The sequence below is a fragment of the Lepisosteus platostomus genome, chromosome 19, assembly GCF_059453375.1.
Source record: "Lepisosteus platostomus isolate fLepPlt1 chromosome 19, fLepPlt1.hap1, whole genome shotgun sequence".
Taxonomy (NCBI): domain Eukaryota; kingdom Metazoa; phylum Chordata; class Actinopteri; order Semionotiformes; family Lepisosteidae; genus Lepisosteus; species Lepisosteus platostomus.
In genome coordinates this window covers 4215423-4451462 of record NC_142629.1, presented here as the reverse complement: position 1 = coordinate 4451462, position 236040 = coordinate 4215423, and the positions used below count along the sequence as shown (strand labels likewise).

The window sequence follows — 236040 nt, the reverse complement described above, 5'->3', positions numbered from 1 at the left end:
GCAGTACTTCAGTAAACTCACATCTGCAGTGAGCAAACTTGCTCCTCACTCAGCTATGTTACACAAGTCCATCAAATTGTGTCCCCAAACCACTCAATGTAATTGGAATCGGTGCCTTGTCTGCTTTTACCTAAAAACAGTAGCCATTCTCGTCACTAGGTACAGGACAACAGCTCTGTAGGCTGTCCAAAATTCTTCTCATTACTCTCTGGATTGTTATAACTCCAGCAGATTTTTAATGCTTGCCAGGGCTTTATAGCTGATGGAATGCACAGGGCTGAAACTGTGGAGACTGTGTACAGGGTGAAACCATATTAAATATCAAGACTACACACAACAGGGTCCTTCATCTGATTACTGACCACAGCACAGCTCAGCTTTCAGCAGTGTTCAATGTAAACCCAGGAGTGACATGTACTGAAGTCAGTGATTTAAGAGAGAAAGCCATGCAGAAGCTGTGGATGCATTGCTACTAAACGACTCAGGATTCAACAAGTTTCACAGCTGGTGAAGTCCTTTATATACACTTCCTCAGTGTTGCGGTGTATTGCAAATACCATAACAGCTGAACAAAAATGGGTTCATTTATTTTATTCTTTCAATCAAAAGCTTAAGGATTAATGAAAAGGTTTTACTTCCTTACATCAAGACAATTTTAAGTTTTTAGACTTACATCAGAAAACCAAATTTTCTTTTAAAGATATAGGATTCATTCATAGCCAAAAATAAACCAGGAGTTTAACAGCATTATTCAAACCACACAACACTGAGGCGCTGAAGGATCAGATGGAAGATTGAATCTGAGTGGCTAAAAAGGAAGTTCATCACCCTCTATATAAAGTGCTGAAGCAAACCTGTAACAAATAGCTAGCCCTTAAGACCTGACTGCAAAACCTGACTTCTTACATGAGGTTTTAACTAGCAGTGATGATTCTTACATCATTTCAGAGACACTACACAATTAAAGGAAATTCTAACTTGTCAGTTGTAAAACAAAAAGTAAAAACCTAATTCTCTTAACCATGCAAAAACCCCATTAACAGAATAGTAACACTAAGTTGTATGAAGTATTTTCTACAAAAACTTGCTCCCTCACTGAATTAAGTCAAAGTGAACAGTAAACTGGTGTGCTGAACAAAAACTAATGCCATAAAAAAAAGACTTAGTTAAATATTCATTCAGAATAATGAAATAAATTCCTAGTTTATCGGTAGCTTGACTTCTGCTGAAAACAGGAAACGCCATTAGAATACAGGTGAAAATCTGTTTTAAAAATAAGAAGATACAGAGTGAATACTTAAAATGATATAAGGTTTACTTTGCATAATTAAAAAACCTTCTATTTTTAATAACTTAAATTCATACATTTATGTAAGTTGAAGAAAACATTTACATTGCAACAATTCGTTGTGATTTTCAAATGTTAACTAACATCTTAATTTCCCCCAAGCCCACAGTAAAAACATGGAAATCCCATTAAGAAAGGCAACACTCATGAAGCCATCCAACTATGGCTTGCTGCCCCAGCCACTGTGAGAACGCAGCTCTGTAGTCACGCCACATACAGCTTTGTCTGCTGCAAAGAAGCAAGTGTTTGCTGGAATTAACGGTATGCAGTATGTCACTGATCCAAGTTAGTGCTCCACTGAAGTCCTTCAATACAGGAGTATTAATTGCCAATTAATAATCATGCCTAAAGAATGTACAGGGAGGTGCTGAAGACAAAATGCAAACCCTTACATATAGGCTACTCAGTTGCAGAAACCAGGGAACTTTATAAACTGTTTATGGCAAAGGCGTAGTTATAAAACATCCCTTGTGACCTTCCTCCCAGTCAGTAACTCCTAATAATTCTACCTTCCGTTTCACAAGATTTAAAATGCTCAAACAAAATGTTAATTAGCAAAACTTCAAAAAGCCTTTTCCTCCAAGATATTGTGGATAAGATCTTCTAATTGGAAAAAGGGATAAAATTCTAAAGCTGCAATATTTACAATCACTTTCCCAGATTTATTCAGGATGAGAAACTTAATTGGAGTAATATGTTCGATATCCCTTCACAACTCTCAAAGTTAAATCTGCAGATACTATGCAAGATCAATGATAGGACATTTTAGACCAAGTTTAAAGGATATCTGAAGCCACCCAAAGTTAAAAGCTTGGTTTCTTTAATGCAAGAATCATTATACATTAATAACTATTGAATGGTTTGCACTTTTTACAATATGTACCACATGTATCATACCAGCACCTAAATGTTAAGTATATACATTATATATTCTTAACAGACTACAGACAAAAAGTTAAGTATTCTAAGAGATTACTTATGAGGGAAAACATCTGGTAAGTTACTTTGGAGCACTAAAAACACAAGTGAATCCAATAAAGATTATTGTACTGCAATGTACTATGTATCAACTGCATGACCATCATAGCACCTCTTTACAATTCCACACAATCACCAGAGCTAGCAGCTGCTTCGGACAGAACAGGAACCAAAAAAGTCCACGTCTTAGTCTGCAAACTGCAGCGAAGTATTATGCTGCTAGGAAAAAGAAAACAAAATGGAAGGTTGCAGATCTGACAAAATGCCATGCTGGAAAGGACATTCAGTCATAAACTGGCAATACTGTTGAAGCAAATACTCAACACAGCAGAAAATAAAGAACAAGCTTATAACCAAAGTAACATCAGATATCATACCCTTTCATTCAAGTGGATACAAGTAAGGTCACTTCAGCCTTAAAACTTGGAAACGTTCACCTATGCTGATCTTGCTAAGACCTAACAAACAGATGTCCTTTGACTGGAGAAAACCATTATTACAGATATCTACCGCAGCAGGACAGCTTATGGCAATCATTATTGAATTCACTCATCTTTGAAAAAAATGAAAAAGTTTTGATGGCCCTCTTGTTTCCTTTCAAGAAAAAAAAAAGTGTTGAGGATTAAGTGGCTTTTTTTATTAAGCAGCACGGTGCATTTAATGAGAGCTCTGCTCAGATCATTCGATTGCGTTTATGGGTTGGGGAGTCTGTGATGACATCGCCACACTGGGCTGAGGTCCGCTTCCTAGTGCCACCATTGTCTAAGTGGAGTGCCATTTCTTCCGATATGAAAGTGTTCAAGTCCACATCGTGAAGTCCATTTCTCCTACGGCTCGGGTTGGAGCCACCACTGACGTGAGTTGGGGACCCAGGAGTACTTGAACGGACACTTATGCTTGCCATTGCTCCACTGAGACCTGAAAGACAAATAGAGGACCGTTGTGTCGTTTTCTCAGGTACAAGACGAAGAATTCTTCTACGCGAAAGACTTGTCAGTTTAGGAATTCAAGGGTACGGGACCACTGAAAATTGGTCTGCAAAACCAGCGTATGACTGTTCCATCTGGATCCCATTCGTCTGTGCAGTAGCTTTACAGATTCTGTACTGTAAGGTTACTGACAAACCTCAACAGATTTTGTTCTATTTGCAGGTTAGTCAAAGAGGTTCTGTAATGGCCACCCCATAATACATGCTGAAGTTTTCTAGGGAAATCCACACTTGCCTAATTTGGTACTTAAAATCTAACACTGTAAAGAATAAGCCCTGTTACAAGGTTTAACACATCACAACATCACTCTTTACTCCCATCTGTAGCATGTTTTATCACAGGAACAAAGCCTCTCCTTGATGAATTACATCTCCAACCACAATAACACTGCATACCAATCTACATATTGCAACACCAATGTTTCTTCCATCACTTAAACCCAGTTCACTACGTGCGATTTAAAACAGGTGTAACCTTCAGCCTGCCCTTGTTCAGAAACAAACTCCAACTCGCTGCTCTCCCGCTTTCTCCCACACTTGCCAGAGGTCACAACCCCAGCCTAAACCCCTGTGGAGGAAACTGCACGCCCAGACAAGCGCAGGAAACAGCTGAGCTCGAGTGGCTTCGAGGCATTTCCACTAGTTTCACAACAGCCCTCACAAAGGCACTCCTCTCCACAGCTGACCCAGCAGCACTCATCCGTCAGGACATCAATGAGCCCACTGTGATGTCTAACAACTCCAGAAAGTGCAACACGTTAAAGCTACAAGTTCACTTCCCAGATCTTTTTCACGAATGCAAATGCAAACCAGTTTCATGGAAAAACACCAATTCTGTAAAAACAAATTCTTCTAACAACGCCAAACTTGACTCTTCAAATCTGTTTTACCGCTGTATTTTAGAATAGTATTTCGTTTCCTCTCCCACATTCAACAAGTGACCACCAGACATGAATCTCTTCTACTTGGAAGGGAAAATGTAACCAGCTGTATGGGTTTTAGTTATATTCAACACTTAAACAGAGGAGTGCCTCCACCTTCCCTTGAACTTTTCTACAGCTGGGCTTGTTTTACAACACTAAAGTTGAGGGCTACTGCAGCAAAGACCAAATCAAAGGTCTGCAGAAGTTTAAAAAAAAAAATCCCTTCTCTCATGCCCTGGTCCCTGCTCGTCTCTTACTGGGTAAACCCTGCAGCCTCACCAGGCTTCACAGGTTTTCTTGACATTAATTATGCACAGTGAACAACGCAACTGGACTGACGCCTGCAGTTCTACCTCTGCAGCAATCAAAACAATGTACTTTAAACATCAATATCTGCCTTAACTTTCCCTCTTATCAACTCCCATTTCATTGCAATACTTATGTCTGTGCTTCCTAAGCAAATAATCTATTTAGATCTTCACAGGTCACTGAACAAATGATAATCCTACAGGCTAATGGTGCCTCAAGGAAGGTCAGTGATTGTTGTTAACTTCCCACATATTGTGCCCATATTTTTGTGTCAATTAAGGTTACATTTTGGGGTACTAGTTTTCCGGCTCCACATCTGTAAAGCCATGTAAGCCCAATTTACATGGAAATTTGCCCGGGAGAAAACCCCCAGTCTATCCATGCAACGCATCCCCCAATATTGGGCGGAGCGGTGGCTCTGTGGCTAAGGATCTGTGCCTGTGACTGGAAGGTTGCCGGTTCAACTCCTGTGGCCGGCAGAGGAATCCTACTCCGTTGGGCCCCTGAGCAAGGCCCTTAACCCTAACTGCTCCAGGGGCGCCGTACAATGGCTGACCCTGCGCTCTGACCCCAAGCTTCTCTCCCTGTCTGTGTGTCTGTGTCTCCATGGAGAAAAGCTGGGGTATGCGAAAAGATGAATTCCTAATGCAAGAAATTGTATAGGGCTAATAAAGAAACATTATCAACATTATCATTATTACATTATATTAAAGCTCTGGAAATCTCCAACCTTTCATTTTAAAAATAGTTATCAGAAGCCTGCAAGTGACCATTTTTCCCCCTCCTTCACATGTTTACTTGCAGAACCTGAAGAGGACGCAGATTTACCGTGCAGAGCTATGGCTTCTCGGAAGGGCTGCAAGTCAGTCTCTGCAGATGAGCTAGTTTCTGTTGAAGGTGCCCGATTCGGGGACACTACAGTCAGTCTTGGTGGAGCTCTAGAAGTCCTTGGTGGTGGAGCTTTCCCACACAGGAAACTTATCAAGTCCTCCCTGCGTATCGTTCTCCTTCGCTTTTTAACCCAGGCCAATACATCCTTATTGCGGCGCTGATAGCCAATCTGAATTCCTAGGTCATAGCTTCTTTGATGTGCTTCCATGCTTTCTGGAAAGAAGAACAAAAAAAATGAAGTTGGGAGATTTTTTTTTTATTTCTTCTCCAAATAATCAAAAACTTGATCTCAATACCAGCCACATCAGAATTAACACTAACATCCATTGTTCTCCCACAACCGTCTCAGATATTGTACAGGGGGGTGGCTGCTATGAGATGTACACCATGAATATTTGACTAACTTCTCCAAAGCCAAGACTAGAGCAGTAAAAATAGATGAGGATTATAAAGAGTCCAATATGACACCTGATGATTGTGTAACTCCACATTTTTTGTGGACACAAAAGTATTATGAGTACTATTATGATGAGTATTCCAAGAAAAATACACAGAAATGAACTTTTATTGAATGCAAAACTGGCTCACAGACAGCATGGCGAGCTGGACTATATGATACAGCGCCACTGTAGACAAGGTTCTGAGTAAGTAATGCATGAATCATCCAGGCCTCACATAAGGGATCCGACTCCTCCATTTTAACAAGCAATACAGCCCAGCAGTGTCTGCTTAAATTTTTAAAAATGGTGGATTTCAGAATTGGTTTAGTGTAACTAAAATTACTGTACAAACCATAACAGGGGGATGTAACCAGGCAGAATGGGGGATGGCTTTTGAGAAACGTTCACCTTTTTTAGCCATACCTACGTTGAGGGATATTAGAAGGATTAATCACAAACTTTATTTTAAAAGGTGCACACTGATAAAACTGGAAAAATATGAATATTGGCACTTAAATTCCTTCCCCCCCCCACCCAAGAATTCATGTCGTCCAAGAAGAATCCCTCAATGCAACATAAGGCGCTGCCTTTGCTCTACAATAGGGTTTCAAGATTAAAAAAAAAACAATTAGAAAACGAGTCTTAAGTAGAGAACAGTCTCTCTAGCTACGCTTAAACCAGTCCTTGCAAATGCTCCGGAGAGTCAGAGACTTGTGGGATTTCGGTTTACACCATCAATTTGGTTGTTTTTTTTTTAAAAAAGTTAACAAACTCGATTATCTTTTTATTTCTGGTTCCATAAACTAGACAAATGGAGAAACGCGTGTGAAACAGCACCAGCCGCCCCGTCGGCGGAAGAGGCCGAAATTTACCTTTGTATAAATTGGTGACAGCTGTCGCAGCGTTTTGAAAAGGTACCCAAAGCGACAGTCCCTGTTGCTGACACACTCGGTCTGTAAGGGGGGGGGGGGTGGAGATCAGGAAAAAAAGGAGTTAAAAATGTAAAGTGCAACCAACTCAAACGATTGCCAGAACCATCAAACAGCCATGTTAGGATTTCGCCATTTTGAGCAACGTTTTTCGCAAATCCACTTGTTTACCGTGTCCCTCTCTCGCACCTCGATCTTTATTTTTGGAAAGAAAGCCATCGTGCTAAAGGCTTTGTTTGGACAACTTGAATAAACTTTGTCGTCTATAACACACTTTTTGGCAATCGGAATGTTTCGCCAGTCTTCCCCTGTCTGCGCCATTTTGTTTTGATCGACTTGACACAGATGCACTGTGACCGTTAGCGTTTATTCCACTGTTGGGACTTTTTTTTTAAAAAAACAAAATGGTACAGTCCCACGACTGTTCCTCGAAAACACTGGGTAAATATATTTTAAAAAGATTTACAGATGCCCCTTGCCTTCGCCATTTTGTTTCGCGTCCGTAGTTTCGGTGAACAGTATTTTGGTCCCGAGAAACAAAATTATGAAACGGCAGCCCGTTAAGGATTCAACATCTGCCTAGAGAGCCTGTTTCCAATTGCCTAAAGGCCAACGAAGAACTAATTCTACACAACTAAAGGTCCGAGTTATTTTTACTCAGACAACTCCTCCCAGGACTTCGCCATTTTGTTCCTCTTTGGTCTCTGCACACAAACACTGGGCAGCCCTTCAGCTAACCCGACTCCCAATTATGTATCTGCCGCTGGCAGACGCAAAACACGAAGAGATTTACAACAAAAAAACGTGCAGGAACACGGATCGGCGAGCTGGTGTTTCGTGCTTGTGCCCCGACAGCCCAAACTACAGATTTTTTTTAACGTTTTCCTTCGCCATTTTGTTGAGCTCAGTTATCAAGGGCTGTAGCTCTGCCCGAAAACCTTCCCCAATCACATCCCCAATTCTTTCCTTTTCTCCCCCCCCGCTCCGTCCCTCCCTCCAAAAAAATAACTAAGACCAAAAATGGTCTTCATGCCGTGAAGCGCATTGTTTTTTCTGGTTTCGTTTTTTTTTTCGTTTGTTTTGTTTGCCGGCCATCTCACCCCGCCTGATCTGGGTTTTTAACTGGCAAAGGGAATAAATAAAAGATGCACCAAGTTCTCTCAAGCGGTATCTACGCCGGCGTGTACCCGGACCTTTGTAGAGCTGAGCGACCGCCGTGGCGGAGTTCTGGAAGAGATGCCACAGCTTCTGCTGGCTCTGGTCGGCCTCCTCTTCGCTGGGCTCCTCCTGTTCGGCCTCGGCCAAGCACTGCCGCTCCCATTTCGAGAACCAGTGCTCGGGGCCGTGCTCCTGGATCTCCGACTCCCCCTCCTCCTTCTTATCCTCCATTACCGCACTTCAATCTGTCTTTTATCAAAAGACGAATGGTTTTTATGGCGGTTTTTTTTTTTTCCTAAAAGGGGAATTCTGGGCCTGAGCGGAAGAAAAGAGATCTCCTTTTACGGACTCATTAAGGTCTGCTGTTTCAACACCGGCACACACAACTTTCTCCCGATGACTCCAAACAAACTGAGTCAATTACGCCACCGAGCCGAAACTATAATGAAAACATAGTACCTTGCTGGCACTGATGTCCCGCCTTACTTTCTCGATATAGTATGTGATTGGCTCAAATACGCTCCTTGGCGTGGTTTTTGAATTCGATCTCGTAGATTGATTGGGGAAGACAAACATCAGTTAAACAACGTCACAAAAGAACCCTGTGTAGCTGGGCAGAGAAACTTGAGGGAGGCAGCTCACTGCGCAGACTCCCTGATGCCACAGACCTGACAGCTGCGGGAAGGTGACGTCACCGTCTGTGACCCCCCCCCCCCCACAGAACTAAGAAAACAAACATGTCACGTGTAGACAGGTAGCAGAACCACTTCCTAGGTGCTCTTTTCCAAAATGGTAAGAACGTATTCGTACTCTACACAATCGCGGCAGTAGTCTATTGGGTTTTTTTTGTCTTTCAGGCGAAAGATTTTGTTGGGGGGGGTTTTCTGAGGAACTGTGTCTTTGCTAAAAGCTTGAATATAGCTGATTTGTCAAATCTATGTTTTTAAAAAATAATTATCTCGGTTTACTGATGCTCGCTTCCTTCTGCAGTGATAAATGCATTTACTGTTCTGAGAAGGTGCTGTAATAGACGCAGGAAGATACCACTAGAGGGAGCAGTGCCTCAGTAGAATGCCCATGGGCGGTGCTTAGAGCATGAAACTTCAATAAAATCCTCTAAAGAAAAAGACATGCGGCCATGTATGCAATATCTTCTGTATAGATCATCTTCATCAGCAGTCTTTCTCCGGATGAAGGTGTCCCCAGGACCTGTTCCAACGTGCTACTTCTCTCTCCCAGGCAGTGCCCCTGAGGGCGTGAGGTCTCCTTCCCATCACTCCCAGCTTCCGAGCATGTGTTCCTCTCCTTCGGTCCACTGCTGAGCTGTCCCTCGGGTCACTGAAGCACAGAGGCCAGCCCAGACTTCAATAGCCAGCCCAGACCCTCCACTGGTCCGGCCAGGGGCGGTCAAGCCCTGAGGACAAAGGGTCATGCAGTCTGACAGCTTGAGAACGGCATTGTGGGTGACTCAGCCGTTTCAGTGCTGCAGAGCGCGAGTATGTGTTTGTATACATGCTGCAGCTTTTACCCCCAGGCAGGGCTCTCCATTGAAGGCCAGAATATTGTGGGTTCAGATGGCAGCTGGATCACTGCTATTGTATCCTAAGAACAAGGCCCTCACTACGATTACTTCAGGAAAATAAGCAAGGTAAATGGATGCAAACCAGGGTCGGTTTAGATAAGGGAATCTCTCACATTAATAATATTTAATAATCCTACAGATAGCTTTTGTATGCTTCACATCAAGTGTCTGTTTACTTATCTGTGGTCTGTGTCACAAAGAGAAACAGGCCAGTGTTCGATATATACATAGTGTTGTTTTATAGTCATAGTTTTCTTGAAAAGCACCATTTGATGAAGTATAAGCGTCCTAGAATGGCTTGCCAACAAAAACCAAATTGCTTTTTACATGAAAATAATTAGTGTACAAACAGAGAAACATTTGACTTCAGAAAACAATTAATGGGTCATTTTATACTTTCCCATTGTCCCACTGCCTTGAGTGCTGCGGTTGCTAAATCTGGCTTGATGCTCACTAGTTCTTTTCTATTTAATAAAAAGTGTCATATTCTGTTATGCTGCTCTGAAAACTCCATTCTTCAGGAGTCTGCTGAGTGCTACCAGCTTCACTCTGTCTGTCGGGACTGGTCGCAACTTGTCCAGTACAGATTGTAATAGATTATACTCATGGTGTGGAAAGAGAATACCGTGTGAGGTTAGAATTGATGTGTTTTAGCAGGGGGCTTTCTATACACACAGTATGCTGACTCACCACATTCTTTTGCCCAAGTGGACAAACTGTAGCGTTTCACTGATTGGATTTGAACCCCACGAACATCCTAGTTACAAGTCCTTGACGACTGTTCCACACGGCGGCCTCATTAAGATCCACACGGGCAAAACGAGAGTCAAGATGCAGCCTTTAAACCTATAGAATGCGTAGCATGTCAGAGCAGCCATCACTACATGTATAAACGTGTAAGCATTTAACATTTTCTAGGAATTAATTAACAGTGTATGCACAGCTCTTGTACGAAATGCATGTGTACACATACACTTACAGTACATATATAAATATTGATGTATTTTGCGTATACAGCCATCTGTTTACATGTCTGTGTCCTTGACCTTCATGGGTTTTCACTTGGTAGTGCCAGTTATACTGGCCCAAGACTCAAATAGCTAGACCACCCCCCCCAGGACAGTGATTCGTAGGCCTTGGTGCTGAGGACCCCCAGACCCACTGGTTTTCATTCCAGCCCAGCTCTGTACTTAATTAACTAACAAGAAGTTGCTTGACTGCAACCTGTGGACGTTGTTCATTTCCGCTAAAACCTTCAGACAGAAAGGACAGTCGAAATGACATAGTTTCACCTCAATCAATTAAATGTAAAACTAAACCAAAATCAGCGCAAGTCAATACTTGACATGACAAGTGACAATATGCTGTTTTTCGAATGCCTTTTCATTTATGAGCTCCTTTAGGAGCATTAGCTGCATCTTGTTTAGCATATATCCACCCTATTTTGTAAATAAGAACTTCCACATGATGTTTATTTAATTAATCAAATGTACTCTTTCTTATCGAGAATTTGCTCTCCTCCAGTTACTACTCCAATTGGCTTTTTATAACGTTTCCTTTCCCTAACAAACCAATGCGCATCGAAAACTCCAAGCTGCGTACGGATAAGGATTCACTGAGTTAATCGATTAAAACAGTTTAATTCTTACTTCATCATGGGTAACAGTGATGTAAAAAATATTTTATGTCCATGAAATGGTAACATCGTATCACCTTTTAATGCTACATGTGAGGCTCTACCTTGGCATCGTCAGAAGACTGTGCATTAAGTGTATTTCCAGTACTAAGGTGAAAGCACTGAAAAGACTTTGGCGCCAGCAATGATCTCCATCCCACTGCGGCTCGTAACCCTACCCTACTAAAAGAGGGGCCTCTTGCTACATCATAGCCAGCCTTGTAGTGACACCCAGCCCAGCTGCAGCTGCCCTGCCTGTGCAGGCCGCTGTCCTCTTCTGCGGAGAAGGACAGTAAGTCAGAATTCAAAGAGACACATCTATCCAGTGTTTAATTTCCCTGCCGATCTGCAGCAGCAGGCTTTGCACTCAGAAAGGATTTTGTACCGTTCAGCACTAATACTGGCTGAAGGTCCGACGTGAATGGCCTGTCCTGCTCACAGCAGCCCGGGTCTTGTGATCCTCTCTCCTGGCTTGCCAGATCACGTCAATTGCATGCCTGTGCAATCTCCCAGCCTGCATTTCCCCAGTCTCCGAGCAGAAATGCGCTGCCTTGTTGGTGACTCAGTGTGGCAGTCCGGACAGATGTAGAGATATATTGCCTTTAACTGGGGACAGAAATCAATCGAGAAGGCAATATGTGATGTAATAAATGAATCTGCGCTAACAACACCGCTTACAATACTGCAAAGGCACAGATAAAGGTTTATTCCATGCCGGAAAGAAAAGAGAGACATTGTTTTGGCTGTGGCTCCTGAAGAAGGCTCCACATCCAAAATATTGCGCAGTGTTCCCTCTAATTTGTAATGGCCTGTGTGTGCAAAAAGTTGTGCACATTTTTCCCCCCAGTGACAAAAACTTGTGCGCACTAAATGGAGTGTATGTAAAAATGTAAACCCGAAATTATTTTTTGTTAATATAGTCCAAGATCCAAAAGACCTGGACAGCGACTCAACGATCCCTGTCATAGAGACGAGATGACGAGAGCATAGATATCGATGATCGAGTAGCAATAATAATGCACACAGCCAAGCCTGGCCTCTTGCAGCCAGTCTCATGTGGTCAATTTAGCATTTTTCAATGGACGGCTGTGTTTGTTTTATTATTATCATATTGTGGGGGAATTCAATTTTTTGTGTGCAGTTCAATTTCCTAGGTGTGCTGATTTCATAACCCGTGTGCCTGGTTTAGAGGGAACTTTGGCGGAGCAGTGGCTCTGTGGCTAAAGTTTCTCTCCCCGTCTGTGTGTCTCGTGGAGAGCAAGCTGGGGTCTGCGAAAAGACAAATTCCTAATGCGAGAAATTGTATATGGCCAATAAAGTGATCTTATCTCTTATTGTGTCTCTTTTCAGCATGGAATAAACCAATATCTGTTCTTTTTGCAGCCTACGCACGCTGACATAGCTACCAACTTCAGCTTGCAATACTGTCAGCCTAGAAGCCCCTGGTCTGTTTGTGGCCCTGTGTTTCAGGCATTTTGATTCTGATACTCACCGTTTTAAGAGATGTATATGTCTGAAATAAACTAATTTTCATTAAACAGCTCGAGTGCAAAAGCTGCCACTATCCCTTCCTCAGCTTGTATTGGTAAGCGTGCCAGCTGTAATTGCATCACAGTGACATGTAATTGATTCACCCAATTAACAAACTGAACCAAAGGAGGTATCTTGTACACGCTAGGTGCCTACAGGTGGTTCTTTTTCAGTCTTCCAGTCAAACCCGGGCAAGGTGTTGCTGTGCAATCTCTTCAGTCATTCTGGCTGCTGATTGCCAACAACATCTACCTGTGAGGCACAGTGCTAAGAAACAAGAGAGGACAAGCTGTTGATGGTAATCTTTAATGGCCATTTCAAAAGTACACTAGAACTGCATTGTTAGAACGTTGCCCCAGATAGGTACAGTTTACACTGGCATTAAAGGCTCTTTCAACAGCTCTGTCTACCACAACTAAGGCAGGCACCAGCTAAGAAATGACTTAAAGAGGTACCAACTGTGTCTGTGCACAATTTTCATTTTCATCACAATCTGAGGCTCTGGATGCAAATAACATCTGGAGGAATTCCATCTGGTCACCCTACAAGCAGCGACAGGAACAGCCCCCTGAAACTTGTGCCAGTGCCCCCAGGAGCATGGGAAACCATTCTGCCCATCCAGCTAATTGACCTGACAGTTTGATCCAGCTCTTTTCTTGAAAGAAGCCAGGCTTTAACAACATGGCCGGGTAACACGTTCCACACTCCCACTACCCTTGGCATAAAGAAGTGCCTCCTGTTCTCAGTTTTAAAGAACTTCGGATGCGTCAGGTTTGCCCGATCTTTAACTACCTACAAAAAATGTCCTCGAAAGCCACCTGTCCACACGGCGCCTGGAGACCTACTGCTCCTTCCTTTCCTTTATTGCCATGTGCTGACAATTTACACTATTTTACCCTACTATCTTGAACCAAAGGAGAATTTATGTTTCAGCGCTTCAGTTCATACGGTCGCCTGCCTGCAGAAGGGATTGTCGTCATTTCTGAAATACGACCATATGTTTCCATTCATTAAAATATCTGGATGTCATACTACACCACCAAGGTTGCAGCAATTAGTTTCTGCCTTTGAAGGCTGATTTGTCTCATCAAAACATTTGCGCATCAACAAGTACACGAGTTCTCCTTCCGGAGGTCAGGCCCAAGGAACCTCTGTGGCTTTTCACACACACTACCTGCGGAACCTCAGAGGATACCTGAGACACCTTTGGGGAACCTTAATTGCTGATCACTTTACAAAGGTACTACTCATCTTTTAAAGTCCCCGAGCTGAAATGTGCCAATGATGTGCCAGCGAAATGCACATCCCCAAATTATTATGAAAACAGTAAGTTAAGAAATGAATGACTAATCAAAGCTAGATCTTGAGTTTTAATTTTTTTTAGGCTCTGACTTAAATTATTTTTTAGTTTGCGGACTATTATTTAAAAACAAAAGGTTGCAATGAATAAGCGACACTAAGGGGCAATACAATGCCTTTTTAGTTCCACCCCTCCTAAACATCCATATATAAGACTTATTTTCCGAGCCATTAAAAAGAGGATAAATGCAGGTCAGCTGGCGCACGCCTCTGACTGCGCCGGCTGCGTTAGTGTGCAGTGTGCGCGAGGCTCAGAGCTCCATGCGGATGTGACATTTCGGAGAGGAGCGCGGCCGCCATTTTGAGTTTTCGCCTCGAACCGATCATCACAAACAGAGGGAGAGGGAGAGAGGCTCGGACTGGGACCGGGTTCACCACAAATTAGACGGAGAATAAGCCTTTTAAACGCGGAGCAAATTGGCGTTTAGTTCTCTAAATATAGTCTGGGGATTCGGAAGAGGAAACCGGGTAGAAAAAAAGTCAGAGAAAAACAGACGGGGGGTACCTTAGGCACTTGCAATTTCGGAATTAGTGCGATTCCAAATTAGAGCCGGTTTGAATGGAGAGATTTTTTCGTCGCTCTCCCCGAGACGAGGGACAATCGGAGGAGCACAGAGGCTGGGAATGCAGCGGGGCAGCCGGTCTTTAGGCTTCTGCTCAGTCTGCGTGTGAGCTTTAAAAAAAATCAAGAGTAAACAAAAAAATTGAGTTCAGTTGCGCGCTAGGCTTCTTTTTGCAGGGTAGTTTTCTTGGGTTGCAGGTGGCGTGAGTGATTTCTCTCACCTCAGATCTTGCCCCATTTTCTAGGGGGCAAAAGCCTGGTAATTACTTTTTTTTCCTTTTATTTGGGCTTCCTGACGTTGAAGCCCCTTTCATCCCCCCCTCCTCCTCCTCCTCTCCCCATCGTCAGCGACTTGTACCCCCTTCAAGGCGCCGAGATTGGGCGAATAGCGAGCAAATACGTCCGCGTTTCTCTGCCTGCTCCCCCGCCGACCTCCCCTCCTCAACCCCCGGCGCAGACGACAGGAAAGGCCGAGGTCGTCGCGGAACAGGCCCAGCCGCCCAGGCTCGACCTGTCTTCCCCTCCTCCGCCTTCCCAGACACCCCATCCTCAGACCCGGATCGCTCCGGACTCGGCGTCGGGAAAGGCCGAGGGGAACGAAGACCACAGGCACCATCACAGCGCCGCGGCCGCCGACATGAACCACCACCACCCGCAGCAGCAGAAAGCCGGCGAGCAGCAGCTGAGCGAGCCCGAGGACATGGAGATGGAGGGTAAGGGGGAGGCCGCGATCGCAGACGCCACTCGGGTGGGGGAGCGAGTTGGGAGTCGTGTTTTTTTTTTTATCGGGCTGACTTGAAACGCGTTGCCCAGCGAGCTAGTGTGAGTTTCGGGGTGGGGGGGGACACCGAAGCCTACGTCCTGGGTTTTCCGTGTCAGGAGCGTTGCGGGGAGGTGTTCAGTTAGTCGTGAAATGAATGTCAGCCCGTCAAGGCGAACATCGGGACGCCTTTAGTCGGCTCTTCGGGGAGGTTTAAAGACCTCTGCAGGCTGCGTGACATGATCGTTACCCTGCCGCTAGTGAAAATGTCAGTTGGTGTGATGTTTACACTCCAGGCTCCGTCCCGAAGACGGTGAACGAGTCCCTCTTGGAGGCGACATGCAGCCTGAGATCGGGTGTCTGAACACCATCGCATATGCGTCTTCCAGCGTGTAACCCACACGGTATTTTGTGTCTTTCGCAGCCGGGACGTGTTTTATTCGCGTAGTGGAGTCGCCAAGCTGCCCTGTCCTTTGCATTGTTATCTAGATGGCACGCTGGCTGGGTCGTATCACGCCCCCCCCCCCCGACGTGTCTTAAAAGTACAGCTACAAACGGGTGGTAGGGTCGCTTAAAGAGTCGGCTGTTGAAGCGTAGGGGGTTATCCAGCTCTGCAGAGCCGGCCCGGCGGTGCTGCACCCGCGGGGATGAGGGGAGCCGGTCCACGGGTCGGTGGTAAATAACTGTCCGGGACCGGACTGGCCTTGAATGGACCGGTCCACCACAGGCCGGGCGCAGGGCTGTCCTCTACAGCGGCGTGTCTGCTTGCACTGCCCGGCCCGGCAGCAGGAGAAATGATGGTCTTTTATTTACCAGGCCCGTGGACAGCCAGCGACGTTTTAACACGGGGAGTGGGGGAGGAGGAGGAGGAGGGGGGGGGGGCGATAGCGAAACGGTTTCAAGATGGAGGAATATTATTTTGCAACAGCTTGTTTTGCAGAACAGCCCGTGCGTCCCTTTTAATTTGGTCCTCCCCACCCCCCAAATGCGTTTTCGTCTGTGTGTGTGTGTGTGCACTACTATTTTAACCTTGCATCACCCAGGCCGCATTGCGATTCAGGTCCATAGGCGTCATCGCTGTGACAGTCGGGTCTGAATCGTGAGGTTGTCGCTCTTCACCTGCGGTAAAAGTTCAGAAAAGGCTGCTGTTCGGATCCGGTGGGGCCGGCGTGGGGCCCGGGCCGCGAGTGGGGATTTTCTCTCCTGCATTGTACGGAGAAGACGGACGCACGGACAGCGTGTGGGGCTCGCCATTTTTAATCTGCCGCCTTTATCGCTCCGCCGAGCTCACCCGCCTTTCGGATGCGCACAAAGCACGGCCGCTGTAATGGCATTTCATTGTGAGGCGCCGTCAGTGCCCTTTAAATGTAAACGAAAAGTCACTAGTGTCCATTTCATGCAAGTCATGCTGGGCTTTCAAGGGGAGGAGTAATTTATTTCTGGCCATCTGGGCATCGTTCAGCTATCTCGGAGATCGCCCAGGGGCTCGCATTGGAAAATAAATGAGTACATCATTCAAAACTGCTATAAGTAACGAGCATCTTATAGTGGCTTCAAACTTTCAGAGCACCATACATGGAGGGCGTATGGGGACAAAGCAGCGATTTTCCTTTGAAATATTTAGTCACTGTCAAGCCTGAACAAATAATGTCTCTTGCAGTCCTGAAGACCAGTGAAATTATAGGAGTGTGTTGGCTTGTTCTTTTACTTAGATTGTTCATCAGTGAAGTGGATTTTTTTCGGACAGATCAGTGTAGGATTATTAAATGAGTTGGGATCTTGAGCATAAAGGATGGGGCCAGCACATACTGAGAGTCCTGGGACCTCCCTGAACTGTTCTGTCTCTCCCTAAAAATGTGTAAGCCCTGTTCAGGAAGTAGAGCCTGATGGTAGCCGGACTTGCACGTGTAACAGAGTAAAGTAAACCTACACATTTGAGGCTTTAAATTGAGGACAATTCTGCACTTTAAAACATTTGCAGTGATTAGGTTAAAGTAACTATTTTTGCAAAAACAAGTTAAGTAAGCAAATGCCTTAAATTAATATATCAGCTGACGTCCTCCCTTACCAGCCAGATATCTTTACTTCTCCCAGGAGTTATTGTACTGTGTCACTTCTGAAGTGAGAACATCATTCTTATGACTAGGAATACATTTGTAGATGTGTTGTTATCCTGTGTCATAATGCGGTATGAAACATGTAAACCTCTTGTTTGTGGTTTCTTTTCCAAGTTAATGGATATTCCAGTAATGCTTACAACATTTAAAGTCATGCACGGCTTTATTCTAGGTATAGGGAGATGGTGTTTACACCTTAGTTTTCTTAGTTTCCTTCTTGTTTAATAAATGTTTGTGGCTGTTTATTGGAGCTCTTTCCTTTATTTAACTCCCTAAAACCTCTGTCGAGTTTGGAGCTGAGGTTTGTCTTTAGATGCCAATTTGCAGCTGTACAAAGGCAGGAGTTGCCAAAAGTAATATTGCATGTCAGTCGTGGAACTGGGAAAACTGTAAATGGTGTGGGAAAAACTGGAGAAAGAAAAGGTATTTGGGTGCTTTTTTTGTGGGTTTGTATCCACAGAGTCTTGCTTAAAGAACTACAAGGTCAGCAGCTTCTGAAATGAAACTGGCTTTAGAGTTGCTATGAACCCGATTTCCTTTCTTATAGGGTGCTGAGTTCTTAAAATACGGTTTCAGTGCCTTTTGGTTGGGGCTTGGGAGTTTTGTGCAGTTTGCATGGGTGGGATAAAGGTGTTAAGTTATTAAAATCTTTTGCCTTCACACCTTTGACTTGTGTTTTCTGTTGTGTGAGTGTGACACAGTAAGTTGTTCTTTCTGTGTTGTGAACCTGTTCTCGTTATTTGTCAGTTCATGTCCACCAGAGCCATTTAAACCTGGAGGCTCATCAACAGCTATGAGGGTGTGTGAGACTCAGCCCTGCCACATGCTGGTTCAGAAATATGTTTGGTACCGGTAGTTAAAATAACGATGAGATTGCTTTCGTACTAAGCTTCAGATTTTCTTAATATTTAGTTGAATTCTTTAATTGAAAAGTCTTTTTATGCAGGATGTCTCTTTACAATCTTAGTAGTTGTAGTTTCGTTAGGAAAACTGCCTTTGCCAGTGTTCTCTTTCCTGTGTCTCTTACTGAAATGCTGTTTTTGATGCATCTCCACACCTCAGTGGGCACCACGGGCTAGCTGTCCTTTCCACTTGAGTTCACCAGTGGCTGTTGGTTTTTTTGAGCATCTTTATCATCCTGGACCAAAAGAAGTTTCTATGTGTTGTTATAACCAAAGTCAGTAATATCACATAGGTTTAGAAAAACCCTATGTTATCACTTGGTTGAGTATACTTTCGTTATTACCGCACTAATGATTGTATGGTTTGTCAATACATAAGTATTATATGTAGACTGACGACGCTTCTTCTTAGCCTTTCTTTCACTGTTGTCCTGTTGATTTGTGGGTATGGGGTAGTTTACAGTGTATCCTTACAACGTAGTACTTTTATGTTGTAAAATAATACACGTCGGAAGACTTTATTTTAATGCCAAGCTAGGCATCTCTCTAAACCCTGTGATTTTTCACTTTTAGCGGGAGATACAGATGATCCCCCAAGAATCACTCCAAATCCAGTCATTAACGGCAATGTAGCAATGGCTGATGGACACAACAACACAGAGGAAGACATGGAAGATGGTAAGTTTATTCTAAAAAAGTTCTATATGATATCAGGTTCCATCTAAATGTCAAAAGGTATAAAACTAGTAGATTTTTGTTTGTCCACAGTGGAAATGTGACATGTTCTGGGTTTGTAATTTGTTGTTGGAAAGCTAGCTGAAATTAGTCCTGAGATAAGATCAGCTATCAGTTATGAGAGGACACCCAACTGCTTCACTTGGCTGATGGTAATTAATTGATTCCAGGGATCTATCATGATTTTTTGGAAGAAGACAGAGTTTCAACTTAAATGATATGGCCAAGTAGCTTGTTCCAGACCCTCCCAATCCTTTATTTAAAGAATTAACCCCCTTTTTTTCCCATAACACTTCCATATCAATTTCTCTTTGGGATCAATAAAGTCTTTATCTATCTATATGCATAGTTTTCAGTTGTGCCTTTTGGTTTGTGTTTCACTGTTAAGTCAGTTCTTGTACAGAAAGGTAACTTATAATTTACTTCCTTAAGTTGTAAGACGTTTGTTACTGGTCTACCAATATTGCACCTCTTTTTTTTTTTCCTTAAAGCTTGATTATAATCTAGTGCTTTATTTCTGCTTGGTTAAGAAGTACTGCAGGAAGTGACCAGTCCTTAGTCCGATGGGGTGTTTGTTAGCAACCTCTGTTCAGACTTTTTCATGGAATCGGCAACTAAATGTGATAAAGAGAACATACAAGCCTTTTAAGATAACTCAAATGCTCTGTCTTATTAAACAGTTCTGGAGTTAATGTATTGCCAGTACTTTGGGGGATGTATGTCCATCGTTTATGATGTGCGTAACTGTTAGGAAATGTGATTGGTATAAAACGGGGCTCTGACGTACCAACCTCGTCGCCATGGAATTAAACATTGATCAAAGACCCATTTAAAGCAGGTTTCCGAGAGCTCGTTCATTTTAGTGGCTGCTTTTTCCCAGAGTATGCAACCTGCCATTGGTCGTCGATATTCCCGGTTTCAGGAGAAAGGAAAGTAGAACAGGCATATTTAACGTTCAGCTTAAACTACAGCAGCAAACTAGTAAATTCTGTAATGCCAGCTGGAAAACCTGGAGTAGATCCTGCGAGTTTTGACTGTCTTTACTATTTTGAGAAGTGCTGCAATGTGCTCTGTCCCCACAGACACAAGCTGGAGATCGGAGGCCACTTTTCGGTTTGTCGTGGAGCGCTTCAGCAGGCTGGGCGAGTCTGTGCTCAGTCCCCCGTGCTTCGTGCGGAACCTGCCTTGGAAGATTATGGTGATGCCAAGGTTTTATCCCGACAGGCCTCACCAGAAGAGTGTGGGGTTTTTCCTGCAGTGCAACGCTGAGTCTGACTCCACGTAAGATGCAGCTGTTATTGGTTGTTATTTCTAAATGCCTGGATATTTACTTTGTGTGTAAATGATGAAAACCATAACTGAATAACTGTAATGTATTTATTGGTGGAAGGTATCTGCATATTGTATGTTTTGTATTCTGATATTGCCTGCTTTAAGCTTTGCATGGAACTTTTATTAGTAAGTGACAGCTCAGTTCAGTCAATTTGTACACAGTAGTTTTTTTCAGCCTACAATTTGTCTTTTTTTGTTTTGTTTTTTAATTCAACCTGCAGTATGAAACTTAACTAAGCTGACCTTTTTGCACGGCTTGCTGTTTCTCATATTAAGAAAATGTTGCTAGATTTGACTTATTTTCTCGAAAGACCATGTCCGATCCCCAGTATTCAGAGGCTTGGTCGATTTAACACTTGTTTTGTGTTACTTGCAGGTCGTGGTCTTGCCATGCCCAGGCAATGCTGAAAATAATAAATTATAAGGATGATGAAAAATCCTTCAGTCGCAGGATCAGTCATCTTTTCTTTCACAAGGAAAATGACTGGGGTTTTTCCAACTTCATGTCATGGAGTGTATGTATTGTTTCAGTAGTTTCATGTTTTAGGAGTGGTTGAGACGAAGATGTAGAAATCATAAGATGTTTTTGAGTGGGATTCCTTTCCAAAGACTTGTCAAATTAATTTTATTAATATTTCTAGGATGTGACCGATCCAGAAAAGGGGTTCATTGAAGATGACAAAGTATCGTTTGAAGTTTACGTTCAGGCAGATGCTCCCCACGGAGTGGCGTATGTATTTTTTATTCCTTACGTTGTTTCATGGGGAAGGGGATTCAAATTCTAGCTGCTTAATGGGTTTACATTAGAGCATCTGTGAAAACTGACTTCCTTATTATGGCTCATACATGCTGAAATTTGGGATGTTTCTGTCACCGCGTGAGAGGGCGCACACAAAGATGTTCCCGTTTTCCCGGCCTGTTCAGGACTGCGAACAAATGCAGCAAGCTTAGTGTTGGCCCATTTGAAAGGGGGCAAAGGCTACTTGCCTTACAATAGTAGCAGCACTATTCTAAGTTTTAACTCTAAAGAAAAGCTGGGTGAGAGTCGGGGTACGGCTTCCGAGATGACTTGAAATAATTGGAAATTAAGTTTACTGCCAAAGTTAAGTCCTGTAATTGTGTACATTGTATTATAGATGGGATTCGAAGAAGCACACGGGTTATGTTGGGCTGAAGAACCAAGGAGCTACCTGTTACATGAACAGTTTATTACAGACACTATTCTTTACGAATCAGCTCCGACGGGTAAGTCTATTCTGCAAAACGGCAGAATCAGTATTTAATTTTTAGTTCACAAAATTGATGCATTGCTGGCTTATAAAAAAAGATGTGGTTCATAGACCCTAACATGGGATATTTTAATTTTTCCTACATGCAAGTATGTTCTTATTTCCTAAATTTGCCAAATTCTTTTGTTTTACTTCTGTTTTAGGCAGTTTATATGATGCCAACAGAGGGTGATGATTCTTCCAAAAGTGTCCCTTTAGCATTGCAAAGGGTGTTTTATGAGCTCCAGCACAGTGACAAGCCAGTAGGGACAAAAAAGTTGACAAAATCATTTGGGTGAGCATTTCGTGGAGTTCTAACAGCAAATCTGTTCTGTACTTTGCCCTTTTGGAATTCTTTTAATTGAGGAAAAGTGTTTAGTAGACTGGAGCTGCCAAATATTTTATATTTGTCTTTTGAAGGTGGGAAACATTAGACAGTTTCATGCAGCATGATGTGCAGGAACTTTGTAGAGTGGTAAGTACATTTAATTGAGAGATAGTGTTGTTTTATTTGGCCATGTCTAGTTCAAAATTTGTACTGTTGCTCCTGAGCTTGCAGGCATTCCTAAATTATATTTAGATGGAAGCTTTTGTAACTCAAATACACAATTCCCACTGTAAGACTGAGTTGGAACATAAATATATTCTATCCACTGTAATATAGGATTTACTATTCTGAGTTTGTGATGCCATATAACTATTTAACTGTGGTTGCAGTTTTTCTGTCGTGTGGCATTGCTTACTTTGTATTTTAAGTGCAAAATGTATACAAATATTTGGATAAATTATACAAATATTTGGATTGTGCTTTAAATAATATAAAACCTTCCACAATAAAAATTAAATGCAGCACACCCTGCTTATCTGCCATTCTGAGGGTCCAGAAAAGCACAGAATGTCCCCCCCCATCTCACACCAAGCACAGACATCTCTACTTAAAGTGGCCCTGAGCTCCGGTGCTGGCCGAAGGTGCGAATAACTGCTCTTCCGAGGCTCTTCCAAAGTAGCTCCTGGTTCAGCACCATGACATCTGTGGGTCAGTAGGGATGAAGAGTAATTTAAATCCGCATTCCACTTATTAGTGGAAGAGCATCTACTTTTTAAGTTTTACTGTTCATTTTATAAACGTTTAATATTCTTCCCTCACTTTAGCTCCTTGACAATGTTGAGAACAAAATGAAAGGCACTTGTGTTGAAGGCACCATTCCGAAACTCTTTAGGGGGAAGATGGTGGTAAGTTGATATTTGCTATGATCCGTTTTCTTCCTGTGTATTAGCTCGTTCTTAAGATGTGCAAATGTTATTTCTTTACAGTCCTATATCCAGTGTAAACATGTAGACTATAGATCTGAGAGAATAGAAGATTACTACGACATCCAGCTCAGTATAAAGGGAAAGAAAAACAGTAAGTATATAAATTTACTCATTTCAAAAATCCTTTCTTTCATGTAGCTGCGTTTTCTCCATCTGTCCTTATTGAAATTTAAACTTGGAACAGGCTATATCGTTAACAGGGTTGTCCATGGTTTCTGTAGTGTTGAGGCATATTGAATGTTTTGCTTAAGCTTAATGTTTGTATTTGTTCTGTAGTTTCTTCCAAAAACTAAACGAATATTATGTTCTGCACCAAATCATCTGTCATAATACATTATGTACTATGCATATAACACTAGGTTATTATTTAATCTATATGACAGTAAAGCAAACTTTTGAAAAGACATCTTGGATTTGGAAGAAAAATGCTGCATCCAAAAGAAATGTCAGAATGTGCAGCTGTCCTTAAAAGGAATTAACTTGTGAAGTGTTGTATTGAGCATTGCTCACTTGAATTAGCAGGTGCATGCTTTCAGTGTTGCTTTACCCAATTTTTCTTCAGCAGTGTCTTTCAGGTTTATTTACTACATTGACAGATGCCAGTAGTCCTTTTAGGAATTATTGTAAATATTTTTAGGTCTGAGATGTGTGCTCAAGTCAATGCTTTATAGTAACCATGTATTCTCTGTATTCTCTCTGCAGTATTTGAGTCCTTTAAAGATTACGTAGCAGTGGAGCAGCTGGACGGAGATAATAAATACGATGCTGGGGAGCATGGCCTGCAGGTGAGGCTTAACTTCTTGTACTACAAGACAAAATACAATATGTGAAGTCTTTTTAAGATACTATCTTATGTTAAATTTCCTTTGTGGGAAATTTAGCGTTATAAGAGTGTTTTAACATTTGCGGACATTGTCTTCAACAGGAAGCCGAGAAAGGAGTGAAGTTCTTGACATTTCCTCCTGTGCTGCACTTGCAGCTCATGCGATTCATGTATGATCCCCAAACTGACCAAAACATTAAGATCAATGACAGGTAAGAAGTCTGCTTGTGAATACCAGATGTCTTTTTAACTGTGATTTTATGATAGATTGGAAATACATCATTCGGGGAAGTTCTGCCATTTCTTCAAGAAAATCATTTTACATCTTTCAAATTATACCCTCTTTATAAAATTAAGACCCACTAATTCTAAAGCATTTTAGATCGGCTATAGAGACCAAGAGTTATACATTTTAAATCTCCTTTATTAACATAAGTCAAAACTCTAGAATTCGTCTTTATGTATTGGGGATATATTCTCCCCAATAAATTCTTGCATTGCACATAATCCAGTAAACCTTATTTAAATTGATGGATTTTTCCTCATGTGGGTATGAAGAATATGGGAATATCAAGCTTGAATGGTTTAGAAATGAATGCAAAAACCTGGCAGGAAAAGTAATAGGTACTTTAACAAGTAACAAAATGGCACTCTTGTGTTGTCCAGGTTTGAGTTTCCTGAACAGTTACCCTTGGATGAGTTCTTGCAGAAGCCTGACGTTAAGGATCCAGCTAATTACATCCTCCATGCAGTGTTGGTCCACAGTGGGGATAATCATGGTGGACACTACGTGGTGTATCTCAATCCTAAAGGAGATGGCAAAGTGAGTTATAAGGCTGTTCATGTTTGTGCATGTTTGTGTTATGTATGCTTTTGACGATGGTTGTAAGCAACAGTAGATCTTTTCCCAAAGCATATCTGATTTTTAAGTAGGTTTTAATGATTAAGTCGTATGAAAAGCTTAATTTACAGATTTTTTTTTGTATCTCATAGTGGTGCAAGTTTGACGATGACGTTGTATCCAGATGTACAAAAGAGGAAGCAATTGAACACAATTATGGAGGACACGATGATGACCTGTCAGTTCGTCATTGTACTAATGCATACATGTTGGTGTACATTAGAGAATCCAAACTCAGTAAGTAATTCCTAATTCTTCATACACAGACCTCTTGGCAGACCACATTGTTTGGGAAATGGAGCAGCACTGATGATGATGTCTTACTTGAGAACAGTGTTGTTGTACGTTTTCTATAGCACTCGAGCTGCAAATCTTTTAAGTGTACAACAATCGTTTCATCTCCAGATGGAATACGTCCAATATATCTTCTGTATTAAATTTAGTTTTTTGCATTATTAATCATTACATTGCTGATACAGACTGGTTATTGTAAAATCTTTGCTCAGCACAAATGTTAGTTTGCTCCTCACCTCGCAAAGAGGACTTGTATATCACACAGAACCGCAGTATTCAAGTGCTCCTTTTGGTTTTTGCTTTTGAAGAAAGCTACTGACCAGTACCTATAGGTCTGAAGTTTTAATCCCTTCTTCTCTGAATATGGTCATAACTCTTCTTTTGCGTCCGTTTGATTATATTTTCAACCATTGAATCTATAAGGGTGATTATGGTTTAGGTTAACCTTAGCCTTCAGTTTAGTTTACACCGTAACCCTTTTCTTTCCTCTTGTGCAGGTGAAGTATTGCAACCGGTCACAGATCTTGACATCCCACAGCAACTTGTTGAACGGCTTCAGGAAGAAAAGAGGGTTGAGGCACAGAAAAGAAAAGAGAGACAGGAAGCCCACCTCTATATGCAAGTCCAGGTGTGTGGAGTCAGAGCTGACTCGTTTTTTTGAGTGTTGCGTGCATAAGCTCATTTGTATTCTAGATGGTAATTGTTTGCATCTTCAGGGTTCTAGTAGCTTTCAATCCTTTTTTTTCATTTGAGATAAAAATCAGTGTGTAAGCTCAAGGTTTGTTCTTTTGGGATGTTGTGCTCCCAATCTGGAAAAGCTTTTTGTTTTCCTGATCATATGTTTTATTTCAGATAGTAACAGAAGACCAGTTCTGTGGCCACCAGGGCAATGACATGTATGATGAGGAGAAGGTGAAATACACTGTGTTCAAAGTTCTGAAGAGCTCAACCCTCGCCGAGTTTGTCCAGAATCTCTCGCAGACCATGGTAAGCGTTTTGTACTCTATTCCTGAAGATTGCGTTTGACAAAGAAATGTATAAATTACTGATGCATGATTTTTTCCATGTTACAACAGTGTCATAAGCATGTGAGCTTAAGAGTTCTTTAAGACGTGAATCTAGTGTTGTATTGATCTGCTGCAGGGTTTCCCACAGGATCAGATCCGGTTGTGGCCGATGCAGGCGAGGAGTAATGGCACAAAGAGGCCGGCAATGTTGGATTATGAAGCAGATTGCAGCAAATCTGTAAGTATGTGAAATGCAGCACATTTTAATCTAAATGTTAGATTTGCATGAGTTTAATGCAACATGTATATTTGACACAGGTCTGTTTGCAGTGCATGCACTAGTTTTTAGCTTTAGTAGTAAGGCTTTAATTTGAAACCCAGTAGGGACTACTGTAAAAATATTGTAAATATGCCATAAGAACTACTCCAGCGTCTTAAAGATGGGGCTCATAAAATTTTTCTGCTGTGTTTAACTTTACTTGAGTTTGGCCTGAGGTATAGTGAGGTAGAGTTGTATCAGTGTTGTGTATTATTTTCTGGACAGATGATTGACTTGAGTGACAATGAAAACCCATGGACCATATTTCTGGAAACAGTAGACCCAGAGATGGCTGCCAGTGGAGCGACGTTACCCAAATTTGACAAAGACCGTAAGTGTTTCAGTGTTGAAGTCAGTTGTGCAGTGCCATTGTAATTAGACTATAACAAGAATAGTGTCTCAAATGAAACATTCCCTTTCAGACGTAGAACTAATTTTATAAGTGTTTTTAACAAAGGTTGTTTTTCCGGAGTATGTGATATATCACTGTTCTGTTACAATGAAACATTTGAAGGTGAAAACAAATGAACCTGTGAGCAGTTTTAAAATGTCCTATATTAGTGTGGCTTTTGAAAGATGCTGTGCAAATAAATCGCAAAACCTTATTTTTGTAGATCACTTCTGAGTATATGTGGTGACTTATCAAGAAATACCAAATTAGCACGAGGAATAATTAATGTATTTTGTTTTCAGATGATGTCATGTTGTTTTTGAAGATGTATGATCCAAAAACTAGAAGCTTAAATTATTGTGGACATATCTACACACCTATATCCTGTAAAATACGTAAGTTAACTAATTTATTTTGAGTTTATTTTCTCCTATTAGTATTTGGGGCTTTATTTATTTTTCTTCTTGAAACAGGAGACTTGCTGCCAGTTATGTGTGAAAGAGCAGGATTTCCGCAAGGAACTAGCCTTATCCTCTATGAGGTGAGTGGCTTTTCTGGCCTCAAAATATGCTTTTGGCACTTTTTAAGCCTGTGGTTTTGTGTGATTCTCTTGCTTTTCCAGTTGTCAGTTACAGAGGAATGCATCAACACTTAAATTACACTCCCACTTTATTTGAACAAATTGTATTTCCTTTTTATCAATGTCTTTTGGAAATATATGAACTCCTTAAGCCTAGTGTGTATTAGTAAAGCTAAGAGGTGAATTAATGGAGTAAGGGCATAATTTGTCTTGATCTGTTTACAAAATACAACTGCATCTGGCTTATTTACTCAAGAATTAATCGAACTGACAAATACTGTGCTGACAGTACCATCGGGAATTATTTGTTGGGCACCTGAGTGGTTCAGCCAGTAGAGGCGCTGTGGCCCAGGTGATGCTAGTTCGATCCTGAGTCATGTCACTTGACAACTCTCTGGAATTCCCCGCATATCTGTGCACAACAGGAAGTGTCGTCAGGTCGAGGGGGGTCTGCACTGACTCCTGCAACTTGCCAGGCACCTGCAGGCTTGTGGAGACACGCGAGAGAGAGAGAGGGCCTGCCCTTGCTCTAGTCAGGGCTCGCTCTCCTGGTGGAGCTTACACTTTGTCAGATGAGAAAATTGGGCCTGAAGTGGGAGATGGTTGAGCCTTAAAACATTTGGGTATTTCACTTTAAAAAATAAATACCAGAAAGCAGTGGCATTTTTCAGAGATCGTTTTACACTTTGCCATTAAAGCAGCAGGCTTTCTGTTAGCGCTGGATATGATGACCCTGCATCTCAAGTCCTTGGTGGCCAAAACAACATGTGAAACTCTTGGGTGCCTTGTTTCTCATGAACTTCAGACTTGTCTCCTGCACATCTGAGTTTGCCTTTTGCCTTCTGAAATAGGTGTGCTCGTGTTCTGGTGAATGAGAATGATCTGGCCTCTTTCTGCTTGGCGCGCAACACATCTGAGAAGGCTGTGCAGTATTACATTTAGACCATGAGAAGTCAGTGAAGCTAGTGGAGAGCAACCATGCAGAGCAGTGTCCCTCATGGGTTGCAGCGTTGGGATGCAGTTTTGTTTTGACATGCCACCCGGGTTGGCACAAACAGTAACTAAAACAATCTAAATTTGAAGGGAAAATGTATCTGTTTTAGTTTCCTTCATATTCCCTAACCTCAGTACTCCACTGTCTTTTCAGGAAGTAAAACCCAATTTAACAGAAAGAATTCAGGACTATGATGTCTCCCTGGATAAAGCGCTCGATGAGCTGATGGATGGGGATATAATAGTGTTTCAGAAGTGAGTATTTTGTAAGAGAGAACCTGAATCGGTAGTCTTTCCTGCAGTGTCCTCCTCACTTAAATGAATGGGAAAAGAAAGAAAATGATGAATGAATGCTGTAAAGAAGATTAGAAAAATAAGTTCCAGAGAAGTAAAAAAATTACTAGTGTAGTTGCATATCTAATGAGCATACTAACAATTATGTAATACGTAGTAAATACATTATATGATTTATGTAGCAAAATGGGCTGAATGCCTACTCTTATTTGTACCTATTCTTACAAATATTCATGAAATTCTTCTCTAGAGATGACCCTGAAAATGATTCAAGTGAGTTACCAACTGCAAAAGACTACTTCAGAGACCTGTACCATCGTGTGGATGTTATCTTCTGTGATAAAACTATTCCTAATGACCCAGGCTTTGTGGTTACACTGTCAAACAGAATGAACTATTTCCAGGTGAGTACTTTTACAACTTGTAAGGTATATCTTGTTCTAATGATGTACAATTTATTTAATCAAAAACGTACCTGAATAATAGCATTTGGCTTCTTTTCATATGATTTTTGTACTCACTGCCATACAATTGTTGTATATACATAAACTTATCTATGGTATCCTTGTTTTTAGGTTGCAAAGACGGTTGCACAGAGATTAAACACAGACCCAATGCTTTTGCAGTTCTTCAAGTCCCAAGGGTATGTCCATTTAATGTAAAGTGGAATGTTGCTAAATGACCATTGAAGCAGCTGTAATTACTATGAGTGTTTTGCATCTTTAATATCCATTTTGTTCATGTCTTCTTGTATCTAGTTACCGAGATGGACCAGGCAATCCTCTCAGGCATAATTATGAAGGGACTCTAAGAGATCTGCTTCAGTTCTTCAAGCCCAGACAACCCAAGAAACTTTACTATCAGCAGGTGAATCCTAATTTTGACTTTGTTTTATTGATTTGGTTGTGACAAGTCCAGAATGAGTCCAGGTTGTTTAACCCTCACCTGAAAAAGAATCTCAAGATTTCTTTGCATAGCATAATGTACATTGCCGAACCCTTCATTTTTATGAGTACATTTTCTGGTGTTGTGATTAAAGATCAGGTCTAGATGTGTGGAGTTTTTCTTCAAACTTGAAAAGGATTCAAATGTTGGTTTTTTTCCTCTATAGCTAAAGATGAAGATAACAGATTTTGAAAACAGGAGGAGTTTCAAGTCCATATGGCTGAATAGTCAATTTCGGGAAGAGGTAAAATTTGCACATTACAAAAATTGATCACTGGTTGACGTCAAAACCATTACACCTTTTTAATGAATGTTGATAAACCTCTTCAAATGGAATTTGGAATATAACAGTTCTGTTAGATGTTTGAAACTCTAAGTTAGGTATTTAGTAAACTTTAACTCTGGTATTCATAATTTTATTTTTTGAGAACAGTACTATTAACTTTGCAGGGAAACTGTTTATCCCTTAAAAGTAAGTTACTTTTTAAAGTCTTTAAAAATCTTATCTTTGCAGGAGATAACACTATACCCAGACAAGCATGGCTGTGTCAGAGATCTCCTGGAGGAATGTAAAAAAGCTGTAGAACTTTCTGACAAGGGTTCAGAAAAGCTCAGGTAATGGCTAGGTGTTTGATTTTTAGAATGTGATATCTTGCAGCTTATTCGTATTTCATAATCATACAGGTTACAGGACATGGCATTTCTCATGGAAGTGTTTTTAATGACGGTCAGCAGGCATGTGGGTGTCTGAGGCCTTTGCCACTTGGTTGTGCTTGAGACTGGTACCAGCAGAAGGAATAATTTTCATTGATAATTTGTAGAAAATGACTATTCAGATAGCCTTTGGTTAGAGATAAAGGATGCCACACTAGTACCTTAATAGAAATTGTAGTCTGCACTTCATAATCACCATCAGTCCCCTGTATTCAGGTTCTGCACACTGCCAACAACAGGCCAGTCCATGCCGGTTGTTTTCTGGGATTTGTAGGGGGTGTTTCTGATCAACTATGCGAAATTATGATTTTAGGGGGATGTTATTCCAGTTTGATCATATGTGGAGGTGTTCCACAAAGTAGAAGTGTTCAGGGAATGTTGTTGCTTCGTGACAATGCAGCAGTGCAATCTGATACTCGGATGCTCAAACAGCAGTTCATGAAAGTGACTCTGACCCCGTGAGTTGTTCACACGGAAGTCCAGACCTGACCTGCCCCTAGAGCTTAGTCCGTTTTGAAATCTGAACCCTTTCTTTTGTTTACAAAATTTATTTTGTTGGCAAGGACAGGTTAAAGGTGGAGTGGAGCAAGTCCATTGAAGTGAAAGGAGAGTTTTGTAAGCAGTCGAGGCCTGAAGTACAGTACCTTGACCAGAAAAGCCTATAGTGTCACTACAGGTTGTTTTGCAAAAAAAAAAGTGTCATTTTCAGGGTCATGTCGGACCCACTAAAATCTTTCTCTGTTTTGGAAAGAAAATAGTCCACCACAGGAAATTAGCAACTTTGCCAATCAATAAATGTTAATTCCCCTTGCGCCAGATTTTTTTTTAGATTTAAATGCTATTAAAAATGTTGCAATGATGATGAGAAATGTCAAAACTTATGACTACATCTGACAATGTAAAGAGATTCATTTCAAATGTGCTGTACAGGACATTACTTCTCTTGTTTTCAAAGTTGATATCTATTAACTGTTTCCTTATTTTTGGCTTTTGTGGACACTTCAGGCTGCTAGAAATTGTAAGCTACAAAATAATTGGAGTACACCAAGAAGATGAACTGCTAGAGTGTTTATCTCCTGCAGCAAGTCGCACCTTCAGAATAGAGGTATGTGAAATGTGCAGGTTTGTACACTAACCAAATACTTATATGGGTTGTATTGTATTATTGGTTTTAACATTTTATATTTAGAAATATATACTTAATATTTCTATCTAGATTACAATTTGGTGTAATTTGAAGCCATTTAATGGAAGAAATTAAAATATTAGTGCATTTTGGGAATCCTGGGAAACTCAGCAGGCCAAAAAATGTTTTAATCCATTTTCTATGCTCTTTATCCAGTACAGTTTTGCTTAACTTAAAAAAAAAAAAACAGGTTTATAATTAGTATATCAGCAAGTAATTCATGGGTTCATAAGATTACTTTTTTAATTTGATAGGAAATCCCTCTGGACCAGGTAGACCTTGATAAGGAAAATGAGATGCTGATACCTGTTGCACATTTCCACAAGGAAGTCTTTGGGACGTTTGGCATCCCATTTTTGCTGAAAATTCGTCAGGTATGTGTTGTGCATGTATGCAAAGCTGTGTCTTTAAGGAAACTGTCCTGTTCTTCATACTGTTGTTGCGTGTTTCAGGGAGAGCCATTTAGGGAGGTTATGAAGAGGATTCAGACCATGCTTGACATCCAAGAAAAGGAGTTTGAAAAGGTAACTGCTGACTATACTGGACAGCTTGTCGATAAATTGCTTTGAAGAAAAATTGCTTTTGACATTTGGTATTTGTAATTGGCTTTGGTCATCATTTAACCCATTATCCTTTTCATTTCTCACTTCAAGTTTAAGTTTGCAATCGTGATGATGGGTCGGCATCAGTACATCAATGAAGATGAATATGAAGTAAATCTGAAAGACTTTGAGCCTCAGCCTGGTATGTGAACGCTGTTTTAGCAATGAAGAGGAGGAATATGTGCTTAATATTCTTTTAGGCTTTTTACAACATTTTAGATGCATTTGAATAGGCAACCCATTAGTCTATATTCCATTTACCTTTTCTAAATACATTTTTACAGTTCAGGCCTAAAGCATGGAACACAGTAAATCCTTTTTTGTACAACTGCTTATTGTATTTTATGCTGGGTTTTCCCTATTTTCTCAGTATACATAACACTATTTGATAGTAATAAGCTTAAGTTTAATTTTTGTTCCTTCTTTGCTGAGAGTACATGAATCCCTCCCTTGGGGAGGTCCATGCAAACTATATTTTGCACAGAATCGATTGTTTTCTGTCGGATATAGAACATATATTCAAGTCAAAACATAAAATCCAATACCTTGACCATCTATATAATGTAAAAGGTGAGTTTGCAGAAAATGATACTATTCCAGGCACTGAGTTTTTCGAGGTGTAGATGGAAAATCAGATCTGTTCTTGTACTAAACGGTTTTGAGTTTTAGCTTGGGTTGTCCTGAAGGCAATTAAGCAGTGGTGCAGAGAGATTGCAAAAGTTTTTGTGTAATCTTTTTTTTTTTTCCCTAGGCAACATGTCGCATCCAAGGCCTTGGTTAGGGCTTGACCATTTCAACAAGGCTCCAAAGAGAAGTCGCTATACATACCTGGAAAAAGCAATCAAGATTCACAACTGACATCTTCACCCTAACTGACCATACTAAAGACTTAACCAAACCTCTTGTGTGCGCCACTGTTAACAACCGCAAACCTTGGGTACACATGCACCACATATGAAGTCTTCAGCAAAAAGGATTTGCTGCTGATGCTTTTATTTTGTTGAGGCTGTTCAGTTTGGCTTCTCTGTATCTGTTGACTGCCTATTTTGTCTGGAAGAACCAATTGGGTTTTATCACAATGAACGATGTGGACCGATAGGCAATTTTTTAAATAAGTTGTTACAGCGATGAAAGCTGCTGCAGTGGGAGGGGACAGAAGATAGGAGCGGAAAAGGTTGCCGTTTGGGGGGGAAAAAAAGGTTTCCATCATTTTTGAAATTCGACAGGTGGCGTAAGATTGCTAGTTGCCTAATGTGGTTGTCCTGATATTATACCCTGGTCCTTTAGTGCAACTAGTAAATTTCATGTTTACACAGTTCTGTTTCACTTAGTTTTGGTTGGAGGAATTCAGTTTGTCTTTACCGCTGATCTTGTACAAAACAATCCACAGCATCAGTAATAAAAATCTGTACTTCATCTTGCACGTTGGCACTTAATATCAAAGATTTTACATTTATCTGTGCCGTTAAATGTAATCTTTGGTTATGGTTTTTTTTTAAGTTGGTTTTTTTTTTCCTTCCGCTCTTCTGTCACTTTGCTGTGGGTTTATTAAGCTGATGCCATTGGTCATGTTTGATGGCTTTAATGGAAGTTGACAAGTTTTACTGTACTGTGCTTTGGCAAATGGCTAAGAACACATAGTGTTGACTGGTTGAGGATGTAGAGAAACCAGCATTAATAACCGAAATACAGCCTTTTTAGCACAGAAGGCATGCTCACTAGCGTTTAGTCAGCTGTTGACTTTGTAAAGATAAAATTCAAATTGTATATTTAAAGAATGAACATGTAAAATTTTAACACTCAAAAGGTAATTGTTGGGTGCAAATCATTTCACTGATGTTCATATTCATTGTGTGTAGTTTTATTTTGGTCCCTGACTCCATATTTTATTCCTTTTTAATTTTTTTTTAACTAATGGCAACAGCGTGTCTAGTTTGAGTGCAGTACAAACAAAATTGAATTCTGCAGATCACATTTTCAGTTCTCCAGTCTTTTTAATTTCCTCCTGTAGCAGCAGTGTACGACAACTATTCCTGTATATTGCCTTTTTGCTGGAAAATGTTGTATGTTGAATAAAATTTTCTATAAAATCCTATGTAGCAATCTGTAACCACCACTCAAAAAAATATTTGCAAGGTTTTGAAATCAATTTTTAGATTTACATCATAAAAGAATATTTCAAATCTCCAGTATTGATCATCACATGTGGCTCTTTTCCCACAACAATGCATTGGTTCAGTGTTTGTTCGATGTTGGGAAAAGAAGGTTTTTCTTGCGTGTAGATGGTGTTTTTTTGAGCAGAAACTTAAGAATTTTTCCACAAATAAACTGGCAAATGATCATGTCAATATGTAACAATTACCTGTTCCCTCTGTGTGATATGCAGATGTAGAAAGTGTCACTATACAAAGTGAAATGGATATTAAGATGCTCTTTAGGATGTGATGGAATATTCCAAAACATTCACATAGTTCTGCAACTGCACTACTGCTTTTAAACTGGCATAATCTGTGTTGGTACTGGTTTTGGGGGAAAATACTAGTATGGACTAATATAGCCTTTTGAAACAGCTTCTACAGAACTTTAACACCTGACATACAGGGGAAAAACCAGAGGTCAGTAATTTTAGGGAAATGATACATGAAAATGTCAAAAATAGATTGGTTGATCTGTCTTTCTGAGGGAAAAGGCTGCTGATTTAAGAGTATATAGAAAATGTATATTGTATTCATGTTTGCAAACCTATTTAAAAAAGATTTTATTTCATTTTGCTTACATTTGGTGTAAGGTACAGCTTAGACTACTGAAGTGTTTTTTAACCAAAATAGAATGTGTAGGAGCTATATAGAATTCCTGCAGTAGGTGGTGCTAACTGTACATTTTACCAAAAACAATGCTAGTTTAAGCAGGTGGAAGGATTGCTGAAGCATTTCCCCTCCTAAAGGAAATAGAGGAGAAGCACTGGTGAAATTCATGACGCAGCTGGGTCATGTGCAGCAGCATCCCCATGCCAGCCATGAAGGTGAGGAACTGAGAGGTTGTTTCAGCATTTTCGTTAGGAGAGAACGTGAGGGCCAGCAGCTTGCACAAGTGGACAGTGGGATTTAGCCAAGATGGTGGTGTTCACACATTTCACCCCTACAGCCACCATGGCATCTTGATTTAATATCTCATGTTTTTAGAAATCTTGCCCAAAGAAGAATGCATCCCCTAGTTGTACACCATCCCCGTCTGTTCGGCTTTAAAACCCTACACCTTTGCAGTTCAAATAGCAAGCCTCAAAAAGTTTTAGCTGCTCTGTGCACTAAATGGGGACTTCCTCCCAAACGGTCTCAAAAGTGATACACGAAGGAGGTACTGTGGGAGATCTGTAAACTTTACTGAACTCTTGGATTGCACATGTAACTTGTATATACATATCGAACTAGAGGTACACAGATACACATTGTGGTGTCAAAAAAAAAAGCATTTAGAAAAAACCTTAATACTATACCATTACTGAATGATACTGGACACAGGTTCTTGAGCCATGTTTACAGTAGAAGAGTATAGTAGGGTTAAGAGATACAAAAGCTTTTGTATTTTCAATAGTTTGGTGCATTGATTGACTCAACATGAGAACCGTTGCTCTTGCTGTTAAACGGCCACCTACCACCAATAAAGGAAGCAGAGAGAACAGTCTTCCCTGTACAGTTATTTTTCCATTAGTTCCTTTGTAGTTAAAGCAGGGTGCCACACCCATTTTAAAACCAGAGTAATTAATCCATCATTACATATTACACAGCAGAATACATCAAAGAGGTACAGTATCTAATCCACTTGGACACAGAATACCTATGAACAACTAATTTTTGTAGCTCTGCATCTGATCCAACATTAGGAAGTATTTTTATGCAGGTGTTGACTGCATCCTCTTCCTGACAGCTGTACGGCCCTTTTACCTCATTAGCAAGTAAGCTGGAGCTGTGAAGGGAAATGCACAGCCAGCAGCAGGTGCCAAGAGGATGGGGCTACTTGCAGCAGGCTTTCTTGTTCACATGAAGAATGCGACTGCATCTAGGACAAGTATGATAGACGTCCTTGAAGTGCTTGACAAAAAACGGGATGAGGCAGCAGCCGACCACTAGTCTAAAAAAAAAGGAAAAGAGCAGAATAATCAAACCTATGAACTGCTTTGTGTGCTGATCACACTGCGTGTTTGGGTTGGGGCAAACAAAACCTCCCCGTTGTGGAGGTGGCGTTTGCATCTCTGCCATTGGCACAAGACTTTTGAATTTGGCTTTCGGCTCCCAAATCTTAATGGCAGCAGTGTGGGGGAGGTGGAGGGGCTCCCAGTTATGTGAAATACACCTGGCATACAGCTCTCTCTGCCCCAGCTGGATAGCAGACAAGGGGCCGCCTTCCTCCTACCTGCAGAGTTTGTTACCCTGGTGAGGAGGGACCTGATCAGGTTCGCAATGCAAATTTCTATTTTAAGAATATGCCGCTCAGAACATATTCTGAGTGGCAGTATTTAGCACAAGAAAAAAAACAGCAGAGGCATGACTCCATGTTAACTAGATGTCAGTACTCATTCTCTTAATGGATCTTTGGGTACAACAGGATAAATATTTCCGGTATAGCAGATACTGGGAAAGTCAGCCACATAAGGATTTGACTCTAGAGGCAGTTCATGCAGTGGATTCAGGGAGTATTAACAGAAGTCATATCTGCTGCCAAGCAGACTGCTACTTTGTGATCAATCCACGTCACAATGGTACAGTCATTTATTGTTAGGCGCCCAGTATTTCCTAACATTTGACTACTTGTTAAAAAATAAAGGTAAATCCAAAGATTTTTAAAGTTCTTTTTAGAATACTTTGCCCTCCGGTTTAATAAATCCTCACCCTTTTTTTGGTCTCTGAATCGAGAGCACACAGGCCAGGGTGGTACTTACCCACAGACGATGAAGAGCAGGCACATGAGGATTGCATAAGCTCCCACTTTGTAGTGCACATTGGTCAGGACCTGCTGCTGGCAGTGTGTGCACGTGGCCATGACTGGCTCCCGGCCAATTTCCTTCTCCTCGTAGCTCACAAACTTCTGCTTCGGTTCTGAAGCATAGGTGTATACTGGAGGGAGAGATAAATTTCACCATTGAGAGTCAGTCTCTAGAGGCGAGTCATTCCTGCATTAATATACAGTATATATTTTTTTGTTGTGGGGCACTTTTTCATCTTCGCTGAAATCCTCAGAAGTGAAAAAAATCAAGGGAATAAAGAGTTAAGGTAATCCCAGTATATACTTAATGAATGCTCATAAACTTGGTTATCTATCTATCTGGGCTGGCCTGAACAAAATCACTGCAGTCAATAGGCTTTGAAATGTTTTTGTACATTTCGATTCAGTTGGGCACCAACAGAGATAAGATAAGATCATTTTATTGGCTACATACAATTTCTTGTATTAGGAATTTATCTTTTTCGCATACCCCAACCTGCTCTCCATGAGACAGACAGGGGGAGAGAAGCTTGGGGTCAGAGCACAAGGTCAGCTATTTATACGGCGCCCCTGGAGCAGTTGGGGTTAAGGGCCTTGCTCAGGATACGAACCGGCAACCTTCCAGCCACAGGCCCGGATCCTAAGCCACAGAGCCACCGAAGAGGACACCAGTACTCAGACAGCAGCTATCTAACACCCACGATGCTAATCAGGACAGCAGTGTGGAAAAGCAGTCAGGGTTCTGGACTCATCACTGGAAGATTGTAGGTTCAAAACCCAGGTGAGACTTTTTTTTTACCCCTTTAGCAACCTACTTTACCCGATTCGCTCCAGTAACACACTCGGCCATATGAATGGCAACAAATGCAAGTCACTTAGGATGAGCCAAACAAATATATTGAGATGATCTGTTCCAGGAATCCAGCTGTTGGACGCCCGAAATGTGACCGTGCCTTTCTTCTCATTTTCGGGAAGGGAGGGGGAGGCCCTACCTGGCGAGGAGGACTTGGTCTGGACGTAGCTCTGCTCTCTCGGAGGGGGAGGGCTGACGGGAGAGTGCAGATGATAAACCTTCACACCGCCATCATCCAGCTTGCCTTTCCCGTCCACTGCGGAGGAGGAGGACACAGGACAGGTATGGAAATACGAGCAGCCGGGAAGATTGTCGTCTTAGTTACAGCTCGCCGGTACCCACGATAACTCCTAATCAGATAAACCTCCCTTTCAGATACCAGCCTGACCTGCTTCACCACGCGTAGACCTCATAATCACATCTTGAATGAATTACAGGGGAGTCTTACCTCTTTACCCAACGTCCCACCTTTAAACAAAACAGACACCTGTTTCATCATAACGCTCCCAGGCCGCTTGAAGGCAATAAAAAGAGTCTTATGTTCCGAGTGTAAAAACTTTGATTATGAGAAAAGCCTGCTGTTTTTACAACATTTCACTGATCTACATTTAAATGATGGTGAAGGTGTCAGAAAGCAAGAGCTCACTACAAGACATGTGATTAAGAGATTTAGTCAAAGGAGGACGTTTCCACCTCAGCCCCTCACCTCTGAGACTGCCCCTGTTGAATGTGCACACTGTTAATTTAATTCTTTTTTTTTTTTATCAAACTCACCCACCATGGACAGCACGGTCTGCCCACAGGGTAAGCAAGAAACACTGCCCTTATTAACATCTGTCCCCATCATGCTACCGGTTCGTCCTTTTTAAAACCCTTATGCGACGTTTATTATATCTGCATTGAAATGAAAACCCGTCTCCAGGTGGCTCGTTGTCGGCGCCCAGCCGTTTTCTTAACGAGCCGTTTCTTGGGGGATCCCCACAAGGGGTGGAGGCCAGGCGTTGTCCCAGTGAGCAACAGGCGATCTTACTTTGTATCGCATAGGGTGGAGGATCGCGTAGCCCATCGCCTGTGCTCTTCTGATCGCTCATCCTCGTCTCCGGGCAGGGGGGGTGGCTGAAAAACAGAAGGGGGGGGGGGGGGGTTTGAGGAACGCCAAGAGACAGACGGAGGCAAGTGCATTCAAGAGCAGAGGCTGCCAGCCCAGTCCTCATCTACTGTACGTCTTACATGCCTGCGCCTTTTAAGCAACACACTTCTCTTTTTAGGATTGTAGATGTTCACTGAGCTCTTGGCATTTCTGCTCCAGTTATCCCTGGACCGGCCGCGCACTGTCAGGACAGTTTCCGGCATCACGTTCGGTTAAGGGGAGGAATGCTGTGTGGCCGCATACCTCTCCGGCTCAACACTGCCGCCTGTTGGCTGGGGAGTCACCCCACCCCCAGGCACTGTCCTGGTGCAATCAGAAAGAGGGGTGAGGGTGACCTCCTAATCACCAGAGCTGCAGTCAGTGCCTCTGTCTGTAAAGCTCCATGATTTCAACCTCCCCCTTAGTCTCCCCTTTTCCTGTAAATGCTTGGAACAGGCCGTGCTCGAAACAGATCAGCTACTCAAGTCAATACCCTAGTTGAGGACAAATGGATCCAGCACTGTGGATGCTTCTGGGTGACAGTAAATTTATGCACAGGTTATAACACCATAAGCAGGCAAACGCTGTCAAATTAATATCGGTCAAAAAGAACAGGAAAGCACTTAGCACAATGATATATTCAAGTCATGAAGTGTTGGGGTAGCTTCAGGCACAAAGGTCAAGAGCAGACTTCTTGAAAAGATCAAGTAGGGAGCTGCATCATCATGCATAGGCTGTGAAGGAACACGTAAAGGTTCATTCCCTGCTGAAAAGAAGAAGTGTTTCAGCTGTGGACCCTCCTTCAGGTGCGTCGCTCACCTGAAGAAGGCTCCACAGCCAAAACACTGGGTTTCTTTTCTTCTCTTTTCAGCAGAGAATGGATCTTTACTTGTTCATTAACAGATGTTACAAATCCCAACCAATCTGAGATGAAAAAATGCATCCCGGGGAAGCTTGGGTCATGTTGTTTGCTCTCTCACAGCTGAAAGGGAGTAGGGAATGAGCACCGCTCCATCTTTTGGCCCAGGTCCTTCACGGTGGGACAGCGCTGTAGAGGCCATAGAGGTTAGAAGAACACAAGTGGACGCTACAGTATGTGGCAAGGCGAAGGTGCCAGGCCCACCCCTCTCGTGTGAACAGTGGTCAAGCCCCAGCACAAGCCCAGAGCAGCCAGCGAGCAAGGTGTGGTCCTCTACGAAAACATCCAGCCCTGCGCTCAAGCAGCAGAGGTATGGGGAAATTCCCATCTTGTGATGTACAGTATACGCAACCCACTGTGACACAATAGCTGGGTTCTATTTTTATACCCCCATATACACACTGTTCCGACTTCCCAGTATTATTGGGCAGTTATCCCTTAGGACCGAGCTGGTGGGCACTTGCTAGTGTCACGTTAGCACCCTCTTTCCCCAACACATTTGGACTCTTTCTTCTCAGAGGTTTCGTAAGGAAACTTAAACTACAACTAAAAACTGAAATTAAGGAGACTGTTGAGTTTTAGTTTAATTCCGACACGGTAGGAAAGGTGACCTGAGACTGAAAGTTAACTGGTTTGATTCCGCGGGAGTTCAGAGCATCTTAAAAAGCCTTCCGGGACTAGAATAAAATCGCGCAATTGTTTGCAGAGCATTACACATTAATGTTACTATTACTGCTAAAAACATCCGCCATCCACTTCGAGAAAACCAGAGGCGCTGCTGTAACCTAACACGTGCAAGAAATTGGAGTTTTTTTCAAAGAAATCAATCAATGCGCTCAACTATCTTGTATTTTGTTCTTGGTTCAATCTTGCTCACGCCACTGTTTTTACTGAAAAACGACCAGTTAAAACATAAAATTCCCCATTGCAGCACTGCGTCGACCCACTCTTTCAGTTTACATTGTTATATAATACATCATTAAATGGAATCAAATGTTTTTTTTTAAATAAATGCGATCATTTCAACCCCCGTGCGCACGCGAGGAAGCGCTAAAAGATTGTAATTTAAAAAGCAGTCACAGTCGTGTCGAGCCAGACCATTCTGTTCTAACTCGCAAAACGTTGGGAAGAAACAATATCTTGGTTTAAGACACGACATGAATTATAAACCCCGGCAGTCGGTACTCAGGAGAACACTCTTACCAGTGTAGGAGAATAACCGCTCCAACTCCGACGCTGTCGAAATGAGGTGTGAACTCAGGTATGCTACGGACTCGGCGTTTTCTCTCCCTCCTCCTTTCCAGCAATTTGCATGTGATTTCACACTAATTGAATATGCATTGTTCTGAATCATACAGGCTGTAGGCACCTGTGTATAAGACAGAAATTTGCATTGAGATATTGTGTCACCACTGGATACCAAGGGGTGGACAAGGTTTAATTAAGAAAATTGCTCACTTAGCAATGCATATCAGTGAACGTATTTTAATTTAACGGGATGTATAGGTTGAACTATGCTCTTTTATACGTGTAGCTGTTAAAATGTTACTTTTAAATGACAGAATCCTTGACGCAACAGGCAACATTTTTAAAAGGTTCCGTATCCAAACAGTAACATAATTTGCGCCACGACTGCAGCGTGTCACTTCAAAGGTTCTCCGATTAGCGCCATGGCTGGTCTTTAAACGTGCATGCCGGACGCCCGTCTTGTGCTGTAATAGCGCTTGGTTTCGGAAGAACCTGTTCCCCTGACAATGCTCCCATACCTCACTGTGATTCAGAGATTCCATTCAGTGGAATGCCACCAATTTCTGTCAAAGATCCCAAGAGATAATTCAACTTAAGTCACCACTGTAACATAGAAAAACGGTTTTTTTTTTTAGACGGGGTATGTGGACAGAACTAGTATAATAACGTTTGATGCTGTATTTCGAATGACAATTCATCTGTCATTCTAAGCCGTGTAATTTTTTTACTCGCGATGAAGCCAGTAAAACTGGAATATCGGCGAGGGCCAGTCTGTGATTTCAGCCTTGCCCTTGTGCGATTAGTCATGGTTGCTCTGGAGATATTTACGTTTATCCGTGTGGTTCTACTACCACAAGTTCCCTAACTGCTCTTTTAATTCCTGTCGCAAATAACAACAGAAGAAAACAGCACATAACCAGCGAATGGGCACATTATTTGTGCCTAAAAGATTGTGAAGCGGTTCCACCGTACTGGAGAAATTTCGGACTGAATTTCTTATTGACAACGAGAATGAAAATCGGGAAGTTGATTCTGGGCGCTTATCGATAAGGCCCCCTCTTATGCGAGTCTTCGGTTACTAACACATAAAAAGCCAATAATAATGATATTTCCCTATAGTTTTTACATTAACTAATATTATAATATACACAGCCCAGGATGGTGATTTAAATAATTTAGTTTTTTTTTCACTAAGTGACATTAAGCCAAATGCTCCTGTTACTCTAATTGTGGGGGGAATGTATAATATACGAGGTTATGTTTTAAAGCTGTAATAATTTCACCTGTTCGTTAAATTAATTCTAATTTATTAAACCTTAGTTTATCGCCTTATTTTTCACACCGCTTCGCCTGGAGTTGATTCTGCGGATATCGGTCATTTAACTTAGGGAAACTGGAAAAATAGAAATTCCAGCTAATTTTAAATTAAAAGCAACCAGACGTTAACTCGTTTGAAAAAGCAGTGTGATCTCACAGCTGAAACGAATTAAAAAAGTTTGGGTGTTTCCCTCTGCAGTCGTGATCATTATGAACGTCACCCGCTAGGAATCACTTTCATCAAATGAGCGACACATACAAGTATTTAATTTCCAGTTTTCCACCGAGCTTGGAATTGATCTGTTTGCTGTGATGAAACAAACACTCGGACACAAAAACGGAGATTTCTGTCGGCATGTTGAATGAGCAACGTGGCAGTTTTATCATGTGTAGCGTCTCTCCCCTTTTCTATTACGAATGAGTCACGGGTTGATAGTGCTTATCAATGAAAGCACACAGATGTATTTTGGACTGAAGTGAGCATCATAGATTAAATGAAAAGGCAAAAATGAATGAGTATGATCTTTTATTGTGTACATTTTTAAAGACATCAAGTGAAGGGTTCAAAATGGCTCCAATGATGACTTGTCTTGAGTGCCAATATTCTGAGAGGGATTTTGTCTTGGCCTCAGCCTCCCATCAGGGGATAACAGGACTGAGAGAGTGCGAATGGTGGAGCCAGGCACCTGGTGACTGGGAGGCATCCTGTATGAAGGTGGAGGCCCTGGCTGTTTGTACATTACCATTCAGATGAGATTGCAGTCAGACTGGTGGTGCTGCATTCCAGCACCACAGCCAGACCTCTGCACATCCACTTGTGCTGTTATTTATCAACAGAGCGTTTGTAGTTTGAGACATTCACTTAAAAATGCAGCCAGAAAGCACAAAGCACTGACTCATACACCACTGAATCTGAGAGATCTCGCTCTGGGCCAGTCTACAACTCTTCCCTCTGGTTCCCCTCGGAGTTCTCTGGCTCAGCCATCTTCCTTGTGTCTTCTTCCTCCTGCAGGAGACAGACAGCAGTCAGGCTTCATTCTGGCAGGAGGACTTTCCAACATTTCAACACCCAGGTGCTAAATCCGAAATCTTAAACATGACGACTTAACATTCGTTAGTTCCTAAGAGCCCCTTCAAAACCAGTTAATACCAGTTTTCTCTTTGCATAGCTGCGGTTACAATGCAAGTTCTGAGTGTTTCCAGCTTCTAAGAAATAGCCAGCACTCACCAAAATGTGAGTCTACACTTCATCATATCTACAGTTTTTAACAAACCTGAAGATACAACTAATACCGATATTTTGAGAACAAGAAGATACATTGTCAGCATGAACAACCAAAGAGGTATCTATTAATTAATCTATTAAATGCATTGAATGATGAACCTGGTAAAATGTCCATTACCCACCTTCGCTCTCTGTTCTTTGGCTAACTCAATTTGATCCTCAACAAACTGAACAAAGTCTTCTAAAGTTCTTTTCCCAGTATAGGGGACCACCTGGGCAACAAAGAGAGGAGATTGTAGACAAATACAGACTCTTATTGATTCCAATTGTTTGTTTTCTGTAGTCTGAAAGAAGGCCAGTTTAACACTTGACATCTGAATGATATCTGCCATGGCAATGTCAATTAGGCGAGTCTGCTGTTAGCAGTATCTAGAAATCTGCCAACTGTAGAGGGATTTTTTTTTACTTTTCTCTGTTATCTCCAGCCAAACACCTGCAGTTGTTGTAGGCATGATCAGTCAGGGGATAACATTTTTGATAACCTTGACTAATATAATGATTTGACCAACTACGTGAGAGTTGGGGTACAATGGAAACAAGAAGACGCAGTAACCCTTTAAGGCTGCACACGTCTGCCTTCTGTACAGCCCCTGAATTCACCGTCGTACAGAGTCACAGGCCATGGAACAGCCAGACAACACCACTCTGCAAGAGACCTGCTCCTGTCCAGACTATAATGATAGGGAGGTGCATCCAGAGCAGGAATGCAAGGGATTTACAAACCAGTTCCTCTGGGAAAACTGGAATATTTGGCATTTTGTGAGGATTTTAAGGTACAGGGCAAAAGCCTGTTTCATCCTGGGCTCCAAACATTCTGGGCGGAGCAGTGGCTCTGTGGCCGGCAGAGGAATCCTACTCTGTTGGGCCCCTGAGCAAGGCCCTTAACCCCAGCTGCTCCAGGGGCGCCGTATAAATAGCTGACCCTGCGCTCTAACCCCAAGCTTCTCTCTCCTTGTGTGTCTCATGGAGAGCAAGCTGGGGTGTGCAAAAAGACAAATTCCTAATGCAAGAAATTGTAAATGGCCAATAAAGTGATCTTATCTTATAAACATACTGAATGAGGTGATTTTCCTCCTCTGTATCTACAGTATAAGTGTCTGTATTCCTGTCATCCTTAAAAGCCCTTGAACAGCCAGAGTAAGAGCACACCATGGATCAGTTTGGCGGCGGACACCAGCGACAGATCTTTTGTCCAAAAAGGCATGGCGAGATCAGCACGTGTGTGGGCGCACCTTCTCTGCAAGGACTGCTGGGAAGAACTTGAAGGCGGGGTGGCGCTCCTGCAGGACGGAGTGGACGTCGTTAGCGGCGCTGTCTATCCTGGCGATGACCACGGTCTCGTGGTGTCCGTACACCTTGCCCAGCTTCTCCCAAACGGGGAACAGCTCCTGGCATTCCTTCGACCACGGAGCGTCTTTGCAAAGGGAAGAAGCCCCATCAGTACAGCATTCTCAGAAGAGCAGTAAGCCAGGAACATGCAGGTCAGAGATAAGCACCAGCAAACACAGCACAGAGCACTGCTGTCTTAGAGAGAGGAAAAACTACAATATCCAGGGTCTGTTTCCAGCTACAGTACTGAACACACCTGGAGAACATGTGCCGTGAATGAACACTTTATGAATGAATGATGAAAACCTACTCAAAGTGAATTACATATGCACAAAATATATCTGTATGCTAGCTGCACTTTAAGTCTGTAGCTGTTTAGATCTGTTACTACCAGGTTAATAATAATAGTTTAGAATATACCCCAGGCTAAAAAGGCTTTTGCAATGGTATTTGCAGCTCCAGTGACAGGGAAGGCTCAGCTGTTTCTTACCTGACCAGTTTCAACTAATGTTCCAGGGCTTTCAGGGGTGAGTATTTTAAGTTTTGGAAAAGGGGTGTTTTGTTTTTTTTTGTGATGTGGGCTGCAAGTGTGGCCTTGAACATTTGGTGGTGGAAAGACGCTACTGTAAAAACACTCTGCCGCATTCAGGGGTTGTGATGAACATTACTGTCTTAATGCATTAGGAAAGGTAATCTAAAGCAGGTGACAAGGGGAAAGGCTGAACAGATTTGACAATGGCCATTCTGACTGAAGGTCAAGATGAGATTAATCAATAATAATAATAATTCCTTACACTTAGATTGCGCTCAAAGTCCTTTACAATAATGGGGACCCCCCTCCACCACCACCAGTGTGCAGCCCCACCTGGATGATGTGATGGCAGCACTCAGTCCACTCCCCACACACCAGCTCTCAGTGTGGAGGAGAACAGAGTGATGAAGCCAGTTCATAGATGGGGATTATTAGGAGGCCATGATCAGAAAAGGCCAGGGAGAAATTTAGCCAGGGCACTAGGGTTAACACCTTTACTCTTTTTGAGAAATTCCCTGGGATTTTTAATGACCACGGAGAGTCAGGACCTCGGTTTTATGTCGTATCTGAAGGACGAGCGAACCGCTCATCTCTGCGGTCAGTGATGCTAGAGAGTTCTTTTTCTTCTTGATTGTTAATTCATTTATTTATTCAACATACTTTGGGTTTCAAAATCCCTCCTGTAGATGTGGTGATCAGACACGGGGAATGTCGAATGCCCTCCAGTTGATCAAATACATTCATGTCATTTTCATTTAATTTGCCCTGTGTAGTAATGGATTAGAGCCTGAAACAAATAGTGTAGTTGTACAGCTTCTCTTGATAGTTATGATGTGCGATCTAAGGTTGCACTATCAAAAGTATACATGTACTTACAAAACATCACAAAAACGTTCCTCTCGTCATTGAAAACGACTCTGTCAAAGTTCACGGCAACAAGTTCTTTCACTGGATGTTTGTCCCAGTTTTCAGGAATGGGTTCGCTCTCCAGTTTGGGCTGTAAATATGAAAGGCATCCGTGTTAAACAGATTTTGCAACAAGCTGAGTAGTGACGCCTTCTTCTGTAGTCACGAAAAATCCAGCTCTCTCAGAGTGCTCAGAAAGCAGTGGTTACAAGAGAGAGAGATTTGAGATTTGATTTGAGATCAGTTTAGATTGTGGCTAGACAGCATGCTGAGTTTGTTTTAAATGACTTATTACCTGTTTGAGAATCTGCATAGTTTTTTTTATGTATCTACACTGCATAATTGTATTATAATGGCATTACTGCACCGATCTGTGTTTTATTTTTGTAACTGGTGCAAGTTTCCCTAGAAAAGGGTGACTACTAAGAAAAAACCCAAAAAGAAGCTATTTGGGTCGAGAATCTTTAACGCATTGTATTCGATATTATTATTTTATCGTATAAAATAATACCTCACAATATCATTGTCAATATTAAGCTTCCCAAAAGGTCCCTGTATAATACATCAGTCTATTTCTAGATTTGTTGAATTTATTCATCAGAAATCGATAGCTAAATTAGATCTGTTTCATATTATATACGATTGTAATAGGAATAGTGCTTCAGTTTGGACATCAGAATACCTTTGCTTTGCCGTCTATAAAGTCCCCACAGAATTTCCTCACGTTGTCAACAGTGACCTCTTCTGCTTGCATCTGGTACTGCACATTGTCTGTCAAATTCACAATCCGTACGGCCGGAGCGTCCACATCGCGCACTCGGAAATACTCAAAAATCCTCCCGTTTCTGCTTTCGTCGGTGTCAACAAAAATGAACAACACCTAAGGAAAAAAAAAAATATTTTAAGCAGTGCCTGTTTGTGATTGTATTGTTTTTTGGTGGCAGCCTTATGCATAAACAGGATTTCAGAACCTGCACCAGTGAGCGCTTCCGATCTTAACGGCATTGCCTATCCACGTCTCAGCCGGCCTCTCAAGCTACAGTATTTCATTCTAATGCTTGCTCACAAGTCAGTGAACTCATTTTAGCCTCAATGGCTATTGAGGGTATTTGTCCAGTGCTTAGTGGATGTGGAGACTGTTTTCACATCCACAAACAAGAAAACTGTCGTCTCCAGTTATAATGACATCGATCTAGGCAGAACCTCAAAAGACACCAAGTTTTAATCTCATCATGACATGACATTGACTGGCAGAATAATGCATTTCTTAACAGTTCTTTAATAGGCTGTTCCCAAATCCAATAAATATAACTGAGCATTTCATGGGCGGGCTATTATTTGAAATATTCCAGTCGATGTGAATGCTAGTTTACAGTTTTCGACAGCGTTCCTGGCTGCTGGTGTCCTGTGGAGACAGGATCTGCTTTATCCTCCACACTGATTGACTAATTCCACGCTAATCCATCTGATAGCTGGTGTGTGGGGAGCATTCTGGCGCACTATGGCTGCCGTCGCATCATCCAGGTGGGGCTGCACACTGGTGGTGGTGGAGGGGAGTCCCCATTACCTGTAAAGCACTTTGAGTGGAGTGTCCAGAAAAGCGCTATATAAGTGTAAGCAATTATTATTATTATTATTATTATTATTATTATTATTATTATTATTATTATTATAATTGCCAGCTGCTTTTGTCTGACTTGATGACAATACCTCGCCCCTGAATTCGGCAACAACAGCCTCAAAGGTCCCGTGGAGGTCTCTAAAGTCTTCTGCGCTCTTGTTTGCAAACAGTAAAATGTGATTGGTCACAAGAGAGCCAAATATCTTCACTGACGTCTAGCGTGGAAAAACAAGACAGACAAACACGGAGAAGATGAGCTTGGGGAGACATTTGTGCCCTGGTGCTTTTGTGAATCTTAAGCAGCTCTTTCATACTCACCTCTCCGTTATATTCAGTCACCAGATCCATTTCATGCACCCTGAGGAATTTGATCAGACTCTCTTTCAGGGTCTCACTGGAGACTTCGTATTCTTTGAGCACTTCGGACTGAAGCAAAGCAACACATTCAAATTCAATTTCAGGGCAAAAGTCAGTTCAAAACCCGTTAGCACCTGAGAGCTTCACAATTACTTCAATTATAAGTAATAAAACAGAAGAAGATAAAGAGGAGAGCAAGTGGGAGTGGGTTTTGTGATATTAATTACATCAGCTCAGCTCAGCCCAGGGGTCTGTGTGTAACAAGGTAGGCAGGTCCCTTTTCAGGCCTTCAAGCCCCATGGAAATGGGGGTAAGGGCCAACATTTTTCTTGACTATCCAACACTGGAGGTGGAGGTGATGTGGTGAGCATTACACTCCAGCCAGCCTATTATGCCTGGTACTCCTTTGGAGAGCAGGCTCAGTGGACCTGGGAGCCATCTGGAAGGAATTAGAGCAAGCTCCATCACTTGCCCCTACCTGGGATTGAACCTGGGACCTTCTGGCTAGGAGCTAGACACCCTTGCCGTCTGAGCTACCACAGCTCTGGGTGTATGATGGAGTTGTACTGATTGTAAGGACAGGGCTGATTTTGGGGCCGATCGCTGGGCACTCATTAGACCTGCGCAACGTCTCTCCTACCTGTTTAAATAACACCACCGTGTCTCTGTCTTTCCTGACTTTGTATTTGCTGAACAGGCTCTTGTTTTTGGTCACTCCAAAGGGCAGGTCAGGGATGTCAACAGCGGCTTCGTAAAAGGTTTTCACCGCACCTTCCTCCAGGTCCTGCAGCCCAGCGAGAGCAAAAGCACATTAAAACAAGTGAAGGCGGTGGAGGACAGGATTTCGCTGAGTAAGTGCGGCGTGTGTGTGTGTGTTACACTGTTCAAACCAGTCTTGTGGTGGTCAGAACACAGTCAATATGCCTGTTGAGGAAGCTTCAGGGCAGAGTAAAGAACTATCCAACATGGAGAAAAAACATTTCCACCAGACGCAGCGGAAAAGTGCTTTCCTGCAGGGCACCGGTTGTTATGAGCTTGTTCCTCATTTGTTGTGGCTTATGCGTACATTATTTCCTTGTAACAGCATCAGGTGAAACATTTACCTGGAAGAAGCCCAGGACGACCACATCGCCCAACTTGAAGAACTCCTCTGCTTGGCTGCGGTCCTTGATGAGCTCTGCGCTGCGGCCTGTCCTCCTCTCCAGCCAGGTCACGATGGAGGAAGCTGTTCTCAGCACTGCTTTCCCATAAACACAGATTGCTTAACCACTGTCGTGACAGTACCTTAGCCTAAAAAGCAGGTTTGGCGTTTAGCTAGCTCAAGCTCTGTATGAAGTACGTTCCCTTGTAAAGAATTTGAAAAGGATGTCAACATGTGAGGGCGAAACACGGGCTGAATTAATACCCAGGTGCAACTGGGTTCCATGAGAAAAAGGGCAAGGAGAGACAAAAGAGGAAGAGTGTGTGAGGGGTTTTGGGTGCTGAAATGCACACATACAGTACGTACTGTACCTGGGCAGATGACAGGGTTTTCTTTATCGCCTGAGATGTAAAACCACAGGGCTGGATAGGCAGTGACGTTGAGCTCGTTGGCCAGGTCCTTCTCCTTGGACACATCGATCAGACCCAGACGGATCCTGGAGCCCTGACTCTTCAGCCGGGCGGCAGCAGCGGTGAACTCCCGGGACAGGCTCTGAGAGTCTCCAGACAGAGGAGCATCTGCAGGAAGCATGAGCGTGGGCACGTCACGACTGCCCCTATGGTACCTGCAGCTGTTTAACATCATTCCTCATTTCCAAGTGGCTGATTCAGGTTCAAAACACAGCTCTGGGGGGTTTGCAAAGATATTGTCCAGCACTGTTAATGACGTTGCGGTATTTGGAGAGATAAGCATTTTATTCTGAATGTCTCACTGTCTGATCCCTTTGACTAGTCAGAATACATCAACCCCCTAGGTCTAGAAGTACTAGAAATCAACCAATGACTATAGGAATCAATGGTCAGAGTTAGGCGCTTGGTGCTTGATAATGCATGCAATAATGCTCCAGTTTCTGCTGCCGTAGCCCAGCTTTGAGCCTGCTATGTGTTCAGGCTTATCAGGAGTGGTGCATGATAAAGCATGTTGTCTTTTACACTCAACCTTTCAATGAAGCCTTTGTGCAGTGCATGATGGAAGTGGTAGGAGTTTAAATATACTTTCCGTCTTAAAGATTGAAGAATAGTCAATAACTGAAAAATGTTATCACCACAGTGTTGTATGTACTGTATCGTAAAATAGTTTCTGCTGTATGGTTTGTGGCACACCGAACAATGACGTGGTCTAGTTATGCCTTGATAACCAAATGCTGTCTTGGGACGTCTTTACCAGGGTTTTGCAGAAACATCAGTGTAGCACCTTTTCAAAATTTCAAAAACGTCCTACCTGCCTTCACAACTATCTTGAAATGTCTTTATCACACTAAGATCTTCAGTTCCAGACAGCCTCTGTTCTCGGGGTTTATAGGACGAATTAAAGCAGTAACTGTTTTCATTCTGAGGGGTCTGGTTCCCAAGCATGGGGTTGTAGCTAATTTCCTAGCTTCTCTGGAAAAAAAAATGGCTAAACAAGTCCTTGGATCAATTAGTTACTAAAAGTCCAGATGCGCTCCACTGGCATCCTGTCATTTGTAAACATATGCTCTGTGTTTCAGTAGCTGAGGGTCAGTATGGAGTGACCAGACCAGACCAGACCAGGAGTGGAAATAGGACGTTTGAACGTGAGAAGAGTTTTTGCAATTTAGTTTCTAAAAGACGTTTGCACTACTGGTTGTCGTTCTGTGTTTAAGTCAGTGCTTTTAAAACAATTAAATAGCCTGTGTAATACAACAGCTGGCACCTGCTGTTCAAGAAATGAGATAAGTGCACTTATCTGCAATAAAAGCCCTACAATCCCGGTGTGAGTAAAAACATGCTCACAGATCCCCAGCTCAGTACTTACGGAAATCCACCAGCAAGTACTTGTGCTGCCTAAGAGCCTGGTCGAAGTTGCTTTTCTTCAGCACGAGGACACCGTTTTCTTCCTTGATTTTCGCGGGTTTCTCTTTCTTGGCCGGGGGGACACTGTCCCCGGAGCTCTCCAGTGTCGAATTCCCCGCGACCGCAGCGCAGAGGCACGCCGCGCTGAGGAGGAAGAGGCTCGGCGTCTTCATGCTGGCACAGCGAGGAGGAGGAGGAGGAGAGGCAGAGACGCTGACCTCCAGAAGGGCTGCCGGTGGCTCTGAAGAAACCCGAGTGAGGAAACGTGCTCCTCGCTAAGTAAGGCACCACGTGGGCACGCCGCCTTTCCCACTGATAACACCGTGTACTTTGGTAATGGATGGAATTTATCACCGTGAGTTTAACCCTGATTGAATAAAGCAAGGTGACTGCACACATTTAAAAGCAGAGTCAGTTGGGGGTCTTGTATAGCATTGCCTTTGCAAACTAGACCCATTTGGCTAAAATTAAAACAAAAAAGACAGCAATCGTTTGCCCTCAGAGGTAAGAGGGTGCTTTGCTAATATTCTCTGTAGAATAAATTACCACAGCGAAGGAATAAGACGTCTGCACTACAGTAAAGAGCGTCATTCCAGCTTTTTCAAGTTGAAGCTGGTTACTCACTCTTGTATTCGACTTTTGCAGTGGGTGTCTTCTCCCTGCTCAATGTACTGTAGCTCTCGTACTGAATTTCTTTGGTCCAGTGCTCGGAGAGGACGAGGAAATGTGCAGTTGGCTTCTCCTAGCACAACACAGCCCAGATAACCCTCCGCAACCAAAAGGCCAGCTGGAATGAGGAGCACTGTGGCACTAAGCTAGGTAGTGGTTTTTAATGAAATAGCAGGACCACCCATCAGACTGAAGCTGCGTAGTGATTCATTTCTGGTCAGGTTGCAGGGTTACAAAGTTGTATAATAAAGCTAATTTGTACATATAAAAGCCTACACAGATGTCAAAGATCTATGCAATAGCATCCTTCTTCATTGTGGTTCTGCTATCAGTCTTCTTGGGGACAAGAGAGCATGTTTAACCTGATTTGGAGATAGCAAGGTGAGCTCTGGTTGCTAGAACATAAAGCTTCTCACATTAGCTAGCCAGTCCTGGCACCCCTCGAGTCTGTTAGTCACTTCAAAGGAGCAGCTGCAGGGTTTCCTTGTGTCTGACACTCAGCTCCACCTCTAGAAGCAGATCGCTAATGAAGCAACTCCCCGCTTTTGACAGATTTCAGTTTTAATTCATGTGTAAATGACAGAAACACAAAAGTAGAAACACCAGATATCTTTGTAGTCACAAATGAATATGTTCCTACTCAGCATGATGATTTATGCATTTCAGAGCAAAAGTTAAATATGTATAGTAGTTGAGTCTAGGAACAAAGAGCTATGCTATTTAACAGCAGCAGCAGGAGGAGATAGAACTGTATTAAAAAAGTTGATTAGAAGCATTCACCATCCAGAATACCAGAACAGCCAACTGCTATTTGTTATGTACATTTGTATATGCTTATCGTCCTCCTATAGTTTGATGGGATCCACAAATATGTTTGGAGTCTGTTTTATACCTAAGAAAATGTACAACATTTTTTAAAACCATGTTTCGGTGATCTCTGATTCTTGTTCCATGCAACAAGCACAGACCATAGAGCTGCTGAGAAGCACGAGGCTGAAAGAGCAAGAGAGATTCTGATCACATTCTCTTGTGGATGTGGAGATTCTGGTGGCACTGAGGGCAGCTGTGATGGGCGTCCATTAAACTGGTCACAAAAAACGGCAGGAGGCAACATCCGCAGATAAACCTGGGAAACAGAAAGTTTCTGATGTCAGTTTTGTACAGTTGGAATTTTTACTATTGCCAATTTTGCGATGCTCGCAAACGTCTACCTAAACAACAGTTTTGTTAATGTCGTAATGATTGTCGTACATTTTTTTTGTCGGTATTAACCAGTTCTACTGTGTGGTGGGAGACTGTATTGTTTCTTCCTAATCTGCTCTAACCTTCTGTTGGCTTGAATACCAAAGGTTGTCATGTCTGTGGAAATCCTGCATGTCCTGTTTTTCTTTCTCTTGCAAAGTTGCCCTTCACCTCTCCTGCTGCTCTTAATACATTTCTCTACCACCCTCATGGCTGTAAAATGCCATTGATGTGTGTTGCTGATAATCTCAGGTATGAATATTTTCTAAACTTGTTTTCCGTGGTTTCCGAACTCATTTTAACTGAGTGTAGGGCATTCCATTTTTAATTTTTATCAGTGCAAGGATTGCTTGGGTTGTTTACCTTTAGAACTTAAAGGCATTGTAGGTTTGTGGAGAATGTGGTTTGAGTTCCTTCAACCTGCTGGAGTATTTTCAGTGTTCAAGGAAGAAGACAGCAGATGATTACGATGTCAGCTGTTATTTAGTGACAGAGGCGGAGATCATTTAAAGAGTTTGATTTGTCACCCCAGTGGTGGAAGGGGACAGCTCGTTCTGAAAACTGCTCTTTCTCTCTGCTTGCAGAGAGAGTCTTCCAGTGCACTCGTGAATCGCAGTGCTGTACTCACCCGAAAAGGATAGACAACAAGCACAGCATCCAGGAGAAGACTCCTGGTTTGTAGATGACCTTCGTCATGACCCTCTGCTTGCAGTTGCTGCAGGTTGTCATGCAGGGCGTGTCTCCCAGGTTGGAGGAGACAACCACGACCTGCTGCATGGGCACAAAGACGGTCTGGCCAGCCTGCACTGTGGAGAGACAAATGGCACCATGCAGATCCGAAACAAAGCACACAGACATGTCCTTCTGGAGCCGGGCCCGTCCCCCGCAGGTACAGGAGCCTAGTCTGAGAGACCCAAGGTCTGGGTGCACCTTGGTCACATCTTGTTACGCCGTTGAGCCACACATGTGAAATAAATGGCTTGGGGAAAGCTGACAAGCTCACTAACCATACTTGCCTTCAGAAAAGGTTTTATAAAAGTTCACCCTGGCAGATTTGCCATAGGTGTCCTACACTTCCGGTGCAACACTGCACTGTGTTAATAGTCCTCATGGTACATGTTTGGATCAAGACTGGGGCTTTGTCTGCGTTGACCCACTTCTTTCCAAAAGAACAGTACAAGGAGGTACATACCCTGGGCCTGCGGCTGGTTCTGCACCACCGGTGCTGCAGCGCTAACAGGCACCGTGGACTGTGGTTGGGGGGCGCACACGTTGATGTGAATGTTGCCCGAGTTCTCACTCTGAGCCCCGTAGCCGACTTTTGCATTCGAACCCTTGGGCGGATCTGTGGGGAAGAGAAAATCCTCTCAAGGTTTCTAAAGGGGTCTGCGCAGTGGCGCCATCACGGCTCATTCCGACAATGGCTGCAACCTGAACCCCAGCGGAACGATAAGGGACAGACGCTCTCTTCGCGTTCTGATGTTGATCGCGGTGATGGATTGAGGTGCGGTGGAAACTCCAGACCTCACATGAGGGTTAAAGGCTGAGTTCCTGGTGCCTACCGCCAGAGGAAAACCTTATTCCGATGACTGTGGGAGGCAGTCGGAATTCAGCATGGAGAGATTTGCTCCCACGCAAGCTGCAGGAGCTGACGTACCTGTTTCCTGGTAAGCGGGCGGAGTGGGGAGGGCCGCATCTACCTCGCTGTAGGAAGGTGCTCTGGGGAACTGAGTTGTGTCCAGCTCGGAGGCAGGCTGCATTTTGTCCTAAATGCGTGATTGCTGGGGAAAATGGGGGAGAAAAAGGAAGGTAGTTGTGAATTCTTTGCTCACGTGGCACACAATGAGTGTCTCACCTGGCTGCTGCAGGGGACAGAGCCAGGTGAGACACTTCCTGAGCAGGGACACAGCAGCCTGTCCACGTCGGTGAAGGAGACGGGGCTCGTCCAGTTACAGAACCTGGTACAGCTGGTACAGGGCACCGAGCAGTAGTTGATTGCTCCTTAAAGACAGGTTTGGATTAAAGATGACATGAAATCTTCCACCTGTTTTCTCAAGATTTGTCATATCAAGAAATGAGAAATTTAAAGGCGAAATAAATAAAGAAAATTCTGTTAATTTAAAGCTACTTAGATTTTCACCATGTTGACTAGTATTTCAAGAGTAAGCAAGAGCTCGGGCTTAAAATCATGTGGAACCAACACAAATGTATAACAATGTTAATAATGATGAAAATAGATGAAATACATAATAACTAGTCATTAATCATTTTACATTCTTGTAACGCTCAAGGCAGTTAAAGAATAATGATAAGGAAAGAGCATTTTGTACTCCAGGAAAATATTGATTTTCTAAAAAATGTTTAATCCACAAAATAAAAATGGATAATATTAAGCTTTCAAAAGTGAAATACATAATTTAATCCAGACCTTTTCTGACAGTTTAATTCTTAGTTCTTTCTTCTAAACAATACAGAAGAGTATAGGAAATAACAGTCACCATTAAATGGGGGCAGAAATATTTGGTTTCTCACAAAAAGCAAAATAATAAAATTAGATTAAAGACAATAAGCAGTTTTAACACAATGAGGAAGTCCCATGCAAATACTTTTACACATTCCACATAGTCACAGGACCATAAACTGAACAACAGAATAAACAAGAATTAGCCACAAAAACAAGCAAAAGCAGCAATGCAATTCTTTGTTTTATTAATAACAATTAATGTCTGTGTATCTGATGAACATTTTACTCCCTGCTGCGGCTGAATGGTGCATTCATTGATTTGAAATAAATGCTTGATTTCTCTGCTGGCTGAAGTGCTATATCGATACGTAAATACATGAACGATTGTGTCAATTGACTAAAAAATGAAAACGTTGAGCTGTCGGTCAGTTTAGATGTGAGTGAGGAAATGACAGGAAAATAGATTCTTACCCTACGAATGATCAGTCGGAGCTTGGGAAGGGAAATGAAAGCTATTTAAATACAAAACCTCTTTAGAAAGCTGTTTTCAGATCTCTCTCCCCTTTTTCATCCACTCTCTTCACCCGTCTGTGGAAGTGAGCTGGTACAGCTTGTTTGTGTTCTCTAAATGGTGTTTGGCAGTTGTTTATTTCAAGCTACATTCCTGCGTCTAGGTCTTTGCCTCTTAGACACACCCTGCAGTGGGTGGACAAAATAAAACTGGCAGACCACGCACCGAAAATGAAAGTTTTCCTTGATTCGGGGTGTAAGGCAAAATAACCAAGACGCAAATCAAAACCTAAGCTTGTCTTTGAGCTGCGAACTAGCCTTCTCTGTGCACCCACTCCACAAGCTCCGCTGAGCTGCTTACCAGCTCAAAGACTGAGACTCTCATTGAGCCTCCTCCAGGAACTCCCCCGTATCACTGGGCGCTTGCTCGCTCAGTTGGTCAGTCAGCTGGCTGGTCCATCAGTTCATTGTTTGCTGGCTTTCAGATATAGCCAGATTTTATTTACTAGCTCATCTACAAAAATGACATCTGTTGAATTTGAATAAATAGTCTCCATTCTTAGATTTTTCTTTATTGTTTGCTACTTTCAGTGTTCCATTCTCAGGATTCAGCTTATTACATAAAGTATTTCTGTTGGATGCTGGGCATTTGGGGGTAAATTCTGCTTTGCAATTAATTTTCAAATGAGGTCTGTGTTGTTGTTGCTACAGAAGTGACCAGTGACTGTCCTGTCTGTAAAATGAGCCACCTGAGTTGGGACAGTGTGACCTTGCTTCTCGAATAGGGATATATTTTTTTAGACTCCGCAACCAAAAGATAAGATCTGAAATTTGAGCTTCAGTTTCTGTATGAACCTGGGTGAATCGCACAATCAGCCATTTCAGCAAAACCTAAAGTTGACCAAACTTGTCGTGAATTGCACATAGAACACACATGACTTGTAAATGTCAATAGAGTCCTGCAAAATATTAATGAGCGTACATCAGCGGTCATAAATTAAAATCAGCAAAAAAAACTACACACAGAAACTTGAGACACAAAACCTTCTGCATTCTTCACATAGTACAAGAGACAAGACAGGAAAATCAATAAGAGTTGAAAACTCTTCAACTGAGCTTCACTTTAAGATGCACAGTCATGTAACACAAGATGATCACTGATAAGGACAAGGCATTAAGAGCCCAGGACCTGTCTGAGATGGGAAATCAAAGTCAGCTGAACAAAAGTAACAAGATACTTTTGACAAAATGTCTATAAATCATGCAACTCTTTCATTTGTAACTAGGGTGTACACTACATCAATGTGTCAGATCTCTTTCCTAAAACATAACAGTAAAACCCTCTTTCTTCCAATCATAAACACTCCCATAAACAGTATAATTAAAACAGATGAATTTCTCTCCCTGCCTGTGACATCAAAGCTGAGCAAATAATACTGAGCCACTCACCTCTGGGTGAGTAGAACTCTAGAAGCTCAGACTGTGACTACAGCTCCAGCGCTGCTTTAGCAATTGAAAACGTTTACTTGAATTTGGTTATAGAATACAGGTACATAGATTGGTTTTTTCTCGCCCTGTTAATGTTTTGGAGTAGCAGCAACTGCAAGATCATATTACACCATGTTCTTGAAAGTCTCAACTCATGTCTGCACAGGACATAAAAAGAACAGTGTGTGTTTATGCATGTTTCTATAAAGGTAAATATTTCCTTATTTTTATGTCATAGGAGGTACTTAAATGTTAATACTGTAGTGACAATGGCCAAATAATCACAACTTTTGCATCTAGGCTGTGTCATACACCACATTGCAAGTCAGTGAAATTTTGAATAGTGGGAAGACTCACTCTTTGGGTTGTGTAAACAGTTGACTTGACTGAAACAGAAGTGATCTGTAGCTCGGCGACCTCAGGCTTCTCTTCAGATGAGCACAGAAGTGTACAGGATTGTCAAAATGTGCAAATCTGGTCTTGTGCTTTAAAACACAATCTTGTGTTACAGTTTTAAAAAATCTGGTAAAAGAAGTGGCCTGGCACAATGCATTTTATTTTATATAACCAAATGGTGACATTTTAAAAAAAGTAAATAAAAATAAGTAAGAGGTTTTACAGAATTGGTTGGATCGACCTAACACAGTGCAGCTTTCACACAGTAGTAATGTCACTTTTTATCTCAAGTCTTGGGATGTATGTTTAAAAACGTCCTAAACATATTCATCAATTTAAAAGAGAGATGTACACTGTAATACCACAAAAGAAACAGGCTTATTGCTGGAATGAGTATTGGTACAGATAGGAGCTAAATAAGCAGTTTTATTCAGATGCAGTAGAAATCATAATTCATCCTTTGACGTCTCATTGGCTTGTGTTGGTATGTCTGTAGTGGTATCAGACTCCTCAGAGACCTAGAAAACACAGAATGAAATCTGAAATAGGAATCCTTACTGTATATGGTCATTTCCAGTAATTTCACTTTGTACGTTTTAATACTGTCAACCCGATACACCAGGGACAGACTATGAGGAGACCAGTCTGTAATACATTATTATGGGTGTGTTAAGGGCCACATTTCCCCATTGAGGAAATGTGCACAGTTCATTTGTCTGCTCAAAGGAGACATTTTGGCCTTAAGCCTGGCAGAATGGTGACATTTACCTCTTCTTCCTCCTCAGGCAGTTCACCTCCATTATCCAGAAATTTGGAAAACGTCTCCAGATCTCGCCGGCCATCATAGTCCACAATCTGCGCAATGAAGGCAAATTTCAAAAGCTCCGATCGGCAAAGAAAGTTACAGAGTAGCAGTTGTAGACTGACTGTTTCGGCTGTTTAGTACTGCAACAACGAGAAGTGTCCGCCAGGCAGTTCTACAGATCCTGTGCACAACAAAGTAAACCACATAGATGGTCAGGTACGCTTTTACCGCAGTGCTGGGAAAACATAGATTTAAAAAGGTGTCAGTGATCAAGGGTTTTTATTGTGGATCAGCTGCAGCCAGAGTTACTTTCCTTGTGCCTGGCAACTAGAAATGATCAGCAAAGCTTTCCAGCACCCCAGTTAAAGACACACTTACAGGAGAGCTCCCTCCTCACCTTTCTCTCTGTGCCAGCTGGAAAATATTTGATCGTAGGGAATCCAGACACGGTGAGCCCCTCGACGTCGTTGGCGGTGGCGTCCATATTGGCAATGATAATGTTCTCGTGGTCTTTGTATTTTTCTCCCAGCTGCTCCCAGACGGCCGCCAGCTCTTTGCAGTGGGCACACCAGGGGGCATCTTTCAAACAGGCAGGGTAAGAAATGTCAGGCTTCCCTGATTTTTGTGATGTGATTCCAAGCTCTTTATGTATTTTTTTTTAAAAAAAGGTAAGCAGCCTTTCTGAAAAATAAAATTGGCTTTGCCACCTTCGAAATGTCAACACTATCAAGTGTGTGGCGCAAAGTCTGACAGATGTGTTTCTGTACTTTTACATTTTTTTGTGATACACCAGTAAGCACTGCAGAGAAATGTGGCCGGACTTTGAAGTCTGTACCTGACGGTGGGGGATTACTGAGGTTCAGCAGAGGGTCATGAAAAGGCAAAATTGCAGATCGCACAAACCAAAGACCGACCTGGACTGAACATTCAAGAGTCTAGAGGGCTTTTTCGGTCCCCGACATTTCTTCTCATGGAAGGTGGTTTTTATCCCCATCGTTATATAATAAAAGCAGTTTGTTGGCATGTACTGTGCCTACATGGGTGTTCGCCTCACGAGTGGGCTACTGTACTCACATTTCAATTGACCAGCAGGGCTCTGAACCTTTCCCCACAGCCGAGTGGGGGTGAGTAGACTTAAGGTGTTTTTTTGGGCTACTTACAGAATTCTACAAAGACGTTCTTGGTTTCGGCGAAGGCCACTTGTTCAAAGTTTTTGCCCACCAGAACCTTCACGGGCTTCTTATCCCAGTCCTCTGGGACTTCCTGGCTCATGAGGTGGGGCTGAGGAAGAATGGGAAAGTGGCAGGAGAGTTGGGGGGTCACACTTGGGGCTCTGCTACCATTACGCTTGGGCTCCGTGACCGAGAGGCCCCGAGGCGGACGGTACCTTGACTGTCCTGTCCAGCACGCCCCGGCACAGAGCGCTCAGGCTCTCGGCGGTGATGGCCTGCTCCCCCAGCGAGTACTTCTTCGCCGTGTCGATGTCGACGAGGCGGACGGTGGGGGCGTCCCGGGTGCTCAGCCCGAAGTAGCTCAGCACGTGCTCGTTGTCGGGGGAGACGTCGATCAGAATGAACAGCACCTACAGCAGCGAGAGAGGAGGTCAAGACGGAGCCCTCCCCTGTCTTCGAGGACAAGTCGATGGGCTGGAGAAACCAGGCTGTAGCATGAATGACTGCCTTTGCCCTATGAGACTTTGTGGGAGGAATTTTATCTATTAAAAACAGCAAGATAAATGTGTTTAAAACCCCCTGATTTGCTGGTGGATCACCGGAGACAATCTGCACAAGGATGTTGATTTTGTACTCCTTTTTCAGGCCTATAAACACACTGTGGAGCTAGGGAACGCTGTTTCTCACCTGGCCGGTGAACTCTGACGCCACCCCTCGGAAAGACTCCAGCAGCTGGAGGTGCTCCCCCACGGTCTTGTTGATGAAGAGCAGTAAGTGATGGTTTATTTTCGCATCGAAAATCCTGTGGGCGTTCTGGAAAGGGAGACGAGGGTAAATTCACGCTCACACAGGGGAGCGGCCCAGCGCTATTGAACTGCGAGAATGAAGAACGCAGCCGAGCGCAGTGACGGTACTGTACCTGCTCGTTGAACTCGACGACGCGCTCAAGCGCATTGACCCTAATAAACTTGTCCACCATTTCTTTACTCAGCTGTGCGTCCTCTGGCATTTCCAAATCGGCACGTTTCTCATCGAACTGTAGCAGTACAAACAAAAAAAACATTAAACTGGGATTAAACAGGGAGGCGTTAAAACCAATACTTTTCTGAGACATAAGATGTATTTGGAATTTTCAGTTTAACCGCGAAGAGATCTTTTTATTTTCATAGTTCCATTTGAGCTTTTTTATTACTTAACGGACTTTTTATGACAACTTTGTTTTTTTTATTCTCAAATAGTTTGTAAGTCGTACCCGCACCGGATCCGATCATAGGTAGGGCGGAGACTGTACCGTGCAGTGAGGAAGGCTCAGCTGTTACAAGTATTGGCCACCAGGTGGAGTTTGTTCGAGGTGTCATGCAAACCCCTGCGAAAACTCAACTTCCGTACCTTTTTGAATAATACAATTCTGTTCTTGGAAACCTCGTAGTTCTGGAAAATGTCAGGACTACTCGTGATACCGAATGTGATGTCTGCTCTGTCGAGAGCCGTTTCGTTGAAGGCCTTGACGTCCTCGCTCTCCATGTCCTGAAAAGACATTGAAACGCTTGGTACTGAATATGATACGACGCCAGACAGTGGCTGGCGAACGAAATTGTAAATGTATGCCATCTTGGGTTGAAGAAAAATAAGATTTAACCAGAAAGCATTAACATACATATGCATCTGTAAACGATATGCGATGCACAAGCAGCTGCAAAAAAAAGCATATGCTAACATATCGGTAGTGGCTTTAATCAAACATATGAGCACTTGTTGCTCTTTTAATGCCTGTCAGTTTGTGTTATATATCTGTAAATGGATATGAAAGGGCACTTACTGTAAAGAAACCGATAACAGTGACGTTATTTGCATCGATAAGGTCCTGAGCACTGGCCACGCTCTCAAGAACTGTGGAAACTGGCCCCGTTCGCCGTCTCAGCCACTGGACAATCCCCAAGGCCTTCCTCTTCCCTGAAGTCATACAAGTGCAAATAAAGATTCCCAAATCTCCCCAACCTTCTTAATAGGCGAAGAAGGAAAGACCTTCATACTGTCTGATTTTCTGCTCTTCGGTTCTGGTTTAAAAAGGCTGTTGACCTTCATGTCTGCAAGACCAGCAGTGAACTAGATGTGGTTACTTTCTGAGCCTAAAGTCCTTGGGCACAGTGCCATTCACATCAAATTGTTGCAGGCCTTATGAGATACTCTCCCATTGTAATGACTCCTACTCTTATTATAACATGCTTTCCTTATTTTCAAAGCTCTGTAGTCGGCTACACATTTCATGACAGCTAAACTACTTTTTATATCTATGAATTTGGACCACAGGCGTGTGCTATCTTCACCCTGAAGACCCCAAGGTTCAAACCTTGTGTGACCCTGGACTGCGGCGACCCGTACCTGTAAATTCGATGGGAGTTTTCCTGTCCCCGTCTTTGAAGAGTTTCAGGATAGGAAAGCTACTAATCTGAAACTCCTCGGCCAGCCCTTTCTGCTCGGTGGCATCCACCTTCGCCAGCCTGATGTCGCTGGACTCAGTCTTCAGGATGGCAGCGGCTTCGGCGTATTCGGGTTCGAGTGCCTGGCAGTGTCCACACCAGGGCGCATCTGGACAGGCGGAGACAAGCGTCGGTCAGCGCGGCCTTCCCTGTGTCTTTAGCTACACGCCAATGCAGGACTGACATGCTGCTCACAAACAGCTTGAAGAGGCACAAAGTCTTTTAAACAGAAAGAGGGAGGTTCATTTTTTTTTGCTATATTAACTTGTAATAACTAACTTGTGCCATTTAATTGATATGACATGGGCCTCGGGAGAGGGAGGGTTTTTTTTTTTTAGTCAAGTGTTTGTTTTCGACACCTGGATTAAACCAGAAGACATTATGGTGATTAACTGATGTACTGTAACAATGGAAGTGCTTTCAAAATCAATGATATCAAATGCTTATTGTTCCCCACTGAATGGTGATTATTTTCTCCTCAGGTTTGTTCTTGAATACTGATTTACAGACAAAATAGACTGACAAGATTTCTCTCGCATTATTGGCTTCATCACTCTGTTCTCCTCCCGACTGAGAGCTGGTAGGTGGGGAGTGTACTGGTGCACTATGGCTGCCGTCGCATCATCCAGGTGAGGCCGCACACTGGTGGTGGTGGAGGGGAGTCCCCATGACCTGTTAAACTCCTCTGAGTGGAGCGTGCAGAAAAGTGCTATAAACAATTATTATTATTTTATAAGACCATTCCACAAGTCTATATAGCATTGGCTTTTTGAAGATGCTTCTCCGCATGTAATAAAAAAGTAATTTTCGGTAGGTCTGTGTACCCTTATCTACAGCTGCGAAGGCAGTGCAGTTAATTATTATTCAGCAAATTTAACTAAAACCGCACCGGTGAGAACCTTTCCATCTGTTAACTGTTGAAGTCGGACAAATGCCTGAGCTGATAATCGAGTAAATTTTCATTTTCTGTGTCACTAGTTTCACGAGTGGTGACACCTTTGCATACAATTAGTCGACTGTTCTTCAATTGAATTTTAAAGTTTACACCACTGCGACACGTCCACTGTGCAATGTGTTAGCTACAACTAACGAAATTATCAATTTCTGCGATCTTGGACTCCCCTGATAAATTAGAATTTGTTTGTTAATTGTTTAATAGGAAAGTAGACGAGTTAAGTCAGGGGGGAAAAGCTATTACTTAAAAACACCCTACTCGGAACTAGTTGCGCTATACTTACAAAACTCCACAAGAAGGAACTTGTTTTCACTCAGCGCCCTGGCGAAATTATCCTGATGAAGGACCATGATGCCCTTTTCTTCGGCAATTTCATCAGGTTTGACATCTTCCTTTTCCTGTGCATCCGCAGAAGGATCTTCGACTTCGGCTCTGGCTGTCGAGAGAGTGGCCAGCGCCCAGGACAGGAGAAGCAGGTGTAGCCTCATGGTGCCGCACCTCGCCGCTCGGAATGAATGATGCCTGAGAACTGTCCGGCCGCACCGGTGCTGATAAAGCGGAGACACCCGTGACGAGTCACACAGGAGCCGGCGTGTAAGCTTGCTACTGGTTTCATCTCCCTGCCTTGGTGGGAGTTGCCAAATTCTGGAAAAGCAGCTTCCTCGAGTGATAACCATAACTTTCCCTGGCGGCTGCGACACAACGTTTAATACATTGTGTAATTTCATACAGGCCTACAATGCAATGAATGCTGTTCTAGTGGGTTTGGTTTCTCTCCAGTCGATATTTACGCAGAAATGCAAGGCTTTTAGTTACATTGGTGAGTGGAATATCACAGTTTAGAAACCATTAGAATTTGTGGTCATTAATTAAAATAAGTAGGGTTAGTTCGAAACTAGCATAGAATACTTTAGCTTTTTTTAAAAATCAAATATTTTACAGCTACATTTGTACGTCGCAAGAGCCTTAACCTTTGTATTAAATGACGTTATTTTTTGTGTTTACTGGAGCACTCTAGCAAATGATTAAACTATTAGAGCTACTATTCAGAAGACGTAATAACATCATGGAACGTTCTTCCCTAGAGAGGCAGAACGTAATGTTAACGCAATAAGACAAGGCGTAGAAGTGCTGAAAATATTCTAACACCTAATTTCTAATAGACCGCATTTATCACTGCAGCTTCAATAACTTTTTTTTACAGACCATATACGAAGGGTGCTGTTTGTGGTAGAAAATCTAGGTTGCGTGTCTTTAAATGGACCCTTGTGATTGGCGGCGCTCGGGGGGTTGTTTCTTGGGTAACGGACTGTAATCAGCCTATGAATCCAATCGATCCCGGGTCGATCGGATTCATAGCAGCTGCACGTGGCTCACTGCCGCCGTCTGTTCAGCTTCTCCCGGCAGGTGAAGCAGTCCGGCAGGCACAGATACTGGGACACGTCGCATTCAGAAAGAGAGGTCACTGTGCTCAACCCTGTGATCGAGCAGGAAACTGGTAGGTTAGGAAAAGGAGTTCTGTTTAGGCATAATAGATTGACAGCCTGTTAGGGGTTTTAGGACTGTGAGTGCAGTCAAAATACACTTATTATCAAGCCGATCAGTGAAAGCTAAGGGCATGTTCATCCAGTGGACAAAGGTGTAACTGCAATAGTACTTAACAGACAGGACAAATGTTTATTAAAACAAGTTGCCTGAAGAACTGGAACAGACTAGATTTCCAAGATACATTCCAAGAAGCATTTTTACCTTGAGAGGTTAGCGTAGAGGACACAGACTCACGGAACAATAAGCAATTTATTTGTATAAAAGAACAGAAATGATGTTGCAGTCTTAAAGCACACTTTTAAACTCTCTGCACAGTTCTTACATGTTGTACAAATGCACCAAGAGATCTAAAAAAAACACCCCCCAGAAAGTCATGCAGCAGGACACACCACTGATATTTTAGGTTTCTGAACTTGTTTTTCCATGACATTTAATGTACATTTACACCGCTTACACAATGTTTCGTTAAAGATATACACAGAAGTTAATTGAACTAACGGAGATATACAGTAAGTGTAGCTATACTTTCAGGCTACACCAAATGATTTAGCTTTTTTTTAAAGATCAAAACAGATTAAGCTAGGTTTTCTTTTACTCTTTCACCCAGTAATATACATTTTAAAGGTCTGTTAAAGGAATATTTCACATTTTAAAATTTTCTAGGCTTTAGTGGAAAAACAGCCACACACGACTGAGTTCGTCACATATCGGTCCAGTATGACTGTCAACCGTCGAGTGGCGATTGCAGGATTTATTTTTAAACAGATCGCATTTTTAAAGACTGCACTTTCCTGACTGGTTTTAATATTGCATGTGTGAGTCAAGACAAAGTGAAACAAAATAAGACTGAAGCACCAAAGGGCTGTAATCTACACGTTTAAAAGGCACCGAATTGAGGGATAACCAGATGCTGTATAAAACTATGGATTTAAATAAGATGCCAACAGTGTAAATTGTAGATTTAACTATTTTGTTCAGGTTCTTTGCATTTAAACCTATTCTGGCCACATGAATAAGCTATCATTAGCATGAACAAAGCAGTGAAACTTTGTACCCTCACTTGGTTAAAAATATAAGGTACCATAGAGTATGAGTAAAAAGACACTGAACGTCGTTTCCGTGTGATCTTTTTTTTGTTTTTATTAATCTTCAATTAGTTCTTTCTTGTCATTTGGAAATAATAAGCTGTCATTTACAGTGAATATAATCTCTCCCATTGAGATATATCAGGAACAGATCAGCAAAAGCTGCAGAAACAGAAGGTTAGAGATGCTCAGGGGAGCACGGTCACAGAGGACAGCCCTTTGCCAGGACAGAAGAAATCATAGCACTGGCTTTCTCACCAGCAGAAATATTTATGCTCAAAAACAAAACTTTGAGGAAAAGACTTTTTCTAAAATCTTCATTAAACCACTGTAGTTTAGATGTATGCTCATGTAAGGGTTTAATCAATCCTATTTGTCCATTGGTCTCTTTCATTAATTATACTCTATACAGCTAGCTGGCCTCTAGGTGCTAGAAACAACCTGACTGCAGTATTTAACCTCCAATGCAAGAATGTGCTCATTTAAATGAAGAAACATAGGAGATAAAATTAGAGAATTGTGAATTAACACCTGAACAGACCAAAATAACTTCACCTTTTAATTTTTTTTTTGCTCTGACCGTATTAAAAGACAGTGCTCCTTTTTTGCGTCTCGAGACAGGTTGTGAAGCGAGTCTTTGTTTTTTGCGTGATCTTTCATTGTTCCTCAGTCTGGCTAAGTAGTTTACACCAATCTAGAGTAGTTAAAGGCTTTCCGAACCGCTAAGCTTCGCCTAACTTCCTGTTTGCACAACTTTCACCATCTGCCCAGCAGGGGGCCCCAGAGTGGCGGCAGCAGCAGCAGCGGGCTCTCTATTCGTCCCACTCCTTCTTGATGTTCAGGTTCCACTCCCAGGACAGGTGGTCCGTCTTGTCGTCGTCTGTGAAGTAGGATTTGATGTGATAGGTGCCGCGGACCAGCATGCCCTTGGGCGCCTCCTCCACAGGGGTCATGTACTCGTGCTCCTCGGTGCGCGGCCCGTAGCTCCCCACCATGTACACAGCCTTGTCCACTAGGGGGCACAGGACGACAGTCAGAGAAAGAAACATCTCGTTGGAAAGCCTTTTATCAATGAAAACGATTCAAACGATACATCACTGGAGAGGGACAGAGAACATGTTAAAATGTCACACTGACAATATCTGAAAAGGTATGAACGAGTCTATCAACACACTGCATTCTGAAGAATACCATCGTTGTTTACCTTGCTGGCCATTGGCTACCATCCCCAGGAGAGAGGGTTATTGGCATTTGACGTTTTTAGAAAAGGTTTTTATTTAGAAGGAGGGATGGGCACACTTGCAGTTTAGTTTAGGAAGAAACCCACTGTGGTCAAGGAATACTTGGGTAAATCTGAACTGAATTACATGAAAGAAACCTTTTGAGATATTTTGCACTTTTGATATGAATCATCATTTGAATGCAAATTCAGCTAAGCAGTTATATCATTATATATACACTTTAGGCACTATTATATACTTTGATCCAAAACCATTACAATGATCACCTAATAAAAAACATCTGTGGCTGAGATGTTCTTCTGCTGCTAGCTTAAACAGGACTGGGTTTGTAGTTCAACACTGATGCCAATTATTTTTTTAGAGCCTGCTATAGTCAGTAAAATGCTATGGAGGCATTACAGACTGTCTGCAATACAAAACCCACAGGCACAGTGTTAAGTCCTTTACCTCTCAGCCCTTTCCTGTAGGTATGGTGCACATACTTCAGCCCAGACACAATATCTCTGTTGACCTGGTGAAGACAAGGACAAAAAGATGACACTGAGATGTGATAAGACAGTTGCAGAAGAAAAAAACCTGCATTCAATTACAGTTTATTGCATTATCACAGCAAAACCTAAAAAAAAAAAAAAGTGTTGCACTGAGGCACAAATACCCAAGGTTTGAGATTTTGGTTTTATGTGACAATGCTCACATTTTACAACCACTAGAGGGCATTAAGCACAGTATGAAATGCAGCTACTTAATCATTCTAGCCACACCTTGCTCTACACTGCAGGAGAACTGAAAGGAAACCAGCCACAAAATACAGACGGTCATTGAAGCACAGCCTTCAGTGGTTTTAACAGCTCACTCCAGAGGTGTACAGAGTTCTATCAGCCCTAGAGCAAATACCTACCTAGGATGGCTGGAAGTGAACAGTTCATTTGTCTGAAGAAATACCCAGAGCTACAGGCCATTAGAGCATTATGTAAATTAGGTTCAGAGTTAAATGCTATATACAATGTCTCACAGGCACAGCTGTTTTAAAGACACACTGGGCTGTTAGCTTGGAAAAGCCAATGGCTATTATTTCAACACACTGCCTCTAGGATACAACAATTTAGAGAACAGGAAAGAGCTTTATGATGCAATTAGTTATTCTTTTACATTATTTCTTAGTAACATTCTACAATATCGGGGACAAAGACTTTCGTCGAACTGAGTGCGGACTGGAGTGCAGAATAAAGTCACCTGGGGAAGAGGTGGCTGCTGCAGATGAGGAGCTATTAACCATGCACCCTGCATTCTGATTCCTGCTTAAAATGCAGCCCTTGTGTAAAACCACTGGCTGTGATGCAAGACAGCGTGAGGTGCTCATTCTGCAATCTAAAATGGCAATCAGCTGCCTTTTCAGGCCAGTGTATGACTATTTCCCCCAAAAAGTAGAGCCCTGGGTCACAGGAGAGCATCCAGCAAGTCAGTTTTACAGCATTTTAAAGGCCCCCTGAAGCACAACATTACAGACCACCTACCAGTTTTGCATATTGCCAAAACACTAGTTTATAATACAATGGCCTATTTGTACACAAACACAATTCCACTTGCAATCCGCCTGTACATTTCATCATACCTGATGCTTCTTCATCAGGTGAACTGCAGTGGCATTAATTTCTGCTGGCATCCATACAGAATCCAACTCTGCAGCTAACTTCTTAAGAGACTCACCTTGAAGTGGATTTTCACTCGGTAGTCGACCCCTTCTTTCAACACAAAGTTCTGCTTCTTCAGAGCCTCCAGGTCACCTGAAAAGACAATGCCAAGGTTTGTTCAGAACATGGTGAAGGACTTATTTGCTACTTCAAAAGCAAATGAAAGTAAGACCTTCTGTAAGGTCTTAACAGATGCATGTAGAATCCCTCTTGCTCTGTTTGGCATTTTCTTGATTTCTATGCATTGTTCAATTAGATAGCAAACAGTACACACATAGTAGGAGAAAGTTCATAGGTGATGTGTCTGTTGGATATCCAGTTACTCATTTAGTCAATCAACTGAAAACTACAATTAAATGTTTCACAATCAATTTGTCCCAAAGTGGAGAATTCTAAGTGAAAGAAACTGATTAAAGTTTTTGCAGAGAGCAATCAGAAACTTGTGCTGGCCCTGCTTTTAAAGGCCTCCTTAAATAACCCACTCCAGAGATCTCCTGTATTACTCCTCGGGAGCCACCTTTCCTTTGTCTCGCCAAGCTTTCGAAAAACACCTCACTGCTTCTTCTCAGAAAGGGAGACCAGTTTCTAATACTAATGCTGAGAAGGAAATAAAAAGAAAAGTGGACTAAAATGAAACGCAAAAAATGCAGTCTGCAACATCACAGACCCGTGAGGCAATGTCGGGGGAGAAGGCAATGCTATCAGCAGGGCTCGTCATGTGAGCTGCAGCAGGAAATCGATTCAGATCGGTGATGGCAGCACCAGAGAGAAGAGATCTCCAGACACTTCGGGAAGAGGGGTTCTTGGCGGCTGAGCTTGCAGTTTCACGTCGGTGACCCTACATCAGGTTTTAACACCGATTGCGCACACAAAAGGTGAAAATCACCAAACTACCGGCAACTTTCAAAGTCTATGCTCTAGTCTTTTCACTGAAAGCTTATCTTGTATTAACATTTTGCACAACTACAAAAAAGCCACCTTATGACGAAACAAGACCACTGGACAAAAAACAGCTATTCTAACCTGTTGAATTTAGCTACAAAATACAACACTGCATATAGTATGGGGCTCCATTTAAAAATGTTGTTGCTTATTACAGACACCTAATGCTTAGCTCTACCTCCGATTTCAAACTCGGCGTTAAATTCGTAGCGCGGAGTGAAAACATCTGGGAGACAAAGATAAATCCATCATTTCAGGTGTCACGAGTCGACAGGTGAGACGATGAATAACCAGGTCTGGCTTTATCTCACTGCTGCAGCCAGCGCGGGCAGGGCTGGTGACCAGTGGAGCTCCTCGGCATCACTCCTCCTGCTAGGGCTCTCCCAGTGGGAGCGAGCGAGCGAGCATCAAAGGAAAGATCAGAGCGGTACGCCAAACAGGATATTTGCATAAAGTGATGAGAGCTAATTTGAGATCTGCCGGCCTCTCCCCCCTCCCACTTGAATGCATTACTGAAAATAAGAAGTCCCCCAGGATAGTTCATTAATGCAACGAATTCTACTTGTTAAAATGGGTCAGCCTAGAAAGTCGCTAACTGCTCTTTAAGGACGACTCTCACTCAACACATACTACATGTATATTTACTGTGCCTGTATATTTTAGGAGTGTATCGTTTTAAATAAACTGCATTTAAACAAATATTTGTTAAAGGGATACAGCAAACAAGGGTACACATTCCCTGCAGTACAGGATGTATTCTACATACACAGCTACTGCAAAGAAGCATCTGTTTCCCCTGTTATTTATAACTCTCCTAGCTTGACTGATCCCTTGAATGTACAGATCCCGTTCTGTCAAAAGTTCTGTTTATTTCCTTCCCTCCAAGAACGTGCATTTGACCAAATTGTCCTCGAAGGTTTTTAAATTGCAGCATCCGCCACAATACTCCTCCTGGCCCGGCGGCAGGTCAGACTGCTTCTGGACCCCTGTGGTCTGCAGCACCTGACTGCGCCACGCAGGACAGATCGAATCCAGGATGCCATTCTCCACAACACATCATCTCCTGGGACACCGAGAGGAGGTGGGTCACCAGCCCGCAACATGTACCTACACCGACATGTTGAGAATACCCACTGTAACCCAACTGCAGTGCAATTCCAGCTGCTTACAGGCTTATTTTACAGATTTTGTACAAAAGGACTGTACATTTTTGACTGGTTTTAGCTCCAACAGGGCACATTTAAACACTCCTTGCAAAGTGAGAGTGCAGGTTCCCATTGAATATTCTGAAAGAGGTTGTTAGGCAATATCTGAGAATATGCATGATTAAATCGTTCACTCTTAATCTCAAATCTGCATTCTGGTCAGCTCTCTAGGGTTGCTGGCTTTCACTGCATTTACCACAGGATTCTGTGCCTTTGACAGGGTAAAGAGACTGCATTAGCGCCTCTTCAGACTGGGCATGTGGCCTTGCAGTGCTTCTCCTGAAACAGTCCCTGGAAATGAACAAAGGCAGGGAGATGCTGAGGCACAGCGACGCCCCGAGCTTAACAAAACTGCAATTCGTCACTGTCAGTTGTGAAATTGTGAGGTTCGCTTCAGTGTCTTCATCTGCTGATTATCAACATGATCCATGGACTGGACTCGCACGGCAAGAGAAAACTGTGGTCTGAAGCAAAATACATTTCAACTATACTGAAGACAACAACCATAGTACCATCTAATATTACCTTCAAAGAAAACAAAAACTGGAAAGAAATGTTCATATACAGTATAAAAAGTGAAAGAGATTCAGTGAGATAGTAATCTGGATGATTACTGTAATTATAAAGTATAAAAACTGATAAAAACTGTAGCTTGTTATGCTCACAATAGAAATTAGAATAACTCTGTTATTACATTAGGCAAAGCAAAGCCCATACAATTAGTTACATTTAGTGTTCATCTAGTAAAAATTGCAATAACACAATTGATACAGTGTATATGAAACATGTACAGGGTTGCTATGGGGAGAATTGTGCCCTTCGGAATGCTGAATCTCATGGTTAAAGTCTCTTCAGCCTAAATCTCCCAACACAACAGGTCAACAGGCATTCAGAACAGAGGGAAGGGAAACCTTTCTGATGATCTTTCACTGTGGGCCTGCACTTTCACTTCCTTGCAGAGTAGCTGCGCCGACAGCTTCCAGATCAGACCCAGGACTTCTCTGCAATACTCACTCTTATATCGTGAACTCACTGTGGGTGCAATAGAACACACTGTACAGCTGAAAGGCACACAGTTTTGCATCATAAAAAAAATAATTTAAACAACTTTTGCCATACTGGGCCCTAATATATGCTATAAAGCCCCACAAACAGCAATGGACTACTGCCATTAGAAAACAAGTGCAGATCATGCCCTAGGAAGTGTAAAAACAGTATTGTCAGGGACAGTAGAGTGAACAGTGACTTGGCCTTAAAATCCTGGAGTTTAAAGAACAGCAGAATGATTAAATCACATTCATCAACCTGGTAGCTTATGCGCCTTGCTTTCGGCAACACAGAAGCAAGCAGAGTATTCTTGCTCACTGTTCAGTGGTCACCATGCACAGGGGTTCCTGCAGCAGTATATAATAATAATTAAGAATGGCTTACACTTATATAGCGGTTTTTCTGGACACTCCACTCAAAACGCTTTACAGGGAATGGGGACTCCCCTCCAGCACCACCAGTGTGCAGCCCCACCTGGATGATGCGACAGCAGCCATAGTGTGCCAGAACGCTCCCCACACACCAGCTATCAGTGGGGAGGAGAGCAGAGTGATGAAGCCAGTTCATAGATGGGGATTATTAGGAGGCCATGATTGGTAAGGGCCAATGGGAAATTTGGCCAGGACGCCGGGGTATGTACAGGGAAGGCGGCCCGAGAGGAAAATTGGAAAAGCCACCACAGGAATGACTTCCTCCGCGCTGGCAGGCATCTTTTCTCTGAGCGCTGACCGAGAAGGCCCCGAGACGCTTCCCCCAGACTCCAGAACGACTTCGTAGAGACAGATTCAGATAGTTCACATGCAAGCGCACGTAGCGGCGAGCAGCACAACGATCCCGCAGGGAGAAAGTACTTCTCTTTCCAAGAGCTGACTGCGATCAACAAGAATCACAGTTACCATGTCGAGTGTAGCTGAACATGATTAAGGGAAATGGCTGCCGACTGGAGAGCAACCTAATTCTATTCATAAGAAAGAGAATGAACACGCCGCCCCTCCGCCTCCTGTCAGTAGAGCAGCTGTGGGTGAAGGCCCCTGTCCGGAGGAGTAATGACCCGGTGCTGCCGGCCCTCCCTGATGGGCCCACAGAGAATCGCTCCATCACCTAGCAACAGCGTGACCTTCTTACGACAACTGTGGACGCCGCTGTGTCACATACAGAACAAGTCAAGGTGCTGGTATTGAGAGCCCTCCCTCGCTCCACACCACTCACCCCACCTTCCCCAAACAGAAGCGACCCCCACCTCTCTGTTTACGCCTTTATTCCTAGACGCCCCCCTCACCTCCCCCCGGATTCGGGTCCGCACGACGCGGGCAGCCCTCGGAGGGGATGACATCATCCTGCACGATGAGAGGCAATTACACTGCAATACAGCCCCACCGGGACCTTTTGTACACAGCATCCACTAAACAAACACATCCATCTCTTTTATAACCTACAGCCTCCCTTATGAGGCTTTGCTGAACATTTTCTGCACAAGCTACTAAGCATTTAACCGGAGCACGCCACTCTCTGCGTTACATTTTGTGTACGACAGGATGTAAAAACTGTCATTAAAATATGCCTTCACTTCCTATTTCCTAAAGGCATTGCAGCTGTCCTCCAGGCCTTTCACACTCGGAGAGCTCCAGTCATGCCCGTTTCTTAACATGCATCTGCAGAAGGAGAACTCGGAGCCGAGCTGTGACCCAGTACAGCCATGGAGTGGGGGGTGCTGGGCTTGTCTTACCTGTCAGGTCCATCGTGATGGGTCCCGGAGCCTGACCACAGACCAGAGTCAGCCTTGTGACCTCAACGTTGGGCACAGTGGGGTCTGGGAAGGGAAGGAGGACAATGAGGTTGGCACAATAATGTCAAGGCAATGAAACAATAAAAGGAAGGCATCAGAGCTGTTGAATATATCCAGATGTGTAACAAAAGTCTATCAGAAGAATTCCATTTATTTTCAACCAGACTTAATCTTTTTTATAGCATGAGGTCCGAGTCTACTGAAACAGGTCTGGAAAGAGCACCGAATTACATCGGTTTGCCACTTGCAAAAACGCAGTTGTCAAATTGTTGTTGTTCTGCCTGAAAGAGGTCAGAACAGGGAGGCCATACTGAGGTACAGTAACTATTCCACAGTTCCTTCAGGCTGTGGACAGCTTCGAAAAATCTGTCCAATTGCTCAGTGATCTGTAAATGGAAATGTTTATTAGAAGAAGCCTTTAAATACACACAGCCTGCCATGGTAACATGGCAGTTTGAAATATAACAGCCTGGACTATAGGCATATGCACTCTTCCATAAAATAAAAATTCACTGGACTGTAAACTTCTCATTGTAATGTTTTACATTTGGACAAGTGGACTACCCAGCTCGAATAGATTACAAATGAAAAACAGAAGACATTCACCTGTGACATAAATTTAAGGCACAGTAAAATAATCTTCTCAGACATGTGAAAAGTGGAATTAAATCTGTTGGTTTTCGGACACAAAATAAAGGCATATTTTTTCATTAGACTATTGTGCTACAGCTCTCTGTTCGGCCTCGATGCACAACACTGCTGGCGTGAGGGAGAAGGGGGCAGCTTTCAGTCAGAAGCACAAACACCCTTTCTTTAGTGGAGTGTCCAGGACTACACAACTGTACATGCACCCATTACTGACACTGGGCTCTCCTGAACTGCTTGTCCAGCACTGACAGTTTATAATGGCTCAGTCTTCATCCCAGTTTAGCACACAGCCACTGGAGTAGTAGTGTCTGTCCTCCAGTCAAGGGAAACATGGAAGAGAGCTTGCCCAAGAGGTGCAATTTTCCCACATGTGGCCCTCAGTGACTTCCTGCCAGGGAATCTGATGCATATTTAAAGATTTGTAATTATTTCAACGTCAATTGTAAGGTATATGGACCGTATTTTTGGCCTTCTAGAAAGCTTCAGCTAATATGGAAATGACTGGGCTTTCCGGCTCAGCTTTGCAGCGGAATGACGAATGAGTATTGGCAAGAGAAAGCTTTTTATGTTTTGTTTAATGCAGCAAAATGAAAGTAATGTCGAAAAGGAAAGAAAAGTTTAAAGTAAATCACGGCCGCCATCTTTTGAACATGCCTCCGTCAGAGGGGGGGAGTGAAGGGCGTAAATTCCTGTTAACCCCAGTAATTCTGCCGGAGCACTTGACACCGTTTCTCCACCATCCAATAAAAAAAAACTCCTTTAGATGAAATTGATCTATACATCTTTCTCGTAGGGCTCAGCAATTTCCAAAGCAGAGCTGAAAAATTCATAAACGCCTAATAAGCGCTGGTCTGTTCTGCAGTATGATTCCCCCCCTCAGGGAGTCCTCTTGGGTTAAAATGCCTGAGAGGGAAATCATTGCGCTCTGCTCTGCATATAAAGACTAGACCTGTGAATAATAAAATGCTCCTACACACAGAGCTGGAAATTAAGGCAAACTTGAAAGCCCCTGGGTGCAACTGAAAGATGGGAGGCTCTGCACCGCTGAGCAAGGTCAGCTCCCATTCATAAAGACTGCACCGCTGTAGCTCCGTCAGAAGGAGACTAGCAACACAAAAGCACAAGCAAATACTTTATGTACAGCCTATAAAATGCCATTATACACTAATTGAAATCTTAACATTTCTAATAATTTGATGCAAGAAATAAACTGCATATCTGCATAAAATCGCATCTTTAGAATAAACCTGCTGTGACTTTCAAGCCATCCTCTAGATCTCTAAACAAGAAAGTGTGTAAACAAAGTTCTTAATAGTAATTGCAGAGATGCAAGGAGTCACAGAGCAGTTCAGTGAAGATCTGAAGGCCTCCTGGAAATCAGACTGACAGAGTGATGATTATTCTTCTTCTTCTTCTTCACAGCCTTAGTCCCAGACTGTCCTGGGGTCAGCTGCTTTGGTTGCTCTTCTCCACTTGTCTCTGTCGAGCACATCTTCCTCACTCACTTCACATACCTCCATATCTTTTCTCACACAATCTATCCATCTCTTTCTAGGCCTGCCTCTTCCTCTGTTACCTTCCACCTCAAATTCCATTACCCTCTTTGTTACTTCCTCAACGTCCCTCCTCATGATATGTCCATTCTCTCGGTGTCTAATCTGCTTCCTCTTTTATTTTTAACAAGCACCTTTTACATTTTAAAACACCTCCTCTAAATGGCATTTGGAGAGCCACACATCTTAGGATCAATAGATTTAGTGTTAACCTTTTGATTCTTTCACAGAGTTCAATATGTGCGAGACAACAGTATGTTTGCTCAGCCTGTCAGTTTCTTTGTGAAATAACAGGTACGTCTCCTCACACAAGAAAATCCTGCGTGCAGAGCGAATCCAACACTATCAAACAAGGTCTGATCTCGGGATCACCTCACATGCACTACTGCTGCAGAAACAGCCACAAGACAGAGCTACGTTTCAGCCTCTTGGCCCCATGGAGCAGTCAGACCACAGCTACAGGTGTGCAAAGTGTAAGCAACTTGCAGGAGTACTGTACAGTTACCACTGGTATTTCTGGAAAAAAAATGTTGCTGAAAGAAAACCATCTTTAAGCAATATGTCTAAGTAAAGGTGTAAACCCATCACTGATTTCAATGGTAAATGAAGGTTTATCAATATTTACAGCAGGGGTGTCCAATCCTGGTCCAGAGGGGCCCCAACCCAATTAGTCGTACAGGTTATCCGTTTCTAAACACATTAGCAAAGCCTATTGGTGAATTAAGCATTTAATCTATTTGTTTAAAGAAAGTTTCTTTGAGGGCTGAATAGGATACAGATTATGTTCTGTATAAAGTACTTGATTTAACAAATAACCGGATTAATCGATCGTAATGGATATTGTTTTGAAAATGTAATTTAACAGTGACCTATGAATTCAGGTTTGGGGAGTTCCAATTTAAATTTCTCCCCTCTTAAACAGCCAACGAGCAGCCTGTGTTGGCAAACAAAAAGCCGCTTATTTGCACATCTTCAGTGCACATTAATTAAGAGGATTATACAGCTATTTTAAAAGCTCTTTCTTAACTAAAACTAATGTTTTAGTTGCTCAATGAAGAGCAATGAGAGTTAATTAAACGCGCTGGCATCACTGTGACCCTAACGTTTGAATGAGTAGTCTGCATTTTCCTGTGCTGCTCTAGAGCAGACCAAAGAGTCTCTGCAGAATATTGCAGCCTCACACTTTGAAATAGATCAAAGCAATTGCCCTTGGTGGTTGAAAAGAACAGTCCTGGACTTCATTAGATCACTCATCGGCAGATTATTTTGAAAGAGAACTTCATTCTGTTTGAAAATCAAATACCCTGTTCAGATGACAATGTTTGTATCCCACTGCTGTAAGAGTATTAATGAGGAACCTTAATATGAGGAGTTCTGTAAGGAAAAGTAATGTGTTTAATCCGAATTCGAATTTCAAACTACGTTTTTCCTGTTGTATTAGGAAATTGCAAAAGCTCAAAAGGATTTGTGATTCGCAGACCAGGAGTGTGCGGTCTTTCGCCGCAGGGGGATTTACGGTTATTATTTTGCACGGATCTGAACTCCTTTAGTCTGGAGAGCAGGGTCTGAGAGGGAAAACACTCTGATGAGAGCACAAAGCAAAATGGCAGCAGGCAGGGGAAATGCTGACAGGAGCCCCAGGGGAATCAGAGTTGTGTTATATACACTTTATACAAACCCATCCATCATCATAACCCGACAGAAAAAAAGCTTTCAATTCCATTGATTCATTATAGGGGCAATTTCAACAGTGCGGCGGTCTATTCACTGCAATGCCATATATCAAGTATTTGACATTGTGCCACAGTGATCATTCTTCCCCATGGGTTTCAGGTGCGATAACCAGCTTATGGTGATGCCCCCCTCTTCGGTTCACACACTTGCTATTTTCTATAGCTGCAGACAGACAAGATGCGAGATTCTTATCTGGACCACATTCCCAAGGGGGCAATGGGAAATTACCTGCCACCCTCAGTCACCTGAAAGATTGGGAGAAGATATGGGAAAAAACCCAGGAAGCAGAGGATTCCAGTTGGGGCTGAGCCTCTGCTGTCCAGGAAGAGAGCAGAGCCTCCGTTATGTGCTGCGCCAGAGGAAGATGAGCCCACTGTTTCACCACCACCTTTCACCAGGGAGGCTGTAGCCCACGACTGTGATGAAGAGTGTCAGTAAGTTGCACCTCCTGGGAGAGGATGAACCAGGCGTCGCAGGTAATAAAGAAAGGGAACCAACTTTCTGGATGAGCTCTCCTATTTTGTCAAGTTGAGGTGCTGCAGAACCTAAGAGGTCAAACACTTGACACAGGCGTGCCCCCCTCTCCCGAGGTACGCCCCCTCCCCTCACCTGCCACCACCGGGCCGGACCCCAGCAGCGCCTGCTTGTACTTGTTCAGGCTCTCGTCATCCTTGTCCAGCTCCTGGATCTCCTGCAGGGACTTCTGCGCCGGAGGCTGGTAATTCAGCTCGGTCTCCTCTTCCTCGTCCGCAATGTGCTTCTCTGCCTCTTTGTCAGCCATGATGTCTGGGGAGAAGACAAGGAAGTTAAATAAACTACATGAATAGTCTTCCAGGGATTGCTTTCCACAGCCTCAGAAACCACACCTTACAAACGTTAAGCAATATTCTATATTTGATTTGGGTTAAGTATTCCGAAAACAAGTTTTTCTAACTTCATCTGGCCACTACTGCCCCCAAGCTAACAACGGCTCCTCAGGCTTGTAAAGTTGCTCAGGAAGGGCCTAAATGTACTCCATTTACTCTATGAGCTTTGGAGATAAAGGACTTTCTAATGTCTCCAAAGAGCCTCATTCACCCGATAAAGCTCATATTCACAATACACAATACTGCCTGATTACTGTTGACAGTAACCAGGCAGTCTAACCCAGTCTTGCCTCAAATTTCATTACAGTAACTGGGTTAAGGCCACCAGATTCCTAGATTTTTCACTTCTAATGGATGAAGCCATTTGTTTAGGTGGTATTTTCATACATTTTTTCCCCCGATTTTCCAAACTAGCTGCCCTGTGATGTATATTAATATTCAGTCTGTTCACTTCAGAACATGAAGCTTAATTATAACCTCAAAGGTGATTTCTTTTTTATTGCTCCACACCACTAGGGATTTTGACCACAGAGCTGAAATGCATTTCAGGGGGATGTTTCTGAAGGCTTTGTAAAACCATCAAGGACCCGTGTCCTTGTGTCACCCCAGACAATAGGGGAATGCTGTTATTACTCATCCTGTTAATTTCCTAAATGAGCTTGTTAAGCATGTCATGCAAAGGAAATATATCCTCCCATTACAGCTATCAGTTGATCTGGGGGTTCAGTACCAGCAGCCTGTGAAACACTGCATGTCGTTTTTTTTTTTAACAGTGACATCAGGCTTTGCTTCTGTCTAGACAGGCACATTGTAATGCTCTGTGGAGGGCAGATATCCTTGGTGACAGGGACAGAGCACAGCTGTGCAAGTGCAAGTCTCTGCAGTTCTTGCATTAACCCTGTCATGACAGCCATGTCTGCACAGAGTTTGACTGCATTCCCTGTTCATACAGGACAGAGTTGCAGGCTGTAACCTCCAGGGGCTGCCTCAGAGACCACCTACACAATCGGTGGAACACCAACCAACAACAGCTAATTCATTCCCCTTACTTTACTGGCTACAGAATTTAAATAGGAATATGAAATTTGAAAAGAAAGAATTTGGCACTCATGTACAGTAGCTGGTGTACTCTGCGTATAAATATAAAAGGTGTAAACCTGATACCACTCGTGTATTTTTAATACTCCTTCTTAGAAGGATAGCTAGAATCTGAAGTACTGTAATTGTATATATGTAACACTAATAAGCATTTGCCGTCTTGCTTGAGAGAGCCTGCCCAGACATTTTAAAGCAATGCACAGTGCCATTATGGAATGCCATACTTATAAAAGCATCCTTAATGTGATCAATACTCTTTTCAGAGCCATTATTCCAGAAGCCAATTAGACTCTGGTACACAGCACATTTGCTGCATTTAGATTCTATCAGGACTGCAATAGGCTTCTGCCCAGAACTCCTGATAAGATGAAACATCACAAACCATTTTAATTCTGGAATTAACCAGCAGAGCGCAGAAACAACAGAAAACTCGGTAACCATTTCCAGAGAGGACTATGAAATAATGAAATGAATCTTTTTAATACGAAAATAAACAGTAAAAGTAAACCCAGGTTTGAGCTCCACAACCATCTTCAGGCCTCTGGACTGGTTTCTCTGAAGCCCACTGATGCAGCCCTGACCTCCACTATCATCAGGGCAAACAAAACCAGTGAAACTTGACACACCTTCACATTGTAGAAGTAAAGATCTGGTTTTGGATTAGCAGAAAAAGGGACTCTTTCATAAGGAGGAATCAACCCATCATTTAATTGTCGTTCAGCTCAACATGCAGAAAAGTCTGTTACTAAATTCCTCGCTGTGGTATATCAAAACCTAAAGAACTGGTGAAAATGCTCTACAAACAGCTAACACAGTCGTCTTCTGGCTTCCTTCCAAACAAATGTTCTGTTCTTTAGCTGCTTTTAAAAAAAACAAATTGACTTTATTCCTAATACCCTGAGCTGTGACCTCATCCTGACGTACACCAGAGTCCAAAATTAGTCCCAGAGTGTTTATGTGGAAGTCAGAATTTAGAACAATTATTTACTGAGGGGAGATACAGCGCGTTTCTTGGACTCGAACAGCTCCAGAAGGCTGGCAACTGCCAACAACTTCTGCAGCTAAACCTGGCCTCCTAAACAACTGCCCTGGGAGCTAACTTCCAGAACTATAGGGTGCAACACAAAAGACGTAAAGTTATATATTCTTCCAACAGTAGTGGTATAAATAAGCAAATATAAAATGTGCTAGTATTACACCATGTCAGCTAAGAAGTCCAGTAACTTCTCAACACTATTTTTTCTTTAGTGATTGACAGCTAATTTCACAAACACTTCCTTAAGAAAACAGAAAGCATCATGAAGGAATGTCTAGGCCTCGCAATACAGAGTATTTAATGAACAAACAGCCAGTAAGCTAAAAAAATATGACAGCACATGTAACAGAATACTGTGGAGGAGGGTGTGAAGGGCTGCTTTTTGTACCTCTCCTTCTGCTCAGCATGATTGCCGAGGGGCAAGACAGTGTTTTATATATTTCAGTGTGTGACGCAAAGAGGAATTACTTATCGTTCACACTAAATCGTTTGTCTTACCTGCGTTGGCAATGTGGTCAACACTTCTAAGAACATTTGGCCATCGTGGGCTGGATCTTGGCCAGAGACAGAAGGGACGAGACAGCAGCATGTTCTGTAGTTTGGTGCAGCAGCATGGTGCGTTTTTAACAGCAGTACAAGACCACGCTTAACTGAGCAAGAAGGCAGGACATGCGAATGACTGCTGTAAATTCATTACCGTCTCCGATGTCACAAAGAGCTCTCCAGTAGGAGAGAGAGGCACACAACAGGAGCTGAATGCCACACCTTGATGATATCAGCTACACACACCTTAGCTCAGTCATGCTCAAGGTACTGGGATACCACAATTGTTGAAGTGACTATGAACACAACTAACCTAAGCACCATACAGTAGTTTCTACTTTATGATTTGCATTTACATTTACAGAGAGGCAGATTACTTGACCCTAGCAATGCAAATCAACTTAGTTAAGCACTACTTATTAGCAAACATCTAAGAATCTGAAAATTACTTGGTAACAGACAATATCAGAAGCAATATGTGTGCTAAAGTGAGTATTTTAACTGCATAGTGCTGTCTCCAGAAGCTGGTAAATTTGTAAAAATTGCAGTGTTAACGTGGGCACTGACACCCTCCTAAGTATTAGGCGACTTGGTGAAGCATTTTTTGTGTACATGACCTAAATCCTTCCTGAAATTTTTAGCGTTGGCAGATACTACTAAAGAATATTGCAAGTCAACTGGTCACAGAAGCCCCTTTCTTTACATGTTGGTTTTATACCACGCAACGTCACACAAAATGAAGTCTGACCAGGAAGAACATGGCCTGGAGGGAAAAGGCACTGTTTTGGATGGAATTAGGCAAGAGAAATTCCCACAGCCTCAGGCCGGACAAGATTCACACTCAGCGCACAGCTGTGTCCAAGGGGCCGAACTGACCCACGGCTCTTTTCCAGTCCGCTGCCCTGGTCGGACACCTGGAGTGGATCAAACAGCTCAGAAACAGAGCTACGACTCATCCAGCTGCCAGACTGCCCACTGAGAGGGAGTCGGGTTTCCGGGCCACAGTGCCGAGCGGAAGAGAGACCGGCTGCTGTGCAGCGAGGCGGGGCTCGTTCCAGCCGATCCATCCACGCCGAATTGCTAACAAGCTCCCGGTTTCAGGGAACCCCGTTCACACTGCTGGGGAAAAAAGAGCGACGCCGAACTAACACACTGGCTTTGAAGTGATCCGAGAATCGGTTTGTCAGTCTCAACGTGCGCCATTATGAAAGCATTTAAAACCTCAATGCCAGCATGAAGAACTGCCAGTCATCTCCTGGGTCTGTTCGTACTGAAAGACTCAAGAGTGATAATCGAAACTCTTTTTCATTATTCATGAGTCCACACTGCTCCTACCGAGTACCGTAATGGTATTCGCAAATTGTATTATTAAACAAAAGTTCTGCTTCTGTCAATGACACCGATGTGAAAACGGCAAGAGAGGCACATGGTTCTGTTGCAGGCTCCAGCATCAGGCCAGCACTGTGGGCACCGGCTCCTGCTCCTACAGCCTCTGTCCCCATTACCCTGCTTGTCACAATCTGGTCTCCCAGAGGTCACTACCTGGTCTCCCACGGGCTGTCCACTGCCACCCTCACCAGAAATCACCGCCCGCCTTGTGTCGCTGGTTTTAGTACGATAACACCCATGGCATGATTGCAGTAACTGAATTGTGGAAGTCAGAAGCATGGATCTGTCACTGCAAGCTCAAGAAACAAAATGCGGTTCAGCCGATTTCTTGTGAATCTGCTCTACCGACAAGCCCCAGGATAAGTCTGAGGGATGGCTTGGACAGACAGATGCAGGTGAAGCCCCACATTGTGGCTTGATGTATTCTTGAACCATTCATGAAATTCAAGTGCAAATGCTACAGAAATACGTTTCTTTTCGAGTCGAAAAGGGGCAATATTTCCTTATCGGACCAAATTAAAATGAAATACACATATAGTACTGTACATGAAGGAACAAGTAATGGGTTTATTCCAGGTAGAAAAGAGAAGAAGGAAAACAACGTTTTCAGCCTTGGCAGCTGCGTCACCTGAAGAAGGCTCCATGTTTTGTGTTTTCCTTCTTCTCTATTCAGCCTGGAATAAACCTATTACTTGTTCCTTTGTAGCCTACGCATGCTGATGCAGATCCCCACCTGAACTAGTACTGTTCATACTGTATATACCAGAAATTTAAAATGCCAAATCTAAAAGTTCTAGGCAAATAAGCTACCTAGTTAAACCTAGGAAAGTAATGAAAGAATCCTCCTGAAGAAAGCAAGATACCTTAATACCAGAAGATCTCAGTAATCGTAATCATCACCGCGACAGCCTGAGGGATACATTTTCACTCAGATGCAATTAGATTGTTCCATTGTCTTTAATTCTATGAACAGACACCCTGAATTCTAATGGTTTTTAAGACGTTCAGTCTGCAGAAACAGGATTTCCTTCGACACCAGCCTATTAAATGTCTGCTAGTTCAGAGTCATTGCATGGAGCTAGGCCTCCCTTCACATTTGAAGTATGAATATTGCTTATATTCATTGATGAGATATTAATGCAAAGTATTAATGAAAATGCCAAGCAAAATGTAATAGCATGTGATCTTAGTTACTGTTGTATGAATGTACAGTATATGGAAGAACTGCACTCAACCCTTCTTCATTAAACTTTGTATTATCGATTCAGCTGTAGAATTCTATCCTCCATATCTTTATTGTCCTCAATGCCAACCCTTCTCCTGTGGCAAATGGGATGAATGTAGTCAAAGACACGGAGCATGACCTCCGGGATCATTAGCAGACGTACCCTGGCCCTCATGGGCACATTGCGATGAAGCTAGGGGCCGTTCGGGGCCAGCAGACCTGCTTCAAAGTCACATCACACGGCTGCATTTTTCAGCTCAGCAGGTAGTGAAGAGGAACAGATGTGGACGTAAGTCCCACTAAATATTCTGAGGTCAGTCTGATAAATACTGGTGTAAAAGAACTAGACAAGGCAGCAGGGCAGATGAAACAGTGATGCATATTTGCCCTAAATGCACCACAGCTCCCTTTATTGGTAAGGCTCTCCTCTGCATTCTGACCTCACAGAAGCAGCTTATCATAAAATACAGACCAACTCCAGGACTTGGATGAAATGTGTGGAGGTAGAAAAAAAGCTTTACAGTGAGGCAGCAGAGCTGAAGGGCCTTTCTGAGGATTAAGCATATCCTGATCTGCTGCCTGTTCCTCCATAGCTGCTGAGAGGCAGAAACACTCACCACAATAAGGAAAGGAAGCAAAACTAGAGTAGGTCTGTGTCAGTATAAGCATTCTTGTAACTTAAGAGGATTTTAAAATGATCTGCATTTGTTTTCAAAGGAGACAGATTTTTTTGCCGATGTCGTAAAAGAGCACGGATAAAACTGCCCAAAACCTGTGACAAGGCCAGGCGTTGGTCTGTTTTGAAAACCTCAGACTACGGCCACATGGTTGCTACTTGGTGTTCCTGCAGTATTCATGGGATTTCCTCAGCATGGACGGAGTTTTAATTCACTGACCCTTTCCTACACGCGCACAATCCCTTGTCTTCACTCGGGCACTGCCAGCAATTTGAAATCATAAAAGATACATGATGCAATACGCACAGACAAATCCAGATTGCAGGAGTGTCTTACATATTACATTCCAAATGCAGTCACTTAAGGCTGATCCACAAAGAGCAGCATGAGCCGTGGTGTAAGGGATGCTAGGATGATAAAAAGATTCCACACTGGGGGAAAAAAAAAACCATCTAGTGCACCACTGTTCTACAGCATGTAATGGATTGTTCTGTAACAGCGCATTAGAAATCAGAGACACCATACAGGGAACAACCCTGATTCAACAAACCAGGGATATAAATGCAACTGCTCTCCTCTGTATGACAACATGCTCAACTTCTATTCTTAGAAAGAATGAAGAATCAATCCATCGATCAGGACCAATCAATATACTGTAGCAAGACTCCTTTTGCTTTGTGGTTCTCCAATAACTCCATATTCTCAAAGAAATAAGAGCTATAATATCAAAGATAGTCTTTTGTGACACAGAAGAAATCATTAAGATACGGCTGTAAGGCTGAATCAAATTTACACCTTCAACACAAAAGCACTGAGAAATACACTCCAGAGCACAGAATGGATTGTACAACTATAGACAGGAAATATGAAATTCTGCAGTGTAATTCAAACACCGATCACTTCACCTTCTAAACATGCGGCTTGCAGGGTGATTATCTACTCATCACCAACAGCCACTAATTCCCCTCATTTGGCTTTTGGAACAGCATCTCAGAGCAGCGCTCTGCAAAGCCCAGCCCCTCACCTCTGTAGCAGACGGTGAGCCACAGGAGCTCCAGAACCTGGCCCCCAAGCCCACACACGTCCAAGCCCAGCATCGCGTCCCTCCCGAGGCACTCCGGAGAAGGGGTGGTGGTGGTGGTGGTGGGGACGGAATACGCCCCTCGTGTTAAAGAGGAAAACTTTTACGGGCGAAAGCCTGCACTTTCTATGTAGAAAGCCAGAAAAGCGATCAGCTGTACATCCTTGCTGGCGCTGGGAAGGGCAAGGCAAGCCAGAGAGGAAGGAGGAGAGCAAGCTCTGGACTGTCGGCGATCCCGTGCCGCCTCTGCTGCAGTGAGGGAGCTGCGATGTGGAAATCAGACTCCTGTCTGCAGATGCTATTGATCTGCAGGCAGGCGCACAAGCCCCCTGCCTCAGTGCTGTGCTGCTTCGCCGCTTCTCCGCTCATTAGCTGGGAGGCTGCGATGAGCTCATCCCTTTTCCTGAGCCCCGGCGGCGATGCGCACCGGAATACAGAGAGGAGCTCCCCTCTCCCGCTGCAGGTGGAATACGTAATGCCTTTCCGTCCCCGGGCTGCTAGGGCGGCCTCCCCTGAGGTGAGCAGGAGGGGCTCCCTCTTTGATCTGTGTCGAGGCACACGATTCTCTCCCCCTCGCTCATGCTGGGGATTACAGCCTCACTGCAGACAATGCATCACAGAGCAGGGGCGACAGGAGAAGTTGCAGAATCAGTTTCCCCGTTCTGCTGAGCTACCCTCTCTGTTCTCTTCTCAGCGTTACAGATCTTTAACGAACCGAGCCCCACCAAACCCCCTCGCTTGTGTCCTCTTAACCTAATAAACCTCACCAGCCGTCCTGATCTTTAGGTGAACTGCAATTTCTCAATTAAACCATGAGGGTTAAGGGAGAATGTTACCTAGAAGTCAGAACTGCAGTAAGCCATACTGCATTTAAAAATCTGAGAAGGGTGCAGCAAGCATCAAATTTAGAAGCCGTTCAGAGCTGGCTTGGTGCTCTTGCACCACACAGCAACTGAAATGTCACATCCTCTCCTTTTATCACTCAGCTAGCATCTACAACAGGATGTGTTGCAGCATTCAGAGCATGATTCTCTTTTTTTGAGGGGGGGGGAGGGGCATGGTTCTTGCAAAGTAAAGCACAGCACACGCTTTTGGAAAGAAGAAAAAAAGAGTTGAAGCTGGAGAAGCTCGAGACAGTGGGCAGCAGGCAGTTGCCAGCTCCTGTTGATTCTCAGTGCTGCAGTCTGGCAGGCCAGACAGCTTGGACTTCATTTCCCTGGTCTCATTCTGAGGTTATTAAGACAATTTCACACAACTGAAGAATACTCCTGTTTTGTTTGAACAGGGTCTACGAGAAATAAAGACATGCTAGTAATTTAAGTCACTCTTCGTCAGGTGAGGGAAGTTCCTTAACACCAGAGAAAGATTTCCTGATTGCAGCATTTTTACCTTTTAATCTAGTCTCGCTAGATCTCAGAATGAGTTTGCACACCAACTCCCCTGTATGGTGACCTGGGAGTGGGTGTACTGTAGGAGGGTTTGTCCTTCAGGCAAGATGTTCAGCTGAGGTCCTGACTACTAGGTCATTAAAGATGCTCTGTTTGCAAGAGTAGGGGTGTTAAACCTGGTGTCCTGGTTTAAGTCCACGCTCGAATTGCACAAGCTGGCCTCCCTAAAGTTCCTCCTTTACCGAGCTGAAGAAATTTCGTACTTCTCCAACTGAACTGTCTGGCACGTGGGGCTGCTGGTGCAGAACGCCTGTTGTGCTTCTGAGGCTGCGCTGCAGTGGTTAATGAACTTGTAGGCGAAGCACTTCGACATCTTTCGAGATGAAAGGCGCAACACAAATGCAATTAAGTACTACTATCAACTGAGCTCCAAATAGGAAAGAAATCATGAGGCCAATGTCGCATCCACAATACTATAACAGAAAAGGATTGGTAAACTTTTGCATCAATGCCTTCTCTGCACAGAGTAGTACAAGCTCGTCAACACCCTTTTAAGAAAGACTGAGGAAATAACAGTAGGTATCACCTGAAATGCAAAATCAACTCAATCACATGTGAAGAGTAAAGCAATATCTTAAGCAGCAACAGGATACAGAGCAACAGATCAACTGCACAAGAGCCAACCACAGACCCAGCTTCTGCAGCTCCTCCGCTCACAGGAAGAGCTCAGAGATGCGCCAACACGCATGACTCGCCTCAACACGCGACATCTCCCTGATAATGACACCTAGGTAGCTACACTTCGGTGTGTGCCATTTAAGAGGAAATGCATTTAAATAACAGTGATGCTGGGGCACAGCTATTATTCTGAACTGGAGGCAATGGTCCACATTCAGCAGTTGTGCAGCTTAGTACTTGTAGGTGCCCTCAGAGACACGAAAGGGTTATTGTGATTAACTCGGAAGTTTACACAACAATACTGCCGGTAAACACTCCCTTTCTCCTGGGAATTCTTCACATAGTGTGACACTTTTAAAGCCGGGCTTATGAACCGCCATAAAAAGCTGAAGCTGAAGTGCTCAACTGGCAGACAAAGCACTTCCGTCTCTGTGCTCGCTGCTGAAAAACCACAGAAGACACGTCTGTTGTAAAAAAAAAATGAAGCATGCTCTTAAAAAAATATTCATTTTATAGTCGGCTCTCAAAATTCCACAGCTAACTATACATAGATATCCACAATATTTGTACAAAGACAAATACATATATTCAGTTAATAGATCAATATTTAATTACATAATTCAGACAAGACCTATTCAATTCCTCTCATATGCTGAACAACCTCCCAATACACTGGTTCATCGTTTCTTTCACCGGCAGTGCTCAAACATTTCTGAGATTTCACAGCACAACCTCCCGAAAGTCACCTGAATTTAAAAGTCCTGTCTTTGTCAGGGAAAGACAAGAATCCAGTGTGTGCACAGTTGTCAAGGGCAACTGCACCACTGTTGCTCAGAAAACATAACCAAGCCAACATGAAGACAAGGTTCTGTTGTTCTGGGTAGCTTTGTTTTAGGGTTGGATGTTAGCCTTTATTAATGTTTTCTATAGGAAAGACATTAGTTAAGTATAACCTTACTGACAAAGCTCATAACCAAGCTTTACTGTAGACTAACTGTTATGTTACTAACCTGAACCCTTAACTGAAGTGTGACTAAACCAAGTTCTCTGTTCTTTGAAAAGATTTTCAGTTCCATATTTCATACTGTGAAGCTCTAAAGCTTTGATCAACACCCTTCCACACTGGTTTACAAAGCGATGTCAATATCAAGATTCAATCACCTGCAGTCTGGTCTACTGATACTGTAGTGTCTATACTGGAAAAAAAAAATTAGTTTTCCACCTGAAATAATCAATGCAAAAGAGGAAAATTATGTTTGGGATGGATTATGTGAAACCTAACAGTTCACTCTATAACAGGAATACATATCCAGCATTAAATGCAATTGAGAATAAAAAATGAGACTCAGAGGTCATGTAAATTCATTGTCTGAGCGAAATGAAATGTTCAAGGCAGGGAGGTTTGTGGGGAAAAAGACAACCTTTAGAAAATCCTGCACCAACAGAATGACACATTTCTTATCGTGGGGTTCGGTACTGTACAAAACCCTCTTCAATTTGTCATTTTTCCAGTTTTAGACCATCAATAAACCATTCAATAAATGCTCATCACATTTTTTACATTCTGTTCAACGATACTCTTCCCTGAATGCTATACTGCTTTAAAACATTAAGGGAAATAATGACTCCCTCCCTTTAATCCTGAGGATAGCTCTAAAGCACTATCTTTTGGAATGTGTTAAACATGTTGTGAATTAATTAATCTAAATTTAAATAAATCCTCCATAATCGAGGACAGATAAAATGCTTTGCGGCTGTATTGCTCCACCTAAAAACACAGCTCTGAGTCACTTCCGGAGTCTGTAGAAACAAGCAGCAGAATTCACTCTTGACCTTATATGTGCAGATTTACAGTACTTATGTAAAGCACCTGCAAGAGGAGACAAAAAAAAACTGACTAGGATTACTTCGCCTTGTTTTACATCAACTCTCTTCAGAACTCTGAAGGCAAAAAAAATCAAGTAGCAGAACAATGCAAAATGAAAAACTGGAAAAGGTTGCGCTAAGCATGTTTGTGAAATGATTAAAAAAAGTGGTCGTCTTTTTACACATTTAACAAATTTGGATACAGAAGTTCATTTTGGGCCAACTGTTCTCAGTTCAGCAAGGTTTCTATCACACCACTTGTTGATTCAAATGATTAATTCCAAAACCTCAAAACCAGAATTTACAATGGTTATATTACATTTATCAATGTGGAATTTAATTTAAAGGAGTATTTCACAAAAGAGGAACTTAAGAGACTTCCCCCTCTAACAAATAGGTGCTTGTGCACGCACACACACACACATAACCACACAAGCATGCCAGTCACTTATTTCCTGCAGCCTCAGCAGGGCTAGCAGAGCTGTCATCAGACTCATCTGTGGTTAGCCCCTGGTACTTCAGAAAGACACTTTTTTTGCTAATCATTCACGAGCAGCTCCTACAGAGTCTGTGCTTATTTTCTAGAATTCAAACGTACATCCAATTTAGGGCAAAGTCACTCGTTTGTCCTGCTCTGAATCAAATTTAGTTGATAGGATATTTAGAACAGCTACACATTTAAATAAGTGTATATTACTTTTCTCTAAAATGTATAGATATTAAACATTAGCATATGGCAGAAATATTGTGCTAACCCAATAATGTAATAATGAAAATTTCCTCACAAAAATGTCATGGTGCCTTCCATGTCTCTTCTTTATATATTTGTTTCTTTCTATATGAAAGATCTATACTAGTGAAAGGGTACATTTAACTGATCCTGCAATATTCTGAAATCATCCAGTGCAAAGGGCAGGCAATTCTCAATTTCCTGTCTACATCAAGAAATATGGGGTTGATTTCCAGGAACTTAAAATACTGATTTATTTTCACCACTAGCTGGTTGTGAAAACCAACAATAAGATAAAAAGTAAGATTTGATTTCAAAGCCAAATGTTTTTTTTTCCTGCTAGTTAGGTTTTTACAGTCTTCACCATAAACTTGATTCCCCTGCAAACTGAAATCCTGACAAACACTAGCATAGCTATCTTCAGTCAGTCCACACAGAACCAGTTCTGCATCACGACAATGGTGAAGTTTGATGACATTTTTATGTCAGGGAAAAAACAGGCTCAAATAACTCAAAAACCAGAACAAATGCCATGACAGAAACAGGTTCCACACACAGCACAAAGCCTCCTGATAATTCTGGCACCTGGAATCTGCAGTGTCCCTACAAGGAAACAGACCCTGGTTTTTAAAAAAAAAGCTCAGGCAGAAAGATAGTTTTCTGTACCCCTAGAAATGAGCACTGGTGGACAGAGTATAAGATAAAATAAGATAAGATCACTTAAATGGTGATATACAATTTCTTGCTTTAGGAATTTGTCTTTTTGCATAACCCAGCTTGCTCTCCATGAGACACACAGACAGGGAGAGACGCTTGGGGTCAGAGCACAGGGTCAGCCATTTCTACGGCGCCCCTGGAGCAGCTGGGGTTAAGGACCTTGCTCAGGGGCCCAACAGAGTAGGATTCCTCTGCCGGCCACGGGATTTGAACCAGAAACCTTCCAGCCACAGGCACAGATTCTTAGCCACAGAGCCACCCCTCCACCGTACATCTAGATAAATTTTAATTGGACATGTTGCAGATACCCATTGAACAGCAGTTTAAGCAAGTTCTGTTCTTACAAGCTGCAGACGTCTGCTAGACACCAGCACCAGGAGCCAGAAATTCTGGACTGCCTAGCTTATTTGTAGCAGACTTGTGCATCTAGTAATTAAAAATGCATATTTGCTTTTGTGCTTCATCAGCAGGATTTATACCAGGGCCTGCAGCTCCTCAGACCTGAAATGAATCAAACCATTACGCAACAAAGTCCCATTTCCCTCCCACATCTGTGCATAGGGGAGAAAGAGCAAACATGTTTCTGAGGTTACTAAATCTCTCAATTGCACAATTTTAATGCACATATAATAAAGAACGAGGAGCATCAACTCACACTTATACTCATTGTAAGGCTGTTCTGGACCATCAAAACCAAGAATCATTAAGATACACAGGTGTTTCCTGTTATTGCACAATGAATTCAGGGTGTTTTCACTGTTTATCTGATCTCCAGGAGTCATTTTTAAACTGCTTGAGATTTCGCCCTTTTTTTTTTTTACACAACGGAAGGTCAGAGTCACTACGTCTTCGGAACATGCCCTGGTAATCAAACTGCAAATCACTTCACGGGCAAGCGAAAGACTTCAACAATACAAATACAAATACAGCGTCTGCTGCTGCCCCCGATGAACAGCTAGACCTGCAGGAAAGCCCTCAGTGTTGGTGTAAAAATACAGTCTCCCAAAAGCCCTTTTCAGTCATCATGACCCAGTTTAAAAGAAGCCCCACCTACCCCGCCAAACACCCCGTTAAAGAAAAGGAAGTGGTTGACGGTAAGACTCAGTAACCTACAGCAATGCGTGCACCGGTCGTTTCGACTTCAAACCAAAGTCGAATAACTTTTCGTCACTTGCAGAATGACTGTACAAAGACAAATGCTTGTGCTCGGCAAGACATTCGTTTCCAAATCAACCAATCGGCACAGGACTGGCAGACAAATGGAGACCAAAGTCCCAACCGAGATGCACGGGGTTATTTAATAACGATTTCCGGGTTCGTTTTTCCACCGAAGGTAGGGGCAACGTAAGGAACACGTTTCTGCTTCGGAGCAGGCGAGTCTCAGTTTTTGCAAAAGGAAACGCCAATCGTCACCCAACACGAAGACAGGGTGAATCTCCAGAAAGGAGTCAGGCCAGATGAGTGACGCCTCATTCTCCTGTGCCTTCCTTACTGCACTTTTCTAAACACAGGACTGCCCCAGTCCTGTAGGGTTTGCTCCGTCTCCTAAAAGCCAAATGACCCCCCCTGGTACACATCTATTAAATAACCCCGAGACTAAAAGCATTGTTCAGTACGACCACCGTCACCATTGAGTCATCGCTTCCTCCGAGATCAACCGAGCCTTTCCCTTAAATATGTCCCACTTCCAGACCATCACGACGAAACCGTTTGATCGGTTCCCGGATGCCTGCTGGGTTAGCGGCGTGTGTCCTATTTTAAAAATGCCGAAACATCGAGAACAGCAGAAACCATTGCTCGCCGCTCCTTCAAGAACGCCAGCCAAAAAAAAAACGGAGCCAAAAAAACAAAAGCAGAAGTCAAATAAGCTGGGGGAGGAAGTGTCACGGCAAAGCCATTCGTTTCTTTAGTTGGGGCTAAACCGAGGAAAAACAAGCGCGTTAAACAATGCTTGGTTAAGAAAATAAAATACATTTTTTTGTAAGCACCGGAAAAGTTGGTCTACGGCAAACCCCCACCTTTGTGACCCTTTTCAATTACACGGAGCCCAACGCAGCTGCAGGGTTGTAACTCTGTACAGTGATCTTCACGGAAATCACTTTCAGCGCCAGCTTTCCTTTAAACCCGCACCGTTCAAACGATCCGGTCCCCGTTGTAACAATTAAAACGGAACACTTTGTATAACACGCTCCTGACAATCATTCACACGCCGACTCCTCTCACCGCCGCCCCCAACTTCGGTTTTGTGACAACTGGCCGTGCCCCGAGGTTTACTCGAAGAAATTCAAGTCGGGTATTAGCGTACCATCAAAACCGGAGAAAGAGCAGAAATGTTTGCACCGCAAGTTCCACGTTCTCCCGACCCAATTGATGTTCACCAGTACAGACTTGCATTCACACGGGGGTGGTAAACTGCGCCTGCAAACATCCCAGTGCTTGGGGAGGAGGAGGAGAAAAAAAAGTTTCATCCTGCGACACACAATAAGCGCCCTGTTCCACTTGAAAAGGACCTTACCTCTTCTGACCTAATTTCCACCCTGTGTCCGCAACTTTCAGTGACTTGAAAACTTCGCTGCGATCGCGCGGGTGCGTTTACGGCTCTCTAACGTGTGCATACGGATTGCTTTTTTTTTTAAAAAAAAACAAAAAATCAGATCCCTCCAGGCGTAAGAAAGAGCACCTACCTCTCTGCTCGCCCGAACTTGCCCAGCTTGTGCTCGGAGATTCTTGTGCTGCGGCGCTCGCGCTCCGCCAGCGAGATCCAGGAACTGGCAGAAGCCAATCAGAAGCCGCGCGCCAGAGCCGGGCTCCAGCCTTCGGCGCTGCGGGCCCGTCCTGTGTGAACCGTGCCGGCGTTGTCTTTTTTTCTTTTTTTTTTTGTTGGCGTTTTCCCACTTGTCGTTTTGTCGACCGGCGGAATGTTTCTGTCTTTGGGCCGGCTGGTGAATGTATCCCCCCCCCCTCCCCAGCTTGTTAACTTGTTACCCCCTGTCGCAGTGCGAACTGAGCTGGTAACCAAGGTGATACAGTAGGCGCTCGTTGGGGTCCGGTGAAAGTCAACACATGAACGTTTCTATCCTTTCGGTATGTCAGTAGTGGCTCCCATCCATCATCATCATAATTAAAATATATCTTGGACGCTCTTTCTCAGTTGTGTCCCAAGAGATTGTGGAAAGCGCACTGTTCAGAAACGGAAGGACGGAGCACAGCGTGCTCTTTTTCATATTTGTTTCTGGAAGAAGAAGAGAACACGCGTCAGCGCTTTTGAGCTGCTCTTGGGGAAACCTCTTCCACTGTACAGCACGGAGAAGGTGGAAACAACTGTTGGAAAGGGGCCCGTTGGAAATTGATTTCAATTTAGGTTAATGCAGGGAACCAACCCAGTGCATGACGGATAAATGATGCACATTATGCTAACCGCGGAGAATAGGTGGTAATACTTCACAGGGAGGGCTGTGGGAGTAAGCCACTCAGCCATGGTGTTGAAACCCTGGCTTCCTTGAGGGGAAGGCTTGGTCGGATCCCCCAAAACTAAACTGGCTCGATGGGTCCAATATCAATGGTGCTTGTAAAAAGACACTAGCGAAAGCCTTTGTTTTCCCCGAGAATATATTTACGTAGCGTTCATCCTTTTCAATATTGCCTTCGACAGCACCAGTATTTGTAGACAACATTAAAACTACAATTACATTGCTGGGCCAAAACTTTAGGCCATCAGTTTCAGGTCAGCAGAGCACCTGATGACGTTCCTTCCGGCCTTCAGAGGCAGCTGTCATACCAGAGTTGGCCACGGGAGGTCGCGATTGCTTAGTGCTGTGGTGCTGCGGTTTGAAATGCGCCTCTCAAGACAGGAATTCATTGTAGTTCGCCAATTTATCACCAGAAGGGACGTTCCAATATTGTTCTGTGCTTTAAACAGGGATACACATTGGTCTGTACTTTGTCTGTGTTCTGTCAACCCTCCCCCCCCAAAAGTCGGAGTTTATTGCAAATTCCAAAAACAAAACTACAGATACCATAGCCTCGCGTTCCTGCTCTATTTTCTGTTCCTCATTTATTGCCCGTGGCGTGCTTGCAGTTAATGTGCACTGATCCACGTTCAATAAGAGACCTTCTGCACAGTTAATACATTTCTGTGGAAGAGCACAGCTAAACGCAACTTGATATCGTTTTGAATATTTTACAAGATGCCACACGCTCCCTTGCAAATGTAGTGCTGCCATCTGTTGCCCAGAACCGATATAAGTACGAACACAAGCCTGATAACGTCCTGTAGTATTAGCTGTACGTCAGTTTGGAAACGCTGCTGAAAAGCTTCGAAGCAGCGAGTCACCGCCGAACCGCACGGGTGACTCGGCTGCGACTCCAGCCGCGCTCAGGATCAAGGGGCAGTCGCTTACAAATGTCCTATTTGAGGCTTTTTTGTTTCCCAAATGGCCGTCAGTTCTTAAATCGTTGAATGAGTTCTGGGACCAGTCCTGTACCAATGGAACAAATAAAGGTTTATTCAAAGAGAAGAAGGCTCCACAGCCGAAACGTTGCGTTTCCTTTCTTCTCTTTTCAGCACGGAATAAACCTTTTACTTGTTCCTTTGCAGCCTACGCATGCTGACGCAGCTCCCTACTTGTCCTGTACCAATGCCTGTCTTTCAGCACCTCCCTGACTTCTGCCAAGGGAAAACTCTCATCGTGGACGTCTCTGATACACGGTCTCCCCCACCTGCGTCTGGCCATTAAATATTGACAACATATTGAGGAGATGTCCGAAGCAGTTAGAAACAACACTTTTAAAGACGAGTATTTTGTTTTAACTCAAGCCTACAATAAGTGCAGAAATCAAGAATCCCAATCAAGGAGCTCAGTGACGTTGTTGTGTAATCGACTCTGAAAGACCTGGGGGAAATCGTATACGAGTCTGATGGAGAAAATAAGCAGGCGAATTGTTTAACTGACTACTGGGGTTGGAGCAAAAACTACAAAAACAAAAACCCCAGCAGGTTGTCTTGAGACCCCCAGAATTAAAGGCGTCAGTGAGCAGCGGTCATTCAGAAGTCAGCTGGAACAAAACCAGCAGGACTGGGGATGGGAAGTACTTAAACACTAAATTGGTGTATTTACAATACCCTTAGCAGCATGAACTCTTACCTCGACCTGGGGCCGCTGTTTCTGAGTGGGGGGGGGGGGCGGCGGCGGCGGTCAACTCAGAAGTGTTAGTCGCCACTTATTCATTAGCAATCGCTAGGAACACAAAGAGCGATAGAGTTACGTTGCTTCATACAAACGTCACATCATACGTGGCATAAATAATACACACGAATAAACCAAGTGCTGTAATGCGTGCAAACGTTGGAAATCACTGTAGCTGGCCATAATTTACATGATGAATAATGCATGCGTTGCTTTGTAACACTATCATGCGTTTGCAGAAACCTCCTTGGCGGTCTTAAATCATATCAATCACGACGAAATAACCTAGAACTTGAATGTGTTTAGAACAAAGCAAAACTACGATTCTGGTTTAATTCTGAATGTTTTCCGTATGTTGTACATGCTTAATTCGTGGCGCTCTGATAGCTGGACAAAATAAATAACGTCAGCAGGAGGGGGGCAGAACTGTTTATTGACATGCTTTTGCAATACGGCGGTCGTTTTCGCTGAATGTCCATTTCAACAATTTCAACAACTTCCAACAATAGAGCTTCCATTCCCTATTGTCCCGAGCGTCGCGGGGGTCTCTGAGCGCATTACGTCTTGTGTCCGCTAGGGGGCAGTAACACCGTCGCCTGATTTTTGGGATGCACCGCATCCTCTAATTCCGAACGAACCACATCCAACTTCAGAAAGCCAGAGAGCAGAGAGGCAGAGGCGCAAATCTGCTAGCATGACCATAAACACGTTAAGTCAAGGCGGCAACTACAAAGTGCAAATGCCGTGCTTCACAAAGGTAAGGAGTATAACATTTACGATGTCGTTTTTACTTAAATGCATTTTGCCACTCTTGAAAGAGCTAAGACTACTTCTCTCGTGAAGGCTGATGCTCTTTTTCGGAAGCTCAGAGTGAGACAGACAGCGTGAGCTGTGCATCTCTGAACCTAAGCACAAACAGCCGAATACACCGCTATGGAACTCCCTTTTTTAAATTACATCGAGAAATTAAAATGATTTCCAAATGACTGCTGCTGTGCACGGATACAGACGAGTAACATTGCTACAGTTGCGAACTGTACGCGTGTTCGCGTCTTTAAAGCGAAGTTGGTTTATTTTCAAAAGAGGCAGCGTGTTCTCCCTGTTCTGTGTGCTGGTGTTCCTCTGAAATGTGAGGGTAGGTGAGGCTGGCTTTCCAGAGCGAGGGAGATTGGGACCCGGTCTGGAGCTACTCGCGGAGAGGCGCGCCAGTGTCTGCCGGCGGTCGCAGCCGGGGACGGTCGTGCCCGCTTCGGGTGCCCCGAGGGTCCCGAGTGCCGTGGCCAATGTGCAACCGTTTCAAAGTGTCGAAAAATAAAATGAACATGGTTATGCATTGAAGAAACCGACTTCGCGCGAGTGAACTTGTATGTCCGGCGAGAATCACGACGGTGGTACGGTATGTCACCGTCAGGTGAAGAGTTTTCGGGTCTCGTCACAGCACAGGGTCAGGAGACTTTGACACCAGGAACAGTTACTGAAATTAACTGAACATCTTAGATTTAACTAGACGCCATTCGTTTGTTTTGAGGTGCAAACTATTGGCATAAGCGCATCAAGGTGCGTTTATTCATAGGACACACTGAAGCAACCTACTGTATGAGAACTCCAATATCAGGAATTTCAAACGGAACGGACTTAACTTGATTCTGGACATCAGCGGGCACTCGGTTATCCTAGAGCACTCTGGCAGATTTCTATTATTGGACCTTCAACACCAGAAAAATACCACGAGAAGGTGGGTGGAATATTTCATTTCTAAATCGGTTAATAATCGAAGACCCGAAGGAGTGAATTATCCTCCCTATTGTCTGCTGGGTGCGAAGTCAATGACGGAATAAAGTCCGGTTCTTTTCTTCTAGATGGAGCGAGTTATTGTGGCCATGCAGGACCCCGACATGGGGATAAAGATGCGGAACCAGCGCCTCTTGATAACTGTGATCCCTCACGCGGTGACAGGTGAGATACATAGTTAAGAGTTTATCGATCCCGAAGGGAAACTGAGGTGTTACAGCAGCCCAGCCCGAGACAAGCAAAAACAGACATCAGAAGAGACGAAAAATTAAAACAAGTACAGCAAGACAAAGTAAAATAAATTAGAGTTAGGTGTGTGCAAAATATGCTAAAAATCACTGTAAAATAATAAAATATGTGCAAAACGCACATAGATATATACAGAAATAAAGTATATACCTATGGGTCAGCGGACAGTGGTCAGCAGCCCATAGGTATACAGTGTATTTAGGCCCATAGGTCTGCGGACACTGACCTCTGCTCATTCTCCTGCTCTGATAGCGGTCAGGTACAGACAGTTCATAACTGCTGAAGTCCCTCCGGCGGTTTCTGTTTCAGTAAGATTCCCTGAATAAAAAGAGGTCTCCCAGTACAATAAGCCTTTGTCATCTTTCATTCTCATCAACTGGATCCACACAGAACGTTTTGATAGATATGGATCCCTCAACTGCACATTCTTTATTAGAGCAATTAAATTAGATTTCTGTGAGGAATTCTGCCCGTTTGACTTTTGGTATGAGGTTTGGGGCTTTTAGAGAATAGAATCTACGGGTCCATTTACACACAGGAGGCTTCAGGCAGACGTGATCGTGGAACGCCAGCCCGATAGCGGAGTAAATTTGAATAAGTTAATTGAGGTAGATATTGGATGGTGCTCTTGCGCACTCCTTGCCTTTAACCTGGTGGAGCAGGCAGTAGACAGCAACAATGATGTGAAGAGGGAGTCTCAATTTGCAGAGGCGCTGAAAGGCTGGAAGACAGAGTGCTCTTCCAGCACCACTCGAAATTGAGCTCTAATTGTGTCGAGGCCTGGAGACTCAGTGTGTGCCTGCACAGTGCTGTTTTGGGAGCTCCTGAGTGTTTTGACTTCATTTCAGCTGATCCTGTGAACGTTGTGATGTTTCACCATCTGTAAAGTGTGCTTTGAAAGATACAAATAAGGGAAAGGCTCTTGATAACGTGTGGCTGACTTTCTTAAGGTCATAACTACACGGCTGGGTGAGCTGTTTTTTCACTCAATAGAGCAGAAAATACTAGAGATTGTATTTTTCAATGCTAACAAACTGTCCACCTGGAATGTCTTCATTATACCTTTCTTGGGCTTTATTATTGTTTTAGTTCTTAGCTGCAATGCCTTTTCTTTCCACTAGATATTGTCCCAGAAAATAATTTTCCTTAGAAACAAAATTCAGTCAAGGCAAACGGAAGAACAGTATCTGCATCACGAATGAACTGCAGAGCAGCTACAAAGGGCTTGCTATTCCAGGAAGGCAAATTATAGGATGTCTTACCTGACAATCCTGTAATTGATGATGAATGATGTAGAAAGTTCATTTAGACCAGTGATGCATCACTGCCTCACACAGTGTTCTAAAACTCCCATCTGAGAATCTGCAGCCCTTAGAAATAAATGAGGAAGAGAAAAGTCCCTGTAAACTGGGAGAATAACCACAAGACATTCAGGGTCTCTGGGTGTCTGACTGATGGCTTCGCGGGCTCACAAGATCAGGTCTGCTGATAACCTCTGTGTCACTGCAGCTGTTGTACTCTGGTAAGGAGATAATGGGGTTTAATGTTCCTGCTAGTAAAACAGAAAGACAATTATCAGGCCTGGGGAATCCTCCTCCTGTGCATTAGAGTAGGTATTGATCTCTCCGGGCTTCTTTCAGAGCCCTGAGATTCCTGCCTGCTCTCTCAGTGAGCTGTGCCCCGTAAGTACCTCGCTACAGTGGGCATTGATTTCTGTTTTCCTTGCTTCTGTATCGTCTAGGAAATGATATCGTGGAGTGGCTGATTCAGAAGTTTTCTATCACCGAGGAGGGTAAGTGGGCGGGGGGGAGGGAGTCTGACTCTGACAAGAGGATGAAAACCCACTTGCAGCACTCTGAACGCAGCCTGGATTGAGTCGGCCCGACTGCTGGATTTGTAGAGCCTGAATGACTGATGGGGCCATTAAACTGTGATTATAAAGCCAAAGGCCCAACACTGCTTAGAGTAGTGAGAGAGATTCACGAGAAAGAAGGGGAGGTCTCAACTCAGCTTACACTGAAATATTTTTAAGAAAATGAATGATAATCAAGAGATCAGTATTTGTGAACAGTGTGCTTTTTAAGAGGAATTAAGGTGAACAGTGTAATGCAGTAAATAGTTTCAGTACACACAGATAAACTGTCAGAGTTATTTCCTGTGTGTTTGTAGTCCATGACGCTGTGTAGTAAAAGCATGCATCAAGATTGCACTACAAATAAAATGTGATTTAGGGATAGGAGGACTTCAACATTTGAAGTCGGCTGTGCTGGTGTTCAGGTTCAGTCTTGATTTAACTTGGCGGCAGAGACCGCCAGTGACTGTCACAGGTCCAGGACTTGCCACACTTTCTTGCCTTTCATGTTGGCAGCCTCCTAAGCATTTGTATATTCTCCTTGTTGATCTGAGGCTTTTTTTTTTCTTGGCCTGCTATCCATCAGTCTGTTGAATTATTGATCTATTTCTGTAGTGGAGCAATTACTCTAATTGATTGGCCTGAGAGCTGTTAAATAATGGATGGAATCTATACAGTTGGCTAATGTTGCACCAAAACGATGGATAAATCTGCCCATTGTATAGAGATAAGATATAGAGCTTCTCCATTTATTTTAAGTCATCACATGGCACTGGCTGTCTAACTGAGAGACAGTGTGGTTTCACATGGTGCAGATAGCCTGCAATTTAAGAGAAGTCAGGGAAAATGGAGAAGCTGGGTGCCCTGGGAACAGAAAAGATCCTTCTGACTCCTGAGCGGGCAATTCTAGTACAGCAGAAGGTTCAGCAAATCTGATATATGATGGATGCTTTTGTTGAGGATGAACTTGTGGAATGGAGCAGGCTGGCCTCTTACAAAATCATAATTACAGTATGCACACAGGGATATAAGGGAATAGACCTAATCCTTCAGGATTGATCTCAGGGTGTCTTGAAGGCATTGCGAAAGTAGACCGACTGCAGTGTAGGATTTGCTGCCTCTGTCTTGGACAGTGGTCAGACGTGAGGTCACGCTTAGGCAGTTCAGCTTCACAGAGACTGTCATAGTCCCTGGTCCTTCAGTGTTTTTGTGGCCCAGGTTCTGCTGCAAGTTATGGAAAAGCTTGCTTTCAGCCTGGCTCACCTGGTAAACAAAACTCAAGTTTCCAGGTAAGCTGGAACAAAAAAGTATTTTCATAGACCCATGAGACCTGTACTGGGAGCCTGTTTTTTTCCACCTCTTGCTTAACTTAGCAGCTCTTCATTTCTGGGGAGGTCATAACCAGGAGTCCTTCCTGCTGTCTTGTTGCCATGTCGATGGGTACACCGTTGAGACCCTGTGTGTCTCCAGGAAGTCCCTTGGGCCAGCTGGAGGATCGAGGGCCCGCCCCTGAGGGCCCTGGGCAGCCAATGGCAGGGCTAGGTTAATGCAGGTGGTAATTACCAGTCACTCAGAATTAAACCAAGCCCCAGCGCAGAGAGTTCTCCCGGTGCTGTGTCTGCAAGAGAGAACATGTGTGTCTGTGTGAATTAATTAACATCCTACCTGAATGCTAATTATATATCTGAATAATCAGGCGTGAGTAAACATTTCTGATGAAATGTTATTGTTTTGGCTTTTCTGGGCAAATTGAAAAGCCAATTTTTTTTGTCACTAGAGCTAGGCTCACTTTGTAAACTCTGTAACCCCCTTGGCACAGTGAGGCAGCGGATTGTGACTTCAAGACCCCTCCTCCTCCTCCTCCTCCTCAGTGACTGGCTGGTCTCAGTGTGCGCTCCGCCGTGTGGAAAAAGAAACTTTCCAATCTTTCTGTTGTTTATTCCTGGCTGCGCCTGACTCATCCTTCTCCAAAACGTCTGCGAAGCTGAATAGAGTATGACCTGGAGTTCTTTCTGTGCTGGTGTGACTGGACAGTTTTGGAATTACCCGTGTGAAAGTGGGAGAGGAATGTAAACGAGTTTCCAGAAAAAGGAGAGGGGGGGGCAGAAAATCTCATTAGCTTACAGAAATAGATTCGGTAATATGCAGACTATTGGGCTGCTCTTGCACGAACCCAAATGAAGAGTTTGTTTTTCAGAGGCCTTGCATGTGGGCAACCTCATTGTGAAGTTCGGCTACATTTACCCTCTGAAGGACCCCAAGACCCTCATCCTCAGGCCTGACGACTCTCCCTACCGCTTTCAGGTCTGTTCTTTCTCGCACAGCCCACCGCAGTGTAGTATTGGATAGTATGAAGGCTTACTCTCCATATTATGTGCGTGCTGGTAATGATGGGCCCATTCCATGTGTGGGTGTGTTGCTACACTGATGTCTCTGTGCAGATTCCCCCCTGATGCAGCTCCTAGTCCCACTCCAGTGTTACTGTCAGTCCCTTTACACTGCAGTCATTGAAAGCTCCAGGAGCTGGACTCCCAGATTCAGGTTTTTACACTACAGCGCAGCCAGCAGCCATATCAGCCTGCAGCTCTCAACTGGTAACCCACTGAAGCTCAGCAGTGTTGAGCCTGGTCAGTCCCTGGATGGGAGACCTCCTGGGAAGCTATGGGTGCTGCTGGAAGTGGTGTTAGTGGGACCAGCGAGGGTCTGTGTGGTCTGTGTGGGTCCTAATGCCCTGGTATAGTGGCGGGGACACTATACTGTAGTGGGCGCCACCTTCTGGATGAGACGTCAAACCGAGGTCCTGACTCTCGGGTCATTAAAGATCCCCGGGCATTTCTCGACAAGAGTAGGGAGTTATTCCGGTGTCTGGGCCAAATTCCCTCCCTCGGCCTTTACCGTGGCCTCCAAACTGTCCCCATGTGTGATTGGCTTGCCTTTGCCCTGTGAAGGACTGGCGTCCTGTCCAGGGTGTACCCTGCCTTGCGCTTGTTGCTTGCCAGGTAGGCTCCAGCTTCCCATGACACCTTATGGTATAGAACGGTTCGGTAAACGACCCAATATGACACTACAGCGCTGAATTTGCTACCAGCACTGACTTTAAAAAAGCAGATACTCTCTCTTTTAGTTGAACGTGCTGTTATAGGGCAAGCTGTTCAAATATGTGAATTTTAATCGTCATACTCTGTCCTCTGCTAGACTCCCTACTTCTGGACAACTAATAAATGGCCCGCATCAGAGCTGGACTATGGTGAGCCTGCATTTGCATATTTTTTCAAGGTTAAGAACCAGGAACCCAGCCTCATTTCTCTTTAGATTAGTGGGCTGACAGTTGAGGGCATTTAAAAAACTGGGAAAAACGAACAGCAGCGGGACTGGACACAGATGTGCAGATTCATGGGAAGTTTTGTAATATTGTTTCATCCTGTGGCACCCGAGGATCAGTTCTAGACTGTTTTTTTTGTGTGTTTTGTCTCTTCTTGTGTTCTCGGCATAATGGCTCGCTTTTCTTTTTTTTTTTTTGAACCGGTGAAGCGATTTATTTGGCAAAGAAGAACATCCGAAAGCAAGGAGAGCTCGTCGACTATGAAAAGGTAACGAAATAAACGACAGAGCGTTCTTTCTTTCCCTAGGATTGCGGTGCATTTAGTTGGCTTTGGCCTTCGCCAAAACAAACATATTTTATGTTTAACACATTTAAAATCTCCGTGCTATAACAAGCAGTTCTGTGTCGAGCTGTGGTATTTTACCGGGGTACAATTTCAGAACACTTACCCTGGTCACTGCAGGACAGCATCACGTAGATCACCAGCCCCTCCTGTAATACTGGCAGCACTGATTTAGCAGGTTTAAATTTTTAATTCCCATTGCCACAGAAGCACAGATTTTAGTCCCCAGTTATGAATTAGCTACGCTAATGGCAAACTGTCTCTGCAGAATTAATGCTCCAGCTGTTGCATGCTGCTGTTCTGCAAAGATTTGAACTTGTGATCCCTGAGCAAAGGTGAGCGGCGAAGAGTGAGCGGCATTTGGGTCTAAATGGAAATTGAGATGTTTCGTTGTTTATTTTTTTGTTTTGTTTAATCTGGGATCTAGATCTCACCAGGATTAACTGGATTGCGGCCAGGGTCTCCCACACAAAGATGCACAATCGACGTGCTTGGGATTAAGTCACCCAGAACTCTTTCTTTTATTAGTGCTTCAAAGTCATAGAAAAACGGATAAAAACAAATCTTGTTTTACTTTCTAGAAGGCTGATTTTGTTGCAGTCGGAGAGGTGTTATCTACCGTATAGAGCAAAAGTCTTAACCCCCATCTCACACAGTCAGTGAACAACTAAAACAAGGCTGATCTTACTTGTGACTTGATGAAGGCACCCCTCTTTTGGAAGATGAAGCCTCTCCTGTTTTTCTTCAGTCGAGCAGGTTTTTGAACTCGACGGCTTTCAAACATACACAAATAAGAAGCATTGTTAGAAATTATACCTGAAATGGCCGCTTCCTGCCATTCCTAAATTGCAAAAGGCAAAAACGGCAGAATGTACGAGCAGGTTTTGTTTTTCGCGGCTGCGTGCTTGTGATGTCGACATCGCGCACCGCTGTTCTGTCATGCGAGCTCTGGGCTCACCCCATTAGTGCGTCTTGCACTTTCTACGGTGCACAGCCAGAGCAAAAACCTTTTACTCTTCCTGAAGGAGTGGAGCCTTTGTCAATCATGTGACTACTTTTCCTGACATAGAGGCTGACAACTTTGCATTGAAGTCACTTTCTCACTGGATAGGCTGCTTGTTCTGTGCGGTTGTTTGGAACCAAAGCATATTGATGCCCTTTGCTGTTTCTTCCATGTGGCTTTTCAAGATCTTTATTCTCTACAGGACAACTACAATCTGCTGCATAAACGGATTAACCACACCTGGGATTTCGTGGTGATGCAAGCCAGGGAACAGCTCAGGTAAATAGTCTCTGAAAACAAATACACTTGGTGCTCCAGCCGAGAAAGAGCTCTCTTAACTTCGTGGATCGTGAGAGGAGCAGATGTAGAGTGCAGGATTCTTTTAAAGGATCGGTTTTTAAAAAAATATTTTTAGTCTGTATGACTGATGCATTGTTAAAATATAATAGTTCTCTCTCTATTAGGAATACAAAAGTAAACAGATTGTCCATTTGTGGTACAGTAGTTGATATCCTTGTATTTAAGTGTGCTTTAGATTTTATTTTCCTTGAAGAAAATGACTTCAGGCACTAAGAGGAATATGCATTCTGAAGTGTGAACTGATAAATCATGAGATGCTGATTTGTGGAGCAGGTAATGATGGAAATGTGGTGTTGGTCAGGAAAGGCACTCCGTGGGAATAAAATCTAGACTTATGATTTCAATAGATACACGAGGTTCATATAAACAATACAGAGGTTTTAAATAAAATTTGTATTCATCACTCTTGTTCAAAACTAGGAGTCAGATTTCAAGTAAATATTTTTTTTTTTTAATGCAAAGCTGCAAAGAAAACCAAAAGCTATAAAAGAGTACATTTCTACAGGACCACAGAATCCTTATTGAGCTTGTCAGCATGGAGACCTGATTTGTTGTTTGTCTATTACTGCCAGTTGATGGAAGTGAACTTGCAGGAGTAGTTTACATGACAAAGAGCCTTATGTCAGTGGTATGGGCAGCTGATCACCGTATTATTAAGCTTTTCCTGTTTGTACAGGCACTTGATTTCCTTATTGACAGTAACTTCCTGTGCCACTACAGTATGTGCTGAATGTGTTTTGAACCTCTGCTTCTTCTATGCTTTGTCGATGAACAGCACACATGAATAAGTCGAAGGATGTTAGTGTCTCTGCTGCAACAGGGGCAGGAGACTCACATTTCGAAGCACGCAGTCCTGAGAGCACCCGCTGGACAAGTAGCTTCATTTAACCCTCCTGAAGAAAACGTAGCCTTCCATCTCCTGCTGACCGCAGGCTCGCTGCTGGGGCCTGCTCGGGTCTGTCAGTCTCGGGGACGTACTGTCCTGTTTTCAGCGCCGCGTGTTCCTCTCTGACTAGGGCTGCAAAGCAGAGAAGGAAGGGTGATCGGATCGTGCTGGAATGCCAGGAGCAGGCCTACTGGCTTCTCAACAAACCTCCAGTAAGTGAGATGCCCAGAGGTTGTCAGAAAATGCCCAGATGAAACTGTGAAGATGTTGCAGATTCTGGTGATTATTTTCAATGCTCACTGTATGTTGGCCGAAACATTTACTTTATCCTTGTTTTGTGACTCACCATGAATCTGATCAGTAGTCATGGAAGTTTAAATTTGTAATAACAGACTTTTGGGGGTGCATCTGTAGGTTGCTTAACAAGAAAAGGGTTCTGCGAGTAATTTCATTTTCAACAGAGTACAGTATATCATCTCACCCGCAGTAAGCAGCTTGAGTGACAAAGACCCACTCACTATTGACTCAGTTTGTGTTGTACACATTGTGTGATACCTCCTGGAAAGAAATTGCCACCGATGTTGCGTAAACTCATTTCTTCGAAGAGCTAGGACAGTTTTTACTGGGGACTTTACTTGACCCTTCATTTGTGATCGTGATGTTTCCACTTTTCTAACGCTGAACTAAGTAAAAAAAAAAAACAAACGAAAAGGTTATTTAAAGATCAAGGAGAATTTAACATTTCAGGAATGCTGTGCTCTGTTCTGGCCTTGTGTCTCAACGTGATGATTAAATATTTAGAAGTGAGTTAAAAGCCCAAACATGCCTTCCTGTTGGGAATAAATCACTATGAGTGGTGAGGAGCAGTGAGCAGAAAGTGTACTCTGTAGCTGGGAGCTCATGAATAATCCAGAAAGACTGACTGAAATAAAGGAATGTAAGAACAACAGTGGATTGCTGAGGCTGAAGAAAAAGTAGCTCAAGGGCAGTGCAAGAGTCATTCTCTCTCCACTGCAAGTTTAAGTGTGGAAGGAGGCATCAGTATTGCTTGTAGTAACCAGCTGCAGGATCTGTAGCTCATTTTCAGCCAGCAGCAGTTTTGTGTTATCAGAATTCACAGTCTGCTGACTTTGAGCCGAAAGGCCTAATAAATGAACGTTGTGTCACCGTGACTTTCCTGCAGCAGTGCGTATCCTGTGGAGCCATTTCCATTTCAGCAGTATTAAGATGGCGTAGAAGCCCGATGAACCTCTGTCCCCGTCCAGAATGAGTAACATGCCCCGTTAGAGTGTGCAGTCCATGAGAGAGACCAGGAGCACAGAGTGTGAGCAGATTAAGGATCAAATGGCCCAGAGAGCGCATTGCTCAACTTCACCAGCAGTAAGCTGCTTTTCCGTCCAGAATCATAAGCTCTGATTGATGCCTGGAAAATATTAACTCTAATTCCAGATCAAGACTGCATATTTAAGCTCTGCCATTAAATATCTTACACAATATTTGGGGTAGTGCATTTTCAGACCCAGGGAACATCTAGACAGGCTAAGAAGCAGTGGTATTATTCATCTCCAAAGGGCAGGCAGGATGCTCTCTACAACTTCCTGTTCCTCTATTCTGTGCTAAACACAACAATTAGTTTCTAATTCATTTAACATGAATTCTGTGTAATAGGTCAGCTTCCAGTATTTCATTTTTCCCCCCATGCAAGCACATCTAATGTTACAAAGTATATAGCCAATTGAATATCTGTATTTCAGATTGAATTATCCTGCTCTTGTCTCCCTGTGAGACAAGCTGGAAGTGATCAGGTAGGCTGATCATAAAAGCCTCACGGCATCAGGTTTCTTCTGTTAGCTTACTGTGTCTTCCAAGACAAGTGGACACTCTGCCTCAGATATGCAGGTCATGAGAAAAATAGCGCATAGCTCAGCACAACCAGTTCCGTTCGTTACCTTTTACTGTGAGAAGTATCCTATCACCCCTGCATATCCATTCATCCATTTATCCAATATAGGACCCCCACTTAAGTTTTGTCTAAAATCACAAGTACTGGACAGCATGGTGGCAGTTAGTGCAAGCTTCCACTGCCAGTACAGTGCTGATCTGTTTCTGAGAATGCATGGATCACACAGGACTGTATTGCTTATCTACGGTGGTATCTCGGTCACCTTCAGGAGAAGGAAAAAAAAAGAATCAAAAAGCTAATGATTACTGACCATCTGCCAAGCCTTTAGATTCCTGTTTCTAGAAAATCACGTGGCCAGGATCCCCACTGTACGGTTCTAGATCATCTCGAGTGCTGTATGGGAACCTACAACTGGCACAGGTTTCACGTTCGTAGCAGGTCTGACCATTAGGAAAAGGTTCTGCTACGATCCCGTTATCACCTGGCCAAGAAAGAAAGAGCACATCGTGTTGGCAAATATTGAAGGAACCTGAATCGGGGGCACTGCAATCTTCTTTGCCGTTCAAGCAGAAATATCAGTGAAAACCACTTTTCATTTACTGCTACGAGGGCAGTCAAGCAATCTCTTCCTGTTTCCCAGCCTGGGGCTCTGGACGTGTTGGAGCGCGGCCCTGAACGAAGGAACTGCCTCAACTCGCGTGTCCAGCTGGTTAGTGCCAAAGCGTCTCTCTGCGCTGGAGTGTAACACACAGTCCCTAATTAGGAAACACGTCAGACTCCACATAGAGTAGCAATATATTCTCAATCAGGATAGCCTCTCACCAGAAACAATGTGTTCCTGTCTATTGCTCATACATTTGTATTAAGTTTTTTCTGCTGGTGTCTTGTATAGTAAATACCATTCGTCTTTCCAGTGACCTTACTAATCTGTTGCTTTTTATTTTTTGCTTCCCGTTCCCTAAAAAAAAAAGTAAGTATACACTTATCTGGGCTTCTGCTTCTTTTTTTATCCGTGATGGATTAAAAATTGTTTTGAAAGGTTGCCTGGCTGAAAAGAGATTTTTTTCACGGTTTCGAGAACTGCAGTAGCTGGGGGGTAGTTCTGAGCACTGGGGTGAAGGGGCAGGAAAGAATTGGAGTGAAATGTAGAGACGTGTCCTCATCTGCAGCTCGCGTGACTTTGAAATACTGTAGGCCTGATACTTCGATCACTGTCTCCTGCTTCTGGCCTTGCATGACTGCAGCTTAACAAAGCGCCCCCAGTTGGAACCCCTCTAGAGCAGTGGCGCTTGACTTATTTTCTTGACACACAAGTAGTGTGACTGAGGAATGCCCGGGCAGGCGGGTGTAAACAGTGCCGTTTTACAACGATTTCCCTTTCTTTCCTTTCTGTCTTCAGAAAAAAAAGAACAGCGAATACTACAAGAAAGAGGTGAGTGTTTCGTTCGCTGCCACGTAGTGTTTCCGTTCGAGTAACAGATAAACCTGACGGAAGGGCTCAGCCAGAACGAAAAAGGCAGAAAGTAGTTTTCCGTTTGGGCGAGATATCTGAGTTTACTGTGTTTAAATGTTGAGGAGCGTGGATGAGGGCGATAATAACTGTGAAGGGAAAGTAAAATCAGTGCACTGAGAAAAGTGCTGTAATACCATGGGAATTTACAGGGGTAAACTTTCTACAAGATGAAAGAGGCTGTGAAGGACGTTACCCTAACTGAGTGGGGCTCTTTCTGTGTGTTATGTCCTAGATTGAGCACAGCAGAAAAGCCCTGAGCCGAACGCGAGTCAAGTCCTCCATCTGCCTGGAGGGGTGGGCCAGCACGTCGTCTCATCCCACACACTCCTGAAGCTGAGCAGGACTCGGGGGTCCACCGGCAATGGCCACACAGAGCTGTGTGACTCTTCATTACCCTGCGGCCTCGTGCTTCAGAACCAGATTGAATCTCTCTTCCTGACATCCGTGTCCTAATGCACTGCATGTAACATTGTGCCTTTCTCAACATTATCCCGTCACAAAAGTGGTCTAAAAAGAATAGTTCAGGCAGGGTAATGCTTTATTTAATTTCAACTGACTTAAGTAGTGCCTTTTTGTTTTTTAGTTCTCTGGGTCTAATGGAGCCCTTTTTTATCTAGGAGAAAGCAGGTCACGGTTACTATGGCCTTAAATGACACACAGATTGTGTGGAGCTGCAGAACAAATGCTGAAAATACTAAGATAACTTTCTTTACAACTTGCTAATAATTTATCTTAGACTTTAAATTTCCCCTGAAGGCACATGGCTAAGTGCTTAGGCGTTATTTCAAGTCAAACAATTGATTGGGTCACCTGTTGACTTTAACGGAAGAGACCCCCTTTAGGGCTGAGTATGCAGGCGTCATCTGACTGGTGTTGCTGTGTCCACCAGGTTTGTCAAGTACAGCGAGCTGTACCACTGCCACGATCCCATAATGCAAGGCTGCCTTCCCAGTAACCCCTGGATAACAGACGACACCATGCACTGGTCTATGAACGCAGACCTGTGAGTACCTGTGAGCATTCAAGATTTCATCTTTTCCAGTGCGTCGCCTGATACCGACTACTGTTAGAGATTCCTATTGAAGATGAGAAAATTATTAGTATCACTTGCATGGGTACGACTTCTTTTCTGTTTTTTGTGAGATATTAAGACTTATTTTCACTGAAAGGTCCTAAACAGATTCGGAGAAGTCTCTTTCTACAGGCCTCTGCTTTACAGACATGTTGTTGTAGTCTTAGAAGATTTCATTGTGTTTTTGTTTGGCTACAGCAACCAAAGTAAGCTGCAGGTGGCTACCTTTTCTTCCTTGAGCCCTTCAGACGTTTGTGTTTTGGCAAGGCGCAGCAGAGACGTGCAGTTTTAAAGCTGCCTGCACTGCAGGATGCAGACAGGGTCTTGCTGCACCAGAAGCTGTACTGAGTACCGCTGTGTGTGTGTGTGTGAAGGGTGGCCACGCCTACCAAGATGAGAGTGGAGCGCTGGGGCTTCAGCTTCCCGGAGCTGCTCAACGACCCTCTGGGGCGAAGAGAGTTCCACCAGTTCCTGGAGAAGGAGTTCAGCGGTGAGCAAGCAGGACCAGGAAGCCCAGACAGGACCTTGCAAGCTGGAACAGAAAAAAGAGAGTTGTGTGCATGTGTAGATAGCATAGTTAACAGTGGCTGCCTGTGTAAATGATGTAACAAGGTCAGGCCGTAGATGTTAGTATCCAGTAAGCTGATGGGCGGCTTCTGCTGCATCTCTGTTTACTGGTGTTTATGCTGTTTCGTCCGGCAGCTGAGAATCTGTGTTTCTGGGAAGCCTGTGAAGACATTCGACATGGAGAGAGTTCAAAGATAGCGCAGAAGGTGGAAGAGGTGTACCAGTAAGTGCTGATCTCTCTTGTACAAGGGCCGGGTCTGGTAAAGAGTCTGCACTGAAGAGTCTGCTCTTTTCCACGTTTCTCCCGGGGTGGGTAGGACTGGCTGTACCGTAGAAGCACCAAACTAGCGTCAACGTTTGGGCTCACTTCCACCAGACTGGTTTTCGCTATTTCTCTGTTGTCCAGGCACTTTCTGGCTCCTGGTGCCAGCAAGTGGGTGAACATAGACAGTAAAACCATGGAGAAGACACTGCAGGGGGTCAAAACTCCTCACCGCTACACTATGGACGAGGCGCAGATGCACATCTACTTCCTGATGAAAAAAGTAAGAGCGTGCCTCCAACCACTTTCTTAAATTTGGACAAAAAGTCATGATCAAAGTCAACAGCAGTTTTTTATCCGATCAATTTAGTTTTCAGACACTGTGTTTTCGCTAGAAAGTAATCGCTGCCCTCTGTGCCTGCAACCAAATCATACATGTGCTGGAACTGCTGACTGTGAGCGAGGAACAGCCCTCAGCTGAAGCAAAGCCAAAGTGTCTCTTCCTGCTCGCAGGAAGCAAAAGATAATTCAAGACTGATTGGCTGCAGTGCAGCAATTAACCGGCATTCCCCTGGGATATAAAGGGTTTAGTAGATCGTGATGTTATTTGTTTTTCCAATTCTGTTCTTTAGGACTCGTATCCAAGATTTTTAAAATCGGACCTGTACAAAAATCTGCTGGCCAGAGCAATTGTGCCGCAGGAAACAAAGAAAAGGTAGAGTAAAACCTTTCAAATCTCAAATCCTCACTTTGTTTGCTCTCCAGGCTGCTGCGAAAGGCAATCAGAATTTTTTGTTTTCTATCGATTTCCGTTTCATCAGATTTTTTCCCGGAGCAATGTGGCTGCCCATCTCTTTCCTTCCCCTCTGTCCTTACTGCTTTCTGCATCTAGCAAAGGGCTCATTTAAGTGTGTCCTGTAGTCTGAGCTCTACCTGTCTGAGACAACTCGGAATTCGGAATGTGGGGTAAACAGGGCAAAGGGGCAAGATGATTAGTCAGTGGGAATATATTGGTCTCCCATTTAAAAAAGAAGAAAGGAACTGTGGTGTGGTTAGGAGCATCTGTTCATGTAGAGAGCGTGCCAGACTAACACATTTCTAGGAGGACTAGCAGGTCTATCCTCTGTGTAAAAACGATGGCTGGATTATCAAGAAGGTAGCTGCGTCAGGATGCGTAGACTGCAAACTCGAGGAAGGCTTCACAGCCGAACACGTCGCCTTTCTTTTCTTCTGTTTTCAGCACGGAAGAAATCTTGACTTGTTCCGGTATCAGGAGCCGTGTGAGCAGGCGTCAGTACTTCCTCCTCCGCTTCCTTTCCCCTTGCTCGTGTTCCCTGCCGTTTTCACTTTGCCTCTCTTTCCCCCCTCCTGTTCTTCCCGCAGCGTTTTTCCGTTCATGAGGAGACAGCGCCACTCCAGCCCCAGCCCCGCGCTGGTCTCGCAGCCCGCCGAGGATGATGGGAAGAGCAAGGCCGCGCCCTCCTCCTCCGGAACTGTCTCCCAGGTGGAGGAGTAAACCCGTCTCCCAGCTTGGATTCAATAGGTCACCTGGCCTGGGGGGTGGTGGGGGGGCTTTTCCTTTCCCTCCAAAGGTCTAACAGACAGGACTCAGTGCATAACCCTGGTGTTTCTCCTCCCACAGCTTTTTGTTGAGTTTACATCCCTACAAGGGGTTCCCCCTAAGCCTCACTGAGAGAAACACGAAACATTGTTCTTAAATAATGGATGCTAGGCCGAACCACTTATAAAAACAAGTTCGGAGAAAAACAAACGTAGGGCACGTGTAGCGGTAGCCGCATTCTGTAAGCCAGCCTGCTTCAAGTTGACGTTTTTCCAGCAGACACCTTAGCAGACACTAAGCAGGGAGAAAGACTGGATCCTGCAGAGCAGAGGAATGTCAGCCAGACGATTGAGCAGAACCCCCAGTTTCGCGAAGACACAGTTTCCCCTCCCTGTCTCCCGTTGCAAGTGGATCATTACGTCTTGCAGGCAGCCCTGCCCCTGCTTTGCTGTGCTTCACGCCTGTCTGGAGGCGGCCGGCTGGTGATTTACACAGCGCTGGTCCGGGTAGTTTAACGTTACACCTCTGCCCTGCTGTAAGACATCTCTGCGTCGGCTCACACACTTGTAGAACCGAGTAACTCTTAAAGTGTTGGAAAGGGGAAAGAAATGTAGCTTTCTGAAATTCAAAAAATGATTATGTTTCAAAGCAGTGCCAGAGGTCTGGTTTGAAAATGTAACGACGGGTATTGTACAGTATGGCTCTTTACAAACAAATCTGGGATACTAAGATATTTTTTAGGTTACGTTTCTATGAGAACAGTTAAAGTTGGGTGTCAACTAAAAAGACAAGAGTCTAAGAGTTCTGGTTTGCTTCCATAAATGATTATTCATAGGATTAGTTTAAATCAGTTTGCTGTATATTAAGAAAATGTACTGGATTTCCTTATAATAGCACTAAAAATGGAACTTCACTGCATGCTTAGAAGATCCAGTACAGGTCTAATTGACTTATATGAAATGTGCAGGACTGATTTTTGTTGTTCATGCCTCATGCCTATTGAGTATCAGCGTCTCTCTCCCTCTCTGGCTCCCCCTTTTTCTGCAGCTGTGCCTGTGTTCTCACCCCCTGCTCATGTTCTCCATCTCCAGCCCTGGTGACGCCCCCAGCTGGGCACCGGCCACAGTGCCCCCCCAGTGCCCCTCTCCCAGATACAAAGGCCCCAAAAGGTTCTCTCTCTCTCTCTGCTTGCTCCTCACACCCACCACGTTCACCTCCAGTGTCTGCCTGCTGTCTCGCTCTCTCAAGCTCCTGTTTGCTCCACGCTGGCATGAAGTCCATCAGTCTGGCCTCCAGCTGCCCCTCGCTAACACCCCAGCCCCTCCACCCCCAGCACACTGTCCCGAAGGAAGGCCAGCAGCAATGTTGCACATCACTTTTTTCTTGCATGCTTACCTGCTTCTCATTTATTCACTCACAGAAATGAGCCTTTCCGGACAGTGCTCGTAAACTAAAAGCCCTCTTTTGCCAGTTGAGCTTAAAGTTCCAGTTGACATTTCCATTTGTCCCCATCAGAGGGCAGTGAATGTTCATGCCAGCATTTCCTCTCTGGGGTCTCAGGGTCATTCCCAATTCTGCCAACAAGGACCCCCAAACCAGACCATCGGCACCCCAGTTCCCACCCCCATGACTTTCCTGCTCTAATGCTGATCTTAGGACACAGTGTTGCAATATCAGTCGGTTCAAGCTGTTGGGAGATTATAAATTACCCTTAAATCTTGTAACCTGAAACCTGCACTTTGCTGGAAGCTGAAAATAAAATGTTACAATTGAACAGATGAGCAGTGTGATGAGAGCAATTCTGCAGGTGATGAGGCTGTGCAGGTCAGAGCTCAGCCGGTAGAAGTGCCAATTAAAACGCAGGTTTGCTGGAGTCCTGGCAGCACTGAATTGCAAACCAGGAGGTAGAAAAAGCAACACATGTGATGGATTTACACTGTTCCAAGATCAATGAATGAGAAGTGTGCTGAGGGCAGGAGCTGTAGCTGTTTTTGTCTTTTTTTTTACTTTTGATTTAAGGTATTGACTTCCGTTTTTGAGTAATGGTATAAGCACAGCTTACAAAACTAAAAAAAAAAGCATTTAAAAATTTAATAAAAAAACTTAAATATAAAGAAGGACTTTTGGCTTTGTGGAAAATTAGTGACAAGAAAACTCCAGAAATGCCACATTAAAATAATTTGTATACTGTCAAGGAAAATGAAAATGCAAACCACTGGAGTCATCTTTAGCAATGATAACCCCTTTCAATGTCTAAAAATAATTGTAAGTGAGCTTTTGTTACAATTCTTTGGTCATTTTTTATTTGAACTATTACTGCATCAGATTTTTAAAGCTGATCTACAGAAGCAACGTATTAAAGTGCGTAAAATGTAAGAACGTGTCCCCTGCCTAACTAATGAAACCAAGTGATGACTGGAAAACAGAGAAGTGCTTGGATTGCAATATTGTGAATATTCTGTGGAGATATGAACACTGATTAACGACTGAGCACCTCTGTGCTAATTTACGTTTTCTTGAAGTACAGCTTTATAGACGTTTTCTGCCGTATATCTTATGAATAGTAAAACTCCCTCTAGTGGTTATTCAGTTAAATAGCGAACCCCCTGAAAATGGCAAACTAGTGACATTTTTCAGCAAGATGTTACAGTACTGTGGAGCTATTAAATTGTGAAGGCAATATTTTTAGTTCAGATCCCAGACTAAATGATCAACAAAATATAAATTTCATTGCAACATATTCCAACATATTCACATTAAAAGGTACAGTGGTAGCTAAATAAATTACTTTATGGTACCTGATAAACTGCAGTGTGGTATGGCATGTGCTTGAGAAAGGATTTATGAGCATATGACTTTAAAAAAAGACAAATTTTGTGAACAGATGCATTTTGTTATTTTTCTGTGCTGTAGTTCCTGTGCTTATTTACACATCTCTGTCAACAGCTCATGGTGTCTGGAGCTGCAGGGATATTAAAAAAACCGAGGATGTTGCTACACCCTTGATCTGCACTCACACTGCCTCTGTCAGTGCAATGGTGGGGTCCTCCAACAAAGCCTTCAATCCCATCTGCAATTAATATCACTTTGACTGCCGACTTACTGTAGCTGGGCCATAACTCTGCGATGGCGTCTTGCCAGAAAAGCAATTTAAATTATAGAGCAGGGCCTGATGCAGATTAGGTGTGATTTGCCAGTCCGATGTGCCTGCCTGCAGGGTTTTGAAACAATCAAACAGCGCAGGTAGGCCAACTGCTCCACGTTCCACTGTCACACACTGAAACCTGCTTGTTGCATGAATGAGCTCTTAAGGTCCTGCGCTACTGCAGATCCTTCACTGTTTTTTCACTCACTGATTGAACCTCCTTTTTTGAGACAAGTAGTGCCTTTTGTTATTACTTGGTTTACAAAAGAAAAGCACTTATTTGCACATCTTAATAAAGAACAATATGTCAATGGATGAGAATGATTTAGAGGCACAGAGTGAACATTCCCCAGGCGGTCTTACCTCTGGAAAGCATTGTCACGTTGGTTAATGATTCTCCCCAGGTCAGAGGCAGCTGGCGGTTCTGCGGGGTGTTGGGGAACCCCGATGAGTGCTGAGGGGAGTGCTGGCTACACACAGGCTCCCACTGCGCTGGAGGACACGACTGCACAAGCCGTTGCAGACCACAGCCCTTCGCTCTGAGGCAGTGACCTCACACAGCGCAAAGACAGAGAAAATTCAGTGGGGAAAACTAACTTTTGTACTCACGCTTTGCAAGAAAAGGGGAAAATGTTTTGTCCCAGCATCTTCCACAGGAGAGAAATTCACAACTGTTGAAATTGTCTTAATAATAATAATAATAATAATAATAATAATAATAATAATAATAATAATAATAATAACAATAATAATAATAATATTAATTCCTTACACTTACATAGGATTTTTCAGGACACTCCACTTGAAGCACTTTACAGGTAATGGGGACTCTCCTCCACCACCACCAGTGTGCAGCCCCACCTGGATGATGCGACAGCAGCCATAGTGCGCCAGTACGCTCCCCACACACCAGCTATTACTGGAAAGGAGAACAGAGTGATGAAGCCAGCTTAGAGATGGGGATTATTAGGAGGCCATGATTGGTAAGGGCCAATGGGGAATATGGCCAGGATGCCAGGATTACACCCCTACTCTTTTTGAGCAGGGTTCCTCTGCCAGCCATGGGATTTGAACCAGCAACCTTCCAGCTACAGGTGCAGATCCTTAGCCACAGTGGCACTGCTCCACCGCAATTAACCTGAAAGAAGATGAGCAGCAGCATGGATGTGTCTCCTATGTGCTGTCCTAATCTTTGATTACTCAACGAAGTAAACCAACACAAGTAAACCCCTTTGTGTCAGACAAACAGCATGATCACCTCACCCCATGTGTAGATTTGAACCCGATCTCTTTTCTCTCCACAAGTTTATGCCAACAATGCAGCTATTTCTCTTTAACTTAACTTATCCTGACACATACAGACACACCAGTCTGTGTTTATATTCTGTTGAATAGTTTTGTCTGCATCACAGACATACATGTAGCTACACAAACCGCTTGCAATGAGGAATCTAAAATTGCAGCACTGGGAACAGATGTCTGTCAGCTTAATTTTCCTTCAGTACTTCATTCAGGCAGAGGAGGGGGCTAGAGGGCTTACGGTCTTCCACCTTAAATGGAAATGCTTTTACCACATGATAAGGTCCTTCCTGTTTAAATGGAGCAAGTGGTAGTGATATGCTAATTTATTATGTATCTGTTTGATACCTTTGATTTGACCTTTTTCTGTAAAAAATTCAAAACGAGAAGGAACTATTCCAAACATCTACTGAATATACACGTCTCACTATAAATTCATTTCCAGGAGTATTTTTGCATGGTTCAGACATCACTGGCCCTGTCACGAAAACCTGTCACTGGTGCCGATTGAGGTGTCTTACCCAATTAAAATCAGGTCCCATCCCAAACTTTGTGTTCAGACTTTGACTTCCCAGCAACCCCCTGTGACATCATGGCTCCGGGCAGGCAGCTTGGTTGACAACACTCCACTAAGGCCAACAGTCTTAAGATCAGGAAGATTCGTCAGTTCTCCCCCTGAAACATCTGGCTGCCAGATCTGACTGATCACACAGGAGTTGCAAACCAGTTGAAACCCACTTAGAATCTGATTATTTTTTGTCAGTTTTGATATTTAAATGTACTGGCATTGCAGAGTTATCCGTCAGGGCCCAGGGAGCCCAGTTGGTTGTATTAGTTCAGGAGGGGAGCTGCGTCAGCATGCGTAGGCTGCAAAGAAACAAGTAATTTCTTATTCCATATTCCATGCTGAAAAGAAAGAGAGAAAGAGAGAAAATACAACGTTTCAACTATGGAGCCTTCTTCAGGTGAAGACACTTCCACACCCGAAAAAACTTCTTCCACACCCGAAGAAGGCTCCACAGCCTTCCCTTTTTCAGCATGGAATAACTTTTTTTCCAGTTAGTTGTATGACCGCCTGGCTCTGTGTCTAACTTCTGCCACTGACTGTCTGGGCTCTGTGTCTAACTTCTGTCACTGACTGTCTGGGCTCTGTGTCTAACGTCTGTCACTGAATTTCTGGTCTGGCTGCCCAGGATATAGTTGTCCGTGGGCGATAGTGTCCACCTGCATCTTCAGATCTCATGTCGGCGGTGTTGCAAGGTGTCGTATTGATGTATTAAAACACAGCAGGACGCTTTCTGAACCCCTGAGCGGCAGCACAGGCCCTTCTCCTCAATTGGATTATGGATTACCAGGATCTTTAAAATCCTTCAATCCCTTCTTTGGTCATTAACAGAAGTTAGACGCTGTCGCTCCAAGCCAGCGTCCCAGTTAACTTCACGCAATCCAGACTGCAGGCTCCCTTCCTTCGAGGTCAGCAAGGAAAGAGCTGGAAGAATCGGCAATACCTCCTCACAGATGCACAGAACACAGCACTCTGATTTTCCACGTCAGGGTCATCAGGGGATACTCACAAGTCAGTCTTAGGTATTTTGAGCTGCTTTTTTCAAGGTATTTCTGTCTACAAATGTGGTCATAGATTGAACGGCAGAGATTGTCAAGTAAGTGAATCGTAAAATTTACTGAAGACTAATGGCACTGTTCTGCATTTATAGTATTTATCTTGTATTTTTGCACTAATCTGAGATTTCCCATGCTGTTCACAGCAAATCATTCTTCGCACATCAGATATTATTGTTGAAATATTTTGCTTAAAAACAGCTGGAGGGGGCATAATGTACTGTTGCAAAGCTGAATAGTTTAGCAATTCCCCAGTGACACCGCACTATGGCAAAGTGCATAAAAATAGACGAGATCAGGGTCCCACAACATCATTTTGCATCATTAAAGAGGCAGTTTTGCCTGTCCCGTTTTCAGATTTACAAAAATACACTTATTCAAGATTCTGGAACATCTTGAACAAGATATAATTAGTGCTGTATGTATTCGGGGATAAGTCTGAACTCTATAATACCAACAACACAACATGCAGCATTTCTGATCATACTGCCCCACAGCCACAGCAGATGCTGGTGTGACTTTGCATAAGAGAAAGATCAAAAACTCAAGTCCTGTCTAGCATGTCTAGAAAACGAAACAGACACCTAGAAGACACATCTATCCGTGCACCTGTGATCATCAGTTATGAACACTAATGTAATTGATTTTCCCTTATGAAATAAATAACACTGTGGGACAGAATAGCACTCTTGATCTTGAGCGGTGCCTGTCAAAACAATGTACACAGCTGGGAAAGTCCAGTGATTATGCAATTCAGTGACCAGCTGCACCTTGTCCTCAGCTGTAAACCTCTTAAGCACATGTAGGACACAGTGGACTGTAGCCCTTGCTGGCTGGAAATGAGGAGCCCCTTCTCTCCTTTCGCAAGACATGGAGAGGACTGATCCCAGTGAAAGGCCTGAGCACCCTCTGACACCACAGCACCACACAGTGAAATGCTTCCCAGTTGGTTTACAACAGACTCTACTGGATTTCCCTCCTGATACTAAATGGCACAAAACACAACTCGAGCGATCATGTTCAAGTTCTTCCGGATCAATTTTTGTGCAATAAGCTTCCATTTAGTTTTCCTTTTATTAAAACAGACAATCTAAAGCTAAAGACTCAGAGTCCAGACTGAACAATGTACTGGTTTAAACAGGGAAGAGGAATACGGTTATCAAGAGTCAACAAAACAAAGCAAGGCAGCGTTAATCTTTGAAGATGGACTGGCTTAAAGCTCAGAGCAGATTGACGCATCACCCTGACATTTCCAGTGACGTAGCAGTGATGTCAGCTGTCGGAATAAACACTCTATAAAGGCCTGTTTCCAGGCAGCTCCTGTGCAGGACAGACGCAGACACCTGGGACAGCTGTCAGTCATAACAGGAGGCTCCTCAGCTCATTCTTTGCTCTGCATTCACGTAAGAGAGTAAGTACACGTTTGATTTGGATTCACAGCAGCATGTCACTTATCAATACTTTTGACTCTACAGTAAACTCCATTCTTACTAACTAGAGTCTGTCTTACCAGTGTTAGGGTTGTGCATATGTCTTCGATCCATTGCAAAGCAATCCTTCTACATTTAGACGAAGAAAAGTCATTATTGGAAATGCTGTTCAAACAGAATTTAGGAGAACAACCAATGGTTATCTTGATGGCACCCTTTCCAGTGATAACAGAAAGGTTAATGAATTTTGAGACTGCGGATTTTGAGACTGTAATGAATTTTGAAACTGTGATGGTTATGGATTCCTTTTGATCTGCAACACAGTGCTTGCTGTGCATGCTGCTGATGGACACAGTGCAGTATTTCCTCTCTCAGCCTGGTCAGACAGTTGTGTATGCTAACATACGCAACTGTCTGGCGTACAGCGTGAGAGAGGCAGTACTGTCTTTTTCAGTTTGCTGGGATTACAGGTGTCAAATATTGTGTGGTGAAGCTGCCCTTTAGTATTTATTGTCTTTACACTCAGTTCTATGGTTGCTTAACCCCTGCTTTTAATGTCTTTAATATGCTTGTTTTTATAAAGCATGCAAAGAGCTGTCAAATAGTCTTCACAATACAAAATGACATGAAATTCTCTTGGGGGTGGGAGGGAGGCATATCCATTATCCAAGCCCTTTAAAAGTAAACATATAAATTTGTAACAATACTGAAAAGACACAGATGCTATTTTTTTTCACAAAAAAAAGTCTCCTGTAAGAACGCTTTGTGCTTATGTGCCGGGCAGGGACTCTCAGGACCATGAACATTTCTGTCAACCCCACTACCCCCACCAAGGTGACCGGGGGACCCACCACTCCCCGGAAAGGCCCCCCCAAGTTCAAGCAGAGGCAGACGCGGCAGTTCAAGAGCAAGCCCCCCAAGAAAGGAGTGAAGGGGTAAGTCCTATGCCCACTCAGACCTAGACCTGTGCTGGCTCTGCCATATTAAGGCATGTGAGTATTAGATTCTTTCTTACTTCTCTATACGCAAGCGACCTGCCTGAAGGACACACGCTGTACAGGTCTGAATATTACATATCAGCAACAAAGAGATACATCACGATCTTTAAAAAAAGCCAGGTCAAAACACTACCGATACCGATGGAACTGAAAAACGCAAAAAGCAACTGTGCCTTGTCAGCTCTTGCCAAACGATCATATCACTTCATCCATTCATCTGTGGTCATTTTTGTGGGCTTTGTTCTCTGTATATCTAATCTTCCTTTAAAACTTTTCCAGCTTTGGTGATGATATTCCTGGGATGGAGGGACTGGGAACTGGTAAGTATCATGCTTCACTGTTAGACATGCACATCGTCTACCGTTAACGATTGACGCCGTCTGTCTCTCATCGTCACCCCTGCTCCTCCTGCGCAATCAAAACAGGAAACCGATCAGGACAACGGATCCCAAAGCGTTACTCTTACACTGCTTCCATTTGCAATGTCAAATGTCACAGGCTTTCAGAAATGGCACAAAACTCCACCAACTCTGTCTGTCTGATTCGAAGCACATCTATGCCGATTCTCAGCAGCACTTGTGGATAAGCAAGTGACGATATTATCTCCAAGACAGAAGCTCAGATGTGACCCGTCAAGTTATTTAACACATCTCAATCTTTTCTGCCCTAGATATCACGGTCATCTGCCCCTGGGAGGCATTCAGCCATCTGGAGCTGCACGAGCTGGCGCAATTCGGCATCATCTGAGCCTGCCCTTGAACCCCGGGACAGGACGTTCCTTGTAGACACCCTGCCACTCACTTCCCACTGCAGCTGACTCACACTAGAAGCACAACTCTCCTTTGGAACCTGCCTGGAGCAGACCGGCGAATCGCAGGAAGCGGAGCCTGCAGTCTGACAATCTTCGGGCAGAGGAAACCTTTAACCAGCTGGTGCCCACAGGGGGGTGTGATAGGAGATCTGGAGACTGAGGGAAAAACACCCTTCAAGATTCCTACAAGATGGAGCTCTAACCAACTTGGTGACCAGCCTCTGAATCTTTATTTTCCGACACGTTTACAAAGCACATCAAGTAGCCAAATGTACTATACAAGTGCTGCACAGGAATCTTAAAGGGATTTTCCCTTTTTTTGTGAGGGAAATAATAGGATCCTTGTGTTACTTTCTGAACATTGTTTTTTTTTTAAATTAAAACTGTGCAGTAGCTGTGATAACCATGCGCATGAGTAATTTACATTTTCTTGCGTATCTGAGTATGACATGTAACCATTTGATTGAGTCATGATCCTATTTTGAATACACTCAGTAGGTGTGACTTCAATATGTACTGGCTGTAGAGATAGTACACCTGTTCTTCTGTTGCTGCAGACTGTTCTCTCTGGACTAGCAAACCTTCACCTTTCTCCTTGTGCTGTCAATTGTACTTAAATGTTAAATTAAACCTTTGATCTCTCTGTAATCCATTTCCAGACTCTTGCTGCTGCTCTTCTGTTGTAGTTTTCTGACCTCTCTCCATTAATAAAGCTTGTCTTATTAAATGTTGCCTCTCCTTCTCTTTTCTCTGTTGCTCTGAAGAGACACCTGTATTTCAAGCAGCCACACTGAACTGACCAGACACCTGGAAAGAGTCTCAGAGTTGGCTGTAGCACGTTTTGATGGTTTACAAGAAGAATTACGGACCTTTTGCGTCACTCGTGCAGAGCTTTGTATTTAACGGGAGGCTTGCTCTGCAACAACACCATATTAGTCATTTGTTCACTAAGTAAAAGGTTAAAGATGAGAACATCTCTGCCTCCACTGTGGTTCTGGTCAGGTAATCAATGTAACGAAAAAGAGGAGACACAAGAGTCCTACTGGGCCAGGAGGGAAAACCTCCTGTTCAGACGTCAGCGATCCATTGCTGACTCTCGGCCTGTATCATATTCCTGGAACTTACAAGATCTCCTTCGGCTGCCCTCGGCTTTCTAAATTAACTTCTTAATCTCCGACTGCCGAAGGAGACACCAGCGTAGCTGCCTGCTGTGCCCCAGCTCGTCTGCTTGACAGGTGGATTAGCCTCCATCTAAAATCCTGAGGGCTGACCAGAAAGCCAGCCTAGAAAGCTGAAAGGAGCCAATGACAATGAATTACAGGGGATTTCTGGAATCTCGATGTCTTACGCAAGTCAATGCTTAAGCTTTCCTGAATCCCTGCTTTCCAATCCAATTCAGATCACATGTGAAAGCAGTACGATTTGAGCGAGATCTTGTTTGCAATGGAGTCCCTTGCCAGAGTCAATTATGTTGCCTACGCAATGGAATGTCCCACAAGTACAGTATAAATCCACTGCAGGTCTCAAGATGGGTATTTTGCGTCAGGAAATACCACAGTGAATGTGTCTTCACCAACATTTAACATTTGGTAAATTTGGTCAAATTTATCACGCTTTCTTGAGCAGAAGTGTCTTTCTCAGTTACCTTTCGTACATTCCACTTCGTAACATCCAAAAAGAAAATAAACGCATTCATTTTTTACTGAGAGGAATGCAACAGGTCCAGGAATCTCTCTACATTGATGCCACATGCCAAGAAGTGGGGACAGCTGACAGCAGATGCCTCAGTAAAATCTATTAAGCAGACAGGCTTAAAGTGCTAGCAGTGTACACTGGCTGTCATGCAAAACTGACAAGAATTCCAAAGAATCAAGATTATAATATTACAGCTCAATAGAATTAGCAGCTGTCTTTGACTGCAAAGTGGCTTTACTTTGCGAAAATAGGCTTGACAAGGTCTTGACCCCATTAGTAAAAGAAAGCAGAATCACTGACTGCTGCAAACAGGAAACAGGGCATAAGCAATCAACACTAGCTGGCTGGTTTTTGACTGGATTACACTTCTCGATAGAGACAATCCTCAACTATGCTCTATTCTGTGTATGTTTCCGAACAGGAAGTGCTGATTCTTTTTAATGAATCACCCGGACCTGGGTGAACACTTTCTCTCCGTTTCAACGGATCACCATTGTTATGGTCATCGATGGCCTTTCTTAGGATCTTTGGATCCTGTGAATTAAAAGACCGGCAATTCTTGCCTTTGAAGATCTCATTTTGATTAGCGATGGCTTAAAACAACATCATATTCAGTTGCAAAGGAACAAGTAATAGGTTTAACTGAAAAGAGAAGAAAGAAAACACAACGTTTCAGCCGTGGAGCCTGAAGAAGAACCTGAAGAAGACTCCACGGCCGAAACATGTTTTCTTTCTTCTCTTTTCAGCATGAAATAAACCTATTACTTGTTCCTTTGCAGCCTACGCATGCTGACGCAGCTCCCCACCTGAACTACTATCATATTCAGTTTACCACCATACATGCGGGCTCCAGCGCTTGTCCTAGCCGGAACACTGGTCCCACCGGGAGCACTCCGCACTAACGGGCCCGGGGGCACGAGACTTGTCCTGCAGCAGACAAGCGGAGGCGCTGTGGAGCGGCACCGCTCTCCTCGTGCCTGGGGTCGCTGGCCAGAGGGTGGCGAGAGGCAGTTGGGTCGCCTCATTCCTGGTAGTGCCAAACACACGCAACGTTTCCAGGCAAAAAAAAAACGTCATTCTTTAAAAACAAAATATGTGAAACTAATTTTCCATTTGAAAAACTGTCACACTGTGCTCCAAGAGTCCGATTTAATCAAAACCTATCTTCTTTTCAGAACCCATTTCCCTTGCCAAGCCTAACCAATATATACAGTGCCTTGCGAAAGTATTCGGCCCCCTTGAACTTTTCAACCTTTTGCCACATTTCAGGCTTCAAACATAAAGATATAAATTTTTTATTTTATGTGAAGAATCACCAACAAGTGGGACACAATTGTGAAGTGGAACGAAATCTATTGGATTTTTGAAACTTTTTTAACTAATAAAAAAATGAAAAGTGGGGCGTGCAAAAATATTCGGCCCCCTTGCGTTAATACTTTGTAGAGCAGTATGTCAATGGACTTCAAACTAGCAACACATCATATTCAAATACTATTCCACCCCACCCCAAAATTCCAACGTTTTATCAAAAATAGACAAAAGAAGACATTCTGAAAAGTAATATTTTATTGTTAATCCATTTTTTAATTTCGAGCATGAGCACATTTTTAATATAGTTTTTCAACACATGTTCAAAAATAATGGGGCATTTATAAATACATCAGCTGGTATATTCAGTAGTACTGACATATTGTCCCCACTAAGCCTGCGCTGTGTAGAAGAGCAGACATGACTGCCTGCCCTCCTGTCATTTCAGTGCCTCTAACTCACATTTATGATATGGATATATTTGTACAGTATAAAATTATTTTTTCTCAGCCCACAGTCTCTCTACAATTGCAAGTTCCTAAAATTCAACTTTTAAAATTTGAGAAACTTATTAAAGTAGCCTCTGAAAAGGATTGGCTATAATAGGTTTTCAGCACTGAAAAGAGAGGAGGGGTTTCAGCAAAATGCTTTCATACAGTACCTCACTCCATGACCAGCAGAGATCAATTAAAAAAATTAAGGTACAAAAGCAGAATGCAGCATGATTAACCGCAGAACAAATTGGGGATTAAAATACGATAAAATTACACCATAAAGAAACTTCCAGAAGCTAAAAAAATGTCAAGGGATCCAAATGTTTCAAATGGACTTAACCTCTCGCAAGGAGCAAGTTGATGTCTTTCCAAACTTTTCACACACAGGTCACTGCAGCTACAGAGGAAGTATTAGCACCTGCCACTCCTACAGTGACAACTCTTCTATGTTTACTGAGTGCCCATTCATCTCTGCGGGGCGTTCCAGGGAATTAATTACATGTGGAAAAAGACTGAATACATGTTTCTACAACTCTATAGAAGTCTGCAGGGTTTTAAAAAAGTACTTTAATGGACCTCTGTCATTTTGTTCTTCTGTATTAAGGTAAAGGCAGGCTAGCTATAACTATAATTAAATACTAAACTTACTCTTTAATATATGATATGTGAAAGTCCCACAAAGGAGTGCATTTGTTCAGAGCAAATGGCTACAAGCATGTACTGGGTTGTTTTCTCTACAAGTACAGTACATAGAAAGTGCATCCTATTATATCTGACTTCCCTAAATAAAAGAAACAGATCTCCAAACAAAAGCGCTGTATTCAAATGACTGGTGTTGCAAAATTCTACATTAAAAAAAAAGAAATCAAGTTACCTGGTTTTAATCTAAACTGGTACAAATAATCAAATACAAGAATACTTCGGTGAAGTTCAAGCGTCTAACAATGTCATGCAACACAACAGCTTTAGAAAAACCAAAGACCACAGGTTTATTGCTTGTTCCAAAATGAGGTTTTGAAAGTTGTCTAGTCTACTTTGTTCTAGCAAAAATACTCTCCTGAATGAAAATATAAACACATTTCCCTTAGATAGAACAAACATAACTAAAATTTAAAATATTAGCAGGTAATCAATAATAACTATGACTCAACTTGAAAAGATCATATTCATTTAACAACTTCACTGGCCAGCCTTACGGAACATTAAACGCAAAAATATATTATTGTTAAATATACTTTGTCTATCTTATTGAAGGCATTCATGGTACACCACATTTCTGTTTGGTTTTGATTTTTTGATTTACATAGTAGCAGAACAATCGAACTTTCCAGGCCAAATGGCCTCTTCTTGTCTGTCACCATTCAAATGATATTACACTTGGTTGAAAAAAACCTTCCCTTATCCTACATTAACACATCTTATTTAGAAGTTTTATTTAGCAAATTCCTGCCTTCAATCCTGCAAAGCTCCTTAACTACACGTGTAAACAATATTCTATAAAAATCCCACACATGATGCCCGTATAACAGGTAAAGAGAACAGAAGCTTATAATGCAAAACAGAACAAGAAACAAAAGACAAATACTTTCACTGTGTGTGCTAATGTAAAACTGTAACCATAACAAATATGTGAATAAACCAGTGCTGGAAAATAGGTACAAGTTCAACGAGTTTATGACATTCATATTAAAAATAACAGCTGAGATATTTGAAATCAAAATTGTGATAAATGAATGAAAAAGGAATGTAAATTGCTTAAACAAAAGCTGTACATCAGAACTGTTATTCACCATTGGGAATATAGCCTAAAACTGTGAAACATTAACTGAACACCAATTTCTAATCACCATTTTGTTTAATTACACTGAGTATTTAAACAAAAAAAAACACTAAACTCACAACACCTGAAAAGCAACGGTAATGCAGAAAAAAAGTAAATATTTTAATTAACTCAGAAAGCACATGCAATGATTCGAATTTGGAAAACCTTGTGAAATACCGGTTTTAACCAGCACTTGCTTGGGAGTGTAATATTAATGATCTATGATCAAATCTTTTCTAAAAAATAAATCACAGTCCATGAATAATTTAGATCTAACAGAGGAACAATTTTGTCATTCATATTCTCGTCTAAAAAAAAAACATGGCAATCTCAAAACAACTGAGACAGTAATGCAGCTTACAGAGTTCACCAGACACTTAAGACCTAGGCTGCCACTGAGATTCTTATCTAAATTCAATCAGGAGATAATAAAATATATGACCTGTGCATATTAATCATAGCAGTACTATATAATCAATAAAACTGGGTTTTAAAAGTGCAGAAGATATTCAAGTGTGATTTTTTTTCATAAAAAAGGCAAAGAATTGTAAATCTTTAAATTTCAAAAGACTTTACACTTTCTCATTCTAACACTAGAATAATTACACACATCCTATTGATGCTCAGATACAGAGATGCAGTGTTCATTTTCCAACCGCCAACTAATCCATAACAAAACCAGTGTTAGTGTCAAGAATATGAAGTTTTTTTTTTAAAAAAAACACTCAACATAAAACGGTCAGCTGGAAGTTATCGATTAACCAGTGTTTGTTTTTTTTTGGCATAAAAATCTATTGCACATACAGTAGTGAAAACTGACCATTGCATAGAACAACGGGAAACAAAAATCTTGAGATTGTCACAACAGACCTTTATCTTTATCGTGGTACCACAATGTGTACGTTTTCGCACAGCAGTGTTAAGTTAGTGTGAACACAATCATGAACAGTGTATAAACTCTACTGAATTCACTTTTTACAGTCTGCACCTGTTCTTTAAAAGCAGCTGCACTCAGAGCACTCATATTTATTCCTCCTACATGGAGTGTCACCTACAGAGTGGACTGTCCAGTAAACAGCGTCGCCTACAATCCTTCTGTAAATCCGCACTGCATGCAGGGCAATGCAAGAACAGGGACACTGCACCTTCTGCATCTTAAGTGACAGTATAAAGCTCATCTTTCTCGTTCCTGCAGAGCTGGTAACCACAGAAAAAACTGCGGGACCATCCCCATGGGGGGTTGTACTTTTCGCGGGGAGGCAGCAGGAAGACCACGCTGCTCGCCACCATTATGTGCCAGATGCTGTGAGTGTAGTAGTAGTTGTCATCAGTCTCGGTAAACACATACACGCAAAGGCCAATGACTGCAGTCGCTATGCCTGGCAGCAGGTAGAACACCCAGCGCTTCCATGTCTTAGGATAACACTGGCGCCTCCTAACCCCGCGATAAATCTGCAAAGAGATCAATCAGTTTTGCTTAATGAAAACACAGTTGACATGCTGCTAATACACAGGCAAGACTTGGCAGGCACAAAGTATTTAACCCCCCCCCAGCGGTAATTTATGTTAATGTCTGGAGAGAACCAAGAAAATCATATTTAAATCCTGTACCATCATTTCAGAAATTGTTACCTTCATGCTGGAAAAAATGAGGTAGGGCTTTTAGCAACTGTTTTAAGCAACTGTTGCAGTAAATTGCAGAGACCCACTGGAAGAGGAAGATGCAATTTCCTACTGCCTCGTTCAAGATCTGTTGCACCTTCGCTGACATGCCCAAGGAGAGACGTTGTTTCGCCACTCAAATCTGAAGCAATTACGCTTAAAAGCAGATTCTAATTTCTAATTTCTCAAAACCTGATTCCGGAAACCTAACAATGACAAAACACCTTCTTGAACTTCCTGTTTTTCACCTCTGGGAAGCCTGTTCAGTAGTTATTTTTTCAGGAATAGTTTATTTGCCATAAATACATTTATACATTTATACATTTTGAAAGGGCAGCAAGGAACGAGGACTCAAGTATGACATGTTTAAAACTAGATATGTACGTAAACAGAGCTTAAAGATAAAAAAAATAGAAAGATTAAGTCGTTGTCTCTTACCCAAGCAGCCACCATGGCAAGGACAGCACACAGGACTGGACCCAGCAAATTCCAGAGCCCTCTGCGATCCAGCTGCATCGACATTGCAATGATCAGAGTTCCCAGCATAAACAGCATCTAAGTGAACAAGACGAGAAAACGTGTTGAATCAAGAACAGATGTTAATTAGAACACTGCACAGTGATCAATAACAGACATTACACCTGTGACCCAACATCTCCATCTTAACATATGTTTTCTGGAGTGTGCTCTAGATCTGTCTGTCAACAGGCCTTGAGGAAGGGGAACAGCGCTCACGTATTTAAAGGTGTCCTTGATCCGTGCCATGCAGAGGATGGTCACCCAGATGGAGCACACTGAGCCCAGAAAGTCACAGTACTGGAGCGTGTCGTAGTCCATGATGCACAGCACAGTGACGCCAGGCTGGTCACACGCATGGTAAAACTGGGACAGACAACATGCAAAAAAAAAACCAAGCATGCAGTCAAGATAAAGAGAGAGTAACTCAGCAATGTATACCAGAACGACTGGTTTTTGAATCGGGTCATTTGTTCCAGGCAAAGCTGGGTATTTGTCTACGTGCAGCGCTTTCGAGATCCATGGTCGAGACACACCGTTGAGAAGAACATCGTGAAGAGGTAGACGGACGCCTCCACGAGGTAGCAGCGGTACAGCGCCAGCACGATGGGCGGGATGAACAGCAGGTTGCTGAGAGTCAGCAGCAGGGCTGCAGCCAGCTGGCGCCCGTAGGACTGCGCTGTTCCGTCGTCCGTGCAGCTCCAGCCTGCCCAGCCTGGAACCAACAGAGCGCGTCAGACCCTGGAAAACCCCTCGCACACAAACCCACGCCAACCGAAGTGAGACCCACCGGCTTTACAGACGCACGCGGCGTACAGGTAGCCATTGGAACGGAGCAGCCTGCACTCTCCATAGGTCCCACAGTCATCGACGCAGGCACTCAGGTACACGGATGTGATCACTGTGCCCCACGCTGCTCCACCGTCACTTGATGAGAAACAAAAGGCAACAGGAAGAGGAATTGAAATTCACACCCGAAGAAGGCTCCACCGCCAAAACGTTCTTCTCTTTTCAGCATTTTCCTTTGTAGCCAACACATGCTGCTGCAGCTACCCACCCAGGGGAACTGAAAGGGCTTCACTTTTAGAGTGCACTCAGTCCCTTTCATAAAGATTGTTGTTAAACTGTAAGGTGACATGGCTTTAACGATACTCCTGAACAGGCCCCACCTGAAGGTCACACTTCACTGTGCTGTACAGCTGCTTCTGACCCCCGAACCTGTTCCTTCAGTGTCTCCCTGCAGACTTTCACAAGCAGACTGCAGCTCTGACTTTTAGCACGGGCGACTATTTTCGGGGGCCTCACCTGTCATTTTGAGGGCACACAATCTGTAGGGTGAGGTACCACCATGCAGCTTCGGGGAAGGGAATCTGAAGTGTGGCTTCGGGGGCTGTGACATTCATCCTGAGGAGATGACCCTGAGAGAAGGCTGCAGGAGAACCAGGCACAACAGCTGGGGACCAGTTTTTCACATGGCAAGACGATCATTCAGACAGGAAATGTTGGCTTTTCTACTTCTGATCGCGTCTTGTCCTTTTCAATGTATTTAGTTGTCTTTCTCTATATAAAACCGCAAATGATGGCTCATTATTAAATGAGGAAAAATGCTTTTTGTTCCATATCCTGAGTGAGTGTATAATTGATGGCACTATCCCATTTCATTCCTGATGTTGCCCGAGCTGAAACACCCACAAATGTACTTTCTTTTTAATGTGTTTTCATCTCTTTTGAGTCTAGCTAAAGAAGAGACATAGCAATAAGTACTCTTTTCTCGATAAAACTGCCTTATAGTATATTTGCACTGATCACAGCATTGACACTCATCACAGTTCATAGAAACAATTCTAAACTGAGATGGTAATCTAGCCTTCTCTAAATTAATGACTATTAACTGCAGTATAAAGGGAGATTGACCGCTGGATAAAGGTGAGAAAGAAAACAAACTCAAATCCTAAACCATAAAAGTCTAATTTCAAAAACATAATGGTAGTAAAGGTTTACAGAGTCCAATAATACTATTGCTTTGCCCTTTTTAAATAAAACACAGAGGTGTATACTGTAGGAATTTAGGCCTAAATTTCATTCTAGAATTCTACGGATCATTATAACTCATTATAACTAATATTCTAAGAAACATTAAGAATGCTCCATGGCTTCAAATAATGAATCAAAAACAATTACAACTTTAAAAAGGTTGAAAACCATTGTAAATCCTGTAACTGTTAATGACTGTTAATGGGTTAATGTTGCAAGCCAACACGTCTCTTTCGGTTTACTGCAAAACCCGACTCAGCTGGATGGTATCTTGAATCCCACTTCCAACCAGCGTCAATTGCTATACCTGTTGTGCAGGTTTGTGTGCTGTTCAGTGACAGTACAGGAGATCTGGTAGTCAGGCAGGCCACCACACTGGAATTCCTGTTGGTTAAGTTTGCCTAAGACAAGGAAGTGAATAGAAAACCCAGTATTAAAACAAATGTGTTATAATATGCGTACAAATTATAATAATTTATTAAGTATACTGTAAATTTTTAAGAGTGCACATATGTTGAGAAAATGATATTAGGAATGATAAAAAAACAAATGTATTACAAAAAAATAAAAGCCACGGAAACCACTTTGGATTCTTCACAGTTCCCCCTGCACATGTTAGACGCTTGCCAAAACTTCTTCTCAGAGAATAAGGAACTTGGCCTTTTAACTATGATTAGTGTTTAAAGAATCTGGTGCTGTCATTTTCATTCAGTGGTGGGAACTCAAGCTTGAGGAACCTGAAATTAATATGGCAATACACCACTACTCTAAGATATCTCCTGCATTTCAGCATGAGTGGAAAAAGATGGAAAACATCCCATAAATGCACATGAAGAACAGGATTACTGACATTTTTTTTTATAAGACTTTCCGCTTGGAAAAAATCCTTACCATGTTTTAAAGAATAGTTTGAAATGGTTTAAAACGACACAATGGTGAAATTCACAATGGTGTCCATTTTATGACAAAAATAAATTTCAGTAGTTATAATGGAAATACGTTTTCTTTATAAGATAGTTCAGGTGGAGAGCTGCGTCAGCCCGCGTAGGACAAGAAATAGGTTTATGCCATGCTGAAAAGAGAAGAAAGAAAACTCGTTTCCTCGTTTCTTTATAAGATGCTGGCTTCCAACAACCAGAGGACAACACAAAGCCCGGGGTGGGGATCCCTGTGTGTCTCACCTTGTTGAGCTTCAGGTCCAGAACGAGGGTCCCCCCGCTGTCCGTCAGGGACTTGAGGTTGAACGAGACCAGCGTGGGGGCCCGAGAGGTCAGCGTGACGTTCGGCCCGCCAACGAGGGCGAAGCGTGTGGAGACCACATCCATGTCTTCTCTGAACACGGGCTCGTAGCGCACACAGGCGCTCCCGAAGGGATCCCTCCGTGCCGAGCTGTTTCCGCTAGGCAGCCAGCTCAGAGCGTTCAGAGACGGACTGGAGTTGTTAGAACTTAGCTGGGCAAAGAGGTCCTTTAACAGCCCAGTACTTTTCGGCTTGCACCCTCCTGTGTTAAAATAAAAAAAAAAACATTTTTTCCACCGATCAATAACTATAAAAAATATGCATATTCATTGATTCGAAGTAGTTCTCCACTCAGAAGAGTCTAAACAGAATATTAACTACTTGTCTGTAGTTCATTGTTTGGCTCATTTTAAGTTGAATCGCATTACAAAGGCACATATAAAGAAGAACGTGAAAATGCTTTGTAAACAGATTAAAGTAAGCCCATTCAAATATTGCTAAACGGATTGCGTGTGTGTGAAGAACCCTCTCCACAGCTACATTTTCGCGAGCAGTCCAGGGAAATCTGAAAAAGGAGTCAGGCCTTACCCGTGAGGTTAGCTGTGATTGTGAAAGCTGTAGTCAGGTTAGGGTAGATGCTGTCTGCTGAGACTCGTACCCAAGTTCCCCAGGGCGGTGTGGGCAGCTGAGCTGTGCAGGTGACGTTCCCAGAGCAGTTCACTGTTCTCACTGTGGAGTCAGTCAGAGCTACCGCACCCAGGGTGAGCACTAAAGGGCAGACCTTATCCGTAATGTTTTCTGTGACACAGCCGGAGATATGGAATGTTACCTCGGACGTATAATCTGGCACAAAAATCCTGAAGGAAACAGAAATAACGAGCAAAGTAATTTCGGCCACTCTTGCTTCAACGCCAACATATTACTGGTATACAACTCTAATGCAAGCTTCGAAATGTTGGAAAGAGGCGAGGAAAGACACGTCGCTTGTTTTCAAACTTACTTCATAAAAGCTGTCTTGTCAGGATAGGACAGGGACAGTCTGAGTGGAACATTTCGTTCCAGGACCGGCAAATCCACCGCTCTCCTCACAAACATCTGTGGCTGGAAAAAGTATGTGCATGTAGGAGAAAACCCCTGGCGGAGAAAAATGGAAAAACCGCGATGTAGCACCGTGTGTTTTGGGGGGAAAAAAAAAATAACGAGAGGCATTATGTTTGCTATCTGTGGCTCCTCACTTGATTCGCATTTGTACGGAAGCTTGTAAAATCACTTACAAATATACAGAGCACAACGGGTGCGTGACTCTGGAAAAGGCTTTGTTCACAGACTTATGTGCTCAAGAAGGTAGCGTGTACATATGAATTGTTTAAATGAAAGATACTGTGGTTTGGCGCACCCAGCAGCAGGCAAAAGCAGACACACCTTTTGTTCGATTTTGCCATCATCTTTTGGAAGGTGGGCCGCTATAAACCAGTCTCCGGGGGCAGGGTTGGTGATGTTGAAGAAGGCAATGCTTTGGCCACTGCTGACCACCAGGGTCAGGTTCTGAGCCGGAAGGAAGGCTGTGTTCTTCGCAAACTGAGTCCCGACAGGATTGATTACTGGAGGGGCACCTGCCCTGAAGTGTCTGTAGAAACCAAAATAAATAACACCAACACCTCGATAAAGACCCTTTCTAATGGCGTCGCTGTCTAGATAACAGACTGAGTGAAAGAATCAATGAATAATACAGTCATAGAAAGGCGTGTGCCTACATGGTTACGTTATGTTTCCTGCAGTTAGAACCTGTCCCCTTGGTCACGATCAGTAACCAGCGCGCCAGCACCGTGTCCTCTGGCACTTGGAACTGGTGTAGCCGAGCGCTGCCGAACCAGCTGTACTTGGACAGCTTCTGAGGCGTCTTGGACAGGTACTCGGGCACGTAGGTCAGCTCTGGAGTGTGACAGGACAAAAAGAGAGAGAGGCCGCTTCAAACCTGACATTATTTCACATGTTCAAGTAGGCAGAATATGCCCAGCTATTTATATTGGCGAGACAGGAAGGAGACCGGGAGACCATTTCAGGGAACATGTCAGGGCTGTGAGGATCAAAGATCGCTCCAAACCCATAGTTATCCGTTTCATCTCTAACGGCCACAATCCTTCTGATCTCTCCATATACGCCCTCACAGAGGGGTTTCGAAACTCCTATTGCAGAAGGACATCTGAAACCAAAACCATCCTGAACCTAGGATCACACCTTCCCCCTTCTCTCAATGACAGACTAATTTCCTTCTAACCCTCTCTATTCATTTGCTGGTTTTGACTTCACACCTCTCTTCACCTCTCTTGACTTCAAGAAGGCTTCACAGCCAAAACGTTTCAGCATTAAATAAACCTTTACTTGTTCCTTCATTATTTTTCATGCTTCAGGGAATGAAGCTAATTTTTTTTATTCTAGTTGTATCTACTAGTTTTGAACTCCAGTCTGTCTAGCCCCTTAAGAAAATTCCCTATGGTATCTATGGATTGGAAATGTCTACAGAAGCCTTTAGGTTATTTTATACTAAAGAGAGCGTTGCGGGTGCTACTGAAATATCGTTAGATGCAAGTTAAGAACACATTGGTTGATCAAGTTCCGTAGGTTATCAAAACTAAGTAACTGAAACAAGTCGGATTGACTAAGCTCCTGTAAGGACACAAGTTTTGTAAGCACCGACACAACAGGAACAGTTGGTATACAGATACCACATAACGGCTAAAATAGTTAATTTAAATTAAATCACCACACATCAATCTCACTGCAATCTCACTCATAAATTATAAAAATACAGCTTAAGTTACCGATGCAAATCCTCACCATTTGCTAAAGTGCTGGTTATGAAACCAGCAAGGAGAAGACACGGAACGACCGATGCGTCCATTTTGCATTTAGGGTTAAGGCTTCAGTAAGGACATTGTCATTTACTTCATTTTCGTTGTCACCAGCTTTATTTTCGCACTGGTTTGTTCTTGCTCCAGCTCCTTGGTTTTGTTTACTATAGCTACTTCCTGGTTTCGGGCACGCTGGAGAGCTGACGTTACACGTAAACGAGTGCCTGAGCTGTGATTGGCCAGAGCGCAGCCGCCTGCCTCTTGCGTCAGCGCATGACATAAGCGCTGCGGAGTGGAGCAATAGCGCCTGGGCAGGTGTACGTGTTGCCCGCATTTGCACAGAGATGGATGGTTACTTAATACATCTTTACGAGCTAGCTGCAATCACTGGTATTTTAGAATTGCGCTATTACAGTAAATGACGTTTCCTGCTCCTCTGTATAGTGTGTATATTATTTAAAAAAACGTCTGATGCAGAAGCTGAAATGAGTGATCAGAAAAGAGTGTAAACTGCACCGCTCAGTCACTCAGCATTCCAGTGACTAAGTGGTGCGTAATAATTAAAAATGGCTGATATTTGTATATGGGGACCCCAACCCCAACCACTTCATATGCAGGAGTACACCTGGGTGACATGCGGCAGCCCTTCTGCACCAGAATCCCCCCCAACACAGCCATGGTACAGAAGGGAGACAGTGCCTCACCAGCTGAATTAACTCGGAACTTCAGAAGCCAAAGAGGACTTCAGGACTTCCGCTACACTGTGTTACCAGTTCTTTAATGACCAGGCAGTCAGGGCCCCATTTAACGTCTCACCTGAAGGACAGCAATTCTTACAGCATAGTGTCCTCTGTCACTGTACTGGGGCACTGGACTGGGAATTCAGAGTGTCTTCTACTGCTCCACCATCTATCTCTATTCTAAACATATGAAGTGTCTACATACAGGTAGATATGGAGCAGTTAGTGGTCCATACCAAACCCACTCTTGACAGAGAGAGGTCACTGGACACGAGTCCAGCCCCCCCCCCCCCCAGAAACAGCCTAACTGGATCACCGATTCCTCACACAGATTCTGGATGATTGATGGCAGAAGTGGCACACAGACTGCTGATGCCCAGCCCCTACAGGGCATGAATTTGCGATGACATCCTTCCTTGATCTAAACCTTTCTCTTTACCTCTGTCTGAATACACTCTGTGGTGCGTTATAGGAGATCAACTTGGAAGAGTTATTCAGAACTGTGTTCCACAGTCACACACTTTAGCTTTTATACATTACCTTGATATGTTGAGATGTTTTGCACAGCTAAAGCTTGAATGCTTGAGACAGTATTTCTAAACCAACATGCTGGACTTGGAGTTCTCCAGTGGAGCTTCGGTTCCAGTCTGTGCTGCCCAGGAGTGCGTTCTGTTGCAGTTTGTTTTAGGATCCATTACAGGGCAGACGATGTGAACACAGACTGGTACAGGTTTGCATGTTGATATAAACATTGAATGTGTTATAGAGGTTGTAAATGTTATAGTGATACTTCTCCTGTCTGTGTCATTCCACCCACAATCTGGGATTTATTATCTCCTCCTATTTGTTCAGTGGCACAGCCTCTGGCTAAATATTTAGTTAAGTAAACCATTACATAAAAATCTGTTTGAGCATCAGCAATTTCTCACAAAACACATACGCATATATTAGTATTGAATATATGTTAATTCTTGGGTCTTCATATAGGCTGCCATATCAACATTAGTCGAACAAGCAACATGGCAGTCAGACAGGAGATGAGCACGTTTATTTTACAGCTCGTCCCCTTCTCTCCTCACGATGACCTTGCATTGGAAAGGGACGATGACCCCTATGGGAAAAAAAGAACTCCGAGAGTTCAAAACCATGAGAAACTATTCATCCGTCTGTTCATTTTCACTCTGTTTATCTTTGAGGGTGTCGTGGGTTTACAGCTTGCTTTTTAACAAAAAAAAACAATATACTTTTAAACGATGAATGATGGGGATCTGGGGGCTTATAGTCTAGGAAAGTCTGTAAAGCATTTCTATCAGAGTGAAGCAGAATAGACGTTGGTTGGGGAGCACATTCTTGCTTTTTGCCTGTGCATCACTCAGTGCAGCTCCTCGCGGTGTCCCTGGGCAGACTGGCTAATTGGAACCAGTTCACATGCTGTCTATCTACAAGACAAACACCAGAGAAACAGTTTACCCACTAGTGTGCCTGTGTGCCCCTGTGCTTGTGTGTCTAATGGCTCATGTAATTTATTGTATCTGCACTTGAGTGCTGACATATTGCAGCTATTGATTTTCATCTGCCCGAATCAATATTGAAGTGTTTGTACCAGGTCCGTATGATATTTAGAGTTGAAAAGGACGAGGAATCAAGCCAAATGTGATGTAGTGATAAGACGGGGAGATGGACTGATATTGAGCTCTGTTTTTTATTATAATCAAGGTATAAGAGCCGGTTTGGTTGAACATATGTTAGGACATATGCTCCATCGCACTGCACGGGGTCATTAGAGGCTTTATTATTCCAAGGTTGGCTAATAATCACCCCATCATTACCGCGTGGCCTCGTATTTTGGTCCTCACAGCCTGCGAGCATCAGGCAGCAGGAGGTGATCTTTATGGTATGTGTTTACGGTGGTTTCTGTTATTGACTTTACTGCATGGCTACAAAGAATCAAAAACACTCGTTTTTGGAAGAAAAACACAAGCCATTTACCATGGCGGCCCTCAATAGCAAAAGAGACGTGACGATGGATTTGATGGCTATGTCGTACAGAGCTTTGCTATAAGAATAATACAAATACTTTACTGGAACAGGTAACGGGTTTATTCCATGCTGAAAAGAAAAGAAAGGTGCGCCTCACAGCTGAAGAAGGCTCCACAGCTGAAACATTGTGTTTCCTTTCTTTTCTTTTCAGCCCGGAATAAATCCATTACCTGCTCCTTTGCACCCTATGCATGCTCTACCTACTTAAAATACTGCAATATTTAAATAGGTTGTGTTAACTGGAGTGAAGCTAAACAAGAATACGCTATTGCTTATTAAGTGCACAGCAATCTCTGTAGCCAGAAGCAACTGGCCAAGACAGTTAGAAGGGATGAACACAGTTGCTTGTAGTGCATGACATGTTAGTACCAGACCCACAGTGCCAGCAGAGTGTGAAAGCACATTATCATCCCTGACCTGTGTCTGTCAAGTGTTGCTCCATCCCTGTGATCGACAGGCAGGCCTGAGATGCTTGTTAACTGAGCTGAGTGACCGTTTTGTTTCCACTCATTGCGTTACAGCAAGGAATTTTCTGAATGAGATCATATCTTTCAGATTGTGTGTCACCATGCTGTTATGAAGCAGTTCTCGGCATCTGACAGTGCTGAGCTTTTTTCAGCTAACAGACACAGGAAGAGGCTTTGGCTGATGAGTCTGATGTTCCATATTGCACAGAACGGGGAAGGTGTAACTAAGAATTATAGTTAAAGTGTTGTTTTTTTTCTTTTCTGACTTTTAAAATTAATTTGTTTTTGATATTAGCATGCTTGATCCAAACCAGCTGTCTTGGTACTGTATTGTTTTACTGTAATGTTTATGTCTTAATGTTTATTTATACCTTACAAGTTCACAGCACTGGGTGTTAGGATTCGTGTCACAGCCTGTGTCCCTAAAAGCATCCGTGTAGTTACGATGGGCTGGTGTATCATGCAGAGCGCAGTCCCACCTGCACGCTGTATCTGCCAGCTTGGGCTATAACTCACCATGATCCTCTGTGGGATGAAGCAGCTCTACTGTGGGTGTAGGATAGATGTTCCTCCCTCCTTTCTACCAGCAGTGTGCATTAACTGTGGTCTGTTTACACAACTGCTTCATGTGCAGTGGCAGGATATAGCTTGTTTTACGTTTTCTGCATTTAGATTGATCTTATGAGTGCCTTCATTCAAATTGCTTCAAAAACAGTTTTGTCCCACATTTTACTGGACAAACGTAAAAGCTTTAAGACGTCAGTTCAGCCTTGCAAGATCACAAGTGTAATTTGGACTTTAAGAAGCTGACTTTTGTGTACATTTATGCAATGTTCCATTCCTGATTCTGGGTTAACTGAGGGCTGAAAATATCCTGAGATTCATCTTCATTCTCTAGACAGCCTGAGGGTTTTTAATTGGAAGGGCTAAAGGTATTTTCCATATCATTGGGCGAGAATCTTTCTTAGCTCTTCTGTGCTTTCGGCTTCATTCTCAACACCAGTTCTGTTGCAATTTGTCTTCATTAAGTAAAGGCAGAAAACAATAGAAATGTGACCCAAGGTGTGTGTACATTGTCATGTAGTTTATTCAGCCTAGCTCTGTTAACCCCAAGCTACTTTTCTCTTATTTGTCTACAAATGGGCCTTTTTATGATGTTCATTTAGTCAATAAGTGCTGGAAAGATCTAATGATGTGAGGAGGGAGTTCCTGTTCCTGTTCATTGCTAAGAGGCCTCTTCCAAGCAGTGGCTCTGTGATAAGCTTGATGTTCTTTTAAAAAGGAACCTACTCCAGGAGTCAAAATAGCGTGTAATTTAATTTTCCGCCCATTTGGCCTCATCCTCGATATGAAACCCAGATCAGAGGGACAGTGATAGCGAGTCCCATACTGCACGGCCAGCTGGCACCTGTGGCCACGAGTTTAATAGACGGAACCAGAGGAACAACACTCCAGAGTCCCCTAGCAGGAAGTCCATTACAGCTCCCTGGCCTTCCTCCCCCCTCAGTCTCTCTCTTCAGTGCTCCCAGGTTGCTGGGTGCTAAAACAAACCAATGCTCTATTTGCCCAGTCTACTACGACAATACTGCCTTCAAATATTTGTTGGAGAGACAGCCTCACATTCTGCTATAAATACAGGCCTGGCTGAGAATCCAAGCAGCCTAGCGCTGGGGATCTACAAGCTCAGGACTGCTGCAGAACGGAGGTAAGGATATTGGGGTGCAGCTTGGATTTGGGAAAACCTGCTCAGAGAACTGCAGAAGGGGTTGTAGCCACATCCAGATTCTTTACACCTGACACCTCTGCAGCCTGTTGTGGTGGCATGAGAGGGCACTGCCTGGAAAAAACACTTTTCCAGGCAAACTGTACACCAGGTTATTTCTGAACGCACGCGGACGAGATATGCATTCTGTAACTTGTTCAAGGGCAATAAATTGTTTTTTTAATGGCAATGGTTTCCATTTAGGAGGATTTAATTGAGATAATTTTACGAAATACTCTCATGCTAATTAAGATCAATGAGAAGTGTTTTTCGTGTCAGAAGCCTCATTTTTGAAATTACAACCAGATCTTGCAGGTTGTAATTCAAGGTCTGAAAGGTATTGTTGAGCTTTCACTATGGCTCGAGCATGCCGTCACTAAGGGCTGTGGAAAACCTGTTTCTGAGGAATGTTTCCTACAGCACACAACGCTGTCCTCATGGTCTGTTGTAGTGAAGGCACGTTAAATCCACAGGGCAAGATGACAAGCTAACAGGCAGGGCACAAAATAAAAAAGTTCCCAACGGTAACCACACATAAGGATTGCTTTCTGCAGCCAGATGTGATGCATCTGTTAAAATGCTTTGGTCGTGCACGATCGAGATATAAAAATGAGGCAGCTGCAACATTTTAGTGTTACAAACTCCAAAAACAAAAGCACTTCAGAAAGGAAAATCCCAAAAAGCAAAGACAAACATTTGAGTGTTTTGTCTTTAAGTAATAATGAAAGGAATGATATCTAATAAAGCAGAGATTCATTTAAGACATTCTCTATCATAAGCTTTACCTCTGAAGCAAGCCACACACCTGAAGAAGATGTCCTCAGACAGTCCTGATAAAAGCTCCGTTTCAGATGTAAAGCAGTCCTTATTGTTACTTGATCGCTTGGGCCCAACTCCTCGTCGCTGTGTTAATATGTCTTGACACATGAACTGAGAGAAAATGCGTTTCTCATCACACTTAGTTAGCACTGTCAAATAAAATGACCACATACTGTATTAACGTACTCCGTGTCAGAGAAATGTTCAAAAGGACAGATGGAATTAATGACTGAAATCCTTCTGTACTTGTAACATCAAGTCAGAACAGATGCATGTGAAATGCTACTCAACCAATATTATTTGTTAGCACTATTTTCAAATGATAAGGTTAAACAGATAAATAAAACATGAAATGATACAATCACATCACATAAATGCTTCCACGCCTATGTATAAAACTAGTATAGGCAAAGTTCATCTCTCACTGTTACTCTGAGGGCTGAGACAGAGTGGTTTACTAGCATTTTTCTTTTGATTTGCTGGTTGATTAAAGTATATCGTTCGGCACCAGCTCGGCAGAATGCAACGACTTATTTGTTCGCTCTGGGCAAACAGCGAGTCCTCTGTGTGGTGACATGTGTAGCACAAATGTAATTAGTGATCCAGAGTGATTAAACCGATGAATTTTCAATGTAAAGATCTGTGTTACCGGTATGAAGCCGATACAACTAATCGGCGACACTGACTTGAGATCCACTGCAATGTCAGTTTCAGCTTACTGTGGGTTAACATTTAAACGGATTACTTAAAGATCTGTTCTTTCAGTAATGTGGCTGTTTCTGGCCGGTCTTGATTTCTGAAATGTTTGTTTTTATATCTGCTCATAAGAGGTGTACCACGTGTGAGGGAGGATTTGCTATTGCCATAAACCCTGGGCTTCCCTTCAGATTAATTCAGTGTGATATGGAAACAGCCTGACTGCCTTGGTCCTGCTGAGACCCACTCCTGTGTTTTGTACTGTGTCTGCAATCCTCAGCTGGAGATGCTGACTCAGTAAGGAATTCATTAGCCCAATTAACTGATGAGTTCATTTACTGCTGAAATCAATAAACAGGAGAGGCTGTTGCTCTGCAGACCCAGAGTTGCAGAACATGGTGAGCTGAAGAGTTTTGTTTGCTTTGAATGTTTGCATGGAGACCACAGTCTGACCCCTCCTGCTGTAATTGCATTTTTCAGTCAACGAAGAGGACCAGGACAGGAATGGCGGCTGGAGTTATTCACAACCGGACCGATTTCAGGCTCGCCCTGTCTTACCCACACTCCTTCTACAGCCCCTTAGACAGGCCAGGGGACATGGGCCCCCCGGACGTGCTGACAGAGGACGAGGAAGAGGAGGAGGAGGAGCGGGAGGGGGAGGAAGAGGAGGAAATGGAGGAGGAAGACTTGCCCGGCCAGATTGCAGGGCCTGAGGCCTGGCTTGAGGGGGTGGGAGTGGCGCCCCCCAGCAACGCCGAGGTGACCTGCCAGCTGCTTCACTTCGCCGACCTCATCAGCTGCGACATACAGAGGTACTTTGGCCGTAAAAGCAAAGAAGAGGACCCAGACGCCTGCGATATCTACGAGGACAGGGACGGAGCCTTCTCCGGGAAGTCAGGCCGGGAGCGGTATTATGCCGACCTGGTGAAGATGGCTCAGACGGGAGACCAGGAAGACGAGGACTCCCCACCCCACCCCCTCACGCCCCCGGGAGAGCCGGACTGCCAGGTCCTGAGGGCCCTGTGCAGCCGGGAGAACATCCAGACCCTGGGTCCCCTGGCCGAGCTCTTCGACTACGGCCTGCGCAGGTTCGTCAGGCTCGGGAGGCAGCAGAGAGGAGACAGGAGGCACACCCAGATCGTGCCCATGTGCAAGCGCCGGCTCCCTCCCAGTTTCTGGACAGAACCTTCCCCCCACCCTGCCTGCCTGCTCAGCGTCTCCAGCACCCCTGACTTCAGCGATCTCCTGGCCAACTGGACCTCGGAGAGCAGCCATGAGCTCCAGGCTGCCGGCAGAGAGTCACCAGGCGAGCTGAGCAGACAGACACTAGACACTGGTTACAGCGTCTCCTAGACAGGCAGCAGGAGCTACAGACAATACTGGTGCAAGGAACCACAGTTGCTGTTTGTTTAAGAACTTCTCCGTACACGATTAGAAAACAACGGCTGCAGAACTAGATTTCATACCTTGCGGTGACGTGTCACCAGGTATGGAGACCAGTTCACTCTCTGCTCTACGTTTACAGACCATTAACAGCTGCTGGGGTTCACTGAGGGCTTGAACATTTTTCTTATCCCAGGAATGAACTTTTTAAATTGAAAAATACCCCTTTTCTCGTGAAAGGCTGATGCTGTACTTCAGCAGACTGATGCGCGTGTATTGGCCAACGGATGTTTGTGTGTGTCTTGACGTATCAAGTTGATGTATCTGGAAATGTTGCATGTGTTCCATAATAAAATTGGCTGTACAAATGTCTTCCTGTGGAACAGACTCCTGGAAAAAGCATCAGATGTTATAGTGCTTGATTGTATGGTTATGTACAGACTATGTGCCTGTTTGGGGATCAAATACAGGAGGTGTCTCTCTTCCCCTCCACCCAGCATTTCCAAACTAATGCCCAAGTGTGGGGATCAGGGACACTGTGCTGTAGCAAGAGCTGTTCTTCAGACATTAAACCCAGGCCCTAACTGAGCAATAAAATTCCCAGAGAACTGCTGGTATAAGAGTAGGGGCGAACACTATAATCAGGTTTCCACTAAGGGCTGGTACAGTCTGGGCTCCCTACAATTCAACCGGTGCAGCAGTTTCTTACTGCTGTTGGGGCAGAATGACTGCCACGTTTCACAGAGGTGGGCGCCTCTCTCTTCCCTGGTGCCAGAAGGAGTTGAAGTGGGTCTCCTCCTCTGCATTTAATGTTCTGTGACTTTAGGATTGAAATTGGCTAATATCAATTCGTGATTATGCTTATTACTGCTAGAAAGCCCTTCTTCAGACACACAGGTCAACTGGCTGACTGGGCTCTAAACCTCCTGAAAATGAACAGCTGTATTTCTGTTGCCCCATTCTCTAGTTTAGCGCCAGACGCCTGTGCAGTTCTACCTGTAGGGTTAAGATAAGTTATCCATGACACCTGTCTGAAGCACACCGGGGGGGAGGGGAGCAGGGGGGAATGGGAAAAGACCCTGCTGGATGCTACAGCAGTGCCCTGACCAGAGAGCTGCTGGAGGAGGTGGCATGAGTGCACATGGGTCACAGAGTGCAGCAGGATGCAGCCCCTTCCAGCCACACAGACAGAGCGGGAGAGAGGTGACAATGATTTGTGATTAGATACACAAACAGAGCCGGTTTACTCAGCGGAGGGTTTACAATACTGTTTTCCATTTCAAGTCTCCATGGGCGGAAATCACTGTCCTGGAGAGAAGTGCAGAAAGGGAGGCTGACATCATTTTTATAGCTTTAGGATCACAGTTAAATGCCTTTTAAGTGAGTTCTGCTGCAATTTAAGGCAAATACAGAAAACACAGTGTACACACTGAAATTGTGTACTAAGCGCTAATGGGGGAGGCCATTCTTCCACTGTTCCAATCTCCTAATCAGTGCACTTTTCTCAAACTTCCATAGTGCAAGAGGAGAACGTGATCCAGTGGTTAAAGCTTAGGTTTCACTATCAGGAGGGCCCTGGGGTCGAGCCCCAAGTCCTCCAGCTTGCTGAGCCACCCTGTACCCCATCCTTGGGGTGTGACATCAAACTGAGGTCCTGCCGTCAGTGACCCTGCCATAGCAGTTGATACCATAGCGGTCTAGCATGCCTGTCTACGTCACTTTGCACGAAACAATCAGATCAAATCAAACATCAAATCACCAGCATTTGGGGATGGTGGGGTGGGGGCTCCTCTGATCATGTTCTTGTTTGGCAAGGTCATGCAGGGAAAGGATCTCGGCTTAGCAGGTTCTTCAGCAGTGAACAGAACCCAGGCCATGTTTTCCCTGCGTGTACAGTGGGAATGTTGAGGCTCCCATACGAGACCCGTGACAGAGACTCAGACGCCCCTACTAAACCCTTAACTTGAGAGATCTGAGCGTGCTTCCAGCGACACGACACACAGAGACCCGGAGATGACCTCCTCTCTCTCGGAGGAGAGCCCTCGTTCTTCTTCTGTCGTTGCACGATATAAAACTGAACATACATTTTCTAAAACAAACGTTCTTTACATTTCTGCGGACTGACTGGAAAGTTTCATTCGCTGTCTCAGTTCCTTTTCCAGATGAACCCAAAATAGCTGGTGGCTTCTTCACCGCTCACAGAGGCTCTGCCCTCAACTCCTCTATAGCAGGCCTCCATGCTCCGAGCACATTCAGCTTAGATTAAGAGTCTCTTAAGAGACTGTGGAAAAAAAAAACCTAAACAGAGATAAAACTACAGAATCAATAAGCTGTGTTTGTCTTTTGCAAACCAAAAGTACTGTTTATCTCCAAGCTGTTGGTCATATTTAATGCGTGCTGTCCTTCAGAGACATGACAGGAGGTTATCAGTGTGGGCCACGAAGCTCTGACCACTAACAGCTGACCCTTAGCCCTGTTCCTTCTTGGCACCCCCGAGTTTGCCCTAGCCTACTCTCCTTCGTCTTCAGCAACGGGCTACTATTATCAACTCCACAGCTTGTTCCGTTCAGAGTAGAACCATTACTTGCTCCTACATGGACATGACTCCCCACTCAGTCTCACAACCCAAGAGCTCTCAGGATGGGCTGTGTTGCTATCGCTCGATTCCTGTTTAAAAGAAAAACAACTCAAGTGTGTAATGGTTGGAACGTGTTTCTTCAACATCTAGGAATACAATTTGGTTGCTCCCTTATGACAGATAAAAGATATCTGCAAACAGGATGAATATGCACAAGATTTCTCGAAGGTCTTAGGTTCTGTTATTTCTGTTATACCCAGAGATGGTTTTTCTTCCTCCCCGTTTATCTTTCTGAAGACGAGTGTTGATGTACACATGACCGAAGACTCGCATGTGCTCTGGAAAGTATTCATTTTAGCACTGAGAGCCTGAGACAGGAAAACATGAGGTACAGGTTCAAGACGAGCAGCTGTAAGACTGTAAGGAAGCAAATAACACCACTGTTTAAACCGAGGATGTATCAGGAGTCTGTACACAATGCAGCTTACCTCCTGTTTGTCTCATCACCTGCTACCACATGATATTGCTGCTCTGTGCCGGTCATAGCCTTGTGCCGGGGTCAAGTAAAACTTTTACCAGTCTCTTAGATCCTCACACAGCATTATAGTAGGAAACCCTTTTTAAAGGGGAGAGGAAACTTCTAATCTATATTAAAGAAACCGTATCCATATGAAAAATGAAAGAACGGATGGTTTTAATTTTGAGAATCATTGTCATTTTCAAACATTGCCATAAATGAAGGAATCTGGTCTCATTAAACGGCGAATTTAGTGTAACTGCGAAACAATTAAACTGCAAATACTGTGCTGAGGAATGAATGACAAGGTGACGTTTAACTGCAACAGTTCAACTGGCTGCACACATCTCATGAGCTGGGGAGAACGTGCTCATCCAGCCCTTTTCCCACACTGTTCCTCTTCGCTCTTCAGCATGTGTGCACACACTGTACCCCCTGTGAGAAGAGGGCTCAGACAGCCTGCAGATCATCTGTGCTCAGTCTTCACTCTTCAGCATGTTTTTTGTGTATTTCTTTGAGTTTAGGTGTATCTGAAATAAGAGGAATGTCAAAGACAAGACAAGACATTGCTTTCACAGTCACTCAATGAAGCAGTGACAAGCCATCAGCTCAGTATCCTACACCTTAATGGCAACCCCACTGATAAAACAAGTGGCAGTCTTGAATGGGTGCCCAGCCGACTTTATTATTATATTTAAAAAAGTTCATACAAAGCAATACAACCCTATCTCTAGAGTTATGTTGTCAGTAACCTGCTCTCCTAAAACCAGATACTTTCATCGCTCTTAATCTAAATGCTTATGCAGTTATGCAGCTTGGTAACAAACTGTAAATACATATATATTTTTTACCAGATGGATTTTGCAGATATTTATCTTATAGAGAAGGGGTATTTTCAAGGACAAATTTGCCAGAAACCAGAATTTAACCTTGAGTCCGGTTTTGATCACAAAAGTTTTCAGTTCAGTCTACTGATGTAGATTGTCAAAGCACTTTGAGTTAATCTCTGTTTGACAGCAATGATACCAGGTGCCACTGTTAGAACAGTGACCTAATATGCAATACAAAGCACAGATAAAGAGATTAACAACTAACAACTCCAAAGGAATATTGTGGTGTACTGGATTAAACACCTAATCACTAAGTGAGGTAAATGGATTGTACTTAGACATGTTAAGATCAAAAGACCTTAATTTTTTTCAACCAATTCAACCAAAATACTGTAAAGCTCTCAGACTTAAGGCTTACAAATAGCTATTTATTATTTACAATTAAAAGGGTAATTTCTACACTAAAGGCCATTGCCAGAGCTTGGAGAAATAAGTAGAATATAAGCTCAGGTTCCTACCCATATTAAACAGCTACTCACATCTGATATGGGCACTGCCAGACGTATCCATTAGGAAATCTGGACCTGCTGGCGTGTCAGTAGGAGAAAATGTATTGACAGTCCCCGACGTTTAAAGAATATATTGTATAATATCTCGATCTGTCACTCTTCCTCTTCAAAACGGATGTCATCTCTCTCCTAGCCTGTCACTGATTATCATGCTGATTGGGCTGTAAAAGCCTTGGCTATGTAAAACACCGAGGATACTTGGCAGCTCAGTAATCTCAGTAAATAAGATCTCATGTTTTCCCAGTATTTCTCGATGCTTTAGACGCTTGTACTAACACATTCCTCATCATATTCAGCTGAGAGATTAAAGCTCCATTGTCACTATTTACAGAGCAGTCGAGGCCAAATTTCAGGACTATCAGAATCACATTCAGACAGCTCTTCCATTAACATTCTACATGACTCTAAGGGCAAGACAGCAGCTACAAACTGTTTCACCTGCTGTCAGTGTGGGTCATGAACAACAGCGTAACCTGGCTCTGTTCAGTAACAGCCAAGACTCCACAATAGTCTTTGCGATTGTGAAAGTGGAACACTTTGAATGCAAATAAAAAGAGAATGAACTAAATTATTTCTACTTATTTAAAATTGCAATTATGTTTAACAGCATTCAAGCAAAACTGAAACATAACCCATACAAACATACAAATTCCTTATGCTCCACAATGCTATCCAACATGACAAGGTTAGGCAATTTAGGAGAAGCAAATAGGAAATTAACACTATTAACACCTGAAGTGCAGTATAGTCCTTTGCTGTGCTTGAATTGCTTGAAAGGCACATTTAAAAGCTCTTTGCAATCTGAAAACTACAATGTGTTAGCAAAGCTGAGAAGGAAACACTGTGATAACCACACCTTCAAAACCTACAGCATGATGTCTCCAAGCACTGCAGTAAATCCTGCCCCATTTACTATTTTCAGTATCGTATTATTTGGAATTCTTCCTCTGTTCTGTTTATATTACACTGCATGATGTATTTCTGCACTGTGTAAATGAACAGTTCATTGACTGTTCTGAATGTAGTTGTTACACAAAACCTTTTCAGGACAACCTGGTGCACCACTGCCCCTCTCTGGTCATCCGCATTTATGGCAACAGTACAGTTTTGAAAATGCTCTAGCAAAATTCTCACTAACACTCCATTCACTGCGCTTTATAGGTAATGGGGACTCCCCTCCACCACTGGCAATGTGCAGCCCCACCTGGATGATGCGACGGCAGCCATAGTGCACCAGTATGCTCACCACACACCAGCTATCAGTGGGGAGGAGAGCAGAGTAATAAAGCCAATTCATAGATGGGGATTATTAGGAGGCCATGATTGGAAAAGGCCAAAGGGAAACTTGGCCAAGACCCAGAGGTAACACCTCTACTCTTTTCGAGAAACACCCTGGGATTTTTAATGACGATAGAGAGTCAGGACCTCGGTTTTACATTTCATCCGTAAGGACGGCGCTCTTTTACAGTACTGTGTCCACGTCACTATACTGGGGCATTAGGCCCCACATAAACCACAGAGTGAGCGCCCCCTGCTGGCCCCACTATCACATCACCACTTCCAGCAGCAACCTTAGCTTTCCCAGGAGGTCTCCCATCCAGGTACTGGCCAGGCTCACACCTGCTGGGATTCAGTGGATTGCCAGTTGTGAGTTGCAAGGTGATATGGCTGCTGGCATTTCTAACCCAAGAAGAATAAAACACAGAAGGCAGTATCTGTGCATCAACAGAGAAAATACCTATAAGAGGTACGCTTGATTAGTGCAGTACAAACACTTCATGAAAGATCATGGAGAAATATCTCATAAATCCAAGACTGTCAATATCTACAGCTCTGACTTTCATAAGAAAGTGGTCAGTTCCTTTCTTCATAAGGACAAAACACTTTAAGCAGATCTCAAGACATAATTTCTATTATCAATCTGTAGCTTTATTAGTACACAATTCCCCCAAATCACAGAGGGTATAAAATTCAGCAAAATCTGTAACAATTTCTTAGCATTTTTAGACATCATATTTAAATTCAGCTTATCTAAAAAAAACTATACACACATATGAGGGAAATAAACATTTTAAATAACTGACACGATTTCAACAAACCTGAAGCTTAAGCACACGAAATATCTTTGCTGAAATCTTGCCGCTTTTAAACTGACAGATTCAATGTCCTTTGCACAAATGCCTTTAATGTAAAAGAAACATTGAAGTGAAGACAAAAGGCACTGTTCTTCATGGAATGAGAGGTACAGGAAGGAGGAGGCTGAGAGCGAGGCAGTTCAGAAGTGGGGTCTCCTCTCCACAGTCAGCTGCAGGAACATTCCACTGAGCAGTTCAATAGGATTAATAATCGGTCTGAAGGTGTTGAAAAGCATTTCCAACACAGCTGATATCACCCATATCAACCTGGGGATACATCTCACAGTGCACAAAAATCCCACACAGGGGGAGAACAGGTGGAGATCATAGAGGCTCCAGCAGAGACGTTGTTTTTGGAGAACTGCTTAGTCTATTAAGCAGTTTTTTTTTCATAAACAGTCTTTTGAAGTTTCATAAACCCATCTGTCCGCTATCAAACAGCGGCTTCTTCCTCATAGCGTAGCAGCAACCCAGAGACCGTCCAAAAAGCAAACCGGAAAAAGCAAAAACATGCATGTTTTTAAAATCAGCTGACCAGCTTAACCGAACTACTCTGGATGTCCAGGAGCAAAAAGCAACAGTTATTTTCCAAAAGCTGAAATGAGCAGTGAGGAGAGCCGAGAGCACACACAACTTTATAGCTGGCAAAAGAAATAAAAACGTCCAGCAACTGGGGAAGAGTTTCACTAAATCTTCAGGCGCACATGGTGGAAAAATTATCCATCGTGTATACATAAAGCAGGAATTCTAAAATTAACACGGACTGAGCAGAAAATAAGGACAAAACCAATAAAAAATAAAACTCCTGCCCTTTCCGTTAATTTTGTACGTTATTTTACAAACGTTTTGTAATTATTTCATTTCGACGAGTCTGTAAACGTCTTTTAACTTCAGATATCTTTTAATATATACACGGTAACAGTGTTACACTTGGAATTCATATAGATAAAATGTCCAAATGTTTCAATAGTTTTAAAGTAAAAAAAAGTATTTTATATTACATGCCTGTACATATACACAAACTCACATAACACTTAGGAAGTACCAGCCAAATGTGGATTGTTAACTACCTCTCTTTTCATGGACTCATCTTCTAGTATCTGGGATATTGTAAGGATAACAGTCTGTTGTCACACACAAGGTACATCTTTAACAGTTTCCTTCCCATTCGTTCAGAGATGATAAAGCAAGTTCCTGATTCTATTTGTGTAATTATAATCTTCCCTCCTAACTTTAACCCATGTTAAAGTTAGCAGAGCTTGTCTCCAGAACAGGCCATTGTCTATCTAGAACAGTTGTCTTCTGTCTACAAATCTTGGAACTTGTAAATTACTGTTATAGATCTAATGCTTTTCTTATAGAATTAAAATATTTTTACAATACTTATATTTCAGCCTCAAAGTGCTGCTGTAAATTGGCAAATCCTTTCCAGTGCACTGCAGATCGACGGAGGTAATACAGATCTGTGGGCAAACAGGTGCTAAGTACAGTATATCTATCACATTTTCTATGTAGAAATGTTTTTTTGTTAGCACTAACACAATTTCAAAAGATCTGCACACCACTCCAACCTGTACCTAGAAAAGTTTGCAAAAACCAGATCAAAACATCTTGGAAATCAGCACAGTATGAGAGAACAGAAATCTGAAATATACCTGTTGGCAAAATCTTTTTCAACCTTAAAAAGCCTGTTGTGTGGGTCTGTGTTACAACTGTCACTTAATTACATGAAAGCAGGGACAACATTTAAGTTGATGTCTAAAATTATTTGCTAAAACCTGCTGCGCACGGATCATACATGTCAGCACTGACAATCCAAACCTGCAAACTGTGCTACTTTTGTGTCTGAATCCTTAATCGCTTGACCGTTGTTACAAAGGAGACTGTTGGCACATGGCAGTGAAAACATAATGAAAAATCACTACGAAATGACTTACTATTTCTTTACATCATAACAGACAGCATGTTTGCACGCTAAAATCAAAATCAACAAACCTAGATCTCTGTGCGAAATGCAACAGCAGCAACAATAAACAGCCATCGCTACCTATAAAACAAAAGAGCTCTCCTAAAATAATAAAGCTAAACTGTTTTAAAGATGGTGCTGTCAGGTGAATGTTGGCATCGTTACTGTTCTGCGATCTGAGAGCCTTCTCCCCTCCCTCCCCTCCCCGCCGGCCCACGAAGCCCGATTCTGGGCAGAGAGTTGCTGACACTCTCCGGGCAGCAGGGGTATGGGCAGAGTGGTGTGCCCGGTCTCCGTGCAGCGCGGCCGCCCTCGTCCCCTCACGTCTGTGACAGCTGCATCTCCTCCAGCCCGTGTTTGCCCAGGTGGTAGCGAGCCAGGTCCTTCCTGGTCACCAGACCCACCACCTGCAACGACAGGGCGTGAGTCAGCACTGCTTCCAGACACGCAGGATTGCCCCCCTGCTAACATCAAGTTTCATCCCAGTCCGCTCGGCATGTAAAACACACATTTTCCTTGATTATAAACAGCATGGAGTAAAAGAGGACATGGGACTACAACAACTTACACGCCCAGTGATGTCCGACACACATTTCTTATTAACACCTCCAGAAATAAGGAGAAATAATTCAGCTGCTGGTGAGATCCCTTCCAGCTCTGCGCTCCAAAACTTACCGTATTGTCACTGTCCACCACCACCAAGTGTCTGAGGCCCAGGGCTCGGAACAGCTTGAAGACACGGGGCATGGACGTCTCCTGCGATTCACACAACAACACCAAGATTTCAGGGCATTAGGAGAGCGTTTTGGAATCGCTGGTACCCGAAAATCCCAAAAAACGCAGAAAGACGTTTTCATATCTACCAAAAATTAACCTCGGTGTAGAAGGTTGTGTGCTTTGTTTTCCAAGCACGCAAAAACATTATCTGGGAAAAAACATGGCTTGGGTTCAATTGGATTTTCAGGTGCATTAGTAGGAGTCACCTGCAGTGACTAGGACTATTTAGAAGCAGTCGGGTTTAAGGTTCTTCTCTTCTTAAAGAGAAGACTGAAGAGTCATGCTGGTCTGCCAACTCCAAGCCCTCGAGGCAAACCTGTGCACCAGCGCCCGCAGCAGCTGGCTCAAGCTAAGCTCTCTGGACGCGCGACCGCACTGCCTGATGGGACAGGCCGGCTCGCACCTGCGGCACGGTGTAGGGCGTGGGGTTCATGAACTCCGTCAGGTCCATCATGCACTCCCGCTCGTCCTGGGACACGTGGATGGACTGGATGGGGGGGAACCGTGGGTAGGCGTCCCGGAAGTCCTTCAGCTGGAGCTTACGCTGATTGAGGCGAGAGTGAGCTCTCTCCACAAACACCTGGGGCAAGAGAGACACACCCGAGTCTGTATCACCCCTAGGCAGGCAGTCAAGACTGTCTCCCCCTGCTGTCCAAAACCAGCTGCACAACACAGCCGGGAAACAGCTGCTTCCAGGGAAATGCAATACCAACACCACAAAACCTGAATGTTTCTCTTTGAGTGCTGCTGCAAAGGCATTATCAGGGTAATGTACTATGAAGGGAATGCTACACAGGTAAACCCTTGGTTGGAACGGTTTTTAAAATGCCATATGGGTGTCAATAGGATTTCTGTCAAACACCCCTAGCACCGCAGCGCCAGAGTATCTATGAAAGAGTGCGTGGACCTCACCTTGTGTTTGAGCAGGACAATCAGCTGTGAGCGCAAAATTAACCCACAGATCTTCCCGGGCTGTAAAAAAAGAAGGAAAAAAATAATCCGACAAAAAAAAAAGAAATATTGACAAACGCTGTATATACAAAGGCGTTAAGGCGAAGAATAAAAACAGACAAACATCCTTGTATTATGTTTTTTACCAGCCCTTCCTGATGACAAGTCTAGAGCATTTGAAAACAGCATACTTGGTTATGCTGGCGCAAAGCGACACCGTGCCACACGACAGGTTAGCGTGTCATTTAGACATGCAGCCACTGCGCTGCCGCCCCCAGCCCACTGCAGCAAGAAGAGCCACACCTCGCCGTCGTCCGTGAACTCGCTGACCACCGGAAAGCCGTTGTGGTTGGTGGACGTGTTGCTGAGCACATCCACAATGACCCCCACTTTCTCCATCCTGCTGAAACACGTCACTGGAGAGCTCATCACCTCCCTGGAACCAAGTGAGAGAACGGACCTTTACAAAGCAGGACGCCGCAGAGGTACACCAGCCCATCACAAGACGCCACTCCCAACATGCTGCTCCATTTCTACCTACTTTACTATGGTAAACAAAACCAGCACAAAGAATTTCAGTCATCTGACAACTCGCACTGTAGTTTAACTTTAAATTCAATTTGCAGGGATTTTAACTGACCAATAAAATGCATGACAAAGCATTTCCTCTGCAAAACACCTAAGCATTCCCAGCTTTTAGGATACTGCACAACTTTTGGTTCTTAACATGTCCCATTCATGGTAAGAATGCAGGAGACACACGCATCTCACTAAAGCCCCTGTCTGACTGGAACTGCTGCTGCAGATCTGCGTTGAGGACGAGTTCGGTCAGCTGACCTGGCTGTGAGGGAGTGAGAGGTGTGTGGAGCTTCCCAGTGTAGGAAAGGCACGCTCTGCAGCTTGATGTGGATGTCATACAACCCCTGCACACGACAAGACAGAAAACACACTTACAACCAACCGGTTACGTTTCCATTTACTGATCTGATGATTGGACCCAGAGTGATTCACATCTGTACCCATTTACATAGCTGAGCGTTTTACTGGAGCTGTGTGGGTGAAGTATCGTACTCTTAGATACATCAGCAATGTCTCACCTAGCATTTAAACTTCCCAGGGGTTATCACTTTCCATCAGGAAGAACTGCTGACAAGCAGAGGTACTACTAGGAATACTGCAGCCTAACCAAATATCAGATATGAGACTGGGATATTTCCATTTAAAAAAAGTTGATACGTGACAATGAGACTGGCATTTTTAACATTAAGACAAGCTGCCAGCTTATATTGATGAAACATGTTCCTTTTATTTTTTAAATCTACTTAAACCAATTCTCATATCATTATTATTAGCCTTTAGCTACATCAGCTCTCACACTGCTTTTAATGTCAGCAGTCACGCACTGCATGAGGCTGTTGATATAGATGTTAAAGTGGTCATTTTTTAGAATTCTACAATTAAGGATTGTTGTGTTTTCCTCAAAGCTCGATCCGTTTTACCTCGATAAAATAGTCGCCCACTATCTTTGCAGTCATCAGGACCAGCATGATGGGAAGTCCGTAGGTGACATTCCCTGTGGCTTCCACCATGATGACAGTGAGACTGAGCGTCATCCGCACGATTCCACCTGCGCCAAGAAAATTCCCCATCCAGCACTCCGCTCAGCAGGAGTCCCTGACCATCAACACCCAATAATGCCACCCAGCGCAATGGATTCCAAAGAAACCGTACTAACACATTTCATTCAAGCATCCAAGCAGGCAGGCAGCTGTTTACTTCTGAGTGGATTGGAAAGTAAGCTGAAATATCCCTGGAGAGGTCAGTAATGGCAACACACAGACTGTTCTTGAGAGTTTGGCCATCAGGTCTCTCTTGTTGCTCCTGTCAAGCAAACATTTCCATTCCTGATCAATCCCAGAATCCCGCATCAACACCACATTGGGCGGTGCAGTGGCTCTGTGGCTAAGGATCCGGTTCGTATCCTGCGGTTGGCAGAGGAATCCTACTCTGTTGGGCCCCTGAGCAAGGCCCTTAATCCCCCCTGCTCCAGGGGTGCCGTATAAATGGCTGACCCTGCGCTCTGACCCCCAGCTTCTCTCCCTGTCTGTTAGTCTCATGGAGAGCAAGCTGGGGTATGCGAAAAGACAAAGTCCTAATACAAGAAATTGTATATGGCCAATAAAGTGGTCTTATTATATCTTATTTCCTGTTCTGTATCTGCTGCACATGAGAAAAATACAGTATTGTAGGCTGTTTTTCCTTGAGTGCAGCTCAATGGAATAGAGCCCATCAGAGCAGCAGAGATATGGCTTCTAACTTCGACAACCATTAAAAGGAATTCTCTTAGCAAGAAAATTTGGGGATAAGACTTATCCTTTGTATTTTTCCAGCTTTAAGGAAGCAAGACAAGGGCTTTTAGCTTAGCCCTAGTACTCCCGTGTCCTGCATGGACTGAATGGAGACCACACACAGGATAAATGAATGTGCGTACTCACCAAGCTGTGCTGCTGCCCCAATCAAGGCATACTTCCCTGGATCTGCCCACGTCTAACAAACAGATCACAGACACAGAGGCACTAAGTCTTCAACTAAAAAACCATTGCTTCACGTGCATCTCCTGCAAGCACTAACAGGCAGGCGACAAAACTGCTTGAAAACACGGAATCTTCTCCTAGGTGTGAGCGATCAATTTCCTCCAGATTCCAGCTTTCTTCGAAACACTCGGCACTCACCGACTCATCTGCAGCTAGGACGGACATCAGGATGCCGAAGAGTCGACCCCACGCAGCGCCAATTAACAGGGAGGGAATAAAGACTCCAGCAGACACTGTCAGCCCATAGGTCCAGCAGGCCAGGATGAAGTAGCTCAGTGTGAACAGACCCAGGGTCAGTGGATTATAAGAGCCTAAGAAAAAACAATAAAGTAACATTATTCATTCAGCTGAGGCAACATCATGAAGCATTTTGCCCTTGCATGGTGTTCTGCTTTAGAAATCTCAAGGCCAGAGCCTGCTACTTTGGCAGCTATATAGCCGGAATGCCATTATGCTTTCGTCATGGAGAACAATTTAGAGAAAACACAGGTTCTTGTGAAAAAACAACAGGCTGGTAGCTAAAGGAGAAACAGCAACAGCGTTATCACTGCTCTCCAGAAGAGGGCAGCGTTGTTCAAGAAAATAATGTTCCTCTCATTCAACAAAGCATAAAATGCAATTTTATAAAAACCAACAACTGGCATACTAAATATTTCCTAATCACCTAAATGATCTATTTTCCAGTCTATCTTCCATGGTCTCAGCTGGGGAAGAAACGGCACTGGTTCTTAGAAAAGGCAAAGGTATTCATTAAAAAATGAAAAAAGAACCTGGAGACCTTTCACCCTCTCTCTCTCTCTCGAGCAGCAGCAGCGATGCAGAGATGTGCTGCCTTTCCAAAAGCTGGGACTGAAATTCTACGCACAACATGCAGAAACAACTGCACGTTCAGTACGGGATCACTGCTGTCCATGAAAAAACACAAGCCTCTCCCTCATCCAGGCGCCTGCTAGGGTAGATGAAGGAATGCTACAGAGGCCTGGACATTGGGCTTAGATCACCATCCCAGCAGGATGCACACCTGGGAAAGTCATCTGAATCTGAAGGAGGGGAGGAATCTGGGCTGTCTGAGTGAAACACCAGCTGCTGCACATCCTGTGTGAACTAAATCAATGGAAATCTACACCAGAGAGGCTCGGCAAAGAGGTTTCAGGAAAAACTCCAGAAATACTGTAGTGGAAAACTTTCAGCACAGGCATTCAACCTTTCTGAAAAAAGATTCTCCTTCCACTCCAGTCAAATTGTATCCCCTGTCGGAACGCAGGTAGCTTCACCTTAGCTCCACAAACCACAAGGACAAAAGCCACTGCCCAGTTTACATATCATTTCATAAAGGTCTGTCTTTGTCTGGTTTCTCTGCCTGCAGCCCAGCGCTGACTCTTATTTTCTGAATAAGGAAGCAGAGGTTTCTGCAGCACAGACCTTGCGGGTCGTGAAACAGGCTCTGGACACTCTTCTCCGGCGTGTTGAAGAAGGCCGTCGCCATGGAGTTGTACTCCCCATCAGCACAGAACAGCTACACACCAGAGCGAAAGCCGTGTTAGAAGGGATCTGCAGGGCCGTTGTAACCGACCGGAGATGCAGGAGTCTCAGCTTGGGATGTTACCCCTCTCACACAGGTGCAATGTTGGGTGGAAGATATTACACTGAGTAGACTAAACACTCAGACAACAGCGTGAGGGCAGTGACTGACAGCCAGCGGTCAGCGTGAGAGGAGTGACTGAGAGCTGGTGGTCAGTGTGAGAGGAGTGACTGAGAGCTGGTGGTCAGCGTGAGAGGAGTGACTGAGAGCTGGTGGTCAGCGTGAGAGGAGTGACTGAGAGCTGGTGGTCAGCGTGAGAGGAGTGACTGAGAGCTGGTGGTCAGCGTGAGAGGAGTGACTGAGAGCTGGTGGTCAGCGTGAGAGGAGTGACTGAGAGCTGGTGGTCAGTGTGAGAGGAGTGACAGTGTGACCGGGGTGACCGAGCTCGGGCACTAGCCTGCAGGGGGTACTCGGCTCTGTCCTCCCCGAGGGGCTGGCAGTCGTTAGAGAAGTAAATCATGGCAAAGGAGACGGCCGCGGTCACCGCAGCCACTAGCATGGCCTCCATCACCTGCAGACAGGGCCGGTGCACATACCTGCGGACAGGGAGGCACAGACACGACACGCTCGTTTTGCAAAGGAGGACACAGGGCACTCTCCCCCAGCACGCGTCACTCCCAGAGCACTCTCCCCCAGCACGCGTCACTCCCAGAGCACTCTCCCCCAGCACGCGTCACTCCCAGAGCACTCTCCCCCAGCACTCTCCACTCTCAGAGCACTCTCCCCCAGCACTCTCCACTCTCGGAGCACTCTCCCCCAGCACGCGTCACTCCCAGAGCACTCTCCCCCAGCACGCGTCACTCCCAGAGCACTCTCCCCCAGCACGCGTCACTCCCAGAGCACTCTCCCCCAGCACGCGTCACTCCCAGAGCACTCTCCCCCAGCACTCTCCACTCCCAGAGCACTCTCCCCCAGCACTCTCCACTCCCAGAGCACTCTCCCCCAGCACTCTCCACTCCCAGAGCACTCTCCACTCTCAGAGCACTCTCCCCCAGCACGCGTCACTCCCAGAGCACTCTCCCCCAGCACGCGTCACTCCCAGAGCACTCTCCCCCAGCACTCTCCACTCCCAGAGCACTCTCCCCCAGCACTCTCCACTCCCAGAGCACTCTCCACTCACAGAGCACTCTCCCCCAGCACGCGTCACTCCCAGAGCACTCTCCCCCAGCACTCTCCACTCTCAGAGCACTCTCCCCCAGCACGCGTCACTCCCAGAGCACTCTCCACTCTCAGAGCACTCTCCCCCAGCACTCTCCACTCCCGGAGCACTCTCCCCCAGCACTCTCCACTCTCGGAGCACTCTCCCCCAGCACGCGTCACTCCCAGAGCACTCTCCCCCAGCACGCGTCACTCCCAGAGCACTCTCCCCCAGCACGTGTCACTCCCAGAGCACTCTCCCCCAGCACGCGTCACTCCCAGAGCACTCTCCCCCAGCACGCGTCACTCCCAGAGCACTCTCCCCCAGCACTCTCCACTCTCAGAGCACTCTCCACTCTCAGAGCACTCTCCCCCAGCACGCGTCACTCCCAGAGCACTCTCCACTCTCAGAGCACTCTCCCCCAGCACTCTCCACTCCCAGAGCACTCTCCCCCAGCACTCTCCACTCCCCCAGCACTCTCCACTCCCAGAGCACTCTCCCCCAGCACGCGTCACTCCCAGAGCACTCTCCCCCAGCACGCGTCACTCCCAGAGCACTCTCCCCCAGCACTCTCCACTCCCAGAGCACTCTCCCCCAGCACTCTCCACTCCCAGAGCACTCTCCACTCTCAGAGCACTCTCCCCCAGCACGCGTCACTCCCAGAGCACTCTCCCCCAGCACGCGTCACTCCCAGAGCACTCTCCCCCAGCACTCTCCACTCCCAGAGCACTCTCCCCCAGCACTCTCCACTCCCAGAGCACTCTCCCCCAGCACTCTCCACTCCCAGAGCACTTGCTACAAACTCAGAAGAGTCGACTGATTTCCAGCCAAAGGTATTACTCTTCATGTGCTCCTCTCTTTTGAGATGACAGACACAGCTTCTACTGCTGGTGTTTTACTACCAAGCATTGAGGACCCCAAACACAGACATAGCGACAAAATGCATTGTGGCAATAAACAAATCGCCGCACAGATGGGTTTTTGTGTTCTGCTCTTTTCCGTGTGACACAGAGAGGGAGGACGACAGCCCTTCTGTCAGCAGTCAGCTGCAGCTGCACACTCAAATGTCACTTGGCTACGAAGGAAGAGCATAAAACTGTGAGGTGAAGAATTTCGACGAAACAAAGTGACAAAACACTGGCACGCCGTACCGGATTCGGAAAATTGTCAGCCAGTAGTTACAGGAATTAAAGAGCGCTCCCAGAATACCTCCTGAAACAGAAAGTAAAAATAAACTCCTTGACACGTGAAGTCACACGCATTTTTTTTAAAGTAAGAAATGGTTAAATATTCATATAATCACACAAATTAAAGCACACGAACAGTTTCAAGGGAGGGGCAAACGAGTACGATTCAGACTGCTGTGAAGCAGGCAGCTCCAGCAGCTGAGCATACCTGTGGAAACCAAGGACAACTTGCTCACCTATTGCGCCCATGAGCATGAAGATGGGGATCTCGTACAAATAGTACTCCACGCTCTGCAAAAGAGAAAACGCTATTAGAGGCCTGGCAGTGCTCCATGTTCAACGTCTGGTTTCTTTCTAAACCCATGTCACATCGCACCTGACGGCTGTTCCAGAGACAGAAACTAAGATGTGCAAGAGTCCAATTCTTCTCCTGTCCTTTCCAAAATATATTAATATGACAGGGAATTAATTCACAGGGAAAATCCTGTCCTGTAACCCGATATTGAAGGAACTCATTTTTTGGTCATTATGCTTAGATACGAGACAACAATAACTTCTGCTTGAAATTTCCTTTACTAAAAAGGCTCATTAAAAATAACTGCAAACTGTACTCCCTTCTAACTAGGACACCAGAGGGCTGCCAGCAGTCTCTTAGTTGGTTACAATACACAATGCTTCTTACATTGTTGCTAAGAAATAAAGAATGTAGGCTTCAAGATCCAGATTAGGAGTTAAAAGATAAGCACCGCAAGGCTGAAAGAAGTGGCCCGTTTCAGACAGATTTACCATTTTAAAACGCATTTTAAATAATAAATCTCAGTGCAACACAAAACAGCCCTGCCAAAACAGGCCAGGGTAAAAGTGTTTGCTTTTCTTAAGGAGAGAAATTTGATCCGGTTGATAGCAACAGACTAATACTAAGCTCCAAACTTATAACTACAAAAATACAGCATATCTTATATTTTCACATATCACATATCTTATAAGTGAACATTTGAACTACGAAATCCCTTGCTGTCCTAAATCAGCAGAACCATTCCCCTGAAGAGACGTGTCCTGATCTTCTAACTAACGGAGAACTCAAGTCCTACAGCTCAAATAACTATCATTGCACATGTTTCTCATCCTCAGATGGCCTTCAGATCACTTACCTCACTTTCAAAACGGCCAAAGTTGATGAGACCAGGGCTGGAGAGATCCCCTATTTTACCGTGGTAGATGCTCAAGACAAAGTTCAGTGTAAAAGTAGAAATCATGGACGCGAAGAACTAAAAACAGAGGGTTCTATTAAAACCAGTTTAATGCAATCAGCAGCAGATTCTAGCTAATGGGAAGCACAGACAACACCAAAGTGTATCAAACAACTGGACGACAAGCACACAGGCACCCCACTGTCCCAGGCTTTTCCATTTTAATCCTCAGGCTCACATTGCAGACGTGGGCCAAGTCGTTCCTGCAAATGCCTTCCTAAGGGGTTTCACTTTAAAACCAGATGAAAAAACAACGTTGGTCATAGGTCCCTTTAAAAGCGGCGTTTCAGAGAACGTCTGCAAGACTGAGGAAATAATCGACACTGAGACGTGATCTCAAAGAGCCTGTTTTTGTCCCTCGTGTATCCGGGTACTCACAATCCTCCAGGTCAGCATCTGATTCCAGAAAGAGGCCCCTTCCTCCAAGCTGAAAAGGACCCCACCTGAAAAACAGAGGTTCACCTCAAGGCCACCGAGAGCGCAGTGATGCTACTGCCTTTCTACCAGGGGTTTCTAACAGCCCAGAGGTACAACCACCTCGTACACATCTTCAGAACGGGCAGTACACCTGGACACTCCTGACAACGAGGAAAAAAAGGTCAAATCCGTTTTGCCAATACTCTGCAACTCATTATCAAATGAAGATAGTGCTTTGATTCATAAAACTCAAAGTTTTTGAGTCCAAAAATCCCCAAAGTAAACGAATTCTGACCAGACTGATTCCCACTCCAGAGGTAGTATGAATATCTCATGCTGTGAGGGGCAAGAGATCAAGAGCGCTTTGAAAAACATTTCCCGGTTAAGTCTCTGTGGTACTGCGCTGCTGGAATTCCTGTCTGTCAGGGCCCTTGAACTGAGCGGGAAAGGACTGAAATCGCACCAGCTCTGACAAGACAGATAGACTCGGGCAGCTGCAGCCCTGTGTCGACACGGGTCTTTGGCTCTTACCTACAGGAGCCCCGAACGCAGCCGAGACTCCGGCGGCGGCTCCTGCCGACACAAAATCCCTCTTCTCTGTGTCTCGGCGGAAATACTCAAAGATCTGAAAAGCAAAGCGAGCCATTATTTCATAGGCCTGCTGGGCAAATACCCTTGGAAGCATGTTAAAAGGAAGGGGTTCCATGTGACCCCCCTCTGTGCACTGGAACAAAACCGTTCACAAGTTAGGAAGCTAGCTGACACAAAGACGGCTTTTTCAAACCTTAAAATCTTTCTTTAGTGACGTGCTTCTGCCCTGTGAGATGCCTGCAGCTACCACAGCCCCAGAGTGGATCATCGGGCCTTCCTGGGCAGACAGACAGAGAACTGATAAGATTATAACGCAAGGCACAGGTGCAGGTGAACCAAAACGTTCGATCAGAGAACTGCAATCAATAAATGAATTTGGAAGGTGCAGTGGTGGCTAGGTCTGTCCACGTCTTGATGAATCCAACCCACAGCGTTGACAATCAGCTTTGATTGTAAGTACGTCTTGTCCAATCTTCCACGGCAGATTTAATTGAAAGTTACAAAATCTATACAACCCAATTAAATGAGAAATTTAAATGGATGTTTGTTTGTTTGTTTTTTACCTTTCCTACTGCAAGTCCGCCAGCGACGGAGCAAATCACTCCACATACTTTAACAACCAGGGTCTGAAAAGCAAGCAGAGTTCATTAACAGAGCATCAAGCGCCAGTTCACCTTCCTGTGGGTAAACCGGAGGAGCTCACTAACCCTGGAGGACAAACCAGAGAGGGAGAGGTGGGCCTCCGACTGCAGCGAGGCAATAAATATTCTGTACTACTCTCCTGGACCCACTGTGCCATTCCCACATTTGAAAAGCCCCACGAGAGCTGTAAAACAGTTGTTTTTTCCCCTAAAATTAACATATGGTTCGTTTCCAGCCCTCATTGGCACTTTGCCATTTTCATATTTAGTTCAAATACTATTCAGTTTTCCCTTGCCATTGTACTATTTCGATTTTACAGCATGTCACAGTCTCATAAACAGCAGAATGTGTTGTGATACTTGCATGCACTGCAATGATAACCTCTGTTCTAATCATTGCTCTCCTTTTGTTCATGATCCCAATCCCAAGCAGAGCCGGCCAGGCGGAAGGCGCGTGTTTTCCCAATACTCCGGCTGGACGCACCGGAGGCTGGGCGCAGCGGATCAGAATTAATTTTACCTTGAGCCGTACCACCCGGGGAACCTTGACTCCGTTGAGGTAGCACTTGATCTGAGGGATCCCGCTGCCGGCTGCTATGGGCTGAGAAACAAGGGCACGCTTACAGCTCGGTGTCTGGTGAGGGCGACCCCAGTCCCCACAGTACCGCTGCCCCCCCTGCGCACTGGCTTGTGGACACGAGGGGTGTGAGCTACTGAGGAGGACGTGCAAGCCTTAACACTGTCACAGTGATGTGTTGCACCTCCCGGCCAGAGTAACCGGGATTTAAAAAATAAGAACATAATAATAAAGGCTATTAATGAGTCTTTCTTAAGGGGTATAATGTAAATCAACTTTACCTCAAAATAGGCCACTATACAGGAGCCGACCATGATGAAGGCCGAGTTCAGTGCTGCCCACAGAAGCAGGGATATCGAGAGACCCCCTCCTTCAGTGAAATTCTCAATGCCTGGAAGGTTTGTTAAGAGAAAGACTGTACCACGAAACACGATGGAGGAAACGGCTAATGTAACATTCCAAGAAGGAAATTTGACCACAAAGAGAAGCATTTCTAAGATTCAGCTCATGCAGACCACGTGGAAGTACACAGAAAACTGAGAACAAGTGGCACAATTCTTCACACAGAGGGCTGAGGAAGTTTGGAACAGGCTGCCCGGTCGTGTTGACGAAGCCGACACCCTCACTTCTTCTACAGACACGGCTGGGCGAGATCCCTGAATCAGTTAGCTACTAGCAGGCAAGCAAACTGAAATGGAAAGGCCTCCTCTCATTTACAAACTTTCGGACATTCTGAAAATGACTTTCAGAGCTTTTTGCCACTGCGTCCAATTTATTCCTTTTTTCTCACTGCAATAAACGGCTCCTAATAATCACCATCTAAGCCATTTAACCATAACACACAGCACCTCCCCTTCCTTCTTACCATCCAACTTTTACAGTGGCAACCTGGATTATGGAGCTATGAAAAAAAAACACCGTTCAGTCAAGTTCACTGTTTAGTCAGTCCCAAGGTTCTGAAAGGTCTTGGTGCCCTTTGCACCTATGCAGTCGTTGCTGCAATACTCTCAGTTAACAGCTTCAAGTGCCTCTGAAGGACCGATCTAAAATACCTAGCCAATCAGGCCAGTTTATTTTCTGCATTTTGTGCGGCTGGTCGAGAAAACTATTTGTAATAATAATAATGTAATGTTTCTTTATTAGCCCTATACAATTTCTTGCATTAGGAATTCGCCTTTTCGCATACCCCAGCTTTTCTCCAAGGAGACACAGACAGGGAGAGAAGCTTGGGGTCAGAGTGCAGGGTCTGCCATTGTACGGATTCCTCTGCCGGCCGCGGGATTTGAACCGGCAACCTTCCAGTCACAGACGCAGATCCTTAGCCACAGAGCCACCGCTCCGCCCAATCTATCTGTACTGGGAACGGCTCTTGTCCATCAGGGATAAAATGCCTCTGTACGGCCTTGTCCCTGTACAGCGCAAGAGGATACTGTGCTTGACCACACTATACTTCACCCCAGCCAGGTTCTCCACCACGATGTCTATGAAGCAGGCGATGAGTCCCGTCAGGATGCCGATCAAGGCACACACCACCCACCTCTTGATCTCCACGCACCGGAAGCCCTGCGCAGGAAGCAAGCGGACCCCATTACCCATCAGCGTGGCGCATTATTTTGACAAGCCTGGCATGAGGTTACTTGATGCAACACAAAGGAACTATCCCTGCCTTTCTTGCAAGTATTTTTTCAAGCAGCCCACAGATCAGACCATACACATACAATGGGTGATATTTTCTTCTTAGGACTAGTTATGAAATGATCAATTCCATGATTAATTAAGGATAAGAAGTCGTGCTACAATTATAAAAATGAATTAAGACCAGAGGACAATGTGGCAGTGCAGGACTGGAGTTTCCCTGATTCAAAGTGTCAAGAATTTGGACAAAAGGCATTTAAACTGGCAGTAGTCTATGTGCATTACAATTATTCTAATTTCACCTTATGAAAACTAAAAATAATCAAACGATCGATAAAATGATCTAGTGGCACGATTATGCCATAATTGCAAATGTTTTTTAGACTTCCAAGCTCAAACACACACTTGTGCGAACTCCAAAATGAACCCATGTGTTCATTGTGTTGAACTCATTTCCACACAGCCCTCAGTTTAATTTACCACGAAGCTCATGCGTCGCTCTTCTTCCAAAAACAGCTGGTTCTCACTGTTGTCATAATCAAGGCTCTGAAACAAAAAAGATCAATTTGTTAAACCCAACCTCCCTGCCAGCCCCAAGAATGCAAGTCAGTTGGAGCTTAAAAATGACCCGGCTCATACGACACATCTGTGTCCCTGGGGCCTCACTGATATAAAAAGTAAGGAGCGGATCGCAGTCGCCACACTTTCACCGACATGGGGAAAATGTTTCATTTCTGCTCTTTTGACAGAGGTCCCGTAACCCGTGTAGGGCACATATACAGAGGAAAGACAGAAAAGGTACTGCTAAGCATGAGTGTGATCCAAAAAGACTGAACGAGGCAGAGAAAAGTTCCGATTACCTCGTATTTGAGCGAAAGGAGCTTTTCGTTGTGAGGTATTTCTTTGGGCCAGTTGAGTAACGCATCCTGCAAGGGAAGAGAGGAAAAGAACATTCAGATGACGGAGAAACGCGAATATGAAATTAACAATATAGGTTTGAGTAATGGAGAAGAATGCCCATAACAGGAGAAAGGTACACAGAAAGGTCAAGATCCTTGAACCACGTGGAAAATTCAGAATCTTCCCAGAACTCTTCTCTTCCACACAAGGCGAAAAGCGAAAGCAAAGCACAACCCCAGTGGATGAGCAGAAACGGAGCTTCCCCTGATAAGATTCCTCGATTGCACTTCTAAAACTAGCACCTATCTGAGCTTCGACACAGTCTGCAGGTCCAAGGGGGGCAGCCTGTCACACTGTTCCCTTCTCAGGAGGTCTCTACCAGCTACCCCACTCCCAGCTCCTGACACAACAGGAAGGTCACCGTGTATATTCATACTGTATATCGCACAAGTCACTCAAGTGTTTAGCAGCTGTAAGTGAACTGGAGACCCACTCCCAGCCAGCCCAAAGCACAGGCCTCAGGTGGACTGGACAGGTTCCTACAGTCTGCATGCTTTCCGCAGCAGTGAAAACCACAAAAACGCTGGAAAAACCGCCTTCGCTCCACTCTTGTCTGCCACTAATCCCAACAGTCCCTTCTGCGTTGCGACGGACCGATTTCAGAAACACTTTTGTGAGACCAGCCGGGAAGCAAGGCCTCCAAGTCTCTGTCAAGGTGTCGAGGAGAAGCACAAACAGTTAAGGAATAAAATTCTATTGGGAGACACAAGCGGGGCCTAGACAGAAAGACGTCCCACAGACAACAAGATGTGCAAAACCGGCGAGACAAGAGAGATGACAGTCAAGAGGTGAAGCAAGAGGGAACCATCTGAGCGCCCCAGTGTCAGAAGCCACGATTACCTCCTGCTCTGTGATGGGTTCCTCCAGGTCCACGGTGCTCAGCCTGCCGATGTGAAACATACCGGAGCCAGACATCTACAAGACAAACCATGTCACGCAGAGACCAAACATCAGCAAACAGATACTGGCATCTGGAAGGCCCGACTGCACGACTGCACGACTGCACGACTGCACGACTGCACGACTGCACGACTGCACGACTGCACGACTGCACGACTGCACGACTGCACGACTGCACGACTGCACGACTGCACGACTGCACGACTGCACGACTGCACGACTGCACGACTGCACGACTGCACGACTGCACGACTGCACGACTGCACGGGTGGGAATAAGACCAAGCAGTGCTCCTGCTCCGGCCCTGCATGACAGGGGACCAAACATACCGGGAGACCTCCTTGAATCTGGAGGGACTCATTTTACCTCATTACCAAGCTTTCAGAGGGCAGAAACAGCAAACTGCAGAGAGGGGCGGAGGTCTGCTCACCTGCTGCTGATTGGGTGGGGGGGAGGGCGTTATTCATGGAAAATACTTCTCTAGTAACGGATGGGTGGATGTTGGCCCGTTAGTGAAGGTGGGTGTGGGACTATGAGTCTCATGCTCGACCAACAGAGTATAAATAAAATACATATAGTAATGTTTGTTACTTTACTCCATATCAGAGTTACTGCAAGAAGTAAAATGTAGTCAAACCATCTGAGGACTGACTTTTGCTGTGACGAACTGCTAATATGATTGTAAAACTGAGGAAATTAAAAAAAACGGGATGTTTGCACACAGGAAACAAACCCATTTTGTTTCAGAAGGCTTTCTATGGTTAAATGAAATTGCATACTTTTGAAATAAATACATGAAAAGCAGCAAGAAACAAATATGAGCAAGACTGGTTATGACTTATTTACTGCCACACAGGAAAGCACCACAGCTGGGCAAATCTCAGACTAATGCAAATCTCAGGCTGTATTTATTGTAACATCAGCTGTGGACAGTGCACTCTTTGTGGGCAAAATCTGCTTGGCTCACAGCAAGGGTGAATTCCTATTTTAGACTGTGCTTTGATCGTTAATGAGAAAAGACCATGATTTTGTCCCTGTCTGCCAACTTCTGATCAAGCCTACAGATAAAGAAAAAACGGGGACTACAACTGACACATCTAGATTTATTTTTGCAGTTTGCAAGAGATGCGCTGGACAAACAAACAAAAACACTTCCCTAAAACCGCATATACATTCATCTGGCTCTGCCTCTGAGCAGAAAACCTAGGAGCTTACAGAAGGAAAAACTTCTCACACAGAACAGAAAGCACAGAAGCCTCTGAGAAGAACAAATGCACTGTGGTGTGCCAGGAGAAACCAGTCAATCCGGAAGGAAATTGGTTTTCTGTTACAAGTGCAGCACTGTAGTGTAGGGGAGCTGTTTAAACTCCAGTTTTGGTATCTCTGCTCCAGTTATATGTCTGAGGATCTCAGAGCAAATTGAAATCCTGCTTTGCTCTTGCTACTTCAAGCAAGCAAGCGGAATGAGTACAGTGTCTGAGGTCTTCAAAAAGCTCATTACAACGGCAGTGCTCCTGCTATGCAGTTGGCTTGGGCCATTTGATTGTGTGATTTCAGGGCCTCGACAGACAGAACAATCTTTGAAAGGACACTTCATCTGAATGCAGAGGAGTATCACAAACACCAGGAAAGCCTGACACCACAGGGTCAGCTTTGTCAGCATTTTGAATTGAAAGAAAAAATCATTTTTCTCCCCAGCCCAAGTCGGCTGTCACTCGAAGACTACGCATGTTCCTGAGTGCACAGAGCTTTGAGCTAAGATTGCTGGTGGAATTTGAGGCAGATCAAGTACACAGCGTACACAGCACGCATTTCTTTTACAAACTCCTGTGCATTTGTTCAAGAACAAATGTGGAAATTGGAGTTCTGGTTGTCAGACCACAATGGGACAGTATAGTTCAGCTGGTTTGGCGTCACACAGCTCAAATGCTGCTTTCCTGAGCAGGGCTGTAAACTCCTCAGATTCTCCCCCAGGTCTTCCCCTTTTGTTACTAAAAAAAGGATGTGGCTGTTCGATGGTAATTCTGTGTCAGGAAACCAACTTTCTTTGCAAATTTAATGCCAGCTAAAACAACTGAAAAGCCTTCTTGCTTTTGAGCTGTGACGATAAGCTGTGGTAGCACACTGTGGTAAGACACAGGAAAAAAAAAACAGAGCAAATATGTAGCTTTCTCTCTCCAAACGCAAACATGAGATACAAGCTCAGAGCAAATAAAGACAGACTGCCAAAAGCCTTTAATGTGGTGCTAAAAGAAAAATGTGGAACTTCAAGTTAATATGAAAAGTGAAACTCGTCTCTGGTACAGGAACAAAGAATCTGAACTGCTCTATTCCACCAGCTGCTGATAAGAAAGGCGCATTTGCCAATGAAATGAAACCTGGCAGAGCGCAAGAGGAGCGCCACGTCCAGTGTTTCACAACACAATCACCAGCCCTGACGGCTGTGGACGTCCCCACACACAACAGCCACAAGACCTACACTGTGGCAACAGTTCACTTCACACAGCAAGCAAATCAGAACCACGGCCAAGCCCGGTAACCTCCTGGCCATTACTTCAATGTTCTGCGCTGCTGGACAATACACTGTCACACAGATTTAAAACTAAAAGTCCCTTTGTTTCAATAAATAAATAGCTACAGTAGCTAGTTTATTGTCCACTGCTGTGGAAATGTGTCTTTGGCTTCTCTCACAGAAGTACAAAACACACAAACAAAAAGAGTCACATGAAATCACAACAACAATATGTGACACATAAACAGTTGGATAAATAAATAGGAGGGGAGGGGGTACATTTACATACCTTCATTGAGTGGTTTTATTGCAGAGGGGACGAAGGACTTCTTAGAAATGTTTGTATTTGAATTTGGTCCCCTGTACTGTCTCCCTGATGGGAGTATTATGAACTGAGAATGCAGCGGGTGTGTGGAGTCAGCTCTGATGTTGCTTGCCATTCTGAGAACTGCATGACGATATACATCGCTGAGCTGCTGCTGCTTCCCAATTATTTCTCCTGCCGTTTTCCCAATCCCGGACAGTTTGGTTTGGATTTTTCAAAACCACAACCGCACCCAGGCGGGTCCCTGACAACGGTAGCGGGCCCGGCCGTCGCCTGCTGAATGCGCAGGACCGGCAGCGTGGCACATGGTGCTACACGGGCTCGCGAGGCTCGTGCTGGAAGAGGAACCCCTCAGCCCCCTCTCGGACCCCCCCCCCCCCCCCTCGGTCTTGGAAAGCGCCTGCTGGCTTTCTTTGCAGATTCAGGCTAGAAGGGAGAGGGCTAGAAACCTTCCCAAGTGCCCTAAACGAGCCGGCGCCTGGACCGATGCTTAGCGACCGCTGGCAAATCCATAGAAAACACCTGGACCATACGGACATGCTTATATACTGCTGGTGTAAGCATAGAAAAACACTGCATGAAGAGGAAGCGCTTTCTCACACACTAGAGAGACAGCCTGCTGGGTCACGGCGTCAGGACACAACAAGCAGGGAGGAGCAGGAGAACAATCAACTATTCGCCACTGTTGTGAGTGTAATTCACACCACTCATGCACCACCTCCTGACCCTGCTTAAGATGGGCAGATGCAGGGAGCAATTTGATTGTCACGACCAGATGATCAGATGATCTGCACTCAGTGCCACGTGGTTCTGTGGTGTACGGGAACTCTGGATCCCCACTGCCGAGAGGGCCGTGTGACAGCGCAGCATGTGAGCATGCATCTCCCCATCTCCACTGAGGAACAACAAAGTCAGACAACACTGACGGCCGACATGTGACTCGTTAACCCTCCCTCTGCCTGCCCGCCTCAGGATGCCAGCAATTCCCTCTGTGATGACCCCTGCCTCCGCTCCTCACTAGAAGCGTAAACGATCTTACAGGCAGCCTCTTTGACTAAAAAAAAAGCTAGACTAAGCGTAATCAGAAGAATTTTTAAAATACTCCATTCGGCAGCAATGCTGCCCTTTAGAATCGGTCGTCTTTTCTTGTCAGAAGCAAGCAGGTATCCTCATAACTTTTTTATTTGATTGTGTAATAAACGTTTCCATCGGCACTGACAAGGACTGAACATTCAGTGTGACAAGAAGCACAATTTGCGGCCAAACTGATTTTATGATACAGCTGAACCCATAAAACCTAAAACCGTCTTGAGGAAAAAGCCAGGGGGTGAAAAACACCCAGACAATCCAGACTGATGAACTGTGCTGAAGGGAAGACAAGACAAGGGACCTAAAGCTCACAGAATTTACTAACTAGGCCAGACTGCGCTAAAGGCCAGTGAACAAGTACTTCCCTTTTGGCGAAAAGCTATCAGGTCTCAAGTGAGTCAGAATTAAATTCTCCTTTTCAGCAAGTGTGTTGCACAAGGAATAAGGAAGCATGGCGTGTGCTGGACCTTCCGAAAAATCCCTTACAACACCCTTGAAACTGTGCAAATTCATTTACACTAAACGGGAAAATCTGACAGGCATTTTGGTGTATGAAAATAATCTGAAAAAAAAAAGGTTTATTTATTCTGGGACACCGTTGTGTGGGTGCAGATTCTGTAACCTGCTGGCCAGGGCAGACTTTAGCCACCCAGGCAAAACCCCTGAACTGTGGCCCTTACTGTGATTAGTGCCTGAATGTGGAAATGCCTCAGTGTTGCTCAAACATCCTGCACAATTCCTGAACTCTGGCCTCTGAGGTACAGACACCCCTGTGCAGGCACTGTCGCCAGCAATAATCCTTAAAGTCTGATCAGTCTGATATGTACACAGACTCGCAAGCTTCTTATCGTTTCTCCACAGGTCTCCTTAACTACTTCTGTCTTTCCAGACATAACACTGCTTTTAGAGTAGTTAGCACAGATCTACCCCCCCTTTACCCGTGTTATTTTCTTTTACAAATTTGTTCATCATCAGAATGCACTTACTTTACATGGGCCATTCGTGCACAAGACTGAATTTCCAGTATGCATGTATACATGTCTGCGTGTGTTTTTACATATCGGATACGGACCGGTGAGCGTGCGTGTGGCGTGATGCAACAGTGATACGGTTTTGCTCCTGTACCTCTGCAACATCAAACGATATAAACACGCCTTTTCATAGTAAATGGCGCTTGCTGGGGTTTTAATGCGCCCGGGTCCTTTCACAATTAGTGATCTTTGCCGAGAGAGACAGGACACCGACTGTGCAGCTCCGCACAGCGCGCACTGCAGCAGCTGCACAAGCAGGGAGACCAGCGACAGACCTCAGCAACCGGGGTTTAAAAATGCCCAGCCCGTCTGGACACAAGATCACTGGTCATTTCACACACAGCTCGCCCTGTTGCCACCGACTTAACGAGCGCCTTCACTTTCTGATGACGATCTCAGCTACCCCACGTCGGGGACCAGAGAAAAGCGATCGAAAAGTAACTAAAAGAGTAGTCCGTCTCATCCCGATCAAACTTCGCAGACCGCTTTCTCAGCTGTTACCTTTCTGGGGTACCTCTCCGCCCCACTGCTGCCGTTCAAGAGCGGGGTGCCCTCCCCCGGAGCCGAGTCCTCGTCCCGGCTGGACCACGACACCTTCTTAGTAATGTTAGCCATGGTGCCCAGCGGGAGGGATTCGCAGCCTTTGTGTTTATATTTCGCCGTCTCCCTGCCTTTCCTGTTTTTCTAACAGCCTGTTCAGCAGCTCCTCTCCTCCTCAGCTCTTCCTATGACACTCATCTTGCTGGGAATCCCGTGACGGAGAAGGAACGGTCACAACACTGCTACGGCAAGGAAGCAGGGACAAACAACCTTTGGAGGCCGAGGATTGTGGGAGATGTAGTTTTTACACATAGGAAAAAAAGAACAAAGGGCTAAGTAATAGAACTTTACTAGAAATTAATACGCACGAAAAATCATTTTAGGGCGTAAGTAAGCAATTAATTGAAGTCGAATTAATTGCTTCACGTTAACGGTGCTTTTGGTGGACACACGATAGTGGAAAAATGATCTGAGCAGTTGAAGTCAGTAAAATGAATACTTGCTGGGCTGGGTGCTGGAGCAGGTGAGCAGGTCTCTGGAGGTCACGGAATCGCCGGCACAGCTCCGGAGTCATTGGTGTCGACCCCAAAACAACGCAGTGTGCGCCTGTGAAATTCAGCTACCCCTGTTCAGAGTTTGTCTTACCAGGACAGTGCCCAATTGACAGGAAGCAGGGGAAAGGCTCTCAAGATGTAGCCGTACATGGAATTGATTATTACTAGTCTTTTCAGAGAGATATTTTCAGGGCCAAATCTGAGAAAGACAGAAAGGTTTTGGGGCTGATAAAAAGAAAGGAAGAATTGTTCTTGCTCTCTTTGTTTCTATGTGAATAATTTAGAGCTATCCATGGGTTAACCCTTTGAGCTGGATATCAGTGATGTCTGTTAGGGTAGAAGCTTGTCACTTTGAATGGAATTATTTTAACGAGCAGACGCCAGTGTGAGTCACTTCGCAGTGTGAACGCATGAAGTCGCTGCTCACTGTGCCAGGACACTGGAGATCCTATCCCACAGAGATGTGTTTGATAGGAAGTTTGAAAAATATGGCAAAATGCCAAAGTGCAAAGCAGGAGTTTTGCATTTCCAGATCAATTCATAAAAGATTGCATTACGGAAATCAGTGCTCTTCGGATTATTACTGAAACAACTGGCTTCTTAACCGTAAACAATTGGACATTGTCTCTGATGTAATAATGTATTTTATTTCCTAATTCTTGACAGATCAAGATCAGTTCTTATTTCATGTCTATTGAGTATTAGTTACAACAGAACTAGAACTTGGCGCCAGGTTTCTGTAATAAAGTCAAATCACCCACCTCCTAATCTGTTTTCTTACTTTGAAACTCAAACACTGAGCAATGGTTGCAAATAAGAAGGCTTTGAAAGAAAAAAAAAAGGTTTATTAACTTCGTTACATTTCTGTTTTTATGAAATCCAGCCCCGGCTACTAGGGTTTTGGTTCCCTTTTCCCGGTGAGCAAAGTGGATTCGATTCATGGAAGAGTAGGTTGTTCCAGTTGTTCCAGCTCGCGCTGTAGATCCCCCATGAAGGTGGACGTCCCTGATGCCATGCATGACGCCGGAGAGTCTCCCAGGGGGGAGGGCAGGGAAGGGATCTGTCTGCAATGACTGAAGAGTCAGCGAGGAGAGAGATGGCGCGGGCAGCAAAAAAGCAGATGTTCATGCTACGTGACTCCTTCGCGTTGCTCACCCCAGCAGTGAACGGCCTTTGTTCCCACTCGTACGGGATTAAGAAAATATACAGGATTTTGTTCTTGCTGCAGTTATTGGAAGATCGTCCTCTCAGCTGCTTGGTCTGTACATTAGTAGTATTGGTCTGCAGGAAGGCCTTGCACGTGTTTACAAAGTCTACACAAATTCCCTTCTTCCGTAAGGGAGGAGTTTTGGGCATAGAGAGCAAGCTGTAGAACACAGGGCTCTAGCACGGAGAGGTCCGTCCTGTCCCTGATTCACAGGCAGTGCTCGAGGCAGCCGCATTCCACGTGCTGGACAGCCCCGTTCACAGCGGCCAGGTCGTCGAGGGTCAGGATAGTCCCCCTGGGCAGGCCCTTGCCGGTGGCGATCCCAGAGACCTCCCCTGGATCCAGGGCCCGGTTCCACACGGCGAAGCCCGCCAGCCTCCCCACGAAGGCCTCGGCGGCATCGAAGCCCCCCCCCACCGAGTCCTGCTCCTGGCCCAGAACGACGGAGCCCCCCGGCGGAATCTCGTAGCCCTTCTGGAACTTGGAGCCGGTGGAGGTGAGCCAGCGGTCGGTGTAGTGCCAGAACTTGCCCTCGATGGAGGACCAGATGACACAGAGGTGGTGCCACTTGTTGTCCAGCAGGGCCTCGGCGGGCAGCTCCCGGTAGGCGGGGTCGCCGATGACGAAGTCCACACTGGCCCGCTCGCTGGAGTTCCTGCCGTAGAGGACGAGCTTGTTGTCGTTCTCCTCCGTGGCGTAGGACAGCAGGGTGCCCAGGTACCCGCCCTCGACACGCAGCCAGGTGCAGACGGACAGCTCGTGGATGCCCGCCGAAAACCCCTTCCTGAAGGTGGCGTAGTTCTGGATCGAGGGGCCGGGGAAAATCAGCATGGACTTCACATTGCATACTGTAAGACACAATCGGATCCAGTCAGAAACCAGACAGTTCCTTCCTCCTCACACGCTGTTGTTCAAACAATATCAAGCTGACGACCTTGCGAGGAAAGGCTCGTGTCTCCTAATTGGTTTCAGGTCAGATTTACAGCAGAAATCCTGGTGCTTTTCTTCAGGAGATTGCTGTGTGCATGGTCCCTATACCTATATGGTACCTCTTAGGCAATGTATTATTTGTGTGGTCAGATTCACACAAATGTGACCACATGTTTGTTTCTCTTTGACGTGATCTGTGTCCCAGCTGGCGGCCTACTGCGAAAGACAAGCCGACACTTGGGGGCAGAGTCACTCTGCCTTTGCAGATCCTCCACAGTATTGGAAATCAGTAGACTGGATGTTTATTGGTGCCCTTCTGTTATACGTCTTAAGGAAAACTGTACAGCATGGCTCTCTCCTTAATTAACAGAGTCAATCAAAGTGTTTTCAATTTATCAATGTTAATTATAGTTCCAGAACTTAAAATTCCTGAATTCTGTATGCCAAGTGGAAGACCATTAAATGTTCATATCCTTTTCAGTGTTCTATGCAAAATGTTTTGAGTTGATATGCTGACAGTGCCAATCTTCAATTGGACGGTTCTGTCTTCAGCCCGTCTCCCCTGTTAGGGTTTTAGCACACTGTGTATATTTCAGTGTTTTAACATTTTGGACATTCACAGACATTCACAGGTGTAAAAACTGCTCCGGATCATACCCGAATGCTTTTCAGAGCTGGTGACATGGTTGTTTAGAAGTCACAGCAACACCTTTATCGTTTCTTGTTGTCTATTTTGCGGTTTTGAAACGTACAGAAATGTCTTCAAAATTGTTTATGCAGACACTTTCAAAGGAAATCAGCCAAGATAAAATGAACATGTAGATAACTAATGTCACATTTTTGTATTTGGAAATATAATAATTTCTGCATTAGCTACTCTTCTTAGCACGTGACTGTCATTAGTGGGTGGTTAAGTGATTTTGGTTGCCTGACAAGAACTGTACTAATGGCATTCATCGGACATAAGCTGCCTTAATCGCCTTTCCACACAGAGAACTTCTGTTTTCTTTATCCTTTTAGACACACTTTTGTCTTTTTTAGCGATGCAAAGCTTCAGATTCTTTGTAGGTACAATCTGTACAAAAAATAAGCACCATCTGCTATTTCCATTTTTGGTGAAAAGTATGGAATTGCTTTAACAGATTTCCATTTTCCACAAAGAGTATGGAAATGTTTTTCCAGATTGTCTTAAAGAACATTTTCAGTGATTGGCTCTGTGCTGCAGTTCCATCTTGTTCTGGTTTCATTTGGTTTTATGATGATCGACATGTTGAAAATAGCAGAGTCCCTACTGAAACTGTGATATGTAAAAATATCACAGTTTTACAGCAAAGTAACTTACAAACTCCTGCACTATAAGGGGCAAAGTAGCTTTCCATAGTGCTAGTAACATGTACAAACCAATCTATAGAACCTTCCTAAGTCCGAGTCAGTCCGACTACTGTTTTGTAATCTTAATAGAAGAGTATACAGTTTAGTTGTTCAAATTATGCTTAGTTTCATTGTCTTATTTGCTTAAGAAATTACTCTCCTACTGTTGATCTTTAACCATTGAGTGTTTTTGGCTGTAGGTGAATGCTCTAACTAGCGTTGAGCACAAGACTCCTCTGATTCGATTCAATTTTATTCCGTTCGGTGCAGTTCTATTCAGCATATACAACTCCTCATATACAGGCTCCTCCAACTCAACAACACTTCCCAGACGTTAAACAATTTTAAGGTATGCTGCCTCTTCAGAGCAGGCTTTGGTGCAGCGAAAGAATGTATTCTATGAAGCTGGTGGTAGACTGAGCTCTCTTTAAATCATACTTATTTATAGGCATCATTCATTTATAAAGAATTACTTCTCATGTGATATGTGCAAAACATTTTCCATTGCCCTTTTCGTCTTCTAATATGTACTGTACATGTTTATCAAGTAGGGAGCTGCATCAGCATGCGTAGGCTGCAAAGGAACAATTAAAGGTTTATTCCGTGCTGAAAAGAGGAAAAAACAACTAAACATACTATACATAATACATTTTTTTTCTTTCTGTTTGTTTTGAAATGTTTTTGTATTATATTGTGCAAAAGTAAATGAAAAAAAAACTCAAATGGTCTAATTGTCACATGGCTCTGTGTCTCACACAATAAATCCCCAAGCCTGTGAAGTATTAGTTACTCCAGCCTTCACAGTCCTTCAGCCTGTGAAGTAGTACTTACTCATGCCTGTTAATTAGTACTTACTCGTGTCAGTGAGATAGTACTTACTCGTGCCTGTGAGGTAGTACTCTCTTGCGTGAGGTAGTACTTACTCGCTTGTGAGGTAGTATTTACCTGTGTGAGGTAGTACAGGTAGTACTTATTCATGTCTGTGAGGTAGTACTTGTGTCAGGTAGTACTTACTCGTGTCGGTGAGGTAGTACTTACTTGTGTCTATGAGGTAGTACTTACTTGTGTCTATGAGGTAGTACTTGTGTCAGGTAGTACTTACGCGTGTCGGTGAGGTAGTACTTACTTGTGTCTATGAGGTAGTACTTACTTGTGTCTATGAGGTAGTACTTACTCGTGTCTGTGAGGTAGTACTTACTTGTGTCTGTGAGGTAGTACTTACTTGTGTCTATGAGGTAGTACTTACTCGTGTCTGTGAGGAAGTACTTGTGTGAGGTAGTACTTACTCTTGTCGGTGAGGTAGTACTTACTTGTGCCTGCTTTCTTGGGTGCCTGCTGCTGTCGAGGGATCTTGTGCCGCAGAGGGAGCTCTGCCAGGTCTGCTGGTTGCTGGGTCTCTGATTCTTCTAGGAACTCATGCTGTAAATATTGCTGGAGCTGAGACCGGGGCTCAGACTGGGCTTGAGGCTGGGACAGGGGTTGTGTCTCTGACTGGGGCTCAGACTGGGCTTGAGGCTGGGACAGGGGTTGTGTCTCTGACTGGGGCTCAGACTGGGCTTGAGGCTGGGACAGGGGTTGTGTCTCTGACTGGGGCTCAGACTGGAGCTGAGACTGGGACAGGGGTTGCTGCGGGGGTTGTGTCACTGCCTGGTGGCTGGGCTGGAGCTGTGACTGGGACTCTGACTGGAGTGGGGCTTGGGCTGGCTGCTGAAGCTGTGGCTTGGTTGGTTCAGGAGGCTGCAGTCTGGCCTGGGCTTTCTTGCCCCTGGAGTGCTTGAACTGCAGCTTCAGGCTTGTCTTGGGGTGCTTCTGCTCCTGCTCCCTGAGCGGATCTTGTCTTCCAGGAAGAAGGATTTGAGGAGTTTGGTTAGAATGTTGTGCCGCAACTCTCGAGGAAAGAGCATCATTCTGCAACATACTTCGAACCTGAACCTCCAACTGGACCATCTTGTCTCCCTGGTTTTTGAGAGCATCCTGGAGATTCGTCAGACTTCTCTGAACCTTCTCTCTGTCTTCAGAGAAGGAACTGATCTCTTTCTTCTGGATTTGGAGCTCCTGGGTCAGGTTGAACAGTAGAGATTTATGTTCCTTATTCTCTCTCAGACTCTGTTTGCCTTTGTCACTTAAGTCTTTCTCCAAAGCTGTTACCTTCAGGTCCAACTTTTTGGTTTTCTTCTGCAGCTTCTTGGTCCAGAATTTCAAACTGTTCAGGTCATTGTCCACTGTGGCCTGGAAATCATTAAGCACCCTGGAGATATTCTCATACTGCTCTGTCAAAACCTGGAAACGGGAATTGATGTTGTAGGAAATGTTGTAATTTTCCGCTATTCCTTGAAGGCGCGTGAGAGTCACCTCTTGGAATCGTCGAAACTGGCGAACAGATGGTAGAAAAAGAGTACCCATCAACCGTGTGTTTAACATAGTTTCACAAGAGCAAGCACGACACAGTCCTTCTCTAAGACAATGTCAACCACTGTCTCCTCATGGAGATTAGTTAGCAGCTTTTGCCTAACGTGACTGAATGTGGATGTTCCCAGTCTGGGCAATGGCCAGTACGTAAAACCTCTAATAGCATTTCAAGTAAAGAGTAAACAGTGCATTTTTATGCTTCTTTATGACTTTTCTTTTTAATAAGAACTTCTGTTAAAGCTACTATATTCTCTCATATATTATGTTTTTTTAAATGTATTTCTTGATTTGGTTTGGTTAATTACTCAAAGTATAAGAAACAAGTCCTAAGGAGAATAATGACGACCATCAGCCAACATAGCGCCCTGTAGGGTTTGTGTGGCCATCCTGGAATGAATGAAGCCTGGAGACACACACCTCAGAGATCAGGAGCCTCTGCAAGACTGTGAGACCGTGCCCTGGCAGAACGACATGACAGCCCAGCAAAGCAGCCTGCAGGACAGGACACAGATTGCCAGCTCGAGACAAGTTCCTTACCTGCTCATCCAGTCTCCTAAGCCTTTCGAAAAAGGGCTTCCTTTGCTCAGTCTGCCCAGGGGCCTGCACAAAAGCGGGCTTTATGTGGAGGCAGATGAAGACCAAGACGAAGTACAGTCCCTCTTTGCAGGCGATCATGTTTGAGGAGAGGCAGGGCTGGCTTCTCGGCGTCGTGAGCCACTGGCTATATTAACTACCTCAGTGTGCACACAGGCTTTATATTTGGAATGGGATCCGTCTGATTAATAGCCCTGCCCGCGGGTTTCTCCAAAAGGAGGTCATGTTGCTCTCGGGATGCAGTGCAGAATTTAGGGGGGCTGTCTGTCAGCTAGATGAGTTCTGCAGACTCTCTACACTCACAGCCACTTCACACAGACCAGAGTGGTTACTTTTCCATACGGAGTGAGGCTGACTTTTCACTCCCACATCTTAGACTGTCCCGTGATGCGGCGTGCTGAAACGTTGAGCACTGTTTGTTTAGAAAGGCTATCGCAGTGCTAATTTCACTTTAAAGTAAATGAAAAAAAAAAAGATGAAGTCAATATTTAATAGCTCGGGTGTTGTCCACACTCGCGCTGAGCTCGGTGCAGACAGAACAGAGACTTCGGGGGACTTTGGAGTGATATCCACTACAGCACCCTTGAAAATGACGAACCTCTCAGGGAGACAGTGGCGGCAGGGAGGGGTCTTGGGGACAGCTGTGGTGTTTCTATTTTCCCCGCGGGACCTCTGGGTTGAAATTTAGCTTCTTGGGGTCAGAGGTCACGGGAACACTGCATCTGTTCTCCTTGTTGACGAGTGTAAGAAAGGCCGTTGACGTCTCTGCTGAAGGATCTTTTTTTATCGTGGGCAGGTGGAGAGTTGCTCTTGCCATTATTCAAATAAATGGTCAAATTAGAAAAGTCCATCAGTGGTCTCTGAAAAGACCTGGAGTAGAGAAAAACAACAAACACTGAGCAAGGATGAGTGTGATATTCTGGGCTGTTGTTTTTCTTTCATCAGCGTTAACCAAGAGCCTGAAAACTAGTCGTGCTGTGAATCTGTAGAGGGCACATCTCACTTGACAGGCAGAACGGCATCTTTACAGCCCACAAATCGACAGATAAAAATAAATGAATACAACGAGTAATGAACGCTAGGTAAAACAATTAGAAAATGGATGGATGGAGAAATCAATACTAAAATCCTCGTCTCAATTCCTAGAAGCCAAGTCTCTTCATCCAAAAATTTCCGGAGCGCTGGTCTTCACGGCACCTTTCGATAGAGGGCGCTGTTTGTAAGGATATTGGTAGAGTATGATCCTTACGGGTTGCCGTACTGCACAGATGATACTTAACATGCATATGTAGTGTCTATATTGAGAGTAGAAGGTTGAGGGCAGTTGGTTAGGCAGTTTACAGAGCTAGTGTATTAAGAGTTTTAGAGCACTGTGTTAATAAAGTGTTCGTTCATCATTAAGAAGCTGTGTTATTCCGCGGCTCAGTTGACAGGAGAAACATGGCAGGTATTCTGCAGCAGTCGCTGAGGTGCACCCTCTCAGGTATGCCGGATAAAACCCGGAATTTTGTTTGTGCTTTTTTTTTCCAAAACCACTTTTATTGTATGGTATTGATTACTCTGTTCCTGTGGTGATCTCTAGTTTGCTAAGTAAAAGTCTCAAGGTTGATGTTCCCCCTCCCCAATAGTTAAAACTGGAGCAAAGGTCGCGGGTAGGATCGGTGCGAAGAATTTGTAGCCAGGTTTGCAGGTTTTTACCTGCTTAACTGCTTAAATTTAGGAAGCGCAATTATGCAAAGTTTTCCTACGAATCGTGCATCCTGTCTAAAACTCTGACCTCTAAAATGGAGTTTAAAGACGCCGTTTGATGTTGGTGGTCTTGATCTTTTTTGTAATCGAGAACAAATGTACACTTTTCAGGAGCAATGTTCTCACGGTTTGGAAAGTGAAGAAAATGCAGTTCAACCCATAAGCGCTCAGTTTAAAGGCTGTCATGCACAATCGCTTTTGTCCTGTTGCACTGTTCATTTGTTGGTTATATTCTGCATCGGAGTGGGCGGAATGGGTAAAGGTCTCCTGGAGATTACTATTGGTGGGTTGCAAACCCTCGCCGATGCCAGGTCATTCAACAGCTGGCCTGAGCAGGATTTGGACCTTAGGGGTAATAAAGACGGGAGACTATAACTGCATGGGTGATAAACCGCACACGGTCGCAAGGGCTGAGCAGTGAAGGTGTGCTTGATCGTGTCACAGGCGGGCGGTCCCTGTTCTCCACGCTCACCAGAGATGCGACTCGTTCGTGGACGCTTCCCGGCATCGCGGCAAGCCGGAGGAACGCCTCGGCCAGCTCAAAAATTCAGGTGGAAATGGACAGCAGCACAGGTACAGTCTCGTTTGTCTCATAGATCTGCCTGCTTTGCTACAGTCCACGGCCCAGGTGCAGCAGTTATCTCTTATTTTCCGCCGGTTTTGTCGGTACCTGAGCTCTTCTCTTTTCATTTTCATCATGTAAAGTGGCTGCTGCTGTGGACTAAGTACTTCCTCCTCCTCCATCAACTTGCCCACTGGTGAGATCCTGTCCCGGTCCATCACAGACGTACATCTAACAGATTTGGACCCAGCTTTCCCCTTGATCAGAATATGGATACATTGCCTATTTAACCAATTTTAATTCATTTAATGGGATTGAGTGCTTGATGGCGGTCAACATCTTTGTCTCGGTTGCTTTCTGACTCCACGAGGTGTTTTGGGGAAAAATGCCATTTAAAGATGTCTGATTTATCTGCAATTTTGACATCCCTGAGGAATTTGCTCCCCTGACAGAGAACGGGAGTCCCAGGCCTTTACTCTCACAGGGAACGGTTACCCTAGGTGGAGTTCAAGAAGAAGAAACCGAGAAGCATGTTCTGCTCCGTGTGTTGTGCAGGCATCGCCGTGGTGACGATGCAGAGCCCCCCGGTGAACAGTCTCAGCCTGGACGTCCTCACCGAGTTCTGCATCAGCCTGGAGAAGCTGGAGATGGATCGGGGCTGCCAGGGAGTCATCCTAACCTCCGTGAGTCACTGCCGCACTCTCCCCTTAGCGATCGCTATGGGCAGGAAAGGCCAGAACCCAGGCCTACAGAGGTCCACAACCAAATCTGGCCCATCGTCGCATGGGCAGGGGTTAGTCCAGTGCCGGACCTTTCTGGCTGTTCTGCGTGCGTGTTGCATGTTGGTGGGGCTTCTGAAACCCTTGGCTAATAAAGAACCACAGTGTTTTGGTGAGGCAATAAGACGACTGCTCAATAGCCAACCTGCAGCTCCTTTAGCAAATCACCTGTAATGGCTTCATGGACACACAGTTCTCACTGTATTCAGCATACTGCACTACTTGTATGTATTGCATACACCATGGACACATAGCAGCTCTGCTCATATTGAGTTTTATTCAATTTCTATTACATCTATTATTATGTAACCTTAATGTTGTGATTTTTGGGATTCTTGTGCTTTTTGTGAGCTCGCAGAAAAGACATTTCAGTGCCAGCACCTGCTGCTGCTGCACGCTGTGTTGTTGTGCATGTGATAAATAAACTTTGATCTGATGTCATCAAGGAGAAGGGCTTCCTGGTAGCCAGTAGTCAGGGCTCCTCTGGGCTTGACCGCTCCTGGCCAGAGCTGTCAGGGTGGCTGAATTGAGCCTTATGGATGACTCCCGTGTGGCCCACTGCCTTCTGCTTTCTCTCTTTCTGCTTCAAATTAAAACAAAAGCGTGTTGGTCACGTTGGACCAAGCTGCTGAGAACGCCCCTATGTAAGATAGTAAAAAATAGACACGCGTCGGTGTTGAAACACCTTTTTTGTTTCTAATGATCTTCAACTGGGTCAGTGCCTCCCGGCAGCAGGTGTTTGCTGATCTGATTTCAGCCTCTGTGGGCTGGCTGTTTCTCTGTGTGACTGGGTGGTCCCCCCTTGTGTGTCCCCGCAGTCCCTCCCGAAGATTTTCTCGGCAGGGCTGGACATCACGGAGATGTACGGCAAGAGTCCGGAGCACTGCGCGGAGTTCTGGAAGGCGGTGCAGGAGCTGTGGCTGAAGCTCTATGGCTCCAGCATGGTTACGGTGGCCGCTGTGAACGTAAGTTCAAACAGGTCGCCTGCCCGGCGAGCTCGGAGGCAACCGAGCATGGCGATCAGAGGAAATCCCCGTGGGCAATTAGCAGCTGGTTTCTGATGGCCTGAACCGATTTGTACTGCTCACCAGTCCATTTCTGATTGATCAAATCAGTCTGCCAGCAGAATGAGCTGTCTCAAAGCTGTCTTTTTTCCTGGAGTTTCCTGAGTGGTCCTCAAACCTCGAATTCCTTTAAATGAAGTTTTCTACTGATGAATGCAGGACAGTTTTAACGAGATTAGTTGACTGGTGAGGCTCGCTCTGGTTACAGGAAGTCTTACTTTTTTCCTTTCTGCTTCCTTCTGCGTGCACTCAGGGCTCCAGTCCTGCTGGGGGCTGTCTCATGGCTACCTCCTGTGACTACAGAATCATGGCTGACAATCCCAAGTACGGCATCGGCTTGAACGAGACACAGCTGGGGATTGTCGCCCCCTTCTGGTGAGTCTGGGTATGGGGGTATGCAGTCTTCTGCATTATACCTTTGTAACGCAATGAACACTCCTTTTGTCTTCACTAGGTAACAGAATATTATCTGAGTTATCTCATGATAAATGTATAATTGTACATGGGCAAATGACAAGAGTAAAATTCCAGTGAAATGGGCAGTGTTACCTGTCGAGCTGAGGGAAAACCGCGGCTGCAATGTTCTGTGGAAAAGCAGCTCATTTCATTTCCTAATTAGCAGGAGGATCTTAGTGTTTTGAACTGGGAAAGGGAATCTGACGAAGACAAGTGTAAAAGAAAAAAAGTGCACGTCTAGAACATGGAACACAGAAATACTGGGCAAACATATCTGGAAATGTGGAGTCAGAGATGCTGTTTTTCTGCCTTTTGATTTACTATAGATTCAAGCAGCATGGACGGCACTTCAGTGGAAAAGGGATTCAGTTCAAGGAGCTGAAATGGAAGGAATAGGTGTTTTTCTAGCCTGAGAGTTAAATGCTTGCAGATTGTCAGTATCCCAGAAGGCGCTGTGGGATCTCTGTCCCCGTCGCTTGGCTTGTGAGTGGGTCGACGCTGACCTTTGCCCCCTGCAGGTTCAGGGACACCATGGTGAACACGGTGGGGAACAGGGTGGCGGAGCTGTCTCTGCAGCTGGGCCTGCTGTACAGTGCCCCCGATGCCCTGAGGGTCGGCCTGGTGGACCAGCTGGTCCCCGAGCAGGAGGTCCTGAGAACAGCCAAGGACACCATGGCCAAGTGGCTCGCCATTCCAGGTCAGGAACCCCCTCCTGCTGCTGCTGCTGCTGGCACGCCTGTGCTGGTCAGGGTCCCTCCGACAGAAACCGCTTCTTCCAGCTCTTACTGTTATTGAGCTCTTTATTGGATCTCGTTTCGATACCGGACATCGATAGGAAAACAAATCTCAATCTGGGGCCAAATCATGCAGAGAATAAAAAAGCCGACAGTGCTTGTGAATATTTGTTATGTGATCTAAGCGTAACATTTTTTGGTGTGCAAAGGAACAAGTAAAGGTTTATTCCATGCTGAAAAGAGAAGAAAAGAAACACAACGTTTTGGCTGTGGAGACTTTTCAGGTGTGTTTTTACGGTGTGTTACACTTAACCGGTCCATCCTTCTAACATAAGACACAACAGGACAGAAAAGAGAATCTCAGGTTATACAGTACATACATCTGAGCTCCAGGAATAGATGTCTGATAAATTCATGTCTAGACTTAACAGATTTAGATATGGACTTTTTTAATTTGTTTCTTAAAGTTTTTAGCTCATTGTAGCTCTGGTGAGCTCATTATGGTAATCTTTTTGTTTGTTAAAAACAACGTATCAAAGTGATTGTTACATTTTGCGTAGTAAAGAAGCATTTCTTAAGCTTTGCACACATTTAGACGTAAGCAAGAGGGAAGCTAGGTTTGTACAGCCAAGTCACTTTGATACTACTTCCAGAATGTTTAACCTGTCTTGGCTGTATTTACATACACCACTGTATCAACAGCACACAAGTAGAACAGACTAAAGGAAGATCAGTCATGCAGATAATTACGATCCAAGTGTAGATGCCACATTGTATAGCTCCTAAATGTTGTATATTTGATTCCAAAAGCTACAGTATCTATCCACCAAATAGAATCTTATTTAATTGAATGAATTTCTGATTCAGTGCAGTGTGAATACTTGCTGTGTTTGCCTGATTAACATGTTTTGTTCTCGGCACAGGGATTCTAGAAAGGTCTTCTGATGAGTGTTTTTCATCCACTAATGGAAATATTTAACATCTGTAGAGGATTTAGTTCCCCTGAGGAAAAGTGGCCATTATGGTTTATACAAGCAGCTTCTCGCACGGTGCTTGGTTTTGTAGTTAGCCTTTGCCTAACCAATCGAGCTGAGCCAGGGCTTCATTCAGTTTGGAGTGTGAACTGCTTTTCAGAGTGACTTTGCTTCTCCTTTGTTGCAGACCATGCCCGTCAGATCACCAAGTCCATGATGCGAAAGCCAACCATCGACAAGCTGCTGTCGCACAGGGAAGCTGACATCGCCAACTTTGTCAGCTTCATTACGAAGGACTCGATACAGAAGTCACTGAAGATGTACCTGGAGGGGTTAAAAAAGAGGAAGAACTGAAAGCGAAGGCAGAACGGAGTAAACAGTGTCTGAATAATGCCTGATAATCTTGTTCAGGTCATTCTTTTGTTAACGGCCTTCAAAGGCAAGATGTTATTGTCCTTTCAGAAACATAGTATTTTTATCTGAATCAAAACTGTTTTTAAAAGCTCTTCTACAGTATGTATGGCTTCTATGCTAATGGTTTGAGATTATAAACTGTTTTTCACTTTATTCATCTGGGTGCTCTCTCTGATTCTGAAGCATTTTGCCATTTGGAACCACCTATCCTTGCAGGTAGAAGAAAATGGTTCCTTCAGCTCCAATCTAGACAAATCGATACAGCTGAGAACCTTAATCACTGATGTTCTGTTTTTTTTATTTTCCTTAATAGTTTCTTTTAGATAAGGTAAATCAAAAGCTGGTGCACTCTGGAAAAAAATGCTATATTATAATAAACCAAGTAGTTCAAGAGAAAGGGAAGAACCTGAGAAGTGTGCAGTCTGGCTCTGGGATGCTGGTCGACACTTTCGATGGGAGCTTTGCACAGGAGTAGGAAGGACAGCGGTCTTTACGAAGAGCAGTTGGGTGGCAATTAGCCTGTATTTAAAATCTAGATTATAACTGTGGCATGACAAGCGCAGGGCAGACTTTGATGGGACCAAGAAGAGAGATCAGAAATTAAATTACATGCAGGTTAAAGGCTGGTCCTCCCCTCCTCTCCTCTCCTCTCTGATCTCAGCCTTGGTGCAGCGGGACAAGACCTCAAGGCTCATCAGAGGAAAGCAGCTGCGTAATGGATTCTGGTGCCACTTTAATGCTTTCTAGTTGGCTTATGAACTCTTCATGACAGGAGCCAATGCATAGCCCCTGGTGTGTGAGCGATCAGACCATGCTTCTGTCTTTGAAAGGGTTCTATCAGCTGCATTTTATGTGCCATGACTAGTTTTTCCACTGTCACTTTTAACCGCCCTATATAAATAACACAAGTTACTATTTAACACTCCCGTTCCTAATGGAAGTGATCAAACAGGAATTACTTCACTTTAAAAGAATTCATTCCAAACCCAAGATGGACGCAGAAAAGGGCTTGATTTATCAAAGAACAATGGCCTTCATTAAATGCTCAGTTTACTTTATTATTGAGCACATTGAACTGAATAGTTGGATTTCAAGCAGAGCAGAGGACAGCCTTTGGCCCATTCTGCAGGTGGGAAGCAGGACTGGAGCTCAATGTATCTTGAGTTGGACTTCAACAGGGTAGTGGTCACTGACAGCCAGAGCCTGGGGACAGAGAGAGTTGTCAGGGTCAGTTCACTGAATGTGGCTCTTTAACATGCCTTCACTGCGAGCAGACACATGGTATGCTCTGCCAAATAAGGAAGCTTACACGCTACAAGGGGTTATAGGAACTGTCTGGCTTCCCTCTATGTTAGTCGCTTGTTAATATGAGAACTTTGGGGAAATTATGAATTGTAAAAAGTTTCAGGAATCTAAACCACTTCATGCAGGTTCTTGCAAGTGAGAAATGCAGTCTTACCATGGCTTGGCTGAGTCCGTATGTGGTCATGAAGTCAAAAACAGTAGCAGACCCAGGAACGACACCTTTCATCATGTCCGTTCCACTGGCAACAATCCTGTGTGGGCAAACACACAGCTCTGTGATGCATGTCCACACTGTAAAGGATGAGTCGGGCAGCTCTCTAAGTCTTATACGCACAGTTCAGCTCAAACTGTGTATACTGAGGTCTCAGTGTTTTTCCATTTATCAAAAAGAACAAGCCTGCCACGAAGAAACTGAAACCCCTGCAGATATAGAGACCTCCACCTGATTCTGTCAGAGAGATGCAAGACTGGAAAATCCTGCAAGAATGGACTATATTATCAAGGTTTTTATTCATTTTAATGAGCTGTTTTCCATCATCTCTCTGTAACATGTGGTGAATGCTGAGCTGGACGCTTAGGAGTATATAAGTGTCTATATATTATATTGTATAAGACGCTTATAATGTAAGTGTCACTTATAATATATAAATGCCGTTTTAATACTACTGTACTCAATGGTTGTAGAAAATTCATGCCTGTTGGCTTAAAACATGTGTGCCTTGCCAGGAATATTGTCTGCTGCTGCCATCACAGGGCACACGTCTGCTTCAGGCAGGCAGTACTGTGAAGGACAGGAAGAGAATATCGCAGGGAGTTTCTTTCCTTCTGACCTGTCGTAAGTGCAGAATGTGTTGGTGACAGTGGTGTCAATGCCCGTGTCCAGGAGCCAGCTGTATCGCGGGTCAGTGTACAGGCGGATCCGGGCCCAGTCCGAACGCTGTACGTAGCCACAGTCAGCATTGAAGTCTCCCAGCAGGAGGATGTTCTGGAACACAGACAGGCAAATCACCACCTGCTCAGGCAAAGGGGCTGGGATCCGGCTGCCAGAAACAGCTTGTTCAAAGGCTAGATTGGTACGGGTACGGGTGACATCACACGCTTAATGCCCTTTGACCCTTCATTTGTCAGACAAGTTCACCCAGCACTGTGGGAGGGATGGTGACGAAAGCCTGTGATTCAGGTGGAAACTGAGGTGCGTTTCTATCATCATCTGTCAGGTGAATCCTTGCCAGGACAGTGAGCTAGTGCTCACACTTTTAAAGATGTAAATAAACCCACCCGCACCAGTTTGGCCACAGTGAAACTCCCTGCTAGCTCATCAGGTGTCTTCCAGTGGCACTTGCATACGCCAGACACAATGCTGATGGTTTTCTACATCGTTTTCTTCTCATGCAATGTTTATGGGCCTCTGCAGATTAAACTGCAGATAGGAACAAGATATTTGAAAGCGAGAATGAATTTTAATAAAAGCTGCAGAGGCATACTTCCATTCTTTTTCTACTTCTATTCCTTCAGACAGGAGCAATAGAAGATAAACTGGGTCACTGCCCGGGCAGATCTTTCTATTCTTCTGAATCCATTCTATTTCATCATTATAATGACGGTGCCAACTCGACATAGTTTCGACTTACATCTGTATTCCAGATGTTTCTTACATGCGCAGCAACATCGTAGAGAGCATCAATCTCCTTCACTGCAGCTTCAGGAGAGGTGTGCTGGGGGATGAGCACGAATTCCTGAACAACTGAAGAGAGAAGACGAGTCTCACTGTGGATCCTGGCCACACTGGAACTCAGACAGACAGGAGCAGCAGAGAACATCACCATATCAAAGTGGGCACACAACAGTCCAGATTCCCTACAGCGACACCAGTAATGACCAGGGGGATCACCTTCCTCTGGCCCTGCATAAATGAGAAATTGGCACTGCAAAAGGTGGGTTTGTGTGTGCTCCGTTTTGGGATTGGAGTTTTGCTTTTCTTGCTTTGTTGTGGCTGCTTATTTTTATGATCTTTTAATGATTGTAAAGCACCTTTCATTACAAAAAATGTCTCAGGGTGCCCTACTGAAAAATAACTGATGGGAAAGGACACGAAAATTAAATTATTACGAAAAGTCAGTTTGAAAAAAAAGGTTTTGAGGCCAGATTTAAAATGATCCAATGTGTCTGATTGCTTTATATTTTTTGGAGTGCGTGCCACAGCACACCAGAATACCTAGGCTGCAGACATCTCACCATCTATAGCGTTGCATCATCCAGGTGGGGCTGCACACTGGTGGTGGTGGAGGGGATCCCCATTACCTGTAAAGCTCTTTGAGTGGAGCATCCAGAAATGCATGTTATACTGTAAGTGTAAGGAATTACTATTGGCCCTGTCACTTGTATTCTGTAGACTGGTATCAAGGGCTTCCATCAGTGAGCAGACATAACCTGTGCAATGTGGTAGGCCTCTCTGTTGCTCACCAGCAGGGTTTACCTGATTGAGGTGATGAAAACATCACCACGAAGGGCTCTCTGTTGAATGTGTCCGTCCCACAGGGCTCACAGCCATCGTCATACTGGAAGCTTTCAACCACAGACACTGTTTCATCTCTGGGTAAAAAAAAACAATTCCCATCTGTCTATGTATGCATGTTGCCATCGAGGTGGAAAAAACCTCGGGATTCATTTTTTAATTTGGGTGATTGACAAACTGATTTTTAAAACCTCTGAAATGCCCTGCATTCTCGCCTTCAGCGTGTCCAGAGCAGGTGGCTTTTTTAGCATTTAGTTGTGGTCTTGTTGCAAAATTGATTTTCTGCATTGCTGAGCATTGGGGGCAGCAATCAATAGAAAAACAGGCTCTCTGGGGACACTCACCTGTAGATAAATAGGTATCTCTCCTTGTAGGAGCTCCTGCCCAATGGCTCACTTATTATATGCCGGTAGACATGAGGTGATGACCCCCTGAGGAACAACAGCTTATCAGAAAACAGTGATGTAGTGTAGATGCACCAAAGCTAATTAGGGTGCATGTGGATAAAAAATTGATTTGAAATAGGTCAATTTATTCCTCAACGCTCAGATATACCTTGTCAGACTTATTGTTTCAATATTATCATCAGCAGACATCAGGCATCTATCTAGAGGGAGGAGCACTCTTTATAGAGTACTTCCCACCAAGTCTGGTTTACTTCAATAAATTGTTTTCCACATTTTGTAAGGATAAAAATCTGAATAGCCTGCACAAACTATTCAATTACCATCCAGAAAGAAGCAGCATATGTTTGTTTTCTTATTAAAATGGGGTGAAAGTTTGACCAGATTTATTACGTATACAAGCCCTAATCTTATTTCTAAAGCTGCAGTGGATGTGCACAGGTACCCTGGTTCTGCGGGATCACTTTCCTGACCTGTTCAGAGCTTCCATCAGGCTGGTCGTAGCAGACAGGTCGCTGTCTCTCACCTCCTGAATTAACACGAGGTCATACCTCTGCACTGTCTGTCAAAGACAAGGGACACGACCCTGAGCAGACGTGCATGTACATGTGAAGTAGTCTGTTCTTCAGACATATTCTTCCAAAACACTTCACAAACAGTAAAGAAGTGCCAGGCTAATTTGCAAGTGAGAGACTAGGAGCGTCTAATGAATAATACAATGCAAGCTGAAGATCATTTGTTTGCATTCATTGAGAAGTTGTAAAGTACTGCAGTCTGTTTCATGAGCTCAGATGCGCTCATAAACAAGTCCTGCAGCACTCGTCTATATTCTGAAGCGATGAACATGAAGAAACATTCAAATGTTATGGGTTTTTGCATCTAGCCAGAAATAAACCATATCTGATGCCTTTTTAACTTTTAACACTAACACATCAAGGCAAGAGCAGAGTAAACTGTGTAGTAAATCACAGTAAAGCCTGGAGTATCATGTCATAGCTCAATAAGAAACATAGGAAACACTGGAAGGGTCCCCAGCCACCTTTGAAACCTTTCCAAAGTTAAGTACTTACTTTAACAATGATGTCAAGTAAAGTGGCATTTGAGACTTTTTTGTTCCCAAAGGCTCTGATGTTGAAAGCTCCAATCAACAGTGAACAGGTGGTCACTTCCACAAAGATCAACAGGAGCCCCACGGTGCACAGCCTCCTCACCAGCATCCTGTACCAGGGCAGAAGACATTCACTGGACCAGCCTGACGCAGCACAGACACTCACACTCAGACCTTAATTCTCCTAGCTGCTAACCAGACCTCAAAAGAACCGAAAGATTTGGTTCCTCCAGAGGATTTTGTGCAGCAAACAGAGTTACGACATCAACATGATCACATTTCAGTGAAGCGGCTTCATTCACACCTACACCTTTTCAAGCGCTTACATGTTAATATTCTATCATGATAGTGTTCTACTTGCATTTCAGGGAACAACATGAATTGATTAAGTGCACTCATCTTCATGTCTAAGGTCGAAAAATCATTCCTTTACACGTGTCTCTGTTGTCAGGGTATGTTTCTACCTGCTTTTGTGCTTCGTCCTCTTCAGTGTTTCTTACAGTGATAAGGAGAGCCTTGTGTTCTTTATATAGCCAAGCCCTCCTCTTCGACAGTATGCTGTGACCCACGTGATAGAAAGGAATCTGAACTTGTTTTCCGCATGTGGAGAAGACTGAAAACCAAAAGCAAAAATATGCAGAGCCCTCTGTTAATCAGCAACAACTTTCCCCACAATTTATCCCTTTTTAATTTCGTCTTAACGATACTGCCTCCCTGAATCCATCAATGCATCTCAAGGAATGGTATCCTCCTTTTCAACCTTCATAAAAATGACCAGGATCCAAGGATTGAATTGATCTTTTTTTAAGATGTTTGTTTGCAACTTTGTGTTGTTTTGCTGCTTTGTATTTGCATATCCTGAATTGTCTTCTGGTTTGTTGTTGTTTGTGGTATGTGTGTATAGAACTGTGAGTCAATGAGAATATTCATCTCCATCTCCTCTCCAGCCTGGTGCCAGAAGCTCCAAGGGAAGAACTCCTGCTCAGCCTACGGGTTCACATCTGCCGTGTTCTCACCCCTGTCACCCAGCCCAGCACAGGCCCAGTCTTTGCATGATTACTGATTAAGTACAACCCAACGGCCTCTTACTTCAGTAAAGTAAGAAATGGAAAAGGCTGTCCCCACTTACACAACAAACTGACAAGCACTGCAGAGTTCTGGGGCCTTCAGAGTTCTCACATCTCACCAGCTATTTTCCTGAAGGGCAGGTTCGAGAATTGCAGTGAGGTGATTCTGCGTGACCCGTTTTGTGAGAAAAAAGAAGTGTAGCCTTGCTGAATACCCGAATATACCTGAATGAAAGTCCAAGGAGTTTCAGCCTTTTAGTCTCCAAAAGGGGTTCACTGTGTTGTCCTGCAATAAAAAGGTTTTGTGTGTGTGTAGGGTAGAGTACAGAGTGATCAATATCAGTGATGCATTACTATTATCTTACTATATAGTAATATAACATTTACTTTATAGTAAAGTATAAAGTTTACGTTGACAGTATAAGGAAGTAAGAGTGCAGTACTCAATAATAACTGCTACACTCTGAGATGAACACAGTTTAACCATGACCTTGAATGCTATGCTAGTAAACAGAATTTTTAAAAACATAGAAGCCAATATTAGCTATGTTAAAAATAGAGTCAAACAGAAATTGACATGAACCATGAGGGTGTCTGTTTAATATTTAATCTGCTGGTGGGCCGTTTTTCAGTTCATCATACACTCTATAGTGGTTCTTAGCCCTTTTCCCCATTGGAGAACAGTTAATAAGCCTCTCTTGCTAATGCTCCCACTGCTCCTTAAAAAACGAAAGGTAACAGAGTGAACAAATACCTTGTTAGTCTTCCACCTCTCCACTTCCACAGACTGAACCCTAATATAATGGGGGTATCATTGTAACAAAGCCGACCCAGGCAGGGTAGACTAATGTGGAGGGTCCCACTCCACCTCCTGATACAACGAATATTTTTTTAGCACAGCCACTTGAGCTACTACCATGCCTTTGGGAGATGGATTAAGTCTGGGGGACAGAGAAAAAACCTACACAGACACAGGAAAGTCATGCTGATCCCATACAAGGGAACCCAGCTCAGAGATGAGCTCTGGAACCTATAAGTACAAAGCAGCACGACTACCTGCTGGTAATTTTTGTACTTAAATAATCCCAATACCTAACAGAATGATATCTACAGCTATGCACAGAAGTACAGACACTGCTACTAACAATGCCATTCAGTAATTTATTTAGCGTTTGTGTTAAACATTACAATATTGTTTTTTTTTTTTTCACTGCAGAGCTACTGGTGAGCAGTCATCCTAGATAGTGTGTTGAGAGACAGTGAATTTACTAAATACGTTATAGAATATATTTTTCTGAGTTTCTACTTGAAAATTATTGAACGGGGCTCTGGACTCGTTATCGGAAATGAATAGTGTCAGTATCCACTCTGCAGCGGTTATGTCCTCTTATACAATAAGCGAGACTTGTGTGAGGAAGTTTGTCCTAAAAGGGCCGCCGTACTGCACTCTCGTTTGATATCCCGAGCACGGCGAAACTCTTTGTGTACCTCGTTTGGAATTGTTTTTTTTTCTTTATTTTGTTTCATTAAAACAAGAGGATGTCTGGGTGGCATTGAACAGAAAGGTAAAACAAGCTATGGCTGAGTTTGGGCTGTATGTTTTAAGAAAACACAGGGAAACGTGTTTCAAGTTTGTTGCCCGTTCCGTGTAGGCCGTGTGTGAGGGTAATGCCTGGGAGTCGCTTCGATGGTCAGTCCGACTGTGTATGGACACTGCTTCGGGGATTTTGTCGTTAATGAAACTGACGTAAGATTTTAAAAAAATGTGACTTTTTATCTCCAAAGTTAAACTTAAGGTATCATCATATAGCGTTACGTTTATTATGTTTTATACAAAAATTAAATGTAGTAAATCATCTAACGGAGACCTGCCATTATAGTAGTGTTAGTTATACTTAGGATCTCAGGTGTTGTGGTTGACGAATCAAGATGTAAGCCATGTTTTTTTTTTAAGTTCTAAAAACTATATTATGATTCAGAGTTGATATATGCACAGTAGAATAAATGTGAAAAAAAACGGACTAGTTCAAGTGGAACTTCAGGAGTGAAGGCATCTGTAACTTAAGCGTGTAGTACTGTTTTCATCTCGGTGAAGCAGGGATGTCTACACATTTAACCATATGAAAAGATTTGAATGAAAACTGTCATCTTTGCCTTCACGACATTCGTTTAGGGGCTGTGCAGTGGCATGTCCATACAGCTTCACAGCCACAGTTCTGGTGTGGACCGTAGGGTCCTCCACGCTCTGGTGTGGTAAACGCGCACACTATGGTTTCTTTCAGGACACAATGAGTGACATCCGCCATTCCCTGCTCCGCCGAGATGCCCTGAGTGCTGCCAAGGAGGTGCTGTATCACCTTGACATTTACTTCAGCAGCCAGCTCCAGAGCACAGCCGTTCCCATTGTGGACAAAGGAACCCTTGAGCTTGTCGAGGAGTTCATATTTCATGTTCCTAAAGAACGCGGTGTTCTGCCAAAGGTAAAACCCAGCAGAGTTTGTACATTTGTTTAAGTGCTGTTGTGAAACTGTTTGCATCTATACTGAGAATGTAATGTGTCAGTGTTTGATCAGACCTAAACCTGAACGACACAATTGTAACAGCATTGTCTCCCTCACCAATGTTCAAGCCTTGTTCATTCCGTGAAATTTTATGGCATTAGGGCAACAGCTTTGAGTATAGATTAGGTATTTGGGATACTGCCTAAAGGATGGTGGGTTCGAAATCCAGGGTACGATGCATTTGTTAGCCCGGGAAGAAAGTCCAGGCCTTCACGTGGAGAGTTTGTGTTGACCGATTCCTAACTCGTCCCTCTCCCTCCCCCAGAGGATGAGCTCCCTGCAGGAGCTGCAGCTGCTGGAGATCATGTGCAGTTATTTCCAGGAGCAGAGCAAGGACGCCGTGCGCCAGGTTATCTTCTCTGCTCTCTTCAGTCCTCAGGGCAACAAGGCCGACGACAGCAGGATGGCCATGCTGGGGAAGCTGGTCTCCATGGCTGTGGCTGTCTGCAGGGTGCCCATTCTGGAGTGTGCCGCTCTGTGGCTGCAGGTACAGCGATCAGCAGGAGTTAATGCTGGGCAAAGCATGATCACAAAATTGCGGATTTGCATTTTATCGACCAATGTGTGTCTCATTTTTTACATAGCGCCTTTTAAAGACCTAACATCATACTGACCTTACATATGGTAGGTTACGGTAAGTGTGTAGTGCAAGAATCCAGTAAGCTCCCAATAAGCAATAAAGATTCCGATTTTTTTAACTTAGAAACATACTATTTGCATTATAGGCTAAATATTTTTGGGGGAAATTCGGTGGTGAGACCTTGAGTGATGGTGTGTTTTGAAAAAAATAAATCAGATTTTTTTCTGTGTCTTTTGGGCAACCCAGTTTCTATATAAGCAGTTTCTGTTAGGTGTAATCTGGGACAGATACAGTATCGTAGCAGATAAAAGCGTTTGAGAGGGGCTAGTTGTGAGTCTGGGCCATGGGAAAGGAGCAGATGTGTTCTGTCAGGAGAAAGTCAGGCCAAACATCAGTTTTAAATAGGCTGAGTGCCAGACGCTGAAAGTGCTGTTGCTTTTGGTAATTTTCCATGCCATTCTTTTTTCGCAGAGAACCCACGCTATCTACTGCGTCAGGCTTGCCAAGGTCCTAGTTGATGATTACTGCAGCTTGGTGCCAGGGTCAGTGCAGACCCTCCAGCAGATCTTCAGTGCCAGCCCCCGGTTTTGCTGCCAGTTCATCACTGCCGTTACAGCACTCTTTGACATGTCCTCAGGTATTGAACCCATGTGAACAAGTATGTTTTTCATCTGATTCCCAAGGTCTGATCCAAGATTAATTTCATTTCTTTAGCTGGCCATTTCCCTTTGGCTACATACTGCATTTCAGAGAAGCGTTTCTAAGCACAAGGAAGTACATTCTTGTTCCCATTAAGTGGATGCATCATGTACTGGAGAGAGTGTACATTTCCTTGTGCGTGTGAAAGAGTAATCCTACAAACGCACACAGCTTCAGCCAGAAATACAGCATCATGCAGTTTGGATTCAAATGAGATCTGTGGCGGCTGGCGTGTGTACCACATCCGATCATTTGCGGCACGTCCTGTTTTGCATCTGTAGTTATCAAGAAGACATTTGTCTTGCAACAGGGTTAGCCACCTGCTCTCTTTGATTTGTCAGAATCAAAAAATTTGTCAGAAAAGGGGTCTTGACACTGCTTCTTCTTTGGGGGGGGGGGTTTGGTGTTTTGTTTTGAGTAGATGACTTGATCCCCCCTAATGACCTGCTGGAAATGGTTGTCACCTGGATCTTTGACGACCCCCGGCTGACCCTCATCACTTTCCTCAACACCCCCATTTCGGCCAACCTCCCAGTGGGCTGCCTGGACCTCACCCCCCTGGTGGGTCTGGTGCGCTGGTGTGTGAAGGCCCCCTTGGCCTACAAGAGAAACAGGAAACCTGCTCTCACCAATGGACACATCAGCAAACTGTCCAAAGAGGAGAAGGAGGAGGAGGGTGTTGGGGACAGAGACTTGCTGTACTCCAAGCTGCATCTGAGCATCCTGCAGGTCCTCATGATGCTCCAGGTGCACCTGACGGAAAAAAACCTCTTTGGGCGTCTTGGGCTGCTTGTGTTCGATCACATGGTTCAGCTGGTGGAGGAGCTCAGCAGGCTGGTGGATGAGCTCAATCCCCTCAATGCCACCAAGGAGACAGAGCTTTCTTTGGACAGGCTGGCTCAGGCCCTACAGGTGGCTGTGGCATCGGGGGCACTGTTGTGCACCAGAGGTAGGTATCCGATCGGTTTTTGATTCCATTGATCTGATTGTCATTTTGCAGGAACCAAAACGCGACGTCGTGCATTTTATTTTCTTAATTTTCTTCAGCTATGGTACAGTACAGGCTGCTTTATTTTACCTGTTTTTTTTGGAACCACAGTCGTGCTGCCTTTAGTGCATTTGCAGGAGCATGTAACAGAAATCATTAGCTTCAAGCATGCATGCAATACCCAGGGCTAAATTATAGTTATAGTGCACTTTGTCTCAGTAAAGCAATTTTTTTGCTTCCTTCTTAGAGCAAAGACCGATGACCTTCTGTTTGGAATCGAAACAGACTTTACTGCCGGAACAGGCTTTGCTCATTTGGAAGTATAATAAATGACACGCATTAATTTTCGGTCTGGAACTAATTTTTTTTTAATGGAAAATGTTTATTTTTTTAAACAGAGGACCTGAGGTCTCTATGCTCCAGGCTGCCCCACAACAAGTAAGATGCGATGCTCTCTACCTACAGTTGAGGATAACCTCATTTTTATTAGTGCTCTTTCTCATTTGTTAAATAAAGCAGTAATGAAAATGTTTCAGGCGGGTAGCTGCATCAGCTTGCGTAGGCTGCAAAGGAACAAGTAATAGGTTTATTCCAGGCTGAAAAGAGAAGAAAGGAAACACAATGTTGTGGCTGTGGAGCCTTCTTTGGGTGAAGAAGGCTCCACAGCCGAAATGTTGTTTCCTTTCTTCTCTTTTCAGCCTGGAATAAACCTATTACTTGTTCACATGATCAGAAAATAGCAGACAGATCGGTATTTTGGGTTGGGAGATTTATTTATTTAAAGTGTCAGAACCTGGACAGATGGAATTCTAGTAATTCGCTTATTATTCTTCTCGTCTTTTTAAAACCAGGTCGGGTAATGTGATTGTTTGTTTTTCCTTTCACAGTCTGCTTCAGCTGGTCCTGTCGGGGCCCGTGCAGCAGCAGCCCCCTCATTCCGCGTTCCAGCCTGGATTCTACCCCCACATCCACACCCCGCCGCTGGGCTACCCGGCCCGGCCCGCCCCGCCGGCCCATTCCCAGCATCCCGCACACCCGCCGCACAGTGCCCTCCCAGCACACCCAGTGCAGCCCTTTCTCCCAGGCATGGCGTTCCCCTATCGCCCCATTCGCTAGCACCGCGCTCAGCCCTCAATGCCGGGCGAGACCGGGCACTAACATTACAACAGCACCTCTACGTCTCTCCCACGCCAGCACGCGTGAACCCCAGTCTTCTGCAAAGGGAACGTCTGCAATACGACCAGCTTTCAGGCCGTTGGTTTGGAAATTGTTGAAAGTTTACCCGTGTTCAGGCTTTTATGTTTTTTTATTATTTGTGTCTGTGGAGAACAGATGTCAAGTTCCAAAGGAGGTTTTTGATAAAGAAATCAATCTTGGCTTTCATAGGAACCACCGTGATATTTCCAGATAATTCAGGACTAGAAGTCATTGTTTGCAGGGTTAATTGAGAGCACAAGACTGATACAAACAGGGAGAATTGGGAAGGAAAAACTCACGTTTTAATGACTGGAGCGGGTCGTTCTTGAAAGGTGCGTTTAATAAACAGTGGAAAAATAAAAGTAGACGTCTGCGTGTTTTTCCGAGCGTAGGTGAATTTTAAGCAGGGTTTGAATGTCAAAATACAGTGCATAATTTAACGTAACGACTGCCCCCTGTAGGTGTTAGTAAATGCATCTATTAAAAAGGACATTTACAAGATCAATTTGTATAATGTAGTAACAAATGGAATGACTGTTTCACAAGGTCTTGTAATGATTCTGTATGATACAGTAGAACTGTACAACAGACTAGGGATTTGTGCTTCAGTCAGAAGTGCTTTCCATTAATTCAGCTTCTAAAGCACAGTTTGAGTGGAATATGAACGTGGTGAATCGTCTGTTTAACTAAATGGCTTTTTTACACTGTCCAGAAAAAAATGAAAGAATCTCAGTAATATACACAGCGCACAGCTAGAAGTAGATATTGGATACGGACCATAAGTGTGTTGAAAATAAATGATAATGTCTATGACCATAAATGAAAAAAAAAGCTTTTTTTGTATTTGTTGGGAAGTTGTAATAAATTTTATATACAGTACTAAAGATTATTTGTTTTACGTTCTTCCTGTGTTTGTGTGAGTTTCTTTCTGGTGCTCTGATTTCTTCCTACAGTCCAAAGACATGCTGGTAGGTTATTTGGCTTCTGGGAAAATAGGGCCTGGTGTGAGAGGCTGTGTTTGTGCCCTGAGATGGACTGCCTTGCACAGTTGCTTGCTGGGACAGGCTTCATCTTTCCTGTGACCCTGAATTGGCTGAAGCAGTTAGAAAAAGTTGGATAAAATTAGAAAGTCTGCAGGGGAAAAAAAAAAATTATAAGAGGAGACCTTACCAAATTTCAACATAAAATGTAAAATTGTATCCGGAGACCACTGATGGTGTTAGTCAAAACCCCAAGAGTGTCTCGACTGACACACTCTTGACCCCTTTTTTTTTTAAAAAAAGGACGAAATTCATTACTCTTCCCTGTACCAAGATGGCGACCTATTTACCATCATCTGCTTTTGTCGTATCTATGGTAGAGAAGTTCGGATCGAGGTTGACTTCCGGATCACTAAGCCACACCGGAAAGGATTTGGACTTCACTGGGGTTGCAAACAGGGCAAACAGGAGGAATTTTCTTCTGCCCAAAACGCAAACCGTATTTTTTTTTTATCATGGTCTTTCCGCTCTTGTGAACATTAATTGCGCAGCAAAGGAGCACAGAGGTGTTCACGTTCCTGTCGCTTTCCGCTCGGAAACAAGGTAGGGTGGTAAAAAACTTGGTTGAATTCTGATGGGAGTTTATGTAAATATTTACCATTCAGCATTTGGCCTAACGTGTGTATAAAGTGAATTATGAAAAGTATCTTATATTAAAAAGCGACTGGATCGTTCGAATCCATCCATATAGGGATTTGTTTTATCCATCTTAAAGCTTTAAGTTTTGGTTTTCAGCGAACTGTCAGATTTTGGTAGTTTGGTATACTTTACCACACGAAAAACCGGGGTGAATTAATTTCGTTTTCACTCAGGAGTGGAGTGTGTGCTTGGCACTGGAGACGAGTTTTGTTTCGTATTAACAAGTTCCTATGAACCGATCAAAAATCAATATACGAGATTTGCTGTTGTGCAGCCTTGTGTTAGTGGCGGTATGGAGCGCGGCAGCAAAAGCAGTGTTTTACTTGCTTTCCGTAAACTCCGAGGTTAGCAAAACTTTTGTTCGATGTTTTATTTGGGAACCCGCCTGCCGTTCTGGAGCCCGTCCTTTTTGATCGTTTTGAAACCTTTTGTAAGTCTCTAGCAAGTGCGTTTGAAGCGGAACTCTCCTACCCCGCTCCTGGAGAGCCGCAGTCATTAAGAGACCCGGAACAATTGAGAAGTGATGGTTTAAACAGCTGATTTATTTACACTGAGTGATTGAAAGACTATCTGTAATAAAACTGGTACTGATTCTCAGTCCTGAAGGACTAGCGATTCCTTAAGTGAACAAATGAATGCATTGATAGGTGACTTTCAAGAGTTCCGATCTTTTTTAAAAAAAGAGTTGATTCAGAGTGACCGATAAGATTAACTTGTTTGGTGCTCTCTTGGACCAGGATAGGAGATCCCGAGATCCCTGGTTTAAAGCTTCTTTCTAGCGCCGTGGACTGGGGAGAATAAGGATGTGGCCTCTGATTTAATAGTTGTGTGTGCGCAGATAATGAAGTAGCCAACCTGGCTCAGCATCCCTTGTTTACCCCAACCGCTGTTCAAGGGCTGGAAACGTTTCTTTGCAGCTTCGAGCTGAAGAACAGCAGTGAATGGCTCCTTCTAGATTGGCTGTTCTGAATCTTGTGTAAAATCCCCGTAGCAGATGTGGAGTTCGCAGACCTGCCCTTTGGGATTCGATCATGTTGCTTTGGAGCAGCATAGCCATGTGGCACCTGTTCCAAACCACCAGTGCTTTCTGCTTACTCTAAAAGCACGGCCACCCAAGGAGACATGCCTATTGGTGTCTGTTGAGTGTCCTGGGGGATTATGGTTATGAGTTCTGTTATGATGAGTTCTGTCACACTTACTGCCACTGATCCAAGTGATCCAAGTTACAGCATCACCGTGTTGCGGGCCTGATGGGATTCAGTCTCAGCACCTCAGCCCTTGAGCCATGCAGGACCTCTTCCCGAGAGCAGAAGACCACCCTATGGCACAAGACTGTGACTCTCTGTTTGCGGGACGGTGCAGGACTGCAAGTCGGAGTTCATTGATCTTGGGGAATCCCATCACTGTAACTGGTGCAAGTGAGCCCAATTACACTGGCATCACAGAGACTGCGGTTGTGGAGGCCGGTTTTTCTTGGGGCAGTGTGTGTGTGTGTGTGTGGAAGGATTTTCGATTCGTTAGCAGTGATCGGGTGATTTGTGCCCCAGGTGTGAATGACAGACGTGGTGCCCCCCACTGCACTTGGTGAGATCAAACTTCGTCTGCTCTGTCACGATGACATAGACACCGTCAAACAGCTCTGCGGCGACTGGTTTCCCATTGAGTGAGTACTTCACTTTCCATGCCTTAGAAGTGAATGACAGCAGGCATCATCACCATCATAAAACGTGCTCTTGAGCTACGCACTCTTTGCACTTAAGAAGATACTAATGTATTTTTCTATTTGTTAATGCATTGGAGATTTTAAAAGAAGCAGTTATGCAGCATTGTGGCAGCAATAGTGCATAGGATAAGGGTTTCTACAGAGTATAGATAACTATCTGTGTTTTATGTGTGTATTGACGTGATTATCTAGTCAAACAGCAGACAACTGCATCACGGAAAACCTTCCTTCTATTAATGTGCAACAGTACTTTATTTAAGCCAGTGTTGGGAGAACAGAACAGCGCTGCAGTTTTGCATGACTTCTGTAACCCAGCCTTGTTCTCTGTAGGTACCCAGACTCATGGTACCGCGACATCACTTCAAACAAGAAGTTCTTTTCTCTGGCTGCCACCTTCAAAGGGGGCATCGTGGGAATGATAGTGGCTGAAATAAAAGGCCGAACAAAAGTACACAAAGAGGTAAGTTTCATTTGATTCTTTCTGGGCTTAATCGGGTACCAACTGAACGGTACAACATATTTACCAAAAATATTGTGTATTCTTAACACAGGAGCTCACTGAGTGAGCCATTTTTGCCTGTTCATGTAATTAAACATATCTGGTCAAACGTGATATTGTCACATTGGTTTCTGAGTGCGTTACATTCTTATCATTTCACTTTGAGACAGTGTGAACAAATGATGGCTTCCAAGCATGTCTAGCCACATGGTGTGCTGAACATCCCTGTCCGAGTAAAAAAAAAAAATCTGGACAGTGGTGACATGGCGATGAAGATCCATTTTATTTTAACAGTGTGAGTGACCGGTTAAGAAACAAAGGGGAAGTACAGTAGTACCTGTTTGGAGTTCATTGATCAATCGACAATCAACAAAAAGGAAAGAAGACTGATTATTGAAGAAGATGTTTCGAAAGGGTTTTCAAATGTATGGCCAGGGCATCATCATGACATAGAATCCTAATTTTGTCACATTTGTAATGGCTCATGTGTGCCAATATACTTGACAAGTATGAAGCTAATAGGCTGTCTTGCACAAACATTATCAAAAGGGCAAGAAAACAAATCTTTGCACTCATTATAGGCTTTTAATAGTTGAAAACCTAATTCTCTGATTTTTCTTACTTTTACATTCTTAACCTGCTGTTTCCTGGTTTTCCACAGGATGGAGACATTTTGGCCTCTAGTTTTCCTGTTGATACACAGGTTGCTTACATCCTGAGCTTAGGAGTTGTGAAAGAATTTAGGAAACATGGAATAGGTGAGATCTGTACCTTGCATGTACTTCATTATTATTATTATTATTATTATTATTATTTTTAAATCTTAAGTCTAGTATGGCATATGAGCACTACTGTAACAACAGGTATGACTAAAAACCACTGTCTTTGCCTTTTTCAGGTTCACTACTGCTCGAAAGTTTGAAAGAACACATATCTACCACTGCACAGGATCACTGTAAAGCAATCTATCTTCATGTCCTGACAACCAATAACACTGCCATTCACTTCTATGAGAACAGAGACTTTAAACAGCACCACTATTTACCTTATTATTATTCTATACGAGGAGTGCTGAAAGATGGCTTCACCTACGTACTGTATATCAATGGGGGACATCCTCCTTGGACCATTTTATATCCTTCACTGATGTGCCTTTTGCTGTGTGCATGTGTGATACTGTCAGGATTGAATGAACATCATGGTCTCCAGCCTGTGATGAACATGAGGGCATTAGGATCTGTTTCAGCACTTCAGTACCACCTAATTACTTTGTATCATCAGTGATAAATGTTATACAGTAATAAATTAGCTAATTCACCACTGCTCTACTTGTGTGCTTTTCCCAATGTGACTGATGGCAACTTGTTTCTGATCTGCTTTTTCCACAGTTAGGGGATTCCTTTTCACTTCCCGGTGTCTCTTTAATTTTCTATATTCACTGTCACTATTCCAAGCCATGAAAATTGAAAATCGAAATTCCCGTACTGTTTTAATGCTCATTTGCAGCGTTCTTTGGGGGTGGCAGTACAGCGGGACGGATCGTGCATTTTGAGGACAGTTCACTCAGGAATTGGTTATCTGTGAGTCCAGGTCATATTGGCTTATGCAAGTGCTCACTGAGTGAGTGAGGCGAATTTTCAGAACTCTGAATAAAATGTGTGTGGAGTGAAACTCCATTTATGCTGTGGTTCTAGCTGGGAAGGTTTGTTTTCAATAGTGTAAGGAAAGAATAGCCCTATGCTTCCAGAAGAGTTATCCTTTGTCACTTCCTTTGGTATGGAGCAGAAACAATGAAAGGAAAAGGGGTTGCGGTTCACTGCTACACAATGTAAGTGCTTTCAAAAACAAGAAGTAGATGCCAGTAAAAAGAATTTTAAAGCCCCTTTCTAGAAACTAGACTCTTTTATCGCAGATATAACCGGGTCATATTTTTCTTGTCTTTTTTCTTTAGTTGGTAAGTAAAATTAGGACCTTTTGAGTGATTAGAATCATCAGGTTTTAAAAAGAAAACATAAACAAACCCGATGTTCTCCTTAACAACTTCCCACTGATTATTTGCAGCACATTGGATCTACTTTAGCAAACTTGAGTCCCTGTTCCATTCCTCAGAGAATATATCGTCAAGCACAGAACCTGCTCCGCAGTTTTTTACCTTGGTCAGGTATCTCTGCAAAGAGTGGTATTGAGTACAGCAGGACGATGTGACGACAGCAACATCGTGAAAGTCAGGAAGTGACCTGGAGCATCCTGAGGTTGGTGCCTTTTCTGTTGGTGCTTTGCCAGACCCACAGGCTAATTAAATTCTTGGAGGCCTCCTCAGAGACCTGGCGGTGCCTGCCATTGTTCTGTCAAAAAACAAAAAGAGGAGAGTGTTTAATGAGTGTGAAAGCCGAGATAGTAGGTGTTTGCAGTGTAAATTAAGGCAGTCTAGATAATATTCTTAACCCCTGAAATGTCCCTCAGCTTTTGTCGCCAAGCTTGTGCTTAGTGTGAAAGCAGCATTAGTTGCCACATGCTGGAATAAAAATGAGAAGTTTTTTTATTTCTCTGATGAGTAAGGTTACTGGAAACAGCTGAGTTTTTGTTTGGAAGTCTGGAGCTTGTTTAAGCCTTATGCTTTAGTGAATGCATTTTTCTACAAGTTTCAGCCTACAGAATTGGAGCCTGTTCTGTAGTATATTAATTGAAACATGTTTCTCATTTTAACGTAGTTTTCCCATCTTATTGTTTCAGCTATGGAGCATTGCTCTTTTGGTGATGAATTGATGCCCAGACACCAGTATTTCCACAAGGGACCCAGTGATGCCTGAGGTTTTGAAAAACGCACTCAACTCAGACATTGTATTATATTTGTACGGTACATATGTATAAAAGTGATGAACAGTGTTATAGTCATTGGTTGGCTGCTCAGTTGATGCACATACTTTTCTTTGTACACACCAAATGGCTGTAATTTGCTGCTCCGTTAGAAATCCAGAACATGTCTTGCCCTGGTTTTTCATTAAAAAGTAGATGATGATGTGTGCCTGTTTATATTAGGGTTTAATACAAATCTGTAACAGGTAGCAGTATTCCCTTAAGATACAGGCCAGATTTCCAAACATATGCTTCTTGTGTGCATAAATCTTAAGTGCTAATCATAATTGGTGATGATGGCTCATTGCAGTAATAGGAAATCTTCAAGATTGCACCAGTTTGATTAATTGCAATGTCCAGATTACTAATGGCTCTGGTAAAAAGAAAATCTGTAGAGTAAATGATAAATTAACAGACATAGAGTGCTGTTAACATTTCAAACATGAAGAAAACCAACATTGCTTTTATAGATTATAGAAAAAAAATGGAGCTTCATAGAAGTGATTTCCTTCTGTTCTGTTTAATGCTCAGCTGAATAGCCTTTAACAGTGATTTGTCTCAGGCAGCAGGCTAGCTTTTGCTCCAACTTTTGCTGTGAGTATGCATTCCTAAACACAAAGAATCTTGCAGGCTGTGCTTTGTTTTTTGTATTTCTTTGCAAGTTTAAGATGCATATTAACAGAACGTTTTATAAATAATACTGCATAGTTAATGATTCAAAACATTTTTATTGTTTTTCTTAAGATAGTGAATACAGTGACAAGTTTTTAATGCTCATGTATTTGTATACAAAGACTGGATGTCCTTTTTTTGTCATGTTCTTTTAAAGGAGTGTTTCCTTTAGAATAGAGCTGGTATACATTTAGTCTTGTAAAAACACTGTCCATTTTCAGGCTGCTCTGTGTTTAGAGGAAAACCTCCCCACACTGCAGCCACACCCTGAATATTAATGGGATAACAGGCCAGGCAGAGCTGGTCCTTTGAAAAGAAGAAATGTTGAGTCTCAGTTGAACATACAGCTTCACATTTGAATGTACACAGAACATTTAATTATATGGGGAAAAAACGTCTGACCAAAGGGAATTCCAATTACTTGTAGTGTGAATCAATGTGTAATATTGGAATGTTGTACAAGTGACGGATTGAGAAATATTTAGGAGAGAGGCCTGGCTGTAGAACTTCTGTTTCTTGTGAGAACTCAGCATAACAATGCTTACGATGTAGTTAATGTAAATATAAGTTTAAATACTTTTTGAATTGAACAAACAATTAGCTAGATTGATTTTTAAAAGATATTTATGATCGAAACTCAGATGCACTCTATTGTGGTTATAGGGAACGTTCTTCAGATAAATCCTGTTTTTGTTATGCGTGTGTTTGAAAAGGGGTTAGGGTGGGGTATCACCGTCAAGAGCTTTCTCTCTCATGCTATAATGTTGTGTTTGACTAAATTTTCTTTCCTTATGGGTATGAAACAAAAGCAGCGTTTTCTTTTCAGCTCTTTTCAAGGAGTTAGCTGCTTGATGTTTACTGGTCCACAGGAACCCCTGCTTTCAGCGGTCATCGGTTCTTTGGATAAATTTGTTGTCTGCCAGACCAGTGTAAAAGTCCGGGGCGAGGTCTTTTTTTCTACATAAAGCTTCTGCCGTCTTTTATTGGCCGAATGCAGTCTGAATAATTAAAAAAGAGCATGGTTGATTTGTTTTTAAAAGCTAGCGCATGTCTTCAGTTTTTAAATGCAAATAAATAATCGAAAACAACAGTAAAAATGTGAAACATGACCTTTAGGTAGTCAACTAGGGCAACCTCTGCTGTTATTCTGCTAGAAATATTTAATTACATTTATTTTAATTACTTTTGAAGTAATTGTTAACTTTGCAGGGACCCTATTATCTTCTACCACAAGCACAATAGTGCAATTTACCTGTTTTCATTGTTTTGTGTTTTCAACATGATTATATTTTAATATAGATTTTATTTTCTGTATTTTTTAATTGGTGTTTGCTGTGCATGTTCTCCACGAAATTGCAATGTTATGTTAACTTGATTTTATTTAATCTTTTTCTATAAAATGTGAGAAGAGGACTTACTGATTTTAAATACAATGAATGGTAATAAAGATATTGGTTAACTGACATAATGTACTTGTAATTGTGGGGTGAATCTTTTTTTTTAGCTCTGCAAAGATTTATATATGTACTGTTCGAAAGGTTGGAAACAGACATCTACAGCTGTAGTTTAGTACAATGAAAATGAAAGAAAACACCACAAAATGTACTTTTTTACTATATGTGATAGGTGAATGCTGTTCTTCATGCTGTTTGTGCAGGAATGGTCAGTACTGTAGTATTGTTCCACATGTCATGAAGAATATTCCCAAATGTGTGTTTTAGGTCATTTCAAATCCTCTTCTGTGCCCATGCTATTTTCGATGCATCCAGACTATAGGAAATGCAGCATGCATTTCAAACCATTTCAAACCTTATAACTAATATACTCTTTATTAATTGTTTATTATGGCTGTGTGATTTGAATCATTGTCATGCCAAAAAGTGAAGTCTGGTCTCCATTAATCTCTTTTTCCACCTGGTGCACTTTGGTGTTGGATACTGTATATATTTTATACCTGGCATTGATGCCTTAAATATGTATTAATTGTCCAGCACTAGTAAAAGATAAAGAAGCATGTTGTATCCCTCTCATTCTAATGCAGTCTTTTATTCCTGCTAAATCTTCAATATAGGACAGTGCCCTGAGGATGCCATCCTTTGACCTGTAGGTCTGGTGCTTGGGTGCCTCCCTCATTTAGAAACAATGGACTCAACAAATGGTAACAACTTCCCCTCTGATCTGTTAAAGGACTTATTTTCAGAAGCTTTTTTTAAGAACTGTACTTCTCAAGGGCTTCTACAGAATACACTGACCATAAAAATAGCCGAGTGTACAATTTAGTGTACAACGTGACGAATTGCCCTATTTTAGGCTTTATGTTTAGTGAATCCTGTTGATGCAGTGTATTGTACAGGAAGTGCTACGTGTCTCTGAGCAGAGAGCAGAGATGGGCAGCCCTGGGCCTGGAGGGTTTTCTAGGTTTCTTCGAAGCAGGAGCACCTAAAGAAGCGCCGGGAGAAGCTGTTAAATTGGTCGCAATAAGCCGATCATGGGCTGATTGTGTTTAAGAGCCGAGTTGGAATGAAAATCCGCAGAGACACAAGCCCTCCGGGACTAGGGCTGTCTGAAAAGACCGAGCACGAAATCAGAATTTGAGTCGTGCATTCGTCCTGTTCTAATATTAACTGGGCCTAATTTTATGTGTAAACAAACTGTTGCAGAAGTATACGTTCTTCTGACGACGTAAATGGTAGACCTGCCCGTCTGCTATTAGGTGACATACGGTAACGGGGCCGTTCCGTGACGTCATTGCCCGAGTTCAGCCTTGCGTCACGCCCCCTTCGGAGGGACGCGCTGCCCAGTCCCCCCTCCCGCTGATAGTAACTCAAGTCGAGTGTTACCAGTAGCTCGGGGCTCGCTCGCTCCCGGTGTGGAACCTCATTCCCAGTCCCAGGTGAATTGGAGGGACGCGCTCTCGAATTCCCCCCACGGACCCCCGCTGCGATCCAACTCACGGCAAAGGTGGGTGAGGAGTTTGTTCATCCCGGTGTGTGCCTAACTGTTGACACGAAAGAATTTGGCAACTACTTCGGCGTTTTGTCAAGTTTACATTGTCTCCTTGGGAAGTTCAACGTCATCATTGTGATTAATATAATTAATTATGCTTTGATTGGCAGTATTGAGTTCTCAATGAGCAAAAACTATGTTGCTTATAAATGTTGAAGCGTCTCTTTTGGGATGCAGATGTGTTATTTTAATCGGTTAGACTGTTTTAATTTTGTGTTCAGACTTTATTATTATTATTATTTGCATGTTAGGAGTTTGTTTTCATGTACAAGTTGGTTTAAGGTACATCGTGTTTGCCAGACTGGATTACATAATCTGTAAACGATTTAAAAAAAATGTGCGGGCTAGTTGAGGATGGATGGGTATAATTTGGTAACCCCCTACTCCGGTGCGATTGCTTATCTTTAAATGAGTAATGTATTAATGTTCTAGCGTTGCACTCATGAAAATGCTGTTCTGGTTCGGATTTTCTGTACTGCTAAATTACATGTTCAGATGCCGCAATGAACAGGAGAGTTTCGAACTGGGAACTTGTGCTTTTTTTTTTGGGCATGTACACACACACCAGGCGTTATTTCGGAATCGGAAATATTTGAATCGGAAGTTTTAGGCTTTCGAGTTGTTTCGTCTTGATGTTTCACGTTGTGAGAGAAAATAGCTGGGCTGAATTTGGAAAAGAGCAGACGGGAGATGTTTGATCTGGCAGTCCTAGCAAATCAGATCAAACAGGGAAACGCTTTGTGGTCAGATAATCTGTTATCTCGCAGTAACGTTCCGGGGTTCATCTGAGAATAGCCCTTGCAGACTTCTCCAACCCAGCCGGTTTTAAAGTCACCAATAAATCACCAGTTTCTAAACATTTAGAACAATTTTCTTTTTTCGATGAAGAACACATTCTGAGTACTCTTCAGCCCCCGGAGATCAAGTTTCGGTTAATTGAACGGATACCTGCCTAATTCCCCGGTGATGACGGGCATTATTGCGAGTCTTCGCTGCCTGGATTGGCTTTGAAGGGCCGGGGCTGGATTACAGTTCACACGGGAGATTGTGGAAATACCATATTTAAATGCGAGATAAGTTGTGCTGTGTTTGTAAAATGGTTCCCCGGTTGTCTCTGGTTCATTCGGCGATCGGGAAGGTTTTCCGGATGGTGCTGTAAATCACGACGGAGTGATCTGTCGCCAGCACGGGCAGTACTATTTTCCTGAGAGAAAACATCATTCCTGGTCTCCCTCCGAGTCTGTGGCACAGTCAGTCAGTCAGTCACTTCTCCTCCTCAGCCGACTGAGCAGTTAACGCTCAAGTCTAGAGAAAACAGCGAGGATCCCCACAGCTTGTCTGTCTTGCCTCTTGCTTTGCCTTTTTCCGGTCTCTTGTTTTTAAGACAGCCTTACATCTGTGCTCAAACACGTAATCATTGTTGTACTTCTAAGATACACAGTCACTTACAATAAGCTGGCTCTCTCTGGGGAAATTCAAGTAATTTCCCAAAGAAATTACTTGAATCGGGGCGGAGTAGGGATTCTGTGGCTAAGGATCTGCGCCTGTGGCTGGAGGGTTGCCGGTTCAAATCCCGCAGCCGGCAGAGGAATCCTACTCCGTTGGGCCCCTGAGCAAGGCCCTTAACCCCAGCTGCTCCAGGGGCGCTGTACAATGGCTGACCCTGCGCTCTGACCCCCAGCTTCTCTCCCTGTCTGTGTGTCTCATGGAGAAAAGCTGGGGTTTGCGAAAAGACAAATTCCTAATGCATGAAATTGTATAGGGCTAATAAAGTGATGTTATGTTATTTCATTTTCAAAACAAGCTCTGTGTGCTCGGGGATGAGTTTTCTTGGGCGAAGTTCTGAGGTGTGGGGTAGAAGCAGGGCTCGTGCTTGGACACTGGAGAGAGCTGAAGTATCCCTCATCCCGGTGAATTTGGTTCCTGGGCAGAAGAGGTCATTATGGTGCAGCCCTGGGAAATGGCTGAAGTCTTTTTTTTTTGGCTCCAGCCACAAAGGCAGACCAGTGCCTTTGCCTTCATCATTATTCTGGTCCTGGCCGTGTCTGTCAGAATGGATCCGGAAGATGTGAGCCGCTTGGGTCGGCGGTGTGGGGGCTGGCTCCTTGCATTTCTTTCTCACTCAGTGGCCCACACACTGGGCATCTGTCTGGGCATCCATTCATACAGAAACCCATTCATCCTCGAGTCGAGGCGGAAATGTTTCCCCCAGCAGTCGATCTTTCCCACGACAATGTGCGCAGCCTTGTGCACACGAGTCCTTGCTGGTGAGCGCGTGGGACCTGGGCCGTCAGCTCTTTTCACGCCGGCCCTGCTTGCGGGGGCCATGGGAGAGTTGTTCTCTCAGAAAACTGCCAGCAGAATCTAGGTTAGGTTTCGCATGAGCCCTGGGTGTGGGCGTAGTGCCTCTGCACATTAAAACAGTGCGAGGAATGTCCAGTCCTGGTGCAGGCTCTGAAAGTTGATCGGTAGCCGAGAGGACTGTGACTGCTGTTCTGCGTGTGGCCGGTCATGCAGGTATACAGTACTTCAGCAGGTTTAAGAGCTGAAGCTGCTCCTACAGTTCGCAACATGATTGCAGGGAGACGAGAGGCAAAAGTGCCCATTTAGGTTGGCAGCATTTAGAGAAAGTTCCCCCCTGAATCTGAGCTGCTTTAAATTTTTCATGGGCAAAGTTGGTTTTCATACCAGGCTTCCCCCTTTGAAGCTGCTACCTGCTGCGCTGCCTGCGAGATCTCAGGTGCCACGGATTAGATTGAGCAATTTGCTTGATTTCCTGGGACTGTTACCATAGTGACGCAGCCGCCTCTGCTGTGGGGATTCTGGGGGGTGGGCAGTCAGCAAGCAAGAGGCATCTGCCTGAGCTCCACCCGATGAGAAGGCTCTTGTGTGTTTGCTCGTCTCTTCAGCTGACTCTCTTTTGAAGCTTCTGCTCCTAATGAGAAGTTGCCTCTCTGTTCTGTTCCTGCACCAGACTCTGAGCTGAATGACGTGCGCAAACGTAGATGTTTCGCCCGGGGCGAATCGGGCCACCTTGTTTTTACAGCGGGAGTCTGCCCCTTTTTGCTTCGCAGATCCTGATGTATTGCCGCAGTGGAAAACGAAAGGGCCATTCTGACTTCACTTGAGATGCGGAGGTGGTTATTTCAATGTAAACTTTAAGATATCGCCAGCCACCATATCACCCTGCAGCTCACCACTGGCAGCCCACTGGAGCACACAGGTGTGAGCCTAGTCAGTCCCCGGATGGGAGACCTGGGAAAAACTAAGGTTGCTGCTGGAAGAGGTGTTAGCGGGCCCAGTAGGGGGCGCTCACCCTACAATCTGTGTGGATCCTAATACCCCAGTATAGTGAAGGGGACACTACACTGTAAAAAGGCGCCGTCCTTCAGATGAGACCTAAAACCGAGGTCATTAAAAATCCCAGGGTGTTTCTAGAAAAGATTAGGGATGTTTCCCCTGTGTCCTGGCCAAATTTCCCATTAATCCCCCTCTATGAATTGGCTTCATTACTCTGCTTTCCTCTCCACTGAGAGCTCATGTGTGGTGAGCGTTCTGGCGCACTATGACTGCCGTCGCATCATCCAGGTGGGGGCTACACATTGGTGGTGGTGGAGGGGATCCCCATTATCTGTAAAGCACTTTGAGTGGAGTGTCAAGAAAAGCGCTATATAAGTGTAAGCAATTATTATTATCACCAGCATTGTACTATTTATGATGCAATATTAACAACACAGTCCAAAACAAATTCTGAACAGCCACAACAGCTGCGACTGCTTTGCAAGTTTACAGGATCTACAGGTCAGTGCAAGAACAAAGGCTTTTGTCTTGGCTGCCTTCACCACTAGGATGTGTTCTTAAAGCATTGCTGCAACTAGAGAGGCATACTAATGTGATTTAGCAAGCAGGACAGTTAATTTATTCTCTTTATCTTGCAGGGGAATATCAGCTGACAGTGTTACCTGAGAAATCTTGAAAGGAAACGGGCAGGGTGCCATCTGGAGACAGATGTGTTGTGCCTCTATCCAGGCACTTTATCCATGTGCCGTTAGACGCACACAACAGTGAGATCATCTAACTGCTGATCTCCTAGGAAAGGCAGAGCTGTCTTCCCCTCCTTCCAGTAACTGAAAAATAAAAGTGATAAAATGTCTAGAGGGGGGAGGTTAGTGTGGCATGACATAACATTGGATCAGTATCAAGTTCGCGGTGCTTTCTGGGAAGAATATGAAGAGATTCAGCTTTCCCTCCTTTCCAAACGGGGGGAGAGAGCACAGTGATCCGTGGAAATCATTTCTGAGCATCTCTCGAGAATTCTGCGTGCCAAAACATTCTCTTTTGACAGATCACGCCAGCCTGTCTGTGGCTTGTGTGTAGATCTGTGAGTTTGCTAAGCCCTACTGCTGTGCTAGTGTTTGCTCTTGTGTTTCTGGTATGTCTTCGCCAAAACAACCACCTCACCTGCTTGTAGGCTGATCCGTTCAGAGCTTGTAGCCGAGCGAGGCTGGGCCTGGTCAGCACAGAGATGGAAGAGCTCCAGGTAAGGTCAGGTTGTTACTGGAAGTCGTGTTGACTGACCAGTAGGAGGCGCTCTTGCCTCTAGGCTAGAATTTCCAAACCAATGCCCCAGTATGGTGACTGGGGACACTGTGCTGTAGGTGGGAGCCTATTTGGGATGAGATGTACAACTGAGGTCCTGATGCCTTGGGCAATAAGCAAGCAATGTTACTTGAGAGAGAAGAGTGTTAATCCTGAGGTTCTGTCCAGATTCCTCTCTGTGCAACAATTTGGCCTTCCTGAAGTTCCCTCCTTATTCAGTTTCTCACTCCTCCCTCTGACCTGATGTGCACCCCTGTAATGTGAACCTCTGTGTTTAAGGAGCTGTAAAACACAACCAGCACAGACACCACCTCCTACTAGAGTGTTTCAGTTGAATTCAGGACAGGGAGATCAGTGTCAATATTAAAATTCCTTCCATGGCTTTCTTATTACAGCTTTTTCAAAGTTAGCTCGAGTTTGCAGGAAAATGGACTTGAAATGCAAGTTTGAGTCTCAAGGACAAAGAACTGATCTTAATCGCACTGACCCCATCCTGGAGCTCTGAGCTGCAGCACAGCACGGATTGAAAAATGAATATATTAAAATGCTTTTTCTCTTTTACGCTTTCTGGCAGTTTTGAAGAGGGCAGGATCTGCTGGTCAGGCCAGGCGTAGGGTTTTGTACTTGTGATTTTTTGAGGAAGATGTTTTGTTAACTTTCTTTCTTTTTTTTTAAATACCTACAGTACAGTTGGTTTCGTCTGAAGGGCTTCACAGCCAGCACAAGAACAGCGCGGGCGAGCTGGCCCTTGCCTCGGTTAAATCCTGTCCTTTTTTTTGACAGGGTTGACAGTGCATCCCTGAGGCTCTGCCGATCTTGGCGCTGCTCTGCCTGTAAGCGTGTGCCCCGTGGGTGTTGTCGTTCAGAGGTCTGAGTGACCTCCTGGTCTGTCAGAGAGACAGCGGGGGGTGTCAGTGAGGGGAGCCCAGCTGGCGAGGTGTCCGTGACTGCACCTGTGAAAGGATCTGCGAGGGTCACCCGGGGCGGTTTTCTCTTTCACCTGCTGCGTTTGCTGCTCTTAAATTTGACCGCACCTGGGGCGTCCCACTGAGAAGGGAGCAGTGTTTTTGCGCCGGTAAAAGTGGGCAGCAGCGGGGAACAGCGCATATCAGCTGGAACGTTTTCGGTTTTTGAAAAATGCAGATTACTCCCAAGGTTCCTTGCTCTGGCAGAAAAGGAGAAGGTTGTCGTAGATTTGTTATCGCAAAGCCGCTTATTCCTGCGAAGAAGCATCCCAGGGCCTGTCTCAGTTAAGCAGGAGGCAGGTTGAGATGCCGTGTGGTCCAGTTGATTCTAATTGAGTCCCGCGCGATGCTTTTCAGTGTGTCCTGATCTCTGCTGTTAATAGCCTTGATGTAGTTGACGGATTGATGTAGGACTGAATTTGAAATACACCTTCATGATGCATCCCCCCCTTCGCCAGGCATGAGCATGGGTGACTTGGTGAAGAGTGTTGCAGTAAGAAGCACTGCTGGTGTCGAGGGGTGGCCTGGCAGAAAGTCTCTCGCAGGGCCTCCAGGTGAACATTCCCCTCCTTGGTTACGTGGCAGTTGTCCTCAAGGTCCTTTGGATGTCAGAATGAAAGTGAGGGAGGGAGTGGAGTGGACTCGAGACCAAGGCAGCCTGCTACAGTTGCTAGGAAGGGCAGAATGGGTTTTCACAGTCAACAGCATTTCGAGGCCAGCCGGCCACAGGGACTCATTTTTTTCTGTTTACGTTTTGTGGTGCAGGAGTTTGATGGAACACTTTGTTCACCTTTGGGGAGTTTTGGCAGCTTTTCTGCATACTGTGGGCTTCCCTCACAAGGCTGCGTCTCTCTGGAGCCCGATGGAGAGGTAGGGGAGCCCAGCCCTGCTGCTGGTCGTGAGGTTTGGCGGCCACAGTCAATCGCTGCCTGACAGCTGGGTGCAGGCCAGACTGCCTGGAGCTGAGCTATGTGCTTTTTGTGCTTCAGGGTCCTTCTCACTACCTGCTGGTGGGTATAGATCTTTCTATATCAAGTGGTAAAAATGTACAACTTGCGGTTTGTAGTCTTCTGAATATCAGTGTGCCTCATCTGCTGAGGGAACGTCGGTTAGCTTGCAGAAGCCCCTTTGGTAACTTCACTCAGACTGAGCAAGGTCAAATCTATCCTGCAGGTGGCCTTTAGGCTATTAAATATGTATCATCTGCAGAAACTCTACACTGGACAGCCTTGATCAGCGTGGATCACAGCTCTGGAAAGGTCCAGATGAGCACTGATTGATAAGTCATGCGTGATGCATGCCGATGTTTTCACTGTACACACAAGCGTCTCGGCAGTGGTAGATGTGCTGCGCACTGCTGTAGACTCAGACATGCCCTAGGGGCTTTGGAGCTGCCTGCAAGTGTTTTTTCTTTTTCCTGACCTGCGTAAACATTTGTTTTTTTGTAAGATGTGTCCATGTGTTACTGTAGATCACTCTGTGTCCCAGAAGATTTTGCTTCCTTATTCTCAAGCCAGTTTGGCAGTGAGGAACACCGAAGAGCTCTAAGCGAGAGAAACCCCTGGTCAGAAAGAATGGCAAGGATTGAAAATGTGGATACTTCTCAAAATTCGTGAGTCCTTTCCAAGCGTACAGTGTGGCACCCTGGGCTAGCCGAGAAATCCAAGACCTCCAGCTCATTGCTGAGCAGCGTTCAGTGGCTGGGAATGGAGTTGGTGTGTTTGCACTCTGAAGTGCTGACGCCACCCTCCCGTGGCTGTTTCAGGCTTCAAACAGGAAGGGAGTTCCATGTGTTTCCTGCCAGCGTGTGCCAGTGGAAATCTGATCTCCACTGCTCAGGGTCAACACTCTGCTAACAGCTCGGCTTCAGGTAGATACAGGCCTCAAGATAACACATTTCCATTATAAAAGCCAACATACGATGGATAGAAGTTATTTTATAATAACATGTACTAAATGACAAACTGTTTTCTGCAAGATAGGAAATGGCTTCGACGTGCCTCGAAATGCAGTGATCATGCGATTGACTTCGACCAATGGTGTCGGTTTTAAACTAGATTTAGTCACATGTCATCATAAAGTACTTCTGGAGTGAGAGGTGAGTTTGTTTATAGGGCAGGTTACATTTAGGGGTTGATTAATGACACAATAAATAGAGAAAAATACAGCGTTTAGTGTTTTAATTAAATATATCTGGAACAAGCTGCCCTCTCAAAATCACCCTTGAGGGAGGGTGTGGTTCAGGTGATTGTCATTAGGAGAGGATTATAGCATATTACTAAGAAGTTGTTGATTATCCTCACATTTGTCACTGCTTTAATATTGTCATTTATGATTTTTGGCCCCTAATGAGAAGGGTTTCCGGAATGTTCCCGGTTTGGAAAGCAGTGGAGTGTGCCTGGAACTGGACAATGGCTTTTTCTGTGGCTGTGTTTTCACCCAGGAATGTGCCAGTCAGCAGCTCCCCTTGTCCGCACTGTCTCTGTGCTGTAAGGGAATCATCCAGGCAGTCGGCATTCTGATGCGTCATACAAAATGATGGCTGAAGCTTTTCTCCGACTTCCACTTGTATACCTTTGTACAGCTGGGTTCCGATTCTGAGTCCAGAGCCCTGCCTGCTCCACTGCCTGTGCTCCCGGCCTCACAGAGCTTTTGAGCAGTGGCATGAAGTCTTTTTTGGACCATTAACTGCGCTTCATGCAGCGTTTTGATGAAATCTTTGCTAGAGCTGTTAAAACAGGCTGTGGTGGTGATGAGGATGCAGATTATTGCTATTATTACAGATTCTTCTGTCTCTTTCGCAGATTCTTGGTGCAGCTTGAGTTGTTCCCCTAAGGGTTGGAGCTGGAGCAGACAGCAGTGCTCTCCGGTGTCCCAGCTGGTCTGGATAATGCTGAGACATTGCCAGCTGGCAGGACTGCAGTGCTGGTCACGACATCAGATTCCTAACCAGGACTGATAAGATGTCAGGAAGTGCACATGGCTGTACTGTAGTGTGGATCTTTAGTTATAACCACCATGGAACTCCACCTTCGAAAAGAACTTCCTCATTTGCTGATGTTGATTGGTATTTGTGTTATTCTAACAGTGTGGCTCGTAAGAAATGTGCTGAAATATTCCACAAATGTAATGGAAGCTGAGCAAGTTAAGAGGCGATCACTGTCGGATAATGGCATTGAACCCTTCAGCACTGCTCCACGTGCCCTGACTCCAAGATCCCAAGCGTTGTCATGGTTGTTTGGATTTTAATTTCTACCTTGGCTGAGCCTTAATTGCCATAATAACATCTTTCAGGTTTTTCCAGTCCAAACAATGCCTGTTACATTTGGGAGAGGCTGAACCTCAGACCGCTCGTCAACCCAGGCTGCCTATGTCCTCGTCCTGGCCAGCTGGCACGAGTTGAAACGTGTCTGTTGTTCTTTACCTTTACCCTTTCCACATTCCACATTTTGTTTTCACACTTTGGAGTTGTGCTTTGATGGTGTGGTGTGCGGGAAGATGCACATTGTGTGTAGCCGGAAGGGGTTGTGTGCCCACCTGTTGCCGAGGAGAGAGTCCCGTCTCCCTGGAGTGTGAGACAGTGTCCCAGTCATCACCTCCAACTGGGAGTCTGAAATTTCAGCCTTTGGTGATGTCAAGGCTGAAATCCAGACAAATGCCAGACCCTTTTCCGCCTCTAATAAGATCTCGTAACCAACAGTATTGAAGTGAAAAACAAATGGATCATTTTTAGGGGAAAAAAATAATTAAAAAAAACTTTCAATGCCTTGGTTGCATAAGTGCGCACACCCTTTTTAAAGGGGGTTGTAACTGTGCTCAGATTTAACCAATCACATTTCACATCATGTACATGATGAATTGCCCTTCACCCCTGACATCAGTTGAAGTGAATCTGATGAGCTCAATAAAATCAGCTGTTCCTGTAGGATGTCCCTGAAGGTTTCTGGGTCGCATAGTGCAGAGATGAAGCTGAAAGGTCAGTAGGGGCTGTGATATCCGCAGCTGCGTTGCCCGGTTGGGGGCACAGATATCGCGTGGAGTATTTCCCGCTGGCTGTGCGACTTGGAGGACTCAGCCCAGCCCTGCGTTTCTCTGCGAGTGCGACGCCGTGACCCCGCGGGGGCCGCAGCCGAGCCGGGGGGGCGGTCCCGTCGTTTTGGCTGTGGGTGGGGTCCTCTTTGCGAAACGAAGCGCACGCCAAGAAAACCCAGGCGGCGGGCCAAGTGACAAGCGCTTACGGTGTTTACAGGGCGTTAAACCCCCAGCTTCTGGTACTTAACCTTTGAAAAGAAGAACCGGCTGCGCTCACACACCTTTGAGCCAAGGCATTATGCTGTAATCGTTGTCCCAGCGTGGGCCTCTGTGTGTCTCCTGTGAGTGGATGGAAGTGTGGGTTGTTTCCACAGGTTTTCATCAGACGTGCACAACTTTCAGTGGTGTCGCAGGAGAAGATCAGCAGGGGACAGGTTTTGAATGAGTTTCGGGTTGACAGATGCGAGTTTCCTCCTGACTCACCAGAACGGGGAGAGGAATATCCATCCAATAAAAAAAACAAGCAGTGCCGGGAGGGGAGGAGAGAAGCCGTGTGAAGTTATCATAAGTTGAGCAGATCAATTGGCGATTCCTGTTTATCCCCAGGTTAGGGTCTCTGCTGCTTGGAGCCGAAGAACGTCAGTGTTCGGAATGACAGGAGGCCCTATGCCCTAGGTGACGTCTTGGGTACCCCTCCACCTCCTCTGTAGACCGGGGCGGGAGCAGAGCTGTGTGGTGTGAGCAGGAACCTGCAAAGCAACAGGCAGCGCTGTGCTGAGCCCATTCGTCACGGCTGTGGGAAACCTGAGCCGGGCAGGGATGCAGGAGGCTGCACCCACTGGTCCTGTCTGCGCTTGAGATTGGATTCTGCTTTGACCTGCACGACTTGATTTGATTTCTCTGCGTGATTAGTCATCTGCCAGGGGGCTGAACTGATTACAGTGGTCTTTCCAGGCTGCAACAGTCCTGACTGATCAATTCGTGTGTGTGTGTGTGTGTGTGTGTGTGTGTGTGTGTGTGTGTGTGTGTGTGTGTGTGTGTGTGTGTGTGTGTGTGTGTGTGTGTTTTGTCTCCCCAATATGTATCTCAAGCCTAATTCCCATAGCATGTCTGCTCTTGGATATATTTCCAGGATCCAGGAGGAAGAATGTGCTATTACTATTGTACCGCATCAGTTTTCCACACATATTAGAATTCTGTAAGGGTAACAGTGAGAACTGGCCGGCCGGTTTATTTTATGTGGTGTGGGATGAAAAATCAGGCTCTTCAGATAAGCGATGATGTTCCTTTTATGACTCTGTTCAACTCCCCTCCCCCATCCCTGTTTTCCTTATGGGAGCTTCCTGATCCGTGCATGAGGTGTTAGCGTGCAGCTGTGTAATAGGATAGAAGGGTCTTGTTTACCTCTGCCGGAAACAGGAGAGCCAGCTCCATCTTGGGCTCCTTGCTGGCCCTGCTGGACTGAGGGATCAGAGCAGCACTGTCCCATTACAGCCCAGAACTGAACTGAATCCAGGGACAGGACCCTGATAAACCGGTTGGTTGCCGTGGAAGTGGGTTGTAGGAGAGTGCTGGCCTGGTTTTAGCTGCTGAACCTCTGTGCTGTGCGTAATGCTGTAAAGGTTAGGATGCCCTACAGCAAAACCTTGTGCAACATGCCTAAATTAGCTTACAGTGGCCACAGCCTGCTATGAGGTACATCATTCAACCTCCCTGCCCCTGTGTTAGTCTGGCTCATATACGTCAAATGTGCATTGCCAGTTGTTTGTAGTTTGTAGAGTCCTAAAGTGCCAGCTGAATTAATAATTGGTCACTTGGATGACACTTCTATCCCATAGCAACTTGCAGGGGTTAGAGTTTGAGCTCTGCCATCACCAGCTGCTGCTGCATAGATCCACCTATTACAATAGGCCCTGGGTTCTCCAATCCAGTCCATGGATCATCTGATTCATTGAATCGCCATCGCATGCAGAGTCACGAGCGAGAGAGGCGTCCCGCGAGTAAAGCAAACATCAGCCTCCCTGCCAAGAGAGAGGAGGTGGGTCATCAGGTCTGGTGCCCGTTCGCAGGTCCTCTAGATGGAGAGGGGACAAACTGTCCGTGTTTGTGCCCAGATAACTGCCCCTGCTGACGAATGTGTGGTCATGGGCTGGAGAGTTCTAGGCGTTCTGGGTACGTCTCCTGTGTGGATGTTTGTACTGGTGTTGCCCTTGGGAAGGTGTGTGGGACTTTGCCGTCTAATCGGACCCTTTTCCTCTCCCGCTGCAGTCTCTCGCAGGACCAGGACTCCGCTCGGGAACAGCCGAGGCGGGAGGCCCTTCTGGGAATGTCCTCCGAGCCGCCGTCTCCGGGGCAGGACCCCTGTCCCTCGTCCCCGCTGTCCCCCCTCTCCCCCAGCTCTCTCCGCCTGCCGGACGGGGGGCGACCCCGGGAACGCTCCCCCTCGCCCATGCGGGGCTACCTGATCCCCAGCCCCCTGCCCACCCGCCGGTCTCGGACCTGCTCGGCGTGAGTACCCCTCCTCCCCCCCGGCCAGCTCCCCGTTAGCGTCCTGGGTAACATTTTCCCCCAGATCACTGCAGTGTTCCCTGTTGGAGTAGGGTGTCAAAGTTAGGCAAGATGACCACCAGTCACCTTTCTGTTTGCGGTCTCCCATCAGCAGCACTTAAAACAAACACTGCTGATCTTAACGGGAAAGTTCATGGGTACGCCATCCATTAAATAACTAATGTTTGTGCCTTTTCCTTGCTTGAATGTATAATAATAATCGCTTACACTTATAAAGCGCTTTTCTGGACACTCCACTCAAAGTGCTTCACAGGTAATGGGGATCCCCTCCACCGCCATCAATGTGCAGCCCCACCTGGATGATAAAAAGCCTCACATGACTTTGTTGAAGTTTCTAAGGTTGTATGTGATTTGGGAATTATAGTAGTTCAAGCAGGGAGCTGTGAGAAAGAGAGGAACTTCAGCAGCTGATAAAGCAAGGGAGGACAAAAGCCGGTAGTGGAGGGGAGGCGAAAGCGAGGGGGAGACAGAGTGGGCACTCAGGTGGTGTGAAGTCGAGAGAGGTGTGAAGTCGAAACCTGCAAATAAATAGAGAGGATTAGAAGGAAACGAGTCTGTCGGTGAGAGAAGGGGGAAGGTGTGATCCTAGTTTCGGGATTGTTTTGGATTGGTATTGAATTCCTCCTGGTCCTTCTCAGCCGCCAGGGGGAGAGACGGGAGCCGGGCGTTAACGAAGGCCTTTCCTCTCCTCCCGCAGGGCGGAGCGGGCCGCGGAGGGGCCCGTGTTCCCCGGCGTCTGCAAGTGCTTCTCGCGATCCAAGGGTCACGGCTTCATCACCCCGGCCGACGGCGGCGCCGACATCTTTGTCCACATCTCGGAGTAAGCAGCCGGCGGACATTCATTTCGCTTACAGACTACGGCAAGGAGCCCGTGTGGGGACCGCCTGTGGGCCGTGAGTAGGAGTATACACGAGACCTAACGCAGCCGGACTTCACAACGAATTGGCAAGAGACCTCATGAGTTCTGCTTGAAGGATTGTGCAGGCGTAGAAGGGTACTTCCTAGTCTCGGGGCATTGGTGTAGGGACTGAGTCAAGGTGCCGGATCAATTTAACCGTTTTTAGTTGATAGTTGTAGGATCATCCCATGGGGACCTCTGTGAAGAGGGGGCAGTGTGCGGGTGGGGGTGATGGTGAGGATATGCAGGTCCTCCTCTGAGCTCCCACACACCCCTTCCTCCAAGGTGAGGAAAGCTGCAGCAAAAAACCAGACGAGCCTTTCCTTTCAAGAGCGGGCTTGTGGGCTCTGTAGTCAGAGCCGCATACAAAGAGGGGCCCATCCTTGAGCCTACACCTCTGCCAGTCCCCTGAGCCTGTGCTGCGTGTTGCGTGTGCTCATCGTGATGTTAGAAGCACATAATGCCCTCCTTCCTCCTTCCTTTAACCTGGGTACAGTTTCCCATCTCCAACACTGTTTTTCTGGAGGGGGGGGCAGACTTTAGACCTTGTAGTCTGATCTAGAGCACTTTAAAGGATATGGTAGTTTCACGGTACTGAAAAACGTGCAAAGGTCACTGAATTGCTGCACAAACTTCAGTCTGGGTTGCAAAGTGAAGTTCCGTATGGCTCTGTTGCTTTTTTTTTTTAAGCAGAAAAAGAAATTCAGCTTCAACAGAGGTGCAAGGTGCCCAGCCTCGCTTCGAGCGGTCTCAAACCCTCTTTTCCCTCTCCACAGTATCGAAGGAGAGTATGTGCTGGTGGAGGGCGATGAGGTCACCTACAAGCTCTGCTCCATCCCACCCAAGCATGAGAAGGTCCAGGCCGTGGAGGTCAAGATCACCCACCTGGCACCGGGTGCGAAGCACGAGACGTGGTCAGGGACAGCGGTCAGTTCTTAACCACAGCCCGGAGGCACGTCGGTCTCCACAGCCAGCCCTGGGATCTGGGCGGCTGCCACTGAGCGGATGTGTAAACTCGCGACGGAGTGAAGAAATCTTTCTGAGCAATGGCAGAGTAAGAAATCGAATTTAAAAAAAAATGTTGTTTTTTTTTTACTTCAGACCTTCATCCCGAAGCCCTTTCTCCAGCGCAAGTAGGCTTGGAAGACTGACCACGCCTTGTGGATTTTGTACAGCCCAGTTAGATGTGTAATCTCGGCCTTTTGCAAGATGTGCCTTTCAGGACCAGACTTAGAACTGACCGTGAGATTTCCATGAGGGGAGTCCACTTCTTAATGTTGCTTTTCCCCAGGTTCAGCCCCCGACTAATCTCCTACCCTGCTTGGTAGAATTCGACTTATTGTACTGTAATGTAGGCTTTACTCTCTCTTTTTTTCCTTCAAAATATCTTTGCCCTTTCCCATTTTCTGTAGCTCTGAGAATAGCCATTCCAAATGTGTTTTACCTTTGGGAACAGTCTGCTTTGTCTTGCTCCCAAGTGGATGCTTTCTGGAAATGGATATAAAGAAAGCTAATGGAAACTTTTAGAACAGCCCTCGCTAGCTATAAGAAAGCACTAAAGGTGTTATTTTCACAGTGGTTCACCATCACCCCTTTCTTGAATTGATTTCTGCCATTGTCCATCAAGCTCTTGGTGTACATCAAAGTATTACCTTGTTTTTAAAGTTCTTTGGGTTTTTCTGCTCATCTGGCTTATTATCAGAGTACCATTTTCTGTCATGTGCTTTCAGTTTCGTGTCATAATGAAAACTCTGCATTGCCTAGTAATTGGTAATACATTTCCAGTTAACCTGAATATTGGGTTAAGGGTCCCAAGAAAATCAGATAGTCAAGCATCTTTCCTTTTGTATCCATAACTTGAGGGAGGTAATTTAAAAATTAAAATTGAACAGTGTGCTTTGTTTGAAAAACGACAAAAGAAAGTGTTGTGTTTCTCTCTTAGTAGAGGAGTAAACCCCTTTATACAGCTACAAGTACATCAGTATATTATCTGCAGATTGTATGACCAGTTTTGCTCTTTTGTTAAAGGGCTGTTAACTATCTTCTTTGTGGAAAGGTTTACCTAGCCTTACGTTTTCTTTCGTTCTAGCAGAGTTAAAGCATTGCTCTGTGAAATACTATGAATGCAGTGGTTTGAATAAAGTCAGCTTGCAAATGAAGTACTGTGTTCGCCCCCTGGATATTTTTTCTGTACTGTCATCTGCATTGTTTGCATGCATTTAAAAAATCTTGAGTAATTACAGCTCTGATTTTTAAATGTTACAAGGTCTAGCATCCATCTATAATAATAATGGCATGAAAACATGAACTAATTAGAAATGTATTTTCAAGCATTCTTAAAGCAAATCAATCGTATGGAAGGCCTATTGCATTTACAGGTCTCTTTAATCTAGAATGCTTTAAAAACTAAATGACACAAATTGGTCAAATTCTTTGCAAAATATGTTCCTTGCCTTGCACATTTGTGAACTGTTAGAAAAACTGAGGAAACCTACAAATAATTGCATGTCACTCAAGCATTTTGCAAATGGCTTTGCTTTTTAGAAAGGCTTTTATTGTGTAAGTCAGCAACTATGGACATTAGGCAAAATTCTTATCAATAATGCATGTTGCCTACAGTCTGTTTCAATGACAACAAAATTGAAATTGACATCAAGAATATATTCCAAGCTTCAAAGATTAGAATGAACAAGCCCACTACCTACAGTACAAAGAAATTCCCCAAAAAGGACGGACACGTTCAATGGTTTAAGTATGACAGATTAGCACATGATTTAACTTCATGATTTCTGCGTAAAATCAACCATTTGATTCCAAGAACTGAACTGTTGCTTTGTGATCCAGCAGCTGTGCAATCATGCGTTTTCACACATCCGAAACATCGACAGGACATTTAATTCAACTGTAGAATTTACTGGGCCGTGCGCCTTTCAGTATTGGCATACTGCTCTCATGAAATAAGGAACCTACAATGCCAGAAACAGGAGGGCTGTGTACTACAATGCTGTCTTGTTTTCTGCCCACAACTAGCTTATGCAAATGACTTGACTTCCTGGAGTAGAAGGGCTTTGTACCATACTGCTCCTATTGATGCTGTTCACCAGATAAGGCAGCGGAACCGGCAGAGCAGTGACTCTGATTGCCTAGGGCAGGAACAGCAGTAATACAACAGCTTGTCTAAGACGCTGCTCTGAAGCTAACTGATTGCAGAGAGGGCTGGAGCCCCTGCTAAAACTGCAGTGTATTCTGCACGAAAACAGACCACAGCCTGTTGGTTTTAACAGGCTTGTCTATTCCAGCTGCAGAAGATGGCAAGGCCTGAATGATCTTGGTGCATTGAGTTCTGATTCCATTAAGAATTCAGACTACAAAGAAGCTGAATGCCAGGTTTTCTCCATGTTTGCGATAGAACACGTGCTCTTCAGCAGCCGGGGTCTTGTGCTTGTTAAGCCCAGGAGCTGACGCAGACTGACTGCTCAGCAGGTTGGCGTTCATGAATCGTGCAATGAGTGTGCAGGCTGACCGGAACTGTAAGCCAAGCTTTTTGCATTAGGAAGGGGTGCAGTGCGGCCTCCATCATTTCGGTTCTGTGACGAGTTACTTCACAAAGCGTTTCGAGATGTCAATATGCAATTCAATAGCGGCTTCTGCAGACAGGGCTGTGGTTTTCGTCCTCGAGAAGAGACGTCAACCCAGGGCCCTGCTGTCAGTGACTCAGTTGTTGATGCTCTAGTGGCAGGACAGTCACTTTGGGCTGCAGTGCCTTCTAGTGAAATTATTCTTACCGTCTCCAAAGGCCAAATATTCTGAATGGTTTAAAAATCAGACCTGTTCAAAAAGATGAGTTAAATTACAGTCCGGCTGACCTGCACGTTAGCACTATAATCAGTTCGCACCAGTTAGAAACAATGGTGACTGTTTGTCTCCTACATGAAGACACTAGTTGCCACCACTGACCACAAGGAATCCTCTGCAGCAGGAAAATGGCATCAACAGATCAGGTCATACAGCAGCATGAGTGAAAAAAGGTCACATCAGACACGTCTACTGGTTCTTTGTCATGAGAGCAGGAGGCCTTGTGGGATATATGCGTTGCACATACGTTCTACTGAACCACCTGCCTATAATTTTCATATAGCTATAAAAAAAAAAGCTTTGACCAAAATGGATTAGCTACCAGACAGTCTGGTACTTCAGTAAAAAAATAAAAAAAAACGTTAAGAAAGGATGTTATGAGGTAGATACCATAACTTCAATGCCTATAAATCTTGGGTAAAAATAGCTAAGGTATATAGTTATTTGTAACGCAAACCCTACACGATTCCAGCCTGTCTGCTTAAATACACTTCCAGAACATCCTTCAGCCCAGGGAGGAGGGAATTAAAGGTATGAATTAAGAGGTTCTCATAATTACAGTACATTCAAGTCTATCCACTGTGATTTTCACTGGCACGGAGGGCTACGCTGGGGCATCACTTGAAGAAGAGCTCCTCACAGAGACGCCTTGTGTCCTCCGGACAGGAGACTTCATGGCCGATGGTCCTGGGGTCCATGTAGATCTCATAGTCATTGCCCCCCTTTGAAAGAAACGGAACAGGTCAGAAAATCCCCTCGTTCTGTCAACAGAGACAGTGCAGGAGCTGAAGTCCTGCTTCAGGAAACTAAACCATCTTACTGGCTGCACTTTAGCACAAAAGCTGTGTTGGATAATCCTTCATGCTTTATCTTCCTGAAAATCTTTTTCTATTTCCTTTTACATGATGGCACACGTAAAGGAAAGGAAAAACGTCGAAATATGAAAATTAACTTTTTTTTCCCCAGCCAAGACGTTATCAGGGTTTTATTGTGCATTATGGAAAAGAATCAGCAAGTTGCACTGTTATAATACTTTGGTGTTCAGCATCACTTACTGGTTTGGTTTTGTCCCCAAAGAAATGAATCTTCTCATAGGCTTCTTGCTCCAGAGTGCTCAGACAGAATCTTTTATCCCAGCCTTCAGGGAAAACATCAAAGCTGATCTGTCCTCCTTGCGAGCAGAAAACAGAAAAAATCATTGTAAAATAATGTTAAAACCTTCCACAAATTAAGCTATTTCTTCTCATCACATCAACAGCTGCATTACTGCTTTCTTATTGCATTGTTAAGCGACTTGGGGCAACCTTGTTGTGAAAGGCGCTATATAAAAATAAATTGAATTGAATTAATGTAGCGAGAAAGATGCAGTTTTCTAAATGAAATAATGGAACACTACATCATGAATTACACCAGAAGAAAATAGCAGTAACAGAATCATATAGGAAGTCATTCACTTTTACACAATGTAGGACTCAAACACTGCAATGATTATAATTTATAATAATAGCTGCAATACAAAAAATAGACAAAGGGTATAAATGCAATGCATTTGTTTCAAGGTCTATCTATTGACCTCTGTCTGTCTAATTTGTAAGTCTGTTTTGATTAAACTGTACTTAGATAAGTGAATCACAAGGACACCTGGAGAGAACACTTTACACCACTGGCAGCAGTGTTGATGTTCTCCATTCACACTCCTGAAGAGCTGTCTCTGGCGCACAGAAGACATGAGCAGATGAACCTCCTAGACAGCACAACACCCCCACCTGCTGGAAAATCGCTCACCTATAGAGAACACCAGCCCCCGCCCAGCAAACTCCTTCTGTAGAGCAGCAACAAACTTCTCTCTGATCCGTTCTTTCTGGAAACAGTTAAGCACAGGCTGTAAGCCTAGGGTCAAGACCTACTGCATATACACACGCTGGAAACCTGGGGTCACGGTCTTTTGCAGGTACACTCGCTGCCTGTAATGCAACATGTAGGAAATACCCATTGGATACAGTTGATTTCAACGCAGTAGATATATAACTCAAGTTGTCAAGCAAGGAAGATGCTTTCCGGTGTATCTGATCAGCGTGTGATGATAAACCGGTCAACTTCATCAGACGAATGGAGGAAAATTTAGGGTATGAATGAGTGACTCACTTTATCAAGTTCAAAGAACTCAATTCGCTCTTCCTGGCTGCAGCTCCTCCCCACCGGAGAAACGTTCAGCATTCCGTTACGAAACTCGATGAACGTGCCCCTGCAGGGAGGAAACGGAAGTCATCAGCACGAATTACGAGCTGACCTGCTGAGAGTCAATCAGCCCTGTACGACTGCCGAGTTAATTAAAGCAAAGCTCCAAACGTGAAGAGACAGAGTACCAAATTTCAAACAGCCTGGCTATATCAATTTCCCTGTTAAACTATGCTGTTCACAAATGGTATTCATGTGTGGAACTTGAAACTGGAACACCGGCACTGATAAGGCTGAAACAAACTGAACTCTGCACAATAATCTTAGCTTTAGGCATAGAAAAGTGATTTAAAAGTCATGTGACTAAAACAAGAAGGTTTTACAATGTAAAAACTACATGGAAGTTCATTGAAATATAAGATTAAGAGGCGTCGTGGGAGTGTGGTACAAGCTACCCAGCCATAGTGATGAAACCGACACCCTGACTGCTTTAAAGAAATGGCTGGATGGACTGAACTGCACTCTCTCATTTGTAACCCTTTTTATATTTTTATGTTCTCATGCTTTAGCACGAAGAGCTTAAGTAAGACCATGGTTTGCAGTTCGAATGTGGTCAGGAAGATCTGGGGACCATCACACCTTTTCTTGGGCAATTTTATCTTTGCCATGTAATTCAGGCAGTAATTTATAAAGTCTTGGAGCAGTTCCTCGCCAAGATGTGCTTGAATGCTCTGAAAAGAATTCAAAAACAACAACAAATGATCACTTCAGCTGTCCTAAAAATCACAGAAAGAACAGTATGGAAAAAGTTCATTTTTCCAACATGTTCCATGACAATTCTCTTAATATGATTTAAGTATATTACGGTCATTTGTAATGATGCCGTGCTCTATAGCTGGTATTAGCAGTTCAGCGGTGTCAGTTTGTGTTTTAAGGTGGTCAGGAGATGATCCCTACCTGAACAGACAACAGTTTTCCATCTCTGTAGGCAACTAATCCATTCTCAGCAAACACATAATCCACCTTTTCCACCACTGCCAACAAAAAAAGGTTCAGTGATAAAGAACAGCAATGAACAGCTCTCCTTCTGCACAGCTCTGTGGAAAATATTGGGTTTTCTAGCCCAACATCTCTGACACAACAGCTTCTCTGGGAGATTTGCACTGGTTGTTGCAGAGACGCTGGGCTGTGAAGAAGAGGCAGAGTGGTCTTTCTGTACTCGACTAGACAAGATGAAATATCAAAATAAGCAAACTGAAGGAGAACTCCTTGTACCATTAGGTGCCTGCTCTTCACTTTTGATAAGGCACTGGGCACAGAGATACAGACTCCGTGACAGCCCCCTGCTCATTAAACTGAACAGAGCTGCACAGGCAGAAGGCTTTGCTTTGATGCTGTGGCCTCCAGGGTGCTGTGCACAATTCCCATCTTCTCATCTCGCCCATTAGCACACCCCTGCCTTGTTCACTGAGTCCTTTCTCATAACGATTTCTCAGCTGAATCCAACACAGGGCAGAGTCAGATGAGCAGGAATTAAATATTACAAATTCATTTGTCTGATGCTTTCAGTCAAAGCAACTTTCACTTGTACCCATTTATACAGCTGGGTAGTTTACTAATTTGATTGCAGGCCCAACAAATCTCACTAGCCATTCTGTGGCAAAGGACAATACTTCTTAATTAGCCAAAACAAGTAAATGTTATAAAATGAACAAAGGTGATCTGAATCTTCTTTGGATAGTGAATATTGATGTTTCATGGACAACGTGGTCTCGATTTATGTGCTTCTGAAGAGCAGACATTGATGAGAGTGTTTTATAGTGTCACTTTGTGCTTTCTTTAAACTCCTTCGTCTCCTTCACTTTGAACAAACGTTAGTCAACCTGTCAGGGCAATATACGTTTTATAAGGAACATTCAGCTACGATTATTAATAGCGCTGGCATATTTTGCGGGGCTATTCTTGACGTTTTTGATGTTTACCTGCCCATGAACACGCTGTGCAAACCACCATCGTCTCGTATTTTATTGAACAAAAAACTGGGCCCTAAATGAATCCTATTCTCTTAATACGGAAATGCAGATTTTATAATCGAACGCCTATATATGGTCGATAGAAAACAGGAACAAACAGGTGAACTGTGATGAACCTTTAAAGACGTCAAGGTTCAATCTCCTGCAATCCGGTTTGCGCACAGCGGACACACCCACAACACGCCCATCACAGGCAGCCCTCTGATTGGCTGAGATACACGGTGAACCTCTCAAATTAACATTTAATTGTTGTTCTGAACGTTTGAAAATGTCATTACTTTGGTCAAATTATAGTCCACTGGTAATGCCAATAGATCTCTTTAAATGGAAATTTAATAGCTCTGCACGGAAACGCTTACAACCACTCAATCGTTTGGAGTAACAGTGCGTGTAAAAACGTGGTAATGTCTAACTAGATGAATTACACGTAGTTTATTTTCATATTACTCATTAAGAAACGTGATTTAAGCGGTGTTAGTTTAATTCGCCGCTTTTCAATCCCGAAATGTATGACGTTGTCTGGACTGTCAAAAAACCCATCAGCTCATTTTAAATTGCGGTTTATAATTATCTGTGCAAAGTGAACAGACTGGAGATCGTATGTAATCATATGCACAGAATTTCTTACATTTACCTTTTTTTCTCCTCCTTGTATACACTACTTTAGTTACTAATACTATACTAATACTTTAGTTATTAATGCTATATCCTACAAATACTGCAGCTACACTGATCATTATCTCGGGCTTTCAGTCTTGACCAGCACCTGAGAGCCTTCCTGCAGAGAGGTAATTGTACTAAAAACCCCTCCACTCAAAAATCTTCAGATCAAATAGGCAAAAATTACAATACCTTAGATTTACAAGTCTTTGTTCCCAGTGTAGGTTCAAATGTGAAATACAATATCTTTACAACAAAGGATGCATTTAGCAGCAGGTATGGTTGGTTGTACCTTCCTACAAATATCATGCATTTGTACAGAGTCTGGAGCTGCTAAATGTAATACTTTATAATTATTAAAGAAAAAACAGCATTAATAGCCTGGATTGGCTTCAGATAGTTAACCTAGATCACAACAAAGTCATTGTATTGCTTTTGCCTCAGGGTGGGCAAATGACCATCACTCATCTTCCAACTGACTTGCAATATGATTAATCAATCAATATGATTAATGGCTTGTCAATACTCACCATCTGCTCCGAGCTGCTCTTTGATCTTTTCAAAATCAGATCCCCCAACTACTCCAACTCGCACCCTCTTTCTCAGCCTCTGAAGAAACTCATCCATGTCAGGGGTGACTTTCTGTGGAGGGGAAAGTTTCATAAGAATTTAAGAACGAAAAACCCTATTTTTAACTATTGATTACTGTTGATTGTTCAAAGAACTCTAAGTCAGTTTGCTTTTCCCTTTTCTTTCTGTGTTGTCTAAACATGTTCGTAAAAGCTAGCCAGAAACTAAAATCAACGGTGCCACTTCGACATCAGAGTGACTGGCTTGGAAAGATCAGAATGGAAACACGTCTTTATTTTTGGTGATTTAAACGTTCTCGTCATCCTCATTAATCCGCGCCTTCTGAAACTGAATACCCCAGCATCCCGCGACGATCCCTTCACATTTTCAGGATCATCTTTAGCTTCTCCAAAGAAGAACGAGCATTTCAGGAAAACCAGCTCGAAATATTTACAACTCACCTGTCTTGCTGCAGTTAGAGTCCCATCGACATCGAACAAGCAGAGAGTTGTCGTATCCTTCCCAGATGGTGCCATTTTCTTAACTGTCAGACTGCTTGTTTCAAACAATGAAAAGATAGTCTTGATTGTGATTAACGTGAAAATAAAGTCAAATATCACAGTCACACTAGACCTGTTCCACCAGGAAAAGATTACGTGTCACTCTGGGACATGTAGTACAGTTTCGGTTCACCATCGGCGGAAATGAGCTAGCGAGTCCGGATGTGGACTACAAAGACATTATTTTAGAGATGATTGAAGTAACCGAACTCTAGAAAAACAATGTATGTCCGTTTTCCGGTTAATAGTAAGCAGTATCATATACACGATTTTGTTTGATTCAATAACGTTCTTAAAAAAATAAGGATCAGGGGGAATTCGATGAATCCGGTACTCTGTCGAAGAAGGCTTTGTTTCCCCCCGGAGCGTTTATGATGTCATCCCTCTTGGCTTGCAACTTCGGTCTACTGTGATGGTAATTGACTTTGCACCATCGTTCCTTTTAATATCTGAAGCAATTACGTTTAGGATGATGCATTGTTTAGCAAATACTTTTATTATGCTCAGGAGGGTTGCTCTTATATGTGTGAAGAGATTTTGTGATTGTGACACGTTTATTACAGCCCAGTCGAATAGAATACTGTTAGCTAGTTCACCTGTTTTGTGGTATTTGACATGTTAATCCTGTTCTGTGTCTTAACCTTCATGCTTGGGTTTATTCATTATTAACAATAAATTAGTCAAGTACACGAGTCTATAATAAGCAAACTTTTCCCCCGCTTATCTCCTTTAAAGTACAGATCAATACTGTCTCTGCGAACCGTTCGTGCTTCGCCGTGTGTGTGGCCCGGCGCTTCTGCTTCAGCGCATCGTGAGAGATGTCTGGTCGGTGGCTGTTCCTTCACCCCTCACCAGCACGAACGCCGTCCCCTCGCTTCGATGCAGGAACGCACAGCATGGACCACACTTAGGGTGCACAGCCAGCTGCTAACCGGAGCCCACCAAGACCAGGGTCTGCAAAGCCCTGAAAACCGCTCCAATGAGAAATTCTCCCTGATCTACAGGCTTCCGGCCATCCGGGTCCTCAGGGCAGTGTCCCGACTCAAACTGCTCCAGACTGGGATCACCGTGGTTACGCTGCCTCCTGTATACTACCTGTTCTCGCAGGGACTGTGCTCCGGCACCCTCGTCAGCTACGCCACAGGCGTTGCTGTCTTTGCCATCGTGATGCTGTTCTCTTTGAGCCACTACCTCCGGCACATCATCGGGATGATGTACATTAACGACTCTAAAACCGTCCTGAAGGTATCCCACCTGACCTTCTGGGGTCAAAGACGGGATCAGTATGTCCCGGTGGCGGATATCATGACCCTCGGGGATACGGGGGACCCCCACAATGAGATGTTGCTGCGGTTTAAGCGCTACAGCCACCCTGAGGTCCTGTACTTCACCATTCGCCTGGGACAGGTCGTGGACAAACGGGCATTCGTGGAGGTCTTTGGTCCTGTCCCCTGACACTCCAAAGAAAGCATTGTTTTAAAATGGTTTCCCGGTGAAAGGCAAAGGATCGGCAGAATGAAACACTTGACTTAATCTTTCGGAGGAAAACTGCCATTATCCAGTATTGCAGTGACTAGAATCGTGGATGTTTCAGGCTGGGAGAGCCTGTAGTGGTGCCTGCTCTTTGGCATTTCCTTACGGCCCAGCTTTGCAAATCGTTCTCCGGCCGGGAGGCTGATCTGTAGCCGCCGGGTGAAGATGCCGAAAAAGAACAGGATCTGTCTGGGACGGGGGCTGGACCTCTGACACTGTTTGCATATACTGGCGGTATGTAATATAGTGTTGAAAAAAGGCCTTCTTGTGTGCTTAATTAGATCAGTGTATGAATTAAAGATTAATTTAACCCAAATTGACTTACCTAGCGCTATAAATGGGTACGAATGTATTTTATGGGAGCAGCACCTTTACCCATGGCTACACCAACAATGTCTGGCTTGGGATTTGAACCCATACCCTTCCGGTTACAAGGCCGGAGCCCTGACCGCCACTCCACACTTGAAATGGGATGTGCACGAGTGCTGCGCGGAAGAGAATCCTTTTTCTTGGGTTTCCTTGGTGCGACCGCGCTGCGGCCTCTACACCTGTGTGCTGGATTCGATTGTCCAGCTTGTCTGGGTCCTCGGCTACCTTGTGGGCGTTTGCCTGGTGCTCCCGTTTACTCCCACACTCCACAGCCGTGCCGTCTGCATGAATGGGCATATCTCAGTTTATAATAATAATAATAAACTTTATTTTATATAGCGCCTTTAAAGGTGGCTTTTCAAAGCACTTTACAGAATGACAACAACAATAAATAAAAAGAATACACATGATAAAACACAATTACAATATATAGAGGAGACCGTGGATGGTGGTACTAGGAAAAGCAGAGGGGTGAAGAATGGAACCAGTTCAGTAAAGGCTTTTCTGGAGAAGAGGGTTTTGAGTCTGGATTTGAAGGAGTTTAGAGAAGGAGACTCTCTGATATCCTTGGGGAGAGAGTTCCAGAGCTTGGGGGCATAACAGGAGAAGGCCCTGTCACCCATACAGTGTAGACGGGCTTGGGGGACAGTAAGGAGGGCAGAATTAGAAGAGCGAAGGTTGCGAGGTGGGAAGTAGGGCGATTATAGTTCAGACAGGTACTGAGGTGCCAAGCCATGCAGAGCCTTGTAGGCGAGCATGAGGATTTATAAGTCCACACAGAATTTGACAGGAAGCCAGTGCAAGGACTCCAGGATAGGAGTAATGTGATCATTTGCACTAGACCTGGTCAGTTTCCCTCTGTGCAGGTGCATCTTTTCCTGTCAGTCGTAAAACACCTCTAATTTGGGAGCCATAGCCAGGGATATATGTGCTTTAAAATGGTAAGAAAGGTTGCAAACGAACCTCTGAACCTCC

At 44.1% G+C, this 236040-nt stretch overlaps 20 protein-coding genes and 2 long non-coding RNA genes across 40 annotated transcripts; 11 read left to right on the top strand and 11 right to left on the bottom strand.

Annotated features, from left to right (window-relative positions):
• Positions 1–576: 576 nt before the first annotated feature.
• Positions 577–8414, bottom strand: hapstr1a (HUWE1 associated protein modifying stress responses a). 2 transcript variants are annotated; one of them, XM_088612980.1, is made up of 4 exons: positions 8000–8405; positions 6750–6830; positions 5375–5650; positions 577–3244 (listed from the first exon to the last, which is right to left on the bottom strand). In XM_088612980.1, exons 1-4 carry the CDS (start codon positions 8193–8195, stop codon positions 3000–3002), a joined length of 798 nt encoding a protein of 265 aa, XP_088469106.1. In that variant the 5' UTR covers positions 8196–8405; the 3' UTR covers positions 577–2999. The 2 variants fall into 2 exon arrangements, with proteins under 2 accessions (XP_088469106.1, XP_088469107.1); XM_088612981.1 differs by lacking the exon at positions 6750–6830 and having other exon boundaries at positions 8000–8414.
• A 5954-nt stretch (positions 8415–14368) lies between these two features.
• usp7 (ubiquitin specific peptidase 7 (herpes virus-associated)) lies at positions 14369–34239 on the top strand. 4 transcript variants are annotated; one of them, XM_088612977.1, is made up of 32 exons: positions 14370–14931; positions 15021–15385; positions 19025–19129; positions 20269–20467; positions 20895–21033; positions 21160–21248; positions 21655–21763; positions 21951–22081; positions 22207–22261; positions 22939–23019; positions 23101–23191; positions 23803–23885; positions 24026–24135; positions 24590–24746; positions 24917–25061; positions 25616–25746; positions 25971–26105; positions 26262–26363; positions 26670–26775; positions 27138–27230; positions 27309–27376; positions 28563–28663; positions 28953–29106; positions 29278–29345; positions 29461–29569; positions 29814–29891; positions 30162–30262; positions 31367–31466; positions 31802–31921; positions 32000–32071; positions 32201–32291; positions 32901–34239. In XM_088612977.1, exons 2-32 carry the CDS (start codon positions 15310–15312, stop codon positions 33005–33007), a joined length of 3306 nt encoding a protein of 1101 aa, XP_088469103.1. In that variant the 5' UTR covers positions 14370–14931; positions 15021–15309; the 3' UTR covers positions 33008–34239. The 4 variants fall into 4 exon arrangements, with proteins under 4 accessions (XP_088469104.1, XP_088469103.1, XP_088469102.1 ...); XM_088612978.1 differs by having other exon boundaries at positions 14369–15385; positions 26274–26363; XM_088612976.1 differs by having other exon boundaries at positions 14370–15385.
• A 1268-nt stretch (positions 34240–35507) lies between these two features.
• Positions 35508–41389, bottom strand: litafd (LITAF domain containing). Its single transcript, XM_088612982.1, has 5 exons — positions 41234–41389; positions 39013–39098; positions 38122–38238; positions 37086–37260; positions 35508–36277 (listed from the first exon to the last, which is right to left on the bottom strand). Exons 2-5 carry the CDS (start codon positions 39071–39073, stop codon positions 36160–36162), a joined length of 471 nt encoding a protein of 156 aa, XP_088469108.1. The 5' UTR covers positions 39074–39098; positions 41234–41389; the 3' UTR covers positions 35508–36159.
• Positions 41390–43104: 1715 nt separating this feature from the next.
• On the bottom strand, positions 43105–51973 carry LOC148644931 (protein disulfide-isomerase). Its single transcript, XM_088612967.1, has 11 exons — positions 51603–51973; positions 50138–50344; positions 49729–49862; positions 49266–49409; positions 48587–48694; positions 48358–48483; positions 47330–47527; positions 46618–46738; positions 45113–45294; positions 44003–44092; positions 43105–43601 (listed from the first exon to the last, which is right to left on the bottom strand). The coding sequence occupies exons 1-11, from the start codon at positions 51811–51813 to the stop codon at positions 43533–43535; spliced, it is 1590 nt and encodes a 529-aa protein (XP_088469093.1). The 5' UTR covers positions 51814–51973; the 3' UTR covers positions 43105–43532.
• An 879-nt stretch (positions 51974–52852) lies between these two features.
• On the bottom strand, positions 52853–56701 carry LOC148644930 (lipopolysaccharide-induced tumor necrosis factor-alpha factor homolog). Of its 3 annotated transcripts, XM_088612974.1 has the most exons (6): positions 56487–56701; positions 55209–55332; positions 54744–54896; positions 54180–54357; positions 53915–53974; positions 52853–53435 (listed from the first exon to the last, which is right to left on the bottom strand). In XM_088612974.1, the coding sequence occupies exons 2-5, from the start codon at positions 55309–55311 to the stop codon at positions 53917–53919; spliced, it is 492 nt and encodes a 163-aa protein (XP_088469100.1). In that variant the 5' UTR covers positions 55312–55332; positions 56487–56701; the 3' UTR covers positions 52853–53435; positions 53915–53916. The 3 variants fall into 3 exon arrangements, with proteins under 3 accessions (XP_088469100.1, XP_088469099.1, XP_088469098.1); XM_088612973.1 differs by lacking the exon at positions 53915–53974 and having other exon boundaries at positions 56545–56683; XM_088612972.1 differs by lacking the exon at positions 53915–53974 and having other exon boundaries at positions 56487–56670.
• A 1847-nt stretch (positions 56702–58548) lies between these two features.
• pdia2 (protein disulfide isomerase family A, member 2) lies at positions 58549–64443 on the bottom strand. The gene is made up of 11 exons (XM_088612964.1): positions 64105–64443; positions 62769–62975; positions 62206–62339; positions 61776–61913; positions 61306–61422; positions 61074–61199; positions 60602–60796; positions 60375–60495; positions 59612–59793; positions 59178–59264; positions 58549–58927 (listed from the first exon to the last, which is right to left on the bottom strand). Exons 1-11 carry the CDS (start codon positions 64307–64309, stop codon positions 58856–58858), a joined length of 1584 nt encoding a protein of 527 aa, XP_088469090.1. The 5' UTR covers positions 64310–64443; the 3' UTR covers positions 58549–58855.
• Positions 59756–62812, top strand: LOC148644929 (uncharacterized). Its single transcript, XR_015928524.1, has 3 exons — positions 59756–59809; positions 61032–61296; positions 62697–62812. It is a non-coding gene; the product is annotated as an uncharacterized LOC148644929 (long non-coding RNA).
• Positions 64444–65599: 1156 nt separating the features above from the next.
• arhgdig (Rho GDP dissociation inhibitor gamma) lies at positions 65600–94438 on the bottom strand. 4 transcript variants are annotated; one of them, XM_088612970.1, is made up of 6 exons: positions 94280–94438; positions 78911–79087; positions 74307–74390; positions 69403–69479; positions 68143–68206; positions 65600–67466 (listed from the first exon to the last, which is right to left on the bottom strand). In XM_088612970.1, the coding sequence occupies exons 2-6, from the start codon at positions 79080–79082 to the stop codon at positions 67267–67269; spliced, it is 597 nt and encodes a 198-aa protein (XP_088469096.1). In that variant the 5' UTR covers positions 79083–79087; positions 94280–94438; the 3' UTR covers positions 65600–67266. The 4 variants fall into 4 exon arrangements, with proteins under 4 accessions (XP_088469096.1, XP_088469097.1, XP_088469094.1 ...); XM_088612971.1 differs by lacking the exon at positions 94280–94438 and adding an exon at positions 94111–94267; XM_088612968.1 differs by lacking the exon at positions 94280–94438 and adding an exon at positions 93901–94049.
• LOC148644927 (uncharacterized) lies at positions 69665–72837 on the top strand. The gene is made up of 2 exons (XR_015928523.1): positions 69665–71409; positions 71754–72837. It is a non-coding gene; the product is annotated as an uncharacterized LOC148644927 (long non-coding RNA).
• A 2954-nt stretch (positions 94439–97392) lies between the features above and the next one.
• Positions 97393–118457, top strand: rgs11 (regulator of G protein signaling 11). 3 transcript variants are annotated; one of them, XM_088612399.1, is made up of 18 exons: positions 97393–97538; positions 98641–98737; positions 100563–100613; positions 102871–102977; positions 103869–103920; positions 104205–104263; positions 105544–105620; positions 106718–106799; positions 109131–109199; positions 109899–109922; positions 110236–110297; positions 110893–111006; positions 111450–111565; positions 111778–111865; positions 112049–112187; positions 112537–112619; positions 113288–113408; positions 117015–118457. In XM_088612399.1, exons 1-18 carry the CDS (start codon positions 97476–97478, stop codon positions 117066–117068), a joined length of 1458 nt encoding a protein of 485 aa, XP_088468525.1. In that variant the 5' UTR covers positions 97393–97475; the 3' UTR covers positions 117069–118457. The 3 variants fall into 3 exon arrangements, with proteins under 3 accessions (XP_088468525.1, XP_088468524.1, XP_088468526.1); XM_088612398.1 differs by having other exon boundaries at positions 109890–109922; XM_088612400.1 differs by lacking the exon at positions 117015–118457 and having other exon boundaries at positions 113288–115239.
• A 2197-nt stretch (positions 118458–120654) lies between these two features.
• Positions 120655–123495, top strand: LOC148644924 (retinal cone rhodopsin-sensitive cGMP 3',5'-cyclic phosphodiesterase subunit gamma). Of its 2 annotated transcripts, none has more exons than XM_088612402.1 (4): positions 120655–120932; positions 121744–121894; positions 122237–122277; positions 122628–123495. In XM_088612402.1, exons 2-4 carry the CDS (start codon positions 121758–121760, stop codon positions 122702–122704), a joined length of 255 nt encoding a protein of 84 aa, XP_088468528.1. In that variant the 5' UTR covers positions 120655–120932; positions 121744–121757; the 3' UTR covers positions 122705–123495. The 2 variants fall into 2 exon arrangements, with proteins under 2 accessions (XP_088468528.1, XP_088468527.1); XM_088612401.1 differs by having other exon boundaries at positions 120675–120940.
• A 2516-nt stretch (positions 123496–126011) lies between these two features.
• pgap6 (post-glycosylphosphatidylinositol attachment to proteins 6) lies at positions 126012–136586 on the bottom strand. Its single transcript, XM_088612541.1, has 13 exons — positions 136377–136586; positions 135293–135470; positions 134961–135165; positions 134539–134672; positions 134127–134395; positions 133481–133800; positions 132607–132700; positions 131571–131694; positions 131056–131192; positions 130802–130980; positions 130485–130631; positions 130188–130304; positions 126012–129539 (listed from the first exon to the last, which is right to left on the bottom strand). The coding sequence occupies exons 1-13, from the start codon at positions 136438–136440 to the stop codon at positions 129243–129245; spliced, it is 2265 nt and encodes a 754-aa protein (XP_088468667.1). The 5' UTR covers positions 136441–136586; the 3' UTR covers positions 126012–129242.
• Positions 136587–141052: 4466 nt separating this feature from the next.
• percc1 (proline and glutamate rich with coiled coil 1) lies at positions 141053–144655 on the top strand. The gene is made up of 2 exons (XM_088612592.1): positions 141053–141342; positions 143395–144655. The coding sequence occupies exon 2, from the start codon at positions 143419–143421 to the stop codon at positions 144265–144267; it is 849 nt and encodes a 282-aa protein (XP_088468718.1). The 5' UTR covers positions 141053–141342; positions 143395–143418; the 3' UTR covers positions 144268–144655.
• Positions 144656–150698: 6043 nt separating this feature from the next.
• clcn7 (Cl-/H+ antiporter 7) lies at positions 150699–173827 on the bottom strand. 2 transcript variants are annotated; one of them, XM_088612299.1, is made up of 25 exons: positions 173551–173827; positions 168033–168107; positions 167093–167158; positions 166713–166778; positions 166028–166160; positions 164879–164988; positions 164541–164621; positions 163943–164005; positions 163573–163656; positions 163320–163413; positions 162750–162814; positions 162273–162389; positions 161358–161412; positions 161086–161146; positions 159194–159332; positions 158637–158730; positions 157353–157525; positions 157116–157167; positions 156120–156247; positions 155458–155543; positions 154924–155056; positions 154582–154641; positions 154073–154249; positions 153568–153648; positions 150699–153299 (listed from the first exon to the last, which is right to left on the bottom strand). In XM_088612299.1, the coding sequence occupies exons 1-25, from the start codon at positions 173662–173664 to the stop codon at positions 153213–153215; spliced, it is 2394 nt and encodes a 797-aa protein (XP_088468425.1). In that variant the 5' UTR covers positions 173665–173827; the 3' UTR covers positions 150699–153212. The 2 variants fall into 2 exon arrangements, with proteins under 2 accessions (XP_088468425.1, XP_088468426.1); XM_088612300.1 differs by lacking the exon at positions 168033–168107.
• A 960-nt stretch (positions 173828–174787) lies between these two features.
• ptx4 (pentraxin 4, long) lies at positions 174788–180891 on the bottom strand. The gene is made up of 3 exons (XM_088612483.1): positions 180598–180891; positions 178962–180021; positions 174788–176198 (listed from the first exon to the last, which is right to left on the bottom strand). The coding sequence occupies exons 1-3, from the start codon at positions 180733–180735 to the stop codon at positions 175558–175560; spliced, it is 1839 nt and encodes a 612-aa protein (XP_088468609.1). The 5' UTR covers positions 180736–180891; the 3' UTR covers positions 174788–175557.
• A 1006-nt stretch (positions 180892–181897) lies between these two features.
• On the top strand, positions 181898–187539 carry eci1 (enoyl-CoA delta isomerase 1). The gene is made up of 7 exons (XM_088612485.1): positions 181898–182137; positions 182848–182976; positions 183521–183648; positions 184563–184709; positions 185062–185183; positions 185783–185961; positions 187160–187539. The coding sequence occupies exons 1-7, from the start codon at positions 182095–182097 to the stop codon at positions 187324–187326; spliced, it is 915 nt and encodes a 304-aa protein (XP_088468611.1). The 5' UTR covers positions 181898–182094; the 3' UTR covers positions 187327–187539.
• An 884-nt stretch (positions 187540–188423) lies between these two features.
• dnase1 (deoxyribonuclease I) lies at positions 188424–193336 on the bottom strand. 3 transcript variants are annotated; one of them, XM_088612486.1, is made up of 9 exons: positions 193183–193336; positions 192681–192828; positions 192084–192172; positions 191551–191637; positions 191168–191283; positions 190323–190435; positions 189522–189676; positions 188846–188942; positions 188424–188589 (listed from the first exon to the last, which is right to left on the bottom strand). In XM_088612486.1, the coding sequence occupies exons 2-9, from the start codon at positions 192825–192827 to the stop codon at positions 188536–188538; spliced, it is 858 nt and encodes a 285-aa protein (XP_088468612.1). In that variant the 5' UTR covers position 192828; positions 193183–193336; the 3' UTR covers positions 188424–188535. The 3 variants fall into 3 exon arrangements, with proteins under 3 accessions (XP_088468612.1, XP_088468614.1, XP_088468613.1); XM_088612488.1 differs by having other exon boundaries at positions 192681–192862; positions 193183–193239; XM_088612487.1 differs by having other exon boundaries at positions 192681–192919; positions 193183–193237.
• A 1738-nt stretch (positions 193337–195074) lies between these two features.
• ints15 (integrator complex subunit 15) lies at positions 195075–200713 on the top strand. Of its 3 annotated transcripts, none has more exons than XM_088612618.1 (7): positions 195075–195350; positions 196068–196265; positions 196612–196833; positions 197398–197563; positions 198047–198574; positions 199012–199051; positions 199501–200713. In XM_088612618.1, the coding sequence occupies exons 2-7, from the start codon at positions 196074–196076 to the stop codon at positions 199727–199729; spliced, it is 1377 nt and encodes a 458-aa protein (XP_088468744.1). In that variant the 5' UTR covers positions 195075–195350; positions 196068–196073; the 3' UTR covers positions 199730–200713. The 3 variants fall into 3 exon arrangements, 2 of the variants coding, with proteins under 2 accessions (XP_088468744.1, XP_088468743.1); XR_015928384.1 differs by lacking the exon at positions 195075–195350 and adding an exon at positions 195394–195532 and having other exon boundaries at positions 198861–199051; positions 199501–199609; XM_088612617.1 differs by lacking the exon at positions 195075–195350 and adding an exon at positions 195396–195532.
• Positions 200714–201206: 493 nt separating this feature from the next.
• naa60 (N-alpha-acetyltransferase 60, NatF catalytic subunit) lies at positions 201207–208707 on the top strand. Its single transcript, XM_088612833.1, has 7 exons — positions 201207–201393; positions 203037–203152; positions 203543–203672; positions 204373–204469; positions 204610–204844; positions 205760–205963; positions 206445–208707. The coding sequence occupies exons 2-6, from the start codon at positions 203043–203045 to the stop codon at positions 205914–205916; spliced, it is 729 nt and encodes a 242-aa protein (XP_088468959.1). The 5' UTR covers positions 201207–201393; positions 203037–203042; the 3' UTR covers positions 205917–205963; positions 206445–208707.
• Positions 208708–222167: 13460 nt separating this feature from the next.
• Positions 222168–225466, top strand: carhsp1 (calcium regulated heat stable protein 1). The gene is made up of 4 exons (XM_088612836.1): positions 222168–222349; positions 223107–223229; positions 224084–224234; positions 224409–225466. The coding sequence occupies exons 1-4, from the start codon at positions 222168–222170 to the stop codon at positions 224442–224444; spliced, it is 492 nt and encodes a 163-aa protein (XP_088468962.1). The 3' UTR covers positions 224445–225466.
• A 373-nt stretch (positions 225467–225839) lies between these two features.
• On the bottom strand, positions 225840–233295 carry pmm2 (phosphomannomutase 2). Its single transcript, XM_088612832.1, has 8 exons — positions 233065–233295; positions 232564–232675; positions 230298–230374; positions 229980–230071; positions 229308–229407; positions 228948–229023; positions 228218–228333; positions 225840–227884 (listed from the first exon to the last, which is right to left on the bottom strand). The coding sequence occupies exons 1-8, from the start codon at positions 233137–233139 to the stop codon at positions 227780–227782; spliced, it is 753 nt and encodes a 250-aa protein (XP_088468958.1). The 5' UTR covers positions 233140–233295; the 3' UTR covers positions 225840–227779.
• A 20-nt stretch (positions 233296–233315) lies between these two features.
• On the top strand, positions 233316–235012 carry tmem186 (transmembrane protein 186). 2 transcript variants are annotated; one of them, XM_088612834.1, is made up of 2 exons: positions 233316–233578; positions 233899–235012. In XM_088612834.1, exons 1-2 carry the CDS (start codon positions 233576–233578, stop codon positions 234616–234618), a joined length of 723 nt encoding a protein of 240 aa, XP_088468960.1. In that variant the 5' UTR covers positions 233316–233575; the 3' UTR covers positions 234619–235012. The 2 variants fall into 2 exon arrangements, with proteins under 2 accessions (XP_088468960.1, XP_088468961.1); XM_088612835.1 differs by having other exon boundaries at positions 233317–233578; positions 233904–235012.
• Positions 235013–236040: the final 1028 nt, after the last annotated feature.

Coding starts and splice junctions, on each gene's coding strand:
- hapstr1a (XM_088612980.1), bottom strand. CDS start 8,195: ATGGAGGATAAGAAGGAGGAGGGGGAGTCGGAGATCCAGGAGCACGGC. Junction 6,831..7,999: donor GGTCGCTCAGCTCTACAAAG/GTCCGGGTACAC, acceptor CCCCCCTTACAG/ACCGAGTGTGTCAGCAACAG. Junction 3,245..5,374: donor AGAAGCCATAGCTCTGCACG/GTAAATCTGCGT, acceptor TTTGTCTTTCAG/GTCTCAGTGGAGCAATGGCA.
- usp7 (XM_088612977.1), top strand. CDS start 15,310: ATGAACCACCACCACCCGCAGCAGCAGAAAGCCGGCGAGCAGCAGCTG. Junction 25,747..25,970: donor ACCTCTATATGCAAGTCCAG/GTGTGTGGAGTC, acceptor GTTTTATTTCAG/ATAGTAACAGAAGACCAGTT. Junction 32,292..32,900: donor AGACTTTGAGCCTCAGCCTG/GTATGTGAACGC, acceptor TTTTTTCCCTAG/GCAACATGTCGCATCCAAGG.
- litafd (XM_088612982.1), bottom strand. CDS start 39,073: ATGAGCGATCAGAAGAGCACAGGCGATGGGCTACGCGATCCTCCACCC. Junction 37,261..38,121: donor GACCAAGTCCTCCTCGCCAG/GTAGGGCCTCCC, acceptor CTCTCCCTCCAG/TATACACCTATGCTTCAGAA. Junction 36,278..37,085: donor CTGCTCTTCATCGTCTGTGG/GTAAGTACCACC, acceptor CTTTTTTTTTAG/ACTAGTGGTCGGCTGCTGCC.
- LOC148644931 (XM_088612967.1), bottom strand. CDS start 51,813: ATGAAGACGCCGAGCCTCTTCCTCCTCAGCGCGGCGTGCCTCTGCGCT. Junction 48,695..49,265: donor CGGTGGTGTTATTTAAACAG/GTAGGAGAGACG, acceptor GCTTTGCTTCAG/TCCGAAGTGCTCAAAGAATA. Junction 48,484..48,586: donor TGACTGAATATAACGGAGAG/GTGAGTATGAAA, acceptor TTTCCACGCTAG/ACGTCAGTGAAGATATTTGG.
- LOC148644930 (XM_088612973.1), bottom strand. CDS start 55,311: ATGCAGCCTGCCTCCGAGCTGGACACAACTCAGTTCCCCAGAGCACCT. Junction 54,358..54,743: donor GAACCAGCCGCAGGCCCAGG/GTATGTACCTCC, acceptor GTCTCTCCACAG/TGCAGGCTGGCCAGACCGTC. Junction 53,436..54,179: donor TTGTTGTCTATCCTTTTCGG/GTGAGTACAGCA, acceptor TCTGTTTCCCAG/GTTTATCTGCGGATGTTGCC.
- pdia2 (XM_088612964.1), bottom strand. CDS start 64,309: ATGAGGCTACACCTGCTTCTCCTGTCCTGGGCGCTGGCCACTCTCTCG. Junction 60,496..60,601: donor TGCTGGACAGGACAGTCAAG/GTACCGTCCGCC, acceptor ATTCTTCCTCAG/CCCCACCTCATGAGCCAGGA. Junction 58,928..59,177: donor TGCCTGAGGAGGAAGAAGAG/GTAAATGTCACC, acceptor TGTGTTTTCTAG/GTCTCTGAGGAGTCTGATAC.
- arhgdig (XM_088612969.1), bottom strand. CDS start 86,232: ATGCTGGGCTTGGACGTGTGTGGGCTTGGGGGCCAGGTTCTGGAGCTC. Junction 74,391..78,910: donor GTCCGGCCCGGTGGTGGCAG/GTGAGGGGAGGG, acceptor TTCCCTTCCCAG/ACCCCACTGTGCCCAACGTT. Junction 69,480..74,306: donor CATCACGATGGACCTGACAG/GTAAGACAAGCC, acceptor TTGTCTTTTCAG/GTGACCTGGAGGCTCTGAAG.
- rgs11 (XM_088612398.1), top strand. CDS start 97,476: ATGACCATAAACACGTTAAGTCAAGGCGGCAACTACAAAGTGCAAATG. Junction 105,621..106,717: donor CAAGCCAGGGAACAGCTCAG/GTAAATAGTCTC, acceptor CTCTCTGACTAG/GGCTGCAAAGCAGAGAAGGA. Junction 111,007..111,449: donor TGGTCTATGAACGCAGACCT/GTGAGTACCTGT, acceptor GTGTGTGTGAAG/GGTGGCCACGCCTACCAAGA.
- LOC148644924 (XM_088612402.1), top strand. CDS start 121,758: ATGAACATTTCTGTCAACCCCACTACCCCCACCAAGGTGACCGGGGGA. Junction 121,895..122,236: donor CCCAAGAAAGGAGTGAAGGG/GTAAGTCCTATG, acceptor AAACTTTTCCAG/CTTTGGTGATGATATTCCTG. Junction 122,278..122,627: donor GATGGAGGGACTGGGAACTG/GTAAGTATCATG, acceptor TTTCTGCCCTAG/ATATCACGGTCATCTGCCCC.
- pgap6 (XM_088612541.1), bottom strand. CDS start 136,440: ATGGACGCATCGGTCGTTCCGTGTCTTCTCCTTGCTGGTTTCATAACC. Junction 135,166..135,292: donor AGGAAACATAACGTAACCAT/GTAGGCACACGC, acceptor TGGTTTCTACAG/ACACTTCAGGGCAGGTGCCC. Junction 134,673..134,960: donor ATGGCAAAATCGAACAAAAG/GTGTGTCTGCTT, acceptor TTTCTCCGCCAG/GGGTTTTCTCCTACATGCAC.
- percc1 (XM_088612592.1), top strand. CDS start 143,419: ATGGCGGCTGGAGTTATTCACAACCGGACCGATTTCAGGCTCGCCCTG.
- clcn7 (XM_088612299.1), bottom strand. CDS start 173,664: ATGGCTAACATTACTAAGAAGGTGTCGTGGTCCAGCCGGGACGAGGAC. Junction 167,159..168,032: donor AACCCATCACAGAGCAGGAG/GTAATCGTGGCT, acceptor CTTCCCTTGCAG/GATGCGTTACTCAACTGGCC. Junction 166,779..167,092: donor TCCTTTCGCTCAAATACGAG/GTAATCGGAACT, acceptor TTTTTGTTTCAG/AGCCTTGATTATGACAACAG.
- ptx4 (XM_088612483.1), bottom strand. CDS start 180,735: ATGATCGCCTGCAAAGAGGGACTGTACTTCGTCTTGGTCTTCATCTGC. Junction 180,022..180,597: donor TTAGGAGACTGGATGAGCAG/GTAAGGAACTTG, acceptor TCTGTTCGCCAG/TTTCGACGATTCCAAGAGGT. Junction 176,199..178,961: donor ACCCAAGAAAGCAGGCACAA/GTAAGTACTACC, acceptor TGTGTCTTACAG/TATGCAATGTGAAGTCCATG.
- eci1 (XM_088612485.1), top strand. CDS start 182,095: ATGGCAGGTATTCTGCAGCAGTCGCTGAGGTGCACCCTCTCAG. Junction 185,184..185,782: donor GGGATTGTCGCCCCCTTCTG/GTGAGTCTGGGT, acceptor TGCCCCCTGCAG/GTTCAGGGACACCATGGTGA. Junction 185,962..187,159: donor CAAGTGGCTCGCCATTCCAG/GTCAGGAACCCC, acceptor CCTTTGTTGCAG/ACCATGCCCGTCAGATCACC.
- dnase1 (XM_088612486.1), bottom strand. CDS start 192,827: ATGCTGGTGAGGAGGCTGTGCACCGTGGGGCTCCTGTTGATCTTTGTG. Junction 191,284..191,550: donor AGATACCTATTTATCTACAG/GTGAGTGTCCCC, acceptor TTTTTTACCCAG/AGATGAAACAGTGTCTGTGG. Junction 188,590..188,845: donor ACGGACTCAGCCAAGCCATG/GTAAGACTGCAT, acceptor CTCTGTCCCCAG/GCTCTGGCTGTCAGTGACCA.
- ints15 (XM_088612617.1), top strand. CDS start 195,473: ATGGTCAGTCCGACTGTGTATGGACACTGCTTCGGGGATTTTGTCGTT. Junction 196,834..197,397: donor GTGCCGCTCTGTGGCTGCAG/GTACAGCGATCA, acceptor CTTTTTTCGCAG/AGAACCCACGCTATCTACTG. Junction 198,575..199,011: donor GGCACTGTTGTGCACCAGAG/GTAGGTATCCGA, acceptor TTTTTTAAACAG/AGGACCTGAGGTCTCTATGC.
- naa60 (XM_088612833.1), top strand. CDS start 203,043: ATGACAGACGTGGTGCCCCCCACTGCACTTGGTGAGATCAAACTTCGT. Junction 203,153..203,542: donor GGCGACTGGTTTCCCATTGA/GTGAGTACTTCA, acceptor TGTTCTCTGTAG/GTACCCAGACTCATGGTACC. Junction 204,845..205,759: donor CATCCTCCTTGGACCATTTT/ATATCCTTCACT, acceptor ACAACTTCCCAC/TGATTATTTGCAGCACATTG.
- carhsp1 (XM_088612836.1), top strand. CDS start 222,168: ATGTCCTCCGAGCCGCCGTCTCCGGGGCAGGACCCCTGTCCCTCGTCC. Junction 222,350..223,106: donor CGGTCTCGGACCTGCTCGGC/GTGAGTACCCCT, acceptor CTCCTCCCGCAG/GGCGGAGCGGGCCGCGGAGG. Junction 223,230..224,083: donor ATCTTTGTCCACATCTCGGA/GTAAGCAGCCGG, acceptor CCCTCTCCACAG/TATCGAAGGAGAGTATGTGC.
- pmm2 (XM_088612832.1), bottom strand. CDS start 233,139: ATGGCACCATCTGGGAAGGATACGACAACTCTCTGCTTGTTCGATGTC. Junction 230,072..230,297: donor GAAAACTGTTGTCTGTTCAG/GTAGGGATCATC, acceptor AATTCTTTTCAG/AGCATTCAAGCACATCTTGG. Junction 229,024..229,307: donor AGTTCTTTGAACTTGATAAA/GTGAGTCACTCA, acceptor AACTGTTTCCAG/AAAGAACGGATCAGAGAGAA.